General features: G+C 35.8%; 4 protein-coding genes and 1 long non-coding RNA gene across 10 annotated transcripts; 2 read left to right on the forward strand and 3 right to left on the reverse strand.

Moving 5' to 3' along the window:
• Positions 1-7,959: 7,959 nt before the first annotated feature.
• On the reverse strand, positions 7,960-57,199 carry LOC118264681 (JNK-interacting protein 3). Of its 4 annotated transcripts, XM_035577306.2 has the most exons (24): positions 56,534-57,199; positions 53,796-53,951; positions 51,292-51,436; positions 38,791-38,978; positions 36,173-36,323; positions 34,719-34,754; positions 33,025-33,042; positions 32,325-32,542; positions 31,903-32,031; positions 31,505-31,629; positions 28,334-28,499; positions 25,324-25,472; positions 23,823-23,974; positions 23,268-23,422; positions 22,659-22,811; positions 21,080-21,184; positions 20,623-20,773; positions 20,118-20,301; positions 19,686-19,846; positions 19,435-19,595; positions 18,910-19,180; positions 18,523-18,744; positions 16,159-16,270; positions 7,960-14,001 (listed from the first exon to the last, which is right to left on the reverse strand). In XM_035577306.2, the coding sequence occupies exons 1-23, from the start codon at positions 56,837-56,839 to the stop codon at positions 16,200-16,202; spliced, it is 3,573 nt and encodes a 1,190-aa protein (XP_035433199.2). In that variant the 5' UTR covers positions 56,840-57,199; the 3' UTR covers positions 7,960-14,001; positions 16,159-16,199. The 4 variants fall into 4 exon arrangements, with proteins under 4 accessions (XP_035433199.2, XP_035433175.2, XP_035433167.2 ...); XM_035577282.2 differs by lacking the exon at positions 16,159-16,270 and having other exon boundaries at positions 31,903-32,028; XM_035577274.2 differs by lacking the exon at positions 16,159-16,270.
• A 3,815-nt stretch (positions 57,200-61,014) lies between these two features.
• Positions 61,015-69,670, forward strand: LOC118264712 (dnaJ homolog subfamily C member 22). Of its 2 annotated transcripts, XM_035577334.2 has the most exons (7): positions 61,031-61,553; positions 65,033-65,180; positions 65,814-66,018; positions 66,279-66,422; positions 66,583-66,706; positions 67,131-67,187; positions 67,518-69,670. In XM_035577334.2, exons 1-7 carry the CDS (start codon positions 61,299-61,301, stop codon positions 67,737-67,739), a joined length of 1,155 nt encoding a protein of 384 aa, XP_035433227.2. In that variant the 5' UTR covers positions 61,031-61,298; the 3' UTR covers positions 67,740-69,670. The 2 variants fall into 2 exon arrangements, with proteins under 2 accessions (XP_035433234.2, XP_035433227.2); XM_035577341.2 differs by lacking the exon at positions 67,131-67,187 and having other exon boundaries at positions 61,015-61,553.
• A 1,108-nt stretch (positions 69,671-70,778) lies between these two features.
• Positions 70,779-71,748, reverse strand: LOC118264751 (uncharacterized). Its single transcript, XR_004782698.2, has 2 exons — positions 71,415-71,748; positions 70,779-71,138 (listed from the first exon to the last, which is right to left on the reverse strand). It is a non-coding gene; the product is annotated as an uncharacterized LOC118264751 (long non-coding RNA).
• Positions 71,749-87,564: 15,816 nt separating this feature from the next.
• On the reverse strand, positions 87,565-220,985 carry LOC118264998 (epidermal growth factor receptor). Of its 2 annotated transcripts, none has more exons than XM_035577691.2 (5): positions 220,775-220,985; positions 93,163-94,563; positions 92,718-92,850; positions 90,522-92,358; positions 87,565-90,138 (listed from the first exon to the last, which is right to left on the reverse strand). In XM_035577691.2, the coding sequence occupies exons 1-5, from the start codon at positions 220,839-220,841 to the stop codon at positions 89,296-89,298; spliced, it is 4,281 nt and encodes a 1,426-aa protein (XP_035433584.2). In that variant the 5' UTR covers positions 220,842-220,985; the 3' UTR covers positions 87,565-89,295. The 2 variants fall into 2 exon arrangements, with proteins under 2 accessions (XP_035433584.2, XP_035433576.2); XM_035577683.2 differs by lacking the exon at positions 220,775-220,985 and adding an exon at positions 104,623-105,188.
• Positions 123,397-124,706, forward strand: LOC118265014 (uncharacterized). Its single transcript, XM_035577700.2, has one exon. It carries the CDS (start codon positions 123,427-123,429, stop codon positions 124,660-124,662), a length of 1,236 nt encoding a protein of 411 aa, XP_035433593.2. The 5' UTR covers positions 123,397-123,426; the 3' UTR covers positions 124,663-124,706.
• Positions 220,986-242,469: the final 21,484 nt, after the last annotated feature.

Below are 242,469 nucleotides of genomic sequence, written 5' to 3' on the forward strand. Positions count from 1 at the left end.
TATGACTTGACGTGTTTGGCATGAGATACACTTTATCAACATTGATTTGTAAATGTACGTTCAAACTATGTGTAAGATTAACCCTACATTTTTTATGTAAATGCAATATACCGAATCATTATTAACTATATGTATAGTTATTGGCATTTAAAATGGTAAATGGTTTGGATTGAAAGATGGTTCCCAAAAAATGTGTATTCCAAAGCCTATGTTGTATGTGGTAAGAAGATGTCATGTCTGATTGTAATGAAACAACCAACCCGCCAGCCGGGCGTCTCTGTGTCTCTATACTAACGCATTCAACTTTCATAATAAGTCATTTGATTGACGCAAATCTATACAGACACGTACATTGTACAACTTTCTTACCATATTATACAAAACTGTTTGAGTTTATAAATATGTATAAACGTCTGGCAAAAAAAATGTGTTTTAATCGTTTTATAAGTTAAGTTTTTATATTTTATTGTGTTTGTATTAAAATCATTGTTCTTTTTTATGTTGTATTGTGTTATATATTGGGAAAGTTTGTCGCTAACGCTGCACAAATGTAAAGTGTAGTACACGAGACATGACTAACGCAAAATGTTACATTACTGTAATTATGTGAACCCGCTTTATGTTTATGTTGCAACGTGTGTTTCTTGTACAGACTTATTTTGATTATACATAAAAATAAATCGTATTGTATAGGAGTGGTTTTATTTTACTATACATCTATTACGATAGGACCCCACGTTCTTCTGCATTAGATTAGGTAATAAAATAGACCTCGAAAGTGAAGTGCATCTTCTGTCTAGTTCAGTGTAGGTATTTTATTTAGTGAAGTAGTAGTCTGGCTCAGTCAGGTAGGTACGCACTATGAGCTTGAATGCCCTTAGGGCGGGAAACAGACGTATGGTGCGTGATGAATATGAGTTATTAGAATGATAGAAGGGAGAAGAGGCTTAGTGTGCAAGATCACTTGTAAGATACGGGCAATCGGAAAGCAGCGTGTACGGAATAACTAGTGTTGAATGATAATGAATTGAATGCGAAAACTCTATGAAGTAATTACTGCCAAATCTTTAATCAATGTGTTGAAAAAAGTAATGTCTGGCTTCGTACGTCACTACGTATGAAAAAGAAAAAATGTGTACTAATTACGAATTACCTATCAAGTGTCTTTTGTAAGCCGATGATAAAGTTTGATTTGTATCATCGCTGTTAAAATGGTTTAATGGTCGAAAGGATGAAAGAAAGTGGGATTACGTAATGGATTTACAAAAGTGAGGTTAATGGTATCGATGACATAGACCGCCCTAAGAAAATATATTATAGGAACCTCGTTGAGGAACCTAGTGAAAAGCTAAATTTAATGCTGATCACTGTTAGTACTTGAGAAACCAGGGGGCCTACTCTAATTCAACCACAGAACAGATAAATTTATCTGTTCTGTGAATTCAACGAACGAATGAACGAAAAAGCTTCACAGGTTGTATACTACGATTCTATTTATTGTGAACTTTCGTGTACAAAAATGAACGAATGAAATGAAGATAAATAAATAGGTTTTTATATGAAATTAAAAATAAAACGTTATTTCAAGTAATTCTATTAGTAAATCAATAAAACCTACGGCCGAAGATTAAACGAAACTTCGGATTCGAGAACCGGAGTAGCTCCCCCCCCAGCTCCATAAATGTGTTGAAAGTTAAAGAAGTGTGTAAGGATCGCACTAGGTGGCGCCCTATAGTTTCTATTCACCTCAACAGGACAAAGATATGAGTTTATGTGTGAATATAATACTATTTGTTCAATAAACAAATATTGAGTTGCTTTTACAGTAACTTAGTGCATATTGTTATTATGGCCAGTTTCGCGATGCCTGAGTATTTAAGTACATACTTGCCGTTAGGTTATCAGGCACTTATTTGGTCGTATTTCGTATAAAAAGATTCATAGTAGTGAGCTTAGTATAAGCACCATTAGTGACAGATAGTTCAATAGTGTTGGGCCATTTTTAAACGTGTTGCGTCAATAGATAGATGATTATCCCGCACAAGTGGCATTAATGTGATCTGATAAAAATAGCTATTGATAATTCGCACATTTGTAACGGCCTTACTATAGTTCCAGAAATTGCGCAACAAGCCTTAATTAAAACACTCACTTTTCAGCAGTTATGTTATGTTAGTAAGTAAGACTAATGTCATACGCAAAACACAATCATTTGAGATTTTCGAAAAACCAATAATAACCTTAACCGTATATTTTTGTGCCGGTTGGAGGATTCGAACCCGCGGGCAACAAGGCAGTTTATATGTATAGGTAGGTATCCCTATTACAGTAGGTATTGGTACGTTTAACTGTGTGTACGTTAGACTCTAGGTAATCATCATCATTAGCATCATCCTGGAGAGCTGACTTCTGGTCACCTTTACCAATGAGGGGTTTGCCATAATCTTCAGTCTTGGCAAGCAGCATGGAGATCGCTTTATAAAAGAATCAAATCAAGGATTTATGAAATGTATTCCAATCTGACACTACCATACGGCTATGAATTATCCTAAGTATTGAAGATTAAGAATTTGTAAGTATTTTGGAATAAGAATAAGTAAGTACTGTAAGTAAGCAAGTAAGTATTGATAATTATCAATACTTACTTGCTTTATCATTATAATGATATGAGCGAAAGGGTTTGTTTGTTCTTTTTTTGTTGAACCCTGTCGTCTCTGGCGATACTAGACTACATAATTATATGCAATATCACGCCTGTTAGTCTTGTAGACTGAAGTGCACATTGCGGCACGTAATGCTACTATACAATGTAGGTATATCCACTTTTCACTATTTGTGTTATAAGTCCCAGACATCACTACACCTAAATATTTCAAATAAGTTGTTAGATATGTTGCCAAATTCTTATGAAAAGCTAAATAACATCATAGCTTAACTAACAAAGTGAGCGTCAACAACAAAGCATTCTTCCCCAAGCGTAAGTATAAAATAAATTGTTTCCAATTAACTCATCAAATCAAGCACACTGTTCAGTTACTTACAATAATATCGACTTGAATAAAATCCTCGGTTCAGAAAATATACGCTTGTCCCTCGCCAAGAATATAAAGCACCTCTACACAGTTACGCCGTCATTGAAACGAATTTCCACTTCGCGGCCGTTCAGCGCCATCTATCCGACCGACACGTAAACTTAATTTCGCGCCAGTAATATGAGTTTTTTTCTGTTCTAATACACTAGTCACGTTTTAATTCTCCTATAAAACGTAATAAAATTAATGTCTCATATGGTAGGAAAGGATTTATAGCCTAAAAAGGATATAAAAACGAACATAAACACGTGCAGTGTTGTTGTTTACAAATTTGCTGTCAGCTGGTATTTAGCGTCCTCTCTCGCCCTTGGTTTCCTCCAGGCGGCGCTGTAGTCGCTTGCAGCTGATCGGGGGGTAGAAACAACGCCGTTTCCAGGCAACGACTCACCCCACGCCGCCGCCACCGCCTCACACTATTCGCCAATACCCCATCCCCTGCTTCTGACAAAACCTCCCACTACACGTGGTCTCGCCACGTGGTTAAAACTTTTTAACAAACTTTGGACACAACTCTGCGTCGTAATAAATCGCTAGTTTTTGGAAAGAAAATAATGGTTTTGCTTGGTTTTACGCAAAATGCGAATAGAATAAACGTTTTATGAAGAATGAGGGATAATTTGAAATATCCCATGTAAGTATAGCAGGATTACAGTAGGTAGATAATAATATTTAACAGGATACTACATAGGTGTTCTCCATAATGCATTAATTTAATGCGCTCAAGTAACTCCTGAAATCCTTTCCAATACAATAAGTCGATTTCTAAGTTCAGAAAAGGGTGAAGTACATGATGATAGTAATAATAATAAAGAAATTGTTTTATAAAAGTGAAATTAGTCCCTTAGGGTTAGATTCAGAATATGGTGCAGGATGTGCTATTTTCGTCACTGACGGTAAGAAGATACATGGACAGGACAACCTATGTGATGTGAACATAGACCTATTCCTACATAACTCGGTGGCATAGTTCTACCGACAATGTTTTACTAAGAATTTCATACATTGAAATAAGACCTGTTTACACCATTAGAGCTAAGATTCGCACCAGTGCCCTCTGCTCGGCTATCACGCTCTCGACTATCTACCAACGAGGCAGTTGTCACATCGTGGCTGGTGCGAAGGTGCTCAACATAAGGTTTAACTAATATTGTAAGTATCTATAGCCCTAATTGGGCTATACTATTCCATGTTATAACATAACCAATGTTATAACACGTTCCCTATAAAGATAGGTAGTTATTTAAATAACAGTTTTTATTATCAGTCAATTAAGAAAAACAGTTCTAGCATCTCCTAATATAAAAACACCTGCTGCGTGTAGGTATCTACCTTGGAATATACAACTACGTAAAATAGCGTGTATCAATACTACAAGGTGTATTTATTTTGTCAGTCTACAAGCTTATCTGCATGTACAGTTAACCGTAATTATTATTACATAGTAAAAAATAAGATTACACAAACTAAAACAAAACAGCAAAACGCAGTTTTCGTATGGAAAATTAATTAACGATTACATTGTGATGCATTTAAATTAATCGGATCGGATTAATTAAAATTGATTCGAATCGACGTTTACAATATAACAAATATGTATTTTATTTAATAACCTATTGCTCTGTCTGACAATATAGTTATCCCATCAAAAACATTCCTGTAAAAAACCCAAGTCTCGCAGCTCAGTCAACTACCGTCAAAAGTTGTGAGATCCATGTAATACCAAGTCGGTTAATCTATTTAGTGTCTACTTGAAGGACCTTCTGTCTTAAGTTATTACATAAGTTATTATCATGCCAATATTAAAAATATTTAACGTTTTAAACAAATAGATCGACTTGGACATCGCTTGATTTGATTATTAGTATGTATCACACTACACAGCACGACGGGCCAGCGACCAACAGGAACGAGAGTTTCAATCGCGTGAGGCGCGAGAGACTAAAGAATCTAATATAACATTGTAATATTCATTTTGTTTTCATGCGATGTCCAAGTCGATCTATTTGTTTAAAAGTTAAATATTTTTAATATTGGCATGATAAGTAACTTATGTAATAACTTAAGACAGAAGGTCCTTCAAGTAGACACTAAATAGATTAACCGACTTGGTATTACATGGATCTCACAACTTTTGACGGTAGAAAGACTGAGCTGCGAGACTTGGGTTTTTTACAGGATGTTTTTGATGGGATCTCACTTCTTTTTGTTGTTGTTCAGTTTCATGGGCTAAACACACCCTTACCCACCCTATACCCCCTCCCTTGCCTCATATGGTAGGTACCTATCTACACCTATTAAATTTATAACCACCACCAACCACCAACTGCATAAATAACTTTGTAATCCCATATATTTATATGGGATTACAAAGTTATTGATGCAGTTGGTGTATTTGGAAAACTGGACCGAAATTACAAAATATTTAAGTTTTCCCATGATTAAGACACTAAACTCTATATGTATTCCAAATATTTAGCTTCTAAGTCTGCTAGAAGTGCCTTGGACTTTTATGATCGGTGAGTCAGTGAGTGACAAAATTTAGAAACTTTAACAAGTTGTCATTCTTAAACTACTGGTTCAAATTGACTGAAATTTTAAATATTCCGTGTTTATACAATGCCGGATTAGTTACTGAAGATTCAGGTTTCTTGCTTTATCCACAACCGAATTATAGGGGGTCGAAAAAGGCCCGAATTGCTTCGAGAAAAGGATGGTACGGCCGTGCCGCAATTTTTTTGCTCGACTTGGGGGCACTGCCGAACCCCCAGATAGTAAAGCCACCAAAGAGTACGCGCTACCAAAGAGTACGCAGACACTTTTCGAAGGTTTATTTATGCTCAAAATAGCAACTCCTCGGACATCATCGCTAAAGTATTTATTATGAATTTTATAGCTAAAATTAGATTTTTGAGGTGTTTGATCTTAATTTTCAACATTTTAAACCATGATTTGTAAGGGTTGTGATTAATTTGCATCCATCGACTGTTATTTTACTAGACATTTGTACTCTTAGCTTGTATGAAGCTAAAATAAACAGCATGATTGAGTTTAGAGTTTTTTATTTTACAGGACGAACAAGATGGGAAAATATAAAAGAAAATTAGTTTTTACTGAGGAAATCTTAAAAGAAATAAAAGAAAAAATAGCAAGAGGTCAAAGCAACAGGTCTGTTACGGAATCATTCAATATTCCGGAAGCAACATAAAAAAAATAGACTAAAAGCCGACTCCGTTTCCAAAAGTCTCTCGGAAGATTCAAGAGCGTATTTGGACCCGACTTAGAAAACAGCTTGGCAGAGCTGCAGAAAAATTAAAAGTGAGAAATTATAAGAACAGATTTCTTTTTAGGGGGAAAAATCATCCAATGACTTCTTCCGCCTTGGGCGAGGCGAGAGGGAGTGTCAGACTCTTACTGACTAAAAACCACCCCGTTCCTTCTCCTGCTTTTCGAGCCGGAGCCCCGGTAAACCCGCTAGGTAGTCCGCAGCTCCGGGCCGCCAGAAGATTGGATCCAATTTGGCCGATGTACTGATTGGTGGCATGATGAATGCACAGAGTACATGGGATTTGGGGCCTTCACTTGTGATAATTGTCAGGGTTGATGTCTTAACTTCGCTCTCTTGCGTACTCTTTGCTTGTATGAAGGGTTGTCACTGCGTACTCTTTGCAACCGAGCACCCTAAGAGTGCGCACGAGACGAGTATTATGTTTCTATTTAAAATTATTTGAGACCGGTTACCTTAAAGTTTAAAATTGTATTCTTCAATGACCAAAGCTTAAAATGAATAATAAGTACAAAGTGTATTTTTTAAGTTATTTTTTTAATAAATAAATATTTATAAAATGCGCTTTCTTTGGTGGCTCTACCCTAAGACTTTTAAAGAGGCTTTTAGTCCATTTGGCATTATAGGTATTATTAGTACCAAGCGATTACGTTTAGTTGAGAATCACATTAACAACATAATATTAAGGGCCAGTGCTGACCAAAGCCTCTCTTCGCATGGAGAAGGTTTGAGCATTAATCAACACGATTGCACGCTTGCATTAGAAGATACCTAGCTGCTATCAGTCTACTAATAAAAAGTCAGAACTTATGACGGGAAATTTACCATAAACATGGTAAATATCCCGTCATAAGTTCTAATAATAGTGTTAGTGACCATGTCAGTTTAAAAACTTATAAAAAGTCAGAAAATTGAAGTATAATTATAGTATTTTTATAATAAATGCGCTTAGCTGTACATACAGAACAAACCTTACTTGTCCACTATAACTACAATTGCAATAATTGGAACCATGAACAGATATTTATTTGAGTTTAAAAGCAAAAAGGAGTTTGTGGTGGGATAACATTTAATAGGAGATTATTGAAGAATACCTATTGATTGTGTCGACACCAAAACACAAGGTATAAAAAAAAAACAAAAGTAAGTTCACGGTATGGTGTACAATTGGCCCAATTCGACCCAAAACGATAGCTTTCAGTCGCACAATATGCCATTTTTTTTATTAAGTAGACAAGTAAAGTCAAGACAACTACGTACTTACCTTAATTCAGTCGGCAGCCAATCCTGACGGATGCAGCGACCGCTGGCACCGCATATATCGCCCCGCAGCTCATGCAGTAACACACACACACACCACTTAAAGACTGCACTAGACACACTCACCACACACTATATTTGTAACTGGATCCGCAATTTTACTAAATAAAGATTAAAATTTTGATAATGGGTGAATATTTTCACTTGTTGATTTCACATAATCTCTGAAAGTGTCAAACATTCATAAATAGGTGGCACTAAAGAAACACTACTGGGATATTTTCCAATTACTAAACGGCTTCTAATAAAATAAAACAATGGGGATAATTTCCAGCATCTTTAATTGCAATTAAAACAGAAAAAGTATCAGTTATTAATATAGTATTATTACATGACATTTTTACGTTTAATATGACTAAAATATTTGTGTCATAATTGATGTCTTTCCTCCGAAAAAACATTATAAAAATACATAAATTAATTTAGAAAAATAAAATATAATTTCAGGTAAATTTTTAAAGTTATTTATATTATTGCTAATTTGGTAAAAATGGTACTCTGTGTAAGGCAAATTGATTTAGACAAATTTCATTGAGACAGCATGTCACCAAGCAAATGAGACGAGCTAAATTGTAAATACAGCTCTAACGCATCGCCTTCCAATGTTATTTTTATATATTTGAGGGCCAAGGTGATAAGTCGCATTACAAGACATATAGTAATGCGTACTAGTGACATTGATACATTTATCTCGTCTCTTTGCCCGTATGAATTATTATTTAAACACATAATTTAACTACATTAGCCAATAAACGACTTGCAAGTGATCATATGAACGTAGAAGTTCCTGTGTAAACCTAAATATCGATAGGAGAGCACTTTCATTACTCCGATACATTTATTTCAATTCCCATACTACAAGTATGAATACAACATGTTTTCATCTCAATGCTCATATAGCAAGAACTTCTATGTTGATACAAACATGTGTAGTGTCTGAGAGTTCATATGTTTACAAGTACAGTGTCCAAATGAAAAGAAAAATTAATAACAAAATAAGTACAAAATACAAATAAATATCAATCAATTGATCAATATAAATATCAGATGTCTAGATTGTGATTTTTCAGTCATATTATACGTTAAGTTCCATGCACACGCGGTAACTTTTGCATCTATGACCGCTACAAGAGACCACCTTAATACCACACAGCCGTGGTCATTGCAAAACTTAAAAGATGGATAGACGTTCGACATTTCTAAACACACTCGTACTATCGAATCACCGGAGTCTAGCTTCCCTAACTAAGGTTAAAAAGGCAGTCGTCACCCACGTTATGTATCAGCAATAAACATCGAGTACAAAGTGAAAGTCGCACATTTCTGCCGGATGACGAACAATCAAGCATAGCAACTTAGTGCGAGTTGGCTACAGCCTCTAAGTTGTATATGCCAGGCTAGCTGCTGAGGCCTTTCAACTTTCTTTAGCACATCGTGAACATTTTAGAAAATAGATTCTTTTCTGGACGAAGTCAAAGCTAACCACAGCCTAACTAGTGGGACGTGCCCAACCAATTATTTCGACAAGACTCTCTCAAGTCTGCCGCACAGTACGGAACAAACGAATGATGCGAAGAAATCAGACACGATGATCGTGTACCCTACATCGGACAGGTCATTTCATAATATTATCACAATCGTACCGATGCAATTTTACCGCGCATGAGCGGAGCAGACAAGCCGCAATGGAGTGTCTACGCGGCAAACAGCGAGTACTGCGTGATTGTTAACCTCAATTACAGCTACGTTAGCAAAACAATGTAAGCCTATCTAAATTTACATCACTATGTCGATATTTTGACTAGCACTTACAGTCAACGATGGTTCAGGATTAAAACTGGCCAATGGAAACAAAACGCGTACTTTTTTGATAATATTTATCGCACTGTTAACTTTATCTACACTAAAATTACCACTAGAATTGATTTTCAAATATTTTCTCTGTGTGTAATGTAGAATTTTAAATGTGAACGCTACTATTGGAATATGTATTATCGATAAAATTTGTATTCTTCTACATTTAAGATGGGATTTAAGGTACGATACGATACGATTTCACTCGTCATTGTAAGTGACCCGTAACTGTCTCGTACCTCAAAGACTACCTTCTGTGTTTTATCTATCTTACTGAACGTCATTATAGGCACAAAAGAACTTAGTGCTACTGGTAATATGGATTTATATTTAAATTTTAAAATTCGGAATATAATACCAATGTCTACGGATTACTTGTTGATCTGCTACTGACTATCATAGTGTAGATAAGAGTAATATTAATAAATACCTAAATAAAATATTGCAATATTTGCCACATTAAAATACATACAAAACGTGTAAAGTAGAACATGTTGAGTTGAGTTGAAAGTTGTACTTATGATAAATTAGTGTGTGTTAAGAATGTGCAAAAGCAGACATTCAATATCGTTAGTACGAGTTTGCTTTACGTTCAATGAGAACTAAACAATAGCGCGTTCAGGTCTGATTGGTCTGAGGCCGGTGCGAATAAACCAAACAATCAGAGTGCAGAACGCGGTTTCTTTTCGATTTCGTTAAACGTAAAAAAAAACTCGTACTAAGGGTACAGGTCTAAATAGTAAACATGGCCTACAAGTGAGCTACAAACTAAAATACACAAACGTGAAAGTGATGCTAAACTATAATATAGTGTATTGCACTGATCCAAACGGCAAATTCTACCAATAATAGCACGCAACAGAATATATTGATCATCATGACTATCTTGTTAAATGAAACTACGCAAATATACGCTAATAAGCTGTTTTCATCTGAATAATTCCACCCTCAACCAGCGTTTGCTGTAATCTTTTGTTTAATAACTTAATATATTTATTTTATGATTTCATATAGCACTAATTAAACCTCTATAATAATAATATTTTCCAATATAATAAGAGTACACATCGAGGGGAAAATGTGCCAAAGTATATACAAAAATAACTGTCATTTTAAATGTGATTATAAGTTAGAAGGAAGCTAACGTTACACGAAATGCGCTTCAGGTTCTAGATCACAGCTACTCAAAGGCTTATGAAATGATTTACAACTAACACAAATGCCAGGTACTATGGTGATAAAGTAGAATGACTTATTGCTTTCATATACTTAATATCATAAAAGAAAGCTGTGTACTGACGTTTGGTATTTTACTTCAGTAGTATTAATGAAAGAATAGATACTAGCATAATTATGTTAATTGTAAATTGACTTGATAAAACTTTCAGAATCTGGAGGCTAACCCGGATTCACATAATGAAATTAATTTTACAAAAACTATGCGAGTTAACGAAACTTTTTTTTTAAGTCATCTAATGACTTCCTCCGCCTACTACCACAGTGACACAAAAGTAATGCATGCATTGTAAAACTGGTACATGTAATGTTACTGGTCAAATTAATTTTATAGTACTAAATTCAAGCCACTAATTCCGTTATGTAAATATGGGTTTAGGATTCGAACATACTCTAGGTAAGAACTCTTTTTGAATACGAGTTCGAAACCAGAAAGCTATTTATGAAAAGTTCGAAACCTTAACCCATGGCTGAACCGCTCTTCATGTAACGCTTGCCTTAAAAATATATTTCATCAGTAAAGAATATAAATGTCATCAAAGTGTCAAATATTGATAAAGGCTACATTCACGCGACTGTGAATACAATAAAACAATATATACCTAATCTATTTATGCACCATTAGTCGTTTAATAAAAAAATAACACCAGCAAAAAAATAAATTAATTAGCAAATGTTATGATTCTGTCAAATAAAACTTCACAACTTACCTTGTCAACGGTGTACTTGCGTTGGAATTCATTAAGTATCAATTTCAATAAATTATATTACATAAGCCTAATTTAGAGTCTTAATAAAAAAGAGGACAACTCTGACAGCGGCCATGAAGTGAGAAGTAAATATCGTTTGGCGATCTCTACTTTATATCAAGTTAAAATACAAGAGTTTAAAATCACCAAATCAGGAAATATAGCTATATCTCAAGAACTTTCGAAATAGCGTAAGTATGCTTAGATCATTGGCATTAAGCCCACCTTTACGTACAATTATATTTATTTTAATTTTACATACTTAAAAAGTTTAAATACACATTGACCAATCAATGACATCAAGACAAAGATGATTTTTCAAATATCCAAACTATTACCCACAATTCTTTCATCTGAATAATTCCACCTGCGACCAGCGTTTGCTGTATTTTTTTATTTAATAACTTAATAAATATATTTTTTACAATTTTTCATTTATTAAAGCGGATGTTTATATTAAGTTATAGCAAAACATAGATTGACAATTGTCAGAGTTGACCTCTTATTTTGGGACGACTATGGTTCAGTATTTGGTACAAAAAGTTACCTGGAAGTTTTACGGCAGTAAAAATTCTGGTAAATTCATTACAAGTCTCATTTCTGTAAGTCGTAAATAATCCAGGTAAAACAGTACAAATACACAGAATAGTCAATAAACGCATGTACACCGCAACAGTTCTAAAATAATAATTTCATTTCTTTACATAGCCTAATAATTTGGTCGAAAAAATGGAGGTTGAATAGAATGTTTACAAAATTAATGTGCATAATTGCCAATTTTCAACACTCCCGAGTTACATGCAACCGCCATTTTTCCGTCTAAATAATCGGACTAATCTTTATATAAACAAAATAAAATTCTAATAATAAATTAAAGATCTAAACTTGTGATGCCGATGACAACCACAGCCCAAATGGTCACATTCCTTGAGAAGTTAATTACTATTGCGTATCTATATTATAAAAATGTTCAATATATTCTTTTAATCTAACTAACACTACTAAAACGTATTATTTGGTGGTTACATCTTGTACATAATTTTAATGAGATTAAGCTTGTACCGAGGTGGACATGATGTAAAGAAAATATGTCTCCCTCGGCCAAACGACTCTAGACGTGAGCAATATTAAGGACTATAGCGCCAAGAAATATAGCTAAATATTAAGCACACATAGTAACTATATGAATGATACAATGTAGTAGTGTATGACAAATAGTATAATGCCGTGTGAGACATCGATTGCAGACGTGTGATGACGTGTGTAGTGAGACATGATCAACACAGTTACACATTTCTCATTAATGCAGGATATGTATGAACTTAGGTACATGAATGGGAACTAATTTCTTAGAAGACTTTAAGAGACACATCATATCATGATAAAGTTTATATTGATTAACTATTCTAAGATGAGATATAACGAATGTTAGAATAATCCTGATATTATCAATTCCAGATACACGCATATCCTATATTAATAAATAATGTCAAATAGGATAAAAATGGATACGAAGGACCAACACATAAATCAATTCCTAATTGCGATTGCAACCGAACTCCTAAGATATAAAACATTACTGAAAATACTGATCGATCGACACTTCGCTGATCCGTTTGCTCGACGGTTTGGAGATGTAAAAGCATGTAAGTGAACTCAATACTGGGTACAACACATTGGTGAATATAGACCTAACCGATAAAACTTTCACATAAAGCTATTACATATTAGTCATTACCTATACTACAGGTTCCATGTTGAACCGTTAAAATTATTCTTTAGTATGGTTTTGTGACTTATCATAGTATACATAATAACTTGATGTAATAATTACAAATAAAACATAAGACATTCACTTAAATAATAACAAAGGTAACTAAACATATAGTAGTATCAAAATCGACATCAACTAAATAACTTCTACTGCCAGCGTCTGATACAAAGGGACATTTAGGACGCTCAAAGATGTAGATGCAACCAAAACGCCCAAAACTTGTGGTACACACAAAGTGCAGTATAGATAGATTCACTCACTTTGACACTTTGAGTGAACTTATTTACATAAATGGTAACTTTGTGTGTACTGTGTATCGCTATCTTGGTGTTTTGAGTACCCTAAATGTCCCATTATGATCTGTCGCTGACTGTACATCACTGCTACAGTTCATGCACAGAACATAGTTCAACTTTACAAAATAATAATATATCTACTCCATGCATCTCCATAACCGTCGTCCTATTTACATCCACGTAACTTACGCGTTGATGAGCGTCGCTGGTTTGGTGGACGTACACACATACACATAGTCCGAATCGGAGTCAAGTCGCACACGGCTGGCCCTGCGTTAGGCGGTCGCTACTTGCCACACTATCAAATGGCTCTTGGAAGCCCGGTCGGCCAAAGAACTGTGACCACTTGAAGATCCGTCCTCCGCGACTACTACACTGTCTTCCATTTCCGAGTCGGCTGCAAATAAAACAAATCACGGTTTATAACAAATATCATCATAGTAGCACAAATCTTCCTCATCGATATAATCCATCACAAATTTCCCTTGTTACATGTAAGTATGCACCTGCATTTGCCATTGACCACCTCGGGTGTACATATATTATGAGACACGTCAAGAAAATAAAATATGGTAACAGAGCACATAACCAAATAACAAAACGACGATGTCAATGTGTAAAAATGATGACACAGTAAAAATATACAGGGTGTCCCTGAAATCGACGTCCAATAGGCACCAGAAGATCGGCAAGGTTCCAACTGTTATTAGAAAAATATAAAAAATAAATCTAGGTCCTACAGTTTTTAAATTACAGTGACTTATGTGTTATCCACGAAAAAGTACAGCCTGTGCCAGTCTTTTGACTCTTGTTGCTACAAATATTATTTTTTCGTCTGTAGTCTTCCTTACATTATCCTGAATAGTGCTTCAGTTATATGGAATCATAAATTCAAAATTAGCCAACTGCTTTAAATTGCGAAAACGCGTGTCCGGTTTAAGACGAACCAAATACTCTGAATAAAATTTTCACACTACTTTAAGTGACTGTACTGAATAAATTATGTAAGGCGCTGGTAGTGGCCAATTTCGCCAAAGTTGACGCATTTAGTAAGGATTCTAAAGTGGTATACTACATCGCACATTATTTCTTAAATTTACTTAAAAAATGTTTAATACATAATTTATTCAGTACAGTCACTTAAAGTAAGGTGATAATTTTATTCAGAGTATTTGGTTCGTCTAAAACTGACACTGTTTTCCAATTTTAAGCAGTTGGCTAAGAATTTATGATTCCATATAACTGAAGCACTATTCAGGATAATGTAAGGAAGACTACAGTTATAAAAATAATATTTGTAGCAACAACTAGTCAAAAATTGGCATAAACAGGGATAACACATAAATCACTGTAATTTAAAAACTGTAGGACCTAGATTTATTTATTTTTTTGCCGATCATCTGGGGGCCTACTCTAATTCAACGAACGAACGAAATAACTTCGCAGATTGCATACTACAATTCTATTTATTGCGAACTTTCGTGAACAAAAATGAACGAATGAAATGAAGATAAATAAATAAGTTTTAATAAGATATTAAAAATAAAACGTTATTTTAAGTGATTCTATTAGTAAATCAATAAAACCTACCGCCGAAGATTAAACGAAACTTCGGATTCGAGAACCGGAGTAGGCCCTCAGGTGCCTATTGGACGTTGACTTCAGGGACACCCTGTATGTGGTGCTATTGCAATGACAACAAAATAATGTTCACAATAAAAGACGGCTCATGTGTCTCTTCAACAGTAATTGCTCTCTAACACGTATTTTACGAAGTGCTCTAATCACTCTAAGAAACAAGTGAGAAAGCCATCAAATGTCTGCACATTATGCATAATAAACTAATTGTATACTTCTTATAACAACTGCATTCCTGCTGCTGATCTCCAAAACTTTAGCTAGAACATGGCAAAATTTAAAAACAACAGTAATCGTGCAGAATTTCCAAGTTATTCGCGTACACATAGTGCCTATTTCTTGTTGAAGCGAAGAGATGTAACAGTTTCGAAATTGTTGTTAAGTATCGTAGAACTATTCTGCAGTACATACAACAAACATAATATATTCTCTGTTAATATTTACACGTCTATACATACTGGTATTAGCAATATACACGTTAGCAATATATTAAGACATAATTGATTAGCTACAATTATGTAACATCGTGCTCACCTTCTGATGGACAGTGTTACACCGAGGACCAATGTTAGTGATGGTTTAGTGGTGGTATGTTAAGTTAGGATGAGTCGGATATGTGTGAACTCATGATATGAATGTGAGGTCTTGACAGAGATGTCTTACGTTACATACAGGTTGTTCAGAAACAGTTTGTTACACCATTTATGAGCTGTGAATAAGTATTCGTTTCCTACAAACTTCTAAACTGAAAATGAGGAGAATTCTAAACAGATATACGAATCGATACGGTGATATAGCTGTCAAAACCTCAATGAGACCCACTGTCGATGATTACCGTGAACTACATGCTCATGTTAGCTTTGGTGTTATGTGTCAGCAAGCGAACATGCCGGTTTTATTCTAAAAATCAACGTACCAGTAATAAATATTAATTAATTATGCTACGTTCAGGTACGTTCAGGACTCTCTTAGAACTTGCCATACAATGAGGTGGGAGGCAGTGTCGCGCAAGTCATCAGCGTGTTCTTCTATATCGGCAAAAGAAAAAAACCGGGGAAATTAAAATCATTAACTGTACTATGCCTATTCAAACAGCGTTTTCTACTAAAGCCGTTAATTGAGACGGTACTCTATTGCGTGTGGTACGATGTAACACAACTATTGTATGCTGTTAAGAATAAGATCAATATAATAATCTTCTAAATATATCCTTTAAACCACTGTCAAATGCTTTACTGATCGAGAGTTTAATAATGATCACTATAAAAAGGCGACATGAAACAAATTTTAATAAGAAAAATAACAAAAATAAACGCATTTTAGTAGAAAACACCTGAAATTCAAATCAAACAATAAGCACAAATCCTTATGATAAAAATCCTACGTTCAAATAGAACTAGTCTTAAGTCTATGCTTACAAGCGTACAAGCGTATTACTAAGTAAGTCTACTATTACTAAGCGAAGCTTACTAATGGGGATGAGTGTCTACACTAACGTGCATATTGCTTGTTTTGACTTGTTTAAATTGTTTTAAACTAGCTTACAATTGACTGATTGAGTTTCATGGACATATTGTGCTGATTAACCAGCATTTTTATTACGTTTTCGTCGACTTTAAATTGTATTAAAAATTAAAAAGGTTGGATAGTTCATGTGAATCTGATTGTTGTTATTTAAATGTATAGTCGTCACAATTTAAGAGGTCAACTCTGACAGCTCTGACAACTCTGACAGAAGTTCCAGGACGTTCATAAAAAGTTATAGCAGTACATAGACTGACAAATGTCAGATTGACCTCTTAAATTGTGTTGACTATATTGTGAATGTAAATGTTGTCATTTCAATCAAATTTTATTTCATTCTCAGGTAGTAAATATATGATAACGTGAGTCAATGCTTTTTGAGTTATTCATAATAAATTTGGTTGCGCCTTGGCTAGTTACTGCACGCTCTAAAATGCACAAGTATCCATGAAACTACTATTCAAACGATTTAATCAATTTGTATGCCTGATGAATTAATGTATTAAATGTTTGTCCCAAGACTATCATGAAATACGCATATTAAGATCTACATTATGACTTTATTGGCGTTGATTATGATAATATTTGATGACTGAATTGCGTATAACTTAAAACAACGAACTATCTTAAACATTATTATTACTTTTTGCTTACGTTTTGTAAATTAAGATAGACTATTTTATCTATTACTTACATTCGAAGCATGTAATGAAAATACGGCTAGCCACCTGTATATGTGTCTGTTATGTAAGAAACTAACGATTGACATAGCGCTCGTCACGATGAAACATTTTAATTGAACAATGACAAGTTAATTAGCAGGTTAATGATAAAATGTTTAATAGCAGCGCAATGATTTTATTACTAACATTAACAAATGTATTAGTGACACTGTCGGTTAGTTACTTTCTTTACAAATTGTCCAAGAAAATTGTTTTATTTTGACCAGTATCAGTAACGAGGATTTAACAACAGAAACTGTCATCACGGATGAGATGTTCGTTTTATCACATTCAATCTGTTCATTGATGTATAGGATTTCTTTTTATGTCAACAACTTTGTTTAACATAATACAAGTTAGACCAAGATTTGGCTATTTGTTAGAAAACAAAAATTAAAAAGAAAATGTTTTGTTACAAAAGTTTTACATGTTTTACGTTTATATCAATAAGTTACGAATGGTTTCTTAATTTTTTAAACTATTTAGGAACAGTGATTATTGTTAACTAGACATAGACATTACAGATTGAATGTGACATACAATAGACATGTACCTAAGATGGGGTTCTGTCAAATTTCATTGACAATTTATCACTATCCAAAGTTATAAACTTTTAATATATCAATGCAAGTTTTTTCATAATTTGGTATGCACAATATCTTTTTTGTTAATATATCACTTCTACAGAATATAGCTAAGAAAAGTATAATTAAGGGATTTGGACAAAAGCAACATCTGATTAATGACAAAAAAAACTAGGAAGACCCGCTAAGCGGATCTCTGTCGACCTCAGTAAAACAACTGCAGTCTTATCGAAAATAGAGTTAAAATAACTTAGCTATTTTTTAATTCCGTGACTTTATACCAAATGATATAAGAGGTATTAGTAAACATGTACTGTTTATTGTTCACTTGACTTCAAATGGAATTAAGCTGAAAATAGTTTGGTAAGTGATAATTTGTCATTTTTCGAAATGAAGAGGGTCTTACCTAAAACACATATAAAACCGTAATATAAAGAAAATGGTACATACCTATTCTAAAATCAATATATCCTTCGCCACCCGATATGACCAACATGGGTGGTATGGTCGGCGAATGCCTTCGAGGAGATTCAGGAGTGCGTGCGGGGGATCCAGCCACTCCGGGCACTGCTACGAAGAAAGTAACGGCGTCACGATGTCCATGGAAGCTTAGTTGGGCATGGGCCATCGAACACCATGGAATATTGCCAGTCGGACAGGCGGCTATGGCAGCTGCAAAAAGTATATAACACTGTAATATAAGACAAGGCTAATTGTACCCACAAAATAATTGTTTATGGATTAGGGTAAAATAAGTGATATCTTATATTCGATCATTATGTTTTGTGCGTTTTCACACTGGATCCTTAACCATCTTACACTTGTTACTTCACTTACTTTGAGCGGGCGACCGTGAAGTCGACGGTTGTGGTCCGATGGAATCTCGACTAGATCCTTCTGAGAGCGGCACTGATATTACAACTCCGTTACTTGTACCGATCCAGAGCCGCCCTGAACTAATCAACAAAGCTGTAATCCTGACTAGGGAGAAGCCAAGTTTTCCAGTACCCAGCATTTTGCTCACGTACGGCTCAATATCAACATCCTTCAAATGTTGGTACGTATGTGCATGATACAAACGCAGGGTGGAATCCATTTTGATTGAAACCTGATAATTCAAAATATTTTAGTACAATCAAGTAATAAATACACACAACATGATTATTATATTCACTAAAATGTTTGCAAAATAAAAGTATTCAATGAAAATAAAGTTTAAAGCATAACAATGTAAGTAAAATTTTACTTACTAATTTACTATGATGGAACTATGTGATGATGAAATTCAAGGATCACTCAACAATGAGTTCGTTGTTTAAAAGTTGTTATTTGTGATGTAAACTATTATGTGTGATGACTTACCCAGACTCCATCGCCATCGCAGGCCATCTGCCTTACTTGACTCTCCTGGCGCGGATGAGCTTCCAGCGAATGCAGCAACAATCGTGAGCGAGGCTCTATGACGTGCACCTTGTTACGGTAGCCGCACCATACAGTGCAGCCCACGGCGCTTAGACAGCGAACTGGAAACATCATTTTGAGAGTGACACGTTTGTTCGTCTAAGGAGAAGGAGAAACTATTCAGACTATACAAATACCTGAAATGAACTTACCAGAACATTTAGGGTCACCCAGGGTGAGCAACCAATACTGTCCGAAGTCCCACTGTCCGTCCGCGTGTCTCGAAAATATAGCTACGGTGCCGTCAGCGAGCGCTACAATGCTTCGGGAGGCGCAAGCCACTATTGATAATATGGCGTCATTTAGTTTTACTCTGTAATAAGAAAAATGTTATTACAGTTAAAATATTACATTTGGGCAGCAGAAATCCTCAACTACCAAATCATTGCGCATTTATTATCGAGACATAGTACACTATTATAAGACATAGTAGTATTAATATGTGTACACACAGTGTATAGGTAAAATAAATTGCTTTTTCAAAAATATTGGGCAATAATAATTATGTAGTGATACTACATAAATTAATGATTACAAAGACTGATCTATAATCCATCACTATAGGTCTCAGATCAATTTCTTACCTGGCTAAGCATTTCTTGTAGTTCCCAACAGCAGAGTGTACATAGAGGTTGCCACTCTTGGTGCCTAGCCACATGGTCGCCATCACCGTCGACATCTTGCGTTCCTGCTCCGGTTGTGTCTCCGTCTTCGATTGCTGCTGAGCAAACGCTTCAACCCCTGGCTCGGGCGAGTTCAAAAGACCTCCTAGGAATAAGAAATATACATGTTTTAGATAATTTTACGAGTACGCAGACTTTTACTAATAAAACTACATTTAACTTTTTTTTATTTGTAATAATGGTTATCTTGGTCAGGCTAAAGTATCACATGGTTAAATAGATATATACAAGTTATAAATCAAAGAGGGCCTATTTCCATAAATAAACTCCATTTTAAATACAGTATAGACATGTAACTGGCTAAAAACTTAATATTTGTGCTTTTGGAATAGAAAATGTTATGTACAATATGTTTATGAAAATTGTTTCTGGCACACCAATGACCTTAAATACAGAGATATCTCACCATTGATGGGTGTGGAGCTGAGTGGCGGACTGTCAGGGTGTACAGGTTCAGGTTCCTCGTTAGTTTTGGCTGTCTCTTGATTCTGAGGTTCTGGTGCAGTTTCGGGCTCATTCACTGGTGTACTGGGAGGGGTCAAGATCGCTGCTTTCACCTGAAAATTATAATATACATAAATATTTACTGCACTATTGGCGCAGTAGCTGTGTGACCGACCGCTCTGTAACGTGTTAGGCAATAGCGTACATTCTGTTGTATTTGCACACTCTTGTCTTGTTCTCTTACTACAGTATCTCCTGTGTGATGGTCCTAGTTTAGTTAAACTAAACTAATCATAATGGGATATTTTTGTATGGACTATAAGTTAAACGCCATTTTTGACGATAAATAACCTTAATCAGATTACCTCGATAACATTTCCTAAAAGCTTTTAGGTATATAATTATTATTACAAACTTACTAAGCGAGTAGCTCCAACGACAAACGTGTCTGACTCGCCGTTCTCGTCCGTGACATTAGACTTGTGTACGTCAACGGAATCTATCCTGCCGGCACCGAACACGTACTGTAACAATGAAACGTTCACAGTTAAATACAGAACAACAAAAACAATGCAGCATGTCATGACAGTTTCAGTAGGTTCCTGTTTCTGATTGGGCGGGAGGAAACGCCCGGGTGTCATCACTGCGAGGACCGCCCGGAGGACACGGTGGAGCATACGGTCGTGGAATGCCCTGCATGGGCTGAGCACCGCCGTGTCCTCAGGGATGTGGTCGGCGACGGTGACCTCTCGCGTCCGGCATTGGTACAAGCCATGGTGCGGAGCGAGGGGGAATGGGATGCCGTCTCCTCCTTCTGCGAAGCAGTCATGCTAGCTAAGGAGGAGGCGGGGCGCGTGAGAGAACAATCCTCCTCACGCCCCAGCCGTCGCGAGAGACACTCCGGGCGTCGGGGATCGCGAGACGATCTCCGGCCACCGTAAGTGCGGGCCTGCGGACGGCGAGCAAGGGTAGCTCACCGCCCGAACAGAACCAGACCCGTGCGTGCGGCGCGTCGCGTTCCGCGCGCGCCTCAAGAAAACCTACGGCCGAGCCATCAGACCACCACAGATGGTAATTAAATTTTTTATGGCCCAGTAGGGCTGATAACTGATCCGGAGCTGCGGACTACCTAGCGGGTTTACCATAAGTAGATTTGTTTATTTTCATGAAAAATCCGTAAAATCCGGATAATCCGGATTGGACCAAAAATCCGTTCTTAAAAATCCGGATTTTCAAAACACGGCGGATTTGCATTCTCTACAAGCCATAGCGAGGGGGAATGGGATGCCGTCTCCTCCTTCTGCGAAGCAGTCATGCTAGCTAAGGAGGAGGCGGGGCGCGTGAGAGAACAATCCTCCTCACGCCCCAGTCAGTAAGAGTCTGACACTCCCTCTCGCCTCGCCCAAGGCGAGAAAAGTCATTGGATGATTTTCCCCCCCTCGAGAAAAGTCATTGGAAAAAAAAAAAAAAAAAAAAAGCATGTCATGACAGTGTACTGTTTGACTTTAGGCCTCTTCTTACAAGATTTACCATAATCTCCATGCTACGGGTATGTAGAAGATGTAGTTTTTTAAAAGTATTAAATCTTTATATTTCATGTTATCGCAAACGCTTCTTATATAAATGTGGCCTATACTCCTAGCGGTAGATTGTCTGGAGCTGTTAATAAAATGTTATATAGTAAAAAAGAGCATAAACTGCATTAGACAAAACTTTCATTACAATGCATATTACCCAAACATATCATATAAAACTTATAAGAGAAGACAAGTAGTAGTGTTACTTTTTTATTCCTATTTATTTTGAGATATTTATCAAGAAAGATATGACAGCCTCATCATATATGTGACAATAAGGACTTGTTTCACAATGTCTGGATAGCCGCTATGTATCAGACAACTTTGAATTAAGAATGTATTTTGTATGCACTATCTGTGACATAAGTTTAACGGGCACTTATATGAAAGTGGCGAAACAGGCGCTTAAACTAATACTTACAGAATGTCGTTTTTCAACCGCTCCTGCTGCCCTCTCTTGATAGTCCCGGTAGTCTTCAGCGACCGCGCCCGGCACAGACGCAACGCACAGAATATGTTTGTCAGTCACCGGGAACGATTCTATCACCTCAGCCGGATTGTTCGCATCGATGATCTGGAAGAATATTCTAGTTAGATCATATGGTATTTGAGTGTCAGTCTCATCGATTCAAATCGATTAATAATATCGCAAAGTATATTTTACATCAATAGGTTTTTGATAACAGATTCCTTCGCTAATAAGATTGCATCTACGGCAATAGATTTTAAACAGGTCATATTTGTCTGCACGCTATAGACGGCAATATTACACAAATGCAACAGTTGCAGTTACCTCCCGCTCATAGCCCGGCCATATCAAAACTGTATGGATAGCTGTCCTTACAGTTTTGCTATGACCTGGTAAGGTCGGTATGACTACGCAATAATGTGCCAATACTGCAACCAAATATCCCCCGTTTAAAAAACACCTTTATATCAAAATTAAAACCCTTTGATTGGAATAGTTTCATTGGCTAATGTTTACTAACTCTAAAAATAGAATGAAGGTAAAGTGTGTTAGGAATCTTACCATGACAATCCCTTTATTCTGGTTGCTGGAACATATCCAAACGAGAGATGATAGGTTCTTCTCTGTATACTCGACACTCTGCGTGGACTGCAGCTGTTGGTTAATTTCTTCCACCTCCGGCGAATGCACCGACTGAGCCTTGTTCATCTCGTACGCTGTAACAAGATTCGACGTTCATAATCGTATCTAAAAGCTTTTTAACCGAGTTGAAAAATAAAGATGAGGTTGTTATCCAATGTTTAATTGGTCGATTTATACTTTTCGTACCCCGAAGGAATAGACTGTTGTGTATTATATTTTATCAAAACTGCTGCTGATGCTCAACAACCTAAATTAGTCCGATAGAACGACGAAGAGTTTGAACAGTTATTTTGAGATAACTCGATCCCGAATCCTTCTTGGTCTAACAGTATAGAATACGTACCTAGTACCAGAAAAAATATTTATGCATATTTATTTGTAGTACAAAGGTTTTAATTGGTTTGTGGTCAACAGTCCTCGTCTTGTGAGTTGTGACTGATATGTTGTTAACAATTGTAAAGGAGTTATACTCACCAAGCGACATGGTGTTCTCAGTTTTATCCTCTGGGTTCGCATAGAAGACGCTCTCGCCCACCATACACCCACCGTCTGGAGTTCGGCCTCCATTCAGATTGACCGCGGCCGCGCACAGCAATGTCATACGAGGCTCGTTTTCTGCTATTGGTCTGAAATTTATAAGAGTTATTAGAGTAAAAGATTTAATATCCAAGTAAAACTACATATTCCAAAGATTTCATTAGATGAATGTGTTTAATTACTTATTACATGTCTGTCAAAAATAAATTATTACAACTTTTCAATACAATAAAATAATCACACTCTGATTCATAAATTTGATAAACTACTTCGTTTTAGATTTTTTCTAGCTAAATGACAATGCCAGATCCTGCCCCACTTAATTTCATCAATGTACAAGAAATATAAATTAATCAAAATTATGCAATGAAAATAAGTCCCTTGGTTACTTATTATTCTGATAAAGTTGCGGATAAAAATTAGGAAATAAAAAGAATTTAAAAAACCCAAGGCTTATTTCGTGTATTTATCGCGACCATCTGCGTTTCTTAGTACGCTTGCACAAGGAACAAAACAAGTCATTCAATAAAAAAAATATTAATGTAATGTGTACGGATTTTAATATGAATTTGGTTTTAATACATACTATTAGTTTTTTTTTAAAATATATATATTACAATAAATGCATATTCTAATTATTATTTCGTGTTTGAATGTTAGTGATTAGATGTAACGAAACGTCATTGGCGTGCGTGTGTCAGTTATGTCCAAAAAGTCATTATTTGACATTCGCTCTGTCTGTTCTGTTTACATTGTTGTTTCGTTATGACTATGAATTAAAAGTAGGATTACTAACAGCGCATTCCAATAACCTACCGATCGGTAGATTTGCCTACCACCGGTAGAATTTTGACATAAGCTCCATACAAAATCACAATGTCACCTACCGATGATAGGCAAATCTACCGATCGGTAGGTTATTGGAATGCGCCGTAAAGGTAATATTGGTGATGACATTCCTGCCTTTCATAGCTAAACACCCTATTATAGCATTGTGATAATATAAAGCACTTAATTTAATTATTTCTACCATTATAACTGCAATTAACCTAAACTGGTACCTTACCTAAATGGAATATTTTGTTCTTAGATTTATATAGAAACTGCAAGGTCTAAAGGCTTTAAATCATGTTTTTAGTTATCACTAATAGAGCAGCAATAGAATGCTACATTTGGCATGCCTGTACACTATATTTTTTGGTGGGGCAAAGCTCTATAGAGATTCTGGCATTATCATTTCCAGAAATAAGTCTGCTATTTGACGTCAAAAAGTTATTACGTCATAATAGAGTATTTCATACAAAGTTCATAGAAAATATCGTTTTTGATGTTTCGAAAAATGTAGTGAATTGGACTAGTAGGAAACATGCCTATTGTCCTTGTAGTATGTACTCTGTAGTAAATTTACAAATATACGTGTAGTGTTTTTGTCACTGACCTGCAAAACACTGGCACGGGTACAGGGACCCCGCCAGACGACAGTGAGGTGCATGAGCTGGGGCCTTTCTGTCCCTGGCCGCTCTTACTCGGCAGGCTCCAACCGTATGCCTGGGTGCGCCCATCTTCTTTGCGAACGTGAGCCCGCACCTACACGCACACACAGGCACATGTGTACGATATCAACCGAGCCTCACATACCCATACAAATAAGCAGGGATTCCAAGGAAAAGCGGGTAAAAACAAACACAAATATAAACGTACGTATATTTAATTAGGGATTAAATTTAAAAAAATAACTATAAATACGTAATAACACTATACACATGCCTATTTCTAGTATCACTTAATGTCACTAGCACTGTTCAATAAAGTTGAAATCGTGCCGTCATTGATTCTGCTGTAAACAAAAGAAAGGAGAGGAAAATTAGGTACAGGGAGAGGAAGAAATGAAAACAAAACACAAACAGAACACTGGGGTTTAAGTAGGCACACACAACTAGAGGTCAAAGTAACAACACACATGATGGGATGGTCGGGTGAACTGAAAGCGTCGCGACAGGGTAGCGGAAGCTTTGGTGAAGGCTAGCTCTCTACGCGGATGAGTGAACTACTAGCAGTGAGAATTGGAAACGAAACGTGACATTACTATAAGATAAAGTAGTGTACGAATTATTATTTGTAGAAAATATGAAACTTAAGTTACATTTTTGAAACTATTTACTTCGATTTCTATACGTTTTAAAAACTTTCTTTTCTTTTTTTAAAAAACGTTGCCCCACATTAGGATTTTCTCCTGTGTCGTGGGTGCGTTTACAAACATACAAGTTCACATACACATCACGCCCAGACCCGGAACAACAATCTGTGGATCACACAAAGAGTTGTTCCGTGCGGGAATCGAACCCGCGACACGTTGCACGGCAGCCAGTTGCCCAGCCACCGCGCCACCGTGCAGTCGAAAAACTAATATTGTGACTTTGCACAGTTGTGTTTATGCAGCGCTTGTAATATTGCTTCTAATGGATAACAGTGAAGGCGAAATCCCTTATATTTAGTCACAAAACATAATAATAATATTTAAAAGAAATAAATTAAAATAAACTCAACCTCTATGGACGACATCTTTAAATATTCACCTTTATAATAACTATTCACTTTATTAGATTGCAATACCTGTTTATATCATTATTGTTTAAATAACTTAAACACAATGTCTCCGTATTTTATTCAATATTTGAATACATGACGAAATCGTGGTGGCATATGTATAGCGAATACGTATCTATATTAAAAACAACGTGCAAATAAATAAATACAATATGAAAATAAAAGTAAAGCATATAATATTTATAAATATAAATAAAAGACAGGAGGGATAAAGGTACACTGATTTTTTAGCTGTCTTACATATGCCTATATAAAACACGAAGACCATTATAGTGGTCAACGAGTAAACTTTTACCCAATAAATGGGTATTCAGGAGAATTGAATCACTTAAAAATATACATACATACATATCGTCACGCCTTTAATCCCCGAAGGGGTAGGCAGAGGTGCACATTATAGCACGTAATGCCACTGTTTACGCCCACTTTTCACACATATATGTTGTAAGTCCCATGTAATAGGTGGTGAGCCTATTGCCATATACCGGGCACATTTCCAGACTCCAAGCTACTACTGAGAAATTTTCGAAAAACCGAAAAAAGCCCAGTAATACTTAGCCTGACCCGGTAATCGAATCCGAGACCCCTTGCCCGGCAGTCGCACTTGTAACCACTCGACCAACGACGCACTTAAAAATATAAAAGTAAAAATATAAAAGTATAATTCATTACTACGACGCCAGCAGCATCTAATATTTTCAAATCTAATTATAGTATTTCATTAAAGCTTACTCATTGGATACTGCATCCTTAGTACAAGGTTAAACGTAAAGCAAACTCATACTAAGGGTACTGTTGTGAAGGCTAAAAATTCAGTGTATAAAAGCTTAGAAAATATTCCAGCCCAATATAATACATAGATAATTAAAGATTTTTAGTTATGTATAGAATATAGGAAACCGGCACAGGATATATACAGCGGCAGAAATAATTGTTTTATGCATTTGGTTTGTATAAATAAAGTCTGTGAGTTCGATATAAAATATATTTAGAGTATCAATAATAACTTTTTTTTAATATTTAATAGGATGGCGTTTGGCAACCATCTTGCTTAAAAGTAAGCGAAGATGTGGCCGACGATGGAGCACGCTTACCTATGAGTAAAAGACCCAAGTTGTATTTTTTAGGAAACAGACTCCAGGATTTTCGCTCTTTAGCGGTTTGCTCAAGGAAACTCATGTATCAAATTTTATTTATACAGGCCAATGCAAGTTTATGAAAGTATCAATCAATTCAATATAAAATAAACAAGCATCCCTTTTCTTCATTCAAGGAAGCAAAACAACACAACAGAATGGGTTAAGAATATGCTTTCAATCATTATTCACAGATGATGTCATATGAACATAAAATATATTGGACATTATATCACAAATATTTTTGCTTCGATGAAAAGGTCAGATCATTTACATAGTACGCGTTCGAGTTCATGGTCGCATTGTAAAAATCTTATGCAATATATTGAATTCGATACTTAAAAACATTTATTTGTATCTTGACATTTTTAATTAAAATGCCTTGTGTTCAACAATACATGCAATTCGTATTGTGTTTCAAATGTAGATACATACAAAATTCATCTTGCTTAATATTTTATTCCTGTTTCAGTTAGAAATAGGTAATATCGTATGCGTACTATATAACATCATCCACAAAGGGCATAGTCATGCTACGTATCCAACAGTCTTGCCCAACATAGCTTAATGTAAGACAAGGCTGGTGGCACAAGATCCACCCTGCCTTGGCGTTCAAAGACGCTAAATAAAGAAGAAACTACATTATATGGTATCAAATTTAGCCTTTTGAAAGCCAAGGGTACTTTAGTGGAATTATACGCATACCTGACGGAACTGCTCGCTCCTTTCATGGCGTCTGGAGTGATGATGGTCCGTCAACTGGGTCTCGAAGAAGTCAGCTTGCGTCCTCGAATGACGAAGCGCAGGTTGCGGAGCTGCTACCGCGCGGAGATGAGGCGTTGATAGTGGACGTTGTGGACGTTCGCTGGTACTAAAACAAACGACAATGTTCCAATTGAAACGTATGTTATAGTATTATGGTATAAATGCGGTTTAAGCAACAAAGAATTGATTATAAGGTAAATTTAATAACGCATGTTTCTCCCATCATATAAATATATTTACGATAAGATATTTACATAAAACGTGAATGATAATATGGAATTAAATTATACAGAGGCTGATAAGCGTTTCGCAACTGTTCAATCATAAAGGTAGCTTATGTACTATTTGTTAGCATTGTGATTCATTACGCAGCGTTACACTTCAAGTTATATAAGACTGGCAATAGCAATTACGATCACTTAGCATCGAAGCTATAAAATGTATTAAATAAACACATTCGCTTTGGATAACCATTCATAAAACAGGTATAGTTATTTTGATGATTTATTAATTAATAAAGTCATATATTGATGACTGGCTTTACGCGTTTTGTTTAATATCCTACAGTTAGTCGTTTTATTTGTTAAAAAAAGGTAATTTAAAAAACTAAAAAACCCGACTGCGTTTCTTTATAATATTAAAATGAAAAAACCCTACAAGAAAGTCATCGTAAAATTTAAGCAGTCGGGACCCATTCTAGAAAGCCAGACGTATGTACCCATATTTAGAATGGGTCCCGACTGCTTAAATTTTACGATGACTTGTTTTAGGGTTTTTTCATTTTAATATTATTCGCTTTTTTTATTTAATATTTTTTAGTTTTATTATTTTTGTATTTTGATATATCTAGTGTCACTCTCACAGTCAATACGAATCAAACGACCCCTATCAAGCGGAAATCCATCCAGGCTAGAGAGTGAGAAATATTCGAATTTGGCGCCAAAAATCCGCCATTTTGTTTTTTTTTTATTATTTTGATATATTCAGTGTCACTCTCACAGTAAATACGAATCTAACGACACCTCTCAAGTCAAAATCCATCAAGTCGTTTAGGCTCGAGAGTGAGAAATATTCGAATTTGGCGCCAAAAATCCGCCATTTTGTTTTTTTATTATTTTGATATACACAGTGTCACTCTCACAGTAAATACGAGTCTAACGACACCTCTCAAGTCAAAATCCATCAAGTCGTTTAGGCTAGAGAGTGAGAAATATTCGAATTTGGCGCCAAAAATCCGCCATTTTGTTTTTTTATTATTTTGATATACCCAGTGTCACTCTCACAGTAAATACGAATCTAACGACACCTCTCAAGTCAAAATCTATCAAGACGTTTAGGCTGTAGAGCGTGCCAAACAATTATACATACATACATACATACATACATACATACATACATACATACATACACTCGAAAAACATAACCCTCCTTCTGGCGCAGTCGGGTAAAAAGTTACTTCATTGATATATGCCACATTGTGTCTATGTCGCTTCGCAACACAGCGATGTGTGATATGAGTCGAGAGATAGTGAAGTCGGTAGCGAATAGCAAGTATTTTGTTTTTTGTGAAATCAAAAAGACTTTATAATTCAGGAAATTGTAAGACGGCCTTTTTGTCCCTTTATTACCACAGTACTATTCAAAGAAAAATATGCAATTAGATCGTACGCCTGTTTATGGTCCGATTTCAAACGAAGTAAAAAACGGAATAATTGTTTTTTTTTTAATTCTCGTTTACATCCTAGAATAAGCTATAAGTATAGGGAAAATTCGCACATTGAGCAAACAATTACATAAGGAACATGAAATTTCAAACTTTAATCCTAATTATTATGCCAAACTATTCGCAGCAGACAGATACAATCAAATAACTATTGCAATTTGTATAATACGTGAACAAAGTAAATGTAAGAAGTGTAATAAAATTGCACACGCTATTAGCACACTCTATTACAACATAATGCATTTGGCAAGTGCAAGTGCAAAAGGTACAAAATAATAGCATTAATGTCAATCATAATAATCGCAACATATGTAATGCAGTAAAAATGGACGATCGCCGCTTTGTTAACCGAATGGTCGCAAGCATCACTGCTAAGCAAAGGGGTTTGGGATGAATTTCCGCCAGTAGCAAATTGCTATTCCTTTCCTAATCCGTAAATTCTCATTTAGGTATAACACGATGTCTGGAATTGTACAGTAATAAGCACGTTAAATATATAAAGATAAATTTTACATCGAATTATATAATCTGCCTTTAAGCATAAGGAAACAATTAAATTATTCTTTGTCATCGTCATCATTATCAATAACAGCCAAAAATAACACGTCCACTGCCAAATACAGGCCTCCCCTAATTATATCCATTTCGGAACCCGCCTATTGACGGGCATTATAATTATTATTTAAAGTCAGACTCACTATTACATGCTGATAACATAAATGGCGAAAAGAAAGTGTACATTGTACAGCAGCATTACGTGCTGTAATGTGCATCTCTGCCTACTCATTCGGGGATAAAGGCGTGACGTTAAAACTCAAGCTAATTTAAATCTTCATCGTTAAAGACTAACCTCGTATAAGAACACTAGATTTAAAACTTATAGTCAAATTGTAGTCTATTTTTTCAAAGCAGAATAACAATAGCATAGCATTGATTTTCGAACATTATATTATAACATAACAAAGCAGTCGTGGGCAAAAACACTTGTTTCAGATACATATCGCAAATATGCATGGACAGCTTTAGAATAACATATGAATCATATTATTTATATTCTGTTCATATATCGAAATTGTAACACGCAAAGCATTTCGCTAGCCTAATTATTATGAATGCATTCTAAGTCGATGATTATCTTACGCACAGCAGACTCTTTCAGGGAAAAACAGGCGTTATTTTATGTATACTATAAAATGTTTGGCATGGTTACTTTGCTTGTTTGTTACATGGTATCTTTCTTTAATGAAATTTCAACAGTATTGTTTTTATATTTAAGTCGAAAACGTAATATATTACTGGCGCGAGAGCAAGCATTCTTAACATTTTATATTCGTGTTACACTAACATGTGCCACATTAGTACCGACATCAATGCAACACAATATTTACCTGAAAAGGTTACTAAAAAACTTCCAAATTGTTTGCTTATTTTTCTTGTCGACAGTGGAGTCAACGCGACTCGCTCGCACCATCTCAGTCCAGCGAACGGCATCTTGCAGCTCCATGAAACGCTCCTATAACACAAACAATATAACTATTATGACTTTGAAATAACATTACACAGGTGCACAGGGGTAATGAAGGTCAAAATGCATCTTAGTTTTGGATATTAGCGTCGATGTCTTTCTTTTCGTGGCTCATAAAATTATAAAACTTACGCCTGTAAAATTAATATCGTGCTATCTCTGTCAAAGCATTTGTAGCTACATAAATATTTTCAAGATTGTTAAAATCAAGTAACGTTTAAGTGTTTGAACATTATTGTAAGGGATATAGGAAAGGCTAACCTTGTATTGATTGCGTTCCATAAGGACTCGTGCCATTTCGACGCGAGTAAAGCGCCTGCGTTGCGCCATGGGCACGTCGGCTTCGTCCTCGTTGTTGTCACCACCGCCCGCGTTCGAGCTCACCGTCTCCTGTCACAAACTCACTCAACTAAACAACACTGCTCACAAAACTATAGCGAGAATAATGATATACTAATATATACATTTTTTACATCTTTAATATCGTTCGAGATTCTTTAAATTATAACATTAGTTTGAATAAGTAATTTAATAAATAATATTTTGTTAAAAAACTCCACGCAAATTAAACTTTACTTTAGTCATCTAAAGTAAAGCCATCGAACATGAAAGGTGTGCCTATAACATAATAGGCACACATTTCGTGTTTTCAAAATACAACAACCAATTGAAATCCAGCCTACCTTCAAATGTCTCACTTCCTCTTCTAACTCGGTGACTCTGTTACGTAACTTCTCCCTGGCGGAGCTGAGGTTTGCAACCTCCTCTCTCAAGATCTCGAGCTCTCCCATCATTTCGTCAACTTTCACAATGAGGTCATCTTTCACGACGTTCAACGCATTCTTCGTGGCTAACAGCTCGTTATTCTCGAGGATAAGATTCTCTACTTCTTTCCCCATTCCTGTTGGATTAATTATAGTATTATATTCTCAAAGACTAAATTAGTTTTTAAAGCGAGTGCTGTAATGACAACTTTATAACTTTTTTCTATTTCTTGGACAATGATAAGTGCAGATTTGACATATTACGGAAAAAATCAGTGAAAACATCAAAAGTTATATTCTTTTATCACTTTAATCTGCTTATTTGAAGTTAATACAGTTACGCAAATCTTTTACTTACTTGCATCTTGCGCTTTGGAAATCGCAAGCAATCGTTAGGCCCCTCACACACTTCGCCGCATGCGTTAGCAACAACAATTTGAACGCGTCAACATAAATGGAACACTATACTCTAACAATGATACGTCTATACGGCAGTATATATATTGCAACTAAATGCGACGCAGTGTGTGAGGCCATATTTCAATTAAAATTTGGAACTTTTTAATGAAATTTTGAAGTGTATTAGTGAAAATCAGTTGATATTTTACAAGTTACTTACCAAAGTAATTGTCGTTAACTGCAATCATGCGTTGATGCAACATTTTGTTAGAACGCATGGAAATAGAACGTACAGTTATTAGTATTGTATGATAATTTATTAATAAAGAAAACTAGTTGAAATGCTCACACACGACGCCACTTTAAGTAGACAAAAAAATTGCAACAATTATTATGCTATGATCTACTTTCTTTCTTAATTACTGGTTCTCTATAGCTCTTTGTATGTTCATAGGCATAACTAATACGACATTTATGATTTTATTCGTTTATGCAAGCATTCTCTTCGTCCATTATTTATTTCTATTGATTTAATTTTCAAGTAACGAAGATACATTCAGTTTAACAAATAATTATAAAACACAAACAGAAACGTCTTATTGCTTAGGCTCAAACAAATGTGTTTTACTACTAAATTGTATCGGATTTTTTTAGAAGCTTGTATTGTTAGAAATATGTCAAATACAAAAAGACTTGCATGAACGTTTTAAAATCTGATTTATTACATTTAATAACGTTCCTTACCCTCAGTTTCTAGAAGTTCAATTCATGAGTGCTAATGGATTTTTTCTTAAAACATTCCAGAAACTGAGTCTTTGAACAATTAAAGCAACAACATCGTATTCAATACAGCAACTAAAACTGTATGCAACTTGTTCATAACCATACATAGAACATAAATCCAAATAATTATGTAATATGTAATAGCAAATAAGTTAAAAAAAAATAACTCAAATACTAAAATCATAAAAGAAAAGAACTCAGTGGCGCAATGTGTAAGGATATAGGGATAGTACATATATATAGTTTAATATTTACAAATAATGACTAGAAGTTTTATCAGAGGTAATAAATTAAGCCAACTTTGAAGATATCATTGTAATAGGTGCAATTTTAAATAATAATATGTTCCTATTAATTATAATATTATAGATTTTTTTATACATATTTATTTTGAATAATAACTGTCTTTAATGAAATAAATAAGTCGAGTAAAGACACACATGGATTCATCCAGTTTTTGCTGCATTTAAATTGGCCAATAATTTATTAGTGTATATCTTTAAGACTTAATATTCTGGAAAGAAGTACAACGCCACACTGATAAAATAATTTAGTATGAACAATACAGGGATTAATTAGCAAATTAATAATAAGCTTAAATTATAATACATTACTTTTAAATTAAAAAAGCAGGATTGATGACAAACATAATAAAAAAAAGAAACTGGTACCAAGTGAATGTTTTACGTCATTAATTAGTATTTACTTCGGAACCATCACAACAAATATCTGAAATATCATAGATATTAATGTAATACTCATCTTGATTAAAAGAATATTGAGTCAACAACTGAATGTATTATATTTTCAGTTTCCAAAGGCAGTTACATAAAAAGCTGCTATTAAATGGGTATATAGGTAGATAGAAGCTGCTATTGTTATTTTAGGATATGATCCATAGTAGATAAACCGTTTCCATTATACTTAGCATGTCATATTTCCTATAATTATGATTGAGAGAGAATACTGATACAGAAGTATGTTTCAGTAAATGCAATAACTGTATTTTTAACTCTTAAACAAACTCATTTACATGATTAACTATTGCTATAAGGCTAATATGAAATGCTAGGCTGTCGGCCATAGTTTGTCCATATGGATGGTTAGCAAACATGTAGCTGAAGCACTTACCAGAAGATGCGTATTCGCCAGGATGCACCCAACTACCTGTAAACAGTTGAATAAATTTATTGCATAATGTGAAAAATTATCCAAACTACAGCTATGTAAGTAATATAGGTAGGTAGGTAATAAAAGATTGTTTGAAATAAACATAGGTGCTACGCTTGTATCGGCGAAGGCACTGTCATACGCCCAAATAAATATAGTTATACAGAAAGTCAGACGAACCTTGTACTCAGATAGTTAAGACGGACCCTTTTTTGAAAGGCGGAAATCATCCGAAGCAAGCGGGATTATCAGACTTACTGACCAAAGACCACCCTGTATCGACCATCAGCCATACTGGGCCACATCTGAAGTGATTTGAGGGCTCGATAAAACTGATCCAATATTTTTTAAATCAAATTTTGTTTGTAATACCTATACCAGACCTACGTGAGCTCATAACAAAGTACAGATTCCTCATCAGGCGTACTAATATAAACTGCAATTCAGCTAATTTCTAAAGCAGTTTACTTTTATAGGACCATTCGCCTCACTAGCGCCAAAAGCAGACAAAAAGTCAAAATCCTCCAAAATATTTTGATGCATTCTCTCTCGCGATATTGATCATACAAATTCTAAAGATGAGCTACATTGAATGTTTATTCGTACGCGTACGAGACACGGACGGTACAACACAAAGATCCAGCACCTGTTCATCGGCTCGTATAATTCAATCTCGTGATGCTTCAGTACACGCCCGAGTCACAGTATACCTAACCCACTCATTCATGTACAATATTGGTTTTAGATAACAACACGCCTTTATGTATTGACAGAGAATAGACTGGTATTTACTTCAGTTATTATGAGTCTATGTAGTAAGGTGAATCTAGCCGTAGACTTGGCACTATTTTTTAGTCCAAGCTAGGTGCTGAATAGGTCTTTCCTAAATATATTTAGTATCAATTCGAATTAAATACAAAGTACATTTAAAAAGTAAATTAATCGATATTCAAATAAATAAAATTATAAAGAAAGTAGCGTTTGGAGTTGAAAGTTTAGGCCCGTGGAGGGTCCAAAATCTTTACAAAGATATTGTAAATTGAATGGTTGAAACTTCAGGTGACCGACCAGGTTACTACTTTTGGTCAAAGCATAGGATATATAAACATGACAATGCCGCCAGCCATTTGGGCACCCTTCCTCACGTCAATGATGAGGAGATTTTCGATGCACTTTTATAGTTATTTGTTTAAATAACTCATTTTTGAGTTGTAAATATTTTAGTTTTATTTTAGTCTAGTTTAATTATTTTATTTATCGTAGATTTAATGTAATATTAATTTAACTATCTAAATAAATGTATTACTTCTAAAAAGATAACGTTAAATATGTGTAAAAAGAATGTATTACATGTATGTGTTTAGAAGGCCGTAGGTACTTTATATTTTAGGGGTCATGAGTCATGTATTTTTTACCTGTGATATCAGCGTCTTCGCCTTCAGCAATGCCCGGATCCACATCCTGGAAAGCGAGCTCTTGGTACAACGTGTTGCCGCTTCGCTTCTCGCTCTTTGTTTGCGATTTTCCAGTATTAGGGGCGTTAGGCGGTGCCACTGGTGATGTTGCCTGGAAATTATTTCAGTACACATTATTATATTATTAAGTTATAAGGAACTGATTTAAAACCAATAGTGTTTTGGGTTTAAGAATCAAAACCATTAGAATTCAATATTTTTTTCACAGTTTATGACGTGCTGGTGTCCCAGAGCAAGAGATCCAAGAAATTGAACATACTGACACTGTCAAACAATATGTGGCTGATAGCGAAATTCAATCAACACGACGCCTACCAGGAAGGACAATAACAAATCTTGTTAATATGTGTGGTGTATAAATGGCAAAGCCCATGCCCGGAAGGTTAATAATAGCAAGATTATATTAAAATTAAAACAATGCCATAATCAACTATACTACTATAGACAACTAAAAAGGTGGAATAGCCGATAGCAAATTTGTCACTAAAAAGGAAACATTAAAGATTGACATATTTCGAATTTGGAAATGTCAACGCTATGGCCGAGCGAAGAGCCGTCAAACCAACGGTTATAAAATGAAATGTTATTCAACTAACATAATCGTATCAGTTACATTTCTATTTACCGTGATGTGTAAAGTGACGTGCCTAAAATGTTATCAGTGCTCGTCAATAGAGAATCGAGGATGTTTTACATATAATTTAAACTCTGCACACTTGAAAGATTGCAGTGAACACAAAGGGCGGCCCGTGTGTCGGTCGCTGTCTCAAATAAATTACTTTACTCCTGGCCAAGACGTCACGATGATAAGGGAATGTGCTTATGTGTACACGGAACCGCTCAAGTGTGAACAGTCCAAGTTCAGCAACATACACTACTCGCGAGTTTGCGAATGTAAATCAGATGGATGCAACTACGCGGCCGATGTAAAGCACGATTGGAAAATTATCATGTGTGCCTTATTGCTAATGGTTATCAAGTAGCTTTTATGTTTTGTTGTTGTAAATATGTAATTGTAAGAAGTTGAAATAAATTTAATTCTGTATAGAATCTTTAATGTGTTCTTTTATTTCATTTCAATATAGTGTAGTGATTTCCAATTGAATGAATATTAGTTACACATTAATAACATATCTTATTTGTGTAAAATCCGTGTAATAAGAATGTTACTGAAATTACAGCCGTTTAGAATGCTGTGTTTGCAAGGCTATTCCACAATAGTTATTTATGGGGGGGAATGAATATCTAAGATGAAATGAAATCAATATTGTATAAAACCTACAATACAATTCTCTATAAACACATATTTCCGGAATGCTTTATATATTGAAAATGAACTATAGAATAAATATGTGTTAATGAATTAAAAATAACATTTTCTCGAATGACTAGCACTAAGAATAGTTATTACGGGAAACGGTAGGTACCTCAACTTCTAGCTGATAAAAATACCTTTATCATATCATATATTCCCCACAATGTCTAAATTAATATTTGTTTTAGCACAACCTGAATGTCTTCAGTCTCTTATATCAAAGACGTTATTTTTCGAGTATAATCTAAAAATAAATGTCAAATAATACAAGTACTATACATAACGAAAAGAGATCAAAACTGAACATTACCAATCTAGGTAATTGTATGACAAAGGCAGGATACAAATCCGTGGAATTCTATTAATTTTTAATAAAAATAAAATCGCAACATTAAATATTAAAAGAAAACAAACTTTTAACATCTTAAAACGGCCTGTACATTTCTTGTAATATGTCTGCAAAATTCTTGGGTTCTTAACCACGACCACTTGGAAAATTCACTCTGTGAATTGCTACTACACTGACCTCAACTAACTAGGACGCGTAGCTTACACTCCCTTCATATATGTAGAAAATACTACGATTCTAAAACGACCACGTTACAATAAAATATTATTCATTTATTTTTAGGTACTTGAACAAAATGTCAATGAAGTGTTTATTAAAATTGAAATGATTTGTATTTGAGAGTAAAAGAAAACATTTTTATTTTAAAGTTGCAAATTTAACTAATTTAGTAACAACGAGCATTTTTATTGACTTATAACTTTGTATACAATTATGTTTGACGACTTTGCATTTAGCGATTAACTATTTCGAACACGGCCAGCTAAGTTAGTTTAGTTTTGCTATGGCATGACACGTCAGCTTAGCTGGCATAGTTTGTGGTGGACACACATGTATGAAAAACTGACCCCATTAATCAAACTAAACTAAGATAAACTTGTGGTGGACGGTCGGCTTTAATGTCTATTGAACACTGATACTTGTATTTACTACTTAAACGTGATAAGTATGGATTGGACAAGGAAACTAGGCCTGCAGAAATGATTGTCCCAGAAACAGTGGCTTGTATAAAGGTGAAGAAGATGATGCTATGCAATTTAGAGATATTAAAAAGAAAGTCACCTTAGCCTTATATTAAAACAGAGAATTACCCTAACCATTTATTTATTTATTTTATTTTTTTATATGTACTTCACTTTGATACGGAATAATAAAAACAAAATACTGGAATTTTACCTGACTTTGCTGTGTGATGGGGTCTGTCTGGTGCGCGCATTCTACAGTCCTCACTGCTGCTAAATCGGAGCCGGTTGGCGGAGAGGGAGGCGAAGAGGACAAGCTGACAGGGCTACCAGGCATACTCTCTGTTTGCTCCACATTGTGCATCGAACTCTCCAGCGATGCAAACCCGAACGATATCGGACCTGTGGGGACAAAGGGTGAGATTCGTTCATTGGCCCGTTTTCCAAGGAGATTTTGTCGATAATAAGATGCGACCTACAACTAAGCGACACATTTTTGCTATTAAAATATATTTTTTAAATCCGTTATCGAAATTATTTTTTATTACACACATACTATTCTATTTGCAGCCACAAATCTAAGAGAATAGCCAGTTTATCTGAGAAGTAGCAAGTCGGGCGTAAGAAGAAACGACAATTATAGGTACTCGTCATTAAAACCAATTGGCCTCCACCTACCTAATTTAACCAATCAGGGTACCATGGGCGGTGAAACTGTACACTGAACATGAGTAGAAAGCTAGAAATGGTCTTTAAGGTTTTCACGTTCGTCATTTTGTATACTATTTTCAGCTATCGACATCTAGCAACACCCAGATTTAGTAATCATTTGTATTACATATAAATAATTGTTTTTAATTGGACTAGTTAGAATTGATTAGTATATTAATCATTTATATTATTTCTTTGTATAAGTAACTGTCTATAGTTAAACAATTGCTGGTAAAACAGCATATAAGTAGCTTAAATAATAATGTATTAATTATTATTAGAACTTATAACGGAATATTTACCATGTTTATTTACTTCGATGAAATCATTATGATGATATCCCGTCATAAGTTCTAATAATAGTGTTTAGTGACCATGTCAGTTTAAAAACTTAAATGTATTAATTGTTTTGGTAGACCAATCTTAATCATTTGCTCTTTTTTACTATTTTTACTCGCTGAAGAATAAACATTCGTTCGTTGGAAACGTTAAAAGAGTTACAACTTGTAGAAATACATATACTCAGATTGTGTGAGCATGCGGTATATTGTAGTATAGAATGCCCGCTGATGTCTTTGTGGGGCACGCTCCGTTCCGTTCACGTTACGTTGGAAGTGAACACACTTACATAATGTGTACCTACCTAAATACGGCACATTAACTTAGTTGATCTGTCATTTTATTACTATTCACCTTAAATGATGATAGATGTAAATGTTTTATTGTCAAATTGCAGAGCTGAGTGAAACTGTGCCCAGAACTGATTTATAGTCATAAATAGTTCGTTGCCATTACACTTGATGATAGGTACAGATTAAAGCTTAAGTTATATAAAACTTATATAGGGGATTGTAATAATATAAAAGTCGTTAAACACACAAAATATTCTTAAACTACGCCAGACTATTCAGCCAACTCATTTTAATTTAAATGGCCCTTAACGACGAACCCATAAACGAACAATTGATAACTATAAAATAATTTTAAGTTTCATGTTATGGTAATAGTAACATCGACCAGAATTACAACAGATAACCAAGGGCAACTGGTCCACTTTTAATAATTATATTCACACACCTAAATCAATTAACATTTTGTAGGCCCAAAAAGCATTGGACGAGAAGAGATTAGTATAGTTCCAAAAAAATTGCGCAATAGTTATTTCTTTTTTTTCCTGCTTTGGTTATCAGTGGAAATATTACATAGACTCGACAATAAAAAAAAATAATTCACAAAAAAAATGGAAAGGTTCGTCTATGTATAAAAACTATAATCACATGTAGGTATGACACAGATTGACTATACAGCGACTCGATTCATTTAGCCAATTCCTTTTTTATTGCCGCCTCAAAGCGAGGTTTGTATGAAAGACAAATTCCAATTCACTTTGAGTTACTGCTTTATAAGATGAATAAAATATTTCTTCAAGATCGTTAACCTTGTGAAATATTAAGTAATATCTTTCCTTTAGAAATACAAGAGTGGAATAGATTGTAAAATGTATGAATCTGTGATAACCAGGCATAACGTCTTGAATGCTAGGAACGGTTGGGGCTGATTGTATCGATTTATTGAATGACCTCGGGACATAGCTGACTTTAACGAACATCTGTTGCGTCACATACATTGCAATTGTAAATGTAGGAGAAAACTATCATCTATTAAATAAACTATTTGCAAACTACCTAGGTACCATCACAAAACTTTGCCAAATTAATTAGTTGAGGTTAAAACAGTTAAGTATTTAGGGAACGGAGAGTAAAGTTCCCTAAGAAAAGGAGGATCCTCCGACCAGGCGAGGTGATCAGCCTGGCGGGCTTTCTGCCCAACTGTTATTCGTTGGGATTTTCTATCCGTGTTAATTCGCATGTAAACTTCATATGTGTGATGCAGGATATTTATGACGTCATCCATTGATTTGCTCGTCGATAGTCTATGTGCGACTTCTGTCATCTGTCATCTGTCACTTGTCAGAGTGTCGCCACATCACTCCCCCCCAAGACCGGAGGTCGATCCTGTTGAGACGGCTGTCGATGCTTGAGATGAGCGGTGCCAGAGCCAGTGTAGAATGTCCCTTAGTTCCAGTGAGTCGGAACTGTGCCGCTGAATGCCCAGTGAGTCGGGTGAGCGGTGCAGGGTGATACTCCAGTGAGTCGGAGTAGTGAAGCTCGCAGTGTCCCACAGTGAGTCGGGGAATAGATGCTGCGAGGGTAGGTGCGTAGTGGCTGGCGTCTGCGTTGACGGGAGGAAGGCGTCCTCAGACCGTGTGCAGAGAGTGCTGTGCCTAGACGCTGATGAGGCCGTAGGGAAGAACCAGGCTGCATATCTTCGATGTAGCGTGTGGTGGTCCCTGATGAGGCCGAGGATGCTGGTTGGCTGCGACTTGATTACCGCTCAGCGGAGAAGTGATGGGTGAGGGAGATGGCGATAAGGATGACGGTGCTGATCTGCTCCGTGAAGGTTGGTTTCAATCACGTCGGGGTCACCACTTTAGGGAACGGAGAGTAAAGTTCCCTAAGAAAAGGAGGATCCTCCGACCAGGCGAGGTGATCAGCCTGGCGGGCTTTCTGCCCAACTGTTATTCGTTGGGATTTTCTATCCGTGTTAATTCGCATGTAAACTTCATATGTGTGATGCAGGATATTTATGACGTCATCCATTGATTTGCTCGTCGATAGTCTATGTGCGACTTCTGTCATCTGTCATCTGTCACTTGTCAGAGTGTCGCCACATCAAATGTAGTGTTTATAGTATTAAGAGATAAATAAAATACTAGACACTAACTTTAAATTGTCTATATTGAATAAATAATAAAATATACAGTATTAGTAGTGAGATCAACGAAATTATATAAAGTTAACGCGAGAGTAAGTTTTCGATGCGCGCGCGATCGCTAGCCGAGGCGGACTGACGTCACTGACGTGGGCGAGCGAGGGGCGCGAGTGAAGCGCGGGGTGGAGGCGGCGGCCGCGCCGCGTGCCGAACGGCTCCGCGAACTCCCGAAGTGTCCCGAGCATGTTGTCAACGCGGGCGCCAGGGCTCCGCTAGCGGCCGGACGGTGTGTAGGTATAGCTAAGGGCGTGTACATACGTGCGCAGGCATAAGGCCGTGTATAGATGAAATAAAGTTATAAAGTAGTATGTATGGTAAGAATGTGAATGTAATGTATGTAGTATGTAGATTTGTATGTATATGTATTTGTGTATTTGTATGTATGTAAATGTTTATATTTATTTATGTATGTATGAGTGTAAATGATATGTTTATGTTTGTTTATTTATGCGTATAAATGTCTGTTATTATAATGTACCTTAGCTATACCCTACATCACTCCCCCGCTGAGACCGGTTCACGGTCGATAGTGAGACAGGTGTCGTGGAAATCTCACAGTTCTTCCGCTCCTTGTGGTGGTCTCTGGCTGCGACTGTGGTTGAGGTGGAACTGGCGATGGAGCAGATGACGGTGGTGGTGACGGCGTTGAAGCAGCTGGTGGTTGTGGTGACGGCAATGTTTTGTGTGACAAGCCATCATCATTGTTCATGTAAGCTGGTTTAAGCCTGTCAATGGTTACTGTTATATGTTTCCCTTGGACGTCTATTTTGAAGGTTTTTGGTCCTCTTTCAATGACTAGGTGTGGACCAGAGTACGGTGATTCCAATGACTTCTTCAAAGGTCCTTTCCGCAGGAAGACATGTGTAGCTGTATTGAGATCTTTGGGAACATAAAATACCTTCTCGCCATGACATGAAGTTGATGCAGGTGATAGCTTAGAAATATGCTGTCTCAGCCGTGCTGCGAAGTCTGCTTCATCAATGCTGTGGTGAGTTATTGGTTTTAAGAACTCACCAGGTAACCGTAGTGGCTCGCCATATACCAGTTCAGCTGCAGAGGTTTGCAGGTCTTCTTTCCAGGCACTCCTCATGCCAAGGAGAACCAGAGGAAGCGTCTCTGACCATTGTGCGTTGTTGTGGCACATGATGGCGGCCTTCAGCTGTCTGTGCATCCTCTCGACTAACCCGTTGCACTGTGGGTGGTAAGATGTGGTGGGGCGATGGTAGGCGCCTATGATGGACGAGATGCTCTGGAACAGCTGAGAGTCAAATTGCTTGCCTCGATCCGTGGTGATGGTTTCTGGGCACCCAAAACGAGCGACCCAGCCAGCAATGAGGGTGCTGGCGCAGGTCTCCGCTGTGACATCAGCGAGAGGGTACGCCTCAGGCCATCGGGTGAATCGGTCGACGGCTGTAAGGCAGTACCTGAAACCAGAAGATAGTGGCATAGGGCCTATTATGTCAAGGTGGACGTGGGAGAAGCGGCTGGAAGGAACAGGAAATGAGGAAAGAGGAGAATGGGTATGACGGGTGACTTTGTTACGTTGGCAATCTGTGCATTGTTGAGCCCATGTTCTGCAGTCACGACGAATCTTAGGCCACACAAATCTTTCTGAGATCAATTTTGCTGTAGCGTTGGGACCAGGATGACTGAGATTATGCAGGTTGTTGAAGATTTGCCTACGAAAAGTTGGTGTGATGAATGGCCTAGGGCGAGAAGTAGACTGGTCGCAGTATATGTAGGCATCCATCGTTTTGACTCTCTCTAACTTTAATGCTGTGTTGTTCTTTAGTAAGCTCTGTAATTCTTGATCATGTTCCTGTTCTCTTTGTAGCTGTTTGTAGTTGATAGTAGTGTCGACGCTTTCTAGACGTGAAAATGCGTCGGCAACTACGTTGTCACTTCCAGTTATATGGATTATATCTGTGGTGAACTGTGATATGAAGTCGAAGTAGCGATGTTGACGGGGTGAGCAGTTATCTCGGCTTGTTGTGAAGGCGAATGTGATGGGTTTATGGTCGGTGAAAACTTTGAACGTTCTCGCTTCGAGCATATACCTAAAGTACTTTATTCCTTCGTGTATCGCGAGCAACTCACGATCGTAAGTGCTATACTTGGTTTGAGCAGGAGATAACTTGCGAGAGAAGAATCCAAGTGGCTGCCAGCTGTCCTGTCTTCGTTGTTGTAAGACGGCTCCGATGGCAACATCTGATGCGTCAGTAAACAGTGCTAACTCGGCCTCCGGGTCTGGATGTGCGATGAGCGTAGCTTCCAGCAGGTTCCTCTTACAGGCGTCGAATGCTTTTTGTATGTCAGCTGTTACTGTAATGGGCGTTGACCCTTTAATGTTAGGACCACTTAAAGCTTGGTTGAGGGGGGCTTGAATTTGTGCAGCAGCAGGTAGAAATTTACGATAGAAATTTATCATTCCCAGGAACCTTCTTAACTCCTTAGCTGTTTTAGGGAGGGGGTAGTCATGAATAGCCTGAACTTTTTCTGGGAGGGGTCGAATGCCAGCTGCGGATACGTGATAACCCAAGAAAGTAACTTCACTAACACCTAGGACACATTTGTTAGTATTAATGACTACTCCATATTTCTTTAATTGTTCGAATATTTTCGTCAAGTGTTCAATGTGTTCTTTCTCCCCTTTTGAAAATACGAGAATATCGTCGAGATATCCAAACGTAAAATCTAAACCTTGTAGAACTTCATCTAGAAATCGCTGGAAGGTCTGAGCTGCGTTCCTTAGGCCGAAGGTCATCGCTGTAAACTCAAACAGACCGAACGGTGTAGTTATCGCTGTCTTCTTAATGTCGTCTTCATTAACTGGGATTTGATTAAAGGCTTTAACGAGATCAATCTTTGAAAATATAGTGGAACCGGATAGTTGGTAAGCAAAATCGTGAATGTGTCTTACTGGGTAGCGATCTGGCACCGTTCGCGCGTTTAACCGCCTGTAGTCTCCACACGGCCTCCAACCATCATCTTTTTCGGAACAAGATGTAGTGGAGAAGACCATGGACTCTCCGAGCGGCGAGCCGTTCCGTTACGTAACATTTCCTCGAATTCTTGTTTTGCGATCTTCAAACGGTCAGGTGCTAAACGACGCGGTCGTGATGTTACCGGTGGGCCAGGAGTAGTACGGATGTAGTGCTTTGTATTATGTATGGGTTGGTGGTAAGACCCAGCTGGACGTGTGATTTCTGGATATTGACGTAGTAGGTCCAGTAAGGTTGAATGCCCTGTGATGGTTTTTAATGATAGCATTTCATGTGTTATCTCGTGGGTTGCAGGCGCGCCAACAGTTAAATTCGTAATCGAGTCTATTAATTTTTGCCGTCGGCAGTCGACTAATAAGTTATAATAACTTAAAAAATCGACTCCGATTATAGGCCTCGACACATCAGCAATAATAAAGTTCCAGACAAATTCCCGACGTAGTCCCAGGTTCAGTGACAGTTGGTAAGTACCATAGGTACGTATGGGACTACCATTTGCCGCGACAAGCTCGTAGGTACTGAGTTTACCGTACGACAGCTGATTTTTTAAATACGTCCTTGGGTAGGCACATACGTCGGAACCCGTATCTATTAAAAATTGTACGCCGGTACGTTTATCCGAAATAAATAGGCGGCCTTTACATGTAGAGCAGTCGTCAGCCGCCATTACTGACTGCTTTTCGGGTTTTCCGAAACGAAGTTACACGGCTGGTTGCACTTAGTAGCCTTTTTACCGAATTTGTAGTGGTACCAACACGTAGGGTGCACGTCGGATCTCGATTTAGATCGATGGCGGGAAGATGAACGCGATCGCGATCGTCCTGGACGGGTAAGGTCATTGACCTTTCGTGTTAGAATCTCTACTTGTTTCACCAGTTCTGTCATCTGTTTAGTTAAGGTGAGGACATCACTTACTTGGGACGATGCGGCCGCGACCTGACCCTTCGGCACGACGTCGTGGATCTTATCCGCGAGATCAGCGAGAACTTCCAGAGGCGATGATGATTGGGATGCTATGATTGATTGGATGTTGCTCGGTAGCCGGCTGGACCAAATTGTCCGCAGGAACTCGTCGGGTACCTTAGGACCGGCGAGGTGTTGCAGGTGCCTGAGGAACTGCGATGGCTTCCGATCGCCTAATTCCTCATGGGTGAGGAGTTGGTGTACTTTCTTCTCCCTGGATTCCGAGAGCCGCTTAATCAACTCCGTCTTGAGTCGGCCGTATTTATCGTCCGCTGGTGGGCTCACTATGATATCCTCCACCTCGGATGCATATCTTGGATCGAGGTGGCTGACGACGTAGAAAAACTTTGTTGTGTCCGCCGTAATGTTCGATATTGCGAATTGGCCTTCTATTTGCGCGAACCATATCGCGGGTTTTTCAGGCCAAAATGGCGGAACGCGCACGCCTACACGGAAAATGTCTTTCGAACCCGTTAAATCGGATTTTGTCATGTTCTCTGATTCGCACATCTTTTACGATACGTATTGCACTTGGATATAGTCACTAAGTTTACTGCGTTTGAGTCTAAGTTCACCGCGCACAAAGTAGGTAGCACAAGCACAAGCACGTGTTTAGTCTTCGGGGTCACCAATGTAGTGTTTATAGTATTAAGAGATAAATAAAATACTAGACACTAACTTTAAATTGTCTATATTGAATAAATAATAAAATATACAGTATTAGTAGTGAGATCAACGAAATTATATAAAGTTAACGCGAGAGTAAGTTTTCGATGCGCGCGCGATCGCTAGCCGAGGCGGACTGACGTCACTGACGTGGGCGAGCGAGGGGCGCGAGTGAAGCGCGGGGTGGAGGCGGCGGCCGCGCCGCGTGCCGAACGGCTCCGCGAACTCCCGAAGTGTCCCGAGCATGTTGTCAACGCGGGCGCCAGGGCTCCGCTAGCGGCCGGACGGTGTGTAGGTATAGCTAAGGGCGTGTACATACGTGCGCAGGCATAAGGCCGTGTATAGATGAAATAAAGTTATAAAGTAGTATGTATGGTAAGAATGTGAATGTAATGTATGTAGTATGTAGATTTGTATGTATATGTATTTGTGTATTTGTATGTATGTAAATGTTTATATTTATTTATGTATGTATGAGTGTAAATGATATGTTTATGTTTGTTTATTTATGCGTATAAATGTCTGTTATTATAATGTACCTTAGCTATACCCTACAAGTACTTTCAAACATTGAAAATTGGTACATGTTAAAGTTAATCCCAAATTCACAAGTTACAGGTTAATTTTATTTGTATAGCCTTTTGATGTAAATTTTAACATTTGTGTCCTAGTTTCATAATGATGTTATGGAAATGTGTCCACGGTGTTACCACAACTGACGATACTCTCCCAACGTTTATGTTGCGTTATTCATCTCGGTGGTCGGCCCTGCACTTCATTCCTAACAAACATCAAACAGATAAATCGAGCTCGATTCAAAGGGGGCTCATGGTTCGTGCAGCAACATTAATGAGCCACGCCACCTTCCGAACTTAATTCATTGGAAACTTTTATTTTAAACGCTGACATTTACGTTTCACTCTGTAGTACTTGAATACATTTTACGGTCGAAGACTTTATTTGAATTAGTGAACCCATATTTAGACCCGTCTGCTGTGTAACCCAACGATCCACACTCATGAATTGCATGTACTAAGCTAAATAAAATACTTGGGAGTTATCTGTATTAGACGTAATAAATGTAGCTATTATAAGTACCTAATACCCATCAGTACTTGAACGACCGGTGTAGTATGTGTGTAAATTCGATGCGTACAATATTAAATGAAGACATGAATTGCGTGCATAGGTACTTGTACTTCTTTTTTTTAACAAACAGTCAAGGTGTTGCTTGTAATTATTTATTTCAAGTATTCTTCATAAATTAAATATGTATTCTTACATATCGCATATTGCTATAAGAATCGATCAAGAGCTTGCAAAGAGCACGCATCTACGTCACTAAAACACCTGAAATGAATCATTTTATATTGGAAACCTTCAATTCATAATTACTGATTGAGTTTCCAAACGATATTACGATTGCATCATTAAATACGAATGATAAAAAAATGCGATAAATTCAATAAAACTGCAGTATAATTGGGCTACAGTTGGTATGAGAATCTGATAGTTATGGCTGAAGTATCTTCCCAAACCTAGACGTTGCCTAATTACAAATTGTATAAGTACAAATCCCTGATAACCCTTGGTAGCAGTGAAGGAAGGAGAAGATAGCATTTTAATGAAAAACGCAATCAAATTCAGTTGTTCCAACTGTTATTGGGACTTGCCGCAAAATTAAAGTAGGCACTTCTAGATGTCTACTACACTATTTAGCAAGAAGTATAAACTTTAGGAAGCAAATATCTAGTGTTTGTAAGAAAACTACAATTTTAACACTAAGCATGCAGATAAAAATCGTTAATAAACTGGATTAGTACCTAATTATCTATATACTTTTTAACTCAGTACATATCTAGACCAAGCAGTCTATTGCCGTAATAACAGACATTATTTTACTGCATACGATAATCGCACACCAGTACGTTGAGGATTCAATTATTATCAGATTAGCAACCCGATTGTTATTCATAAATAGAGACTTGGTACTTAGTTTTGCATTAAGTTATTATAAGAATTTGTAGTACGAAACGCCGAAATTAATCACCGATTTTGATCTCAAATTTCTAGTTCGGTCTCAAGGTTTTTGATAGAAATACAATTACTTATCATTCATTCATAACCTCACGCCTGTCTCCCATGGGGGTAGGCAGAGACAATGCAACGCCAATTGCTACGAATCTTACATACCTCTTTCGCTTCATCATCAGTCATCAGTCTTATTATGTATGCTCGTCGATTAAGTGTACATTTAATTTGCCAACGTTTAATATAATATTGTCAATCTGGTCGGTCACTATAATTTGTCCGTTTAGACTCTACCGACGACGGCCCCATACATATACCTACGCCTTGTATATTTCTTTCGTAAATCTGCTTTCATCCCTCCTTTCTATATAACCTGACTGCTATATCTACATTAACCGATCGATTATTAATTTGCGCCTAATCTGCTGTAAGTATACTAGTAACAGTATGCCTATAATCCTGATGGCATTCCTGTCTGAGGCTGTGTTTACACCGCTGAGGATAAATCGTTGTGGCCCGAGTATCTAATCGATATTGAGCAAGAGCTTGGCTCGCAGTATTCCTTTGTTTTTAGAGACAATCCCGCTCATTGTAAACGAACCGGACAGCTCGTTCGTTTACGTTATCAGAACAACTTACTGACAAGTCCCCAGTGATTGTCAGTACGATCACGATATCCGCAAGGTGGCTGGTAGTGGTTGGATCTGTAGAACTGAAGATCGAACTCAGTGACTCAGGACGAGAACAAGCTGATGATGATGATGATCAAGTAAAATCAAGCACCTACATTACACCCCTTCTAACAACCTTAGCCTTAGCCTTAAAGGCCCGAGGCCTTTAAACCGAATAAACTTTTAACCTGCTACAGTGTGAACATATTACAAGTTTGCCATCTCAAAAGTAAATATTTGCTACATTAGATTGGGAGGTTTAGTTCCGCTTGTATGGAAAATATCGATTTTATAAGCCTTTGATGGCACATCTCTTGCTAGGAGTGTAATAGAAGGATTCCAAACTGCCGAGTTTAAACTTAAACTATTCACATGTTTAAAAAATTGTTTGCAATGGCCTTTATATTTAAAACATCAACTTTTTTATAACGATATTCATCGCTAGAAAATATTTAAATGATAAATGATATTTATTTTGCAAATAGGTTATAAAATAACACTTTTACACGTCAATCTCTTAAATAACTAGATGAGGCCGGCATTTCCTATCCGACTACTCTGAGAAGAAATGCCGAAACAAACTCAGAGGTCATAGTCTCTTTTAAAGTCCAGACAAAATCAAATAAAGATGTCGGAGAACCGTGCAAGTTGATTTATGTTGTATCTTAATAATTGCCATACAAAAATAAAGAAAAACAATTCCTAATACTTTCTCAATAGGGTGCAAATGCAAACCTATTGAAAGGTACTCAAAATTATCCTAGACTAATATTTACCTGATAGTGAAGTAAAAAGTATCCATGCAGCCTACAAAAATTTCACCTACACGGATACGTTCAGAAAATTTTCAAAGTATTGTATCAGTACTCAGTTACTTACATACACAAATATGAGGCCACGGCATCAGCTCTATAAAGACGAAAACTGCCTGATAAGGTACAAGTTACCACCAACAAGTTGAGAATATTCACTACAAATAACGATCGAAGGAATTATATGATTAACCTCTATATTTACATGGCACGTGCGTCCCAAGTACACATACATTAAAAAGTAAAGCAATTAAAATTAAAATAAGTATGACTATTTATATTACAACCAGCAGTACGTAGTAGGTGGAGGAGAATAAAAATAACTGTTATTATTAAACGTATAAAAAGAAACAATAGGATAATGATTTGGACGTTTTAGATTATTTTTTTAGATGTGTACCTATTGCATAACATGATATCAGTGTTTCTCAGAGACGGATGTACCTTTAGCAAGTAATAATATCTGCAGAACGACTCCAATCACGACGACTTGTGATTCAATTAGACTAGCCAACTGCGCAGGAAGTATCTAGTGGTAGTCTAGATATATCTACGTGCGCAAATACAGGTGCATCTTGTTTCAGTCCCTTCCTTATAATCCTACGCCATTACGTTTTCCAAGACATTGTAGCAAAGTAGAATTTCTAGAGTGAATAGAAAAGCCTATTACTGCTTCTATATCAATTGGACCTATTGTTTTGGGGTATAGCATATAGAATACATATTTAAACAATTATTAACTAACAAGGAATGCCAATAAAACAAAAATCTATTGTAGGTAACCTAAATTTTTGTATTTCTTTTACATCCAACTCTGCCCAAAGTGCATTACTCTATAAATCCGCGATAAGATGCACTTGAATAGTTTTTTGATTAAATATATTCGTATTTATTTAAACGTATATTTTCATATTTGATGATATCATTTGGACACCGAATTTCTGTCAGAAACATATCTACTTAGTTATGGTAGTAAAACTAATGTAACTATGGTACCTTACTGAAATAAATAACTGGATCAACTCACCACTAGAACGCATGGGGTTGAGGCCAAGTCTTCCGCGGACCTCTCCTCTGTCGCTAGCTGTGCTCATCAGCAACTTGGTACGCTCCATGTAGTCCACATGGGTTTTGAACAGCTCATTGTATCGCTCGTGGAGTTTCGAATATTCCTGCGTACAAACATTTGTATTAAAACAATATATTATAAATTTCCTGCAAGCTGCAAGTATAATCAACTTAATAGGTAGACCATCCACGACAATCTTAGACAACCATGTCTAATTTTCTAACATGACAGAAAGAAGTAATAAGTGAACTGCCCACCCACCATTTTGTTACATCTACGAAAGATGTATCTTATCGTACTTGAGGTCTATTTGTCATGTTTTCGAGTAAATTGAGTAAAAACGAAAGCATTTAGAACTGAAGAGGAACAGTTTGTTATCTTATACCACCACGCGTCCACAATACGCATCTAGTTAGATATTTTATAATCCACTATGAACTCAATTAATGTGAGTTGAGTACGTATGTCAACCAACTACCGTAAAAGCTAAGGATTTTGCATAACATCTGGAAAAGTGTACCTTGTTAGTGCATGACCTATTTTACAGCTGAGCAGACATGCTGACAACGTTAGTCCCATGTTAAAAAAGGGACACAATATTTTGTGTCAACTTCGAGCCTGCAGATCCTTGGGAATAATAATAACAAACGGATGATTGTACCGTGTGTGTGATGCAGAATAATTTGTTTCAATAAAATTCGGTCGTGAACTACTTTTGATTAAATCATCCATGCAATCAATACTCGAATTAATTACCCAGTTACATTGACCGAAGATATAACAACAAGTTTAAATACAATATTGTGGTATTAGCGCTTTTACGAGCATCGGAATTAATAACATTATTGATTGGCGGCATACCTAGATAAGAAATATCTTAACTGAATTTATTAAAAACCGTCATTATTAATGTGAATAAACAAAAAATCTCTGAAGTCCTTTAAATTTTTAATTGAAAGCACGCATAATTTGCGCCTCATTAAAATATGGTTCGTAAGTAAAATGGGGCAAGTAGTTAGTATGGGTGTGTAAAATGTAAACTGGCATTCAAGATACTGCTACTAATCCAACTACCTTACATACTTTCCTATAAAATATAGTACCAAACGTTTATTGGATTAGCACAAGAAGATTAAATTGTGTGTCAGTCAGCGTGTGTTCTTTGGCATTGGATACCTTTTAGATTGTATTTTGAATGGTTCAAGGAACACAATGTATCAAGTTGCATTTTCGTATGTTAATACGAACTTGAGATTGTATGTAAAGTACTGTCAAAAGCATTTTTGTTAAACAATAAAGGGTTCTACCGATTCCTAATGTACATCAGTAGTCGGTACATCGATCCTTTTGGCAGAAGATAATACGCCTTAATCGAAATTGGTTCACCGTCTACTTAATTATTGAAATGCAACGTCTGTACCGCCTGCGGCTTGCCTACAAACGTACTTGCATAAAAAACTAAGTTTCGTATTACACAAAACGTGCAGCGTCATGAAATATAAGATCGGCACTGTTGAATCTATACATACTCATTTATTATACATCTGAGAACAAGCCAGTTGCGAGATAAAAACGTATTTACTTGATGTTATTTAGTACTGTCTTTATATTTATCAGCACATAATATGACCACCCACAAATTGATCAGTGCAACAATCAAATACGAAAATCAATAAGTTAATGCTATTTTGAGCTTTCCATATCGACCATAACTAAATAATGTGTAAGCTGTCTTGGTCGGAAACTTCATTGATTTTACTTTAATAGCGAGTATAATGGAACCACTTCAACAGTATGTCGAGTCCTAGTTCCCAACTAGTTCCATGCGCTCTATAATGAACTCTGGACCTCCCTTTTTATAGAAATACGGAGAAAAATCCATTAAATTAAAGACTACAATACAATGGCAGGTTCAGTGGTGATAATACAGAAACTAATGCATTTTCTTACGTACATATTCAACTAATCGTACTTACTAACTTAATTACAGTAGAACCTTCTTGTAAATGTATTATTACTAATAACCTATTTCCGTACACAAACACTAGGAACTGTTCTAATACCTGGTTGATAAGGCCTTGTAATTTACTTCCGATGATCACCATGAACTACTTAGTTAAGTCTTTTCTGCATATACCTACTTAAAAGATCAGCTGCTTTGTATATTGCTAACACACTCCAAGGTTACTCTATATCTTGAGTGTTTGAGACATAGGTACCAGCTCAATCAAAGTATAATTGATTTTGTTTTCAGCTTATGGAATTCCTCAATAGTAGCACTGAGTCTAGGCTGCTGCATGGTATAGTAATAGGCTTTCTATCACATTGGACTTATAATCTAACTGGTGACAAGTGGGTGTCATAGTTCATGTACATTGTGCACCTCCCAACCCACCACACCTACCACATCGGGGGACAAACTTGTCATTAGTATGATCTAATAAAAAAAATAACTGACTTACTTTCTTCAGCTCATTCTCACGTTCCTCGAGTCTGCTTGCGTGGTCCAACGAGTTCTTATGTTTGAGCTCCAACATCCTGACAATACTGTCCAGAGCCTCCATTCGACCGGATAGATCTTTCCTCTCTCCTTCGAAGTGATCTTCCGCTTCGAGCAACTGTCAACAACGATAAATTAATTAGTCTTAGTTGCACCTTACATAAAACCTTGTATAGAAAAAATTAAAGACAAAAATAATTTTCTGGAAAACAATTACAACACTTGTCGCTCCCAACTTAAGTTATTTTTGTACTTTTACATTATTTGGCTTCAAAAACGTTATGCAAAACATTTCAAATTGAGCAACGCAAACATTTAAGTGTCTACAGCTGAGTACCAAAATAACTTTGAAGTTAAAATAAAAGACTTTGTTTGAATGAGTTAGTTATGATTATGTCATTCATTTCGTAAGAAGTACACTGAAATCTTTGGAAAGAAGCTAATTAAAGACTAATTTCTGTATAACTCAGATGTGATATTCAATAAATAATAATTTCATGTTAGTACATACATATTATCAGAAATTTTATTTTGAATATCAATATAACTATTCTTATCCATCTTATTTCTTTTTAATGCCCAGATGAGTCACAAGCAAATAAAATATGTTAGTACCTAGTTAATATGCAAAATTTTAACAATCAAATGTTAACAAAAAAAAGCATTTTTAATTAAAAAAACATGTAGTTAGTTAAAACTTAATTTAAATCACAATAAATACATTACATGTCTATCTGTCAGTTCTCTAACAATACAGGAATATAAATACAATAAGCCTGTATTTTATTTTTAGTTTAGGCAGGAAAATAAGACATTATCTACTATAAATATAACTAAATATAAATTTTGTTTCCTATTTTGCTCACTCATGCTCTCATCCTACTTCAAACTCTGGGACTGACCAAATAACTTTATCGCTTTAATAAATTCTGTTTATTTGATAGGAGGATTTTTTTTTTGTTATTGTTATGTAACTGACTTTGGTGTGAAATTTACTAACAGATTCATGGGAATCTTTTTTTTTATTTAAAGCCATCACCAATGATAAAGCAAAAGTACCTATATGTATTAGATTATAAAATGTTTACGACAATAACATGAGATGTAAGTACTAGGTAGGTATATTATTATGCTATTTGTTTACTCAACATTCATAATTATCATAATTTTTATCATAGTCTACAATTACACATAGAGAAATTATAGTAAGTACTAATTTTTTATGATTGTACCATCCTGTTGAGTGTTGTGCGATATAACAACTCTACTGTTGCAGTCGTATAATTAAAATACTAAGACAACACAAGTGCATGTTGCTATTATTATTGGGTAACAACATTGCATTAGTCACTTGGCTAATCAAATGATTTATATTAATCAGATCACGGCAAAAGTAATAGCAACTGTTTTTAAAAATGTATAATGTATGTTCATATGTCTTTCAAGGCTAGTCTTTAGCTATTGGCTTCATTTCTATCAGTGGTAAAGTAGAGCCAAAAACTTATTTGTTTATAATGAAAACCTGTTTTTTATTTACATAACATACTGTTGAAATTGCTTATTATATGCATACAAGTAAATGCGTATACATGTGTCATATTTACACAATGTGTAGCGAGTTTGGTTCAAGCACGGAGCAAATTCTTGTGTGATCCATTAACCCGTTGTCTGTCGGAATGCAGATCTACGCGAGACATAATGTATTTTCTATTGTGTCTTATATACCGACAGACAAGTGGTTAATAGTGTTATTTCAGGTCAGGGTATCATATTATGTATGTGAAATTATATGATTATAAACCTACATATCCCAATTATGGGAATGAATAAAAAATATATAATCATTTATAGCTGTAATTAATTACCACTCTTAACTCAAAATCTTTAAATTAGTGTAATGTTTTGATAGAAACTCCAAACAAATAAAAATCAATCCTATTCCACTGATTTTAGGTTGAGATCGGATATTATATTACACATTGATGTTAATATTTCACATACATAAATTATATACACCTAACTAACAAATACTTATTATTATTAAAACTAATGAGTATACATGCATAGTATATTGCATTATTTTTAATGAATACTCCTATTTTCACATGCAAATTAAACCAAAACCTCTTAAAAAACATCCAATCTTACAAGGCCATAATGCAAAAGAAATGTAGTAAGAAATACTTATTAATCTTATTAGATTCAAATAGAAGATAACCTATTGTATCAGTAAGAATAATTTTATCAGTTACAAGTCCATTAACAAATTGTAGATTATTATTTGAGTATGTTTTTTACAGTCGATGTTGTAGTACAACATGTAGAAGTGGAACGGCCAGTATTATGCCAGTAAACAATAGCATAAATCATCACAGGTCAAACCACAGACTATTAATCATGATAAATACAAAATTGTGAGGCCTGATATAATTACCAAATGCCTATTATGCAAACTTGATACCAAGTCATCTTGTTTACCTTGGGATTCAGATAACAGAATGGATGGCACATTCCATGAAAACTACCACAATGCTTGAGCAACTCTCCACTTGGTACACTAGCGAAACTAAATAAAAACAATATGCGTGCATTAAATACAGATTGCAGTAAACTACTAAATACGTTCTAAGGCAGCCTTGTGATGCAAAACAAAGGAAGACAGTCAAGGCCCCTTCTTTACTAGTTGTTTTGTTCACTCACCTTCTGCTCCGCGTGTTTCCTCGCTGCCTTCTCGCGCTCGTATTGCGTGACCAGTTGTTCATTATCTTCTCGCAGTAACTCCAGCTCGACTTCATGTTCCTGGTTGGTCTGATAAGCTGAATCCAAGCACTCAAGCACGTTCACCAACAGTGGCATAAGCGTCTTCACGACATCTTCGTCGTACCGAGCTATCATGCGTTCGAACTCCTGGTATATGCTTCCAGCCAGAGACTGGACCTTTTCTGACATCACAACGTGGGAGTCTTCATGGGTCCCATAGACCGTCTCTGTAGCGTCTTCGTACATTTTGGAAACAAACTGCAGAAATTTTACAAATACGAAATCACTTCATCTATTTCTACACAAGGGCATTCAATTAATATTTTCTTCAAACATGATTAATTAGATGTAGCTAAAGTAATGGATAATATTATTTGATGACGCGATCGATGAGTGGATCCAAAAAACTTCTCCATAAGGCAATATTCTACATTATTTAAAATACACGTTTTACATTTTATTTTCTTTCTTTCTTTGAATAAATAAGGTCACTAAAATTCTACAGTCTGGTCTGACTGCGTAAATATATGAAAGAAAATAGATTTTCGTTCACACCATGTCTTGTCTGATTGAGGTCTTTTTGCTGACTGTTAAAAAAAAAAGTTGGCGATGGACGTTGTCGATGACAATATTGGTTGGCTGGTTGGCAGCCCTACAGAGTTTCCGGATGTATGACTAAAAACAACAAGTTGAATGAGAGTCAAATACGACTAACGACAACACGACGCAAAATAATGACAAAAAAGTAAACAAATCAAGAACGTAGAAACCAAATTTTGAGTATAATATGTACCAATGGAAGTGAAAATTATTAATACTGTTGAAAATTGAAAAAAGTTGTAGTAAGCTGTAATGTATTTGTTATCTGTGGTTAATAGGTTACTACCATTGGTCAAAAGTACTTTTCAAAGGTTACGGGATGTGAATTGTGAGGCATAAGATTATAAGCAAAGACGTTTTAAAGCGCGTATTGGTACTGTAACCGTACCGTCGAATAAACATCCTCGACATATCGAATTGTTTTATTTTGTACGAGCTTACGTGAAACTGAGCGATTGAAAAGGAGAGGGCGACGCATACGCCGCCGTTATTATTGATCGCGCATCGTACGTAAACTTTGAATATGCCGCTCACTTTGAACGTATGACCCGTACTAATGGTACAATTTCTTTACGTAGCCCTCAGAGGATTTAGTACGGCTGATAGAAATGTGGCCGTCGCACAGCACTTGGTAGCTTATGGGGTCTACCGATATTTATTATACTCTTTAGTCTACCGTTTTTTGACTTGCTGGATGTCCCAAATCTAGCAAGTGGTCCAATCATAGTAGCTGTCAAATATGAAAAGTCAGATCGTATGATACTAACTGAATCCCTATTGGACCACAAAACGAGATGTCTACACTAGCGCCATCTGGTGAGCAAAAATACAGTAACCCGTATATTTGAAGGAGCCCTAATGGGCTTTTGGTAGGATGTACTAATTCACACCAATACCGTACCTAATGTTTTAAAGGCAATAATTTTTTTCATAGGTAATATTCCATTTTGTCTATGAATTAATCAATAAACCGAGGTCCCCGACATCGCCGAGCTCCGCCTTGCCTGTGATATCAATTCGTACAAAACCCTCGAAGAAGTCGGAGATGAAGATAAAACGATTGCCAACTGTGATGTACTGATTACTGATGGAGTGGAGTGCTACATTATTTGAAATGACCAGGTAATATACCAATACTTATTTATCCTGTTGGAGACAAAGGGGAATAAAGGAGAACAAAGAAAGTAGCTGGTGAAACTAAAATTTTCTTATTTTTTGCTATTTACAGCTCGCTACGTACTCTATAATGACAAAAGATGTATTCGCGGTAGCAAAATATTTGTGTTTAAGTTTAAGTTAAGGTGAATGTTCCAGAGTAGCTAGCGTTATTTAAATTGTCACAATTTTTTGCGGTTTATAGCTCAATATCGGATAGTATAATAATAAAATATATATTCGCGGCAGTGAAATATATTGTATTTACACAGTTATACTGGTTAAAACCATCAACATAACCCTGTAACTTAGAGAAGGTCTACAACGTTGTTTTTTTATATAAAATGGTACATACATTGTAGAACATCAGTAAATTGTGAAGCTATGTGGATGATTTTAAGTATTGTTGTATAAATATATACATTTCAATGCCACAAACATTTATTTTATCATCATACCGCAAGGTATATATTGCAAAATATTCGTGTAAATTTAAATTTCGCGGGCTACCTTGGAGCATTCATTAAAGTAAACTTATTATTATCTCCACTTGGGACCTCAGATCACTGTCTGGTGAAGTCTGTATCGACCTTCTCCCCATCTGACTACGACTCACGCAGTGAACGTAGGATGTGGCGTACTAGTCAGCAGATTGGGATGAGATGCGGCACTTCTTTGCATCTTATCCTTGGCAGCAGGTCTGCTTCTCTTCTGAAAACCCGTCGAGCTGTGCGGATGCTGTAACCGATGTGATACGTCAAGCTATGGAGTACTTCATCCCATATAGTGACGTACCCGTCGGTGGCTCAGCTAACCCATGGTTCAAGATGAACAGCGTAAGCATTCGGCGTTTCTCGCCTGGGTGAATGCTTGTGACCGTAAAGCTCCGGGTCTAATCTCAAAGAAGAGAGCCTTTAACCATGCTGCCAAGTCCTATAAAAAGGCACTAAAGAAGGCTCGTTTCGACCGCATCACCTACATTGGCACAAAGCTTTCTGCACAACCGTCCGGTAGCAGAGCATTCTGGTCCCTTGCCAAGTCGGTCGAGGCGAACTTCTGTCGGCCCACATTGCCTCCGCTGGTAAGACCTGATGGAATACTGGCCCACACCGCGAAAGAGAAAGCAGGCCTTTTTGCATCTCTTTTCGCACATAATTCTCGTCTTGACACTAGCAGTGCTACTCCGCCAACTCTACCTCATTGCGATTCTTCGATGCCCGAGGTTCGCATAAGGAACAAAGAGGTTCTTAGAGTACTGTGTCGTCTGGACGTGAATAAAACTAGTGGACCAGATGGTTTACCAGCGATTGTTCTTAAGGCTTGTGCGCCCGAGTTGTCCCCTGTATTGACTCGCTTGTATCGCCTCTCATTTAGGACTGGTATAGTGCTCAAGTCCTGGAAGCTTGCCAACGTGCAACCCGTGTCCAAAAAGGGCAGTCGTGCCGATCTTACCAACTATCGGCCGATTTCGATAACCTCCATACTCTGCAAGATTATGGAGCGTGTGTTGAACTCGCGCCTCATGGCATATCTGGAAGGTAACGATCTCCTCAGTGACCGACAGTACGGGTTTCGCGGCAATCGGTCTACTGGGGACCTACTAGTTTATGTCACCCATTTATGGGGCGACTAATGACGACTAATGCCGGAGTTCCTCAGGGTCTGTTCTCTTTGCAACTCTATTTTTGCTGCACATTAACGATCTGCTATTGCCCGGTATCTTTGGGTATGCAGATGATAGCACAGTTGTAGAAAGATATCTGCCAAGTGCTCGGGCTAGTAAGGAATTAGTTAATCCGGTCTGAGGAGAGCAATGATAGAGCGTACGAATGTCTCACTTTAGGCAGTGTCCAAATGGGGCGAAGCCAATCTGGTGGGATTCAACGCCGCCAAAACACAAGCGTGTCTATTCACCGCTAAAAGGAGCCCATTCACCTTGGCTCCTGCTTTTCGAGATGTATCCCTGGAGTGCACCGACCGCCTTTAGCTCTTGGGCGAAATCTCCTCTGATCTTAACTTCGGGCGGTTCATTGAGTCCAAGGCCAAGGTGGCTGCTAAGAAACTCGGCATCCTCGCTAAGGTCCGGCAGTAATTCACACCGGGACAGCTTTTAATGCTTTACAAAGCACAGGTCCGATCTTGTATGGAGTACTGCGGCCACATATGGGTCGTATATAAGCATAAGCCGTCGCACGGCGGGTATCCATCCTTACGTTGTCGAAACTTCTACGGTTCGGACTAAGCATTTCGCTTCGTCGTTTATTCCGCGTACATCGAGAGACTGGAACAATCTGCCTGATACGGTTTTTCCATCCGATTACAATGTTCTTCAAGTCTAGAGTGAATAGGCTCTTAATAAACTAGTGCGCCTCACCATCAACGATTATATCACTACTTACTATCAGGTGGGATTGTAGTCAAGCATATAGTTTACATCGAATAAAAAAAACAAAACCAGTATCATAACTCTGTACCTTAGAGAAAGTTTACAACGTCAAGTTTTTATTACATTTTTACCTTGGCGGTTAAAATTCATATATTAATGTATACTAAACTGTATATCTAACAATAATATTGCGATTTATTTGCTGGCATCCCTATTCTGTTTAGCTCCGCCCATTTGGCCTTCTTGTCTTGCGCGCTATGTGTCGAAGTTTCAGTCAGTCAGTTTACTTGTCTGTCAAATCGCGTTCTATATCCCACGTCATGTGTTTAGGCGACAGATTTGAACCGCGTCAAGAATAGGATATAATAATAATTTACAGTTACACTTACACGGTCGTATATACGGATAAACGAGTGACATAAACGTATTAGGGGCATTTGACGTGTATTATTATAAGTGCAAGCCGATAAAATCAATTCCCGCTTCTAGCACCTACTTTCAGTTCATCATTCCTCAAGTGCTGCGTTACTAATTAACTGGTTTATTGTATCCAATAACGTGAACATGAAGAGCCCCACGATGCCTGGGAAGAAATCCATTTTCGTCGCTTATTTTATGTGGCTTTTTACGGGAATCTTTGGGGGTCATCACTTCTACCTTAGACGAGATCGCCATGCATTTGTTTGGTGGACTACTCTGGGTGGTTTTGTCATAGGGTGGCTTGGCGAAATATTTAGGATACCGCGGTATGTCCGCGAAGCCAATAACGATCCACAATATGTGGAAGAATTGGCAAGGAGAGTAATCCAGAACAAAAAGGTAGGACATACAACTTTCTACTTTTATAACTAGGATACTATAACGATGAGCTCGCGCTTGCAGCCTGGACAAGAATGCAGAATTTCAGTGTGGGTCTAACTATCTATAATTATGTATATATCTATATCTATACTAATATTATAAAGCTGAAGTTTGTTTGTTTGATTTTTTGAACGCGCTAATCTCCAGAACTACTGGTCCGAATTGAATATTTTTTTTGTGTTGGATAGTGCATTTATCGAGGAAGGCTATAGGCTATAAAACATCACGCTATGACTAAGAGGAGCCAAACAGTGCGGGTGAAATCGCTCAGAAGTAGCTAGTTGATTTATATCTAAAAACAATGGGGTATGCGACTGCTTATGTTAATTGTAAGACAACCCTTAGACTTTCCATCAAAGAATAAAGGGTAACATTTTCTAATGGAGATTATCTCAATGCTTTGTCTGAATTGGTTCTCTATCATAATTATGTAACTATTTTATGTATGATTATGCATTAAATGTCCATATTAAAAGTCAATGATCCTGAGCATTGTTCTTCAAAGATTTTTAGACTGGCTCTTCATAGCTCAATTATCACTTTAAAGCCTAAGCTGGTTCCAATAGGTAGTATATTAGTAGTTTTATGGGGACAATATTATGGTACATGGTTGTGTACATGTTATCATTTTTAAAAGCAAGAAGTTTGAATTCTTTATTACATTTGATTGCTATGTTGGGTGTGGACATGTCATGATTTAACAGAAATTGTGTTTTTATCAATTTTTAATATGAAGTTCATGTGGCCATAGGCGTAGCCAGGTTTGGGGTTTCAAACCCCCCGAAAAGTTAAGATAAAATTTAAGTAGCTAGTAACTGGTTATATTAACATATATATTCTCATGAATTAAGGAAGTTTTGTTTGTTTTACTTTTGTAGAACCCCTCCCGATACTAAAACCTGGCTACGCCTATGCATGTGGCTATGATGTTCTGTTAGTATAAGATCAATCTTCTGCTTTGCAACTAATGAATAGACAAATCAGAATTCATAAAAGTATAAATGGTCTAATGATTGCTTAGCTATTAATGGTGATAATGGTGTAAATGTCGTGGTGGCCTGAAGGTTAAAACCCGCTTCTCATGCATGAGGGAGTGGGTTTCAAACCTACCAATGGCAAGTACCAATGTGAATTTTTCAGATTTATATGTACTTTCTAAGATTATTTAGACACCAATGACAAACAGTAAAGGAAAGGAAAAGTTTGTGAGAAAACCTGGGCTTATAATTTCAAATTATAAGTCTAAGTTTAATATTCAAATCTTCTCTGTGCGAGACGAGACCTATGGTCAGCAGTGGCCACTTATAGACTCTTACTTATATTGATGGCACTTATAAGTAAAGGTAAAAGTAGGTGCTAATTGATGAGCTTATGCCATTGTTGATTAAACTTTCCATTACTGACTGTGTTAGTATTTACATACAGCATATTTTGGATATTTTAATTAAGCCCTAATGTGTAACATGAAATTTATTAATCAGTGTAAATACATTTAAATTAACATCTTCTATAGGATATAACTAACTTAATTATTTACTTATATTATATTAATGCTATACTTGGGATATATGTCCTGTTATTCTAATTGCTCTGGTTGTATTCTATTTAAGACTTGACTTTGCTGACCTTTGGGAAGACTACTTGGTCTCATACTGTAAGTATGTATATTTTATGGTGTTGGGTTACTTTTTTACTAACACAACTAAAATCAAAAAGACATAATCCTGCTTCGCTTAATTTCTGAGCTTAATGCTCAAATTGGCATTATTTTGTTTGGTTTTCCATAACAATAATCTGATCACCATCTCTTCTCAGTGTTTAGGTGCACTGTACCCGAATTCCTTCTTGCATTCATGCAAATATAACTATAATTATAAAGCAATATGTATATTAACTGAAAACATTAACAATATTAATTGCTATTTTAACAAATAGTAATGCTTATTGTCATGTACACGCATTTTTAGTTCCCATTTAGATAATAAATCACAAAGTAAAGTTATTGAATCTTATTACACCCAGTAAGTATGTCATTATAAAATCACTACTATGTAAATAATTTGAAAGTTGCAAATTAAATAGAATAATACCTAATTGACATGGTTTAGATAAAAATTGCCTATTCGACAAATTTAGTTAGAATTTTATGTTTGGTTTCATTATTTGATTGCACAATAAAAATACATGTTACATATTGGTTGAGACAGTAACTTAAACATTGACAAACATATTCTTTGATAGCCATCTTCTTTTGCTATAACTAATTTAAAAATGAATCACTAAATGTGTTACTAAACACGTATCTTGAGAACAGCATTTGTATTTTGTTAGGTTTGTTATTGTTAGAAAAAATTAACAATTTCCAAAGCAAGACAAAATTAAGAGGTCTGCTAATCTCTGATATACAAACCATATGAGTAAAATAATGAATATTGCATTCAATGGGTCTTGCTAAAGCTTAGGTTTTATTTAGCTGAGTTTGACTTAGAAAAAAACAGCTGAATATTATTTTTCTGTATTCCCTAGAAAGCTGTGAATCTGTGATAATCACAAATTTGGTTTCTTTATTTTTTCTAATGAAAATAGAATAATTTTATCGTAATTTTGTTTTCAATTGAGGATATCCTGCATGCAATTGTCTTGGAATACATTAGCACTGAACTCAGTGAAGATAGAAACAGTATTTATACAAACATTCTATAGATATACTAAAATTGAATTTATTGCACTAATCTGATTTCTAAATAACAATTACATAAATATGTAGGTAATATTATGTAGAACTAACATTCAAGTACTCAAATACCTACTTAACTAATTAGATTTTTGTTGATGTTGCGTAAATTGTTATTTTAGTTAACCTAATTTGTTGCAATGTAGTGTAGAGTATTAGGGAGTTGATTCAATTATATTTTAATTACCCTAATAGGTAAAATTTTCGCACATAACATTACATTTAATAGCAATATTTATTAACTATTGTAAATATGAGCTATGACAATTTGTTACTAATATCATAATACAATTTTATTATGACTATGCTCTTGGCAAATAGATAAGTCTAATAGTTAGAAAGTTAGCACCAGCAAGATCTTGGTAGCAAACACTACTTAGTAATTATTTATTATATTCCACAACATAATCCTTCATGATTTTATGAATTCACTTGCACTATGAAAATTATCAATAATTAATGCACCAACAAAGCTCGGTGACAAGCTACCAACAGACTGGATAATTTCTCGCACTGATTTACCATATCTATATGAATAGTCAAGAGAATATGTGAGATTTAAATGTACCCTAAATCTAGACCCTGTCCTGCCCTACTTAGTTACAATTCTTTAGCGTTGAATGTATGAGGGCACGGCTAAAGTATAGTCAATTGTCACTTACTCTTAATACTTATATTAAATGTGTGCTTTTATTTTGTTCAGCCTCCATTTTCTATGAATCGTTTTACTGGTATGCTGATGGTCGGATATTCTTGGGCGCAAATGACAATGTTTGCGATACCTCCGGACTCATTCTGGGGAATAAATCTCCGATACTTGAACCTGTTGATTCCCGTGGCTCTCGCACTTGGTAAGATATTTTAGTATGTTAAACATAAGAATTATTCTTAATGCATTCTCTCACTAATTACTAACTGGCAGATATACCAAGACGTCAAGTGGTGGCGGTGAAAACTGATAACGCTAAAACTGAATCTTCAATTTCTGATATGGATGATTCTAAGGCTAAGCGTAAGGGTATGTGGAGCACTGTTCTATCGCTAACTTCTTAATGCTTCTTTTATTTTGTTGGCGTTTAGAATAGAATATTTTTGGTTGTGCTCTGTTTTCGAAGTCGTCACAATCTTAGAGGGTTCTTTGATAACAGAATATAAACTTACATGATTGCCATGAAAAGAAATTTGTTCCACTTCAAGTATTATATAACAAAGAAGTGCATAATATTACAATTTCTCTTTTCGTATTGTAAGAATAAACCAAGTTTTATTACTTACACATAAAACTCACATGCTATGTACCTACATTCTTATGTGCTTTTTTGTGAACAAGAAGAAATTGTCATTGAAAACAAAAATTACTCAGGTCAAAATTAGCTACAATTCTTTGCCTTTTGGATTGTGAAGACTATAATAAATAGGTTTTGTTCGGCTGTTTTCTTCAATGTAGTATTTTTATCTTTACTTATTTTTTAATTTTCTGCCAGGTGTATGGACAGTTGGCAACATCGGGAATGAGGAGGGATCCCTCAAGTGGCCATTGCTTGGGGCCTTTGCGGCATATCCAATCCGCTACTATGTGTTTGATGACAGCATCTGGTTTACCATAATGCTTCTAGCGTCGGCCTGTGCATTTGATTCCTACTCAAAGCGTTGGAGAAGGACGCCCAAGAAAAAGACCCATAACGTGAAGTAAGTTATATTATTTAGATAGAAAAGTAGAAAAGCAAGTTCATTTGTTAAAGGTATTTGGTAGCAAGTGATTCAGTAAACCTCAAGAGGCTTTTGACTTAATATTGTATCTTTATATGAACAGTGACGATTTCCATTAATATTATAGTGTAGAAATTAGCATCGTGACATTCAACTACCGAATTCTATAAGTATACTTACCTAGCACCCATGGTTACTAATTAGGTCTATAGTGAAATGATTCTCTTTGTGTTATCTAGGCGTGTTTCCATCCTGGCTGTGTGTGCGTGCATATACCTGTCACTATGGTGCAGTTATCTGTACTTTCATGGCACCATCACTGACAGCGAAGGCGATGAGGTGCCCATCTATGAAGCTTTACACCACTTCTTTACAAGTCCCTGGTGAGTGAATACACATACAAATATGCACCTTAGATGGGTAATGGCTAAAGTTTAAAATTGTATAAATGCTCTTTGAGTCTTATGCCTCTAAGGTACTGGATAATTAACCTTATATTGTAGAGTATTAGGTTTCTTATTAAAAACGTGTTTTTATTCTCAGGTGGTTAGATGTGAAGCAATGTATTGCTGAGACTTACCAGTATGCGCAGCACCACGGATGGTATGAGGTGTGGAAGCAGATCATAGACCTTTCGGATCCACACGGCGAACAAAACGCCTACAGGGTAAATAATTATTTATTAAGTTGTAAATTAAAACTCTTGGTACCTAGGTGTATTTGGTTGTGAACTTGTTTTATTATTCGTCAACATGATAGAACATTTTATTAATAGACGATGTAATAATTTCTTACTGTTTTCAAAAATATGTACTCTTGTCTGGACTTTCGGGATGTCGGGACGAATTTCTTCTCAGAGTTATCACATAGGATGTATACCTCATTAAAGTTAATTTTGAAGTATTGATGTGTATGATGCTATTTTGTAGCCGACTACATAAGAAATATTATTTGTTTAACAAAATTTCTTCAGAATAGAAATAAATAGGCCTTTTAGAGACAAGAATCAATGTTCTTTTAGAGTCATAGGGTAGTCTTAGCACCAAGAATCTGTATTTATTACGTCATCTGACTTTTCTTTCATTATTCAGGGATTTTTCCCAGCGGCCTGCGCTTGTGAATTAGGACCATACGAACGATTGAAAGTGGTAATAACAAATAACAATATGTTCGTAGATTGCACGCATTCGCATTGGTTACCTGGATGTGTTTTTCTTATGTTTTAATTTTTTTTTAAGGATTATGATAAAATGCTTTGCAGGAAATTAAAATTGTTTATTTATGTTTTGTAATTTTTATGTTGGTAGCGTCTATTGTTATTTTTTTTTGTTGTTGTTGTAGCTGGATGTTTCTATTAGGCTTTACAAACTATATTCATTATTATTTCATTTATATTTTTTTTAAGGCAAAAATATTATAATCGACAATGTTACTTCTTTAAATTACTGTATAGAAATAATATTGTATCTGTATTATAGGTGCTGGGAGTTAACCGCGATTCGTCTCAATCTGAGATAACCTCGGTATGGAGAAAATTATCCCGGGAGAACCATCCAGACAAAGTAAAAGATGAGGCAGAACGCAGGGCCGCTCAGGAACGCTTCATGGAAATCCAGCAGGCTTACGAAATCCTATCGAACAGCAAGCACCGACGCAACCGAAGAAACAAAAAGGACAATTCGGACGAAAAGAGTATATAGGATTGGGTTACCGGTTTCGCACGCTTATTTGTGCGTAAAACCGTTAAGATCATAACTCGACTGGTATATGAAACGCTAGATAGATATGAGTACATTGTCAGTATGTTATCCGTAAGTCAACTGCTTATTCTTCTCAGTTACGCCTTGGCCATAGTTTTACCACTGATAGCCGTTAGTTATTACAAATGTCTCGGCTACCTATGTGATGGCCTTATTATTTTCCTTGAAGTTACAATTCAATCAGTAATTTTGTTATGGTTAATATTTCAGTTTAAGTTACGTCGTCTACGCCGTCGTTTGATCAGGATGATTTAAAATATTAAATCAAATAAATTTCATACATATGTGTTTTTTAATGTAGTATTTTTATAGGACTTTGTGCAGCTATTGTCATGCATATAGGATTTTCTTTGTCTACACGAAAACGATTTCAAGATAGGAATTTTAAGAATATTCTCGCAATTTGCGTTGCATTTGATGGCAGCCATGGTACCTACTTATAAAATATGTCTAAGGTACTAATAAAGCATTTATAATAAATTGTCTGAAGAAACATAAACGTGGCTATTTAATCCGTTATTAATTAGAATTACGCGCAGTATTTAATCATATTTATTCTAATTATTAGTCTAGAGTTACATAAGACATTGTCTATTTATCTGCTCTAAAGGGCGATCGTATTAATGGTTATAGGCCTTCTATATGGGTATAGAAGTGATGACTGATATGAAGTCTTAGAGAGGTGGGAATTAGAGCTTCCAAAACAGGTGTTGTTATTAAAGTATACATCATTATATATATTATATACATATATACATTCAATTCTAGGTTCGATATAAAGATGTATGTGTCTTCCTTTTGGCTCTATTTCTCTATTTTGAACTATGTATTTTAACTTATGATCTAACTAAATCCAACGATATTACTATTTGAATCTCATTCAATGTACTTTATATTATTATATACCATTTACATGGTTCGTAATTTGTATCTTAAATTGTAGATTTTAAAAACTTATTTATGTATGACTATCAAATAAGTGTAGTACATATAGGAATTAGGACATTTAATGTATGTTACTGTTTAACCCACGATGTAAAGGACTGCTCTTTGCTATTTGACTATAGTCATTTTATATAGGTACTATTAGGTACAAGTAAAAAAAACCTTTTTAAACTGTTACCTTTATTAATAAACGAGCTGACTTTTTAATGCATTTATAAGCCAAATGGATCTAATTTTTAAGGCGAGCGTTCTTATTAGTATTTGTGTTTGATATAAAAAGATATCAATTTCTTGGAATTGAAAAAATTCGGTGGTTATGAATGTCACGGGGCCGTCCAACCTTTTTCGGAACCAAGTTTTGATAAAGTAGTAATTATTTAATTTTAACATTTTAAAATTGTAACTAAATTTAACACTGTCTTGGGGTTTTGGCCTTTTCATCCTCACGACAGGTAATTTTATGAAATTTGTTTAAACATCAAGCCTGTCACTGGATAGCAGTCAATGCTTCAGTAGAACATGGCAAATATTGAACGCACAAGTCGCAAATTATTAACTTATTTAATATTTATGAATGTAACATTAAGATTAGTAAGTACATTTTAATATTGTGGTAGTAGTAGTAAATTTCGAATAATATATTCAATGTGGTAGACTTACATCATTATCTCTATGATATTCAAAGTAATGGATCTGCTTGTTAATCTGTCATTTATAATCCTGATTTAAAATACATTCCAATTTCAAATAGTTTGTAAGAAGATGCATTTGTAAGTTAAAGTTTATTTAATTTATTCTTTTTAGATTTTTATTTAAACGATTTTTTATATTTTATATTCAATTTTTTTGTTTTTTTTTTCTTTAGATAATATTTGCTATGTAGTAATTGGTGTTTGATGTAAACATAATAAACGATGTATTGCTCATTCATGTTGTTTTATTGTAAGAAACCCTCTGACTGTAGACAATGCTCATATTCCAACAGTGGACTGCCCCGGGTTGTTAATAAATAATACTATTCTTGCTGCTTCAGAAAGGCGTTCCTAATCATTATTTTACATACTGGTGGAATGTTGATGGATAGAAGTGTCTGATAACCGTTTATAATTTATTAAAAAAATATAATTTTGTTAAGTAAACAGAACATTGGTGATTTTTAGTGATGATAATGTGGACTGCACTGTTGGTGAGTTGGCTGGGCAACTGGCTGGCAACGTGTAGCTGGATCCATATGTGAAATTGTATGTTTGTAAACGTAACCACGACACAGGAGAAAATTTTATTTTGGGGTAACATTGTTTTTTTTTTAAACTAAAATATGTAAGTAACATAATGAAAGTATGTGAGCTTGCATAGGCATTAATTAGTTAGGATAGGAGTTAGATTGACCTTTGATCTTTAACAAATTTTCAAATTAGGTATATAAAAGTCTATTTAGTATTCTAGATTAACAGTCCTTAAAGATTGCATAGTTCACAAAGACAATGCTCAAAGTCAAAGCATTTGTCTCAATTGGGTAATAACATAACAGGCACTATGGGACCTATCATTTCCTACCTACAACTCCAGGCTTTTAAGTGAAGCTGGGTGGTATGTTGCCTGCCTGTATCAGCTCATACTTGTTGCACCTGAATGTTGTGTTAATTGGGCTCCTAATACATAAGTATTATAGATCAGTAATAAATACTAATATAAAAATACTAATCATTATAATGATAATTAGGGAGAGCTAGTCAGATTTAGGTATAGCGACTAGTACTTATGTTCCCTTTTTCTAGTGTTCTTTTGGTATCTGTGTTCTATTAAATAAGCTTTTTAAAAACCTTGATGTTCATATACCATTGTGCGGTTTGAGCAATGTATCGTTGTGTATAAGTGCTCAATAAGTACCTAGGATTGATTCAGTGATTCTATGTGTGTGGGTGTATGTCCTCTTTTTGTCCTAGTTACGTATGTGCCAGGGTGTGGGTTGTGGGTGTGTGGGTGTGTAGGTGTGTGGGAGGAATCGATACCATGAGTATAAATAAAACACCATTTTTGAACTAAAGAGGGTTTAATTGAAAGAGTAGGACATCTAAGGAAGGTTGATATAATAATTCATTCATTTCTTGGGACGATCTAAGGGTTGAAGAGTGAAGCGAAAATTATAACGAACATTTGTCTAAACGCGTAGCATTTAGTTCGATGGCTTCTTGACATCGGTGGGGGTGGTGTTGGTGGTGCGCAGCAGCGGGTGGATGCGGAGGCCGCACACCTCGCAGACGCACCACAGGGTGGTGTCGACCGGCCGCTGCGACATCTCGAGGTCCTTGGTGGGTGTTATAGTCCCGACCTTACGACGCATTCCGGCAATCAGGACCGACATGATGAGTACGAATGAGTACGTAGGTATACCTGAAATCACCAAAAAAAAAAACACACACTGTATTCACGATAAGTCGCAGATATAGCGCCTGGAACCACTTTGCAGGGGCAAGAGAGCTTAGCTGGTTGCTTGTTTTTAGGAGCTGCTTAATGGACACACAACACCCTACACGACCTTGACTGGCTACCCACTCACAACAAAGAAACGCAAGATTTTTTCCTAATTTCACAATAAAAACACTTGATTGCTAGAGCGAAGGTAACACAATGAAGTATAGGAGCCCTAGGCTTAAGTTGAACACTTACTTGATTACTTTGAACTGCAGAAGTGGGCTCCCGTCCGACAGGGTCCGCTCCTCGGCTCTTAGTGCCGGGTGCGGCGGTGAGCGAGATTCGAGTAGCTTCGCCCGGGGACTGATATGCGCTATATTGATTGATGGCAGACCTTGCGTGCGCAAGTGCAGTCTATACCTAACTCCCACCTGTGTGCGTATATAGGTCACATTGGTTCCCAGCGGCCGAGATGATTTATATTACGTATAGAATTGAAAGGATTGGCGCACACTAACTACATGGATGGTAGAATTTGGGGGTAGGCAGTGGTGTACCCACATGAAAATGCCATAAAATCAAAAGCGTGTGATATAGGTAGATGGCGAAAGGATTAACTGGAATTAGGTAACAAGACCTACCGTACTCATTATGTGAAAGCCATATGCTATTAACTATTATAAATAATTTTTTGACTTGCTTACGTACTTGATGCGCCTGGTTGAGCGTTTCATGCATGGAGTTACTTTTGTTTATTATTTACACATCATGCCCTTCGCCTAATCGTCGCCCTTGCGGTTAAAGCGCAATAACTCCTGTTGCTAAGAGCTCAGATTTCATTATGCACACGGTGTTTGCCCGCTATTAAATACACTGTAGGAAATCCATGCTTTGGCACGAATGGGCCGGTTCGACCGGTGTAATACTATGTTCTCACAGAAAATCGACGTGAAACAACGCTAGCTTTGGGTTTCGCCGCGTGACTGAGGTAACCGGAGTCCCAATTACCCCCCTCATTAATTCCCGAATCTCCAAGAATCCTCAAATTCATAATTTTCCGCGGAAATTAGCGGAGAGTAGGTACCTACTACGCTAATTTCAAGCCTGCTACGCCCGCTGTAGAACATGCTACGAAAATATCGCAAAAGTTAATCTTATTTTACTTTCATCTTATTCAGAAGCTAAGTTAATAGCAGAAAGCTCTGCACAGAGAGAAGTGGAAGGAGGGTAGGTAAGTACGATCACAGCTGAAAATTAATAAATAAAACTACATCGAACCTTTATACATATTCAATATAATATGAATTTGCAGCAAGTAAGTCACTGAAACAAATCATAACACTTCACATTGCCCAGGGTAGCCAACCTTATGTTAGTGTAGAGGGGAATTTTAGCACCAGCTTTTCACCAGATGGGCTGGGGCCTTATTCCTTAACACTTATAACTCAAAATAATGATGGTGTATCTAACTGATCGAGTCAGTTGTAGGCCGTACCTAATGTGTCACATAAAATACATTTCAATTGAGATGCATTGGAACATAACTATGATTGAAGTATCTGTGTCAATACTTATTGTAAAGGATCTATTACTGAACAATGAACATGGTATAAAAAATATATTTTCATTGTTTGCTTGTACGTTTGTCGATTTTTTGGTGTTTGGTTAATAATTCAATTATTTTTTACGGACGTAATATGTTAACAAAAATGTTTAAACTAATGATTAGTCTTCAATAAAATTAGGAATTAAAAATAACGATGAAAAATTATTGTAAACAAGCCTTTCATGGAACTACTTTATCCGATTTGAAAAATTCTTTCTGTGTTGGATAGTCCATTTATCGAGACGAAGGTGATAGGCTATAAAACATCACGCTATAACTATTAGGAGCGAAGAAATAAAGGAAAATGTGGACAAAACGGGAGAAATTATTAATTCTTGAGGGCTTCCGTTGCGTGCGCTGCGAAAATGGTTCAAGATACGAAAATTATATGTATGAAAGAATTATTCCTCTTAAAATGATCAAAAAAGTCCGCGACAGTATATGTCTATCTTTTAGGATTAACTTACTAGAATCGTTTTTATGGTAATCAAACTGGGTCGAAATTAATGCATTATTTGTTAAGAGTTGTATTAACGAAAAAATATTAATCTTTATCGAAATAAATGTGTTGTTCATTAAGAGTATTTAATTGTGAACAAAATTGTCTTTGACATCACTAAACTTCAATAAACATCTTAGAAGATATTACAATTTTAAAATAACTCCGATATAAAATTCACCCGCGCCGCATGATGTGCGAAACACGACGCTGCCAGGAGGAGAGGCATTGTTTGCGAACGACGCGGAGCCTGGTGTAACTATAAAAAAAATTATCGTCTTACTAACGAAGTAAATCATTTTTTGATCATTGACCACAGAACGCGACGCACGGTACGCACGGGTCTGGTTTTGATCGGGCGACGAGCTACTCTTACTCGCCGTCCGCAGACCCGCGCTTACGGTGGCTGGGGATCGTCACGCGATCCTCGATGCTCGGAATGTCTTCTGCGGCGGCTGGGGCGTGATGAGGATCGTTCCCTCACGCGCTCCGCCTCCTCCTTAGCTAGGATGACTGCTTCGCAGAAGGGGGAGACGGCGTCCCTTTCCCCCTCGCTCCTTGGCCTGAACTAGAGCCGGACGTGAGAGGTCGCCATTCACATCCCTAAGGACATGGCGATGCTCAGCACATGCAATGCACACCGCCACTGTATGCTCCACCATATCTTCCGGGCGGTCCTCGCAATGACGACACCCAGACGAAACGCCCGGGTGTTTCCTCCCGCCGAATTCGAAACAGGTACCAACCGAAAAACTTCCGTGTTCGGTAAGTACCTGCGTCAGGCGGTAGGTGAAGACGCCGTGGACGCCTCTCAAGCCACTCTTCAAAGAGGGACTTACCACTGCTATAACGCGTATGTAGCGAGCCCATCTAAAAAGTACCCTAGGAATTTTATTTCTGAAACACAAACCGGGGTGGCGGATACCCAACCTATAGGCGCAGGTTTCCGGAAAACAGTGGAAACACATATAGTATAGAAATGAGTGGGGATTGTTCCTTATAATCATAATCCAGTGCTATCACGAATTTTCAATGCACAAATTAACCGTGGGTAACAGGTATAATTTATGAAGCTGAGAAAGTTGTTTGCAAAAATAAATATAATGCCTAAAATAACTATTCCACGCGGACGAAGTCGCGGGCACAGCTAGTTAAAAATAACGATGAAAAATTATTGTAAACAAGCCTTTCATGCAAACTTTATCCTGGAAATAAATCTGAAATTGTTCATAAATGATAGTGAATCATCAATTTCGTTAAGTAAGTACCTAATAATGTCTTTTTTAAAACGTTGCCCCACACTAGGATTTTCTCCTGTGACAAGCATACAAGTTCACACACATGACATCCAGATACAATTTGTGGATCACAGAAAGAGTTGTTCCGTGCGGGAATCGTAAATAAATCGTAATAAATCTGATTATTTTAAACTGCGATCTCTAAACTGCCTGCTGTAGGTATGCGGAGATTAAAGCCAACCTCTTTTTTTCTAGAGTCCACTGCTGTTGAGTGAGTGAGATGAAGTGAGTTGACCGAAACTCGTTGGGCGAGTGAAAGTTAGTTCGACTGCCTAGCAAAGGGTTCGATTTTCTTAGTGGGTGAGTGGAGTCAGATAAGTATAATTGCATTTTCAACTTAACAAAATCTCAGAAGTAGAGGAGATATCGTTATATCCTTGTTGGGTATTAGGAAAAGTTAGTGTTTCATTTAATGATGCAGCTGAGCTGATCAGTTACAGTGATGTATAATGTACGATGTTAAGTTTACCCTATGTATACCATAATTATGGCTGACTAAAACTTATATCTCATTTCGCAGGAGTAGAATGTTCATAGGGACTCGTGCAAAGTCGGGGTGACTAACTAACTTGCAGGTTTATATTAAAGTCAACAAAGTGTGCGCTTAGTCTTACAAAACGTTACCAATTACGGTGTCCTCGGCACCGATAGCTAGAGCAGCGCTACAGGTGGCAGAAGTTTTCGATTCTGCTTGAGTTCTATGATTTATAGCGAATATTCGATTTAGAGCTGTGCTGAAACAGGTATCGATTCATTATTTTCGATTTTAATCGAGATATTGACATTGATGTCTTATATTATTTTTTAATACTTAAGTCATATTTATTGAAATAATTATTTAGTTTATTATTTTCATTTAAATAAACAATGAATTGGTGTATTTATTTTGTCTTGTAATGTTTTGGCCACGTGGCACGTTAGTAAGACATAAAATAAAGTTCTGTCATTGTCAGTACTGTCACAATAACTTTCATAGAGATAGTTTGTCATGTTTTTATGGAATCTTCTGTCACAATGACACTTGTAGTGTTGTGGGTACGAGAAATAGATTACACTTTGTAGTAGCCCCTAGTCATTTAATATTCCAAAAGCTAACTCACATATGATCTGGGCAAGATACGTACCCCAGAAATTCCTGTCTCTGGAGCCCTGACCACCGGTACTTTTTATTTATCTAAAAGTATATTTTTTTGAAATAGTTAAAAATGATTATAACAATTGTTTCGAAGTAAGTCTCGAAAATATACGAGGACGATCAATCGTTTTAGAGAACGCTCGAAAGGTATCGAGTAACATTAGAAATTGATTGAGTACCTACCGCTCGAACGTGCTCTAGGAAGCTCGATCATTTTCAGGGTCGATCGATAGTTAACAAGGATGCTACACGTGATTGAGCATCCCTGGAAAGTGATAGAGAACGATCAAAAGTGTTGAGAACGGCTCAAAGTGATCGAGTTACTTTGGAAATCGAACGTGATCGAAGATGGTCGGTCGTTTTAGAATAATGCTTGGAAGTGAAAGAGGACGATCGATCGTTTTCTAGGATGCTCGATTGTTTTCGAGAATTATTGGTCGCTTTCGAGGCCACTCGATCGTTTATGAGCATTAATATTCTTCGACTAACCCTGAAAATTATCGAGTAACGCTGGAAAGTATTTGAGAACTCTCGAAAAGGATAGACAAAGCTCGTAGGTGATCAAGTATGCTCAATCGTATTTGAGGACACATGATCATTTCCGAGAATGTTCGATCGGTTTCGAGTAATGTTCATAAGTGTGTGTATGTATGTTTGGTATCTTTGTATGAATGGTTTTATGGGTGTGAGTGTAAGTGTGTGTGTAGGTATGTGTGTGTATGTGCGTGCGCGCGCGGTTGTGTGTGTGTGTGTGTATGTATGTATGCATGTATTTATGTATGTATGTATGTGTGTGTGTGTATGTGTGTGTGTGTATGTATGTATGTATATATGTATGTATATATGTATGTATATATGTATGTATGTATGTATGTATGTGTATGTATGTATGTATGATTGTTTGTTTGTGAGTTTGTGTGTGTGTGTTCTGTACTTGAGTGCATGCTTGTGTGTGTGATTTTGTTTGTTTGCTTGCTTGTATTTGTGTGTTTATGTGAAAAAGTATATATTAAATGTGTGTGCATTGTGTGTTTGATGGTGCGTGTGATTGTGTGTAGATAAGGTATTGTATTTGTTTAAATAAAACAACAATTCCATGAAATTGAAGGGCTATTTATTGCATGGGACACATACGCAATACAATAAAAGCATTGATAGAAGACAGAGTTCTACGTATAATCCGTGTACACATCATCGCGTGTGTAACGAACGTTGCAAACTGCAGACACCGTTGTGGGTCCAGCTTCATTGAAGATATTAGTTTTAGATCCATGTACCCCGCTGCTGTTAGTGTGGGGATCCCGGCGGCTTGATTGGGGGGGGGGGGACTGTACATAGATCATGAAGGGTGGCTTGCATTTACACTAGTAAAGCCCCCTTCGTCGCCTTTCCATCTGGCAGGTCGTTATCGTATGTAGCTGTGAACAGAATAAGTTTCGTGTTAGCAACAATAAAATAATTTAATTCACGGGTGCTGGTTTAGTGTACAGTAAATACTGGCTTAGAAAAAGTGGCTAACCAGATTAAATAACTAGTTATCAAACAAAGACACAGAGTTTTTATTTGAACCCTAGCTCACTGCCCACGTTGCGAATCAATAAGGCCCCTTCTCCTACCCCCTCCCCTTAACGCCAGACGGTATCAACCTGCCGCCAACGCTACAGCCGTACTCCCTCCTCCAAGCTACCGGCACTGTGAACTTTTAAGAGGAACAAAAACTATTAAAAAAAAAAGCCGAACACTATTCGACCTCCGACTCCAACTGCGCCAGACCTCAGCCACCTTGAACATTACAATCCTGCTAAAAATGAAACAAGAACTGGTTACTCCGACACAACGTAGAGATTTGGGCGTGTCCCGCACTTGTCCCGATGCAGAATCGAAGAGAACTGAAAAATATTTAAAAAATGATTAAGAGGTACTTACTCCATGTCATGTTGTAAGGCTCCCCATTGCTATACAAAAGCAATGGGGAGCCGAAGAGGACTAAAGCCAATGTCATATAACTTCCATTTGCACAAAATTACGTTTTTCTCACTGGGGTTACGTCAGTACTGGCGGGCGGTTCCGACGATTCTGAGGTACCGCCGCGCTGCGCCAAGCCCCGCAACGCAGGGGTCCCAACTGCGCAAATGCATTTCAGGAAAAAACATACGGCACTACAATTTTATTCCACTCCCAACAAAATTTGTAAAGGCGAGATTTTTTTTGATTATTCACCTAAAAGTAACGTAATATGTCAACAGCCTTTTTCAGCCTCTTTATTTGTCATAAAAATCATGTGCTTAACAACAATAACCCTGTTGAGTAACACAAATGAGTTTAGTTTTAATATTTGTTCCTGAAAATTTAACTAGGTGTCATGATTGTTTTTGGTTGTCATTGTAACTGTGTCATTCTTGCTATGTATATCTTTATTATAATAAAACGTTCTTTTTAGATATTAATACTGTTGTTTATTAAGAAATACTCCGTAATCTAACAGGTTATGGGCCCAGGAGGTTCTGTAATTGATATCTAAAAGAAAATAGCAAAGAAAAAGTTACAATCGTATTTTGAGAAATAATCTCAAAATGGAGTCCACGCGATCTATGAACATGGATAAATTTGACGGAAATAACTTCAGACAATGGAAGTTTCAGATAAAATGTGCCCTGAAAGCAAAAGGGATTGATATTTCAGTGCCCAAACCGTCTGAAAATAGTGTTGAATGGACAAAGAACGATGGCATGGCGATGTTCATCATTACATCTTCGATGGAACTCAAGCAAATCACTTTAGTGGAAAATTGTGAAACAGCTCAGGAAATTATGACGAAACTAGAATCTATATATGAACAAAAGAGTGAGTTATGTAAAATGATAATCCATGAAAAATTTTATCAGTACAAAATGTCACCGACTGACAGCGTAGCTCAACATATTTCGAAAGTAGAATCGTTAGCCAAGCAGTTGAAAGAAAGTGGTGAAAATGTCAGTGAAATGGCTGTGATTACAAAAATACTTGGAACACTGCCACAAAAGTACAGATCACTTCGTCAAGCATGGATGTCATTGGATCCAAAACAACAGACTCTTATTAATCTCACTGCACGATTGTTAGATGAAGAAGCTAGTTTGCAATGTGAAGAAGAACAAGAAACTGCTCTCCTCGTGGCCAACAAAAGTTGGAAGAAGAGCTCTAAACAAAGTGAGCCAAATAAAAATGCTTGTAGTTCGAATCAGAATAATAACACTAAACATAGATTTGAATGTTATAATTGTGGAAAACGAGGACATTTTTCTCGAGAATGTCGTTATCCAAAGAAATCCAAGAACAGAAAACCTCAACAAGAAGGTGCAAATATGTTAGCGTTCAATGTAGAAGCAAGTTTACATGAAGCTGAACAGAATGCTTGGATTTTAGATAGTGGTGCCTCCGCACATATGACCTACAGAAAGGAGTTCTTTGCAGAACTATTTGAATGCAATCAGAAATCATTGACATTAGGAAACAAGCAATCAGTGGAAGTAGCTGGCATAGGCAAGGTATTAATAAAGAGATATGTCAATGGACAGTGGGAGACTAGTGAACTACATGATGTATTGTATGTTCCGAGTTTGCGACGAAATTTATTCTCAGAAGGTGTGATTATGCGAAAATCATACACCATTGTTAAGAAAGACTCCAATGCATTCATTTATAAAGATAATAAGTTAGTATTGTATGCAACAATGACTGAAAATAATCTATATGAATTGAAAATAAAAGCTGTAATCTCAGATACATGTAACTTGGTACAAAATGATAAAAGTAACATGAAAATTTGGCACGAAAGATTGGGACATATTAACATACAAAATATCAGGAATATGAGTGCTGAAAATACAGTAGAAGGCTTGAATTTTGACAACAATGATAAAGCTGATTTTGTCTGTGAAGCATGTGCCTATGGAAAGCAGTGCAGATTTAGATTTCACAAATCTGTAAGAGGAGAACTACAGCCAGGTGACCTTATATATAGTGATGTCTGTGGTCCAATGAGTCATACATCTGTTCAAGGTGCAAGATACTTTGTATTGTTCAAGGATGCTGCAACAAGCTTCAGGCATGTATATTTTGTAAAGCATAAAAGTGATGTGATTGATATATTCAAGAAATACAATGCTATTATCAAAAATAAATACATGCATAGTATCAAAATATTGCATACTGATAATGGAAGAGAGTATGTAAATAAATCCTTCAAAGAGTATCTAAGCAAAGAAGGTATAGTTCATGAGTGTACTGCACCTTATACACCTGAACAAAATGGGCGTGCTGAAAGAGAGAACCGTACCATTGTAGAGAGTGCACGTTCCATGTTGTATGCAAGAGATGTGTCACTGGAATTATGGGCAGAGGCTGTGAATTGTGCAGTTTATTTATTAAACAGAACTTCTTCCAGCCAGACTCCTAAGAAAACACCATATGAACTATGGAATGGCATCAAACCTGATGTAGGCCATGTGAAGGTATTTGGAAGCATTGGTTATGTCCATATTCCTGATCAACTAAGAACAAAACTTGATAAGAAGAGTGAGAAAATGATACTAGTTGGGTATGATAACAACAATTATAGGATGTTCAATCCAGAAACCAAGAAGATTAAAATATCTAGAAATGTTATTTTTGAAGAACATAATGTTCCAGAGATACGGAAAAATATTGCACAAATATATATTGATGATGAAGAGAAGACATTTGAACAAGGAAATCAAATGCAAGAAAACAATCTAGAGAATACTCATTTAGAAATATCATCATCAGAGAATGACAATAGCATGTTGAGTTGTTGTAGTAGTAGTAGTGACCCTACATATGAACCGTCTCAAGAATTAGATGATGATTTAATTGCAAGGAATATAAATTTGAGACCTAGAATTAATAGAAGATTTGAAGCAAATCTTGTTGAACTGTCACTGCCTCAGACATACGCTGAAGCAATGAAGAGTCCACAAAGAAATGACTGGTTGAAAGCTATTGATGAAGAACTGCTTGCGCATGAAGAAAATAATACTTGGACTCCAGTCGAGAGGTCTGGTCAACATACACTTACTACAAAGTGGGTTTTTGCAATTAAAAAGGGAGAAAATGATCAGGTAAGACGATTCAAAGCTCGTTTATGCGCACGAGGTTTTAATCAAGTTAAAGGTATAGATTATCAAGAAATATTCTCTCCAACAACGAGATACGATTCTATAAGAATTGTTCTTTCTATTGCAGCTAAATATAAATTAGAAATTGAACAATTTGATGTAAAAACTGCTTTTTTGAATGGGTACTTGGATGAGGATATTTTTATAGAAATACCAGAAGGAATTACATTTAAAAATGATTGTATCTTAAAACTTAATAAATCATTGTACGGTCTGAAACAGGCATCCCGTTGTTGGAATAGAAGATTCACTGAATTTTTAGTTAATTATGGTTTTGTGCAATCTCAGGCTGACTGTTGTGTTTATGTAGGTATTTTCAATGGGGTAAAAGTAATTTTAATAATTTATGTTGATGATGTACTTTTAGTTTCTTCCAGTTCCTCAATGATTAGTATAATTATGAAAGATTTGAAACAAGAATTTAAAATAAGGGAACTAAAATTGAAATATTTTGTGGGAATGGAAATAGAGAGAGTAAATAATAGTATCTATATTTGTCAAAGGGACTACATAGAACAAATAATAGAGAAGTTTTGTATGAGTAATTCAAATCCTGTCAATACCCCGACAGATGTAAATGTTGTTATTTCAAAGAAAATTGATGAAGATATTGTTAATTTTCCATACAGGGAAGCTATAGGCTCCTTATTATTTTTGAGTTCTGTTTCAAGGCCTGACATTTCTTTTGCTGTAAATGTTTTGAGCAGATATGTAAACAACCCAAGTCAGCAACATGTAAATGCACTCAAACGTGTTATTAGATACCTAATAAATACTAAGGACTTATGTATAACTTATGGAGGAAGTAGTGATCTTACTGGCTATTCAGATTCAGATTTTGCAGGCGATATTGATACGCGTAAGTCTACTACGGGTTACATTTTCTTTTTGAATGGGGGACCAATAACGTGGTGTAGCCAGAAACAAAAGACTACTGCTCTCTCCACGACAGAAGCAGAATTTGTAGCTGCATGTGAGGCTGCAAAGGAGATATTGTGGTTAAAACAATTATTGTTAGACCTAGGTGAAAATATTATATCTGTGCCGTTGTATGTTGATAACCAGAGTGCGATCAAGCTGATCAATAATCCTGTTTATCACAAGAAAACTAAGCACATAGATATAAAGTTTAATTTTATAAGAGAAAAGGTTGAGGTTGGTGTAATTAAGATAAATTATATTCCTAGTAATAGTCAATTAGCTGACATATTGACTAAAGCATTACCAACTCAATCTTTTACCTATTTAAGAGATCAGATTTTGTGTTCTTTTCCCACTGTTTGATATGTGAGTTTCAGTGGGAGATTTATTTTTTATTGTAGTTAAATTTTAGGGGGAGTGTTGAGTAACACAAATGAGTTTAGTTTTAATATTTGTTCCTGAAAATTTAACTAGGTGTCATGATTGTTTTTGGTTGTCATTGTAACTGTGTCATTCTTGCTATGTATATCTTTATTATAATAAAACGTTCTTTTTAGATATTAATACTGTTGTTTATTAAGAAATACTCCGTAATCTAACAAACCCCCGTGAGAGCAGAAATCTGGACTCTATTATAAGTAAAGTACGAAACAAATGTATGGAGTCTCAATAGCAATGAATAATGTCGGTAAACAGTTGTTACTCACGGTGGTAGAGTGCGGCTATGCTTTATTTAACTCGAATGAGCCGTATTGCCCATAGAAGTACCTACCATCATAATTATTATCTTGGTCTATGCCCAACCCGCTTGCACCATTCTAAGTTTCCTGCAAAATTCGCATCGCTTTTGTATCTGCTTTTACAGGCAATTGCATACCATAACACAAGGGCCGTTGAAATTTGTAGCTACCAATAGTAGTAAAAATTACTTTTCAGTTTAAGGAACGGATTGTTGAGGGTGCTTTTCCACTAGACATGTGTTATGTAGCTAACTACGACGATGTAATAGCTAAGCTGTAAAACTATGTGACCGTTTCCACCGATACTAAGCTATTTGGCTGTGCCAGTAAGATGTGCTATGAATAGTACGCATCTTTCCATATAAAAACATAGCTTGGTCAACAAACATACTCAAGAGTCTGTTTACCCAGTGCTATGCTATGTGTACCAATGAATACGATTGGTGGAAGCCAAACGCATCCTAGCAACGTAGCTTAGCACATTTGCAAAAGTTACAGTTACAAGTGTGTGTTGTTGTGGTGATTCTCTACTTTCCCATTAAAATCGGGTTGGAAGACTGCCAAGAGCTGCTGAACTTTTTCCAAATTTTACGTATGACAAAAAGAACATTGTAGGAAAGCTGGAAACATATAGAACTTAGAGCATTTTATTCATTCTTAATTTGTGTAGAAACATAACGCTTTTTATATCAAGGTACGACGACGGGTAGTACGAATGTGAAGGAAGAGGCATGTCATAAGTGCAAGACGTAATATGGATAATTAATGTAATAAGCATATTATATTATATAGCATTTTAAAACAGCTGTCTTCATTCTATACATGTCTGAAGCAGACTTAAGCTGAATACAGCTATTGATGACATGTATTCAACTTACAAACAATAGAAAAGAAAAAGTATATTATAATGATCAATAACTGGTGTTATTATAATCTTAGCATTTGGTATGTTTTGTGTAATACAAGGATGATAATATCAGGTACCTATAATAAATGATACATTTTTACTGTTGGAACCTTTCCATGACATGCTGTGACATCCTATCTCTCTTACCTTCGGGGTATATCAGAAATAACTGTACCGAAAAACAATCTCATAATAATTAATATCAGCCATATATCGCGATTGTTTACCCCTGAAGGCAGGCAGATATATTCTGTTTTTGTACTCCGACTTTTTCTAATTATCGTTTAACGTAGCCCCAAGGAATACGGATCAATTTACTGCGGTAAACAACGCACAGGTCCATTCCAAGAAATAAACAATGGAATAATACTTTGCTCTATTACATTTCCACGTGCTTAGGAATTCGCGAATTAAACCATAATTATGTATTAAGTTATCATATGCTGCTTGGTTTGAATTATTTTAATTTCAATTTTTAAATTCTGTATTTCTCAGAAGTTTTATTTTGTTCACTATTGAAGCAAACTGTCATAATAATTTTGTGGTATTATATAATAACAGATTAGTTCTATTTAGTCTTTGTGGCCCGGAGATTTAAGACGCCTGCTTCTCATACATGAGGGTACGGGTATGAAATGGGTTTATATTTTTGAAATCGCCAACCCACAACGAGCATGCGTGGTGATTATTTGGTCAGCAGTGCATCGGCTATTAGTAAAGTTTTTAATTTTATTCATCATCATCAACAGCCCCTTAGGTGTCACAGCTGGACTATGAATCTGGGGTTTAGCATTATTTCCGCATTATTACGCTTGCAAGTGGGTAGAATATTATATTACAGCTTAAAGGGTTATCAGGGGTCGTTGCTATCCAATCCCTGATTATTATATGTAGCCTCTTAGTAGACCCTTACGGCACTTGAAGTAGGGATTTCGACAATAAATACTTATATAATTATGTTGGAATAACGTATATTACAATAGACAGAATACAATAGTAGGTAGGCCTACAGTTGGTTGGCTAATGGCTACTTTTCTATTATATTATTTATATTTTGGCAAGCCTCTATTTAATTTGATAACAATCTTGTGCTCACTTCTTGTTAGGTGAATAGGGTTTGCGTAGTTGAATTTGACCGACTTATTTGGTTAAGTACCTAGTAGCAAGTGCCACTGCAGAGGAAAAAAACGCTCGGGTCCGATTCATACTAAGGCACTTAGTATTTAACACTAAGTCGAGTGTAACTGTGCCCAGTTGTATGGCAATAAGTTGAAAAGTGGAGGCCCAATTAATCCCAATATTCCCAACAAACCTTAAATTCCTAACCCTCAAAAGGTCGCCCACGCACTTGTAACGCCTCTGGTGTTTAGGGTGTGCATGGGCGGCAGTGATTGCTTACCATCAGGTGATCCGTCACCCGTTTACTGGCTTCTAACATAAAAAAAGTGCGTGTTACATTGATTCTGATTCGTTATAATGGGATGTTAACATTTTTGTACATTTTAATTATCAATTCTATTGATTTCATATTTAATAAACTACTATATTTATAGATTAAATTAAATAAAGCCAAGATGAACAAAACCGCGGGCAACAGGTAGTTTAAAGCTCGCACGTTTAGACTCCCGTATATTTTCAAAAAATTTGTGAACTTTACTCTGTCCGACTTTTCTAGAACTTTCCATGAGCGAAAAGTGTACGACCCGATTTTATTGGATAGTCGAGAAAATATTCCACAATAAAAATTTATTTTCATTAATTAGACAAAATAATAGACGGTACATATGAGAATAGTTAATAAAATATGGAAATTCAGGCAATTTTCTTTTTTTAAAGGTTTCGATATATTGGAAACGTAGGGGTCGTCTCGTATCCAGTGAGAGGGTTCTGATTTTGTACCTATCTGTGCTAGTATATGCCTAGAAAATCAATACCAGACAGCGTTGTATGTATGCAATAGTTATGAAGATGTATATCTGGTTTGTTTATCGTAAGCGTTGGGTAAAGCGAGGATTTTAGTTTTAACTTTTTCGTCAAAATACGTTGTTTTAATCTTGGAATCAGGTGCAAAATGTTATTTCCAGGGGGAATAAAGGTTTCGATTTGATTATGCCTAAAAACGAAGCGAAAAAACCTAATAATATATTTTTTTAACGTCACGCCTTTTATCCACTATGGGTTAGGCATAGGTGCGCATTACGGCACGTAATGCCGCTATACAATGTATACCCACTTTTTATGTTATAAGTCCCATGTAATAGGGGGTGAGCCTATTGCCATATACTGGGCACAATTCCAGACTCCGTGCTACTACTGAGAATTTTTTTAAAACCCGAAAAGCACCCAGTAGTACTTTGCCCGACCCAGGAATCGAACCCGAGACCCTTTGCCCGGCAGTCGTAATTGCGACCACTCGACCAACGACAAATGGTTAAGTAAATATAGAATACTTTATTTTTATTACTATATTTTCTTTTGCCGTTTGTCGCTAGTGTCTAAATAATCTTAGAAAGTACATATAACTTAGAAATAATCACATCGGTACTTGTGAGGTTTCGAACCCGCACCTTCATGCATGAGAAATGGGTATCACAAACCCTTCGACCCACCACGACATTTTTTCTATTTCATTATACTCATTATCTCCGTCCGTCCCTCATATTAAAAAAATATTTAAAAAATACAAAAAATGGAATAAAAATATTAATTATTAAAGTCATGGTATAAATAACATAATTGGCATCCGTGGGTGGTACAATTAAAGCGTACGACTCTCAGTAATTATCTCTTTGTGAAATTAATTTCTTTTTCAGGATATTAACGACTAAACATACGTAGATATGTTATTACAAAATTATAGTTAGTACCTACGTCAGCCTAATCATGGAAAAGTAGAATGGACTTTATAATAACGTTCTACACTCTCAGGTAGAGAAATAGAAGTCACAAATCCATCCAACTGTTGAAAATGAGGTCTCGAGTTCGACCTTAGTGAAGGGACTAGGTTTTTCGATTTTCGAAATAAATAAGTAACTGTAGCGTGACAATAGGTTCACTATTTCTTATGATGGAACCAAAAACGAACCTATACATATAATGTAGGCTAAAGGGACAAGCCCGCCACAAGCTCCCACCACCACTACACTGTTGCAACTCCTGTAAGCCAGGATCTACAGTAGATACATTTGTGGCGACACATTGACAAGTGACAGATGACAGAAGTCGCACATAGACTATCGACGAGCAAATCAACGGATGACGTCACAAATATCCTGCATCGCACATATGAAGTTTACATGCGAAATAACACGGATAGAAAATCCCAATGAACAACAGTTGGGCAGAAAGCCCGCCAGGCACGATCACCTCGCCTGGTCGGAGGATCCTCCTTTTCTTAGGGAACTTTACTCGCCGTTCCCTAAACATTCATTTATTTAAAAAAAAAACTGTCTTGGATGCCGCAACGAAATAATGTGGCTAGGTTAAGTTTGCCCACGATGTCGCGTTTCGTGCTCGTCTCAATGAGCTATCAGACTACCAAAGATGGGCCGATAACCAATACGAAGCTGTGGAAGACTTAACGGGTTGCTAGCGCTTCTGCTCGTAGAGCAGTAATAGGAAGGGAGTGATTTTTAGTAAGTAAGAGTACGAAATTCTCTCGCTTCACCCATAGCGGGAGAAGCCATTGGATGATTTATCCTCCTTAAAAAAGGCTAGGTTACGTTAGGCCTGGGCCAACCTAGGTGGAGTGGGTTACGCCAGGTTAAAAATACTACACTATAGACAGGAGACCTATTTTTGTTTTGTTTTTTTTTAAACATTGCCCTACACTAGGATTTTCTCCTGTGTCGTGGGTGCTTTTACAAACATACAAGTTCACATGCACATGACACCCAGACCCGAAACAACAATTTGTGGGTCACACAAAGAGTTTCTCCGTACGGGAATCGAACCCGCTACACGATCCACGGCAGCCAGTAGCCCAACCACTGCACCAACCGTGCAGTCACTATTTGTAAATCAGGCTATATCGAGGTGTAAGATATAACATAGCATAAAATCATGCCACGGTAATTTATGTTATGTTATACGGTAATCTTATTCTAGAAATCAAACAACCACTTTATTTTATTCCATTTATGAAGGTAGATGTACCTACAATAGGATCGCAACATCGACAATCTACGACACTAATATCTACATTGAACTTGAACATATTGTTAGCCATGTAAAGATTAAAATGTATGTTTTTCTACGATAAAATGCATTTGATCATCTAATAAAACATCTATTGATTACGCCCACATGTAATGCTCAGTAATTAAGTCATATACGTATATTAATAACGATTCATAATCAATAAACATTAAAATAACACATTCTATAGTCATGAATTGTACTGTAAAACGTGGCGGATAAAATGTATGCAGAATTGATTAGTTTGAAAGAAGTTTAAGCGTAGTTTCTGTAAAACATGCTGCCAAATACGTACTTAGTTAAAACTTAAGTCAAATTGTTTCACGACTCGTTTATAATTAGTAACTCCTTTCTAGTTGCCTCTCGATCCATCTTTTGTTCTATCCACCCTGTTTTATGCAGCACCTATTTCATTTTAATGGCACAAAATAATTTAGAACATTTTTGATACAAGATAAAAACAATATAAAATTACATGGTATTTCATATGAGTAGTTACTACTTCATACAAACGTAAATTGGAAATCATTACGTAAAATAATATATTATATACAATAGCGTATTATTTACATGTTACATGGCAAACGAAGGAGTTTGGTCATAAACAAACAATAATCTAAAGTAATAAGAATTTGCATTTTAGTTATAAATTTGAGCTTATTTTGTGGTATGGGGTCTCGCCCCTCTAAATTCATGTCTTTTTAAGCTTTGCTATACATAATATGAATAGTATGAACATTTAGTATGTACATTATTATAAACAGCTGCAGGTATAGAGTGGGAGGTAAACGATGCAAGACGCGGCCATATTGGGGCTAGAGCTAAGAAAACACTATCTAAGTGTTCTAGAAGAGTTGCTTCACATCTCCAGCTTCTGTTATTACAATGGCAAGATCACATGAAATAATCTACACTATATGAGCTATGTACCACACAACATACATGGAATTCAATTGCTAAGTTAATATTCAGAAAACAACTACTTTAACATGTCTTTTTGTATAAGTATGATTACTACTGATTATCCTCTAATTAAAATGTGGAATATAACAACTATGTAAACACATATAATGTTAAAATGTCTTTAAGTATTTGCTGCTTATCATTTATATGGATAAGGAATGTATCGGAAATAAATGCTGTAATGTAACAAAAAAACACTACAATAAATGAGTGTATAGCGGCAGTACCTACGTACAAATCAATGGCAAATTATATATTAACTCGCTGTGTGCTCAATGCATACGAATCTAACTCTACACCCACCGTTCACTGGTTGTAAATTGAAATTAAACTAATTATCACAGTTTAAACTTTAAAATAAATGCGCTAAAATTAAAGATAGCGCTAAAAACCTAAAACATAGCCGTCCTTAAACTAAATTAATAAATAACTTATATTTTTGTTAAGTGCATCAGATGTGCACCTCATAGAAATTATAATAATATACACTTTAAAAATAACAGTACCTTTACATTTTACGTAAAAAATTAACAAACTGTATTTTTATAACTACAATAAAATTCATATCAGAAATTGTTTCAACGATCTAACACTAGCCATCGAATCAATGGCACAGGTCGTGCACGCGGCACTATTAAGTAAATAAAGTCACTAAACAACTCAGAGATCAGTGGGATGATTCTGTGTCACAGTTCACACAGTGGTCTCGTTCCGGCGGAGCGGCTGCAGCTCGCGCTGGAGGTCGTTGTAGTACTCGTGGTCCGACATGGACTCCTCCTCCACCGAGCGCTGCGGCAGGTACTTGCTGGTGCTCGGCCGCGGCGTCGACTCGCTGCCGCTGCCCTCACTCATACACAGTGATTCCATCGGCACTGGCTCCGTCGGAATTCCCAAAGTTTGGGGTAAGACGTTTTCCTCTGACATTAAATACTCAGGGTTGTCCACGCATCGTTTTCCCACAAAACCATTGAATCGCAAGTCCCCCTTAATCCCCTCCTGAGTCTCACCACCTTCGCCTATCAAGTCCATGTATGTGGAAGCGTTCTGCGTGTGCTGTGGTGAGGGCATCAAGTAGTCGTCCTCATCCAACGGCAGGTTCAACTTTAAGTTTCCAACTTGTGCTTCCTTGATTTTCGACATGTTGTCGAAATTAGTTTCACAGATTTCTGGCCTTCCTTTCATAGGATCACTGCAGTATCTTGAGCTCGAGCTATCGGACGCGCAGACGCCGTTGTTGTAGTAGTGTCGAAGCTCAGTGGCCTCGCCGCAAGGGTTTGCTTGGTTGTATCGCAGGAGCTCGTGGTCCCACGTCCCTGGTTTGCTAGCCCCATCAGCAGTTCCGCAGTCGGTGGATGGACCACCGGTGGGCCAAGTAGCCGAAGGTTTCATAGAGTTCTGGTGGACCTCTATGACAGATATTGTAGTGTTGTTGCTTGGACCAGATTTGAATTTGGGCTGCAAATATTCATCTGCTTCGACTAAAGACTCAGGACCTTCCATTGCTGACGACAGATTTCTAATCAACTCTTTTTCATCCTGGAATGTGAAATAATGAGTGCGTTAGTAATTGATTTACCTATAACTTATTTTTTATCTTTATTTGAGTACTTTGATATTGTTCCATTTGTTTTGACAAATTAACCTCTTGATATACTATGATGTACTTACTAAAGGTTTGTGAATAAAAACTAGTTTTGGAATTTGGGTTTGGAAACATGTTTACAGATCATTTCTTCAAACTAGATATTATCAAAACGAAATGAATGAATTTTTACCAAAAAACATTTTATTTTGGAATGTTTGTCGAACATAATATTTATTATTTGATCTACTAGCAGGTTGACAAAAAGGCATATTAAGTCATTGATATTAATATAAAAGTTTTAATAAATATTTCGGTAAATGTAAGGTTTTATTACCTGGGTGGAGTAGGATGGCAGTCGCATGAACTTGTCTCCCGGTATGACCAAGTATCTGCCCGGGTCTCTTGCCATTTCTGCGAATGTATCGGCTAGTTGTTTGAACGTGGGTCGACTGTCGGCATCGAGCATCCAACAGGATACCATTATGCAGTATATATCCAGTGTACAAATGCTGGGCTGTGGCAGTTTCAGACCATTTTCGATCAGTTCAGGAACATTTCGTGCTGATATGGACTCATAGGGACGCGCTCCATAGCTTAGAATTTCCCAGATTGTCACACCGAAAGCCCAGACATCACTCTTGTGTGTGAAAATTCTGTGCTGAATGCACTCTAGAGCGAGCCATTTGATTGGCATCTTACCACCAGCTGCCTTATATTCGTCTGTGTTCACTTCCAGTAACTTAGCTAATCCAAAGTCTGTTATTTTGACACAATTAGGTGTTTGTACAAGTACATTACGGGCAGCCAAGTCTCTGTGGACTAATCGTTTTTCTTCAAGATAGGACATACCACGAGCTATTTGTGTGCACCAATTCAAAAATGCCTTGGATCCAATCTTTTCCTTATGAGTTCTTACATAATCGAGTAGACATCCAAGAGGCATCAATTGGGTAATAAGCATCATCTGGTTAGTCATACACACGGCTAGTAATTGAAGTAAGTTGGGATGTTCCACACTTGCCATTATGTAAGCTTCTTCTAAAAACTCCTTGCTAGTGTTAGCGCCTGTTCCATCCTTCAAAACTTTGATGGCTACCGGGATCTTTACATTTTCACCTTCTGGTACCCAGACGCCCTTGTATACTTTTCCAAAAGCTCCAAAACCGAGCATACCCCCTCTCCTTAATTCAACTTCTTTTACAATTCTCAATTTGGCTAAGTTGGGTTTAACATTAGTTGGACGCAGAGGCTCATTGTCTTCACAGCCAGTCAAAACCATTGTCATCTTAACTGCTTCTTTATTTGCTTTGGCTTTTTGTCTACATGTATATCCTATTATTCCGAGAATCACTAACAATATACAAGCAAGAACCAGAATTATTACCAGTACTGTAGGAATTTTGGCAGATACCATACCATTTGGAGTGCCATGAGTATGTGTGGAGCAATAAGCATCGTCTAGTCGATTTAATGAAGCGTCGAAATAAATTTTATGCGGGACATGAGCAGGGCAAGTGTCACTGCAATTGAAAAGGTGTTGATTTTCAGGCTCATCCGGCGACAAAAATACTTTAAGATTTTTGCATTTTATGCAGTCTGTTGAAGATGTTCCCTTACAACCTTTGCACTCTGGATGACAAGGTATGCATGACATGGTCTCTTCGTCAGTAAAGTGATCCGTCGGACATTCGTCTTCACATTGGTCTCCTCGTTTATAGCCATTACACAGGGAGCATACTTGGGTGTGTATTCCAAAACCGGAACACTTTTTGCATCTAGGATGGCATTTGCGGCAAACAACTTTTACCTTTCCTTCGAGAGGCTTTACATTACCAACCCATTCGTTATAATATCCATCAGGGCATGGTTCGTTTTCGCTTAGGCAACTTTCAACTGTAGCTTCGATGCTGATAATAGCTTTCTTACAGGAGTTGCATGCACCGTCACCAACGGTATTATTTGGTCCTGTGCATCCGTTAAAGCAGTTCCTATGGCATGGTTGGCAGGTAGCATTATCAGAGGTATATCTTGAGTCCGGACACTCGCTAACGCAGTAAGGGCCGTCACGTACATGTCGGCAATTAGTACAATTAGCTCGTGTAGGTCCATTACAACCATCTTTACATTCCGGGTGACACTCTTTGCAGCTCTTGGGACCATCATTGTATAACCTGTAATGAATATACAATTTGATTGAGTAAATTTTTTGGAAATAATAATTACAAGTGCTGGCAACTCTTACAACCTCTGAGGCTATTGCTTGGAAGTTAACATTGCCTATATTATGTTAATGAGGCTGCAGAAATTGACAATGGCAGTTGGGAAATGTATTGAATACCTTACTTTCATGGGATCAATATAAATTTTGCGAACACCATGTATTTTTAATTTGTCACAGTTTAACAAATATAATGAATATTACATTAAAGCGATAAGGATCTAAAAGGAATTAGAGCACTCTCAAAAAACAAAATTCGCTGTGCAGTCATTTTTTTTTGCAAAATTACGTTTTTACTATGAAAATACCTACCCAGGCACAACACTGCAATTTTGAAGGCACATTTCATCATACTGGTAGTTTTTACAGGAGAGACATTGATCCGGTCCAGGGCCCCAGCAGCCGTCCGCAGAACATTGCGGATCGCACACCAAATTTGCACTTTCTGTTGGAAATGTTTTTGTTAGGAACAAAGCAAAATACACAAATAAACAAGAATTGATGACCAGACTGTGATGAGGCTCATCTCAGTGGCATCAAGGGATGAAGATCATCGCGGAGCTGTCTGAGGCAGTTGCAGTTAATGGGTTAGTCTGTTGTGTAAAAATGGGGACAATTTAAGAAATCGCTTGTTGATAGGAGTCATCAGTATAAAATTTGAATCGCTTAGGCAGAAAATATAATAAAACTTAAATAAATAAACCTAACTTTAAAAGAGGATCCTCAAAACAAAAACTAAGACGCAAAGCTAACTCACCACAAGTGTCCGGGTCGCTATTGTTTTGTATTATTTGCTTGTGATCTTTCGACTTCACGAGCTTGTTCCAAGCAATTTTTTCCGCAAAACATAAGTACTTATTTTCCATGATGGCTATAGCACCAGAATTCACTCGTTTTAGGGATTTCAATCCAAGAGACTTCAGTGAAGTTTTTACTATGTAGAGAGAAGCGAAGAGGTTTTCAACTACTTGACGTCCTCCTATCACTTCCAAATTGCGGAAGTAAGAGAGACTGGTGAAATTAGGATGGTGAGCTTGAACGTTCAGGTAACCGGTCACTTCGCGCACTGTGCTGAACACCTCTAACTTATGAGGTTCCATCTTCGCATAATGCTCGCCAAACGAATAATCTGGGTTTATATGCTGAAATCCCGTAAATGTCATTTCCAAAATCTCAATCGATCCATCAATAATAGTGCAGTCTTTAAAACTGTCAATATTGCCCGAATGTATAGGCTTCTCTGCATGACACGTCTTCGGGCAAGTCACGTTGCACGGAATACATTCTCCGTTGACTGCAGTTTTATTCGGGGGACAGCTTCTCACGCACGCTCCGTTATCCTTCAGCAGGTGCTCTGGACAGTTGCGAACACATGTGGCACCGTACGCGTATTTTCCATTTGGATTTGGCTCCCAAGAATAAGTGGTAGGATTGTAGATTTGCATCGGCGGGCATTCTTGAGAACATGTACCTTCGTCATAAAAATTTCTGCAGGCAAGACATTGGCTAGGTAAAGGTCCCGTGCAGCCGCCTGCACAAAATGCATTGCAGCAGTCACGAGGGTTTCGTCCGAAGCATCGCCCTTGGGCACATTGAGGACTACATATAGTTTTAGAAAATTTTTGGCAGTTCTCGGGTCCTTCTCCCCAACAACCAGCCTCGCAGCTGCTATCGCAACGCGGACAGTCTCTTTCTGCTGCAGCAAAATCATACACATACACGTAAGTAGCATTGGCGCCCGTGATAATTTCGTCCCAATTTATAGTTTTAACGTGACACAAGTTGTAATTGTTGTAGATTCCAACACTTCCTCGCAGCACATCGCGGAGAGCAGGCAACTCAAGAGTAAATGCGGAAGACATAGTGACCATAAGAGCGAATTCTTCCTCTCTCACATTCAGTTTGAACAGCGTCCGTCCTCGGATGATTTGAAGTTGCGGCAGTACAATGTGTCGAACGTTCACGTGCGATATCAGCACGTAGCCGGTCACTTCTCTTATGTATTTCAGGAATGATAAATCCATTGTTTCGTTTTGCAGCCATGTCAACTCGAGGTTTCCGTCGACATATGTGCAGTTGGTAAATCGGTCGCGAAGGTTCCTGTAATGGGTGTCGCGGTTCGACGGCACCGACATCCGACCATTTGTCCCGATGCATACTGAAAAGAGAAAATGAATCTATTAAACATACGAACCATAAGGGCACAAGTGTTACTTAATAGGGCGTTTGTGTATTCGTCTTGTAATATTGACAAAAACAATGTATTTGTATTGGGTCGACGTTCGACAAGTTAGGAACTGAGCTCGTCTAACGAAGAGGCGTTGCCGCGTGGGCGGACTCTAAGACAAGTTTCTTCAACTACGTTACAAGTTAAACCGCTATTTGTGATTAATCGATGAATATAGTCTACAATGCTGTTTTGTCTCAGTAGACGAACCTCATGATACGAACCTAACCACGCGTGTAAAGCAAACAATGCGTTAATGTAAAATTGCCGTCGTTAGCCACATTTAAAAATTATACTGGTTGGTTTGTTATGTACCTATGTACCGTATCAATATAAAGTAATTTTATGAAAATAACATGTGTCGTACTAAGATTTTCTTACGTTCTATGGGTGCATTTACAAACATACATTCATACAACATAGCCGTATCGACATCGACAGGGTACCTATATCGTTCGATTTCTAGGGATCCAATGTCCACGTACCGCTTGCATAACTTTACCTGAAACCACAAAACTTGTGAAACTGGTATCATAATTGTTTAGCTTTAAACCTCTCTCCTTGTTACTTAAGTTCAAAATAGCTTGCAAGTTCTCTGGAGGCTGTTGTCAACAAAGAATAGTTATTGTCGTAGAACCGTATAGAAATATGAAGGTATTCAAGAGGCAAGGTAAATTTTACCTGCTCGTCTGTATAATAGACAGTTTTTTTATCAGTCGTGTATACAAGAGTATAATGTTACTGTCATACGATATATTTTTAGCATTTCGACGTTTCGGAATGGGCTGCCGTACACGTTGCCAGCGACTCTCTAAACAATAAACTGGGCTCTATAATATTACCTGCTCTTATCCCATTATGTTAGAAGTTTTAAAACTTTAGGATTAGTTTCCGCGTCATGATGTTCAGTTTAAATACATTTGATTGGTTGAGAGAGATAGAGCGGAGACTTTGATTTACGAGTATTATAAATGACGGCGCCCACATGCAGCCTTTGCCGAAATTATTGTTTTGTTCATCAGAATTGAGAATAATATCTATAAGAATAGGATCTTTCTTTTAATTTCCTATAGATTACGAAGTAGTTACAGTGTCAGAAAGTATTTAAAGGAATATTTTAAAGATATTTTTCTTGGAAATCGTTGATAGATATTTGAGTAGGTGTTATGAATTGTATGACATAAGAACACGTACTTGGTCGGCAGTCTGTACAGCTACAAGCCACGTACTTACATAACTATACACACGATGTAAGTACATATTGGTAACCAATTATCTAAGTACGTCGTCGTTTACAAAGTCAATATGAATTTAGTTAGAAACTTGAGGTTCGATGTTGGGTGCGAACAGCGTTATGTCTCTTACATACAGGGTGTCCCTGAAATCGACGTCCAACGGGCACTAGATGATCAGCAAGGTTCTAACTGTTATCAGAAAAATATAAAAAAAATTCTAAGTCCTACAGTTTTTAAATTACAGTGACTTATGTGTTATCCACGAAAAAGTACACCCTGTGCCAGTCTTTTGACTCTTGTTGCTACAAATCTTTATTTTTTCGTCTGCAGTCTTCCTTACATTATCCTGAATAGTGCTCCAGTAATATGGAATCATAAATTCTTAGCCAACTGCTTTAGATTGGAAAACATTGTTAGTTTTAGAGGAACCAAATACTCTGAATAAAATTTTCACCTTACTTTAAGTGACTGTACTGAATAAATTATGTATGGCACTAGTAGTGGCAAATTTCACCAAAGTTGGCGCATTTAATAAGGATTATAAAATGGTATAGCACTTTGCAAATTATTTCTTAAATTTGACACAAAAAAAGATTTTTCAACGAAACTCCGTTTCGATGAATTTATTTGAACTTACTAAAAATTCTTCTAGTGTACTCAAATCATACGTTACAACTTCGTATGCACTAGACAACACTTTGCACGCGATTTGTTATCATCATGTTAAAAATCAGCGAGGATCTCTTGTCAAACAACATTGTCTGTCTACTCATGATTTCGCTTGCAGCTTTCGTCGGCAATATTACTAGACTTACTAGAGGAACTGATGTTGTGTATCATGTTTCACTAAATAATATTGAATGATTGCAATATGATGTTCATAGTGCACCAAACACATTATCAAATGTGTAGTAAAATCGAAAGGCACGGACGCGGCAGATTCATGTACACAGCATATCGATGCGGTAGTGGTATGGTGTACGTGAGCCCTTACGCACAATTACTCGTCATATCCCAATCAAAAAAAAAAAAAAGAAATGGGTGAATCCTCCGATTAAGTTACGTGTTCATACCTTGTGATCAAATGCGGGATGAAGCATCAAATATTCTTTAGTTTGTCGAGAAAGAGTTATTTGCACCGTTACAAGGAATTGCAGGTAAACAAAAAATAATTTAAAAAATAAATAATCAACACGGCGCAAAAAAGCCAGTGCTCAGCTAAAATGCCGAAGCCCGGGTACGATGGCTCGAGATGCACAACACCAGTTCGTCTAGCGATAATATTGCCGACGAATGCTGCAAGCGAAATCACGTGTAAACAGACAATGTTGTTTGACAAGAGATCCTCGCTGATTTTCAACATGATGATAACAAATCGCGTGCAAAGTGTTGTCTAGTGCATACGAAGTTGTAACGTATGATTTGAGTACACTAGAAGAATTTTTAGTAAGTTCAAATAAATTCATCGAAACGGAGTTTCGTTGAAAAATCTTTTTTTGTGTCGAATTTAAGAAATAATTTGCAAAGTGTAATCCTTATTAAATGGGCCAACTTTGGTGAAATTTGCCACTACTAGTGCCATACATAATTTATTCAGTACAGTCACTTAAAGTAAGGTGAAAATTTTATTCAGAGTATTTGGTTCCTCTAAAACTAACAATGTTTTCCAATCTAAAGCAGTTGGCTAAGAATTTATGATTCCATACTACTGGAGCACTATTCAGGATAATGTAAGGAAGACTGCAGACGAAAAAATAAAGATTTGTAGCAACAAGAGTCAAAAGAACTTACTTTTTCGTGGATAACGCATAAGTTCCTGTAATTTAAGAACTGTAGGACTTAGAATTTTTTTTATATTATTCTCATAACGTTTGGAACTTTGCCGATCATCTGGTGCCTGTTGGACGTCGACTTCAGGGACACCCTGTATAAAATAAAAGAGTTTGGAAACATCGTATATACCATATCACGGGATGAAATTATTCAAACTTGATGACCGATCGCGAATACGATGACGTCAGATGTGTTTATAGAACTAATGTACAGTATGCCACTAAAATCAAATCAGGGCTCATAAGCACAAAGCACGGTACTCCTTCATATAATTCCGTTTGAAATCAATGTGTTTATTTTAACCGGACTCTGTCAACTTATTTATCAAGTGCTAGCGAAGTGAGTGCAGTTCGAAGATTGAGTGCTAATACAAGTTACCTACATACATGCTCAAGGTAAACGTATTCTCTACTTGTTCTAAAGAAGCAAGCTCGACAATAACTTTCTCCATAGTTTCAATTACAAGTAGACGATAAAAGGTAGTCCACTAACAACTCAAATAGAACAATCATTAAATCCAAATGTGTTTATATTACTCTCCTACCTAAATGTACAGAACTAGCCTGTCCTGTTTTCAGACCGGTTAATTTATTATAGAAATACCTGGAATCAATTTAAGCGTTCAAACTAAACTTAGTCAAACATTTAATTCATACTTTCTAAAATGCCATCCGTTTACACGACAAAATTATGAATAGCTACATATAGTAGAGTTGCTCGCTGTTGCACACCTATAGAATTCGGATGGGTTGCCACCCACGTTTGTGTCTGATTTGAGATGTAGCCAACTGTTCGACGAGTGTACAAGATTTATGAATTTCATATTTGGTAGTTTAAACTTGCATTCAACAGAGATTACAAAACAGCAAACTGTACTTCGCTGTTAATTGCGTTATGTGTGCAGCATCATTAAGAGTTTTTTAATTCGAAAAATGTGATGGAGTGCTAAATATTGTTTTTAAACATGAGCATTTTGGATTTTTAATGTGAGCGTTGTAATGTCCGGTCGACCTAGTTCAACGTGTTGATGGCATACACGATAGTATAGAAATGTGTTCATAGATGCAGAGATATAAAAATGTCATTATTTCATGTTGGGAGCAAACAATAACGCGTGGGTAGAGGTGGACTGTTCAAAATGAGTTCCATGAAAGTCAGTGTTCGCCAGCCACTGACCGACACTCCTACAGTTGTGTTATGATTGTGATTAGGGACATAACACGAATATTTCTATTTTGATTAGATATAAAGTTAATAATTCAATTTTCTTGAGGTCCAATAGTAGTAAGATGTACCTATGTAATGCTTTAATAGGTTGCCCAATTCGCGATTTAGTGATATATTTTCACTAATTGATGATAAAATCAATTGATGTATCGTTGCTTTGTACTGCTCTTCTGTTACCTGACTTTGATGAATTCTCAACAAGAGCTATGCAACAAGGTTAAAAAACAATTTATTTTAATCTTATTGATGTTAATGATGACAACAGAAGCACATTATCATAGTAATCACTGATAGTGATCTATTGAGTTAAATTTAACTATGAAGGTATGCAAATGTTGATTATTGCCCGTAAATAAAGCTAGAGTATCTAAACTATTATAGATTTAAATGAAGTCAAAGGCAATCATTGATTATGTATTGCATTGCATGAGAATATTTCTTAAAGGATCAATTGCTCAGTTTACGTTATCAATGTATTTTTGGAATGAAAAGTTTACGAAAACAAATACTAAATATGTTGGTCGATGTTATAACTGTAACTAATGATATCTACAGTCCCTTGCATAGAAGCTACAGCATATAGAAACGGTTGGGTTGTGGAGGGATACTTGCGATGCACTATCCGACCAAGTTGAAGAGGAACGCAATGTTCGACTCGACTGGTTTGTCTTAAAGCAATGTTTTTATCCAGTTACTTGCATTCTGAAGCATGGAACCAGTTTTGTCCCGCCACCATCTCGTTCTTGTATCACGACCTTTCACTACAATCCATTATTGTACGCTGTACCATGCCGCGCCTGAGTGCAGTTTCCTTTTATGTTTATGAAGCAATGAGGCATTGGATGTCGCGCGTCTCGATATTATGTTTGACGCCTGAGGATGGTGTTCGAAATCCGAACCTGAATTTCCACGAAAGTGAAATAAGTTTTACACAATGTCCCTTAAATTATGTAGTTGCGACTAATCAAATAATACTTTGTATGCGCCTGTCTAGTTACTAGTTTCAGTCAGCCTTATTGTGCGTTACACAACTAATGCACTATTGCTATCTCGCTCTGATGATGAGAAAATGGTAATGACAGGTAAGCCTCTAAAGACTTGTCGAGAGTTTATTGAAGACAAGTTTTTATGAATAAGGGTTTATTTGACGACGACGTTTTTAAATGTCTTTGGACAAGAGGGATCTTTTAGAAATGCTACACTGAAGTGTATTATTCAGCAACAAGTACTAGGTACACAGAAGGTAGGTTTAAGAGGTCCACTGGTAATATTATTATATACCCAAGATCCCGGCATCGAATGAAATCCTTTATAATGATTAATTATTACCGAGTATCAAGTCAATAATCATGTGTTGCGATGAAGACAGAGACAAACTACAATATGTGGATATCCTTGACCCTTTTGTGAATAATAATAAGAATCAGCACCTAAATAAAGTAAATTTACAAGTCTTCGTTGTTTCAATATTGTTAAATTAAATAATAAAGTAAGGTAAATTCCATCGTATCAAAGATTTGGAGCTATTACTTCAGTTGCTTTTCGTTCATAAGAGGTTTTAAATGAGCTTTGCCCAGAAGATGTCATGTTTGCAAAGATATTGAAACATCCTTTATTTATTTTTCATGGGTTCCATTTTTAAAATTTTCAAATCCTGCTTAAGGAAACATAATTATTAATGGAAGAAAGTAAGAATATGTACAAAACTACATGTTATTAATTTAACAAACATGTATAATTATCACTATGAAACCAACACACTCGCTGTGAATCTAATTAAATAGATTTCCACCTGTAGGAATGAGCCTGACTCATTGATTCCGGTTTTTTAGTTTCTAAGCCATACCTACTGATATTTGATACCTCGATGGGTCAAGAAACTCGTCTTGCATAATTTATAACTCGATTAAATCAAGTCAAGTTGAAATATCAAATCGTATATTAATTCCTAGCGCTAATTAAGTTGTGCTTGGACAGGGTTCGAGATTCCTTTTAAACATTTCAATAAGTAAATCAAATCGAATCGAGTAATTTTTTTTTGGGTATCTTTCTAGCCCAAAAAAATCACTGATGTTCATATGACATTCTCATTCCTTAATGTTCGTATATGATAATGTATTATTATATGCGTACGGATTTATGATACTTAATGACACGTGCATAATTCTATGGAAGAGCGTAGGCGCAATTTATTTCCTTCTGTAAGGTCTCTATAAAACGATCAACGGATCGACACAATACTGGAATTTCCTTGTTGGTGATATTTAATCGTTCATCGATTCATTCTTGTTTCTTTTATTTTATACACACGTTAATACTTAGTATTTATTGATTGGTGTGTGTGAAGATATTGAAGGTTTTCAAGACATTTTCAATGTTTCGATTTCGGCTTTCGGTTCTGGAATTTTAACAAACAATGCCGAACTGCAAATTACGATTTTCTTAAGTTATAATAGGTTTCAATATCATTTTCCTAAATGGATTCCCTCTTTCTAAACTGATATAAGTGTAATATGTGAATAAGTAAAATTCAAATCTTCTCATTTTTACCACTATGTTGAGAAAGTGGAACAATTTTGGCACGTGGTCTTAATAATAGGGCGGTACCTAATGACTGAGTGTCCACTCAGCAAACCCTAACATAATACTACTGAATTGTCAAACTAACATGGCGTATGTTAGTTGTTAAAAAGAAATACGTAAGGATAACCCAGGCTAAGCTACGCTTTTCAATAATATTGCAATATAAATTGTTAAGTTTACGTCCAATTTCACAATAATAACTTATAAAATAAGGATTTAAGCGTATCGATTCCATTTTCAATCGCATTACTGCTCTCTTTGTACCATAAACCAGGGAGGAAAACCATAAACTAGACATAATAAACCTCAAAGATCATAGACGTTATGGCGGAGGCCAATATAGAGTATCTAATGTAACTAATTGACATTGATTATAAAAACATTAGCAATTTTGTTAGATAGAGAACACGGATAGAGGATGTGACGCATTTTAATGTTTAGTACCTATTACATATTATATTTGTTGTCCTACTCTAAATTCAAACACTAGATAGAGACGGAGATGAGTTACTATTTGGAACAGCGATATTGGATACCTTATTTTATAGTGTGTATGTGATGATAAGTTTAATTCGGTTGCCGCGAAAATTGAAAATATCGTTTGATTAGGACTAGTTGTTTTGAGTAGTTTTGGTACGGGTTTCGGGGATGAGAAGATATTAAAAATTCGTATTTATAATTTAGTACTGTAAGCTTTGTGTGATTTGTAAAATTACTGAGACGTCTGCATCGGGAGATATAGGAATCTTTTCATATATTTCACTTACGTATATGAAATGCAACACAGATCATACAGATCTTTCAAGTCGGTACATTATTTTCGCTGCACGATATGACAAAGGCGAGTCAGCGCTCAAACGTTGATTTCTTTCATATGTAGATTAGCTACAGATTTGTAATTCAAAAGCGGAGGCCACAGAAAGGACCACCCTGTCATTTTCATGAGTAACAAGTACTTGTATTACTCTTAAGGACAGAAGTCATTTAGAACTAATTGTCAATCATATCACTTTAATATACCTCTCGATTAAGATAAAATATTCATTAGACGACATAATTGTCAATATATTACAATAAGTGACCAACAAAACACCACAATTTGTCACTAATTGTTTGTTAAATGAATAAATATTAGTACAAACATGCCAAGTCATCAATGTCAACGGAGATCGGTATTAGTTGAGTATCCGCGTTCTGCTTTAGCCTCGCATTTTCCACTTCATTTTCAATATAATACAAACAAATAGACGAAGCATACATGATCTTTTTTTTGCTAACAAAACAGAACGTGCTTGTTTGGTGTCGTATTTGACTAGTAGAACAAATGAGTACTGTTCACATACATACGACAAAATTCGTCGTTTCTTGTAATATCGAGAATTTCAACATGTCAAAATGAAAGTATGTTTGTATATGGTTTATTCCGTGGGTTTATTAACCAATTCTTATTAATTGTGACTGCGTGTTTTGTCAGCGAATTGAATTGCTGTTACAACAGAAATTATTTGAAAATCGAATTTACACGTTTTATGGCCAGTGTAGCAAGGTCGACACCGTCGGTGAGCGTTAATTTAATTTTTGGAGGGAAACAGAATAGAATACGTTTGAAAAGTTTTTAAATCAGAGAGTAACATTTTTATAGAGTGCTAATGTCGATGGACGTTTGACATGGCCATTCATAACGGTACACCGCACATTAATGGTAATATTAATTAGAACGGAACGTATCACTAAAACTACACATATAACCTATTATGAACAAGTTTTTAATAGATGTTTGAATATTATTCGTTATCTTAGTATTTTAATGTTCTTCGTTTATGAGTAGGAATTCGATACAATTTTAATATTGTGTTTTGCACTAGGTACTTTTTAAATTTAATGTTGTATTTCATAAATATGATTTCATAGGAATTTATTACTCGATGTAAATGAAATGGTGGTATTTAGTTCGAGTGTACCCAAAAGTCTTTAAGTAGCTTAATCCTTTGTCCGATCTTTCAATTGTCGTCAAAATCTGAAGTGGGCATTTGAGTGCTCAACCCAAGGCTTTTTTATACAGTTTAAGTACACAATAATAATAATACAAAACAATGGAGCTTTGAATGCCTCCGCCGTAAACCAATGGATTTCTAAAACAATTGATCAAAACAAGTTTCAAGTTACCAACCATTAAAAGAGCTACAAAACGTAGTATATGACTGTACTTTTAATAATATTATGAAAAAAAATTGGTACGTTTAAGCAGAAGTTCTAGGTTTGATATTTTCTGGGCATTTGTTTATTGTCTATGTCATAGACATGTCATGTCATAGACTCTATGTGTATCTTTAGCCGACGAGCATGCAGGAAAAGTCTGATGACTGTTGATGAAGCGAATGAGTCGTAGCAATTGGCGGTCCATTGTCTCTGCCTACCCCCATGAGAGACAGGCGTGAAGTTATGTATGTATGTATGTATGTTGTTTATTGTACGGTTTTGTTACGCTTATTAAAGGATCTTGATTAATTTGTCGATTAAAGTTTTACTTGAACTATATTGATTATTTACCTATGTTTACAATTCTAGTATAGATAATCATAACTTTGGCATTTCATAACTTAGAATAAACAAAACGGTCCCATTGGTTGTCCATGTCACGGCAAAAAAGCAACAATTTTGTCATTCCATCCGTCTGTCTGGGACTGTCACATAAATGCAGCCACCGACTCGCGAGTTGAAGCGCTTCACAATGCGTGCACCTTGCCTTTCATCCCGAGGGATATTGTCTCGCGTCCCTGCCCATACTCTCGGAAAACTTCGTCACACAAAATGAAATTTAATTGTTCGTACACGCAGCCTCTTAAGGCCAGTTCAGTGTACCGTCAAGCAGCTTTCCGCGCTATATAAGGCTACGTTTGTTGGTTCGAGATAAGCTTTGTTTATTTTATTCCTGCGATTAGCTTGTACCGCGTCTTTATTTCTACAGTTTTATGGAGTTATTTTACGGTCACTGCGTCAGGTTAACAACTAGGTTACAAGTTTGTTTCACATTTTCAACTTTATCACAGTACACATTGGCATAAGTGATGGTTTGAAACTTTGAAAGCGCCGTGGGCGGCACAGCACTTACTTTTTCCTTTAACGAATTCCGAATGTTTGTGTCGTGAGGGAGCGTGGTGTTGTCGTCCGTGTCCGCGGGAGGCGGCCGGGGTCCCGACTGCGATGAGGCACAGGCACCACAACAAGGCACGCGCAGCGACCATGCTGCGACATCACTCGCGAAGCTACGCACACGACCGGCCGGCACTAACTTCCATCGTGTACTGGCCCGCCCGGTTTGTGGAGCCTCGCGCTGCGCGGGCGCATCCACAGACCCAAACCTCTACAGACCAGCCAACTAGCAAGCCTTTGGGCGGGAAAAAATTGTAAACGATTCTTTCTTCAAAATATTGAAGCACGGGCTGTCTCAAGTGCGCAAAATAAACATAAACTTAGTCCACAACAAAACTAAACCTTCAAATCGGCACTGCGAAAAGTCAGTTCTTTACCAAACTAGAAATCGATAAAATATTAAACTATCAATTTTTATAAATTCAATTAATGAAGTATGTAGCACTAATCACTTTGTTGCACTAAGTTTACAGTTGTCACTAGGGTTAGGATGGGCCCTGTGCGTTTCGTTTGCCGTGTCTAATAGTTATGGCGGTCTGCCTCTGCCCTCTCACAAGCACAGGTAAACGTCGAGAAGGACGCAGGTATGCGTCGCACTCGACACGGTGTAGAAAAAAGCCACGCAACAAAAGTTTTTAATAACGCATTGTGCTCACCTAGCAGAGATACGGACCTACGAACAAATTGTACTAGTCGAGTAGTGGACGACCGAAAACGTAACTTTTATACGTATCATGCACTTTTTTTAGTTGGATTTGGTAATTAAAGTCTGTGATGTGTTCGATTTTTTATCCGTTTTAAATAAATGCAGCTTTGTTCGGCTTATCTTTTGTAGCTGCGAGGGTACTGTATCTACTGTATTATGAAATGAACTACCTAATCCTCTATTACATCGGAGATTTTTTTATTACATAATTAATAAAACGCGCAGTTTGATGGCTGATGACAAAACTATATTTTAGAAAAGAAAAAGTACAAAGCCGGAAACCGGAAGTAGTCATAGTTAATAAATTATCAAAGACAACATTACTTTCCATAGACTAAGGTTTCGTGTGATGTCATTTATAATCTCAACACCCCCACTACATCACATGAAACAATGCAATTATAAACTTTATAAACTAACAAGTCCTAAAGCTTCAACACATAAATAATGTTTACATGCACCAAGTGCCTTAGTTAAAATGTCTGCTGGCATATTATCAGAGCACATATATTTAATATCTATTACTTTATTATTGACAGCATCCCTCAAAAAATTATAGCGAATATCTATATGTTTACTTCTTCTATGTAAAGCATGATTAACAACAAATTTCTGTGCACTCTGACTATCATTGTATAAGGTAACAAGTTTCATATCTTGATTAGTGACTTCAGCCAGTAAGACTCTTAAATACATCAATTCTTTGCATGCTTCTGCCATTGCCATATATTCGGCTTCCATGCTAGAAAGAGCCACGGTCCTCTGCTTTCTACTTTCCCAAGATACAACACCCCCCGACAACACAAAACAATAGCCTGTAAATGATTTTCTATCAGTACCATTTGCCCAGTCAGCATCAGCAAATCCTAACAACTCAGAATTACCTTTTACATATTTTATACAATAATGTTTAGTTTTCTTCAAGTACCTGAGAATGCGTTTAGCATAATGCCAATGAGTGCTAGTATGACAAGTATTGAATTGACTCAAGAAACTGACGCTAAAAGCTATATCAGGCCTTGTCAACACTGATAAATACATGAGGCTACCTATCAACTGCTGGTAGGGTACTTTAGTATCACAGACACTGTCATTTTTATCTATATTTAGTTTCAGTTCCATAGGTGTATTTGTCTCTTTGCAATCTAACATATTGAACTTAATCAACAATTGATTAATGTATTCCTCCTGATCTAAGGTACAAGTGTTATTCTCATTATCAATATTTACTCTCATTCCTAAGCACTGTTTCACCCGCCCAAGATCTTTTATGTTAAATTTAGAATTCAGTACAGAAATCAACTTGTCAGTCTCTGACCTGCAATTGCTATAAACAAAGAAATCGTCCACATACAAAGCAATAATAACCTTGACATCATCATGGAATTTAGTAAATACACATGGTTCAATTTGGCTTTTGTTAAAACCTAATTCAGTTAAGCATTGATCAACTTTTTCATACCATGACCTTGAAGACTGCTTTAACCCGTAAATAGCTTTGTTAAGTTTAACAATTTTACCATTATTTTTATCATTCAAATCAACATTTGGATGAGCCATATAGATGTCCTCTTTAAGATCACCGTTCAAAAAAGCTGTTTTGACATCTAAGTGTGTGACATTTAAATCTAGTTGCACAGAAAGAGCAAATAATAATCTTAAAGTTGAATGACGCACTACAGGTGAAAATGTCTCGTCGTAGTCCAAACCTGGTTTTTGGGTGAAGCCCTTCGCCACCAGACGAGCACGATACCGCACACTATTGTCACTATCAAACTTTCTTTTATAAACCCACTTGCACTGTACTAATGTCTTTTCCGGAGGCACTTCACTGACCACTTCCCACGCACTATTTTCTTCAAATGCCTGAAGTTCTTCTCTCATAGCCGCAATCCAATTGTCTTTATCAGGACCTTGAAGAGCTTCTTGGATTGTCGCTGGATCATGTAGACTTTCAGTATTTGAAGAAATGCACAAGTTTGAGAAACCATAGCGTTGTGGTGGCTTCCTTACTCTCTTTTGCCTTGGTGCTTCGGTGGGTGGAATCTCTTCTACATTCTGCAACACAGAGTTCACATCAGTCTCGTCAACGTTACTTTCAGGTTCAGTACCAGTAACTACATTGACGGATTCCTCATCCTTAGTCTCAACCTGTTGCGTTTCAGAGATTTCCCCCACTGGAACTGATATCCTATCATCTGTCACAATGTTACTTTTCAAGTTTTCTTGGATAATAACATCCCTGCTAACAGAGACACATCTCTTTTCTGGGTCATATATCCTATACCCTTTAATGTTTTCAGCATAACCAACAAGAATGTGGGGTTTGGACTTAGTATCCCACTTGAGTCGTTTTTCCTTTGGGATATGGACCATGACCTGGCTCCCAAAGATCCGAATGTGACTTAAATCAGGCTTCTTATTACTCCAGAGCTCAAATGGAGTTTTATCCTGTAATCCTGATGCTGGTGACCTATTTCTGAGATAAACCGCTGTATTCACAGCCTCAGCCCAGAACTTTTTATCAAGTCCTGCATCAAACAGCATGCAACGAGCTCTCTCTACTAATGTTCTGTTCATACGCTCACTTATAGCATTTTGTTCAGGGGTATATGTATTAGTTTTTTGGTGGACTATACCAGCTTCAGTGAGATAACTGTCAAATTCATGGTTACAGAACTCAAGGCCATTATCGGTTCGAAATATCTTAATTTTCTTATTCTGTTGGTTTTCTACTAAGGCTTTGAACTCTTTAAAATATTTGAACACTTGATTCTTAGCCTTCAAAAAGTAAACAAATGTCATGCGTGTGTGATCATCAACAAAAATAAGGAAATACCTGCAACCACCAATTGAAGCCGTCTCCATGGGTCCGCACACATCTGCATGAATGATATTGAGTACCTCACTGCTCCTCGTGCCCACATGGTTGAAAGGCAATCGTGATTGCTTCCCCTGACAGCACACAACACATGAACTCTTGTCGATGACAGCTTTATCCTTGAAGTCTATACCCTCCACTGCACCTTCTTTCATTTTATTCAGGTCGTTGCTATTTAAATGGCCCATCCTTCTATGCCACAATTCACTCTTCATATCATCAGATGTTGTTGTAAACAAACAGTCGTGTTTATGTTTCACATTCAATTTATAAACACCATCAATTAATCTGGCCTCTCCAACCAATTGATTACTACTGTTATAGATATAGGCACAGTCTTTCTTGAAATCCACTCGATTTCCATTCTGAATCAATTTGCTAACTGATAACAAGTTCGTAGCTATTGTCGGCACACATAACACTTCCTTCACTGTTATTGCATAGTTGCATTTATCTGTGATCGTGACAATATCAACATCTCCCGAGCATAACACAGGCATCACTCCTTTATTAGCCGCTGTAATCTCCTTTATACTCGTATTCTCTGATGTATTCCGAATATTGTTTACGTCTGAGGTTATGTGTACACTCGCGCCGGAATCCAAATACCAGTCGTCCTTGCTGAAGTTACCGCTTAAAAACACTGCAGAAAATGCATTCGACGTTTTCGTATCTTGAACTTGTGTACATTGATTCTTATAGTGGCCAACTTGCTTACAACGATAACATTTTATAACTTTCTTCTTGTTGTTATTGTTTTTGACATTTGACGTTTCGCCATCTTTGAATGAGTTCTTGAATGTTTTTGGTTTGCCTCTGCTGTGCTGCCCCCTAGTGTATAACGCACTAACTTCCGGAGATTCATCGTTTCCCGCCATATCTAATAGCTTCGATTTTACAACATCCGATGTAATGGCGATTCCGGAATGTTCAATGGCCATCAGCATTGGAAAGTATTTTTCGGGCAATCCGGCCAACATGAGACAGCCGATCCACTCATCGTTCACTAAGAAACCAGTTCCTGATAGTTTCTGTCCAGTTTCAATTATTTGAGTAACGTAACTGGTCATCGAATCTGAAGTTTCTAGTCGTATCGATATTAAATTTCTCAACAACATGATTCTTCTCGAAAAACCGGAGTCATCAAACATTTGTTGTAACTTCTGCCATAACTCTTTTGTAGTTGCAGCACTCTTGATATGTACATATAGCGACGGGTCAATGGTTAGGATCAACTTGGCTTTCGTGATGGCGTCCTGCGCGGCATTATCTCCTTCACCTTCCTTTTTGATGAAGTTGTTCTTGCCCTCAAGCACGAGTAAATTTTCGGCAGCAAACGCCCACTCACTATAGTTCTCTCTGCCTTTTAACTTCGGCACATTTGCTAAAAACGAATTCGAACTAGACGCCATTTCGATCAACCACACCGGCGTTCTGTGGGATCACTTTGTTTTTCAGGCAATACGGATGTAAAAGTCTCACAGTTCGCAAAACCGTAATTGCACAACAGTGTCCACTGTACATACACTGATTTTAAGACAGAAAACTAACTTTTAAACTATATGGGACTGGGCCCATAACCTAATAAAACGCGCAGTTTAATGGCTGACAACAAACTATATTTCAGAATAGAAAAAGTACAAAGCCGGAAACCGGAAGTAGTCATAGTTAATAAATTATCAAAGACAACATTACTTTCCATAGACTAAGGTTTCGTGTGATGTCATTTATAATCTCAACAATAATTCATTTTTTATTCTACGAGTTGTACTTGTACTTCTTTTTGTAATAACGCTTTGCTGAAAACCAAGGTTGTCAGTTAATATGTACCTACTTTAAAGTTTATATTTTAGTATTATTGGCATGTTTTAGTTGCTGCCGCCCCTTAAGTTAGTTTAACTCGGCCAGTGACTAATCTTACAGGTTCTTGTGGCACTATAATCGTTACAGTTGCCCAACGAACGTAACTAGGCAACGTTTACTATCGAATGCTTATTTATAATCCACTTTATAGGCTGTAACTGCAAGCTAAGCAAATGATTAAAATGAATAAAAAAAAATGCATTTTGATGAATAAACAAATTGTTTGGCAATATCACCTCAAATTGCTCCTGTATAATGTGCAAGAATTGACAAAAATACTCATCGCATCACACATCAAAAGCCTACAAGTGGTCAGTTGGAATTCCCAAAAATACTCACACATCACACATCACACACGTACATCAGCCTATAAGTCTTCTCGAACGAAGAAGGTTTGACCTTTAATCACCACGCTTGCTCGATGCGGGTTGGCGATTTCAAACTTACAATCAGATATTATAAGCCCAGATTTCCTCGCGATGTTTTCCTTCACCATTTGTCAGTGATGTCTAAATAATCTTAGAAAGTGCATATAACTTGAAAAAAGTCACATTGGTACTTTACCGTTGTAAAATACACATCAGATTACAATTTTCATGTTGATTCGTTGTCTGATTGCTAATTATAGTTAAAAATTATGAATTACTTGTATTATGTAAATAAGGTACATGTTTATTAGTCTAGGTCCTAAATAGTAATAAATATTTAAAGTTTTATACTACAACAAACTAACTACCGTACTCAGAGACATTTAATGATAACGTAAACTTTACTATGCCGATTTTGTTCTGAAAACAATTGCTACGTACTGGGTTAAGTAATCATTAAATGAGTCTTGTCTTGACTATTGTTCTGTAACAGTATAATTAATAATTTACCTATTGATATACGCTTACATGTTCTTTTTACCCTCAGGCCGCATATACATACAAATGTAGGTCAGAATACATAAATATTTATATCTTTTAACTAGTCAGATCTATTATAAAAACTGACTTTAACTAAATATGGTATAAATTACACTGTCATCAGTGTTTTCAATCTAAGAAATATAGTCTACTTAAAGGTTATGTATTGATTAAACGCTTCCATCCTTTACGTATGTATTCCTCTCAGTTTGCTCTGACGTCATGCTAGAGATGCTTAATCTTAACTTTGGTAACTTTATCACATATCAACAGTCTATAAGTGGCCACTGTTGACCAAAGGCCTCTTCATGCTCGGAGTAGGTTTAAGCATTAATCACCACGCTTGCTCAATGCGATTTAAAACTTATAATTAAGACCAGATTTCCTCACGATATTTTCCTTCACCGTAAGTTAGTGGTGTATAAATAATCTTGGAAAGTACAATATAAGTCGGAATACGTAATATTGGTACTTGCCGATGGTAGATTATGAATACATATCGTCATGCATGAGAAGTGGGCGTTTTTGAACCTCTAGGACACCATGACACCACTTTTATTACTAGTACTACAAAATGCAAATAGTATAAAGTACTAGTTAGCCATCGTCCGATACCAGACGAAACTGTTGAGAACACCTGAGGTCATAGTACGAGTTTGCTTTACGTTTAACGAGTTCGACGCTATGATTGGCCGGCTCCAAAGAATCGACCAATCAGAGTGTCGAACGTGCACACGTAAAATGTAAACTCGTACTAAGACCTAAGACAAAATGACTACACGCATTTCTTAAACATCGTCTGGATATAATTGTATGTTTTATTTTAATAACCAGTTTGTTTCTATGTAATACAATATTTCTTTTATATCTTGTTTCGTTTTTTTTTCTATTTACATGTTACGAACGTATTATGTGTAATGGCGATTATAAAATAGAGCTCGATGAGTAATACGAGTACATAAAGTTATTATTTATTGTTTTGTCTTCTAACTTAATATGTATCACATATTTTATTTCTGAAAATGTAATGTATACCTATTACCTACTTATGTTAAATACCAATTGTCCTGATTAGGGGTGGAACTAAGAATTCCCTGGTTCATTCTCATTTGCAAATGAACTGTGCTGTAATATTTTTTCTTAGGCAACGAATAGTTTTTAATAAACCACTAAACATGAACTTAACATGTGCAGTAAATATATTCTCATGTATTTACTATCTGAAATTAAAATCAAAACTAATTTTCTCATAATTATTGTTATTGAAAATAGATTTTATTATCGTATTAGTAATTAAACATCAAGGCTGAACGTAAACGCAAGTAGTCGAGAGTCTAGACCGTCAGTTATTTATGAGCATGTTTTGTGCTAACAGATATAGAGATCTAGACATAGTAATATAATATATAGGAGAAGATTAAATAAATAAAAGGATATTTTTTAAAAGAAAAACCACTTAAAACTAACCGTAATTTGTTTACGGCCTTGCATTATAAGTAAAACGTAATAATATAAGTCTTATTACTTTCAAAATAGTAAAAAGGTCCGCACAAAACTCAAAACATGTCGTATCAAAACAAACTTAAAGTCGCTAATACCTTGGCAAACATCATAAACGGCTAGTGGACATCAATATACACTATTTATAGTGTAAATTATCAATTATGTTATTTACAAACTCAGATTATAATGTGGACATAGATAGCAGGCGCGCGTTGAACTCTTTACTAGAGTCGAGATCTGCCTGTAACCACGGTAGTGTTACTCAGCGAACGACGCAACCACATCGCGTCGTCTCACGTCTATTGACGGTTACCTACGAACGTATCTAACTGCCACCGCTTCCTAGCGTTCGATGTATGTGGTTCTAGAAAGTTGTCGTGTATAACGGATTCGCGGAATGAATGTTTGGCCAGTCGTTAAGCCATAGCGGGTTCACCTCACATTCCTGAACTATGGAGCCTTCACGGTCTAGAATGCTCTTACAAATATCTTCTAGTTGTAGTCTCGATTCATCGATGATATTGGTTTGTTTTCAGTGATTCGATTCAGGTTCTTCAATCGATATCTATCATGGCTTCGCGTTAATTAGATGCTGCATTGATGTTTCTAATTATTTCGATGACGCGTGTAGAATTACATTGAAAGTTAATACGCTTATACCTTGACAATTTAATATTTATAAAGTGTTATTTACCTTGTGACAAGACAACGTACTGTTATGAGAAAATAAACTTCAAGCCTTAAGGCAACCCGGTTAGCCGTGATGAGATGCAAGCATACTAAAATTGCAAATATATGTAGTAGTTAGTCCGACGTGTTCAGCTGACTACGGGGCTCGATGCCTCACGTGTGTTGACTGGGCCTGCAACTTCAGTTCCTACTTCCCACTGAGAAATTACCAACATGTATTCATCTCTATTATCTCCTGTATTACTGGAGCATAAGGGTTATTATCGCCTGAATAATTACCGTATGCTGGTTACATGGCCCTTATGCTACGCCTACGAGTAAGCCTCGTCAAGCTGTCAATAAAATATCGGTTAAACGACATAAAATGAAGCGTGTCTTATGTAAATTGTTACTATTATTGGCTACAAAAGAAAAACGAGCAAATTGGTCATCTGGCGGATCATGAGCAGTCGACCGTGCTACCAACATACTGACAGCGTCTTATCTCGTACACCTGAAGAAGTCATTATGTATTTTACATCGAAGTTTCACACGAGCTATTACAAAAACACTTCTACTACAGCACGTGTTCAAATTGTCGTTTGATGACTTCTGCCTACCACCAATATGTCAATGCAAAACCAAACTGTATCGTATAAAGTGTAGTTAAACACGAGTTTCGGTACTACGCCATTTTATTCCAAACTCGGCAAACAAAACATTATTAAGAATAACAAGTAAAGCACGGGTCGCGGGTTCTACCTGCGAGCACAATAGTGAAATCAAAGCGCCATTGTGGCCGTACAATGCAGTCAAGTGGTTGGAGTGGCTTTGTTGGTACCGTCCACTTAAAGTGCCTGCTGAATCCATAAAAAAATTAGGCAGTTTGCTTTCTTGGCTGCCTTAGATAGAGATAGAAGATTGTACTGGTGTTTTTTTCTTTTCTATGATTTGGCTTTAAGTTCACGAGTTGTTAGACCTTATCAAATAATGTTGGCGCCGTCGCAGTCTCTTTGTTGAGGACAGGCTCGCATTGCACTAGAATGCTGAGAGGCAAGAATACATCGGGTGGAAAGTGCTTCTCCATAGAAGCTGTTTGGAATGTAGTAAGACCTAGAAATAGTCAAAAATGTTGGTTTATTAAACTAGTTATTCAGAGACAGGTATTTCCAATGATTTATTCACATACCACACATCTAACAGTCTTCAATCTCTACCAAATAAATTAATACGATAAAATAAAACCTGCAGTAAAAATTTGATAATGAACCAATGAGTCAGTTACATTCGTTAACGAAACTGCTCTCACATTTGAAATTCTTAAGAAGTGCCTCGAGTACCAAGGGTTCATATTAATTAATTGTTTTTATTACCAAAGTCCAAATTGCTATGTTAACACGTATGTTATAAACAAAATGGGTAGTTTGTATTCAATGCGGACTGTGAGAAGGGGAACTACCGAAAAGGTCTTGTCAACAGGGCTTTTCGGGTGGTCTTTGTACATTTTGCTTGTTCTAAATGCCTACTAAAAGAAATGTATACGCAGCTATTTTAGGTAAGTTACTATGAAGACTTTTATCGGTCTGGGAGTTTGTAGTCTAGATATAAACAGTAACAAAAATGCTCTTGTTGTTTTAACAAACCAGCTTAGACGATGTTTTATTTACAGTTTTTAAATTTAAAATGTATATTAAGTTTGTTAGAAAATTTACATCGTCATAATTTATTTAAGCTTACCACCTTGAGTAGAGTATACAAATCCGTTAAATTATTTTTATACACGACACTTTATTCAATATATTATTCAATGGCAATCCGCAAGGAAATTAATTCTGATAAATTAATAAATTATGAATACAATCTTTTTATTTGGCGCCAAAGCTTTTCTATTTAATGATACTCTTTATGGCCTGACATCATAAAGATTAGTATTAAAACATGGAAGAAGGTTTTACATATCTAAGTATAATTAAATTAGCAACATTCCTAACAAGATTTTTACATATAAATTAGTGTCAAAACTTGCAAATGCTGTAGCGAAACCAGTATGTCGCCTAATGAACTCTGCAGCATTCGTTAGCCAAAAACGTTGAAAATTTATGTTTCAATTAATGATGCATTAATCATTCATTAATTCATAAATAAACAATAATTTTATATTTTCATGGTTTCTTGTACTCTTAAATACGTTTTTAATTACGTGCAGTCTGATGGCTGCAATCAAATTTAAAGGGCCAGTAACATTTTTTGAATCTTGGTTGTGTGGCGTAGAAAATAAACGAGCTAGAGGCAACAGACGGGGCCGCCACCTAAAGACATTAAAAATTATGTTTCTGATCATTAATACTAAACGTAGAAACTTAATAATTGCCGTCTATTATACATGATGTAATAAAAAACGCATTCTTGGATTCCAGCCAGTATCCCACTGCGACGGGGTTGGAGATTCGAGTTTATGATGTACGACCTTAACTGTCAGACAAGCGAATCAGGACCCTCCCGTGTACACAATAAAGCACAACACAACAGGTGTGTTGACGGTGCACAAAATACGATATGGTGCTATAATAAAGAAAGGTGGTGTGTTCGAAATGTAAAGAAATTAAAGGACAAGGCCTCTGCCACCCCCGACTGCTCGTCGTAATCGTATCAATAAGTTAGGCTGCGATTTTATTTTATCGATATCAATCGATCATAACGTCGTGCATTCAAGATACCATCTGATTCCTTTCTTTCGATTCTAAATTCAACTGTTTTATAATTACAAAAGATAGAGTTTTGTGCTTTACAAAAAGTTGATGTTTATCATTGATTTGTTATTTGTGAGCAAACCACAAATTAAGGTGCTTCATTATAAATCTATTCGGCAGACGCTTGCGGCGGTTCACACTCGCTTGAATAAGAAATATTAGAAATTGTTTGAAGCGACTCAGCAGAGCAGTCAGTACGATGCAAGTTCGGATAACAAGCATCGATAAACAGATAAACTTTTAAAAGAGTTATGTAGTTAAAATTAGTTATCTTTGAGACATACAAAGGAGAAGCAACGTTGGACAAAGTTATGCAAAGATCGCTCAGAATGCGTTTGTACAGAAGATATGCATCAAGACGGTTGCATGTGTTCTCAGAGCAATTCTCATGGTAATGTGCGGCATTTGAGGCATGATCGCCTTCGGGTTTTGAGTTCCTGAAGCCTGTTCTCTACACGTCTCTTGGAACATAAAACACGATTAAATTACAAAACAATCAGAATTCACCCTTTTATTGGTTAAAGAATTCTTGTATTTCACGAGATTTTCGCAAAGGAAATTACGTATGCAAAAACTGATTCATTGTCGTAGGTTGAAAAGATTCTCAAATAATACAATTGTGGGCAAAAATGACAATTCTTGCAGTTAACAATTCTACAGTCACGTTCGGTCTGTCGGTGAGCGCATACATTAAGTTTATGGCTTAAAAATCAGAGCCCATCGCTTCACCATAACAAGCACGGCGATCGCGTATCACTGATAAATACACAACTGAAATTGTAATCGTCCCGACAGATGCACTTTTGACATAAAGGCGGACAAAGGGCCCGTTCGCACGCTCGCCACAAAACCACGTTTTTTGTAGAAGCCTGCAAACGGAATCTAAACGCGAATCACATTGTGGGATCCTGCCTTCTTATTTCAAAATTTAGTTTTTTCCACCATTCGTTACTTGGAAATGTTGCCAATGTCCCACACTTAATTTTCTGAGAGAACGATTAAATTAAAATGAGGTTTTTTGACAAATTGACATCAGTGAGAACAGTTTAAACTTAAGTCATTAGTGCGAACCGTTATAATGGTATGTGTCGCGGTTAGACAGACTGTGTGTTTAGCTAATGAAGTATGCTCTTAGTGTCTTATGTTTTTAGAAATATTTAAATAAATATAGTTGTCACTTAGTCAACATTACTTTAAATACAGAGTTTTTGTAAAATATTTTATGTTACACTAGCAAACTCGGCGAACTCTGTTTCGCCACTAATGATTTTCCCCGTTTTCGTGCTTTTCTCAAGATTTTTTTTCACAATTTTCTTAGCTATAAACCTCAGGAGCCCACCAATGTAATGCAATCGGTTCGTGCGTTCTGGAGTTATAGCGTCAGGAAGGAAAACTTGACTTATTTTTATATAATAGAAAGATTACAAACAATGCGTTTGAAATTATTTTCGATTGCACCTCCTTCCGTTGTCACCTTTCTAAGGTAAAGTGGGAAAGTTTCTTTAGAGTCCTGTTCTGTACCAGTTCATATATGAAATACAAACAGATATCCAGGTATACCTGTTCTCCAATGTTCCTGTATACCATTAAAATTATTTGCCAAATCAGTTTAGAAATATGCAAGTACATAGCACACAGTCATTTCTTATCTTACATATTCATGTTATGTCAACTCCTTAACGAGATTTTTAATGGCTGCTAGCCATTAGTCTTGTGTGCAGAGTATTATCTCCTTATCTCGTCTATCTGAGCTCTGTAGGTAATAGCGAATTCAGTTTTATAATATATTTTCCGTTAATTCTTGTTAATAGCTATACATACGGTTTTCTGAGAACAGGCATTCTTATGAAAGTTACCGCTACTACTACTCACACAGTAACGTTAATTGAATAATCTTGATTACAAACTAATAATATTATCGAATTCAACATTAATTAAACCGAATAACGTGTCAGGCCGAAATAATATTCGACTATTTTTATTATATAGTACAAGACAAGAAAGTGCAAAGAGGAACTTAAGAAGGACTAAATATTCGCTCGACTAACAGACGCTCATAAATCGTTGACGTAAAAACGAGCGTTATGCCACATCAGTCGACGACCAAAATGGACGATTAAAATCAAAAATAAAACTACAACACGGCATGCTTTTGTCTTACTCGTGTCTACAACAGGCTTTTATCTGTTGGACGCCGGTGCCCGTTCCTTATATTTGAAAAAAAAAAAAGTTTGAAGGACCGATGGCGCGCGCAGGTAACTCGGCCATTCTGCTTCACTTTTTATTGTTATTCTTTTTCAATAATCCGCATGTTTTATGGCTTGTAAGGCAGTTTGTTACGATCCGAGGTTACTAATTAAGTAACGGGAAACACCAGTAGCAGGAAATATTCATTATCTCAACGATTTTTTGGGGATCCGTGCCTCGGGGTACTATGAAACGACTTTTACTTTCGTTACTCTATTTTAAAATAAGTGTGAGTATTTATAAAATATATTTACTTGTGAAATCCATTATTAATGTGTATTGTGAGTTACAGTATTAAAATATTTAAGATATATTTGCCGCATAACGATCTAATTGACAAAAAAACTAGTCAAGTAATAATTTGAACTAGATGTCAGTCCTCTAGACATTGGTTTATAATCAAAGGAGCACTAATGAAGCGATGTAGGTTGTAATACAGCAAGGTAATTAAACTAAGCATGACTCCTAACAATAAAACGAAGGCTAAATTCTTCATATGACATTGGCTTCAACTTTTTCTACACCTTCAAAGATAGCTATTACAGACTATTCGTTAATAATAAGTTTATAGGTGGCGTGATAAACGAGTCTTCGTTCGCCTATCGGCATACCATTAATGATTATAATCTAAGTTAATCATTAGGTACCAAAAATGCATCCTCGTAACAAACAGGAAACATAATATTTACCTACACACATTTTTTATGTAAATCAAAAAGTCGCAATGTAAAAAATCTCATTTATTTTATTATACGCGTAATTCTCAATTTCCTGTGATTAGACACAATTTTTATTCTAATGAATAACTCATTAGTGTAGTGTGACTATGTTGTAAGTTGTGACAAAGCTAGATATATACAATGTGATAGGCGTGGGACTTCTAACCCGTTAAGGCTGAGTACTACATCTAATTTTATCGACAAAAATAATAAAAGGGGTGTTGAAAACCTAATTGAAAATATTGAAAAATAGTGATTTTTTCGGTAAAAATAATTCACAAATGATTTTTTTTCTCACCAAAACATTATCAAACATATGAAAAAAGTAATGAATTAGTTAGCCAAGGTTATTAGGTACCGTTAGTCGTTTTTTTTTTGTTTCTACGACGCATACAACCTTTGATATTAAAAAAAGTAAAAAAAATATTAAAATAGCCATAACTTTTATGGGGAGGTGATTCGACCCCTTCGACCCCCGACTTTTGTCGATAAAATTAGATGTAGAACTCAGCCTTAACGGGTTAGAAGTCTCGCCCCTATCACATTGTATATGTCAAGCAAAGTATTTATAAAAATCCAGTTCTCATCTAAATACATAGCTTACAAAACTAATAATGAAAAAATAAAAATCGCTTGCTAAAAATGTTTACGTTGATAGTAAAATTTATATTTTTTTCTTAATTTATATGAATTTTGGAATAATAAAATATAATTAATTAAATCAATATTGTTGATGTAATCATCCATCGCAAATAATAAAAATACTTATTCTAAAATCCCAAATAGGACTGGCCATCTATTTGTTTTCAATTATTTTTTCAATATGGCGTCGAACGGATTGAGCTCATAATTTCTTTGATTGATTATTGCCATATGAATGCGGATATTGGCATGTATCTAGAATGTACACATTATGTACAGATGTTCGTATCTGCAGTTATGTATCTGCAATTGTTCATTCACTTCCATGACTCCTTTTAAGTATACTTGCAATGCAATAATTGTATTATTTACATTATTATCAACTTAATGATGTACTAGGAAGACGGATTTGTAAGCTAGTAATTTAAGTGTAGAATATAATTAATGAACATTAATATCTGTTGTTCTGTATTCCTTTCCATTCTGAAATGTTTAACTACGTAATTTAGAAATGGTCAACTAATAACAAGATAGAAGTAGTTCTGCTACCAAAAGAAAGAAGAGAAGATACTAGTTTCTCCGTTCTTCTTTACTTATTGTTTCCAGTAAATGAGACGAAGTCATCAGAATCTTTCTTCCGTGTCTACTTCGTACCAAAATAGTTCCAAATTGAGTATTAATGTTCTAAGTTTCTAGGTACCACTATGGCTAATGGTAGGAACGTCACATCAAGAATCATGGTTTCAATTAGAATACCAAATCGCTGATTTGCTTAATGACATAAGTTACTCTACTTCACTTACCTCTGGTCATTGCAACGTGTCGTTCCTTGGTAGCTTGTAACGAAAGCAAAACTATTATAAGCAAGCATATCTTACAAGAAAACTTATTTTAAAGTAAAAACTTTTTGGGATGCGGATGGGGAAGATTATTAAAGAATCTAATCAAAAATCCCTTTCTAGAGTTAGATGTGATGTAACAAAAATATCAACGTATCAGTCCATCGATAGATTATTGGTATCTATTATAAAGGAGCACTCATAAGATGGCGTGCCATTACCTCTATCCTCCACCGTCTATCGTTAGATTATGGGCCTTAAAGGAGCATAAGACTCCTAAGACGGTGTGCCATAATCTGGAGCTAGGCAAACAGACCAAAGACTGTAGTTTGAAAGGTCCAGTTCTATCAGAGACTGGGTTTTTACAACACCTATGGAGGAAAAAATTAGATAAATATATATTCTAGTATACTTACGGCCTTTATGGTTACGGAAGAATCCAGGTTCCGAGTCTGCATGCGCAAATGAAAAACAGTCTTATATTATTGTTAGTAGAGATCAAACTAATAGATATATAGGTATGCATAAGTGTTAGTATTGGTTGATTAAAGTTTGAAATGTCCATTTTAGTGCAATACGTACGCATCTTAGCAAAATTGTAGAATAGTAACGTTTCTTTGATAGTGCAAAACAATCGGAAAAAGGGGACAAGTGTCTGATTATAGCGATTTAGTGATAAGTAGATCAAATATTATTACTACAACACCAATAAGTATTTATAACCGCTGTACTCAGAGTCATTTAATGGTTACTTAACACAATCTTCAGCAATTGTTCTCAGAATAAAATCGTTACTAAGGAATAGTTTAAGTAACCATTAAATGTATCTGAGTGCGGCAATACGTTTCTTTTGTATTGTTAAATTAATTGGTTTTATTTGTCGACCACAAAAAGGGAACATTGTGCTTTTATTTTATTATAATAATTATTTTCAGATTTTAATAACTTTCTGATTTCTCTTATATTCTAGCTCCACTTACCTTTTACATTATGAAACAGCAACATGCCTTTCGCTGCGTGCGCAAAATAAGAAGACAAGAGTTAATATTTAAATTGTCAATAAATAAACAACTATTAGGTATGTAAAGAAAATTAAGTAATTTTCGTTTACCATTGCGTATATATTATGTTTGTGTTGATAAAACAAAACAGATTGCAGACATGAATAAATAAAATACCATATGTGCCGTGTGCGTATTAGACTTCAAAATTCAGTGGACAAAATGAGGTGCAATGAAGGTTTTTTTTCGAATATTCTAGAGATAGTATTACCGACTCATAGGCTTCAAACCCAAAAGACGTAAGTTTACTATACTAAGACGTAGGTTCATCCGGAGCTGCGGACTACCAGCGGGTTTACCGGGGCTCTGGCTTGAAAAGCAGGAGTAGGAACGGGGTGGTTTTTAGTCAGTAAAAGTCTGACGCTCCCTCTTACCATGCCTAAGCCGAGAGAAGTCATTGGATGAAAAAAAAACATAGGTTCATATATATATAGAATGTAAGTACTCCAGCTTGAATCCCGCGAAGTACATAAGTACATTAATCTATACCATTTCTTGATATGTCTCTCTTTTTTCATTACGGACCAGTTATCTCACATATATTTTTAAATCACCCCTGATTGAATTGATGATGCAGAAACATAGTGGTACTTTTAGTCAAGGTGTTGTTGTAGAAGATGGTCTTTTGAATCATGACCTAAGTTATGAAAGATTATTATATTATCGTAGTTAGTTACCTATAAGGTAATTTAGATCTATGTCTGTGCTGTGTGACTATTTTTAATTTTTTTTAATTATCTTAAAAGGCTTATGTGAATGGCATTGTAATGAGCTGTAGTGGAAGTTAAACTGAGTTTGTACTGCAGTAAAAAAGAAAATGTGTAGTTGCTTTTTGTTCATAATTACATCAGACGTTTAGGGTATTCTAAAAATAAAAGTCTCGTTGACAATGACATCGAACCATACTAAAGACGTAATGGCAACTAGAAACAGTTTCAGATAAAAACAGCAAACATTATCTATTATGAAATGTTTGAGTAACAAACAATGCAGATTTTATTTAACTAGCGCGATAATATTTCCTATATTATAATAAACTTGATGATGTTAACATCGATAGAGTGGTGAAACTAAGAAATTAGATGCACCACTTTGAATGCTATGCCCAATGCTATGCAGTGAATGTATTCACTGGTTATTCAATACTCTAGTTAAGTCCCTCAATCACATAGATTATATTATTCAAAGCAAGTGCCATTTCAGAATGATATTGCCATGTTATTTCATCGGATAAAAAGAAATGACTATCCGTACAGATGCGCATGTACTCTAGTTACGTCCTACTACAAATACCCTATATTACTGGCAAGCATAAAATGCTAAAATGCAGGAAAGCATAATAAAGGTCTGCATGAAAAATGGTAGCAGGTAGGGGACTCCGGCGGCGGTTCGTGAAGACGTTTGCACGCCTCGTCACGACCGCGCAGCAGCCTCCAGCCATGTCGTACATCACTGTGATGCGAGCCACCAAATTAAGACTCTATAGCAGGAATTATACCCGCAGTCCTCACAAAACACTGCAATTATTACACATTTCACCGCATTGGTGATACGCACGTTGTAAAGCGACCTGAGCCACAGAATAACAAGTACAAGCCTGAGCATCGTTTTTCATATTTTTCGATTCTTGTAATTGATTGGGATAGTAATACAAAGTGGCTTATATTCTAAAATTTTCATAGCACGTCTGAAATATACGTTCGAGATAATAAACAAGCATGACGCAAGGGATTACAAAGTAAAACATTTAACAAATCAATATCTTTCTTATCTAGTAGAACCATAAGAGTAGTCTTTGTTCTAGTGTGTTCAAATACTATTGTCATTTGTTTTGGTGTATAATGAGATCACACAATATTTATATTAAACAGTAAATGTTAACGTGAATGATAAAATATGACATGTTGATCTAGTCTAGTACTCGAGTATTTATATAACTGAAACAGCAGGTACAGACATCATTAGCATCAGCACCATGGTTCGACTAACACTAGCTTCTGTGTCTAAGCACCTAACCGAAGATGTTATTGATAAAGTATTTAAGTTGAAGACAAATAGTGAAGACAGTGTGCAAAGTATTGAAGTAATGAGAGCAGCGCCTGCAGGAGAGGGTTTGATCAGTGCTGTGTACCGAATCCAAGTCATCGGGAAGAATCATACAGCCAAGTTCATTGCAAAAGGTCTAGTGCATGATCCTCTTATGAGGAAGTCTCTCGAGTGCCACACTTACTTTAAGAGAGAGGCTTTGTTTTTCTCAACCATTTTACCCATCTTATGCGAGACTCAAAAAACATCTGGCGCAAAGGAGAGAATCCAGAACAACCTTCCAAAATGCTTCGGGTGTCATCTCGACGGTAAAGACGATTACATTTTGATGGAAGACTTATCTGAGGTTGAATGCACCTCGTTGCCCGAAAACGCTACAATTGACGAGAGGAACTTAGTCCTCAAATGCTTGGCTCATTTCCATGCGGTGTCTTTTGCTCTGCGACTTAAAAAGCCTGATACTTTTGCGAAGCTTGCGAATAGATTGAATGAAGTGTTTTACAACGATAACAATAGGAGCTGGTATGCAAGATACCTCCAAGATGGTATTGATATTGATAGAAAAGTTATTGCGGAATTTGAAGACCCAGACAGTATTTATTACCAAAGATTCAACGCCTTGTTCAATGACGATATTTATGGACAATTAATGCGCATCGTTAACAGTCGTGGTGATCATCCCGTTTTTAATCACGGAGACGCTTGGTGTCCCAACTTTCTGTGCAATAAGGATAAAGCTGTTGCTATTGATTTTCAATTATTGAGATGTACGTCTCCTGCTGCGGACTTATCCTACTTCATATTGATGTGCAGCTACCAGTGTCGCAGCAAAGAAGATTTCATGGAAGCTGTTGACGTTTATTACAAAGCCATGGAGTACTACTTGACTGACATGGGAATAGATCCAAGTAAGGCTTTTCCATTTGAAACATTGCAAGAAGAATTGAAGAAGTATGGTTCTTTCGGCATACTGGCTTCATTGACTTCGTTTCCTCTATTGGCCAATGAGCGTTGTGATACACATCAATCCTTCGAAATCAAGGACTGTAAGCTCGACCGCATACCCCTGGTGGAGCTGTGGCCGTTGACTCCATTTAATCAGGAACAACACAAGATGCGACTCGTGAACGCTGTTCGTGTAGCTGTAGATGTTGGTTTGATCTGAATTTAACGAATGTTAATAAATATTAAAGAGGCCGTTTAATATCACAGTGTTTTTGCCTATCACGACTTGACTACATCGCACTTAACAAAACAGTTGATCATTTTTCAACCGCTAGCCTCGTAAACCGATTTGTGTAGAGATCTGACACAAAAACACCTGTATCTATATAGATAAGCCTTTAGATGAGTCGGCAATACATCGGAATGTTCGGATTCGTGACCGCTAGACAGCCGAAAACTAATTATCGCGCTATGTCGAAGTGTTCGGACGAGAGGCTCGTGTACCTATATCGAATAGACTTGCATACAACTTACATTTTAAACTGGTCTATTAACTTGTGTTTTTTACCTTCCTCTATCTTGTATTCCGCATTTATTCATACCTCCTGAATAATAAATTAACGTCCAGTAATAACATTTGAAACTTATTTGTCACGAACTCGCTTGAATAGAAAGTTCATTCTTATTTTAGTACCCTCTTAAGGGTTTAGTTTGTAGCTTCAGTCGTCACATGTTAGAACAAAGAGCTAGCAAGCAAAATTTAGTTTGTGCAAAACAAATTAGCATCGACAGGAATTTATGTTCCCATAAAACACAAGAAACGTTTGAATATCACATGCGAATCACATCGGATTCCTAAAACCGTACAAATGCAAATAAAATGGAATAATTCTATCGTACATACTGTTCAGAAATTTGTAGCAAATAGTTAGCGACACTGAATGTAAATGTGACGATTTCGTTGTACTTTATACATATTAAAATCCAATACCAGTCTTTAAGAAAATTGCTTAAATGGTAGAGCAAAGCGGAATATAAACATGTACATTTAAGGATAGTTTACATTGAAGGGTTTGTATTAAATAAGTGAGATTGGCAGGTAAGTGGCGCGCAGTGAGTTGGAATCACACGTTTGGTCCTCGATCTCAATTTAATCGTTTCACGTGTGAAGTGTTGCGTAGTTGTAACAGACAAACACCAATAAACTTGTCTTGCTCGTTGTGATTCACATGGGAAGGAAATATACCGACGTGTGGAGTCCGAAGGCCAAATAGTTTTAGCGAGAACAACTATGCGAGTAACTATACTACTATAGCAATGTATTCTGTGCCTAAAAATCCATCAAGATATTAATATTAAGATAAAATGGACGTGATAAATAGATCTTATTAAATACTTCTTATAATGGCAGACTCACCTTACTGCGACTTTGATTTAAAATGGTCTGACGTATTAATAGGGTCTTATCTGATTAATATAATAAACAGACATTATGAGCGATTTGTTATATTAAATTGGACGGTCCATTTTCGAACTTATGGATCTGTGTTTGGCAAAAGAGGTACTCTCAAGGGCGAATAAACGGTGTAATGTGGCCACAAGTCACAAGTCCCTAGACTACGAATGACATAAGTAACAACTCTTTTAAAGTTAAACAACTTTATTATCAATTAGTTAAATATCACTGTATTTTATTTTACTTTATAAAAGCGAAAAACTCGAAAGCTATCGATTGGATTTCCATGCGGTTTTCATGAGAGGACAGTACGATTTTAGAAAGGTTTGTGTAATTTGTGAGATGTGAGTGCTATGTACAGGTACAGGGAAGGCTGGCAGAAAATACTTACTATTTGGTATTTAGAATGTGATTTGGGCTGCACCCAAACGGACTGGTATTTCTATCGACTTGATAGAAGGGTCACGTTTAGCAGCAAAAGGGTAAAGGTGTGCCATAGCAAGTGCCACGATTAAAGGATTGATCCTTAACTAAACACGACTGTTTAAATTTCAAGTAGAAGAATTTATCTGTTTGAGTAAACACAGTGCCTAGGTATAGAAACTAGCATAAATCTAAACATAATTAGGTAGGTTTGCTCTAAAATCGTAGTATTGAGATAGCCCCTTCAAAACTTTAATCAAAAATGTTTTTAATTATTTAAAATACAACCAATACCTATATTTAACAGAAAATAATCAACTGCAGTCGTTATTTCTTATAATGAACGGAACGAAATGTTAATTTTCCTAAAACAATACAGTTCAAATGTTAGGTGTCACACGAAATAAATTAACGTTGAATAAGTGAGGTCTTCAATTGCTTCGGTTTTGGTCAATGTTTGAAATAAACATTTTAATCAAAGCACCTAATAGTACGAGTATTTTCGAAATTTGGTGTGATACGTGAATATGATTTGACCCTAGTTCATAACCGTCTAATTGCTAACTAATGGTTCAAGGTCCGAAGAAGTATACGAATCCGTATTTCCATAACCAATCAGGAATTTCTACATAGCACCAGTAGGTCGAGTTGAAAATAACTATGGTATACAATGTTTTTAAATATTTTGAAGCAGTCATTGGGCATTGGAAAGGCCTATGTCCAGCAGTGGACGAGAACGGGTTGATGATGATGATGGTCATTACAATTCATCTGAAAAAATATCGGAGGAATCATTTTATTTGGACCATTTTTATGGTAAGGTAAGGTAGCAGATAAGTTCATTTATCTGGTAGTACGTTTATTAGTTCTTTCACAATAACTACCGATGAAAGGACCGCAGTTACTCCACATTTATTTCCTTTTACGACCGCGCCATAATTGTGTTTACATTGAGCAATAAACAAGCGATCCATTTTTTGCATATTATCATAGTCCACTTCGTTACCGGAGGCTTGAAGCACTTCGAGTTTTAACATCTCTCTGGATTACAATAATCATTATAATTATGAACGCAAGCAACATACAGCGTTCAGAACAAACTGTAAAAACAGAAAGAATAATCAGGTATCAAAGTGGCCGTGTTTTAACGACCGTCTGCACTCACGCGCCAAAAAAGTTATAATAAAATGACGTATTGCACATTCGGCGCGCCAAAGAAATTGTAATTTTCATAACAACATACAGAAGCACATATAGATGACATACCAACAGAAAAATGACAAGAATAAATCCCAACCATGAAACCCGAAACTGGAAATAAATGGCAATTATTAATAATTTTACATGCCGCATTAAGAATGCGGCGACATCCCAAAGAGGGATAAATAAAAAACAAGAGTTCACATACGACGAGGCTTTTAAAATTGTCAGAGAGAACTTCTAAAAAGAGATAACGCTTTTAACATTAAAAAAAAGTCGAGTCCATTTTGTAAACAGGTTGTAAACGATCTTGTATGTTGTGTTCAACCGAAAAATGGTAGGATATCTTAAATGTTTCACTAAAACGTCTCATATTTGAATTACGCGTGACCGCTTTGATGTGGACGAGTTAAAAATATACAATTTATTACACAAGCCTTAAGTGTGCGAAGTGAAACAGGTATTTTGACGCATGTCCGGCGCTGCTGGTAAGCGCAGCTCTTAAGTGTCACGACTTTTTGCAAAAGCCCATTAAGTATAAAACCCAATAATTAGTAAGCCCCAATAAATAACGTTTAGTATCTTGGTGCATTATTGATTTGTTTATATTGCAATAAAAACTCTACCTACATTAAAATTATGTTATTTCATTGATACGAACACCTACACTGAGCCTAAACGTGAATCATTTGTAACCTGAACGACATACCTACAGAGCATCTTTTAAATATGAATATCTTAAATCGAACTCAGGGAAAATCGTAAATAAGAAATCTTATACGATGACAGTGTAAAAAAATATCGATTCTGATTTTGAATCGCTTTGCATTATAAGAATATTGGTATTTTATCAAGAATTATCTTACAGCTATAAATAATATGTAAATTATTATCAAATATCATAACAAGATTGTATGGTCGTCTGTTCTGCTAACTTCAGATACCGATGTTTCGTTGTACCATTATTTATTGACAGAGTTCATAGGGAAGCGGTTGTGTTCCTAAAGTCTGGGAGACGATTGACACTGTGTCAAAATATCAGTGTTTGAACTAGTAGAGTGAGTGGGACGTGTCTACCTGTGCACGCAGTAGGAATACTACGGCTTTACAAGCCGACCATGAAATCGGAGAGCGAAAGAACGTTGTAAATCAAGTGGATGGACGCTGCATTTTTTACTGTCCTGCGTGAAGGATGGCCATGATTAGCTCCCCGTGAGAGATGGTACACCTTCGACTATAGTCTACTTTTGATCCTTGAATAATACCTAAGAATAATGATTGAGTTATTTGCATAAATATTTATAATACGATTTGTACGTGTATCTAAATACCGCTAGGATTTTTTGTATAAAGTAAATATCTACTTTTAAATTATTCTTATTTCATCTTTCTGAATGAATAAAAATAAATTGATGCGTTTTACTGACGGATTTGTTTTTACATGATACGAAGTCGAATTACTCAGTGATGGTATCCGAGGCATGATAAAGCTGTGGTCACTTTAGTAGGGTCTCAGAGCTCTTAACGTTTATCTAAAAGCGAGGCCACTCTTGTTTGTAATCTTCGTTCAAAAGTCGGGAACAAAACATTAGAACCTTTTAGTTTATCGAACGCTTATGCTAACTAATGTATGAAGGAATGTGATTTGCTTTTAAAATGCGTAAGACAAAGTACGTACGTTATGTTAATGAATCAATAATCAGACTAACATGATTGTTGTTTGAAACGAACTCTGATTAATGTGAACGAATGGTTAAATTAATGTTATGCACATTTCTTATGGTAAAATGATTGACTGTAATTCTTTAAGTGGTTGTCCCAAAATATCACGTTACCTGGGACCACCTGTAATCGATACATTTTTAAAATGTATTATCATAATATACGTCGAGATTCAATATTTATCATAAGGATCATTTTTTATCATAACTTTAAAACCTAATAAATGATAAAATAAATATTTGTCGGATTATTTTAAAACTTGCTAAATAAATTCCATATTATAAAGTTACAAATAAATAGTGATTATTATTTAGCACTAATTATTTATTTTTTATATTATTAAAATAATCTATATTTTTTATGCCCGTTTAAACACAGGGGCGGATTGAACTATATTTTTCGAAAGGAATTTCTATCTTGTAAATTTTAAAACATGTAAGCATTAAATAGATGGTATGTTCTCGTAAAAACTAGTCGTATGAGGTAAATGTAGTCAACTTTAGACAAGTAATAGTGTCAGTGGTATGCATGAGCACAGCATCGAACTGCCAGTGTAACGTTTCATTTCAACTATTTTAGTGCTCAAGTGTTTTAAATATTTTGTTTTGATGGTATCTTTTCTACCTTCGCAGCATATCTGTGATATTCATCGGAAAACCTGATATTTTTATATGAAACGCAACGGCCCGGGTTTTAACGCGATATGTTCGAGATAACGAAAGCTTCTTCCACGTGTAAAAGGAGAAAGATTGTTATTATTTTTTATTTGTTATGAATATAATATTCTATCATTTAAATATTAAAGTTTTAGTCCGTTTATTTGCTACAAACATTCGACCATTTAAAGTAGCAGTTCTTTAATTTCGACTCAAGAGAGATCTCTTACAATAACTAATTTTAATAAGTACATCGTTCCCAATCTCTTACTACAGTAAAGCAGTCAGTACTAGCTACTCAATCACAAATAGAGTAAAATATTAAACACAACGAATGAATGATAACTTGCTTTTAACTTTACCATACATTGTCAATATGTCATTTTTGTATACGACCTCAAGACATTAGGTAGAAGTACCTACTAATCGTTATAAAGTGGGTGTTCATTAGACGTTGTCTGTTACCGATCGCTGCTGCCCACGTCGGTTGCCCAACATATTATATGATGATAGAATTATGGCCTATTATTGTTTGTTTTTGTTGCACTAACGTTTAACACTTATACATTACACTCTGTGTCCTTTAAAACTGCCTACGCGATCTTCAACGCGATGTCTTACCTGCAAAAAAAGAAGTGTGAATTAGTTGAGATGTACAAGATGCAAGCAGTGAAATAACATTTATATGTAGTAAGGAACGGTTAAACTAAAATAAAGATTTGCAATACAAATAAAATTCTTTATAACTATCTTTTTCCAGTTCCGAAGCTGGTTGGCGCGGTGGCTGGGTAACCGGCTGCCACACAAAGTGTAGCGGGTTCGATTTTCGCACGAAGCAACTCTTTGTGTGATCGGTGTGATCCACAAATGGTTGTTTCGTGTCTGGGCGTCACGTGAACATATACGAGTATGTTTGTAAAGGCACCCACGATACAGGAGAAAATCCTAGTGTGGGGCAAAAAAAAAGAAGAAAAGAAAATCTTCACAAGTTTCTTTTACAAAACGAACCTTCGACAGCAAATGTCCAATTTGCATTAATCCAGTTTCAATGGTTATCTTTTGACAAGTCAAGATCAAGGCTACGAACTATGATCTAAGCTTACGACCGTACGGACTGATGGACATACTCAACTTGATTTATTTTTAACTAAGAAGATTAATCTTAATGAAGTACCTTTTTGACAGGACTTATTTGTAACTATGAATTATGGACAGACAGATAGGCAGTTTTTGGACGTATATTTTATGTTGAAGTATGAGAGCAATACTTACTATTATTAAAACATAAGTTTTTATTTCCAATAAACAGATATTATGTAAAGTCTGTCAGACACTACATACTATTTTAAATTCAGTATCTACGCAAGTAATCCTCTCTCCAAAGTCACGAGTACCAATTAATAAGATATGAATCCGTTGAGAGGCTCATTTAGGCCTTTGGGCACACGCATTAAGCGGCAGAACTTGTCAGACTGGTCGTTAAAATTCCCTCAGATTCGACCCAGGAGGCGGTTTGTACACGTAGTTTTACACTTTTGCCTCATGTATTCATTGCTACGCTTGTTCGCTTTAGGCTGTATAGTGAATGTTGCTTTATGAAAAAACTTACTTTTTATTCAATATTCACATAAAGACGTTCGACATAATATATCTACAATAATTCCCACTATCTTTGGAAACAAGCTAGTAATTAAAAAGTCATTTGCCATCTGTTGCATCTATATTCAACGAATAGCAAAACGAAAGCAGCTATCCTTCGTGTTGATTGCGAAATAAAAAGTTTTTGAGGGTATGTGTGGGTAGCTACTTTTAAAACGCTAAGACTATTTTGTTTCCAACTATAAATTATATATTAAACCTTATTACCGTGACGTAAGGCTCTCTTTGGTTGACACTTGAGTTGCTAAGTGATATTTACAACTAACCCACGTTTCTTTTCAACACTACGAAGTAAAGGCAAGTGGGCGCAGCCTACATGATACATAAAAAATAACAACAACGAAATCTAGGCGCGAATTCGGCCCTGACGCAACATTCGAAATTTAAATAGTGCCACAGATACAATAGAGAAACGCTTCAAAAAGTTTTCAAGTAGTAGGTCAAAGCTTTAGACAGGTGTGCAAGAGAACAAAAAAGTTACATAGCCCTTTCAGTCTTTGTAGTTTGTAATCATTACAATTACCTAACAGTAATTTAAATATCTTTAATAAAGTTTAACAAATATTCCTTGCGTAGGCATTAAATGTCAGATTTACTTGTAAATACTATATAAAAGCTTATTAACGTTGACAATAATTAAAAAGCGTACGCTTTAATACATACGTTGATTAACAGTAACGTGTTTCTTGCGTAATATTTGTTCAATAAAGTTGTCCAAGGACTCGATATCGGTAACTTGTATATCCAAACTTCCAAAAAATTCTCAGTTCTGTGTCAATAAGATATTTAATATTTGCTCAAGTCGTTGGTGACCTTACAGTTTCCCGTGTCCCATATAACAGCGGGTAGAGACACCAATTACATAACTTTTATAGACACCTTTTTATACATATAGTTTTTACAACATGTCTAGTTTTATTCATAAAATCATTCATGGCTCAATTGCAATGTCCACGATATTATTCATAGCTGACAACTTATTTATTTTTTTTTGGAAGAAATCTATCTATTTTCTTTTTCATGTAATTTATTCAAGCTATTTCGGTGTCAAAAAATATGATACGTTTATTGTCAAATAATGTTTTTTTAAAGCTATGATTAGACGTACTCTTTGTCATTGTAAAAGCGTAAACAAGAAGGCTTTTTGTTCGCTGTTCATGTTTTGTAATTGATTTTTTGTGTTCCTATCCGAAATATTAAGCTGTCATCCGAGTCTATTCAGGCGCAGCATTCGATTTTAACCGACTTCATTGATATTTAATTTGTGGTGTAAAATATTTTCGAAAAATAATTTCAAATATTTTTATCACGATGATCTGTTTACAAAACTACCTTATAAGTACTTTAGACGCTTCTTCATGCCCCAGTGACAATCATAAAAGCACGTAAACAAACATATTTATTTCTGATATTAGTATAAATATTCCAAGCTTATCAAGAGGCAACTTTAACTCAAAATTTGAGTACAAGGTCATCCATCAGCGTATCTCCAAGGATACACAATACACAAGGGTTCCATTGTACAAACAATCTAGAGCAAATTCTGGATATCACTAGGAAATCGTTTTATCGGTTCAAGGCGAGCAAATATAGACTTTATTTGCATATGATTTTATAATAATACTTGCTTGTGCCCGTAAATTTGTTTCGTCGTGTTCAAAAATTTTCCCAAATAAACATGTTTTGACACTCTACTTGGGTATAATAGTGTTTTGTGCAAAATTGGGTTAAATATTTTATTACTGGTCTGTAGATATTGTTTGGATGATCCTTTCGGATTTATTTCATAATGTTGCTCTATATTTTACTCAAAATTTTTGACCAGTCTGATGATGGAAGATAGCCTACGTACAGATTTGTCGTGTCTGGATAAATTTCAATTTGGAAATGGTCAATAACATGATGTTTAGAGCACAGTCCCTCCTTGTTATATAGCACTAGTTACAAATACCGAACAATACGTGTGTGTACTACACGTACACCCCGTTCGGGGAACAACAGCGGTTATATAAAGTTTACGTTTCGTAACACAAAAATATTTTGCTTAAATAATATTGTTGGTTCACGTTCAAAGCGAGTCATTTGGAGTGATCCGATTACAATGAATGTAGTATTTATTTGACTTCTGCGAACTACATACATATACATTAAATTATAAGACTTAGGTATATTTAATACAATAGGGAGCCTCTTTACGCCAAATGAACGGTTGAAACTTGCTTTAAGAGTTACATGTTCATGGATTTCTTCGGCACAACGACAGTTATTTAATTTTAATGTCACCAGTAATTATAATTTATCTTTCAATATGTCAGTTATAATATTACGATTTCTAGTTACTGAGATAAGTTATTGTACATAATTATTAATTAATCTTCTTGAAGGTATGATTGAGCGTTTGTCCTGATTTTCTTTACATATAGAAACTACAACTAACCTAGTTGAGGCTTTCCTAATTACGAACAAAACGTTTTCTTCTATTACACGATTTTATAAGACGTCTGCTGTGTTAAATGATACTTTACTCCATTCTAAATTAGTCACGATCTTTCTTTCCAAACATACAGTGCCCTCCAAAAGTTAGTTGAAATTAGTTCACCTTATCAATGATGTTATATATTTTCCAAAATACGCAGTTTCTATGAATGAACTGTTTACTATTTATGTTTGGATACACTATTCTAATACGTACAGTAGGGAATTCCCCGAAATTAATTTTGATTTCTTTCAAAATCTATGTTTATGTGTGCACTACTTGAATTGAGCGCGTCAAAAGTCAGTTGAAATAGCAAACTTTAAACGATATCCGATACTCTCGCGGTTTTAAATTCATTTATTATTATTGTTAAGGCAGTGTGCGTAGTTTAAATTTAATAATAAGATATTGTAAGGTGATTTGACTGTTTTTGAATTAATAATGGCTCCGAGGCGAAAATTAACTGTCAAAGAAGGAATAAAGATTGTGTATGAATACGAAAAACTTAAAAACTTTAGTGCTGTGGGAAAATTATTTAAAATTAGTCCAGAAGGTGTCCGAAAAATAATAAAGAATAGTTTAGAATGTCCTAGTCTTGCAGATAGGCCACGGTCGGGGCGTCCTAGGGCTACTACTTCTGTTGATGGTCGACTAATAGTGCGGCAGTGTAAAATTAATCCCAACATTGTGGTACGAGAGATCAAAGATCAGTTACAGGAAGCAGGGACCTCGGTTTCTGAAACTACTATCAGGCGACGCCTGCATGATGCTAATTTACGAGGTCACATTGCCAGAAAGAAACCTCTTTTAACGTCGATCCATAAAAAGCGAAGGTTGGAGTTCGCCCGCAAGTATTCGGATAAACCAATAGAATTTTGGAAGAGAGTAGTCTTTAGCGATGAATCGAAGTTCGAACTATTTGGAAATCGCCGTCGGCAAACTGTATGGCGCACAAGCAATGATAACTCTTACGACGACAAATACTTGCAGCCCACTGTGAAACACGGCGGTGGGAGTGTGATGGTTTGGGGGTGTTTTTCTTGGCATGGTGTGGGCCGACTGCAAGTAATTGAAGGCAAGATGACAGCACAGGTCTATTGTAATATTCTCCGTGACAATTTAAAACAATCTGCTGAAACAATGGGGTTAGGTCGGATTTTCAAGTTCCAACAAGACAACGACCCGAAGCATACAGCAAGGATAACTAAACAATATTTTGAAGATAACGAAGTGGACTTACTGGAATGGCCTTCGATGTCACCCGACCTTAACCCCGTTGAACATTTATGGGATGAATTAGACCGCAGGATCCCTGTTTCCATAAGACGCAACAAGAATTTGTTCAAAAATAAAATTCTTGAAACAGTGTCGATTATCCCGGTCGAAACATTACAGAATTTTGTAGAATCAATGCCTAGACGCCTTAAAGCAGTTCTACAGAATAATGGCGGTCATACAAAATATTAAAAGTTAAAATATTTGCAAAGACACAAGCCTTAAAATATTTTTTCAACAATTTCAACTAACTTTTGGTAACGTGATTTCATTGTTAATCTACATAAATTATAATTATAAAATTTGTTATCATTCTCTTACTGACAGAAATATTCTAAATTGATTATATTTTAACAAATAATTCTTGAAGCCACGATTTTATTTGGTTTTATTATAATTTCCTCACATTTACTACATTATTGATCATTTCAACTAACTTTTGGAGGGCACTGTATACTTAGGTCTATGTTGCTCGCTAAAGTATTTTTTACATATATCGAATAGTGCTAATTCTCATCTCTCACTTATTTCAGCCATCCCAAAAGTATAAATTGTAAAACGTAACTTTAAAATATTCTCCACACTTCATTCCAATAACATGAATATTAAAATCAACGATGTGGTTAACACGTTTCATATTTTTCTTGAAGTCAATGCTTCATTTGTTGCTCATTTCGTAAGATGGCACGCGCCGCGGCCCACGTGATACTTTCTTTAGAAAATTTATATTCCAGGCCCCTCTGACCCTTCTCGATAGGGATTAACTTTTGAGTGGTACAAACATCATGTTTTGTAAGCTTATGACGCGCTTGTCGAACGTTTTTGTTCGATAATTCGGGGAAGAAGACTGTTAAACGAATAATGGATGAATAATACCATTCGGAGTCTACAAGACTTGAATGATTGGATAGGTAGTTTGTAGATGGATGCCGTGATTACATTCGGACATATAATACGACTACTTGTTTAAAATTATTCTTATGATTTAACTTTAGACTAAAACAAGCTCTTCAACATTATATAGGTACAGTGCCTTGTACATACACTATCTTGCGAATTCTAATCCTCCAAAACACAGAAGAAATAACACAACTCAACATAGCGTTTTATAAGAAACTCTGATGCATTTATTTCATTACTTGGACCGCGACCAAGCACCTACGCAGGTTGAAAGTGTGCCCAGAACGTTATGCTCAAAAACTTTATACTTAGTTATAGTCATTCGAGGTCCATTGTGTACCTCCCAACGTGTTCCATACATTTGACCCGTTGACACTTAAATACTACTGTATTTTGGTTTGAATCAGATGAGGAAAAAATGGCGGAATTTTAGTATGATTTACACAGGTATCTTTTTGGGGTGAATGAATTTGTATGGCCCATAAGATCTGCAAAGATAAAAGGAATTGTTTTATGGGCTTTATGCTCAAAAGGGTTGGACATTACCCTGAATCAGGTGAGTCATTAGTGATTTTTAATGTTGTAAAATGTTATGAACATTGGATTATTTGATTTTTGTTTATAGTCGTGTTTGAAACTTTGATTAGTAAACAGGTTTGTAGCAGAATTTAACCACAATTTAAGATTATGGAAAGCTGCAGCTCTACCTTAATCAGTGTACAGTAAATAACAGATAATTTTTCAATGCCTAGTGTAATCGTTTTGTTGTATAATTATAAAAGAACTATTTCTACAAGTTATATAAGTATTTGCCATCATTACGTCTGTTCAAACCGTAGCAAATCAAACCAAGAACCATAATAAGTGGGAATGGTAAAACGTGTATGTAAGAGAAGTAATTAACTAAATCATAGAGACCACTGTTCTACACTGTATGATGATAAAATTAATTTGAAGTACTTGTAGTAGCCATCATTTCCTTGTGCTGATATGGTACAACACAAACATAATAATTAGACCAATAAATCACTTGTAAAATATAAGGGCAATTAACATTATGAGGAGAGCCTCAATCAAAATGCGTAAACATAAGATGGGAAGGTGAGAAAATGTCCCAAGTATGATACCAACAGGAAATAAAAACTAGGTACTATGAGTAATTGCTTCCTTTCCAGTTCAATTAAGTTTCCGTCGTTTATTTTTTTTTGCCTAAAAAGGTTGATTTAAGCTTCTGGCCTGGCCATATGTCTGATGATACCGGTTACGGTCCCATCCAGCTGGTCACTACATATGGACAGAAAAGTGTGGGAGATAAATCAGAATGAGCATCGAATTGTACATTAGGTATAGTCTTTATAGATTAGGTGTTGGTTTTTAAAAATAAACAGGAGCTCTCGTGCCTTATTGGGGAAATGAAGCTAGAGTTTAATTTATAGGTGTGCAAACGACGCCTACAACAAAAATTCAACTGTGTTTCGTCTCAATGAAAAGCGTCTTTGTTATTGGTTAATACAATCGATGATGTTGTTTTTCTATTTGAACCTGAACCGGTGGACTTAATAGGGCAAAATTACACTGTATTAACTTGAATTGACAGAAAGCAGTCCGCCTACATGATACAAGACCGGGGCCTTCCTATCCACACCTGTTAAAATTGTATAACACTCATTAATGTCTCGTTTGGCAATCTAAAGACCGGATGTATCTTTATAGCCCATAGAAGCAGCCTTTGACACACTTGCATTATCAAACCATCGCCCCCGCTCGGTCAAAAAGCCTTTAAATATTGAATAAATACACCTACAGTCCACCGTTGCAATGTCATCGAACATGACCTAGTGAAAAAGTCACATAACGTGAACATTTTCGTCGGATAGCTGTACCTCTTGCATTCAGTCGGTTGATGGTGCAGTTGCCTAATACCATGTAGGCTGACGGTGTCGCTGGGCGATCATCGCGTCTCGTTTTCGTCTCGCACACACATAGTAATATCGACTTTATTTTTACATAACCTAAGTTTATTTTTTAACAAAAGTTGATGTACCGTTGTGAAAATGGAATTACGTCGTCAGCCACTCCACGGTGTCGCAATCGACGCGTGCCTTGTTGCTGGAAACTTACTACTGATTAACGAAGTTGCTGCATTTTATGCTTAATTGGTTGTGGGATAAGGTTCTAGGTGAATTGTTTTAAGTTCTTCCACTGAGCAGATTGTATGCAAGTGTGGGGCAAAAGGCAAATTTGTTGGCACGTGGGAAGAACGCTGACGTCATTATATGAAACGAGCACCATAAAGCTACTTTTCGAGTGAGCTTGATAAGAGTGACGTGGTAATTTATTGTATAATTAATAAGCGTACCTTATAGCGTAGATTCGTATTAATTCTCTCAATAATGAGCCCGAGATAAAATAAATTAATAGAAATTACCCAGCAACTACAAGCCACTACCTACTTACTTACTTGTGTCGAAATCGACTTAAGCTGTTAGTTTTTATAACGGTTTAGCAAATTAATAATTCCTTATTAACCTTTTTGCTGAACATCTTAAGCTGGCGACTTCGGCAAAGTTTTTATTGATTTTCAACCAAAACCGTTTTGTTAAAGATTTATATAAATAACAGATGTTTTAGAAACGATTTTAAAAGACTATGTATACAATTATATAATATTGGTAGAAAACTTATTGGTATCGAAATACTGAATTTCAAAAATTAAGGTCTTATACATGTTGTTACTATCTAATTATATAATGTTTATCATATTTCAACAATGCACCTATCATTTTAGTGCATAGCAACAAAGATTTTCCTTTCACACACACATATAAAGAACTAAAGGATTACATAAATGCTAGTAAAGTGCATAGTACACACAAACAAAAAACTTTACAGTGCTTAAATAACATTAATGTACAAGACTAGTCGTGAAGGTAATCCACTTGACTTTTTGTTTCACTCACTCTAGCGTGACACGTGTGTTGCTGTCCCTTTCGTGCGCCGGCGCAGCCTCCGCGGGGACCTTTTCTTGGAAGTCTCAGCGGTCCCTAGATTGATGCTTATCGGTTGTGTAGTAAGTTAGTTTTCTATGTAAGTGCGGTTTATTACTACACTTTAATATTTCATTTCTTTACAAACGTGAAAAGTTGCGCCTTATAAGAGAAAAATATTTCCTTTAGTGAGATATTCTCGGGTACTCTCACGGACATCACATTGACGTGTTTTTAAGGGAATGTTATGTTATAACAGTAATATTATAAAATGCCACACTCGTCTTAATATTTTAAAATGAAGCTTCAATACTTTCCCACATACATTTCAATATCTGTAACGTCATTATGCACTTAATTAATTCCAAACAGCGTCTTATGAGTAATGAGCGTGTCCATAATACCGTCACTCGACCAAAGCGAATGCATATCGATGGCTCCTATGTATATGGGCCAAAATGCAAAATTACAACTTTACAGGAGAGGCTTCCAAAGTTTAAATTTACTATAACTTCGGATTAATAAAACCGATCTTTACGATTATTTGCATGTTTGCTAAAATAACTATCCTCCTTATTTATACTATAGTATTATATATAATACATATATAGGTTTTTTTTAACGTCACATTGGCCCTTGTACGTTAATTTTTGTTTAAATTATTTTTCTTTGAAAACACCCTAAAAGGGCCAATGTGTCATATTGGCCATTATACGCGTATTACACTAATTAGCATAAAGTATATATTTTTAACATTTTTTACCCATAAAATTAAGTAACAATTGAAGTAGTTGATAATTAAATAACAAGAATATAAGCTATTTCGATATTTAGTTATTTATGTCACATTGACACTTATACGTTTTAAAATCTGGTAGCCTACGAACCGAGTTCTCAGTTAGATCATTTAATTAATTTGAAAAAACACGCAATAGTTTTATTCATTTATTGAAATAAATATTGAATTAGCCTTAAAACTTCACTCATGGACCCGTTTTCAGTTTTTTGGTATTTTTATAATAAAAAATCAACAAAAAATCAGTAAGAAGAAAACTGTTACTGGAGATCTTAGTTTGATTAACAAAATAATGTACTTCACATTATTATTTTCTTAATAAGGTTACAAAAAATAACAAACTTATAAACCTATTATAATCTGTATACAAAGTATAAAAATCACCGTAGTATAATCAAGTAACAAAATTACCAAAATCAACATTACTAGAAATTATTAATAAGTCTTCACTAATTTTCTTCATTATCGCTTTCATTAATTGCCACAATGTCATTCGATGTTACTACATTTTCATAATAACTGTGGTATAAAAAGTCAAAAACGTCAAAATTCGTCAAAGCAAATATAATAATATTAATGACGTCTGTCTGTCGGTCAGTCCTCTAGTGAAGCTATTTGCTCGTTCCAAAGTGTAGATTCCTATGGAGAAGAACGAGCAAGAAACCCCATAGGTTACTCTTTTTCAATCAGATTTACAATTCAATTCTTGGTTACATTGTTTCGATTATTTCAACTATGTGAGAACAATGTAAAACTAATATACAGTCAAAGCGATAGAAAAAGAAAATAACCCTGAGGACAACAAACTTATGCAGTCTGGAGCTGACCAGTCCCAGTTGACAGCGCCCGTTCACGAACATGACACGTACACCAGCACCGCCCAACTCAACCATATTGCAGGGAATCGAGCGATCCAATGCCCATGCCGCCAATGAGACCTTTGAATGAGCATGACAATTCCAAGCTGACACAAATACAAGTATACAAGTGGGATAATATTTTTTCGACATAAATCAAGCAAGTCTTTCTTCTTGGAAGGTTGTATTGGTAACAGCTGATTGTAACATAGTTGCAGAGGAATATCTGTAGGTCTATCGGCAATTTGCCTTCTTGTTCGTACTGGCTGATCTAAGATTTTAATATGATTTTCAATAGCATCTTCGTGCATATGTGTATGACCTTCGTGAGACAACCTGGGTAACCGATCTTTTTTTATTTATTCTTACTACATAATTAACAATAAAGCCATATTGCTTAGAATGATCTCCAATCATCCAAAATTGATGGAATATAGCACTCCTTGCGTCCCCATCAAGTTTTTCGAAACACTTTAGTTTACATGTACTCTGACATGGTCCACCTATTAGTTTTTCATCTCCATTTCCACTGTTATACGCTTTTCCAGTATTTTTAAGTCTTTTTCTCTTCGAATCTATCCATTCATTACAATTTTTTTCTTTTAATCTTCCATTATCTCTTCTTTAAGTAAATTTTCCTTTTTTGAGCGTTGGGAGTTGAAGAATTACTTGATGAGTAATACTGTGGAACGGGGGACGATGCAGTTGCATCTGATAACAATGATAAGACTAAAGGAATAGGTTCTTCTTCACCGAAAGAACTATGATTTGACTATGGCATTGGGGTCGCATTATCAACATCGCGCGTATCGTAATTAGACAACAGATCTTTTTTTTACTGAATTCTTCACTATGATGTTCGATTTAAGATTCAAAAACTTTTTCGCTTGACAGATTATTATGTGTTGTTATGATTGTTGAACTAAGGGCTATGTGCCATGTGTGATAGATTATTATGTGTGGCTGGGCTCATAATTGTTATCATTTCATTACATTTTGTTTTGGTACTAAAACACAGTTTGAGTGTAAATCAGAATTGTTTTCTTTTTCATCATGTCACTGTGGGTACACTTTTCATTGGGTTGAGGTAGTTGACTATTACAAATTAACATGTTATCAGAGTCGAGCAAAGTAGAATTTTCTAATGTATCATTTTGTTTTTCTCGTTGAAGTGAATCATTTTCAAATATATCATTGAGCAGACTTAAACTGCAATTTGTGAATATCTCACTGGCTCCAAATGGCAAAGGAGCTGCAGACAAAATAAATCAATGTAAGATAATACCGTAATATTGTAAACAAAGTAAGTTAAATAAAGTTAATAATAACGTAACTAATAATAATAGTAGTTCCAATAATATTTCAACCCTTGCTATACACATTAACAGGCCAAAAATAAAAAAAATACTGTAGGGCGTAAGTGTATGTTTTTTAGAATAAAACACGTAAAACGGCCAATATGCCACATTGGCCGTTCATCCTAAAAACTCGTGATATTTCAGATAATTTATTTATAAAACAAATAATTAATCAAACAACAAAATTACAATTTTTGTATTCATCACATTGCGGCCGTTGCTCCGTTCAACGTATAAGTGTCAAATTGGCCGATTGGTCCAAACTACGACACAAACGCGCGGGAACTCCCCACGTATAAGTCTCGAACTACTCTTAGGACCTTGTACGTTTAAATTCATGTTACATATGCCGTTATACTGTAATAAAAAATCATGTTTCTGTGCAGAAATCTTTTTTAATAGCTCACATAATTAATTACATCTTTAAGATGCGTTTACCATTAAAAACTCAAAATGGCTAAATTGTTAGTTTGGCCCATATACGTAGGACCCATCGATATACTGCAAAGCAATCAATCCGTAATGACCCAAAATATAATTTAATGTAAAGTTAACTAGATAATAATAGCGCACTAAGATTAGAGGCCGTTGACACTGATAACTAACTGGGTAAACAGATAAGCGGTAAAATTTTAAAACACATACATACATACATACATCGCTTGTATGTTACTAGTTAGAGTAAGACCGTTGGTGATTACTCGTAGGTACCTACAACTACAAAAAAAAGCATGACGTTCGAATGATAATTTCATGACGTTAACAACATTTGTGGGAAATACCATTGCGATATATCAAGTTTAATTTTCTCTGAAATTAGGTATAATTGCACACTATGTAAACCTATAGGTATTAACCATCTGTATGTTAGAAGTTAGAAGCATGTTTGTATAGTGATATGGGACGAATTTATTGGCGAAAGACGGGAACTAGTCAGTAATCATACATCTTATTTTTCTATTAAGGGGGGGGGGGCGGGGATAATCTAATAACTTCTCCCGCCTTAGGCGAGGCGAGAGGGATTGTCAGACTCTTACTGACTAAAAACCATCCCGTTCCGACTTCTGCTTTTCGAGCCGGAGCCCCGATTAACCGTTGTTTCAAGTTTGTACTGCTAAGAATGCTGCATCAACAACAACCCACAAAACAATTCAACCCATTTAACCACAGGATACTTGGAAACATAGTCGTAAGACAATATAATGCAATTCTTTAAACATTTAGTTCTTTTATTCTCTGCAATATTCATAAAAAATCTAAATCTAAAAGCAATAGTCACGTAATCCCAGACAGTTTTAGTCATTCGACTAACGACGCGGTTAATATTATTTTGCCATTAGCGGGAAACCCCGAACTATTGAAATATCTAATTAATTGTGAGTTAATAATATTCACTTCTATGTTGAAACGTACAAAGACTGACAGCTACTGCAAATTGATTTTAAAAGTCATCATGAAGATATATAAAGACAAGTAGGGTTCGTTGAAAAGACTTAAGTTTAAATTTAGTTCGGCCGAATGCGAGTGTTTTACGTTAACGCAATTGGCTTGTGTATGACGTCTGCCGCTCTGATTGGCTGCTCTAACTGAACTAACCAATCACAGGGCTAAACGCGAAAACATTTCAATCACGATTACGTAAAAACAACTCGGTCTAGGCCCTAAGTAGTATATGGAGAAAAGAAAGACAATATGCTTAATTCCGTGGTTTAAAGGGTATTATTATTATTAAAAAAATAAAATATTGTGTAATATAAAAAATAATAAATTGAAAACAAAATATCAAGGTAAAAAATTACCTTATTTTGTTTAAAATGTTTTTCAGACTCGTAATCAGAAAAACATACATCAAGGAAAAATACTACCTAATTTAGTTTAAATAGCTTTTCAGATTCGAAAAACATCCAAATGGATGTCGCATGTAGATTCGACGATAGCAAATATTTATACTGTGATGTAGAATTGACTTGATTATGTACTGGAGGTATGAGCGATGCATTAACACGTCTTAATCAGTGCTAATCATTCTAGTTAAAGACCGTTGACGGACGATTGTAGAAACTACTCACATACCTTGTCTATTTTGGATTAGAAGACTCTTTTGCTAATACTGATTTTGATCTTAAAAAAATGGCTTTTTTTACGGGGGAAAATCATCCAATGACATCTGCCGCCTTGGGCAAGGCGAGAGGGAGTGTCATATTCTTGCTGACTAAAAACCACCCCGTTCCTACTCCTGCTTTTCGAGCCGGAGCCCCAGTAAACCTTAAGTCTTTCGTCTAGTTCGGTAAATTCTTCTTCGTTCTGTTCATAGACACTAATAATAGTCTTCATATGATATTTTAAGTACTTACGCGGTTTCTACTCAACTTATCCGCTTTTGGACTTCGCTTTATAGCTTAATATAACATTACGAGAACTAAATGTTACCAAGCAACATCAATTCCATTGTACCAAATTTGTATTTTGCATAAATGGAGATCCACAATAAAAAATGTGCGTAACCACGCATACTATACGCCTTGCATACGATTTCGGTAACGAAAAATGCCTACAAAACGTTTTTAAGGACAACGAGCCCCTTTCTTGGACTCGATTATGATCGCCCGTTTATGAGATATCAATCGAAATGCCTTCCTTGGATAGGGCAAATTGAAAGAGGTGGTTGGAATCTTGAGAAAGCAATTGATTGGTTTTTGTTCGAATTATTATCACATTGATTTGGAGTGTTAGCTCTCTATGTTTGTGGTTTTTCTCTCTAAATTTTGGCCAATGTTAAAGCATCGGCGTAAAAGACACTATGTTATTTAGAGCTTATTATTTGATATTATTACATCACACTTCGTAAGTACTTACGATTTCTGTGTGTAGAATGGGACCGCCGATTCTACATATATTATATAATAAGTCCTAGATCATCACCAGACGCAGTAGTGCCTTTCCATATTACTAAACAATATAGCTTTGTTCTACGTAAATCTTACATTATGCCACATTCCAAATACTTAGTAAAATAAGAACTATATTGATGAATTTAAAACAAATGGATCCTCGAGAAGACACCAAATGTCGTAATGTTTGAAGTGTGCGGAACTTTCATCACAGTTCGCGTAGGACTACACCATGTTAACACCATCGCCGCCGTACATGGTCAATCAGGCCGACACATTTGCAACACAAATTTCGCGTGCGGCAAATTGCTTGATTTTTATATTAAAACCCGTTGGAATTAGGCTCGTGCCAAAATGTCGAGGGTACCTATAATTATCCACATTATAACTGATTCTATGTGGGTTCATAGCTTCAGGCGTCACTTTCAAATTGTGTATACATTTGTAAGATTCCCGAAATTTTGTCTGCATTCTAAACAATTCCAGGGAATATTTTTGCGTCTACCAGGCCTGGAATTTAGAAAACAAGGTTTCTATTTATGAAAAAAAACTACTTTTTTATTCTTTGACGTTTTTGAGCAAAAACTAATTCGAAACGTAGGTTCATTTAAATAATAAGGTTAAAGGATCCTGAACAGGAAATTGTACCTAAAAGTCAAGTTAATTTACAATTTGTATGAACATTTTAAAGAGGTAATTAACATGGATATATTTTTTTAAATGTTTATGTAAAACGGGTTACTTAAAACACATACCATGATTTAAGGTGCTATTAAAGAGGAACCAAAACCGGGCGGTAAAAAAATGTGTGTATAATTAATAATTATTATGTGCGGAAAAATAAATGAGTTTTCTAGTTCTTAAAAGAAGTAACAGGGGACCTATTCCGATTCTTGAATCCGAAGTTTCATTTAATCTTCGGCCGTTAGGTGTTATTGATTTACTAATAGAATTACCTGAAATAACGTTTTAATTTTTATTTTAATATCAAAACCTATTTATTTGTCTTCCTTTATGTTCACGAAAGTTCGATAGAATTCAAAGTCAAAGCCAAAGTCAAAGTCAAAGTCAAAGCCAATTAATCCTAAATTCTTGAAACGTCAAATTGAATTGTCCATCAGTCGGTCTGTCAGTGAAGCTAGGCGTCGTTCCAAAGTGTTGCTTTGGAGAAGAACGAGCAAGAAACTCCATCGTTACTCTTTTCAAAAAATGTTTTTTACAATATCTCTGATACATTATTTGATCATTTACCTATTGTCTATATATGTAGGAACAATGTAACGACAATATGACGTCAAAACTATGGGACAATAAAACCAATTTGTAAAGAATATAAATTAGCGGGTTGTTTCAAACATAGTGCCCAAATGTACTTACAATTTTGAAATAATGCTTCTATACAAATAAAAAATAATCTTTAATTTAATTTTTATAAAAAAATAATAAATAACTGCTTGATCAGGATCCCTAAACATTGGAATAAATTACTATTTAATTTTGTAACTAGTTCGTATTAGAGCTTCTAGTGTGAGCGAGTTCCAGTGGAGCCGGAAATGCTGCCACACATTTTTATCTTCAATATAATCTGACACTTTATAATATGCCTGTTTACAAGTTCACGCTTGAATTGTAGTATGCAATCTGCGAAGTTTCGAAGGAAACTTGGTTTTTCGTTGAATTAGAGTAGGCCCCTGGTCCTAATAGAGAGGGTCGGCTGAGAACGGGTTTTGTCCCATCCAATGCTTATATTAGAACGTGTAAAATTGTTTTAACACGACGCCCGAGTCGAGTTTTCTCCGATACCGCGAAGTGATTAGACGAAGGTATTTCTATGAAACGTGCAAGCTGCGCATGCGACGTTGAGATGACACTGGCTCATAGCTTTCGTATGTAAAATAGATGGTTGGAGACTGTTTTCAGAGACCATTTGATGGTGCCTTTAGTTGTATTCATTATTCAATATTCATGTCTTAACGACACGCCATGGCGGAATGTGAAACATGATTTTAAAATGACCGACTGAAATGTCGAATGTAGCTTGGAATATTATAATAGCAGAGTCATCACGATCTATAAAACGATAGGTTTGGCCAAAAATTCTTGCAAATTAGAGACACTTTGAAGAGAATCTACGACTGTTGGTGTAATATGGTTGACCGACTATTATAGTTTCTATATAGTATCTATAGAATCAGGCGTTACTTTGCGGAAAACCATGCTACACTAACAATACAAAAGATTTTTAGTTTTAATTCCGCTTATACATGTATTTTATACGGATTTATTTTTTCCGTGGAGGAGCGAAACATATGTCGAGTGGTAGGTATATTGCATGTTATGTGTGTGTCTTTATGTTGCACCTCTGCTTTAATTTTGAGCATTTAATTGCAGGCAGGAGGGCGATGCTACACACCGCATGTAAAAATGTGTATGTTTTATTTAATTGATAAAACTAAAAAAATATTGTATTGTTAGTGTATTATACTTAGTTTCGTTTATCGAGGTCTAGGCATGCAGTTTTTGCACGTGTTTGGGCAATGAAAGGTGATGTTATAATATTTGGCATAGTCCTTTATCTATTAACACAACATCATGATGATGACGTTTGAAAATGAGGTTCAGAGTTCAATAACTGTATAAAGTACGTTCCATAGTTAAAACTCTAGATTTTCATCTTTATTACGAAGCAATAAAGGTTAAAATGTATAAAGTATCTTGATGGATTGGTTTTTGATACCAAGGCTGTTCTATTGAGGTTTCAAGTGACATTTACATGAATATCTGGTATGTATTAACGTTACACCTTGTACCGCCTAGAGCGTTGGCAGGGTTGGGCTAATAGATGCAGTATTGCATTTTAGTACATTCTCTTGTAAAATAACCAACAGTTTCTTTAATTAGAAGGATACGTGATGAGATCACTTCTCATCAATAAATAATCTGTATATACAATACTCTTCCGTTACTGCGTGACTGACTGACTGACAGACAGACAGATAACGCACAGTCAAAACTACTGGTCCTTGAATGGTCTACTGGTCCTTAAGGAATGTAGGGGAGCATTAAGATATAATTTCCTTAAATTTCTACGGGAAGAGGAAAGACGGGAATCACCTATTTATGTGTCTCACCTATCCTATATCGGTGCAGTTCCTGAGATATTACCGAAAAGAAGTCTAAAAACCCCAATAACACCCATTTGTGACCATAACTACCCACTATATAGTCCCTAATTATTATTGTTTGTGGAAGAATTGGCGTAAAGTAATGCATATTGTTGGCACCTTATAATAACGTACCTATATTCTAATTAACATACTAGAGATATGACACAATAATATATTACACACGTAATTTAATAAATAAATACAAAACACAGTAAGTCAGGAACCTGTTACGTTAATTTGTGCTATTAATACCATATTAATTTATGTATCGAAGAATATTTTGCAAATGATTTATACAATATCGGTCTAACCGATGTTTTAAATAGCTTTGGTAAAATCTTAATTTATATTTTACAAAGTCATCAAATAGTAACAGAATATGGTGGGGTCGTGTTTATTTACTTCCATTTTTACCTATAATAAAGAAACTATTATATAAAATAGAAACATGAAGGCGAAATGTTAATAAAGGGTGTTCTGCTTTAAAATACCGCCCGTGAGTATTGTTCACACTTCTAATGTTGTTGTGCTTACCATCAAATGATGATACGTTTGCTCATCTGCTACCAATCTCAAACAAAAGTAGTCCATAATCTTCTTTGAGCAACAGGTATGTTACTATGCTATATAATGTTATCAATATTACAAATGTATGCAAAGGGAGCACATTCCAATACTAACAACGAACATTACAACCGGTAATAAATTCGTTATTAAGTAGTAACTCAAGTAGACGTCCCGATTTACTGGCCAGTAAATTTATTTCAAGATTATTTAAAACTAACAGGGTGAACCTGAACACGTCGTTAAATGTTAAATTAAAATACAAAAGTTTATGTAACGTACGTTTTATCCACAACAAAGCTACAAAACTGAGTTTCGAGCTAACATTCCCTTTTACGAGTAAATTCCAAGAATAGACACACCGCACGTAGGCATCAAGACATCGATTTTCAATATTTAATTGATAATATCATCGATTTTTTGTGTATATAGTTACTATGTAACGTTGGGCTTATGTTTATTTCTTGATTCTGTTTGCTGTTCAGGCTTGGACGGGAGCAGTGTTTGTATATCGATAAGAGATGGGTTTAAACGTCCCTTATCTATTCCATATATCGATATAAGACCGACCACTGCACGTTATCGTGAAAAACATATTTTAAGTAGATTCTAATAATTTAGGCGCTTGATAAAGGCGCCAGTGGCTAAGGTCTGTGCTCCATTGTAAGCAAAATGTCAACGGATTTGGTGCTATGCTATGAAAGATAAACTATAAATAACTTTGTCGGATAAGTGGTTGACTATGTAAACGCTAAGTATGGGATTGTTTATTTTCAGTTCAGCTAACTCTGATATACGGCAATGTCATTTTATAATAGGAGTTCGTTCTTCTTTAATTATTTTTAAACAGTAGGCAAAATCAAAAGCGAAATATATAAATATTTAAAGCACGGTTTAGCAATAAATAGTCATGTTAAGTGTTAAAAAAAAGGTCGTAGGTTTAAGTACAAGAATATATGTGATTTTAAAATGTTTGGCGCCAGAATAACTAATGCAAGGATAATTGACATGCAAAAGAGGACGAAAAATCTATGACAAAGCCTCGTTTTTATTCAAAACATAAGTTACCAAGTGAAACAAGCGTGTTTTAACGTTTTTGTTTTGTTTTAGACCTTACCTATGTTCTTTAGTTAAAATAAGTCATGCAAGCTATACACCTACATATTAGAGAATATATATTATATAATATATAGGGAATAACTACATTGTACTTTATTACTGTAGGAGTGAAATAATTAGTGTTCAGGTTAATTCTGGATAAAGTAGGTACTAGTGTTGACTAGTGCCAAGGTGTTGACATTTCCATTTATATTGCTATGTACATCATAGTATACGAGTAGGTATCGCATATCGACAAAATGAAATATTCTCATGTTATCTGAGACTCGAAAGTCTTTTACTAAAGGCATTATGTTATTGTTCCAAGTTCCAAATTCACATAAAGCGTTGTTCATGTCCTAAATAGCCGATACGGAATGCGTCACCAGATTATAAAGCGAAATATTATATCATTTAGTACGTGACCAGCTTACGAACCGAGGTCTGTATATTTGCATAGGCTAAGTGATAGCTGAATATTTATACGAGTATAAATGTCGGCTACGCGGAACACCGCTTCGTAACCACTTGATTTGCATAAATATAGTTTTATATAAATCTACGTTTTGCGTTTCTTGCTATCGGTATCGGTCTCAGGGCATTTCGATTTCAAATGGCTTCCTTTCGCCTGTTTAGCTTTAATATGGGTTAGGTAATGTTATGATTTATGTATTGGTTTCTATTTTTGTCAATTAGTAATCAATTTGGTGATATGTTGTTCTTATTTCATGCTAGGTAAGCTTGTGTGGCGGGAGTGAATGAAGGTTGTGTTCGAGGAAAAACAACTCTAATATTTATTTTTAAAGTATCTGAAAATAACATTCATAAATTATAACCGCTGATTAATTTTCTTAGAAATCTTCTCAAATGTTGAGTCCAAAAACAAATGCTATCTATCTATTATTGCAATTAATTGTTTTCGTTTTCTTCAATCAAACACACATTACCAAAATACATTAAAACAAATAATGGTTGCGTTAATGTTCGACGTTTCTTTTCTATCAAACAGGGCTTTATGGAGGACGGAATAGAGTTTTATTTCCCATAGTTCGTATGGTGGTCTACGAAGGTGGTAGCCTACAGCGGTCCGAGTTTATGACGGATATTCACAATAACACACAGGAAGTTCACGGTCGTACAAGCCCTAGTATGAAAACCTGTTGGATGTTTCACTTTCTATCCTTCGGTGCAGTGCTCGAATCAAAAGAATAATGTATTTGTAAACATTCATGTCATATTGTTATTGAGTAAGAGGTTACAAATGACAGATTGAGACAGATAAAGTCCTCGCAGGAATAAAACCGACTGTAGACATAAGTGACTTGCATATAATATAGAATGTTACATGCGGGAAAATACACTCTAAATAAATACACAAGTCAATGCACCATAAAGGATTCTAGATAGAAGCCTAACGTATCTAGGCTCCAGAAAATTCCATCACCAGGTACGCGAACTGTATCTACGCTCGAAATATCGACGCATCGACTACAATAAAGGCAGTACATCAAAATTAAAAAAAGAAAGAGTAAGCAAGACGTCAGATAGACGCGATATCTTCGGTCGTGGCCGAGCGTCGTCGTGCAGGCCGTATCGACTCATCTCTCTCTCTCGCCGCTCACGATTCAAAACAAAACTAAACCGAGCATTCTGGAGATTAGAGACCAGATCTTCAAAATGATGCTCGACTTGCCGACTGATGGTGGTTTGATCAGCTCGTAAAGTTATGAGTAAACAGATTAATACAAACGTAAGAAAAAGTTATTTAAATTAAGTGTACAAAACACCACATCCAACAGACTTTGCCATGATGCAAAGGAATCCTCTGCATTAATTCAGTTTATACTGCATTTATCATGGTAATTTTTGTACCGGTGTAAAGAATTGGTAACAAACTACTAATATTTCATCATAATTACTATTTCTAATGACAGCAGATAGAACTAGCGTGACAAGTCACAAAGATGCTCTTAGATTTACTGATAACTTCTTTCAAAAGATGATAAGCAAACAACACGGAAGGTCATATTCTAGAATATTTTGTATTGAATGCATTGTATTCTCATGTAATTTCAATGCAACATGCAAACAAAAATCTCTTGAAGATAACATGAGTTTAAATCTGAATTTTTCAATACTGTTGCATTCAAAGTGTTTAGGTGCATTCATAATAAAGGAAGATCTGTTTTACATTTCAATACAGTTGCTTATTTATGCCTGATTTTTATTCTAGGGATCATGTTTATACGCCACTCCGTCTTAAGCTTTCTTATTCATAATTCACCATGCCTGAAGCGATAAAGCCATCAGAATTGCATGTAGCGTTGTTGTTCCTTTGTCATTTACTTTTCCATTATTGACTGTCAGTATTATTGTACTGTTACATAAAGGATCATCATTGGCCTTATCTACTGATTAACTATGTTCATTATTGTCCTAATTTATTTCATCTCTTTTATTTATATCATTTTCCCCATTCATATTTACATCTCTATTTTCTTCGTCTTTAAGATTATTTTTCTTCGCTCTGTATTCTAAAAATGTAAGTTTTATTCTCGTTGTGTTTGTCGTAATAATATCTATGGCTGGAGTGAACTTTCTATGGCTTGTCCGCGGCTCGTAACTCGTCCCACGGGTGACCCTACAGCGCGTAGGATGCTAAGTAGGTGATACTTTTTTATTCTATTCTGCCACTATGTAGGAAGTTAACGGAAATATGGAATCTCTCAGAGAGAGGTCAATTTTGTTTATTTTTGTCTTACAAAATGAGAGTGCAATACGTATTTGGACTTTAGTATTGGGATCTGAACGACTTCAAATGGTGACTATCGATAAAAATAATTTGTCATTGATCTTCGATTTCTGGATATTTGACCTGATTCTGTTTCCTTCGAGGAATCCTTGTACCTCACACCTGCATCGACCCATCCTGTGCCCAGCTCATTACTTGTTCAATTAGGCACACTACACTAAAAAGCTTCATCTTTGTTTCTCATATACGAGTGAAATTCCTTCGTCGTTTGACGTGAGCGTGTTGGGTTAGTTAGTCGACGCACGCGCCGCTCGCCATTATAGTGTTACTGTAGCCCGTGTTCCAACTATCTACACAAGAAACACCGTGCCTTGAAATATTCCTACATTTTGTATCATCTTGCTCAGTTCTGTGCTGACACTACAGATTCTTGTGTCTCCATCAATACCTGGCCTTGGTTCTTCGTTAGAAGTTTTCATAGTTAGTTCAACAAACACTGTGTAATAGAAATTTTGTTGGGATCGATGTATGTGTACACAAATTTATGTATATTGATATTTGATATAAGTTAAAGCAAATATTTTATTAAGTATATTATCAACTTTTTTAAATCTGTCCTTATCTACTCTCAATGTAAAAAAGTAGCCCATCGCCCTTGGTTTAAGAAGGTTGTGTTAAAGTTATAACATGAAAATGTTCTTCTGAAATATTTTGAGTTATTGTTGTTCCCAACATATTTATAATGCAATAATTATGGAGATTGCCACCTCTAGACTAAGAAATGCTATGCCCGTAGGACCTGATACATATTCCAAGGTATCAAACACACTGGTAAAAAATCGAATCCATTATTAACTTTATAATAGGGTCCTTAAAACATCTGATAATAACACACCATGGGAGTTTGTATCGGTCCTTTTGTCCGAATCTACAAACTTTATCAACGCCTACATCGGAATGAATAGTTCTTATGCCGTGGTATTAGAGGCTATTATTTGTTGGTTTTTGTTTTCTAATACGAGCGTAGCATTTAGATGTGGTATCATTCTTTGTTCGCGCCGCGTTTGTAATTACAAATCGAAACTTTTGAAAAGAATCAGAGGATGAGGAGGCATAGTACGTAGACGTATAATTTCGTGCTGTACGTTACCAATGACAACGGGGAATAAATTCTTGCATTCTTCTTGTTTTAATATAATACGAACTTTTATTGTAAGGTAATAATGAGATGCATTGAAAATAGTCTTTTGAAAAATGCTGAAAGAATTCAGGACAGACTGGACTAGCCAGACTTGTAAATAAATAATATAGTAACGCAATCAAACAACAAATATATACTAGTAAAGTGGCTGATACGAGTAGTAAAGCAAATGTTAACAATTATCGTACAGTTATGTTTATAAACAAGTTGGGTAATAAAACTTAAAAAAGTAGTAGTTCTATAAAAGCAAAGTTTAGCACGATTTCAAAAGCAAGGCTCCAGGCGCTGTGTAGTTGTGGGCTTTTATTTTTACGAGCAACGCGGTACAAATTTGTAAGGGTCCGACACGAGCCGTGTTCACGCACGAAGCCTTTCTTTCTTTCTTTTTTAATATATGACTCGTTTTGTATCGACCTCGGTGTAACTCGAAGGTCGAGCCATGATTGGATGTTAGTCTTTTTTTGAAACAGTTCCAACGTCTTTGGAACTAGAAATCACTTTATTACAGCAGCGATGAAAGTTCCACTTTACTTATGTGAAGTTATGTGTAGGGTTATCAAGCGTTCGTTTTATTTTTCTTTACATATCTTTGGGACTTCTTACGACATTTGGCTGCCGCTTTATTTCCTTATTGCAATTACCTAGGGTCTTGAATCAGGAGTCTCTTTTCACATTTCTCACTTGTGGTCAATGGTTATTTAGGTGCCATTTCCTGGTGCACAATAGTCTTGGCGCTGAACCGGTGATTTGGAGTAATTAGGGACACTTCAAATCTTAAACCGCAATTTATATGGTTTCTCGGTGAAGTGTAGGGAGCATTTTCATTATTATGCACTGTAATAATACTGATTTGCTCCATCAGGCGACGGACTTACATTACATGTCATTTGCTTTGTTTCATTAACGTATATCATAAATATATCAACAGAATCCTTAACACAAGAGTCACTGATGACGTTACAAGACCTACATTTAAATTCTTTGATCTTGAAAATAATAAAATGTTTTATTATGTACATCTAATAAATAAACGAATCGACATTGATTATTCCGAAATCCTAGACGGTCGTTACATTTTATTCATATGTTTCGAAGAGTGTTTGCATGATGCGCGCTGCACATGTATGATGCATTACCTCTTGTTTGCGTCCATCGTTTTGGTATTCATCAAACGGCCACTGCTTAGCATTTTGGTGATTGACACGAAGTCAACAGATCCGATGCTAAAGCGGTCATATTGCGTACAGAATTTCATGAGTAAACAAGCATACGATTAACGGCAAGGTATTTTAAATTGCTAAACTATGTAAGGAGGCTGAGATGTGCGTCAAACGATGCAAAATGCATTCGACGTGTTCCGGAACAACACAGATGTTGTTGTAGAAAGAAACCTATGTTTACTTTCCATAAATGACCCTTTAAGTGCATTAGAATAGAAGTACAAAAAGACATAGATAATGAAGATGTTCCGCATCCTACTGAAGAAACAAACAACTTTGTGAGTAGCTAGTAAATAAGCGTTATTAGAATAAAAATAGCCACACATGTAACTAGGAAAGTAAACTATTTAGTGGTTGACACGACACATCGCTTGTCACGACACAAACTTGTGTGGTCGCAATGTCCAGAAAATTTGGACGACTTTTTCTAATGTGAAGTTCGCATTGGAAGACCAAGTTATACTGGTAAATACATTACTTAGAGACTTGACAAAATTATAGGTTTACAGCAGGAAAATGTTATTTAGAGTAACGTTTCTAGATTATTCGTTGTGGGAAAATAAATAGAGTTATTACGAATTTTAGAGCAAAGACCACCGACCTGATGTTTTGTACCCGTAGGTCTACTGTCATTAAATCGTTGTCAAGAGTAGTGACGAAACTACAATACATTTTTAGATTGAAGGAAAGTAGTTGATACATAGTATGGTTCATTTTGTTAATTATTCTTTATTCTTCTCTAACTGTGAGTATTTACATGTAGTGAAAATCAACATCTTCAGTTCTCCATCAAGTATGGAACTGGAAGAGGTTTATGATGTTAAGAATTTCTAATTGACTTGAATATTTATTCAACATTTTCTTCGCTTGAAAGTCTAATTTATGTACAGACATGAAATTACAACTTTTTATAATAATTTAGATTAACAGTTTTCTTAGGTTCTGCAAAGTTCTTGTATACTTTTTAAGTTCCTCTAATTTCGCGCCAACCAACGGAGTCTAAGGGAAAATTGCAGGCGCCATCTTGGAAATCGGACTATAGCGCATGCGCCCTCGACACGTTTAGAAGAAATAAAACCTACGTGGTATACGATAGCGGCGTACAAACTTATTTGATCGGTCGTTCAACCATGTCGATGTTGCGTGTTGCTCTAACGTATGTGTGCGTCTCACTCTCTCGTACCGTTAACGTGGTATGCCTGAGTTATGGCATTCCGATGTTACCACCACCACTTCGGAGGCTGTGCGGCGGCCGGCGCGTAATAGTAAGTTACATGTGATTTTAGCCTTACATCCAATGTTTCTTATAAGATGTGAACGCCCTCTGGTATTAGAAAATTAATTGATAATTTCTGTAACTATTTAGTGGAGGCATCACTTCTAATGGTTATTAAACATCTGCATTTAGATTTAGAATGGACCGTTTGTTTGATCCGGTAAACAAACCTAGTTACTTTCTTAGCTCTGTCGTTATCTTAATCCTAAAATCTATAGATTTAAAAGCAAGGTTGGCTGGTTTAGATGGTATGACCTGAATTGGGGTGGACTTCGGCAGTACATGTATAGACGTAGGCACATATAGAGCTAGCTATTATTGCAAAGGCTTATAATAGAAATGATATCGAATCTGGCGTACCGGTTGATCTTAGATTGAGCCTGTGGTTTAGTGAAGTCACATGAAATTCTTAGAACTGGTTGGCGCCCAACATAACATACTAAGCTGGAGTACCTATAGCTCAGTACTTGTTATTTTGTTCATGTTGCGGTCTTGTTAACGTCCAATTAGACTATAGGTAATGTTTTAAAAGGTTTTGCATTTCATTGGAGAAGTTTAGGGAAAATGTTGTACTTTATTATATAGTTTTAGCTGTTTTATTTTTTTGCTTTTAACTTTGGGAGACAACTATTTCGCGGTTTTCATTTTGCTTTGCATATGTTTTGTTAAGTTTATGAGTAAGTAAATATAATCTTTTTCTAATGATCGCCAAACCTTACAATGCAGAAGATTCGATTTCTTCTTAAATTTTCCTGTTAGGTATACCTAAAGTTTAACAACCAAAACTCCAAATCCGACAAGCACCTACTTATTGGAGTTCCTTTAAAAGTCGAAATACTAAGAAGCGAACGGTAATTAAATAAAAATAACGATTTCAGAAATAAAATAACTCATATACGATTCGGTGCAAGAGATTTTTACGATACCTATAGGTATCAATCAATTCGATAATACGAGGACCAAGGAACGTATCACCAAAGACACCATATAAGGACAGATCTTCACATGACACGACCAATCGTTACTTTACAATGAATACTGAATAGAATCGATTCCATATTTAGTTGGCACCAGCTAAGTATCACGAAATAGAACTTTATATGTTAATCTATAAGGTAGAATATGTGATGAGGTACTTGGTTAAGAATAATATGCAATCAGCCAATGGTTTGTAGCTTGCAACTATGCAAAATGATGTCATAAACTCGCTGCTTGGTGCCTATGGAACATGACTGTATCAAAATTCGCTTTTAGAAGTGGTACCTTAACCATTAGTTTGGTTTTTGTTCAGCGTGCCGTATGGTACCTATTCCGGTTCGCATCAGACCTTGGTAGGTAGCTAGTTATTCATCAATCTATCAGAATCGATGATTGGAAATGAGTTTTTAAAATCAAGTCTTGGTTTTGACCTTTACAGTTAAGATGACTAATACTTACTGCATAGTTTGGCGATGGTTGTAGTAACACCTATACCCATATTAGTAAAGGAAGGGTTTGATGTTATAGGTTGTAACTAAGTTGTAACACTGGGGTTAAAAATTTAACGTCCTGTTCTGTTATTGGCGTCTTCCTACTATTCGTGAACTTGTGTATCGGCTGTATTGCACTATTTATTCAGTAATCTGTAGGTATTTATTTAGCAGTTGTCGTAGTTTTTTTCGACGAGCAGTTGCCGCTGAAACAACACTTACCTAGACATGATCCAGATATTTTTATAAGTACTGTCACCTGTTTGTTAGTTACATAGCCTAGGTCACCTTACTAAAGACAAGTTTTAGACCCTACACTTTACATACTTAACTTTAAAATACAAGCGAATAAAAGGTTTAACGCGTTCAGAATATTTCGTGTGTGAAGTGCTCAAAAAAATCTCTGCAAGATGATGTAGGTAACGCCTACAGCTGTTATACGAAAAAAATAGACCCACATGGCCATGTCGAATGTAGGTATAACCAAAATAACATTAATACAAATGGTTCGCCGTAAAATTCCATAAAAGGCAATTAGTGGTCACAAAAATGAATACACACACAACGTAGGCCGATATGAAAATAGCAACAATAAAGGAAGTTAAAAAAAACTTTGATTCCTAACAAATTCAAATTTCGAGAAGATAAGAATAGTTACTATTTATTTGCATTTGTTTTATCTAATATAATATTAGATTTCGCTGAGACTCTATTAATTCTTATTTTCTATGAAATTCATTCATCAAACTAGTAGCGCCATCTAAAAATCATAAGCAAACTAGAGAAACAAGCCGTGAGCGCCATCTACCGTATAATACTTGAACTACTACAACGTTTAGCATACGTTGTTCTTAATAACACGGAGAGATGGCGCTGTACAATAGAATCCTAACGTGGTTTGCTTGTTAGTATACAATGCGCTGCGTAGATGGCGCTAGCATAGAATTTAATTTTGTACTTTTATAATAAAACATTTAAATTATTTTGTGATAAATAAATATGTAGTAAATTCTGTATTATACTAATAATACAGAAATTACTATATAAGTATAAGTAATTTTTTTATAAAAACATATGAATGAAATTCATAGCATGTTCTATATGCAAGCCTCTGTCAAACATGTTTTAATACATATAAGGCTGTGTAGATGGCGCTAGCTTCGTATTGAACTACAACAGGGTAACTCGATAATATTTAAGTTTGGTTTTGTGTATACTAGAGAAATGAATAAATGAATAATAAATTATATTTTATAGTTTTATATTTTGTAAATGATTTTGTCGATATTGTTATAGATATCCATGAACATTCCAAACAAATATTTTCGTACAGATTTTAAGTAAAGAGTTTGGTTACAAAGTTAGACAGCAAAAAAATAAATTCGCAGCAAGTTATTTTACATTCGCAATTAGTCCAGTCAAACTAGTAAAAAAAGTACCTACTTATAGCTCACAACATCATTTCCTTTGTCATACTACAAGGTGTCTCAAAAGTAAGTTCACATTTGCTTATTTTATTACGCGAAAGCAACTATTCTGAGGGGCGCGGGGGTATGTCAGTCGGTAGTCTGGGTCTTGGGAATTTAGTCGCTATGGAGCGTTTCTCTGGTGCGGACCGTGGGTTGTGCGTACGTGAGTTTTACAAAAACGGTAATTCGGCGACTGTAGCGCGTAGAAAATTCTGCAGTATTCGACATATTCGTCACTTAAATGATGCGCCTAGCACTCGACTCATTGCCAAATGGGTTAAGAAGTTTGAAGAGACTGGGTCAACTCTGGAGAAACCAAAATCCGGGCGGCCAAGAACATCAAGAACAGCCGAAAACGTGGCCGAATTATCGGCCCTTTTTTGAAGATTGAAGGGGACGCACACTCACAGTGAATTCAGAGCGTTATGTGGAGATGTTAGACGAGTTTTTCGTACCCCAACTGGAAAACTTTCCTGGTTACAACCAAAGAACATGGTTCCAGCAGGATGGAGCAACTTCACACACGTCCAACAGATCTCTGCCTCGAGTTCGAGAAATTTTTCCGAACAAATTAATCTCCAGGCGAGGTGACATAAATAGGCCTCCACGGAGTCCCGATTTAACGCCTATGGATTTTTTCCTGTGGGGTTATGTCAAAACAAAAGTTTACGCTAATAAACCGACTTCCCTGGCACAATTAAAAGAAAATATCCGTCATGAAATGGTAGCCATCACGGAGACTACCTGCCGAGCTGTCATAGGCAATTTTAGTGCCCGACTAAATGAATGCCGAGAGCGCAACGGTTTACATTTGGACGATGTTATTTTTTTAAAATAAATTCCCAAACAGTGTACTTCAATGTACAATAAATTTTTTTTCAATAAAGCTAAGACTTTTCTTTTAAAAAAAGATTTAAATGTGAACTTTCTTTTGAGACACCTTGTACTTAACACTTACTTACCTAAAATCTTTTTAAAACGTAGACAACCTTTTATTTTGTCAAAAGATTTCAATCCAAGCCAACCGTGAAGATTATGGCAAACTCTTCTCATGTACAGGAGGCTTATAGTCCAGCAATGTACTGTCAAGGCTTCAACAGCTATGATGATGATGCCAGTACCCTTAGTATGAGTTAGGCTAAAGTTTAAAGTTACGAAACGAGAGCGCTCTGATTGGTTGGTTTATTTGAGCCGGCCAATCACAGCGCTGAATGTGCTCTCGTTTTGATCTCGTTCTACGTAAAACAAATTCGTATTAAGGTTACAGTGTCCAAGGATACTTATTTTGCCTCTTAAATTTGTTATGAACACTATTCCTATCAAACACCATCATCAAATTTTAATCTAGGAACCTCATTTTTCAGATATGCTCACAAACTATATTATAATATAGGTATACGTATCTAATAATTTTATAAAGTGGTCAATAAATTTAACTCCTATATACCTACTACAGCCGACCAAGCTATTTGTATGCAGCTTAGAAAAACAAAGATCGAGTACAGAGATAACCATTCGGTTTCAAAGCCAAAAGTCGAGTTTAACTGCCGTAGGTACAACTATTCCTTAGTAACGATATTGTTACGAAAACAATTCCTAAGGAATGGATTAGGTAAGCAATAAACGACTCTGCGGACGGCGGTTAGTCGCTTAAAAATCAAGATTTAAAAGAATTTCGTTTGTTACGAAATCCAAACTCTTTACTACATAACATATAAGCTAAAATTGCTTGTCGTTCGACTGAATCAATCTCTATCTTCATTTTAGCATACTAAATAAGTTGGCTGCCTAAACATGATATTCTAAACTTCGCGGTAGGGCTTAAGAAAAGATGTCTGGTAATCAAATATCTGTCAAGTGATGCATGAAATTGTGCGCCCGCGCAACCCCGGCCGTTGCCCCGCCACGACGTGAGCCTCGCCTTGATGAACAGCTAATTGGTATTTATGTTGCAGTCAAAATGTACATATTTTGTTTTTTTTAAACGACACGAATTGCTATTTTTCTTTAAGATTTTAAATCTAGATATTTTTTTCTTAAGGCCATTTCTAGGTAATTTTATGCAATGATTGGAACACAATAGATAGGAGCTTAAGTTAAATGAATTGTTGATAATAATTATAGTAATTCAAAAACTCCGTTTAAAAGAACCGACTGTAAACGCGAACGTATCGTGGACAATAGGTACGGTACGGTACGTAAAACACGTGATGAAGTACGAAGACCTTTTTTAAGTCGCTTAAATGTCTGAAGAATTGGAATTATTTATTTTGTTATTGGCGGAAACTGAACTTGAAACGTGTAGTACCTAACGCTTAGCCACTGCGCTCACCATATTGCTAATGTTACATTACACTTTCCTAGTCCGTGGGTCCGTTGGCGACTACCAGTTATCAGCACTTTTAATGAAAAAGTTAACGAATTAAAATTTTGTTATGAAATGTGTTCCAAACAAGAACGTTTACGAAAATACGTATCGAGCAACTTCACTGCAGCTTCGAAAAATTAATTAAAAATGGACATTCCGGCCGTACGGCCACTAAATTCGGCGTGTTCATAAAACTTTGCCTTGCTATACTTTTCTTATATTTGTTTCTATACTACTAACATATAATAAAAATGTGTAATCGTGTAAGTAAAGTTTATAAATAAAATTATAATTAAACGACAATAACAATGCAATGTTGACGACATCGCTATTTCAAAATACATCAGTCTGTCTGTAAACACAGCTTGAAACCGCAAATCCCTTATTTAAACTTTGTTTAATTTCATAAATACTACAAAATTATTTTATTTTCAAACTCACTGCACAAGTAGGTATAGCTTGCGGTGTAGCGCGGCATAGCTACAATCATATTACCATCATTATATAATGGTGCCCTGACCAAGCTCAAAAACAACACGTATCGTGCGGCGTGCACATGCCTGTCACTTGTCCGCTTTAGTGATAGACATTTGCAAAGGACTGTCCAACACACAGAATTTAGGCTTAACTGAAAATCGCACGGTGGACGAAGCAAAAATTCATCAAAATTTTCATGTTCCCTTTTTAATACGTCTTCAATCTAGTCGACACGGCACGTTCGCTTTGCTCGCCCTTTGCCAACGTCATCTGTCCGTTTGGTCGGCCGTTCATTAATTTTCGTTTCATAGAGACTGCCAGAAACCTACTTTCAGCTATCTTAAAATAAAAAATCCACCTGTATTGATTAAAAGATGGTTCCATAATATCAAAATCTTTTAGACCGCACGCCATGATTTGATGCGGAAATAAGCGCAGAGTTTTCCCACTAAGAGAAGATGCGTTCGTTGAGATTGGCTTCTTGAGAATTTTTATTTCAAAGCCTTTCTGCAATATAGGTTTTCAAGAAATAAGGAACAAAAATAGAAGCACCGTTTACGTTAGAAAGGTAGTTAGGATCGACGCAAAATCCTCTGCTTTTCCGATGAAACGTCATGTCGTTACGAACTCTCTATTTGTTGCTCATGGTAAATGCAATTTAGAAAATGTCAGTTCACGTCGAACCGAGATACGTGAAAACAAGAATGCGACTGTACCCTCGTAGTTGCTTGCAGGGAAAATGGTTTTCATAGTTAAGCTGACGGACAATACGTAGCTGCGGTCAGTCTTGCAGACAGGCAATTTTGGTCAAGATCCGCCTTCGACACGTTAGACACAAAGAGCCATATGTAAGCCTTGGATCTTCGGTGTAAGCATGGGTAACATCTTTAATCCCTAGTAGAGTAGATTGAGATGTATTTCTAGTACGCAGAATTCGACAATAATCTCATAATTGACCATAATACTATTACGTCCTTAACAGATTACTCTATGAACATAAGAACATAAGTGCTGTGCAGTTGTGCACACCGGTTAGTGATAAATTCAATTTGGATAATAAGATCTGTTACAATGTTTTAAAAAAGATGAATTGTGAATGAGTCGTTGGAGTGCCATAAGAATAAATAAATAAAAATATTGAAATAAGGTTAACATAGTTAAGGAATCACCTACCTACCTACATACACACACTTTGACACTAGTGGCTAAATTGGAAAGATTAAACAAAAGGGTGACCAAGACGAATTTCTTGCTCTAATACGGGTTAAAAATAAATGTTATCCATCACAGAACCTATCATTGAAAGTGTCGAAACACATTTGGTTCATTTAATCGGTCAGTTTATTTGTGCCCGTATGCAGTTGTTCATTTAATTATATCGGTCCCCTCCATGTGGTGAAGCGGGGTAAATGAGGTGACTTCAAATGTAAACCAATAGTTAAGCATTTGTTTTTAAGAATTTCTCAAGTGTCTGTAATATTTTAAGGTAATCGGTGTGTCCATATTTTGATAAAACTTACGGTACTGATTATAATTCTTTGATTACGGTTACGAGTTTAAAATCGGGATTAAGGAATTGATTCGATTTTCGTATCAGGAAAAGTTTTATCATTTGCCGATTTATCGGTATTGTTATTGATGTTTGGTTTACATCACTTTTACATTTGAACTATTAATTAAACTGGTGTCAAATGTAAATATGTACCTATGGGCAACCCTTTCAATCTTTTCAAAGGGCATTAGATGTTGTGTTATTCTAATGTGTAACAAATCATTAATGTTGAACTACATTAAATTACGTTTTGTAGCTTACAATCCCTAAAGTTAACGAGTTATTTAAATAATACCTTATATGTAACCCACGCTTCGACCTCACGTATTTTTATTAGATGTTGGTTTAAACTTAACCATCTTCGACAGTTTGTTAATTCGATATTGTTTTATATTTCTACAACATTAATTTCTACCGTTTTACCATTTTCTTTAAAAAAGTGGACACGTCGAGTTTGCTATTTGCTTAGAACCACTCGACCGCAGTCACAATTTTTATTAACTTCTAGAAAATACTTACGCGTCATTTTCCTGAGAAACCCATAATGTACAAAACTATTTGTTTCAATCGCAGTATTAGGCTTAGACGGTATTAAGCATTCATCACACACCTCTGGCATGGACACGAAAATCAATGTCGACTCAAATATATTCTAAAAATGATTGGTGTTTAATATTAATACAGTTTTAGGTTTATTGAAGCAGCTCACGTCGATGGTAAACAAGACATGGTGACGGTAAACGATGACGGAGTTGTGTCCGTGGCTCCTATAAATGATAATTCGCAAAATTCTTACACGATGCGCCATTTTGCATCTACAATCTAGCTGAAGTTTTTGTATTCGTTTATTTATATATCTCAATTTACATTAAAAATGCTAATTAAGTATGCTAATTTCTAAAATCACGAGGGCAGTCTTCCAAGAAAAATTATAATTAACGTTCAAGATATGAGTTTGGGTGACGATAATCTAAAAAATGACATTCGCGATACTAAAATTAGTGAGCGCGCTCGGTTCCAGTACAAGTTTTACCCGTTTTAGTGGCAGCATGAATGAATGCGGCGGTTATGATCCGAATGAGAGGACACGACATCATGATCACTTGTTTTATTTGCACAGAAACCTGTTTATTGAGCCCCCGCGCCGTCCACGGCACTTTTTATCGCGAATTTTTAATGTCCCTACATTTGTGGCTTGTATGCAAAGCCGAGGAATGCAGCGAGTGTCAGAGTAATTAAGCCGGTACCGAGAAAAATATTATTTAAACCAATTTTTGGAAGATTTTAATAACCTTACGTCTCTTCCTTTTGCTTTTCGAAAATTGAAATCGATTTTCGATTCGGTTAACTGTATGACATTAATTTAATCGATTTTGTTTTAATTTTACGATAATATTTGCTGATGCAGATCATAATGTTTTGCCTATTAGGTTGTGGGAAGTAGCGAGTTCGCAACACGTGTAGACTAGATTTGTTTGTGACGGCAAGTACAATGCATTTTGTACTAACATATTAAGTTACAAGCAAGCTTGCACATTTTTTCTGTCGTACCACGGTTTTAAATTACAGTTATACTTACTTATAGGTACATCCATAAACGTACGACCTAAGTCCAATAATTAATTTGGCATCATTCTCGGATTATCATACTTAGCTTCATTTGTATAAGATTCAATTTCGTTAATGTCATTCGATTTTTGCCGAAAATCTGAATCTTTACGAGTTGCATTGATATCGGACGTCTCGTTAACGACGACGACAATATATTGAATATCGTTTACAGGATTAAACTTGTAATGCTAAAGGAATATTCCCAGGTACAAGGTTTGCGAAGGAGTCCATTAAATAACCATTAAAATAATGTTCAAGTTGGATGTTGGAGGTACATACACGACATGTTTATATGTGTATTATAAGTTCCTGTTTAAGTATCGCTGGCATAATATTACTTTGTTGGAAGGCAGTTTCTTTTGATCACTTTATAAGATTTCATATGGTAAGTATCATAATTTTAATTAGCAAACAAGAATTGGAGATTCTCTAGAGGTCTTCTGTAATAAATCGTAGTACAGTTAACACTAATATCTAATTCAAAAATAATAATTTCTAGAAATAATCCTGCCTTAAACTCAGGGCCAGCCTATTTACTATGAAGACACGTGCAAAACATGCGAAGACGCGAAATAAGGTTTTAGAAAGAGACAGCCATATTTAGAAATATATCTATCTTTACTTATTTATTATTACACCTTTACCGTGGAATTTGGCGTGTTAGAAACAAAACGTATGCAAATAAAATGTGTATAGAATTTTAATACGTTTTGCGTTGATATCTAGCTTAGTTAGGTGAATAAATATTTTGCCCGCGTCTGAATTTATATGCGAGTTCTCTGATTTAGAATTCATTCGATCACTGCATCTATTTGATTCCTTTAACTTATGATCGCCTGGTACTTCAGAGCTGAAATTCGTGTATTTACGTCATTTTTAAGGAGGAAAAAACCCCCGATGAATTCTTCTCTCGCCTTAGGTGAGGCGAGAGGGAGTGTCAGACTGTTACTGACTAAAAACTATCCCGTTCCTATTCCTGCTTTTAGAGCCAGAGCCCCGGTAAACACTAGTTTTCTGTTTTGTAATTCATTCGATCACTGCATCTATTTGATTCCTTTAACTTATGATCGCCTGGTACTTTAGTGCTCACATTCGGTTATTTAGGTCTGGATTTCTAGACTTATTAGGTATTAGGATTTTGGTTTGCACTGAAAAGTCACAAATATTTCCGAGGCAGATTTCACTCCATTGATTACACTGCATTGTGTTTATATGTATGTGTATTATTTCATTGTTCATGTATATGAATTAAAACTTAATCTTCACACAAAGTTGATATTATTCAGTTTCATTCTCTCGTAGTTTTGTATCACAACAATCAGAGAGTTTAGGTTATTTATTTGTTCCCATAACAAAGTCTAGGTATTACTTATTTAGTCTTCTCATTAGTAAACGGAATGATTTGGATTGGATATTTAGTTTTGCATTAATAATGCCTTCTAATGTTGGTTGATTATAGGAAGCTGTAGGTCGATGACCGCCACTAGTCCTAGGTGTGTCCTAGGTCCTACAGAATCTTGCATTACGATGATGTTTATTATGCATTACAATCTACACAGACCGTCATCTGCACAACCCAGTTCATTTATCATGACATCGTCTGGGAAGGCATGAATATTTTAATAACGTTACAAGATGACGAGATAAACTATTCTGTTTACCTCTCTGCGAGATGAAACGTGAAGATACGGATGCTACACGTAGAAAGTCTTATAACATGTTCTTTTAATGTCCTTATATAATGTGCCTAGTTTTTTTTATCTTGCTTACTAGATACACGAGTATCAAAATTATTTCGAATAGTACTTATTTTAATAAAAATATAGCAAATAATAAACCACGCTGACATGACCAAATATAGGTACCGTACGTAAATAAGTGGAAAATGCAAACAATGGTCGAATTGACATTTCAATAAAAACGCATTATTTATAAGCTTCGATTATAATGAAAAATATTCCCCGTTGGTGTTTTACTGGTATTTCGCCGATTCAAATATTTTTAATGGAATTTGTTGCATCACTATCCTTCATTTTATTGTATTGTTGAATGTGATCCGAATTGTCCGGATTCGTGTACTCAACACACAGAATTTCTTCTTTACATGAAAACCTTTTGTCTCTGTGTAGGCTTCACTACAGACGCCGTATCTTTTGTTCCCGATTTTGGTAGAACCTCGAAACTATGAAATTCCTATTCGATATTTCGAAAATAATTTTATTTCAATCAAAGCTCACAAATGTAGCGTCAAAGAGATATGAATGAAAGGACTGGCAACAAAGCAAAATATGGAGTTCTCAAAATTTGATTTACACCGAGCCTTTTCTGGGAACTACGTTTGGCCCTTTTACTCGTATGATTTACAACCCCATGATAACGAAGTAGATATACATATGTCAGTAGATGCGTACACTAATTCTCAGTTCCCACACTATTTCATTAGTCTAGTTCATTTCAAACATTTGGTAATACTTCAGAGTTTTTACCATTTCTTCAGGATGTGGGTGTTTCGTAAAAACTTCGGATATCCTTAACTTAAGGACTATGTAACATGTGTTCGATGTTACGAATTTTTATAAAAGAAAGGGATGGGTATAGAAAAAAGTGCATCTTTTTCTCTCTTTCGCTGTGCCCCGGTACAGCATCTGTCAGGGATATTGGGTGACCCGGCGGCATCTCACGTGAGATGAGTTCTACATGGGATGTCTTGATATTTTGAAGATTTTAAAAAGTATAAAACTCCTTATTTTCTTTGTTCTCTATCCTAATATACTATGATATATTCTCATCTTCCAATATACATTATCAATTGTGAATGCTTATTTCTTGCTATTTTAATTAAAGGTTCCATATATTATTATATTTCGAATGTAGTTATGGTAGTCAAACATGAGTTTACTCACAATTTCCAACATCAGATAGCTCGCTGAATAATTATGACTCTTACCTGAAAAGAAAAAAGAAAAATAATTAATTAATAATCCAAAAAGACATACAAGTATTTTATACAATTGTTATTCGAATCAAAGTCAAAGTGAACAAATATGACTGTTTGTTGCTGGTTTAATAGGGTAAATGACAAATTTTTAATTTAATGTCCGTATTGTACATCATTTAAAAAAAATGAGACATGAATTTTTTTTTTATTACCGAAAGAAATACTTTCGAAGATATATTGCTTAGAAATATCGCGTGACGTCACTTCTAGGTACGTGTAGAACTGACGTATTTGCTCCACTCCTAAACTTTAATTATTTTTATCTACATATTGTTATTTTATATGACAAAATAAAAAAAATGTGTCTAATAGTTTTTCATTACCTTACTGACGGACTAAATAATAACCATCCCTATTGACTCTGACTTTATGCCATTTCTTTTCAAGTACCAAAACGTTTTCGCCCTCGTACACCGTCGTTGCATGAAACTCCGGTTCACACACTCACCACTACGACGGTATTTTGAACCTGTTTATGCGTCTGTGTGCGTTTGCGACAGGTACCTTTCGTACTAATGCGTTTGTGTGGGAGTGCCAAGTATTCGCTAGTATGTATTAGAACTATCGTTTTTATGAATGGGGCTCTCAGTCTCTCGGTTACGTTTCTGTTTCATTCAATAGCAATGACGGTGCGTAGGAATGCGATATAGAATTGTGCGAAATGCGTTAGATCATAATTTTTTAATGTTACTACTTACCTACTACATTTATTGCGAAATGTTTATGTTAAATAAAATATTAATTAATTTATACGAGTGGTGGGTGAATGCTGTTCAAAGTTGATGCAGTCCCAACTTCCACAGTTACTAACATTCAAGTATAGTTTTGAACAATTTTAATGATTGCATTCCTAGGAAACTATTCGCATATTGGCTAAAACATATTGCTACTGCACTTGAATGAAAACTGGCGACTGCAGGACGAGCAATTTATTTGTAAAAGCTTTTAGTTAGAGTTGAGCCCTCAAAGTAAAACATTCCATGAAACTCCACTTTGAAGCTTAACTGGAGTTATTGCATGTTTTGATAAATAGAATTGACAAAACTGAGGACTATCGTTACGGTACGGCTTTTATGGTATTAAAAAGTAATCCGCGAGCGCTACGCTAAAGCTGGCTATAAAAAATACAACTGCAAAGCATAACTAGAACACTGTAGTAATATTGTACACATGAAAAAAGCAATACCATTTTAATCAACATAAAAGCAAAACATTAAACTAATTGTTTGTAAAATCCATCCAAATCATCAAACATAGTAATAGTTACAATTATTACCAAAAAAAATTGGCGAAATTCCTACAAAACCACAAATGCAGACAAGTTGCAATGCTAATCAACGCGAACGCTCGAAAAAAGTTCGTGTTGAACATTTACGTTCCCTCCCACCTGCGCGCGCGCCGGCTTACTCCCACGGTATCGTAACATCGTAGTAAAATTTGTAAATGTCTCCCTTATAAGGAGACTGACATAATACGCGTAAACGTTTTAAATTACTTGTGGTCACTGTAGTAGCCGCTTTACTATTGTTTTTTTTTAATATTCCATAATGACTTTATAATACTGATTAATTGGTTTACGATACTTATTAGCTTACTTATTAATTATTGTACAACTGAGTTCTGTTCAAATGTACTTAAGACTAAGGGGGAGGCCTTTGTTCAATAGTGGACGTCTTCCGACTGATGATGATGATGATAAACTCAACATTTAACAAACTTGAACTGTATATTCGCGAAAAGATATATTTGAGGATATAGCAGATAGACCACAAAACACACGTAATATGTATTAGTTAGACTTAGACTGTAGGTAAGTTACTAGATAATAATTATATTCTGGATTACAGCTTCTGACAAGCATTTTGGAATTGGAGTTCGTTTCCAAGCATCTATTTCAAAAGTTAGTCTATTTTAGAAGTGATTTTAAGCCATATTAAGCACATTTGAATCATATCATTCATACATAATTATACCCTTCTCGAGGTTATTTCTCAATGCGTGATTTCTGGTTTGTTCCTCTGCTACGAGTACATTCAGTTCTTAAGCTGCCATCACGGACGGGCGTGGATTATCCCCCTGTGTTCTCAATATTTTATAGCATTTTCAGCTCCGCCTCTGAAAATTACCCTTATCTGCCGGTTGCCAACGCCCCCGACTGAAACGCCCCCCTGAAATCCACCAATACTACAACTTTCAGCTAGAAACGTATAGATTTCAGGATTTTTTTCAAAATTATTGTAGAAAATTGTGTTTAATTCCAAGAGAATTCCACCCTTAGATATAATACTTATATGTCAATCTTTTGTATTGAATGAGTAACTAAAAGCGTTACTGGGATAAAAAGAATTTCATCAGGGGTACCAAACATTAAGTCCATTCTGAATGAGAAATAAACATACACACAAACCATTTTTATGTATTGATATATGTAGGTAGGGTGTGTATACAAATATTAGTTTCCATCATACTAAATACATTATACTGTAACTTTCCTCGTTGGTGAAATCTAATCTGGAACTAAACAAGACATCTACCATAGCATTGTTATGTTATCTCTATCTTACATATGTCATTCCGCAATAGTGCGAAAGTGACAGGTTTATAAGTAAACCTAAAATGGCATACTCTTCATATACATACATATGTACCCTATTCTTTATCGCAGAAATATTATTATGTAGGTACAATAAAAGACTGATTTATAAGCAAAGCTCTAAGTCAGACCAACGGTTTTTAATTAAAAGTCTTAACTATAAAGATCTTGTGTCATAGTGTTATAAATCTCCCTTTACACTGCTCGTTGTTCTAAGTGCCCTACCTGACACCGTAAATACCACATCTCACTTTGCAACGACGAAAACAATGCTGAAAAATGATCCATACATAGTTCTTACGACGAGTTTGATCCTATGGAATGATTCCGGATGCATTTAATGATCCCAACTGACAAGTTTTGCAATTGCAGATTCAGATTTCGGTTGCATACATTTCACAGATTTTACAGATATGTTTTCTTCTCTTAAATTATCTCCTTGTCGAATTGTGAAGGCAAATAAAGTTAAACGAAAGTAAACAAGGTCTGAGGTGAGACAAAAGAGTTTTATTTCAAAAGTGATTCTGTAATTTTAAAGTCTAAAGATTATTGTAATAGTTGTTCAGTTGATAGAAGATAAATATTTACGATTTTAGCCTTGAATGAATTCTACAGAAATATTCAACACGCTTTAACACATTAATGGAGGTTTAAAACTTATTACATGTAGTTAGTATCAAGTCCATACTTGGTGCATTCTCCTTTTAATAGTTCAATGAAGATGTAACATTACGACGGTTCTTCGAAGTGTCCTGAACAATTGTGATGTTTTCAACACCATGATGGCTCGATTTTATGTTTCAACGAACTGTAAGTGTCAATGGTGTTTAGTAAACACGAGCTATGAAAACATATGCGAAGAGTTTTGCGATTTTTTTTCCTTCACTTCTTCGTGTAGATTTCCCTAGGGAATAGGCTTGTAAATGTATAATGACTGCCTGTCCATGAGTTTGTAATTTGAACTTTATTTCAAAGCAATGTAGTTAAAAATCTATTGAAGATTGGCAGGAGAAGATTGACTGCTAGAGCCATTTCTTATTGGTCATTTTATAAAACAAACGTGTTTTGAAACATTCAGCTCAGTTTACTTTGGTCATCACATAGTTTCATCGAAAGCCAAAACACATTGGACTGCTAGTGTTACCCACTTTGATATTACAAAATTCAATGTGACCAGTACAAAAAATCTCATTATATCATCTATCTGTATTCCATTTTCAAAAGGGAAACGAACAGACGAGCCGTTTTTATATGCATTCTAAAGTTTAGTAACGGTAGTGACAGAGACAGAGATAGTTGATTGTTGATAAGTGTGAGAAGGATAGAAGATGTAAGTATTTTTTGCTGATTCTCTCAAGACAGTACGGGAACGAAGTGTGCCAAGAGGCAAGAGGTAGTTTGGTTTTCTCTATGTATGGTAAATAGTAATTTGTTGAAAATAGTACATTCTTTTGTTATGCACGGGCATTGTATCAGTGACTAAAGGCATTTGTGATGTTCACGCGAAAATAACCTTTATTTCACTTCATACATATTTAGAAATCACCCTTTTTTCTTTCTTATAATATAATTACCTTAAAACGTTGCCCTTTTACTATACGGTTCCAAAAGTAACATATTCTTTAAATTATCATCATAATCAAATAGCCCGTGACAAATGACAACTCATATTTGGACTATGAAGAAGCAAATTGCTCGATCTAAAATATCGATTCGTATCGAGAAGAATAACCAAGAAGCTCTTTGTAACAGAACAAAAGTGTTGCTTAAATAAATCGATTGAAGAGAACGATTTAACTTGTTTAATATAATTCATTATTGTATCGAATATCAATTGAGTGTGACGTAGTTATACTTGACATCTAACACAATGTAATAGTATTAATAATATAGACTAGCAGCTATAAATAGTTGCTCTTTATGATAATGCCAGGCTCTACCAACGTATTGTAAAGGTTTTGTTTTAATATATCTTTCTTTGTAAGTTGTATTAAGTGGCTTTAAATACGTACTTATTAAAAATCATGGTTTTGATACTGTATAATCTACAACAACATCACGCCTTTGAGTTCCGAAGGGGTAGGCAGAAGTGCACACTTCGGCACGTAATGCCGCTATACAATGTATACCCACTTTTCACTATTTCCCATGTAATAGGGGGTGAGCCTATTGCCATATAGTAGGCACTACTCCAGATTCCGTGCTACTACTGAGAAGTTATCAAAATACGTTGTAAGTATCACGTCGGTAATCTTCTGTGAGGCTGTACGTGAAATCTACGCTTGCTGTGTTTAAACTCTTTATTTTGTAGTTTCCGTATTTATAAAGATTAATGTATATATTGGGTAATACTTAAAATCGCATTATCTGAATCCTTATTTATTTATTTATATACATGTAGTGTTGTGTTATTAAATAAAATAGCTCGTCTTATGATCACCACCCGCCGAGGATCTAGTCTTCAGCTTTCATTATAAAGTAAATACAAAAAACACTGCAAAAATATACACATGGGACAATTTATTTATAATGACGAGTGTCCGTGCAAGTACCATGTGTTGCTATCTCGCAGAAACAACATTACTATGATCATACATTTTCATCTCAACTCAATAGAGAATTTAAAAATGTTATTACTAGAAGTTAGTACGTATCGTTAATGGAAAATGACTAATCCTTCATTTTGATTTCGAACTCTTTTGTGGTTATCCTAAAGTCTCTTTTAGGACATTTGCCAACAAGTATGGTAAGTTATATAACATGGGAAAGTACCTAGTCCTCCATTAAATTAAATGAGTATTTTCTAAACTGATTAGATACTACAGCTCAAGTCACATGACATTTACCTAAAACTACCTTATTATACATATTGTTTTAAGATATGACTACCCAACCCTTCCCTTTATCACGGTTTTGTAAATATGAATTCCTAATTTATAGTTTTTTGTCTGCGTGTAGTTATATGTATAGGTGTAACCAACAACTCTCGCAACTAAGTAAACGGTTTATCATCAAAAGTTTGAACTTAATCATTAAAAGTATCAAAAGTATCAAAAAGTCGTTAAAAGTATGAACTTCTATTTGTGTATAAATTTAATGCATGATGAATGAGATGATGAAATTCGTGTATGAACTTTAATTTAATTTAGGAGCTATTGGAGGATTAAATCAAACATCATTACGAAAGTTAATAGCATTTTCATCAATTAATAATTTAGGTTGAATAATTATATCTATTTTATTTGCACGTTAATTAAATTATTATTATATTAATAAATTTAAACGAAAATTAACATGGAATTATATTAAATACACAAATATAGTGTACAGCACTTACACAGGTAATTAACCGGCTTTATTAACGAAGATAATTTTAAATACATAATTCATTCAATTGGAATATTTCAATAAAACATATTGAATTCATTTAGGTATTTGATTCTGTGTGATGATTCTAATAGAATAAAATGGTCTATGTAGAGTACAGTAAAATCTTTAGTTTATTATTAATGAGTATGTGACTATTTTATAAGGTACCTACACAAGTTATTTTTTATACCACTAAGGTGAAAAGCTGGTACCATGGTTTATGATGGATGTCAGGCACACAAAAGGTATCACTTTTGTGTTGCCGAGATCGACCTAGTAAATTTTTTTTTATTACAAAAAGGTGGAGTAGTATTAGCTTTACGTTAAAACTCGGATTGTTTCTAGCTGTAGCTGTATTTTTATGTCGTTGCAAGGATCCGGCAATTGGGACTCGAGGTGGCGCTCCACAAGTCCGAGGCCATGTGCTTTCATGGCCGCGGGAACGCGCCACCTCCAGGTGGGTCCCAAATAACGGCAGGAGGGGTTACCATCGGCGTCGAGACGACGATGAAGTACCTAGGACTCGTCCTCGACAGTCGATGGAACTTCGTGGAACACTTCCGACGTTTGGCTCCTAAGTTGGAACGGACGGGGGCTGCGCTTAAGCGGCTGCCCAACCTCGGGGGCCAAATGCCTCCTGCCGGAGGTTGTATGCGGGGATCGTGCGGTCCATGGCCCTCTACGGCGCCCCAGTGTGGGCGCCGAACTTGATGCGGCGGCCAACTCGGACGCTGCTCACGTCCCAGAGGGTCATGGCCATCCGGGTGATCCGTGGATATCGCACGATCTCCGGGGAGGCGGCGAACCTCCTTGCCGGATTACCGCCGTGGGATTTGGAGGCGAAAGTGCTCGCGCGCGTCTATAGTCTGCGCGCCGACGCGCGTCGCCGGGGCGAAACTCCGCTGCCGCGCCAGATTAGTGCGTGGCGGGACGAGCTCCGGCGCGATCTCATGGCGGATTGGCAGCAACGACTGTCGCAACCGAGGGCTGGGCTCGCTGTCATTGCAGCGGTAAGTCCCCTCTTTGAGGAGTGGCTAGAGAGGCGCCATGGCGTCCTCACCTACCGCCTGACGCAGGTGCTTACCGGACATGGGAGTTTCGGTAGGTTCCTGTTTTTGATTGGGCGGGAGGAAACGCCCGGGTGTCATCACTGCGAAGACCGCCCGGAGGACACGGTGGAACACACGGTTGCGGTCTGCCCTGCGTGGGCTGAACACCGCCGTGCCCTCAGGGAAGTGATCGGCGACGGCGACCTCTCGCGTCCGGCTTTGGTTCAGGCCATGGTGCGGAGCGAGGGGGACTGGGATGCCGTCTCCTCCTTCTGCGAAGCAGTTATGCTAGTTAAGGAGGAGGCGGGACGCGTGAGGGAACGAACTTCCTCACGCCCCAGCCGACGCGAAAGACACTCCGGGCGTCGGGGATCGCGTGACGATCTCCGGCCACCGTAAGTGCGGGTCTGCGGACGGCGAGCAAGGGTAGCTCGCCGCCCGACCAGAACCAGACCCGTGCGTGTGGCGCGTTGCGTTCCGCGCGCGCCTCAAAGAGCCATCAGACCACCACAGATGGGGCCCAGTAGGGCTGATGCTTAATCCGGAGCTGCGGACAACCTAGCGGGTTTACCGGGGCTCCGGCTCGACAAGCAGGAGTAGGAACGGGGTGGTTTTTAGTCAGTAAGAGTCTGACACTCCCTCTCGCTTTGCCCTGGCGAGAGAAGTCATTGGATGATTTTCCCCCTGAAAAAAAAAAGCTGTATTTTTATAATAGCGATGTTTTTGGCGTCCATCCTTCTAAGATTATTAACATTCCTTACACATGTAGTTTTGCAGATGGTTCGCTAATATAACAGATACCGTTTTTCGAATTTAATTGAGCTATTCGTCTGCAGTTTGATTGCTGTGTGACTTTAATTTCTTTGAGAACTGTATATTTGCTACTTTTTGCATTTACTTTAAAAATAGGACTTGTCCAATTCTGTTAAAGTATAATTTTGAATATTTACTTCTTCTATGTGTGACGTTTCATACTAGCTGTAAAAGTTGTCCGACGATGCCTTCGATGGTAAGATGGTGTACAGGATTAGTTGACAACTTGTCATTAATGGCGCTGCGAACGACTTAGGCATACATGCGAAACCAGTTTCACTTCCTGGTAATACTATTTACTAAGAAATTGTGGCTTTAGTGAAGAATTTTAAAGATATTATTACTGACTCATTGACTCAGTTATATAAAAACTCTGAATAGGCACTTATTTAATGTCCAAGTTTTATGTTATTTGTTTGAGCTTCAAAGAGGGTTAAATAGAAACTGTTTGGTTGACGGTGACAAGCTAGTCTCCTGTTACATGGGTTGGTAACATATTGACGTAATGTGAACCTACAAATGATGGATTCAACTTCATCTAACTGGCTTCGGCGTATAACAGATGTGGTTAGTTGAGTATAGCATATTGAACTTTAAGATATTGTTGTTAGGTTCAAAATCGAATAACACTTTTGTGATACAAAATATAAGTTATACAATATAACTGCACATAATACAAGCAGTATTTAGTTTTAAAAAAGACGTTTGTAATACTATTATTTAGATCAAGAACCAAAATATTTATTTAAATTCTAAGTGTGTTGTACAGTTCGCAAGTTGTTCTTTTGTGAATGGTGACACACATTATACTTTGCTACAAGAGTTGTAACAATGAGCTCGTGTTTTGAAAATCGTTTCGCGTTCTGTGTCTATCGATACCTTATTTATACATGATTGGCATTCGAACGTCGTGTTACGAATGTACGGTGATAATATTTATTTTTGTGAGGCCTCCTCTTACATAGTAGAGACTTGTGAATATCTTTTTGCATCTAAAAGGCGTATCGATGTCGCGCTGAGTAAGTTATGATTTTTGACTGTCACGTCTTTCTTTAGCTCTATTATTTACTCACAAAAGGTTTACGCGTTTTACTTCAACGCTTTGTGTGCTCGAAAGTTCGTTTTCGTTACGTGAAAATACTGAATCGATTTCAAATAGACATCTGGAATTACTTATTTAAACAAAGATTAGCAAATGTGTTACACATTTAATATAATGTGTATGTGAAATTGTATGTTTGTAAACGCACCCACGACACAGGAGAAAATCCTAGTGTGGGGCAAGGTTTAAAAAAAAAATAAAATAAAATAATATTAGCCACACTTGTTAATCTGTACACATGCCAAATAATAACAATACAATAATAATAAGCCAACATTACATAACCTCCAAATCGATGTATAAATAAACTTACTTGTTTTTATAGTCGTACAGATGCTCAAATGTTGTGTACCACATTTAGCACACCAATAAAATCTCCACTATTCACATGTTTATAACTAGCAATTAATGTAACGGACTTTTTGCTCGGTTGTGAAAGGTTACGCAACGGTGTAAGAGGCGGTCTTCGTATCGGATAACAATTAGCATTCATGTCGTATTGGTTTCTTTTGAGTGGCCGATAGCAGTTTTAAGGCGTTTTGCGACTAGTGTTTTAGATTTTCCTCTGAGTAACCTTTTAAGGACAATACAATATAATCGTGCTTTGTGTATATATGTATTCAATTGTACCAACTAGTTTAGACAAATAAAATTAGTAAACAGAATTTCGCCCAAAATATTTTGCCAACTAAAAGTGCATCATGTACTCAAAAGACAAGATTTTGACCGCACGTATTTATTTGCAAGCCACTAGAACCGGATTTCGCACAAAAATCCACTTTCATTCACAACAGGAAAACGTAATATAAATGGCAATAAAATTAATTATTAATTATCGATGGTATCCGTTATTTGGTGTTAAGTATCGAGAAGTAAATAAACCGCTTTTTGTTGATAAATACACGGTATTAGTTGCTACAATTTATTGCAATTACATACAGTCTAGGGATGGTCCGTTACGTTGTAGGCAAAAAGTGCCAGTTCGAGTATTTCAACGGTACTACCTTATTGGGTATGTCATCTGCGTTCCTTTCACGGGAACGGCCAACCCGTTTCTACACCCGGTATCGGTATCTAATCACTCTTATCTCATACCTAGATTAAGTTCAAGTAGGTTTCGTAGTAGTTTTACTTCGTCGATAGTTTTTCCGATTGTATAATGGCCCTCGTATCATATGCTGTTCTTGTATGGGTATATTCAAAGTAATTTGATTTAAATCGGGTTCTAAACATTTATTTCATTTTGTGTATAGTTTATTTTATGGGGTCAAGGCTTTCTTACATTTGTCATAGTTTGTGCTGTGAAAGAATTTATCGCATGATTTGTCAAAGGCTAAACAGTGGTGGCTACGACACTTTCACTGGTACAAGAGGCCTTTGCGCAACCTCTCGATATGCCTTTGTTACCGAATTTACAGTCGAATACTTGTTAAATGGTAAAGAATACAAAGCACACTTCGTGACTATTTATTTTGGACGATTCCCATACGCGAGTCGCGGTGGTCGTTACATTGATTTCTAAACCACCATTCCAAATGCCAGAGGTGAAATATACATATTGAATAACACACACATTGTTTCCATTTGCATAAAACTCTAATAATTATTCCACATATTTATATCGATTAGTAGTAATCGGTGTCGGAAGTTATTTTTACTTTCACAACCCTAGTAGATAACCGTTGTACTGTGTCCATCGATTTGTGCGAATACATCAAATCGATTGACGTGTCGTGTGATTTTTCAACGGTATAGAACGCGTGGGATAGTATGGTGAAACAATCGATTTGAAAATTGTTTTAAAAAGTGAGCGAGAGCATGTGAAGTATGACATGGGGTTCTAACGGCATCATAGTTGCACCGTAGCGGCTTCCACGGAAGGTGAGCGTCACTGCCATTGATGACGTCAACAAGTCGAGATTACACACTTCTTCGGAGTCCGTCGTCATTACCTTGACAATTTTATGTCTTAAAAACAACTAAAAGTATCGGGTTTTATCAACACAATTACTAATAATATCTTCTCTATTACATGGTATTAAAAAAAATTATGTACAATACTAATAAGCTAAAAATAGTTATTTTATATTTTTATTCACCATTTTTACACACTGTTTTATCTCAATTCAATAAGAGTTAACTTCCATTTTTGAAACAACTTCGGGTTTTTTACATATTTAATACACTACTAGACATTTGTTTTTCAACCGTCTTTCGGTGCATCCTTTAATACCTAGGTACTTACATAGGCACAATGCACTAGACCGGATAAGAAAATCCATTTTTACTCTTTAAAAGTTTACTAAAATAATTGCAAAACGTACCATACCTATTTAGTTTCTACAAGAGGTTATCTGTTGCTGTCTTTACTAAAATATACATTCTATTTTATGGTAAAAGAAACTCCTTTTCAAACTATAAATACTTATTATTTAGGTAAGTTAAGTTACCTTTACCTACATGTCTTCACATTCCCAAAATGAATTAATGATTACACCTGTTCAAACCTGGTGCATTTACCTAAGTCGGTTACTCAGTACGGTACAATGGTCCAATGAAAGCATTTGTTTGTAAATAACTAACAACAATATGACACTGAGAAACTATTATTATGTAAGACAAGTTCCTAGAATCGTGAGGTGCACGGAAAATGGCCTGTTTGTTATGTTCGAAAATAGTCCTCAGCTTAGCACTTAAGTAAGATATATTTAGGTACACGGAACTAATAAGTATAGAGAGAAAATTACGAATTTTCGACATATCCAGTTACCATTTCATAAACACAGTATAACATACTCTCATGTTTTCTTCAAAACGTTAGGTGTACGAGAATGTAGATATTGTAAATGCACTCTTAGTCAGTTCATTTTAGTTCCTATTGCAGAAAGAACTAGGTATGATTTCAAATAACACGATGAAAAAATATTGATAAAATGTTGATTTAGTTAACCGAAGAGTTTATACTTTGGAAGTTGTATTGGCGACCAATATAGCTATCAACTTATAAACAAATGTTAATACAATAGTAATTCTATTCTTGAACTGACTGCAATTATTCCATAACAGGTATCTATATTTAACTAATGAATGAGTGCTTACAAAGACGTTGCAACGCTTGTCTAGTCGTCTGCAGCGTACGAGCTTATTGAAACTAAATTATCTACATTAACGAAGTCATTTCTAAATCAATTTAGCTCAACACAGACAATTGTAAGTGACCCAACCGTTTCTTCTATCCCATTGATAACAATAACAGCGATTCTGTAACAAATTATGCAACTTGAAGCCCATTCAAAACTATATAAAGGTTCCAAAATTCCGGTATTTCAAAACTTCAATTCTATAAGTCTATAACGTTTAAAAGTTTCCATAAAAATGCTGTTTAGTGATTTACACAATAGGAGATCGGAGAACCATAACGTAACCTTTATTATTATCCTGTCACCGAAATTACCATAAAAACAATGCCTTACACTAGCAGCTATGCATACAAGCAGCGTCGCGACCACAAAACACAATATAAAAGTCACTGCGATTAATCTTACCGGATAGTAAAGCCGTACTGTCCTTAAGAAGACCCTTAGATTGCATAGTACTAGTAAGTAAGCCCACCATCTTTGTCAAACGGCATTCAATGAGCACCATTTAAGCTGATCCAAAAATAACTAAAACAATCTGAATGTTGACCGTACAGGGCTTTAGCCTGACATATAGTATTCCACGGGCATTCAGTACTACCAGCGATCGCATGCGTGCCTCGCATACCACAACAATTTCAGTGAATGTTTTAATACCAACAAATTAGCTGACAACATGCAAAATATACCTTATAACAACACCAATAGAGTATTTTCTTGTAATCGTAATGATTACAGCTTAATTCTGTAGCAGCTTCTTCAGCGGGTAGATGAATATCCAATAAGTTTGAGAATAGAAGATATATTAGCCAATCATGGAAAGGTAACGTCGAGTCATTGTCCAATGGTGGACGATGGATTTTATGGGTTCTAGTTATCTGGTATTGAGACGGTTGGTCTCCGTTCACTGCATACCGATATTTGCATATTGTGAGCACGATGGTGTCATTGAGTACACAAGAACGTAGAGTAAAATGTTGTTGTAATGGAGAACGTTGGAGCACTTCGTTCAGAATTGTTTCTCAGAGTAATGTGTAGATAATTCCATTGAAAACACAAGTACACAATTGATTTTCTCAATGAATCAATGAATGGATGATCAATGTGGTGCAGTCGCAGTTTATGAATCAATTGCCATCCGTACCATCAACCTTGCACTGTGCGAAAGCTCATGGTCAATCAACGGCGATGGTTTCTTTACGAGTGAAATGACGCTTTGTACGAAAAATAGTATGTCCTTATGTTCTCTGTATTTTGTCAATAACAACTTTTATGTATTTTTGCGAATTATGTACATCACCAGTCTAGGTTAGTTCAATGACCTCTGCTGGTGTATGGCAAACATTTTAATTGCACAACTGTGTCACAAGACTTGCAGAGCTGCATTTAAAATTCAATGTAGGTTGCCAGGGTGCGACTCATTATAGCCAACGCAGGTACTGTCGTTCCTAAGTCTACATTAGTAATCAATTTAGATGTTGCAAAGTAATTAGGTTGAAATAAGATATGTATGCACTTTTATGTGTCTGTATGTTCAAAGTTCGCACAAAGCTCCAAGTATGCACACTTAAAAACTAACATAGAACACAATATGAAATATCCCTTTATATTTTAGTCGTTTTATGTTTACCTTTTGTTCAATTAATAAATCTCAATGTTGCTATTATAAATATCTATCCTTCTGTAGATTAATATTGGTCTTTGGAATCTATAAGTTAAATGTCTGTGCCTATGAGTCACAAAGGTTCAACGGGACTGAGTTCAAACTCACGACCTTTCCCATAGCGAGTCCTTACGATAGCCCTAGGCTATTGTCCCCATAGGAATGGACGTGAAGAGAAATTTAATCAACCCTTTTAATTATTTAACGCACGATAATCTCCCTTCAAGTAAAGGTTGTAATTGCTAAGTTGAATTGAAACAGACGTACGCAATTTTTGTATGAAGACTGTAAGAAGATATGATAATGACGTTGTGCACTTCAAAGATAGTTCATTAACAAAACGACTTGATAATTTTATAAGTCTAAATCAGCACTACTAATATGTAAAATTTGATTAATTTATCAAATCAAATTAAGCTTAATGAATCAAAATGTTATATGGTTGTCTCAAAAATACCAAAGTGTTGAGTAATCAAAGAATTATAATAATGCTGTTAGAACAAATTAAAAGCATGTCAGTATTTCAAATGTTTTCTATTTATCTGTATACTTGGAATGTTGGCAGAAACTAGGTAGCGTGAATTATATTTGGTTGGTTAAGTGTTGCCCATTTGATTCGGACATGTGATAAACGCTATTATTAGTATTAACAGGTATATTCTATCGCATGCCAAGCCAAACTGGCTAATCGATTTTCTCGGATTATTCCTGAAAAGCCGGAAAGCTTATGCTAGTTACCGGTAGTTACGCCCGTTAAGAGAAAACAGCTACTTCCAAAGGTTAATTTGAATGATAATCGGTGAGGATGTAGACCTTCTCCTATGCAAGCGTCTGAGTACCGGTTATCCGGTTGTGTAAGGAACACGTCGGGCGGACGCTGACGGCTGCGAAAGTTGACTAAGTTGAGCACATCCCTCATACACTGAAAGATATATAAAAATAACACCTTCTATTCTGGGTTGGCAAAGGATAGAAGGCTATAGTAAGTGTAACGTTAAATTCTCAAATATTTTACAAGACCTGAGAATCTGTTCCGAATTTCTGCGTCAACAAATTACGATATCACAAGAAAACCATTTAGTCTGATTGGCTAGTGGCGTATTAACGTAACGCTGATGGAATTAGCAACCCTTATTGCATGCTACTATCGACAAAGCCGCATTAAGTGACACTACGTGAGTGTCACCATCCATTTTACGTAATTAATTGATGTAATATTTCACGGAGGACGATGAATGACATTGATATTTACTTTTTTTATATCTTTGATGTTCTTCCTAGAGTTTAATTTGATAAATGTATTTTAATTGTTAGGGAATATTATTTTTTTGCCGCTATTAGTGTTAAAAACATTATCAAAATCTAGTTCACAATAAACAAACATAAGTCTTACTCATCTATACATATACCGTATTAAAAACTTAAGTAGGTCACTTAAACCCTCATCAAGATCTCCAGTAAAATGTACAACCGAAAGCATTAAGAGATCATTAAGTCAAATTTACAAAGAAATACCTCAATAATTAGATACATCGTCAATATCATATATTCATCTTGTACAAAAGGGTCATAAAAATCGAAGTATGCCATAAGGTCCTAACTGCGTCCGTGGCGTGAGCATTCAACGTCTCGCGGGATTACAGCGCGTTGCCTCTCGTCCAACAGAGGATGAATGAAAGTGCAGTTCTTTCTTATGTTCATTAATGCGTCTGAGAGTTTGGACTTCGGAAGTAGCTGACGCTGCCAACGGATGTCCGTGCTACAAAACTTGATCATTATCGTTAAGAGTTGCAGCGTTAATCTTATTGAGATATGTGAGTTCTCATTTCACACTTTAAGTATGTGATGGGAACAAAATTGAGCGGGTTATGGTACCGTAATGATTTGAATGCCTTATTACTATAAAACGAAAAATCTAAATGTTAAATCGATGAAATGTGTATCATCACTTTGTTAAACAACATTCAAGATTATAGAATATTTAGTGACATAATTATATTATTAAATCTCCATTTTTTGCAAGGATCAATTTCGTGTATTTAAAACAAATCGAGACAGTAAAGATTCTTCCTTCTTATTTGTATTATGCAGTCTTGTGTACATTTTTTCCATATTTAAGAATGGTGGTTTACACCAGGCGACGCAATCGCAAAACCAAAAATTTTTAGTCAAGGTTAGGAAATACCTAACCCCTTTCTGTGTGCATACTTCTTAAGTTAGCTAATATCGTTCGTCTTGCCGTAATTGCTGTGGTTAATTTGTTAATCAATTACCTATTGAACGGGGCCATGTTATTAGTATAACCACAACACACATTACACTAACAATGACTTGTGAGTAGTTGTGTATGTGTTACAGTCAGAGTGATTAAATAGCAATTATTCATAATGACTGGTTATTATGAATAATCGTATAAAAATGCCAAATTCACTAGACAATGTAATAAATTAATCACTTTATCTGGATATTATTCATAATAGGGAGTCCAAGTTAGTTAAAGTAATAATACATGTGTAACTCAAAATGTCACAAGACTTTTACTTGTAATAATAACTTATAAGAATAAAAATTAATCTTTAAGATCAAAGACTAATTTGTTTTGGCATAAATTTGATTCGCATAACGTTAGTAGGCCTAATAACTTATGTAGGAAATGGTGGTAGAGAACTTGTAGTGCCCTATACATAATTCCGATCAAACTAATTTGCTAAAGTTTCTGTAACAATTAAATAATTAAAAATTTAATATGCTATGCAAAAAAAGTTAGTGACAGAACCGAATTGCTACAAAACCGACTCCACGTAGTCTTGTTTGTCCTACCCCTAGAGTGTAATTTAAAATCGCGTAGGCGCGTAGGAGCGAGGTGGCCCGCGGGCTGAGGAGCAGGAGGCTGCTAGCGAGCCACCGCGGCTGAGGCTGGCCGGCGAAGCCGGCCAACAAGCCGAAGCTGCGGTGGTGAGCGAAAGCCGTCTGCGACGATTAGTACGCGTGGGGCCGCCGGAGGCCCGCAGCGCCGGAGCCATGACAGAAACCCTGCCTGCTGCATGCTGCATATTTGTTTACATGCTGCTCGTTTTATTACATTATCCAAGTCTTCGAAGATAGTATATAAAATTGCTAGTTAATGTGATTAATTTTGTGTCATTTATCACTTTATCTAAATTGAGTAGACGTTATATATAATTGCTAGTCAGTATATATAATATCAAGATTTATTACTTTGGCTGTAACATATGCATTGTCTAATATCTACTAATTAACAATCAAATGTAAACATAATTGATTCCAAATTATGTTGCATTATAAATAAAACTTATTTTTTGTTATAAAATGTTTTTACAGAAACCTGTAAGTGAAGACATCACCATTTTGATGAAGTATGGGAATGTATTGAACTTATTTCGAAATGCAGGTCCTTATAACTCTTGCTGTACAAAAACAGGGCTGCTGAAAAAGGCGACGAGGCAAGATGGCGCGTCTGTTTCCCACGCAAGCGCACTGGGAACCCGCGGCGCGCGCGCACATGTGCTCGTTTACGCGGGAAAACTCGAAGAGCATAGCGCGTCTTTTTTTTAATTAAAATTCGTGTCAAGCTCGCGTCATAAACAAATTATGTAAACAAACAAGTTTTGAGGTTAGACAACCTTTATGTAAATAGGTTTGACCCAATTGCAGTTAATATCTACATTATAACCTACTAATGATGACGTTCTGAGAATAATTCTGAGATTGAGAGTTTTTTATTTAGTTAGGTACCTATTCAAATATGAATACCAAGAAATATTGAAACAAGGAAAACGCTTTTAAATAACAGTTTGTTGATATATAAAACTTGTCCTGTATTGATAGTAATAACATTTCATAGCAGCTCGCCACTTCGTCTGTATCTCAAAAACTATCTAGACATATTTTAACGCGATGGCTCAAGTATCTCGAGGCCGACCGGACCGGACATCGAACCTGCACCGTTATGGCAACCTGTTCTCTCTCATTAGTTTCCTGTGGACATCTTACAATGTAATTGCAATTTATCTTCTGGTTGTAATGAGTACTAGTACATATTTTAGTAAGCGACGTCAGGACGTAGTATTTGTCTTACGCATGCAACTGTATTTGGTACCTACGTCATTGTCGATTAAACAAACAAAGAAATGTTTGTTTGTCATCACAATCATACGCCTTCAGAGTACAAATATTAATTTTTAACTCATGCCTTGCATTTTAATGATATTATAGAGTGTTTTACAACATGCGTTTTTATCGTTGACATTTTGAAGAATTTTATGTCCCGAACACTTAAAACTAAGCCATTCCAAAAACCCACAAATATAATATTTCAAGTGCTTTATCAACCCTGCTTGGATTTCTTGGTAAAAGAATAGCTTTTTCTCAAGGGATCCGATTGGAGTGGGGGCTCATTTAGCTAGGCACACGTGGTAGCCCGCATATGTTCTCTCCGGCTTTAATAACGGGCATCTGTGTTTGTGGCCACACTGGCATTACACGACACTTGAGAAAAACAACCAAATATTGGACAGAAGATTGTAACCGATGACTATCTAATTCGGTCGTATAGTCCACCGCCCGCAAGAGGCATTCAAGATGTTTCAAGATGCAACCGCGTCGATTTGTAATGGGGTTTTACTGTGTATGTTCGCGTACACTATCGAAGCGTCTTAAATTAGTCGGATTGTAATGTTAGGGTCACTACCAATTGACCCTATGCAGCTGCCGTTGGAAACGGTCCGTTTTCATGCGTCTTGATGTAAATACTCGTAATTTATTTGAAACGCGTTTGTATCGATAGAATTGAAACTGCCTCGGAGAAAGATTTTATGTTGTCCTTATATTATATTGGTTGTTCACTTGGATTTCTTACTCGATGATTGTGTTCGAGGATAAACGTAGTGACAATTTTATGAGCCTACTTCGTGTAAAAGTGTTGGAAGGGCAAATTATCCTTAGCCCTTTGGGTTATCTGCGATACCAAGTGCCATATAAAATATTTTATATGAATTTAATTTCTTTGTCGTTACAATAGCCATAGACTTAGATGTTATGAAAGGCAAACAATCTTGAGTTTGTTAGTGATAAATCAATCTGTCTACACACACTTTTGAATTATACGACAATAGACAAACCTTAGGTGGTGTATATGTCAAAGCCTTTATATTAACACTGAATATGATTGAAAAATAAACGGAAGCTTGCATTGCCCTCTTTATTGGTACGCCAGTTAATCACCGTCTCACAGACGACTCATTGGAGATTGCTGAACTAGTGACAACCGCTTCAGTACCACCGTGGACCAATATAATATGTGTCAATGCTTTTGAATCATCATCTCAATTGATGGCATCTATCAATGAGAGGTGTGACACATCATTCTACTATTTATGTATACGTATATCATAACAGAGTTTTATTGGCAATGAAAGATGCGTAAAGGATTGTAATTGTCTCTTTGTTCGAACATAGGCATAGACCTGAGTGGCCTATAGTATTGGAATTCCACCGTAAATAGGTATTAATTGAGTTACAGTTCAGCTTTGTTCAGGAGTGGAATTCCAGTAATCAAATGTAAAGGGATCGAGAGGGGAGTATTGTGATGTCATCAGTTTAGACACAATTGAAACAAAGCGTTTGCGTATTTCTGATCGGATCTGTATTATCTGTGTGCTTTTGCTTCAGTTGGTATCGAGTCTGATTTCAGGCCTAGGCTGGAATACTGACAATGTTTTTAGCTGTATTGTTGCAGATAATAATGCCGCTATCTAACAAAAGGCGTCTCATTTTTGTTCGGATAAAGGTTTGTGGAGCCTTTTGGCTTTCTAAATGGGTAGTAAATGCATTGCGCCTGATGTATGGCAAATGATTGCCCCTTTTTTACTTAGGACAAAAACGTACCTCAGCTTCTTTAACACATAATCTGTGTACATATAACGCAGTTACTATGTACCTACTAAATGATATCTAATATAAAATGTGTTCCCGTCTGCGCCAACAACGCAGGTGGAACAAATCAGCTGTTTGAGAATTGACTCATTTCGGTACGTACTCTTAATTGTAATTTAAGAGATACGTCTGACACGCAATCGCCAATGATATTTGACATTGGGGAAATTTTAGGTCAAGATACACACATGTTCTGTGTACTAGTAAATGTACTTTTGGAGTAAGTAAAGTTTATTACATTACACTGCACTCGATGTTCGTAGAAAGATTAAGGAGAGATGAGTTAAGTACAATAGCGTCAACGTAACTTGGCGTGTCTGAACTTCGTGCAGAAGGCTGCGCAGTAAGTCTTTTTTAGAACCAAATGGTGGCATGAGGCGACGTGCAGGGGGCGGCGATCTAGGCTAGAGATTGACCATGTCTAAATACAATAGACGCTTTATCGATCAAAAATCGCAATCGATATTTTTATTTAGATTTATTATTTTTTATATATATAATATTAAACGAAATAAGATTTATATTTCGACATTAAAATAAAACTAAAAGAAATTATTTTCTCAATTGAAAGTTATGATTTACTTGAATATCAGTTATCATTAACGACTATTTGAGTAACGACTGTTTAAGAAAATTTAAAACATCAATATAACATTAAAAATAAATATATTTTTGTGTGATAAGTAATTTGTCTCGTAGTAACACCCTCACGCACGCCACTTGGACATCCCTTTTTGGTTACTTCGTGAATATTTGTGCTTTTTCGGCAATACTCGGTACCCGGTATTATGTCTCTGTCACACGTTAGCATCGGCGTTGTGTTAGTGTCATTATCTCTGTCTTGAGTGCAGTCGGTAACAAAACTTTTCGTATATTTCGTTATTACTGTTGTTAGTTTTTATTGTTAGGTTTTTAAGTATTTTGTTAGTTTTTGTTTAGTGTTTAAGTTTGTTTAGTTTACTTCGTCACTGATTAGGGATTTTTTATTAGGTTTATAAAAAAGAATATTGCAGTAATAGTTTTCTTCACGAATGTATCTGCGCGAAAGATCGCAAAGCCTAACTTCAGACGCGCCAAGTTACGTTGATGCTATTATTGTACGTATACTTAATTTTGATTTTGCCCTTTTCCAATAAGTGTGAAGTTCGAATGATTTTTATAAAGTTTTTGTTAAGGTTAGCTCTATTGAGATTCGTTATAATATTTAATAAAGTAACTATGAAACAGTACATGCTGATCCACGTTTCTTGGATACAATAACTACCTTTTCGTTGTGGTGGTAACCGCTTGGTTTGAAAAGAAAAAGAAAAGAAAAAAGAAAAACCGACCATGTGCGAGTCGGACTCGCCCATGAAGGATTCCATAGCAGCAACTATATCAGATAGTATAAAAGTTATAAAATAACTAGGTTTAGTAGACATTGTGTTTGTATGAATGAAAAAAGTTACATCTTCGTTTTTTGAAAATGATGTTTCTTAAAAACTAATAATGATATCTGGATCAAACCAATTTTCGTTTCAAGTTTCTATTGAAATCTACAGCACCTTGGAAGCGTCTAACTGTCAAACGATTGATTTTCGAAATCACACTAATGTTATTAATGTAAATCATGTTGAAACTACTGAACGGTCACGCCTTTTTATCCCCGAAGGGGTGGGCAGAGGTGCACATTATGGCACGTAATGCTACTGTACAATGTACACCCACTTTTCACCATTTATGTTGTAAGTCCCATGTAATAGGTGGTGAGCCTATTGCCATATACCGGGCATATTTCCAGACTCCGCTCCGTGCTAATACTGAGAAATTTTCGAAAAATCGAAAAAAAAGCCCAGCAATATTTCGCCCGACTCGGGAATCGAACCCGAGACCCCCGGCAGTCGCACTTGCAACCACTCGGCCAACGAGGCAGTCTACTAAATGGATTTTGATGAATTTTGGTACATACAGGGTATGACCTGACTTGGGTGATAGGATACTATTTTTATTCCACGAGAACTCGGGTGAAGCCGCTGGCAAAAGCTAGTAGACCATAAAATCGCCCACCATACATGAAAGACAAACAAATAGTAATATAAGGATTAGGTATCTACTATCATAAAAAAGTTTATTTTCCCCAATTAGTAATAAATATTACTTATCAAACATTATTAAAAGTATTATTATTGTAATATATTTTGTGAATATACCTAGCCCAGCTAAGCGATGATAACTTTTAATAACGATAAGGGTCAAAGGAAAATAATTACATTCACTTTTCTCATTTGCAAACTGCCAGTTACAATGAGTTCTGCATTTTCCCCAGTTCCTAGCAAATAGGTTGTAGTTCGCGTTCACTTAGCACTTAATAATTAAAACAAATCATAATCGACCGTCACGTAATTAATTTCTAGAAAGGATTTTTCGATGTTGGACTTTTCAATAGGCTACTTTCCTACTAGTCAAATTCAATACTTTTTTCGAAACGTCAAAAACGATATTTTCTATGAACTTTGTATGAAATAGTGCGTTATGACGTCATAAGTTTTTGACGTCAAATAGCAGACTTATTTCTAGAAAAAATCGTAAATTAAATAGTTCATCAAATTTATGAATGAGAGTGTGATTATTTTTTAATATTTTATTGTATTGAAAAGTTGTAATAATTTATTTTTGACCGAGGATAGTACCCAATTATGTTATCAGCCCTATGTGTTAGAGCGTAAGTCTATTGCCATAGTTGAGCACTGTTATTGTTAGTATTATTGATTGATTTATTTGTACAATGATTATCAACGAACAGTAAGTAGTTAGGAGCGTAACTAATATTAAAATATCTATTACATTTATTACTGGAAATATATATGAATCACAAATTACAAAGAAATAAATAAATAAATGAGAAGAAGGAAACGGAAATCCGACAGATTCGGGATAATACATTATGAGTTCTTGTTCTCATTAGTTGTCATTGAATAAATGATTTTATTCTGATAATATGATATGATTAGCAGAGTAAATCAACAGAATAAGTTAACCTTTTTAGCATTGATTAAAGTTAATTGGCGGTTTAACTCGTCTACTAGCCTTAAAATTATACGTACTACTATAGACGATACTAAACTTATACTACGATATTTATACCTACCCACCTAAAGAAAAAACATATACCCGAAATATAGAATTTCAATTTATAATATAATATATAGTACAGTAGAAACTCGATTAACCGGACTAATTATTGTCGGTATACATTCGGATAATCGAAAATCCGGATAATCGAATATAATAACTCGGTAGTCCGGATAATCGCGAATCCGTATAACTAGGAGCCGGATAATCGAGTTCCTACTATATTTAATTCTATAAAAAGAGATAGGTAAGTACTCCTCTTTAAAAAAATTACATTACATAATAAACTCTACAGTGAAAATTCGCGAGCGAAACCTATAGGGATGTACACTGTACAGAGTTACTCATATTGTAATCAATATCTTTTTAACCAGTTGTGTTGTGAATGTAAACAACACAACTGTAAACATGGCAAGAGATTCACCCACTATCACATAGGACTCATCAATAATATCTGATATAACATAACTGGTTAAAAGTAGGTAGGTACATATTATCTTTAATACCGTCTATTTTCTACCTTACCTCTTTAGAAAATAAGAGTTGTGATGTTTTGTTATTTTATCTACATTTTATTTCTACCAACATTTCACACTAAACTTTACTCTCAAGATTCAATTGGATGACTGCACGGTTGGTGCGGCGGCTAGGCAACTGGCTGCCACGCAACGGGTAGTGGGTTCGATTCCCGCACGGAGCAACTCTTTGTGTGATCCACAAATTGTTTTTTCGGATCTGGTTGTCATGTGCATGTGAACTTGTAAGTTTGTAAACGCACCCACGACACAGGAGAAAATCCTAATGTGGGGCAAAAAAAAAAATTAGAACAACTCTATGAGGAAAACTTAATATATTTGTATAGTACGAATACGAGAAGTAATTGCTATATCTATAGGCATTTGCTCTGCGGTCAGAATTCCAGTTACAATTACATAAATCCTTATTTATACTTAGCTTGAAGTCCACTTGATATTTGTAGGGAAAACGTGGTTTTTTCTATATGCGGTCACAAACTATGTGTGTAAACATCTAAATATATTCTAACTACTACTAGTTAGAATATGTTTAGATGAATATGGATAGTTTAGTTAGAAGTCATTACTGATTACTTATTTTGGATTGGTATTAAGGTTGTTAGATGCAAGTACGGGTATGCGATACGTGATGGTTCGAAATATTTTTTTTCTTCAAACTTTAATATATAGTTTATTTTTGTCAAAACTGATCTATATTATAGGTATATTTTTTATGGAGATACATAGGTATATTACTTTTATTGAATTTCATGTTAACAGATAAACATACTTTGATACAGTTTTAAAGTAAATTAAATACAGTGAAAAATAATTGTGTGAACTGTGTAAATTAACTAAATAATCAGTAAAACCGGCCATGTGCGAGTCGGACTCGCCCATGAAGGGTTCCGTAGTAGCAAGCAGATGACATAATAATCTACAAAAGTTATAAAATAACTAGGTTTTACATAGTGTTTGTGAAAATATTTATTTCCTAAAAACTAATAATGATATTTCGTTCAAACCAATTTTCGTTGAAAGTTTCCATTGAAATCTACAGCATATATTTTTTTTAGATTTCTCACTCTTATTTTAAAAGTTAGAGGGGGGGGAGGGTGACACTCATTTTTCCAATTTGGAAGTAGAAGCTTCCAAATTGGAAAAATGAGTGTTTCAAACGATTGATTTTGTCTAAAAATGGTTTTAGAAACCTTAATGTCTTTTTTAAAGACCTATCAATAGACACCCATCACGGAAATGTTAGTTGAAAAAAAAAGTATGGAGTGCCCCCCTTTAATTTTTAAATTTATTAAATTTTATTCAAGCGGTAGCGGTTACCGAATTACATCAACCTACAGAGTTTGAACAATGTAGGACCAACAGTTTCGGAAAAAAATGGTTGTGATATACGGACAGACGGACAGACAGACAGACATGACGAATCTATAACGGTTCCGTTTTTTGCCATTTGACTACGGAACCCTTAAAAGCAAGTAAACGACTGCGGTTACTTTCAGTTAGTTGAGGCATTAAAACGATGACATCATAACTTTGTGTTACACTTAAGTAAATTTCCAATGAAGTGACGTGAATGTAAATTATTGTGTATTTCGATGGAGATACCAACCTATATCCTTTAATTATTTTTGTGAACTCAAATAAAATTGGTTAAATTATAACAGCATTCAATTCCAAAATACAATATACTCTCACTTTTTATGCATAAACACCGGATTTAAAAAGATAAACAATTAGGTAATTGATGTACAAACATTTTTTTCGGTTACTCATACGCATGTGTCATTATCAAAATAAAGCTGTCACTGTCAGCTAAAACAAAATGTCACAATTTAAAAATGGTTTACAATTCTTAATTCAAAACAACCAGCCAACAATGTTCGGGCAATAATTCGAATCGATTTAAATTTGTTGATTCGACTTTTAAATGGAATTGAGGTGCTAAGATCGAATCGTGATCGTTACAGTTGCGTAAGCGTTAGCAATCCCAATTAATTCTTAAGACTAGCGGACGTGTTGCGCAGTCGCAGTAGTGTTCACATGGTCAGTTTTAGGGTCTTGAGTAGTCTTGATTTTAAGAAATTGGTGGGAGAAATCAATTTTCAACAATTCCCCCTTAAAAAACACTTTGGAACGAATTTACTATTATTTTATATCAATTGGAAAAAAAAGGTGATGACGTAGAATTATCCCTGAGACCCGCTGTACTATATGCATCCTACAATCTCTTCATCTACGTCTAGATACGACATAGGTTGGTACCATGGTTGGTATCGCGCATAAAACTTGCCCTTCCCTATAATTAGAATATTTCCATGCTTCTTAGAGTTTAAAAATCCATAAGTAAGAATATATTATTAAGCATATCCGTGCGCATGTAAAACTATAGAGATATACACGTAAGTGTTTAGCTGTGCATGCAAGTTGGCAGACTTGATCATGGATTGTGTTATCATGATGGAAAAAGACCTATGTGGTTACACTGTAAATATCCACTAATAATATGTGCTATGCCCATACACCATCAACTAATTATAGTGATATAGTCTGATATTGCACTTGAAATCTAGGTTCAGCTTACGTAGCGGAACGTGACTGCTTATTGGAGCTGGGAATCCCAAAATCGCGAACGTCTAGTATTTAAACTTTACGAGACCTGAGGTAAGTCGAAAATATGCTTTGGCATATAGTCCAAAGAACATTTTGTCTAAAGGGCTTTGCTTAACTCGTGTCATCATCTGATAGGTCACTATCGTATGACTAAAACCTTCTTTGAAATTATCATCAGTACATAATTAAGTGAGTCAGTGCTTACGAAGCACTTTGAAGTTCATCCAACAGCAAACCAGAACCAAGTCATGTCTTCCCAACTTCTATTTATCACGTTCTATCACGAACACCTCGAAAATTACTCACTTTCTATAAATAATCAATCGTTCTATAGTAAAAAGTACATCAAGTTAGTCGATTAGTAAAAAAAGAGCCGTGAGGCCATCTCGTAGGGAGCCAGGCAAGCGTGACCGTGCAATGGGGCCGCGTGCGAATTGCCGCTAGCTGATTACTGTGAAACCGGTCACTATATCAAAAATTCTACCATATACTTATATAATGTGCTTCTATGTCTGATCCCGGTTACACGAGTCACTATTTTGGTAACTAAGGATATAGTGTTTTGAATAAACTAAAAAATACGTTGGAGGTGCTTTTGATTGTGTATCATGACGCTTTTCAAGCGAAATCGTGAAAATTTACCCGAAGAATAAAACTCAAAATCTTTGGGTCCAATGTCAAATTCGTGCTGCTATATGGGTGCGAAACATGGAAGGTCACAAAGGACATCTTTCGCAAGATCCAAGTTTTTATCAACCGCTGCTTACGTCGTATTCTCGGAGTTCACTGGCCCGACACCATCTCCAGCGTAGACCCACAGAAGAAGTGCCACGAGTACCCGATCGACAGACAGATCAATCGCCGAAAGTGGGCATGGATTGGCCACACAGTCCGAAGGGGCTCCGATCACATACCCAAGCAAGCCTTGGATTGGAATCCTCAGGAGAAAAGGACGCGTGGTCGACCCCGTCAAACCTGGCGTCGCACTGTGTTAGCAGAAGCGGCGAGCATCGAAATGACGTGGAGTGAGGTGAAGCGGGAAGGTCAAGATCGCGATGGAGGGCTTCTATGGACGCCCTCTGCCCCAACTAGGGGACATAGGACATTAAGTCAAAGTAAGTCATCATCACACTACCCCTTTTAAAGACTTGCATGACGCGACACAATTAAAGTTATTGCTGAAATTGTATAAGTTCTACTAAAGAAAATTTTCTTCTTAAATCCCATCCCTTAGTCCCATGACCCTTGCGGGTGATAAATTTGCACCATGTATCACGATCCTCATTTTTAAGCTTCCTAACATTCATAACATGCCAACCGATCCGGCCGCACCTGACCAATTTCCACATGTTTATAAAATTAAATGAGGTCAAAATAATAATATCCTCCAAAATTTCAATTCTGTAGGAAAATAATCTAAATAGAATTAGTCCTTTAAGACTAATGATTGTACCTCGCCTAGAAACAAAACGAACTGATGTAATGTTTTTAATAAAATTATTGTTTATGTGAACAGCACATTGTTTTCTCATCATGTGCGACACATGTACTCTGTATATTATTTCATCGCTCAGTTTATGTTATGTAGGCTCATAAGGTCGACAAACAGTTCTATTGTATGGTGTATGTGTAGATATAATTATGTTTATCTCTTGTTTATACCATAAGTCGATTCACTGTATCATCGATTTTGGGCGTAGATTTCGAACCTTACCGAACTTAAAAGTATAATACTTTTAAGTTGCATAAAGATGTCATTGCTTTTTTTAAAGGATGGGATTACAAAGCATCTGCATACCGTGTATTTTTTAAGTTAACGATATTACTTTTTCAGAACCAGTATATTTTCTTATATAATACTTATGTATTTGACTTTAGTATGGAGGTAAAGTTTCATTTGTATTTGTTTCAATCTACGGGCCATTTAGTTCAAGGAACACGTGTTTTTTTTTGAGGAGGGAAAGTCATTCAATTACTTCGCCCGCCTTCGGTGAGGCGGCAGGGAGTATCAGACTCTTACTGACTAATAACCACCCCGTTCCTACTCCTGCCCTTCGAGCCGGATCCCCGGTAAACCCGCTAGGTAGTCCGCAGCTCCGGATCAGGCATCAGCCCTACTGGGCCCCATCTGTGGTGGTCTGATGGCTCTTTGAGGCACGCGCAGAACGCGACGCGCCGCAAACATCTATCCTTGCTCGCCGCCCGTGAAGGAACACACGTGTAGGGACACAGAAGAAACACACGTGTAGGGTGCATTTTATGTTTTATACAAACCAAGACATTTACATAATATCATTAAAAAACGAATAAGATAATATGCAGTACTTCATTTGCACAGATTGACGTCCGGAAAGCATTATACCGTAAGCAATTATACCGAAACTTTTAATTTGCAAACGCATTACACGAATGCAACTACACTTATCTATTAGGTAATTATTTACGTCCATTCAGACGTCACCTAGTAATCACTGTACTTTACTATATTCATAATAGCAATATAATTAAAGGCAATAATCGTCCGTCCGTGCAAGCATATGATTTGCTCCTGCAATGAGATAATTTCCTTGGGTAAGTGATCATAATTACGGCGGTTGACCAGTTTAGCATGAAGATCAATCCTAATGTTGCGAAAATTACTAGAGACCTATTTAATTTTGAGATGATCAGTAGGTATTAACTCGAAGTCTGACATAAGGTGACATAATATGAAAATATTATAAGTATTCTTCTTCGTTTTGTTACGTAGCCAACTGCACGACGATAGTCATTTTGATTTGAACCCCATTCTTTAACAGAAAACTAATCGAGAAACTTTATTGAGCAGCACTAATCGTATTTACCTTAAAAATTAACGTGTTAAAAATATACTGACTAGTTTACTTTATCTGGAGTACCTACATGACGACACTTACTTTCGGCACGGCTCACTGGTATCGTCTCACTGAACGACTACTATGAGTACGTATAATCAAAGTAGCATCGTAACGCTATCTGCCTCCACTCATACCTATGTTTATTGTGTGATGGGAGGCGATGACTTGCTTATACAGGACTCAACGTTTTATTATTTTGTTATTTGACCGTGAATCATTTGTTTTTTATTGCACGAAGATAACGTGACTATGGATAATGCAAATATTGAATGCACTAACTATGGATAGGACTAGTAATGGCCTATTAATGAGATGATAAGTTTTAAAAATACATTTATCTATAATGAGAAAAATATCTACAATAAACAACATTAAATTCTAAGAACCAAATATATAAAAGTAAGAATACAAACTAGCAACAATAAACTTTATAACTATTCGATGATTTTCCATATAGTTTCAAAGATAATTAAGACCCGTGAGAAACTTATAAAAAGAAACTTGTATATCGGACCTTTATTTAATTTGTAAGAGATAACGGAATAATTAAATGAAGTGGATCGCGAGATGTTTGGGTAATCGTTCGGTATTATAACTGTTTTTCTTATTCACACCGGAATTGTCAACTGGTTTTTTTACATTATTCGTATTTATTTCGAAGAAACGTATAAAGCAAGTGTAGCTATAATTTCTTCCGGATTAGATTATAGATATGGCAGAGGTGAAAAGGTGGCATTCTTTAAGAGGTGAACGAAATTATTTGTTTTTAATCTATTGGAATACAATTATGCTATCTTGAGTTAGATGTAAATACATTATAGCTCCAGTTCTCAGCGCTTGTGGTCACATCTTAATCTTTATTTATATTTTGATTACGTCTATTGATGAGTTTACTACTTGATTTATACTATTCATTGATTATTTTCTGTCATTCGCTCTGATCTCCTACGTTACTCACCATAGTAATCAAATTTTGTATCGTATTTCAGAGTGATTTCTTTGATAAGTATACTAAACATTAACTTTATTCTATTTTTTAAATATACATTTATACGATGCGTTTTGTTTTAACTTAAAACCTTTAAGTGCTCTCGATCTTCAATAATTTTCTACGTAATATTATCTGTACAATGCACATTTTCCATTTAAAGTACTCTTAAATACTACATAATTGGTACTAGAGTTGCAGAAATAGATACAATAAATACCAGTTCGCGAACAATATTTTACTGATTGCACAATAAATACAAAGGCTTTGAAGATCAGAACACTTAATTCTTTATTATTTATCAAAGAATAGCTTGTGTAATTATTCTTCTAACAAAACGTCATTATTTCAATTTATCTATGGTGGTCATCATCGAGTCAAAGTTGGTCATGGCACAGAAGCGTCACTTTGTGTTCTTAAAAATCATTATCCGCCTTTGTGACAGCACGCGAATGTATACAACCATCGTTTTTTCAATTCATATCAATTAGTTAAACTCCTGCTTGAAGATTACGAGACACACAGTTTGAATTAATCGTAATGTTTCGTTCATTAGTTCATCTGAAATCGCTTGGACAAACTTTATGCTTCGTAGTTCGCGGTATATCTGTAATTGCTTGATAACATGCTTGAGGTTGAGGGGTGCTTACACTTGTCATCCAAGCGTGGCGACAACATACTTTTTATAGCAACTCCCTTTAAAGTCACGTTGCGAGTACACATTAACTGTGCGGACAGGCGGGGCTGGCAACACATTCTGTTAGCATAAGTATCGGCTGGCATAGGTAGCTGGCACGGGATTACAGGATGGCATCATGTGCTATCGAGGCTCGCGGGTAGGAGACGTCACGCTCAGCTGACCAAGCGTCACGGGCTGCCGAGCTCCCCCTTCTCCCCGCCTTCGGTAATCTTCGGACGGGTTCGGCGGTCTTCGGCTTCCAGATCCCAATTCCTTAGGTGCGCGCACGCTGTGTGACTCAACTAATTATTGAGATCTATGGAGTAATGATATCACAGGGACTTTATTGTTTTATTTTGTTGTAATTGCTTCGTGCTTGGCGTGTGATTAGTCATCTAATTATAGGTCAAAACAAATGTTTAGTTCCAGAAGTTGATTGCGTTTAAAGCAGTCTATTATTCATTTGGAACAACCGAGTATGGATGAAAAAACGAAGTAACAAAAAAATCTATTAACTTTTTCTAAGTTTGATGGTTGGTGGCGGCAAACGTTTGCCGTATAATAAGCTCATATTGCTACGTAAACACTGTTGTCAGTTGGTTGAAACCGTTCGTGCAACATATAACTAAAGGTTTTTATTTAGTGGGCATTGTTCTCTACGGTAATAATGTAACAAAAGTTTCAATGTGTAGATCATTGTACTGTGACGTAATAAAAACAAAACTTGAGGCTTGACATTGTTTTAAAAAATGGGAGTCCTCTGTGATCCTATACAAGTAAAGTGGTATGCGGTGGGCGTGCAGAGCGCTGTGCAGGCTCGGACGGGACTAGCTCATGTTTACATTCATATTTTGACGTCCCGTTACACGATTCTAATGAAGTAACTTTATGACGTTTGTCAAAGGTGCAACGCTCACCTATACTATGTTTGACATTCTTCGAACAAAGATCAAAAAGGTACGGTAACGTGACCCTCAAGACAATCTACGAAAGGAATTCTGTTTAAACTCATGTGTACAGTTGTGTGATATGAACTCTTTGTAGAGTTTAAATATCATATTCTACGTGACATAATTATTTTAGATGAAGCGAGACTCACCTCGAGATCTCAATTAAAAGTTAGTCATAATTAAACATACCATCTGAGCTTGTAATAATCTTGAGTACTCATTTGGAGATGAACAATGTGTTGTATGAATGCATTCTTAGGGCATTGGTCTTGAATCTCTTCTGTATTTAATAAAACGTTAAAGTTTTTTGCTGCTCTTGTAATATATCTATAGGTTTTATAGTCAAGAAGGCTTTCCTGATTAATTTCTATTATATAAAAGATGTTTATGAAATGGATTGATGATTAAAGTCTAAATCTTTAGAGATTTTATACTACACCAGTGCCTATTGCGTGAAAAATCTATATCCAAAATCATCTTCGTTAAAAGAAATCACGCGCGGTGGAAAAACTACGCCATTGTTTTCGAGTCCCTGTTGTTTTGAAGGGAATTTGGTACACGTGCTACGAAGTACTATGAAAAGGGAACAAAATAAATGATCATTTCATATGGTGATGCGTAGTGTTAATTAGATTATCCCACATCGTGGAAACTGTGTCATTGCAACGATTAGTTAGACAAATGAGAAAAATGCGTATGTATTATTCAATACCGTTGTCTGTTTGTATTAGGGATTAACAGAATGCCTATACTAGGTATAATTAAACCTATCTGCTAGAAATATCGACACTAATCATAGTTGATATATTTAATTCAACAGATTCACGTACTGCCTGAAACGTGGTCGGTGGAATGCCAAAATAGAATTGTCCATCAGTCTGTCTGTCTGTGGAAGCGCTCATTTCCAATTCTAGATTTATATGGAATGTTTAAATATAATTTCGAGGTACGGGTAAAATGGAATGGGAAACTGACGTGATAAAAGCAAAACTATGTCCAGTCACAGAATAATAAATACAAGTAGTTCAGTAGCGGTCAAGGCTCAGGATAATTATTATGGGTTTAGATTCAAATTAGGATTCAAACCAGACAGACTGTCTAACTAGGACAATTTTGTGGGTCGATTAGACAATAGATATTTGACTAAATTTACTTTTTGGTCTCATATTAATTCTTGAGCTAAAAAACTGCTACCGCATAATTCCCAGCATAAACCATAAATATTTCATAATGTGACGTCAACACTGAGAAATCACAGTTTTCCCATAATAACTAAATATTACACTATTAAATTGTGAAATAAAAAATATACAATGGAAAAAAGGCAAATTAGCCAAGTTCTCGACTACTCCGGCGACAAATATACGTATTTAAGTAATTTTCAAATGTTTTGTCATCATTTAGTCTAATAGTTCTTTAATGGAAACTTAATACTTTAATATCAAGGAAGTAACATGGAAAATATGTTCAAAATTGTATCTATTACTTCTTGAAATAATGTTTAAAATAATTATTTTCCTGTTTTAGCCCTGAAAATACTAAAATTTCGCCTGGTCTCAGTCCACGTGTCTTTTATTGAAACTTCATATTTTCTTAGTGGTATAAGTTAATTTCACGTAATTAATAAGTCATCTACTGTATATTGCATATTACTTAGGCTTAATTATGATGTAACATGCTTTCAGCCTTGATTAATTCCTGGTTTCACCTATAGATAGCTATTACGTAGCACTTAGGTAAACAAGGGATCTATAGAATTCCTTATCTATCTGGTACATTGAGATGAGATCGTAGTATTTTTTATTACCTATTTATTTTAATCCTGTGATATCCTGCACATAGCATCGTGTCTGATTCTGAACATGTGGATTTATGATTATTCGAATGCACAACGAAACACGAAATGACTTTTGACTAACTCCTTGATCATTTGTTTACTGCATATAGGGTTTTCTGGTAAGAGACTAAAAAATGTAAATCTACATCTATTTAGAATTTAGGCCTAAGTTTATCTAAAATTATCTTAACTAAAATTATCATCTAGCTTTCAAGTTGAATCGAAAGACTCAAATTCTCTATCCACAAATGGTCGAATGAACAAAGTGCTATGTGTACTAGTAGTAATACTAATAATTTAATTGAAATGGCAATGAACGTGGCATAGATATAATACAACGCTAGATTCTGTCTTACTATTTAGAATTAGAATGTGAAGCTTACGTTTTTACTCACTTTAGGTAGTAGAGTAGGTATTATAGATTTTTTTAAATAAATTCCTATTAAATATACATAAATTCTAGTTTCCTTGTCATGTAAAGTAATATATTATTTGTAACCTACTGATATTATAGTGATTTTTGAGCAAAAGGTCAGGTATTAACCTTTTAGATTTTTATTATATTTATTAGACTTTATATTGAGTTAGCGCTAAACACTACATCATAACTTTTAAAGGTAATTTAATTTAGACTGTTCAATTAATTGCTGTATCGAGTTATAATAAATTCAATTTGTATAAATATGATCGAGTGTCTCAGTGCTTAATTTTTTGTTACCAGACTCATAAATAATGGTAAATTTTATTCATACACACTACCAGTGCTCCTAGACAAATGGCATAAAAACTTGTCGAATTGTCAAGCAAACAGAACAGTCAGTGTATCGGTAAAACCGGGTGAACAGGGACAGAAGAGAGGTGAATAGGTACAGGGATTCTTCATAGTATCTATTTACCCTTCTGCTGTTCACCTCTCGATCGCTATTCACCCCGTTTTACCGTATATGGTGGAAACAAACTTTGACATAACTTACCGAAATGTCAATGTCAATTATATGTCATATAGGTATGTATGTAACATACATAAGTGCATATTTAATTTTACTTTCTTTTCATTAGATTATACATACTAATGCATTATGCAAATTAGTTCATATTACTAAACTGTTTCGAAATATCTACACTCTCTATAATGAATTATAATGTGGGTATACCTTCTTATTATGATCTTGACATAAGTACCTACGAGTAAGTACGATTATGATATTTGCATAGCACTTGTTTCAGCCCCGTTTTTGTCCTTCAAGTAACTCATTGTGAGGCACAATTAATAACAGCTGTGTTCTGTGGCTGATGTTATCGTCTATGGGAAAACTGCGTAAGAATCGTTTAAAACTACTGATACCTTGGGTACCAAGCACTTGTTATGTTTTTACACGTTGATCCGCCATCTTGAAATTGAAGTCGTTGTATTTTATAATACAAACATTTCTGCTGTAGCATTGTGAAAGTAAGTCGAAATTCACATGTAATGTAATGGAATTATGGAACATAATTGTATGGAGTTTGAAATAGATAAAGGTATATTCAACTGCACGGTTTGGTGTGGTGGCTGGGCAACTGGCTGCTGTGCAAGTGTAGCGGGTTTGATTCCTGCACGGAGCAACTCTTTTTGTGATCCACACATTGTTGTTTCGGGTCTGGGTGTCATGTGAATGTATGTGAAATTATATGTTTGTAAACGCACCCACGACACAGGAGAAAATCCTAATGTTGGGCAACGTTTTCTATAAAAAAAAGATATTAGAACTATATATTGACTTTTCTATTCTACTCTATTTGACAAGCAGTTAAGGTATTGGGCTGTAGTTGTATTTTTTTTTAAATCTGAAAATAGAGAAGTAAAAAAAGACTTTCTAAAGCTTAGTAGATTCAATAAAAATTTGCTCAATTAGTTAGATAACAATATTTTATATCAAATAAAGGAGGCACAATTAAAAATAAACCCTTTGACAAACATAACTACTGTACTGCGAGACAAACAACCGATTATATGGTTTAATGACAATTGATTGCATTAATTTGCACTCTTATCTTTAAAAGCATTGTAATGTTATCAGGACATCCGGACTTCATTCATTGGATCATTCAACCTTTGTGGACTTATGGTGTAAGATAAGTACTGACTTTACAAAAAACAATTTTCAGCCTTACAAACAAAGTTCAAAATACAACTAACGCCAGTTTTGGGACACTTAGCATCTGTATATATGTGGAATACTTAGTTTCCTCCCTGATCTGATGACTAAACAAGGAAAACATATGCGAATAATAATTATATATTGACATATTATTCATCAATTAATCATTGTACTAACATAGTAACATACCTGTGTAGTAGTACTATTTGCGTACGGTAATTTTAGTTCATTCATCGTTACCCAGAATACTTCTGTTGCAATACATAACATCTGCTGAAAATTGGCAGTTGGATTAAGAATGTCAGGATGCTGAAAATTTGATGATAAAATCGTTCAGGCCTAATCATACAGAAAAGGCCCAGTTAGATTGCCCTTGTAAATAAAAAAATAGATTTACATGATAGTTGAACAAATTAATAAGAATTACGAAAAATTTTCTCAAAACTTATATCGAGCCCTGAATAGACTTTTCTATTCAGTCGTTCGACAAGTATCTAAATATAATTTAATCTATACAGGTCTGAGCCACTAGCTCCAGGAACAACTTTAATACTCATTCAGACTGACCCCTTTATTCTTTCTATTTTTGGATAAGGTTAGAACTTATAATAGCTGTGAAACTGTTTAGAATTTGCACTAAAAATTACATTGTCATCTTTAATCATTTTCATACGCATAACACTTCAGTTTATTTGTTTTTTCTTTTTATACCGATAAAGACATCTTGTTATACAAATGGTTATTTGAATTCAGTTAAGTCGACAGCGGCATAACAACTTAATAGATAATATTTAATACGTACATTGTTCACTTACCAACGCGTTACAAGGCCAGCATTCATAGATATGTATCTACACTTTAGACTATGTATAATAATAGTATATTTTACAATGAGCATTTTGTGGTATAAAACACTTTATTGAGATCACAAATCCAAGGATTATTTTTAAGGTTGGATTGCTCAAGTGTCCGAGTTAGTTTTATTTTAGTCACCGTCTACCATTTGAGGTTACTTTTAATTGACAACACATTTTATTCATTAAATTAATTGTTATTTAAAAATAGACTTATAGCGTCTTCTCCGTTTGTTGGTTAGTCATCTTAAACAAACATTATTATGATGTAAAATGGCAAGGTATTTATTTACTAATGTCGGGGCTATGAGGCAGTTCTGCGTAAACGAAGAGAACCATAATTAACCACAGAATAACTTATACGAGTAGTGGCACCATTAACACAGGTCAGAGAGTCAAACGAGAGTTTCCTAAGTATTGTAATATTTCAAGAGGATTACGTTTCACAGTGACAAACTAACATAAAAAATAAGCAATTTTATTTACTTTACATATTATTATTGTTATATTTATCCATTAGTCACGTCGCTACGCATCGGGTATTCAAAACAATCGAATCGGCTTAAATACATTGACAAAATATTGTTTGTTAAACATACCATGCATTGGTTGGTGTTGATTTTGAAGGTAATCTGATTAATTACAATATGTTGAATGTGTTCCATATTATTTTAATTTTAATATTTATATTATGAGTAGTGGTCGTGAAGCAGTGCTAAATATTAGGTAAATCATACTTAAATTAAGGCTTGTGTAATATATTTATAGTGTAAATAAAATAGCAACAACTTAAATAGCTATAAAACAAATAAATTCGTCAAATACCTATGTTACTTAATATCCATATAAGTAAACTGTGTAAGTTAGGTATAGGTTATTTATATGTTGTTTTCAATTTCTAACACAACAATAGGTTTATGTTTATAAAATCGGATGATTAGGGAAAAACAAAAGTATAGAAAACTTTTGGGAATTATTTTATACTGCGTTATCAATAATCATTGCACGTTTCCCTAATCCAAAACTAAAATAATACTTCTCAAGCCGAGAAAATAAGACTAGATCTCTTTGCATAGCAGTCGGACTTACAACCATTCATTCCTTCCAAGAAAGTATGTCAGTAGACAAGAATATAAAAAGTTTGGGTAGAGTAAGAATACATAATTACTTGTGTATTCTTAACATACCTTGAAACAGGATTACTATAGCAACTTAATGGCAATGGGTTCATAACTCGTCACTTAACTTCAGGAACAAATGAAGACACCATATATTCTGATTCCCTATTCTTGTTTGCTTCCTCTCATTAGTCTAAGTTAAGGCTATGCAAATATGAATCTTATTTCCAAGGCTCTAAACCTAGGGCTGAAATAAAGCTACCAGTCACACATGGGAATTTAACCATTATGAACTATTAAAAAGCAATTAAAGGCATTACAAAAGCAATTAAAGGCTGAAATGGTATAAAGATTAAGAAAAATAAAGTTATCGAATACCTATTTGCATTCACTTATATCAATTGTCGCACATTGGTTCCATTTCAATGAATCGAAGTCTTGGTAACTTAATATATAAAATTCTTTCTTAACTTATTTTGTTCGGTCGTATCTACTATATTTCTTTTATATTCTCATACGTTTTGGACGAGAGAGTTATTTGACTATAAATAACTCTTTCTATTGATATTTTCCTTACTAGGTACTAAGAATGGGTGTGCTACTGATGGTCTCATGGTGATTCACTATACAGAGACACTCGATATGTATTCATTCCTGATCTAAGGATTAAATCCTCTTCATATCAGTAGTAGTTAAGGTACCAACTGATTCGAGTATTCCAAAGAGACTAAGGAATATAAAATAAAAGAAATAATGAGTGGCAGACGTTGTCCATGTATTAGCGATTCGGTACCAATAATGAACGTTGAGAACAATGGAACGTACCGTAGTATTTTGTCAACAATTTTTAACTTCAAGTCGCTTGGCATTGTTGAAGTGAAGCTAATTGTACTTGCGGACTCAGTAACAGATAAGTACTAACTTGATGGTACTAGGAAATACTGTTATAAATACCTAATTATTTATATTGTATGTCGTGGTGGCTCGGTGGCTTAAGACTCCCGCTCCTTATGCATGAGGGTGCAGTTCGAAACCTACCAACGGCAAGTACTGATGTGACTTTTTCCAAGTTATATGTACTTTCTAAGATTATTTAGACACCACTAACAAACGGTAAAGGAAAACATCGTGAGGAAACTCTTATAATTTCCATAATTATAACTTTGAAATCGCCAACCCGCATTGGGCAGACGTGGTTAATGCTCAAACCTTTTGCATGTGAGAAGAGGCATTTGGTCCTCAGTGGCCACTTATAGGCTGATGTGTGTGTCTATTGTGTTGTAATAATTTTCCAGATTTGACTGTCTGTGTTTTGTTATAGAGCGACTAGGAACCGTCCACAACTTACTAGTGCTGAATTCAAAATTTATTGTTCAATCCGTTGTCTGTATAACTGGGCTTCTAAATAGCAGTAACCACTCTAAGTAATTATTTTCATATTATTTTATTATTTTGTATTGATGATTCATTACAGCTGCTTTTCGCTGACACTGTTTTTTTTTTAATTAGATTGAGACCTCGCCCTCAAGACGTCTTGTGACATTCAACTATTCAACCTACGATCACTGGCCTAAGAAGATAGAGTGCATACAATAACTGTACCTAATTAAAAAATGATAACAGTTCATTCACACAGGTGCTATTATCTATTGTATTAGCTAGCAAGGGCAGACTAGAACTAAGTGTTTGAAGAATCAACTGTTTGACTTGATAAGACATAACAATCAATATACACTGTATATGTACATATATCGTCATCGCTTTCCTCGATTCAATGAAATCGAAAACGATAATGTGTTTATAATACCTAATTACCCCTTCCCAATCTTCCAAATCCCCGATTCCCCAACAACTCTTAAATTTTTAATCCCCAAAAGGCTGGCAACGCACTTGTAACGCCTCTGGTGTTTCGAGTGTCCATGGGCGGCGGCGATTGCTTACCATTAGATGATCCGCACGCTCGTTTATCGGCTTATTTATACCATTAAAAAAATATTATTTACCTATTTATGTTACACTTGGTGGACTTAATGCCAATTTCGGACTTCTTATGTTAAAGCAGAAGTAACTTTTTATTTGAAAACTTTTGCTCTCATACCCATAAAATGTTGGTATATATTAAATAAAATCTACAATAAATCAACAATACTTTTCCATACCCGGTGCCTGATAGGTCAACAATACTTCGTCATTTAATTACCTTACATTAAAACACTGATACGAATAATTACATTATGTCATCAATTTCAATAAGTGTAAATCAGAACAAAGAACATGAAATAAAATGTGTAAAACAGAGCGAACAAATGGTTTATTTTTATAACAACATACACACAACACACAACTTCACGCCTTTTATCCCCGAAGGGGTAGGCAGAGGTGCACATGAACATTACGGCACGTAATGCCGCTATATAATGTACACCCACTTTTCACCATTTGTGTTATAAGTCCCATGTAATAGGGGGTGAGCCTATTGCCATATCCTGGACACAATTCCAGACTCCGTGCTACTACCGAGAAATTTTCGAAAATCCGAAAAAAACCCAGTAATACTTTGCCCGACCCGGGAATCGAACCCGAGACCCCTTGTTCGACAGTCGCACTTGCGACCACTCGACCAACGAGGCAGTCTATATATCACAACATATAATAAATAATTGGCTGGTACGTTTAATGTAAAACAATGAAACAGTACGTTAATTTAAAATATGTCATACGGATCACTTTAAGCCTGTACTTTATATGTTTCAATATTTTTATTGATATCTGAGTATAGGTATAGCTTTTATGTAGATCCTTGTTACAAGTAAAGCTGACATAACGTATTGTGCTGATAAAAGTGACGTGCTAAACATCTACTGTTGACTAGTGAAGTCATCAACTAGAAACTAACAAACCACACAGTCGTAACTACACCACAACCCAATCAAATATAGAGCCTAAAACAATATGTACAGAGACCATTTTCGGTAAGACAATCGTGTGTAATTAAGACTTTATGTATCGAATAATTGTTGTAAAGCGTTGATGCGTCGCCAACTGCAAAAACAATCTTGAACGTAGGTATTTTCAATGCAGAACAAAGAATAACATAACATATGTTCGTATGAACATTAATGAAGTACCTACATATTGTAATATTTTTATTACGTGCATGGTGATGGAACATGTGGCTGTGATTACTGAAATCATTAAGTCTTCTACTCAACCAATTCTTATTTTAACACGTTCTTCTTATGATTTAGGGTTGCTTTTGCAATGGATTACTTTTTGTATGTAAGTAAATTATTATCAATCTTTTTCAGAAATTCGACTACAATAAATCTTGTTTTTATTTTGGTATGTCAGTAAACAGTGTCGTAGCATATAATATGTACGTATATTTACTTCAAGGCGTTAATATGCAGCAGTTATTATAAAAAAGTTAACAATTTCAAGTAAAAAAAAAAAAATATTAAATAAATTTCAACAACCCTACTAGGTCGTCGGGTGAAAAGAAAATGCATCCGATCAATCCATTGCTTATTGCCGATCTTGACAGTAATTGGTACTTAGGGGAAGATTTTTTCCAACAAACTTTATAACGACTGGATTATTATCTGCATCATCGCATATTGTGCAGTCAAGTATGTGTAAATACTTAAAACTTCCATTAAGCTTCTTACGGTGTTATGACTTAACTTTTCATCATTTTAGTATCGAAAGCTTAACAACTTTTATACTGTAAGGTTTTAAATTAAGAATTGAGACGAAAAATATAGAAGTACGTCACAAATAAAATCCCTAGAAGAAGAATGTAATAATTTCCCAACAGTAAATTCACAAAACAGATGATAAAGACTTATAATAGTTTCAAAACATATTATATATATCTTGAGATAGAAAACAGTGAACCTTTATATTGGCACTACAATGGCATCTCAACTTACCCACATAGTACGTATAATTAGAATTGTATGAGACACAAGTGCTGTTCACACACCGACCTTTACCCACGGTAGGTACCTTTTATATTCCCAAACCCATTGATTTAATAGTTAGAAGTGCATCCGGAAGGATATTAAAAAATAGGAATAAGCCTTTCAACTACCCTCGAATCGACTCGGAAAAAAGGGACACTTGGGCACGAATGTACGAGGCGACGACATCGCACCGGGATGCACATCGTGTTGCGTTTATATCTATATTATATTACTGACAAAGGTACCTACTCCGTTCGCTTCCGCCTCATTGATGGCCGGAAGAGCTAAAGTGTAGTTTGTATGAATACTAGATCGAGTGAGGATGACGGATGCTTGGCGCTTCTGGTGAACTTTGTGCCATTGTTTATGAAACCAGCATTGCTCCATAGCTTGTTGTTAATCATTGAAAACTTTAGGACATTTTCCACTCCACACACCCATTTCAAAAAGTTACCCATGATTAACCAAATTCCATAATTTTTCTATCTCATAAGATTCGCGTACTGTACGAGTATATTTAATTAAACACAGCGCTGTTGCACCAGTGTTTCTAGAAAGACTAGACCTGTTTAGTAAACACACGTTTTTCAAGATTTCTCTTCCGTTGAGCGTTCGATTAAGTTACCGCGCCTAGCTTTTACCCCCTTATTACGGAGCTCGTTTAAGATTACTACCAGCTTTTCTAAGAGATGGCCCGTATTAGCTTAGGTTACGTTACTTCACCATGAATGGGTAGAAGTAATGCGAAGATGACTGGTTTTACAAGTAACTGTTACTACAATCAGGTATTTTTGCACTATTGCCTCCTCTTTGAGCAGGATTATTACTGTTCAATAAAACCACTGCGTTGTTATTGAGGTATCTATAAATAAGTACTGAACTTGTATTTCATTATTGGTTTGCTCTGTTGTATAAAATCCTATGCACGGGAAAAGAAAGAAAAAAAAATAAAGGATGATTGGTATGGAGTTGTGGATAGGATAATTCCAATAACATTAACTATTGCGTCACTACTTTTATATAAATTACAATATACAACGTGTAACAAAAAGGGGGTATACATATCAATTGCACGGTTTCTAGATAACATAACAAACGATACGGGAACAGTTTTTTAAACTCATGTTTTCATGGTACCAAGTTATGAATTTTTCAAATCGCGCCGGTGCGCGAATCAAAATTAGGTAGACAGGTACTAGGCGATCAGATTGACAGAACAAATGGTTTGTAATATTAGCGAGTGTTCCTTGTAGTGTTGTGATACGTTTGTATGATTTAAACTCAAGAACCATACGACACGAAGTATTTGGGACCAAATTTTTTTAAACGTATTTTAAGCTGAAACTTTGTGTAGAGATTCTATTCAACCTGTATTCATCAGGGCTTCTTGATGTATATGGGTATTTTGTTACACGTTGTATATATTTTGGTGCATTTTCCTACTGATCTAATTATAACTTCAGGAGAATGGTATATAATTAATAGTTGTTATAATATTAAAGTAAATGGCTTTGTGATCGGATATTACAATATTGTACAAAAAAAGACTTTATACAAGATTATCTATTAGATAGAGTAACGGAGACTTATCTGGAGGTGGTGAAACGGTCGTGTTTATGTCACGAGTAAAAAATCGTGATAATATTTTACTTTCCACGGCTGTACCTACCTTCACTTGTTCGCTGTTAATATGGGTTTATATTTTCTCGAATAGGTTTTGCAAAGGTTTCTTTCACAATACAACCACTTTACGCTAGCAGTTCCTAGCGGTAACCTACTTTTGCTAGTAGTGAGATGTTTTAAATATCTAAATTGTTTAACTTTTATTGGAATTTGTTTTTAGAAACGTTTTCGAAGTCAAAGTAAAAATTATTTATTTCAAATAGACCGGGAAGGCACTTATGAACGTCAAAGCAAATATTTCTATATTAAAAAGAAATGTATGTCTGTCGGTCAGTCCTCTAGTGAAGTTATTTGCGCAAATAGTTAGGTAATTCAGAAAATTTTATCAAATAACTTAGAAGAAGAAGGGAAGAATAAGATAGATTGGAAGACAAAGGTACACAGTATGTGACAAGGAGTGGGCCGTAGAGGTCTATGCCGTTTTCTTGCTTAGAGATAATAACAACACACTTGTAGAGGAGGTCCATACTGCCATACGTTAATGCTGCATAACGTTTATCATCCATAAGCTTTGGTAGTCCATAAAAAGCTATGGATGATGAACGTTTTTAAAAAATATATATAATTACTTATAATTTGTTCGACAAAAGGTACGGAACTATTGAAATCACTGTTAAATTCAATAGTTCAGAAATCATAACATTAAAGCCCAATCCATTTATAAAAGGGTTGAATTTCTACTTTAATGTTTGATAGACATACATACATAATGCATGCAGAGGCTTCTCCCGATAATCAGGTATCGGTCAGATATCGACAGCAAATTTCGGCCAGTAATTACATTACGTCATAACCAGAGCTTTCGGAATGTTAACATCAATGCATTACAGAAAATGATAGCGGCCTGTGTTTTTTAAATTCGTATTATTTTTTTTACAAGTATAGAAAATAAATATCATGTCCAAAAATAAAAACGCTATATTATGTACTTATACTTTTGCCCATGCTTGTAATCGGCCTGACATGATGACATGACATTGTCTAAATTGATCTGTTAGATTAGTTACGATATACCAATAAAATTTAAGGGAGTTATCCTTATTATTTTAAAATTTGACTTGCAGTTATGTCACCAAAACATATGTAGGTGGTTGCCATTTTCGGACATACTTAGATCCTACACACTGTTGGAAAGGGAAAATTATTTTCGTGACTCTCATAAAGAGGTGTAAATTGACAAAAACAAAATATTGTAAACTGACTATGCTGTAGGTGGCCGGTTCTCAAGAGTTTAAATCCCAAGAGTTTAAATAAATAAATAAGACAAATATTATGAAGATCTCCAATCGTTTGTACCTACAGCTTAGCAAAGAAATCTTATCTCAGATTAATATTGCACGTATACATAATAAAACCTTAAATTGTAAGATGCACAATATCCTTATATTATACCTAATACCGACTAACATGTAAAACATATTTACTGAACTAACAATACATTGCAACAACAATGCAGTTTTATGTAAAGCTTCAGTAATATCTTCTTCATAATATGACATAATCAGGTCTTTTATAAAATACTAATGAATATAGGCAATCTGATGCACTGCAGATATTATATTAAAAGGGATTGTGATTGACGTTCATACAAAGACTACATCTTGAACATGAACTAATGGAGGCTATTGTCAAGTACAGTATTAAAATAATCCCTCTATCTAGCAGAATATTAATGCTCCGAAATTTGTTTGGCATAACACACTTGGCAGAATCTTCTTTAAAAGAATATACATATTATGGCATAAAAATCATTTAATATAATTATTGTTTTGCCGAATGTTTATATATCCGAATTTTCAAAGGCATACTTTTAAGATGGCAGAATTTTATTTGGTATTACTTTTGGCAAAGCTTAATTTTGCATAATTTCATTTCACAAAACGTTTCTTTAGAACGACGATTATTTGGAATAATTTCACTTGGTATATTAAGAAGATGGTGGAATATCATTTGCAATAATTTTATAAGGCATAATTATTGTCCTTTTTATAAAGTGTAATCATAGTCTTAACCTTAAATTAAAATATTATTTTAAAAAGTCAATATGTTCTACTACAAAAGTTAGTGAAGTGACAGAACCGAATCGCTGCAAAACCGACTGCACGTAGTCTTGTCTGCCCTACCCTTAGAGTGCAATTTAAAATCGCGTAGGCGCGGAGGGGTGAGGCGGTCCGCGGGCTGCGACGATTAGCGCGAGTGGGACCGCCGGAGCCCTCCAGTGCCGGAGCCGTGACAGAAACCATGCTTGCTTGCTTGCTGCATGCTTGCTTGCATGCTGCTAGCTTACTTACATGCTGCATGCTTGCTTGCATGCTTGCGTGATAGATAAGTCTTTCAATTATTATGGATATGAAAAGTATGCCAAAAAATAATTCTAACTTGTGAACTTTCTGATATATGATGGTTCTACTTTTTAATTATTATGGCTATGAAATTTATGCCAAAAGACGATTCTGACAGTGAACATTCTGCAATATGATGGTTCTACCTTTCAATTATTATAGGTATCAATTTATGCCTAAAGATGATTCTGACTTTCAAAATTATGCGTTTTGAATGGATGTATTACAAATGATGGTATACGAAATGATTTTCTGCGGAATGAAGATTCTGCCATGCGTTGTTATGCAATAAAATTATGACCAAAAAAAATCCGCTAATAAAGGTAGACCCTTAAAAAAATGCTCTTAAAAGCATACAGCAACTACAATAGGGTTTAATAAAATGTGATGACCAGAAATTTAAGAGGATATAATAAAAGAAGTACTCGTGCTAAGAAATTGCGCGTCGCCAATGACGCAAACGAGGAAACAGCGCAAAATAACTTAAAGAACAATATACCTTGAGACTATTATTAGATGACAAAGGGCCAGATCTTTATTAGATTTCTGGAACTTAATAATTATTCACTAGGCAGAATATATAATTTAAATATTGCCATCTACTTTACACCTAGCAGGATTACAGTATCCATACTATTACCAAAAAATTTTTGAAAATTTTCCAAAACTCCTAATCCTTATGTAAGCCCGGTAGGTAGTCCGCAGCTCCGGATCATCATCATCATCGGGCATCAGCCCTACTGGGCCCCATCTGTGGTGATCTGATAGCGCTTTGAGGTGCACGCCGTATGCACGGGTCTAGTTATGGTCGGGCGGCGAGCTATCCTTACTTGCCGTCCGCAGACCCGCAAAACCTAACAATCCTATGTTTACATTTACAATAGTAAATGTATAGCCACATAGTAATGTGGCTATACTTAATTTCAAGAACTCAAAAAACCGGCCAAGTGCGAGTCGGACTCGCCCATGAAGGGTTCCGTAACAGCAAGTAGATGACATAATATAAAAGTTATAAAATAACTTGGTTTTACATAGTGTTTGTATGAACGACAAAGTTATATTTGCGGTTTTTGAAAATGTTTTATTTCTTAAAAACTAATAATGATATCTGGTTCAAACCAATTTTCGTTGTTAGTTTATATTGAAATCTACAGCATATATTTTTTTTAGATTTCTCACTCTCTTATTTTAAAAGTTAGAGGGGGGGGGACACTATTTTTTCCACTTTGGAAGCGTCTAACTTTCAAACGGTTGATTTTCACGAAAAATGGTTTTAGGAACCTTAATGTCTTTTTTAAAGACCTATCCATAGACACATATCATATCCATCACGGATATCTTAGCTGAAAAAAACATTTTTTGGAATCAGTTCCATGTATGGAGTGCCCCCTTAAATATTAAAATTTATTAATTTTTATTCAAAATTCGAATAGCGGTTACCGAAATACATCAACCTACAAAGTTTCAACTATGTAGGCCCAACAGTTTCGGAAATAAATGGCTGTGACATACGGACGGACGGACGGACGGACGGACGGACGGACGGACGGACAGACAGACATGACGAATCTATAAGGGTTCCGTTTTTTGCCATTTGGCTACGGAACCCTAAAAAGGTGAATATTTTAGCATTATCGACCTTTTACTGCAAATAATAGTTAAAGAATTATTATATATATTAAAGTCACCAGACATTGTGTTTCGTTGTGTGGTGCAGCAAACCATAAACAAATGGTGTTGGTAATGGCTTTATTACAGTATTTGTATTAAAACTCACGGTGGGAAGTGGGAAGGACCATAATGCTACGGTGCGTTTCGCAAACAAATCAAATGCAAGTTTGTATGGAAACTCATTGTTTCGTTTTTGTATTTATATGATCACTCATATAGGTCTTGATTATCATTTCTTTTTACAGATTTCTGTCAAAATTTTGCTTCGTTAACGTGAAAAAAGAAAGACATTTTGAATAAGGGCTTTTTAAAATGTCGTAAATTTAATGACTCATTATTATATTTGTTTTTATTTCTAATCCTTGATAATTACATTTTTAAATATTAAATTATAAAAAAATATTGTTATTATAATACTAATTCTTTGTACCAAAATCGCTATCAAGTAAACTTCCTTTCTCTACATTTTGAAATAGAAATGTTGATTACAATACAGTGTGAGTAATTTGCTATAACAGAATTACAAATACTACCCTAAATGCAGTGCATTATTTAAGGCCTCCCACCGCTCTGTAATTGACTACCCAAGGTACATTAGACTATTGTTTACTGAAGTAAGGTAATGGTGAAGAAATCGATATCAATTATATTGTTCTCTGTAATTTACAAGAAAAAATATACCATTCTAATTCTAAAAACAAGGACTTTTGTAACAAATGTTAGCGTGACAGACGTTGCCAAAGAGTAATAAATGTTTCATGGCTTATAAAGTTTTCCTTCTCATTAGACATTGAAGCAAGAAAAATTAATATATTTATGGAAAATCACTGCAATATCTTTGTCTTTATAATACTTCAATTGGTAGGAAATAGAGTCGAGAATGAATTGCAGGTACTACTCGTAACTCCAGATACAAATTACCTCACAGTTGATTAGCCATTTAAAATAATAAAAATACGTTAATAGAGTTCACAATGCAACAAAAAGAAATAATAAATTAACATTTAACAAACAGTAAGCATCAATTAAAACTCGACAGTCTCCTCGTTCCAATTTCATCGCATTATTGCTTATAATGAATGTCAATCACTATTTATTTGCTATGGGAATACAATAAGCCATAACAACTGCTTTATCACTTTTGAACTACCATCTGTTAGGATTTGAAGGAGAAAATTATATAACTATCTATACATATCAATAAAATTTTAATGTCTGTTTGTAATATTGAAATAACCGTACCGTACTAGACGCCCATAAACATATGTACTACGATAGATAAACTAAAATAATGTTTACAATTTTTGTCTGTCTGTCTGTTTGTTCTGGTTAATCTCTGAAATGGCTGGGACAAATATGACGGGACTTTTATTAGCAGGTGGCTTACAAATGTACTAAGTATTAACTTCGGCTACTTTTATTAGTCACATCATCATCATCATCATATCGTCACGCCTTTTTATCCCCGAAGGGGTAGGCAGAGGTGCACATTATGGCACGTAATGCCACTGTACAATGTACACCCACTTTTCACAATTTACGTTGTAAGTCCCATGTAAAGGTGGTAAGCCTATTGCCATATACCGGGCACGTTTCCAGACTCCGTGCTACTACTGAGAAAATTTCGAAAAACTGAAAAAAGCCCAGCAGTACTTCGCCCGACCCGGGAATCGAACCCGAGACCCCTTGCCCGGCAGTCGCACTTGCAACGAGGCAGTCTAATTCAATTCAAGTATTTAATTAGTCACACAGTCTGCAATCCGAGCGAAGCCGCCGGAAACAGTTAGTGTTTTAGTGTTTGAAAACAAAGTAGCAGTTCGAAAGATTTTACTGTTATTATGAAAGTGGTAGAGAAGAGACGGCTTGTTACAGGATCAAAATGCTAATTTACAGATGTAATAGAAAGAAAAATGGAACTAATCAATTAATCTTTATAGCCTTAATTAAATCTTTAAGAATCAGGTTAATGTAGTTCACAGTTAAATACTGAATCTAAAACATAAAATTAATTTATTGCGTGGAGTAAACTTTTGTACTCCTTAGATTGGGCATCAACGATTAAAAAAGGGTATTTCACTCCAAAATACATGTGATTAAATTTTTTGCCACTTACGACTATTTCTGGCTGAATGCACAAAAATTGCTTTGAACCGCACAGTTCAAGACCGCGCTGCATAAACCATATGCACGTAATAGATATCATAATAGACTCAGGACCGTGTAATTCATATAATGCATATTAAATGCGCAATTATCTGTATTCATAGTCATGATCATAAACTAGACAACATAAATAAACAATGGTTGACGCTATTTCATCAAATGTCTACATTTTTATTTGCTTTACCTATTTAGATAAAGATATGTTAATTTTTCGACATACATTCTTTTATATGTTCATTTTTACGTTTATGTTTCACATCTACAATTTATTGTTATAAGGGAAAGATAGAGTTAGAAAGCTCATTTTTCCAAGTTAGTTTTAGTTCCATACTATGGTAATAATGAGAGAACTTATTCTAAAATATTAATTGCATTTTTAGACCTTGAGCTTTAAGTAATAACATTGAACATTGTCAAATTCAATTACCTTTTTTTTAACCCAAGTGCCAAATCGAGATTTCTTGGTCGGTACTTTTTTTTTTCAGGGGGTAAATCATCCAATGATTTCTCTCACCAGGGCAAAGCGAGAGGGAGTGTCAGACTCTTACTGACTAAAAACCACCCCGTTCCTTCTTCTGCTTGTCGAGCCGGAGCCCCGGTAAACCCGCTAGGTAGTCCGCAGCTCCGGTCTTGGTCGGTACTTACAATGTTGTGCTTATGTACAATCGCTTAAACATAATAATAAAGGTAACAATAAACAAACTATGTATACGAATTATCAGGATTCTCCCACTATATACTATACAATTGTTTTCATAGCAAGACGAATAACAAAATCGGTTAGACTAAACATCAACACTTCTCCGAAAGATAAAAAGGAATTGTAGTTATTTATTAACTTCTTCAATGTTGTAGATTTAATACTCTGGCTTAGGGCCTCGCCCCCTTCAACATGGGTTTATAAAGTTAGATTTGCCGAAAATTATTACATTATTTGCAACCTTTTCTAACTTATTGCAATCTTTACAATACATTTTTGGTGATATACAATTTGTTATAGCTTCTCTATATACTAACAATTTATCAGCTTCAAAATCCAACAAGTCCTTTAAAAAGCGTATAACATTCAATCGCTTAAAGTACATGAACTGGATTTAAACAGAATGGCCGGCGGAACCAAACAAAAGCACCAATCTGGGCAGACTTAGAAAAGATGGAGTATCAACAGGTGGTCCACTTGTGTGAAGGCGGGTTGTAAATGACGTCACTATTACTCCAGGGGTCTTTCATACCTGCTCCATTCATTGAAGATCACAATCACATGTCTGTACTCTTCGAGACAGGAAACCATTGGAGTTTCACAAAAAAACTATGTATTAAACTGGCTTCTGACTGAGGTTGCTGGTTGAGTGGTTGCCAGTAAGAGTACTGAGGTCGGGTTCAATTCCTATTGCAAAGTGGTCTGATTGATTTGTTGATTTTCAATTCGGATTTTTTAGTAATAGGTACCAAAATCTATCTCCCATAATAATATGAATGAAACATAGCCAAAGACATGTTGGTATAATTATTATTATTAACCCTTTTAGGAGATTAGAGGTGCAATGTTATAAAGAGGTATTCCACATTGGGCACCCGTTTAAATGGCACCCAAGCTAAAGGCACCTGAGATGTTCCACATACGGCACCCATAGGTATTTTTCGTGGGTGCCATTTGTGGAATAATTTTAAATTTTATATTTTAAATTCCACATATGACACCTGCGCATAAGTAGAGACTAGTGCTTTGTTGGGAATTTTACGTTTCTCAGCTTGTTAAATAATATCGAATATGATCCGTAGAGTGTTTAATATAATTATCATTCATCAAGTAAAAGCTTTAGCATAGAGTAGTTCTGTGTTTGAAGTACTAGTAGTTAGTAGTAAGCCCAATGTGGAATACCTCGTTATATATAGCTTTTAAACTAATACTGTGCACTACTCACGGCGTATATGGTAAGGCTTAAGTATAAGCGGGTTAGGAAGTGCACTTATATTAGGCTTCCATCCCGTCTTGGCCAGGAAATATTGAAGACAGCTTTAGTTAAAAGCGGTACTCAAAATAATGTGTGGCGTAGTTTTAAATGTTTGTGGTGTTAGTAAAATATGGAGTTTAATTTCCAGAACAGAAGAAGTTTTAATAATGTTTCAAATTTCGTTAACGCGGTGTTTGGGTGAACAGAAAGTTTCTAACAGTTTTTGGGAATTGAGTGCAGCATGCGCTGTAGTTGTTTGTATTGAACTTTAAGATAGAGACTGGCTGTCTGTGTGCATGGGGGACTATTGAAGAGAATAATCCTTTTATTATGACCAGTGTATAAACAAAGGCACACTATTGTGCTTTGAGAGAGACGACATTCTTTGTGCATCGGTCTTTGGTTCACAACCGGGCCCAGGGTTGTTTTCGCTTTGAGATAAAGCATGAAAGAGATTGATAACTTTTTTGAATTGGTTTGAATGTCATCAGATCAAATAGCTGCTTTTCATGAGTTTTAGGATGTAGTTTTTTTAACTCAGAATGTAGCGATATCGCTCGATCAAAAACATGATACGGATGCAAAAAGTGAAAGAAACTTTGGTGCAGCATGCATGTAAAATGAGTTTGTTAATTAAAAAGTGACATGAGAACCTTGGACCAGCCTCCCAGTTTGATAAGCACGATAAAATATCAAATGTCACTGGCATTTTTTGTATCTTTTTTTTGTTTTAAAATTATCCTCGCCGAAATATATTTCTACTACTTCGAACATTCAAAATCAGTCTTTAACAGGTTATTTGAGGACATAATAGATCGCTTTTTATACCTACAGAAACATTAGCAAAGTTTTTGCTTCTTTCGTTAGAGCGCAGAGGCAGCCAATTAGGGCTTAAAGTGTTCATTGACTCTTAAACATTGTTATCTTAACATCAGAGGTTAACAACTTTAATCAACAAACTGTTAACGGCGACCGCGCGTATTTACACCTGACTTTTGTACTTCGCACGGTCCAGCAACATAAAAGTTTACTCTAAGAACTAGCCAAACAATCACAAAAGGTGTCTCTATTGCATTGTTTTCACTTCTAGTAAGAGGAAAAGTATTACGGAAACATAACAGCGCCGTACATAACAGTTTGAACTTACTCTCATAAAGTTACCGTAAGTACTTATACTTAAGACGATTAGTTTGCACCAGCAACACAACAACTGGACTTCGCGACCAGCTATTCTTTGGCATCTTAACTTTAGTGCAAGTTGGGTAAAAACGTGTAACTTTTTAAGTTAAAAACTTACCTCGCTCCTGTATTTCCGCTTGGCATCCCACCAGGGCGATAAGAATGAGGAATGTTAGGGTCCACATGGTCACAATATCACGTCACAGTCACAGGCACAAAAACACGGCACCGAACATGCTAGCAGTGACAAGTGTCAGGGCTGGCGAGACGCTCCGATACCGCCACGTCCGCTCTGCACAGAAGCGCAGCCTTATATGACGTGACGGAGCCGCGCTGCGCTCGGCGCTCGCTGTCGGCAAACCATGCTGCTGTTGGACGCTGGACAAACACTACAATGCACCGTCTCGCAGATGTGATACTTCTTTCTTCCAACCTAATTTAGTCTTAACTCTTGCATTTAAGATGCGTTATGATGATATAATTTTCTAACAACACAGTATTATATTTATGGAGTTTAAAAACATTTTAATATTTTCTAAATTAAAAACTTTTATTTTATTTTAGAAACATTTTTTCTTTTTACCCTAGGTTTATTTTGGACTTTGTCAGTGAGTATTATTTTATAACTGAAAGTTCTTAAATGTATTTATAGTACGAAGTATAATAATGCAAACCGTTCGTACAGTTGCAAACTTTATAAAAGAAACGCCAAACAAAACAACCAAAACGTTGTCTCCTCTGCGTTTATAAATCAATGATAACGTAGTAGCGGTTTTCTGAGGCTATATCACTGAGCGGCGTATGCGCAGGTAAGCCTCCCGGCACGCAGCTCGCCCGGCGGGGTGCAAGCGCGGGGAGGGAGGGGGAGCTGAGATGCAGCGCTCAATGCACTTGCGTCCCGCCTGGGATGAGGCCTCACGTGTTCAAAAGAATCCAAAAGGACCCATTCAAACCCATCACCGGGATTACCGAGTTCAAACTTCAATGATGTTCGTTCATCATTATGCATCTGTAATTTAGTACAAAGCCGATCTGCAGTCAGTCAGGATATGAATCTTAGGGTTAGTTTCATCAGTCTACTATAACTTCTAGATTAATTTATGAATTTAAGATTATTTAAGATTGTAATTAAAGAACATGTCTATTATTTTTGTATATTAATCTGCAACAATTATTTATCCAAAATTGTATGATATAGGCCCTTATTGTTACGAATACGAATCACGCAACTGCGAAATAACGCAAAATAAAATAGAACTAGTGGTCGCCTAGTGGTCGAAATTCGACCATATACGATTTAATTTACAATTACCACTTAACACACGTTCAAGGATAATTTTTATTTAACGAATTGCTATTAGTTTTGTAAAATTCAAATTAATATATTCCGGCGCATCATGAACAGGAAAACTCTATTCATATGAGACGTCAGAATATCATCGCAATGTCTGTCGATTTTGACGTTTTGTCAAATACGATCAGATACTATGCATGGTAGTGTGTGTAATGTTTTATTTATGGATTTAATGCACTTTATAAGTAAACCAAACAGAATAATAAGTTTATTTCGTCAAGATTATTTTGTAAGTGTTAAAAGTAGTAACACCCATAGCTACTAATGTAATAATGCTAAGACTATCCTATAGGTAATGGGAATGGGTAGATATTTGAATGGAAACCTGTTCAGCCTGGAATGGTGCCAAGACTTTACCTGGTTCTGGTTCAACAATGTGATAGAGGCATCTGACTATTGACCTTTAGCTTCACATCTGAACTCTAGATTTTGTCGGTATATGTCTATACCTATGTATGTAGGTCTTTGTTTTGTATATTAAAAAAGTAAAGCAATGATAGTCTGAATGTATAAGACTTCAGGAACTTTTATGGCCAGTACGAGTAGCGCCTAATAGTATCATCAGTAGATCGAGAGCCCATCAGAAGATTTGACAACCAGAAGTAGAACTTTGAAACCTCCATAAAGAATTATATTTCGGGTATGTATACCTATCGACAGATATCTTTTTGAGACTGGCCATTACAGATGGTTAAGGTAGTCTGTTGGCCTGTTGTGACCTAAATGAAGAAATAATAATGATATTATTTTGTAGTCCTGTGACAAATAGCGTATATGTCGTCTTAATGTTTTAAGTTATAGAAATAATCTAAATAGTATAAAAGCGTTATACCCTTTTGTGGTGGGTGCCATGGAAGAGCCGCATAAAAATATTATCTAATAGTCTATTTTCGAAGGCAAGTCTATTTCAATCTGCACAATTCCAGGTATAGCTCTTTTACTAAAATTACTGTCTGTATAAACAACAAAATGAAGAAAAAACATTTTTAATTAATCGTTTCGTAGGTTGGGGAAACTGAATATTATCTGCAGTGTAAATATTGAAGCCAGTAATTTAAGTTTAATTTCTACAGCTCATCATAAAGAGCGTTTATTGATACTAGCTATCGGAATATCCATTATTACTCACTATTTAATTAACTCGTGATCACTAACGCTGAAATAACTTTAAAATTAAATTTAACCCGGAACACAGGGAAGCGTTGATAATATAGTGCATTTCATATTAGTTAATTCAATTATGTCTCGTATAACTAGGTAATTCGTTGGAAATATTATTAGTTTGCTGTGAGTTGTTCCTTGAAATGTATAGGTTCCCTAACACCAAATGTAATGGAAAATGTCAGGTCATTCTCTATTGTAACATGTTCCTTAACTTCGTATTGCGCTTTTAAGGTCTTTCCGATAGTTTCGGTAGGTTCCTGTAGTTTCGGTAGGTTCCTGTTCCTTATTGGGCGGGAGGAAACGCCCGGGTGTCATCACTGCGAGGACCGCCCGGAGGACACGGTAGAACATACGGTGGCGGTGTGCCCTGCGTGGGCTGAGCACCCCCAAGTCCTCAGGGATGTGGTCGGCGATGGCGACCTCTCGCGCCCGGCACTGGTTCAGGCCATGGTGCGGAGCGAGAGGGACTGGGATGCCGTCTCCTCTTTCTGCGAAAGCGGGGCGCGTGAGAGAACAAACGTCCTCACGCCCCAGCCGTCGCGAGAGACACTCCGGCCGTCGGGGATCGCGGGACGATCTCAGGCCACCGTAAGTGCGGGCCTGCGGACGGCGAGCAAGGGTAGCTCACCGCCCGAACAGAACCAGACCCGTGTTTGCGGCGCGTCGCGTTCCGCGCTCTTCAAAGAGCCTTCAGACCACCACAGATGGGGCCCAGTAGGGCTGATGCCTGATCCGGAGCTGCGGACTACCTAGCGGGTTTACCGGGGCTCCGGCTCGAAAAGCAGGAGAAGGAACGGGGTGGTTTTTAGTCAGTAAGAGTTTGACACTCCCTCTCGCCTCACACCCAAGGTGGGAGAAGTACTTGGATGATTTTCCCCTCTCAACAAAAAAAAATAATCACATGTATACATCGGAAAGACCATCTTTCCGATGTATACCTGTATCTGTATACCTGTTATTAAATGTGTATGATTGTTAACTTCATTGAAATAAATATTTATTTAAATTGCGATACAAATAGAACATAATAAAAACATCTCGTTACTATAACTTTGCTATCATTAAAAAATCAGGTGCAAATACTATTACTGTAACTTTACTCTGTTCTAACTGTAATTACGTATTGTATATAGAAATGCATTTTATTCCAATTAACTTATACAGCTATAAAATCTTTTAATTTATAATAATTTGTTGTCAAGGCCATAAAAATTAAGTTGATTTCTCAAAATAAAAATCATCACTTAAAACTGTATCTGCATCGGTTCCCAAACTACTGTTATCAAGAAACCAAACATTAAATTTGGAATTTAGCTATTGAATAATTGGATTTATGGCCAAACTGAAAATCACTGGCCAAAGGGGTTCGTTTTGTTGAACGGCTGATTCCAAAATTATTATATGAGGTCAACCTCATATAATAATTTTGTAGACTGTCTATTATAGCACCCTATGTACTCGTATGGTGGTTACCGATTAGAACGCTTTTTATCTTTTTACGGTTAAGTGGTTAAGGCGGTGACTTTTATTTTACCAGACAGTTTATTTGTTAGTACCCATAAACTTGAAAAATTTTCAAAGAGTGTGGTGATTAAGTACAGTTCACAATTTTCAGATCTCACCACGCATAGCAAAACCAACCAAACATAATAGATGTTGCAGGGAACCGACCGCACAATCTGAACCTACAGAGCAATCTTCTTGACAGTACAAGTTCTGGGTTTGATAATGGAAATGATGATGGTAGCATAGTAGAGCTTGAAGAAGTAAGCGTACGTGAAACAGTGTTTTCTTTATATTGTCACCAATCTGAACGTATAATCCAACATTTTAAAGTATCACACATTCCATCTTCACGCTCAGACACTCATAGAAGTGTTGATGGCAATCTTAATGAAGTCAATGCAGAACTTGAAAGATTTTCTTACGTTTACCTTGTCCATAATATATGAAATAAGAATAGTGGAACTAATCGGTCGCTGATCATATCAGCTATCGTTAAGGTTGTCAAAGGAGATCAAAAAGCAAAGATATGATTGTACCGAGAAACATTTATTATTTCCTTGTTTAAAGACTTAATAGAAGTATTTACAATGTAGAGGAAATCACTTTTTTTTAGGGAAATCGCTCTTTCAATTTGGTCTCACGCGCGAGTAGTCCTTAATACTAGAGAAAGTGTGTTTCTCTAGTATTAAGGACTACTTCCGTGGTGAAATGATGAATATGGAATTTTATAGGCATATAGACAGAACTTCTTTTCCGAAACACTTCAAAAACAGACAGAAAAAGCCATCCACAGATCTCCAATTTTGTGATAGCGTTTTGTCTCCCCCACGAGTGCGCCATCTAGCGGGCACCGCGTGAAGCTAATATTGAAACAGAACATTGATCGTAAACGCATTCATAGTGTGCTCTTGCGCAGCATACCTACTTATGATGCGTACGCACAGATGTCGCTGGTGTAGTTTCTAATATGAATCATTGATATGACTCAAGCGCATTCTGTTAGTGTACATTATTAAACGGACTTTATGCCATGAAAATCCTGTGGTAGATTTAACGCATTTTTGTTCTTATCATATCTAGGTTTTCGTCGAGTATAGTATGGAAGTATTTTACTCTTAATATCCACTACTGTACGGTACCGTAAATAAATTAAATTAAATACAAAATATTCCAATTAAGTGTTGGAGAGCCATGCTTCGTCACGAGTGAGCCGGCTCAACCGAAGTGATGCCACGGCTTCACAGAAAACCGACGTGAAACAACGGTTGCGTTGTCTTTCGTTGTGTGAGTGAGGTTACCGGAGGCCCAATTCCCAATCTTTCCAATCCTCGATTCCCCAACAGCCCTTAAATTCCTAACCCCCAAATTACCGGCAACATACTTGTAACGTCTCTGGTGTTTCAAGTGTCCATGGGCGGCGGCGATTGGTTACCATCAGATGATCCGTCTGCTCGTTTACCGGCTTTTTTTATAAAAAGAAACCTGATTAAAAACCACGATCAAAATATTTAAAGGCGAAAATATTTTATGTTTTAATCTTTGAAGCAAGAAAAGTAATAACTAGTAACAAGAGGGAAATATTTCTACCTCAGATAAAATTATTATTTGAAGTTATTAAACTCCATCGACGACTAGAGAATTTAATAAAGATGTAACGTTACTTATTGCACAGGATTTTAATATAAAACACAGTATGTTGATTAAACATATCTTGCGATGTCCACGTTTAATTTTATTTTATTTACCGCTGTATGTTTTCTTGTAATGAGTAAAGAAAAAGGGTAAACCGCGGTAGTATTAATATTTCTTATGTTTATTCTACTTCCCTGGTAGCTTGTTTGTAACTTGTAAATAACTTCTACTGCTGAAGAAATCAAATAAGATATTAAACTGATATTACATATTTTTTTTTAATATCGTTAAATTCCGCCAGATTGTGAGGGCCCGGGCATTGTTTTCGTTCAACTTTAAACTAAGGTTAGAGAGCCGTACTTCCATATTTTGTAACGTAGATAAATTCATTGTAAGGCTCCTACAATAGGATAGAAGTTTTCAAATTCAAAACTCCGCTTACTGTTGCAAATTTGACCCACCAGGAAACCGAATTCAGCTACTCTATCTCCGTAGTTCCAACCGAGATAACGGTTTGAAAGGAAATAGGCAACTGAAACCTAGACTTTGTTGAGTGAGGGGTTGGGAAAATAGCTGTTGGATATTTCGATTTGAAAATTCACAGAAATGCATAGTGGGTTTAGTGGAGATTTGTCACAAAGACAATGGAGGTGAAGAGGTATATAGGTGTTATATTATTTTGAAGGTACGATCTATAAATAAAGTACAGTGAGCTGTGTGCCCAATAAAATTATGATTAAACATGTTTTTTAAAGTTTCAAAATACAGTTTGTACGCATAGCGAAAGATGGAGATATTTTTTGATTATAGTGAGCCTATTGTACTTAATTATTTATTTAATCTTTAAAAATATTGTCTTCTAATTGATTTCAGTAACAGTTGCATGTTTGTGCACGTGTGCCTTGTTCTGTCTCTCTCCATAGTCCATAACATCGAAAATCTTCTACATCTTGAACCCATATTTTATGTGGAATAATGACAGCATACTTTATAAAACGCTTCCTGAGGACTTACCGTAGAGTACTTCTGTAGACTTTAGGGTATCGGAATACCAAATTCTGTGTATTTCGCGTATCGTAGAATTAGTTAGGGCGAGTTATTAACAGAGTGCTACTGACACTATAATTAAGCAGAGCAGATATACCGATGGAATATTCGACGAATTTTGCGATGGCACTTGACCGTTTGCAAATGCCATACCAAACTCGGAACAATACAGAACTATTGAAATCAGTGATATGCAGAGTAATGTTGGTTATCCAAATTAGTAAATGATATTCAACATATTAGGTACTTGTATTTATATACATTTAAACATGCTGATATTTGTATTGCATAGTTCATTGATTGGTTTGTTATGTGCTGTGAGGGTAAGCTATAACGAGTATTGTTTTTTTTTTATGAAACATGCCGGTAATCGAGCAGACGTATTACCTGATGGTAAGCAATCGCCGCCGCCCATGGACACTTGAAACACCAGAGGCTTTACAAGTGCGTTACCGGCTTTTTGGGAGTTAGGAGTTTAAGAGTTGTTGTTCGGGAATGGGGATGGGGAAGATCGGGAAGGGGGAATTGGGCCTCCGGTAACCTCACTCACACAACGCAAGCGTTGTTTCACGTCGGTTTTCTGTGAGGCCGTGGTATCACTCCGGTCGAGCCGGCCCATTCGTGCCGAAGCATGGCTCTCCCACACTTATTGTGATTATCGATTTTGAAAATCTTGGTATCAGACTAAAGTTTGGTTTGAATTGAGACAAGCAAGGAATTTTTGAGATATCGATGCATATTTAGACCTCGAATCTTTAGTTTAGTTGGCATTTATTTGGTTCTAGAAAATGCGGTAACTTACAGCATTCACCCAGGAAATTTTAACGGTGTCATACATATGACTTAGGACTCACAATGTATTTAGCGATAGGAAATTATAGAAGAGTAGGTAAAAGGTGTACCCTTTACCTACTCCGGGGATCTTTTCTATTTGGTATCGCATATAACTATTTTGAGTTTATTGCCACATATAAATAATCTGTTCTTTCCTTCTTTTCTTTCACATTCACTAAACCATTGCATCTCCTATAGTGTAGGATCTACCATAGAGTCTTACCAATAAAATGAAGTCTAAGATTTAGATGCGACCGTCAGATATATTTATGTCACCTTTTGCGCGCTGCGCCATTACACATTGTGAAGAGTCCAAAGACATTTTGACATTTCATCCATCGAGAATACCTAGCCGCTGGTGTTTGAATATAATACACTTATTTTACTATTCTATAGTATAGTAAAATTAGTAAAATGATGTTGATTTTGTATAATGTACTAGCTGACCCAGCGAACTTCGTACCGCTTTCGCGTAGCAATGATGCTCTACTTTATTTTGTATAGCTGAGCTATGTATGAGTCCTTATTCAATTTGAACTGAAATCTATAATATCCTCCATATAAAAATGAATCCATAATTTCCTGATCTCACTATGACTTTACTTATTAAAAAAAAAAACAAAATATATTTTCATAATAGTGTTTATTTCATAGGATTCAATAATTTCACTAATATTTTTACAAATCGCTATTGAAGAACTTGGCATTTTTAAGTAAACATTGAGCTAAATACCACGCGCGGTCTTTACCAATTGTTGACACATTAAAATGTCCAGCATTTTGTCCTGCAGACGCCTCATTGGATCTGATGACAATTTTGTGATTATCTGATGGCATGCGGTCTAATGCATTTGTGAATAATGCAACTAATTAATTGTGTTGATGGAAACATGTTTGAAGTTGTTCATCACAATGGATCTTTTTACTGAGTTGTTATGTGCGCAACGCTGATTGACTTCTCTTGTTGAATTGTCCATAAAATATATTTGCAAAAATGTACAGTCTTCAACAGGCACTGGCAATAAGGAACCTGTTTGGTGATATATTTGAATCCCTGAATCTGCAAGAATATAAATATGTATACAGGTAATTGTATAGCAAATTGTACCACCATGTGGCTCGCAATACTTTACATCATTTCAAATTAAAACTACTTTAAACCTCGACATTAAACAGCCTGCCACGGCAGCTTTAGGCAGTAGGCTTTACCAAGAACATCTTGCTCATGCCACTATAAAATACAACATGTTATAAATGTTGCTGATTAAGTCTTCGGATTATAGACTATTATTATGTATTTGACTTATTGTTTACAAAATAAACACATCACTGACTCGACATATTTTGCACCAGCTACATGGTTTTAAAACTAAAAAAAAAAAAATGTTTGCCATAACACTTACTTACTAAAAGTAAGCATAAAATTGTCTCGTATAACTTTTGTTGCCCCAAATGATGTCATATGAAAGCAATTATAGTATATAGTGGCTCTGGTGGCGGTACCAATGGCGTCAATTTGACTTGGCCGCTGGCGCAACACAATCCAGAGGCTTCATTTTTGAATTTCAATCTCAATGTGGACACACAATGTGTCATTAGTCCAATAGCAACAATTTACTCTGAACTGTAATCAATTGCCACATTATAACTGAATGCAGCTTTTTGGGGATTAAACACAACATTTCTATCTTGATATCGATTCAGTTCAAGTTCATTTCGCGCTTCGCGTTGCTCATCAGTTTGATTTGCTCTTATATTTCTTTGACTTGCCGTATTTCGAGTTCTGGTTGGATTCGAGTTTTGATAGCATTGTTAAAAACGAAAAACCAACTGAAAATAAAAAGCTCTCATACATTTTCTGCATAACCATGTATACCAAATTGTAGTATTGTGTAGTCACCAAAAGTTACTAAAAATCAATAATGAAGATGTGAACTTACCTTGATTAACAAACACTTATTAGCAAATAAAAATTTTCTTAGTCTTTAAAACTCGAAGAAATATTGAAAAATATACATTTAATTTTGCATATTTTAAAAAACGCGCAATACGAATGTCAATGTCATTCACACCAATAGACTATATTGAAAGAGTATCGTTTGTTCGAAAACGTGAATAGAAACTTTAATTTACACAAAATAAATTTCTGAACACACGCGTAACTGTTGATAATTTGTCATTATTTCTGAACGCACGCATAAATATTTGAGGAATTTCTATTAATGCTTAATGCACTTTTCAACATTTTCAATAGATTAAAAAAAATACAGACAATTGTTTATTCACCCTTTTCATAGTTTATGCATAAATGTCAATCATTATTTACAGAATTTGAATTTAGAAACAACAAATATTTGACATGTACAAATGAAAATTTATTGAATCTAGCTTTTGCCCGCGACTTCGTCCGCGTAGTGGTGTTAGTGGTCAAAATGCTGCCGTATGTCATCTAAAATGTGAATTACTTGAGAATATGTTACTGTTAGCATTTTTAAAGATATATATTCCATAAGAACCACGACCGCCGATTCATCATTTTATAATCACGATGAAAAGTAGCCAAGGTTATCTATATTATTATCCTTTAATTTCCTATATATTGCCTTTCAATAAAAAAATACATTGTTTCGTTGTTATATTCCAAAAAAACATTCGTGCAAATGTAACCTCAACACAAACAGGGTTACTTTCGCATTCATAACATTAGTATGGTAGTAGGGATATTGGCGATTTAAATAAGTATATTTGTATTTAAATAAGAATCGAACGCGAGTGAAGCCACAGGCAACGTATTAACGAAAATGACGAATTTTCAAGCAAACATTAATCTCCTCTATCAAACATTCTACGCCTTCTACCCTTTTTATTAAAAAGTAGCCTATGTTCTTTCGCTCCTCATTAAGTGTCTAAACACAAAATTTCACTGTTACAGCTTTAAAAATGACGAATTTCCATATGACCATTCATCCCCTATTTTTACCCACTCTCCCCTATTTTTTTGCAATAAAAAATAGCCTATGTTCTTTCGTTTATCTTTAAGTGTCTAAATACAAAGTTTCACTGTTACAGCTTTTAAAATGACGAATTTACATATGAACAGTCATCCCCCTTTTTACCCAATATCCGCTATTTTTTTTTGCAATAAAAAGTATCAAGTAAGGTCTATTCTATCTCAGTACCAAATTTCATCAAAATCGGTTCACTGGTTTAGGCGTGAAAGCGTAATTACAGACAGACAGAGTTACTTTCGCATTTATAATATTAGTAGGGAATCTATAGCATTTGTTTTTTAGTATCCAATAGCATTTATCCAATATGAACTTTATCCAATAGCAATAAAGCTCAAATTGACTCTACGTATTAGTTAGAAAACGTTTGTATGGGATAAAGAAAAGGGTTGTTTTTAGGGCTTTTCCGTCAATTATTTGATATTTTCTCGCCGTAAAAACCATCCTTGAACTTCGACGAATATTACAAAAAAAGAATTGGCCAAATTGGTCCAGGCGTTCTCGAGTTATGCGCTTACCAACACTTTTAGCGATTCATTTTTATATATAAGAGATTAAGTATAAAATGATTCATTTATTTTTTATTTTTCAAACTTATTTTGATACATTTTATTGCCTTAATATTTCAGATTCTTAGTCGTAGCTAACTGTCGCAAATTCTGCCTGGTGAATTCTCTTTTACAGGGGACTCTTAATATAATTGGAGAAAAGCGTGTTACATTGTATATATGGACTTCTGCCTACGAGAAATCGTTAAGAGTGTAGAAATACGTATAATCCAAGAAAAATTGCATCAATAATTTGTTAGTAGCAATTTTGGCTAACTGACGAATTTTACTTTTAACATTAAATTGTGAATCAGTCCGTGCAACGCAAATAATACTGCGTTAAATATAACGCAAATGATGTTCGCGCAAAAACATATTCAAGGTAGGTATAGGTAAGTATATAGGTACTGAAACCTCATGTGAAAAATAAATAAAAATCCTTTACAAATTCTATTATATTAAAAATACGTTGCTCCACGCTAGGAAATTCTCCTGTGTCGTGAACAGTGCGTTTACAAACATATAAGTTCACATACACATGACACCCAGACCCGAAACAACAATTTGTGGATCGCACAAAGAGTTGCTCCGTGCAGGCCGCCAGTTGCCCAGCCACCGCACCAATCGTTCATTCTAGAACTATTCTGCCCATTGCCTGTCATCATACATAATGGTTGCAGAAACTTTCGCATTTCTATTAGTAGTATGATGTGACGTAAATCTAAAAAAATAATAAAGAATCTAAACTATTGTTGCTAAATACAACTAACATTAGACCGTATTGCCTTCAGCTTTGGTTTAAATTACAAATGACAGATGGTAGAACTGCATTTAACACGTCTGAATCTTAAAGTTTCGTTAGGTACATGATTTCACTCATGCACTACACGACAATGAATTATGACGTGATTAGAGATAACAGAATGATGAAATTAAAAACTTATTAACAGTTGCTAAAGCTGAAATGGGTGTTCTGAAATTTGATTCATACATCATTAACTATGACATTCAACGTTACTATTTATAAATATTATAGACATTTTTACTAGTCATGTTATAAATAACTTGCTACTGCTACGCGGTTTCACCGGGCGGGTGAAACTGCTGCTTGACCTCTATTGATTGTAGCGTGATGTTTTATAGCCTATAGCTTTCCTCGATAAATGCACTATCCAACACGAAAATAATTATTCCAATATTTCCAATCGCACCAGTAGTTCCGGAGATGGCGCATTAAAAAAAAACAAACTCTTCAGCTTTATATATTACATATGCAGGGTGTAACAAAAAGGGGGTATACATATCAAGTGCACGGTTTCTTGATAAAATAACAAACGATACGGATGTTTTCATGAAACGAAGTTATGAATTTTTCCAATACATAAAATTCCAGACACCGAACATTAAAATTAGGTAGATACTGGTCCTAGGCGAGCAGATTTACAAAAGAAATGTTTCGTAATATTAGCGAGTGACCCCTGTAGTGTTGTGATACGTTTGTATGATTTAAAATCAAGAACCATGCGACACCAAGTATTTGGTACCAATTTTTTTAAACGTATTTTGAGTTGAAACTTTGTGTAGAGATTCTATTCAACCTGTATTCTTCAGTGCTTATTGATGTATATGGGTATTTTGTTACACGCTGTATAGATAAGAGAACAATTCCATTACGAGCCCAATTTATTTATAACAGATTCCAACACACTGTAAAACAATACACACGTTCTATAAATACGGGTACGAATTAATTTAATCAGTTTATATTTATTTCTAATGATTCATCAGCGAGTCTTGGCATGTATTTGTGACATCAACGTCATCAGGAAGAGACGTGATTGTGCAGTGAGATCGTCGATGCAGCCCTACAACGCTTTCATGCAGCTTCTATTGTCCTCGACTATTGAATGCCACGTGCTGATATGAATAACTGTTTAGAAATAAGATAGACAGCAGAAAGCAATGTGATTTCTTGTTGTGGAACTTACATACGTATGTGAGTGTTAGTTATGTAGGTGCCTAAGTCATAAAAACTATTGTTTTTGTGGTTACCAAAAGCGCATAAGTGTGCTTTTTCACTAGAGATGTGCTATGTAGCTATGCTACGAAGATGCGAAACTATGTGGCCGTTTCGTCTGTAATACCAACTCCAATGTAAGATTGTCAGAGAACAAAAAAGGAAATGTCGGAATCATCTAGTTATATTACATTATTGTTTTATACATTTATGTAAAAACTAATTGTTGCCATCATTACAATACTTATTAAATAGTGTGATGAATTGATGTGAAGTAATTTTCAAAATGGCAATTTATGTAATTTATATTTTAAACTATGTAGGCGTTATACATATAAAGCAAACCCTCAAAGAATGAAGTGCTTCAGTATAAGAGAAGTTAACTTACGTCACCGCACGGGTTGCTAACCGTCCATAACACATCCATTCAAAAGCAGAAAAAGTCTAAAAATATTGCTTTCAAAGCAGCAACTTCATGGGATTCCTTGAGCAAAATGATTTTACCTTCAGACTGAAGTGTTTACAAATGTTTCATAACATTGCTACCTTTAAGGCTTTTTTACGTCAGGCTCCTACATCAGAAGTTGATCTTTAAGGTTAGTACTTTTTACACCTCATAAAACAATTACATTTACCTACAGTTAATTACGAGTTTTCTTTTTCTGTCTACTTTTTTATAATTAGTCTCGAGATCGGCACTAAGTAAGACCAGATTTGTTTAAAAGTTAGTTTTTTATTTGGAGTGACTAAACACACAAATTCTGTGATTTATAAGAAAAAGAATAGTTGAACTGCAGTAAATACAATCCACGAAAAGGAAAAATAATTCAAAAAGTAATTTTCTTCGCCTAAAACCTTACCTTGTCATGATAGTCAGAAATTAGGCTTAGACCCGAACTTTTAGACACTCCCCATATGAAATAATAAAATTATCTTCGTGCCTTTAAGAAGATAAGGATACTCCTAAACGCTCGGGTAAAGTCTAGCGCGCGCCTCAAAGAACTATCAGACCACCACAGATGGGGCCCAGTAGGGCTGATTCTTGATTCGGAACTGCGGACTACCTAGCGGGTTTAGCGGGGCTCCGACTTGAAAAGTAGGAGTAGGAACGGGGCGCTTTTTAGTCAGTAAGAATCTGACAATTCCTCTCGCCTCGCTCAAGGCGAAAGAAGTCATACAACAACAACAACAAAGTCATACAGGTGCACAAAAACATAGTTTTAGTGAACATGTATGAAGTTATCATTAACAAAACGATCAATATATTCACGCGATCGTACAGTCGTCAATCATTATGGCAAATGTTTGGCACTCAGCGAACCAGGTGGGCTGTTTGATGTCCGAGGTGACAGTAATTGCAGGTACATAGTGCAGGTACCCCGCTATCGATCAAGTGCAACTGTATTAACAGATGCTCTATGCAAATTAAGATATCGATACGTGTAGAAATTCACGATCCCGTGGTACGAACATTAAAAATTTACTTAGTCTGTTAGTTAGATGATGAAAAAATTTTAGACACGAACGTCCTATTGTGTCGTATAAGAAAACAAAAGTTGGATAAATCATATTTCAGTTAGGAGTGCACAACTGCATTTTACAACCCAACCAGGAGTGTACATTTGCATTATAGAGCGTTATGGATCGATCAATGGGGACAATCTGATTGCCAGATACATATATTATGAGCGCTTGTTAAGGCACCCTCGTATACGACGAAAGTAGTGTTTTTCATTATTTAGTTTTTTACAACCTAACCCAACCAGCATGAACCAGCAATTGAATTGTGTCAACTGTCAACGTTTCCTGTCCTTTAAGAATTTACTCTTTTTTACACTACTTAGTACTTGTCTCCTCTTCAGACTATTTTGAGTGCAGAACCTGCTTGAAATAGTAATTTTATAGAAGAAGGACTTGTATTTTTTTATAGAAATGCATTTCGTAGCAGTTTGTTCATGAAATATGAGCTTAAACCTCATTATATGGGGCTTAAGCAAAATGTTTATTAGCACCTCCATGGTTTTCTACTTTCGCAGAAACAACATTCGCCTATTATGTTACTTCAGAACTAGTACCGTACCTGCAGAGTTGTAAACATAACTTACGATCCCTCAAAATGCATACTCGGAATTTAATGAAATGATGAAATGACAAATATTTTCGAGGATTATTTCCATTTCACTTTGATATGTCAACATTATTTCGAAGAAAGTTTTTATTATAAGTGATTACAGTATTATATAGAACTGTGTGTAGAAAATTAATGTACCTGTGTTACATATCGTCAGGATCAGGTATTCCCAGGAGCCACATTTAAACAATTAAGGACAATGAAATAGTTAGTTTCTAAATTATGAGTATCGTTTATTACTACTTGCAGCTATGACAAAGTATTTACTGGTATTAGATGTGGATTTCCACGGACCTATTATTTCTTTGGTATCGTAAAAACCCTATAAGTAACTTACAACACACTAACACGGAACAAGCAGCAATACTCTTTGATTAATCAAATCCTTTGTTAACGTTAAACCACAATTTTCCTCCAGTACAGCATTTTGTTTATGAAAATCTACATGAGAAATAATCATGAAATCTTCAGGCTTCACCCGACTGTCAAACTGCGTTAATAGGTACCTAATTTCTAAAATATTTTTAATTTTTTCTACGTTGAAAGTTATGGAATGCTCCATACAAACTTCCGCCCCGATTTTAGGGAAGTGGGGTGTTATAAAAACACCAAAAGTAGAGTATGTCACTCTCCATCCCTTCAATTATCTTCATTTAAAATGTCTGTTTTACCGTGAAAGACGGACAAATAAATAGACACTCACACTTGCACATTTATAATATTCGTATGGATTATCTTGAAGGGAGTACAGTTTCGCGACTTTATGTTTCCTATTCACTAAAAACTAACCCAATAAGGCTGACGCCGACCTGGAGCTGCGGACTGCCTAGCAAATTGCTGGGGCTCCGGCTCGAAAAGTAGCAGTAGAAATGGGGTGATTTTTAGTCAGTAAGAGCTCTCTCTCGCCTTGCCCGAGGCGGGGAAGTCATTGGATGATTATCCCCACTCAATATAATGATATTGGAAAAGTCCACACTATCCAATATTTTCACTTTAAATGCTTAATTCTATTTATTTCCTGAGTACATTTATGATCAGTTTGTCTCCTCATTCATAGTAATTTTCATATCATACTATACCAAGATAACCTTTCCTTAAACAAAAATATTTCAGTTTTAATCGGAAAGCTTTTAAACACGAACCGAGCAGCTCTGGGTACAAAACTATGGAAATGTGGGCGCCGAAAATACTCGTGTTCCATAAGAACGGCCTTCAGTAGAAATATCTTGTAAAGTAATAAACAAATAACAAAGCCGTCACAAAATATCTCCTGCTTAGTGCCAGATACTGAACTACGACAAAGATTATGGAGTAAAGAGATCGGAAAATGGGAGCGTAGGCAAAATACTCACTACTATATTTTTTTATATGTAAAAATATCATATTTTGTAGCGACTGAGCTGCTAGTAGAATGTAGGTAGTATAATTTATACAGATGAGTTTTTTTTTGTTCATAAACCAGAAAAGAACAATCTAAAGTAGTTTAAATATCCTGTCTAAAAATGCAATAACAGATTAATTAGCTATAGCTTCACATGTATCCATAATCCGTGTCTATGCAGTGAGGTAGTAAGCCCGGGGCGGAGTTACTCTACATCCACCCCACCCGGGGAGGTTCTTATGAGCTTATACTGCTGAGCCACGGCGGCAGATATATGAATAATTGTGTTGTCCAAATGACGATAAGATATATCACTCAACTATTGGTCGATGATTACCAAACGCATTCATGCAACTGAAAAAGTAGTCTCGGTATAATTGGAAAATAGAAAACCATATCTAAGAATATCTATTAAGCTAAGGAACGTGTATCAGCACCATTTTACCTAGAATCAGCACATTCAGTAATGGATATAAATAAAATTGCAAGAAAAAAATATTTAATTTAGCGACCAGGTGTCGGTTGGTCTATGCAAGGCCGATGTCGGCGCTTGCGGCGGCGTTGCGAAACTTCGTTCGGATGTGGAGCGATCTAAATATACCCGAGTCTCGTGCGCGCACGTCGTTACTTTGCTCGCCAGTTTCCTACCTTGGAAGCACGATCAGAATCACCTGTGATTGACTTTTTTGCATTTTTGCAACGAACTGAAGTAACCATCATCCTAACTAATTACTCGTAGCCCATTTTGGATTATATAGTCTTTTGCAAGAGCTCGCCACAGAACTCAATCTTCAGTTCCTTGCGTCTTATACACTTTGCTGATTGATATCACTGCTGCACCTAGCCAGGGAAGGGTGTCTACATTTGCAATCATTACAATGTTAATTTGATAAGCGTACGTAGGTATTGCATCATAGAGGAAATCAGGATATCGTTTATCCTGATTTCCTCTATGATGCAATACTATTACTTGTATTTATATCTCACGCCTATTTACGTGGTATTTTCTTGCAAATGTGTTTTTACTAATAAACCATGATTCTTAGTCCCCAACAAAGCATCAATAAAATCCGCTAGTGAAAAGCAATTTATAATCGTTACATACATGGGCCAAAGCCCATGGCTACAGATTTTTACTGCAACGTGAAAAGAAAGTCCAGTATTATGAATTGGATAATGGAAATCAAATCATTATCACAAATCAAAAGGTTCTGGAACACTTTACTATGAATATGTTTATAAAATTCGAGAATATTCTACAATAACCATTTCATTCTCTTGTTGAGGTTTTACCAGTTCTTGGATCAATCATAACTGGATACAGATTGTAGAACATACATGTTAGCACAGGTGGCACTAGAATCGAAAATAAGCAGACTGTGCCCTAACTGCAGACTTTTCCATGATATAATCTTCAATGATTGGGTTTTTAGAGGCGATAGGAATTTTCTTTACTTTAACGGTGCCTTTGCGATGTTTCGATAGTAGGGAAGCTATCGGAATCCACAGTACACATCTATAGCATCATATCACGCATCTTTCCATATAAAAACATAGCTTAGCTGAGTCCGTTTCTACCAGTGTTAAGCTATGTGTACCAATGAATGTGATTGGTAGAAGCCAAACGAATTCACAGCTACATGGAGCTGCGGACTACCTAGAGGGTTTACTGGGGCTCCGGCTCGACAAGTAGGAACGATGAAACGGTAGAAACGGGGTGGTTTTTAGTCAGTAAGAGTCTGACACTCCCTCTCGCCTCGTCCAGGGCGGGAGAAGTCATTGATCATAATTTCCCCCCCTCAAAAGAAGAGTATAGCACATCTCTGGTGGAAAATTACCTTAAACCGCCCAAGGCAAAGAACGTCACGAGATTTTGATGATCATTGTAGCTACTGAGTAACTTTGGATAATCAATTAGTCAGTGTTATCCGTTTGCCAATTTTCTTAATTCGCATTCTTTAATGTACTGATATGTGTTGACGTTTTCAATGTTCAATGAGACATTTTCATATGGCATTCCATATGAGTTATGAATCAACTTTGCAATCTGAAATCATTGGTTCATCATCAACAATTCCTAAAATTCTTTTTATAGGACTATTTTATATCGGGTAGGTCTGTTAAAATGTTTGCTATGAATTTAAAAATTCTTTATTAATATCATATCAAGAGCTCTCGCACGGAGAAGGTTTGAGAATTAATCAACACGCTTGCTCAAAGCGGGTTCAAACTTAAAATTAGAAATTATAAGCCCAGGTTTTCCCACAATGTTTTCCTTTACCGTTTATCAGGGGTGCCTCATTGGTCACAGTCACATACAAATAAGTATCCGTGACCAGATATGGATGAAACAACTGGAAATACAATAACACTTACTAGTGTTTTTGGCAATACAATATTTAGTTCAATATTAATCACATAATTTGCAACCATGGATTGAGTCGTAAATGAATAGACACATTAAAAACAAGACGCGAAGGAAATAGGCCACTCGCTGTCGATAGTTGTGTCGAAAAGTTTTATAGGTTCATTGTGTTCATTTGAGTGCAGGATGTGCACTTTGACGGTTACACAATCGACAATTGCATCTGTATATTAGCTAATATATTGTTCTACATCTTCATTAACTATATTTTTGGTACAAGTCATTGATTATAAACACCGCATACCAATATACAACGTGTAACAAAAACGGGGCATACATATCAATTGCACGGTTTCTAGATAACATAACAAACGATACGGGAAGGGTTTTTTAAACTCATGTTTTCATGGTACCAAGTTATGAATTTTTCAAATCGCGCCGCCGCGCGATTGGAAATTAGGTAGACAGGTACTAGGCGATCAGATTGACAGAAGAAATGTTTCGTAATATTAGCGAGTCATCCCTGCAGGGTTGTGACACGTTTTTATGATTTGAAATCAAGAACTATGCGATACCAAGTATTTGGTACATTTTTTTTAACGTATTTTTAGCTGAAACTTTGTGTAGAGATTCTATTCAACCTGTATTCATCAGGGCTTCTTGGTGTATATGGGTATTTTGTTACACGTTGAATAACTTAATACTTGTTTAAAGAATTACTCGATCTTTTTCGGTTTTTCGAAAAATACTCAGTAGTAGCACGGAGCCTGGAATCGTGTCCGGTATATGGCAATAGGCTCACCATTTCTTACATGGGACTTATAACACAAATAATAATAAGTGTGAATATAAGTAAATAAATAACAGTATATAAATAAATAATAATAGTAAAGTAAAGGAATGTATCTTGGAATGCAAAATAGGTCAGAGAATTTATTAAATCTTAACCAAGTACCTATGAGCAAAAATTAACTAAAAATAATAAAACTATTTTTTTTGTTGTCATAAACGGGTGATCTTGATAGAAGGTTTTGGAAGATTTATCTTCAGTAAAATGCTATCTCGTCTTGTAGCTGATATAATACTACAAACGGAGGCATCATTCATTTTACCACATTCCTCATTTTAAATTCACTTTTCTCTATGAAAAGCAGGATTATTTTAAATACTTTACAAATCTTATCTCGTGTATAAGATTTCTCATCGGGCATGGACTATCGATTTGATTTTGCAATGAAAGTGTGACATAAAAAATTGCATTATGTTTTAATATTAAACACGGTACACATAGGTTCCAGTAAACTTTTGGTATTTAATATTAAAGCCCTTGCGATTTCAACTCGAGCTACGGAATTCAGGTATTCAGAAGGCGTGTCAACTAAATGATATTTAAATGAAGTTAGCATAGCATACTTGACGATCTCCGGCCACCGTAAGTGCGGACCTGCGGACGGCGAGCAAGGGTAGCTCATCGCCCGAACAGAACCAGACCCGTGCGTGCGGCGCGTCGCGTTCCGCGCTCGCCTCAAAGAGCCATCAGACCACCACAGATGGGGCTCAGCAGGGCTGATGCCTGATCCGGAGCTGCGGACTACCTAGCGGGTTTACCGGGGCTCCGGCTCGAAAAGCAGGAGAAGGAACGGGGTGGTTTTTAGTCAGTAAGAGTCTGACACTCCCTCTCGCCTCGCCCAAGGCGGGAGAAGTCATTGGATGATTTTCCCCCCTCAAAAAAAAAAGCATAGCAGCATTGTTTTACGTAGCATTTATTTTACACCTATATCTTGTTTAAAATGTTGGCAAGATCATCCGGCGCCGGCTTTACATAACATCACGGCTCTCCCTAACCGTGTAAGCAGGGATAGCCAAACCACTAATAGCAAACGCTTTTAGTTTTGGCATAAATATAGAGAGCTTTAAATAGATGGAAATTGCATAATGAAACTGCAGATTGCTATACGAATTCTTTTTTTAATTACTGCGGTACAGATGTCGATGATGTTAAGTATGTGCGATTAGACTTGCGTTTCAGAATAAACAATGAATTAAAACAAATTACCTATAATATTTTCTGATATTATCCTAGACAAATTAATTTGCAGCCTATATTAATAGGGTAGTTAGACAGGGTATAACAATTACAAAATGTAATTAGACCGTCGCGTCGGTTAGATAATTAAAAAAAAATGTAGACATGCATTTAGGTTAAGCTTAGAAGTGCGACGTCGTTACGTCACGTAACCCTATAAAATGTAGTAAATCATGACGTAATATAATATTACAAATCAATGTATCGTCAAAAGTATTAAATACTAGCTTCCGCCCGCGACTTCGTCCGCGCGGATGTCGGTCTTCGCGTGGAAGTTTTATTTCTCCATTTTGAGTAACTCTAACAATGACATCTTATAAATATCTATTGATTGGACCCAAATACGGCAAGGCCCATAATAATTAAGGAGATCCCTCTATTGAGCTATTGCTGTTGAGCTCGCGTTCTGTAGAATAAAACTGAAAAATAAAGATTTTTTTTCTACGTATTTTTCCAGGAAAAAAAGTATCCTATTTTATGCTTAGGATAATAAGGTATAATTATATCAAGTTTCATCGAAATCGAACCGTTGGTTTTCACGTGATGCCTGAACATACAGACAGACCGATAGATAGATAGACAACAAAAAATTTTTTAATCACATATTTGGGTTTGGTATCGATCCAATAACACCCCCTGCTATTTATTCTTCTTTCAATATTAATCACATATTTGGGTTTGGTATCGATCCAATAACACCCCCTGCTATTTATTCTTCTTTCAATATTTTCAATGTACAG

This window comes from Spodoptera frugiperda, chromosome 25 (genome assembly GCF_023101765.2).
Source record: "Spodoptera frugiperda isolate SF20-4 chromosome 25, AGI-APGP_CSIRO_Sfru_2.0, whole genome shotgun sequence".
In the NCBI taxonomy this organism is placed as follows: Eukaryota; Metazoa; Arthropoda; class Insecta; order Lepidoptera; family Noctuidae; genus Spodoptera; species Spodoptera frugiperda.

Coding starts and splice junctions, on each gene's coding strand:
- LOC118265014 (XM_035577700.2), top strand. CDS start 123,427: ATGGTTCGACTAACACTAGCTTCTGTGTCTAAGCACCTAACCGAAGAT.
- LOC118264998 (XM_035577683.2), bottom strand. CDS start 104,755: ATGGTCGCTGCGCGTGCCTTGTTGTGGTGCCTGTGCCTCATCGCAGTC. Junction 94,564..104,622: donor GGAATTCGTTAAAGGAAAAA/GTAAGTGCTGTG, acceptor TTCTCTTTTCAG/TATGCATCGGGACAAATGGT. Junction 92,851..93,162: donor TAGCGACCCGGACACTTGTG/GTGAGTTAGCTT, acceptor CATTTCCAACAG/AAAGTGCAAATTTGGTGTGC.
- LOC118264712 (XM_035577334.2), top strand. CDS start 61,299: ATGAAGAGCCCCACGATGCCTGGGAAGAAATCCATTTTCGTCGCTTAT. Junction 65,181..65,813: donor TCCCGTGGCTCTCGCACTTG/GTAAGATATTTT, acceptor ATTTTCTGCCAG/GTGTATGGACAGTTGGCAAC. Junction 66,019..66,278: donor AAAAAGACCCATAACGTGAA/GTAAGTTATATT, acceptor TGTGTTATCTAG/GCGTGTTTCCATCCTGGCTG.
- LOC118264681 (XM_035577274.2), bottom strand. CDS start 56,839: ATGTACGAAGACGCTACAGAGACGGTCTATGGGACCCATGAAGACTCC. Junction 38,979..51,291: donor CAACCCCATGCGTTCTAGTG/GTGAGTTGATCC, acceptor TTGTCCCCACAG/GTCCGATATCGTTCGGGTTT. Junction 19,596..19,685: donor GGGTGACCCTAAATGTTCTG/GTAAGTTCATTT, acceptor TGATGTTTCCAG/TTCGCTGTCTAAGCGCCGTG.